The sequence below is a fragment of the Lacerta agilis genome, chromosome 14 (assembly GCF_009819535.1).
Source record: "Lacerta agilis isolate rLacAgi1 chromosome 14, rLacAgi1.pri, whole genome shotgun sequence".
NCBI lineage: Eukaryota > Metazoa > Chordata > Lepidosauria > Squamata > Lacertidae > Lacerta > Lacerta agilis.
The window spans coordinates 1,908,811-2,135,080 of NC_046325.1; the positions used below are offsets into that span (position 1 = coordinate 1,908,811).

The 226,270-nt window shown below is 50.7% G+C and overlaps 9 protein-coding genes across 9 annotated transcripts; 2 read left to right on the forward strand and 7 right to left on the reverse strand.

The window, feature by feature from the left end:
• Window positions 1-20,086: 20,086 nt before the first annotated feature.
• On the reverse strand, window positions 20,087-22,712 carry LOC117058618 (N-acetyllactosaminide beta-1,3-N-acetylglucosaminyltransferase 4-like). The gene is made up of 2 exons (XM_033169902.1): window positions 22,129-22,712; window positions 20,087-20,547 (listed from the first exon to the last, which is right to left on the reverse strand). Exons 1-2 carry the CDS (start codon window positions 22,709-22,711, stop codon window positions 20,114-20,116), a joined length of 1,017 nt encoding a protein of 338 aa, XP_033025793.1. The 5' UTR covers window position 22,712; the 3' UTR covers window positions 20,087-20,113.
• Window positions 22,713-37,750: 15,038 nt separating this feature from the next.
• UFSP1 (UFM1 specific peptidase 1 (inactive)) lies at window positions 37,751-40,466 on the reverse strand. The gene is made up of 2 exons (XM_033169720.1): window positions 40,447-40,466; window positions 37,751-38,624 (listed from the first exon to the last, which is right to left on the reverse strand). The coding sequence occupies exon 2, from the start codon at window positions 38,602-38,604 to the stop codon at window positions 37,939-37,941; it is 666 nt and encodes a 221-aa protein (XP_033025611.1). The 5' UTR covers window positions 38,605-38,624; window positions 40,447-40,466; the 3' UTR covers window positions 37,751-37,938.
• A 3,338-nt stretch (window positions 40,467-43,804) lies between these two features.
• On the reverse strand, window positions 43,805-62,539 carry SLC12A9 (solute carrier family 12 member 9). Its single transcript, XM_033169594.1, has 14 exons — window positions 62,416-62,539; window positions 60,232-60,489; window positions 59,975-60,109; window positions 58,968-59,099; window positions 58,027-58,317; window positions 55,996-56,103; window positions 55,631-55,742; window positions 52,992-53,149; window positions 52,666-52,748; window positions 51,623-51,747; window positions 50,468-50,660; window positions 49,315-49,489; window positions 47,303-47,449; window positions 43,805-44,848 (listed from the first exon to the last, which is right to left on the reverse strand). The coding sequence occupies exons 1-14, from the start codon at window positions 62,435-62,437 to the stop codon at window positions 43,929-43,931; spliced, it is 2,859 nt and encodes a 952-aa protein (XP_033025485.1). The 5' UTR covers window positions 62,438-62,539; the 3' UTR covers window positions 43,805-43,928.
• Window positions 62,540-68,346: 5,807 nt separating this feature from the next.
• On the reverse strand, window positions 68,347-69,834 carry TMEM203 (transmembrane protein 203). Its single transcript, XM_033170749.1, has one exon. It carries the CDS (start codon window positions 69,798-69,800, stop codon window positions 69,384-69,386), a length of 417 nt encoding a protein of 138 aa, XP_033026640.1. The 5' UTR covers window positions 69,801-69,834; the 3' UTR covers window positions 68,347-69,383.
• A 4,793-nt stretch (window positions 69,835-74,627) lies between these two features.
• Window positions 74,628-108,381, reverse strand: ZAN (zonadhesin). The gene is made up of 29 exons (XM_033170203.1): window positions 108,223-108,381; window positions 107,950-108,050; window positions 107,096-107,168; window positions 106,821-106,967; window positions 105,886-106,277; window positions 104,446-104,530; window positions 103,916-104,101; window positions 99,938-100,185; window positions 99,374-99,554; window positions 97,397-97,511; window positions 96,412-96,506; window positions 95,000-95,176; window positions 93,920-94,122; window positions 93,003-93,147; window positions 91,247-91,491; window positions 90,775-90,939; window positions 89,568-89,695; window positions 88,314-88,585; window positions 86,592-86,800; window positions 85,105-85,249; window positions 82,485-82,735; window positions 80,358-80,487; window positions 79,504-79,687; window positions 78,937-79,098; window positions 78,658-78,788; window positions 77,353-77,552; window positions 76,027-76,165; window positions 75,038-75,181; window positions 74,628-74,905 (listed from the first exon to the last, which is right to left on the reverse strand). The coding sequence occupies exons 1-29, from the start codon at window positions 108,377-108,379 to the stop codon at window positions 74,628-74,630; spliced, it is 5,088 nt and encodes a 1,695-aa protein (XP_033026094.1). The 5' UTR covers window positions 108,380-108,381.
• A 15,364-nt stretch (window positions 108,382-123,745) lies between these two features.
• On the reverse strand, window positions 123,746-125,093 carry LOC117058830 (meiosis-specific protein MEI4-like). Its single transcript, XM_033170205.1, has one exon. It carries the CDS (start codon window positions 125,091-125,093, stop codon window positions 123,828-123,830), a length of 1,266 nt encoding a protein of 421 aa, XP_033026096.1. The 3' UTR covers window positions 123,746-123,827.
• A 1,016-nt stretch (window positions 125,094-126,109) lies between these two features.
• On the forward strand, window positions 126,110-159,982 carry GIGYF1 (GRB10 interacting GYF protein 1). Its single transcript, XM_033169645.1, has 28 exons — window positions 126,110-126,283; window positions 139,799-140,051; window positions 140,461-140,536; window positions 141,302-141,400; window positions 141,578-141,707; window positions 142,073-142,168; window positions 142,498-142,609; window positions 142,971-143,082; window positions 143,205-143,245; window positions 144,289-144,501; window positions 144,633-144,862; window positions 145,918-146,080; window positions 146,193-146,387; window positions 147,029-147,186; window positions 147,889-148,048; window positions 148,154-148,320; window positions 149,027-149,127; window positions 149,338-149,442; window positions 150,891-150,991; window positions 152,210-152,292; window positions 152,592-152,744; window positions 153,768-153,884; window positions 154,001-154,156; window positions 155,125-155,300; window positions 155,403-155,560; window positions 156,275-156,438; window positions 158,697-158,838; window positions 159,626-159,982. The coding sequence occupies exons 4-28, from the start codon at window positions 141,366-141,368 to the stop codon at window positions 159,676-159,678; spliced, it is 3,321 nt and encodes a 1,106-aa protein (XP_033025536.1). The 5' UTR covers window positions 126,110-126,283; window positions 139,799-140,051; window positions 140,461-140,536; window positions 141,302-141,365; the 3' UTR covers window positions 159,679-159,982.
• A 13,386-nt stretch (window positions 159,983-173,368) lies between these two features.
• GNB2 (G protein subunit beta 2) lies at window positions 173,369-183,217 on the reverse strand. The gene is given in 14 exon segments (XM_033170087.1): window positions 173,369-173,510; window positions 174,900-175,023; window positions 175,025-175,090; window positions 175,093-175,125; window positions 177,078-177,254; window positions 177,256-177,280; window positions 177,489-177,555; window positions 178,887-178,926; window positions 178,928-178,998; window positions 179,001-179,049; window positions 181,579-181,642; window positions 182,633-182,739; window positions 182,939-182,977; window positions 183,100-183,217. Coding segments are annotated over 14 exon segments (1,026 nt in total). The 5' UTR covers window positions 183,157-183,217; the 3' UTR covers window positions 173,369-173,403.
• A 17,246-nt stretch (window positions 183,218-200,463) lies between these two features.
• ACTL6B (actin like 6B) lies at window positions 200,464-225,384 on the forward strand. Its single transcript, XM_033171068.1, has 14 exons — window positions 200,464-200,503; window positions 207,454-207,530; window positions 209,050-209,215; window positions 211,218-211,318; window positions 211,488-211,585; window positions 212,457-212,551; window positions 213,538-213,644; window positions 215,445-215,534; window positions 215,828-215,889; window positions 218,338-218,452; window positions 220,860-220,940; window positions 221,872-221,967; window positions 223,667-223,753; window positions 225,140-225,384. The coding sequence occupies exons 1-14, from the start codon at window positions 200,479-200,481 to the stop codon at window positions 225,218-225,220; spliced, it is 1,281 nt and encodes a 426-aa protein (XP_033026959.1). The 5' UTR covers window positions 200,464-200,478; the 3' UTR covers window positions 225,221-225,384.
• Window positions 225,385-226,270: the final 886 nt, after the last annotated feature.

Here is a 226,270-nt window from a genome sequence, read left to right on the forward strand (position 1 = left end):
GGCCCAGCTGCTGTCAGACCAGCAAGAGAGCTGTGCTCCACCTTCTGCTGACAGCTTGAGGCGCCAATCTCTGGAACCTTGTAGGTACCTCAGTACCCTCTTGATGCCATTCCAGGCATGCACACTGGGTTGTGCTGCCTCCCGGCTGAGCAGATTTACAGCAAAGGCTATATCCGGTCTGCTCCACTGGGAGAGATACAACAGACTTCCAAGTGCTGACTGGAACACCTCGGGGCTCTGGAACGCAGAGTGTTCCCCGGACTGACTGTCCTTTACGTAACAAGTCTCCATTGGTGTTCTGACACTGGCACAGTCAGACATCCTGAACTTCTCCAATAGCTGTTCGATCTTGCTCTCCTGACTTAGCAAGAAACTGCCATCCTCAGTCCTTTCAATTTTGACTCCTAGGTAAACACTCACTGGACCTAGTTCTTTGAGCTTGAAGTGCTTACTAAGCTCCTGTGCAAACTCCTGCACCTGACTCTCTGACTTGGCAAGGCAAATGATGTCATCGACATAACAGAGCACCAGAGTTTGCTCCTGGCCGGAACCTGCCAGGTAAAGACAACTGTCAGCAAGACTCCGCTGGAAACCCATGCTTTCCAGCGCTTGATGGAGACACAAATTCCAGTTCCTGGCGGACTGCCGTAAGCCATAAATGGATTTGTGTAGCTTCCACACGACATTCGGCTTATTGCCCTCGAACCCTGGTGGAGGTAGCATGTACAGAACCTCCTCCAAAGACGAGTTCAGATAAGCGACGTCCACATCAAAGTGGTGCACTACAAAGCCTCTCTGAGCAGCTACAGCTAACAAAAACCGAAGAGTTTCACTCCTAGAAGTCGGCGCATACACCTCCGTGTAATGCAAGCCCTTCTTCTGCGTGAAGCCTCTGGCTACTAGCCTAGCTTTGTACTGAGGTTCTCCAGTTGCTGTGGGTTTAAGCCTAAACACCCAGCGACTGCTCACAGCACGCTCGCCCTTGGGCAGCGTCACTGTGGAGAACACCTTCAGTGCCTTCATAGAGTCCATCTCCTTCTGCATTGCCTGGTGCCACTTCTTGGCTTCCGGCTCAGGCAATTTCTGCACTTCCTCAAAGCTCTCTGGCTCACACAGAGCCATACAAGCCCACACACTAGTGGCTGTGTATCTTTCAGGAGGGATTCCTTTCGTGGTCCTCTGGGACCTCCTCAGTGTGTCATCGGAGTCCCCCTCTGACCCAGACGAGCTGGACTCTGCCTGTGAGTCCCTGGCGTCTGGTGACTCTCCTACTGACCTGCTCCTCTTGGACTGTTCCCCTGAACCAGCCTCTGGAGACGTTCTACTGCGCTTGAACTGTCTTCCAGATCTAGCCTTTGGAGAAACTGGTGCACTCCGCGGCTCTTGCTTCGGAGTAGCTACTGGACGTGGTGCAACCTGGCCTTGGTTGGGTGCTCGGCCCGAACCACCAGAAGTGCCAGGAGTGGCAGCACCACCACCTCTCGGAGCTGGACCAACGGCCGGGGCTGGTCCGCCAGCTGGACCTGGTCCACCAGCCGGACCACCACCCGGACCACCACCACCAGCCGGTGGTGCACCTGCTTGTCCCACATCTTCAGGACCTTCCAGAATGTCAGTGAGAACTTCTGGATTGCCGTGAACACGTTTCCACCCCTCCTGCTCGCAGAACTCAGCACTGCAGCTGAGCACTACCCGAGACTGATCCTTCCCCTCAGGGTAGACGAACCTCCAGGCCTTGGAGGCTGGCTCGTACCCGACGAAGATCATCTTTTGGGACCTAGGTCCACCTTTGCGGCGCTTGGCTTTAGGCAGCAGCACATAAGCCTGGCAGCCGAACACTCTCATGAAGTGAACCTTTGGCTTCTTGCCATACAACAGAGCATAGGGCGTGTCACCTACCACCGAATTGTAGGTGCGGTTCAAACAGAAAGAAGCACACTTCCATGCTTCAGCCCAGAACTTCTGAGGCAACTTAGCATCGAAAAGCATGGCTGACACCGCCTCTTGCAGCGTCCTGTTCCTCCTCTCGGCAACTCCGTTCTGGGGAGGAGCATATGGAGCTGACAACCTGTGCTTGATACCTTTCTGGCGGAAAAACCCTTGCAGTGTGGACCCTAAGAATTCCATTCCTCGGTCCGACTGAAAGCTGCGAACTTTGCAGGAAAACTCAAGTTCAACCGCTACGACCCACTCCTTGATCATGCTGGCCGCCTCCCCCTTGTGTTTGAGCGGAATCGACCATCCTGCTCTCGAGTGGTCGTCCGTGAGAGTTAGAATGAATTTGGCTCCGCCCATGCTGGGCGTCGGGAACGGACCACAGAGATCTGCATGAACTAGGGCAAAACACTCCGTGGTGACTCTATCTGATCTAGGAAAATGGCACGTTTTTACCTTGGCCTGTTTGCATGCAGCACAGTCAAGAAACCGTGAGCATGGTGAAAACTCGCACCCTTGCGTGTTACCTGGGGCCTTCTTTACGTACTGCCAATTCCTGTGGGAAAAGCGTCGATGCCATAAGTGTAAACAATCGCGATGCATCGGCGTATTCGCGCACAGCGCCTGTGCTGTGTCAGAGGTACTGTTACCTGTTTCCAAAACAAAAACTCCATCATCATTACAAGGCACACTGACCAACAGTTTACCCCCTTTAGAGATGGTACAGACATCATTCTCCAAATGAACCACATACCCATCCCTTAAAAGAGAAGACACAGACAATAAACAGCGCTTCATGCCTGGAAGAACAAAGCATTGAAGATCAGCCTGTAAAAAATCAACAAAGACAGTAGCTTCAGTCTGTAGCTTTTTCTTTGAACCATCAGCAAGGGAAACTTGTTTGCCTCCAACAATGTCTTTGCAGTCCCGAGCATGGTCACCAGATGGCACAAAATGGTGAGATGCTGCTGTGTCAATCATGAACTGTAACTTAGCAACAGGAACGTCCTTGACGGTAGCCATAGCAGCAGCAAGATGACGTGGGTTTCCTCCAGACGATGAGCCCCCACCTGTGCCTCTCCTACGTGCGTTTCCAGGCTTGCCGAAACCTCTTATCTGTGTGTTTACATTAGCAGCGCCTCTGGCCTTGCAGTCTCGTTGCAGGTGGCTACTCGAATTACAGAGATAACAGTGACGTGTAGCAGCAAAGGCCTGCACATTAAAATCATGGCTTTTGTTTCTAGCTGCCCCCCCTCTCCTGCTGGGAACAGGGCAGCCTCCAGCATATCCATTGCCGGAGTCACTGTGCCTCCTACTCTCCTCCTCCTGTAAGCGTCCCGCAATCAACCGGAGATTAAGATCTGCAGCAGGCATGGCTTCCAGAGTGAGACAAAGGCTCTCATACTCATCAAAAACAGAAGTGAGCAAGATATACGACTTCTGCTCCTCCGTATACGTGATGCCCAAAAGCCTCAGCTTTTCCAACGTGGCTATCACTTTTTGCACATGTTCTTGGACGCTCTGTCCATGAGCCAGTTTTAAGCCATACAGCTGCCTGGTCAAATGGATTTTTGCACCAGCTGTAGGTCTCATATAAATTCCTTCCAGCCCGGCCCAGATAGCGTGGGCACTCTCAAGTCCAGCTATCAGGGGCAATTGGGAACCTTCCAGGGCCATTATGAGCATTCCCCTGGCTCTCTCATCCCTGCGTTGCTCAGCTTGTGCAGCTGCGACCGCTGCAGCTCCAGCGCCAGCAGCAGCTTGGACAGGGGGGTTTCTCAGGCAGTCACTAAGCCCTCTGGCAAGAATCCAAGCTTGGGCTTTCACTCTCCATTCCAAATAATTTTCTCCATTCAGTGGAGGAAAGGGGCAGGAAAAGGATTCATTTCCTTCAGCAGCGGCAGCCATTCTCTCCCCCCGGGGCTTTTCTACTTACTGCTGTAGAACTCAAACTCCCGGCTCCGGATTAATGGCGTCGTCCCACCAGCGAATGCTTGCCAGCCCTGGCTGCACTCCAGCTGGGTTTCACTGCCGTGGCACGCTGTCCATTCCTCCCTTTGAAGACGATAGCAGGCAGGCAATTAGCAAAGCCATAACCTTTTGCCCATAACCTTTTGTGTTGCGAGGGGTCAGGAGCAATAAAACCCCTGCATTCAGAAGCCACAAATCACCAAAATGGGTCCGGCAGGCTTCCCGATCGCGCAGTTCCAAAACACTTTCACCTTCATAGCAGAGTTCAAATGCACAGCGTTCTTGAAGCGAAACCTCCTGCAATATCGTCTTTGTTAATCAGCAGTCTTTAACAAACGTACACTGACTCCTCCACTGTCAGCAAAACAGATTTATTGCAGCGTAGCATAACTCAAAAGCCCGGAGATGAGGCGTTCATGGCTCCTCTCCGGTACAGGCAAAAACGAAAGCAACCTTCTCACACAGACTTCAGACTCGCTCTCTGAGAATTACAGCAGTCTCATATTACAAAGCATAACATGACATCAGTTCCTGTGTGACGGCGTAGCTAGATCTGTGTGTAACCCTTTCAGATCCTCACATAAACCAACTCGGACTCTGCGCCGGTCATCTGAGTTAGGCCCTTTTCTGTGTGCCCTTTCCACACATTTCTGCAGTGGTGTTATAAAAAATAGGTTCGGCCCCAGATGGGAGTCCGCGAACCCGGAGGTAGAGCCTTAGCAGGGCTCCCTCCCTGTCAGATGCACAATGCAAGAAACAGAGACGATACTGAATCTCCCAAAGCAAGGCCCTTTTTATTAGAAACTGCTGCAGCAGGGTGTTTTACAAGCAAAAGACCTCGAACAAAGGCGCACAAGCTCCTATATAGACTTTTGAAATTGCCCCCCTCCAGCTCAAGACCAACCCTCCATACATCAGAATTACATCACAAATTGGGAGGGTCTGGTAGCAGTGATCTGAGCATCTTGGACCCTGCCCCCATGTCTCCTCTTGCCCTCCACCAAAAACCCATCAAGTGAAACAAAAGATATTTACATTTCTCTATTTCCCAGCCAAGTTAATCACACCCTTTTGTCTGGCACTCAGGTATCAGGATGCCAGGGATTATCACTCAGGCAGGGGGCTGCTGAGTAGCTGGAGGGGCAACCCCCCCCTTTTGTTCCTGAGACAAAGAAATACTTGGTCAGTTGGGAGTAAAAAATGGAGTGAGGCCTGTCTTCCTGTGCTGTTTTTTCAGACATGTGGCCTTATTTGTTTTGGTACATTAATAACAGTGAGGAGGAATTAAAGAACCTTTTAATGAGGGTGAAAGAGGAAAGCGCAAGATATGGTCTGAAGCTCAACACCAAAAAACTAAGATCATGGCCACTGGTCCCATCACCTCCTGGCAAATAGAAGGGGAAGAAATGGAGGCAGTGAGAGATTTCACTTTCTTGGGTTCCATGATCACTGCAGATGGTGACAGCAGTCACGAAATTAGAAGACGCCTGCTTCTTGGGAGAAAAGCAATGACAAACCCAGACAGCATCTTAAAAAGCAAAGACATCACCTTGCCGACAAAGGTCCGTATAGTTAAAGCTATGGTTTTCCCAGTAGTAATGTATGGAAGTGAGAGCTGGACCATCAAGAAGGCTGATCGCCGAAGAATTGATGCTTTTGAATTATGGTGCTGGAGGAGACTCTTGAGAGTCCCATGGACTGCAAGAAGATCAAACCTATCCATTCTCAAAGAAATCAGCCCTGACTGCTCACTAGAAGGACAGATCCTGAAGTTGAGGCTCCAGTACTTTGGCCACCTCATGAGAAGAGAAGACTCCCTGGAAAAGACCCTGATGTTGGGAAAGATGGAGGGCACAAGGAGAAGGGGACGACAGAGGATGAGATGGTTGGACAGTGTTCTCGAAGCGACTAACATGAGTTTGGCCAAACTGCGAGAGGCAGTGAAGGATAGGCGTGCCTGGCGTGCTCTGGTCCATGGGGTCACGAAGAGTCGGACACGACTGAACGACTGAACAACAACAACAACAACAACATTAATAACAATTATTATATATAAATAAAATACCTTAAAATTCTTACAACAGTGCCTCCCCCTCCCTTTTGTAGAATGCTGTCCACAGGGAGGTTCGCCTGGCGCCTTCGTTATTTTTAGGCGCCAAGCGAAAACGTTCCTCTTCAACCAGGCCTTTCCTTTCGACTGAGTAATATTCTCCAGCCGAAAAACCCAGTCTAGGCTGTATCCACAGGTGTCCAGAACAAGGGAAGTCATAATCCCACCGTATTCTGCCCTGGTCAGACCCCACCTGGAGTCCTGTGTCCAGTTCTGGGCACCCCAATAAAAGGAGGACATGGACAAGCTGGAAGGTGGGCAGAGGAAGGCGACCGAGATGATCAAGGGCCTGGAAACCAAACCTTATGAGGAACGGTCGATGGAGCTGGGTACGTTCAGCCTGGGAAAAAGGAGGCTGAGAGGAGATGATAGCCATCTTCAAATATCTAAAGGGCTGTCACACAGGAAATGGAGCAAGCTTGATATCTCCTGCTCCGGAGGGGAGGACCCGAACCAGTTGATTGAAATTGCAACGGACAGTTCCTAAGAATAAAAGGAAATTCCACCACGCACCATGACTAGACTCAAAATTGTGTACAAATGGCACGTGATTTTGCTAGTAGAGGCTGTCCACATCAAGTGATAAGAACAGCACAGATCGGAGCACACAACAGGCCTTGCCATACCCTTTCTGAAAAAAGATGTAGAGGACAAACATCTGACCTGGGTTCTAGACCAGTTTTCAACCCTATATTACTGCTCTTTGCTTCCTTTAAGTCGGGCTCTGTTTAAAAATTTACATAGCTCGTTTTGAATGTGTGCAATCTACCTGTTTTCTAACCTTTTTTTTTTTGGTAAATACGGTATCAGAATCTTTACTCTTGAGGCCTTAACCAGTTAGGTTTTCAAACCTTCTTGGTAAATGCAGTACTAGAACTTTTACAGTCGTGTTTTCAACCCTGTATTACTGCTAATTTTTTTGCGTTTGAACCCTAGTCATTTAAATATCTTATTTCCTTCTGAGGAAACTGAATAGTTCAGCGAAACAAGGCATTGTAGCCGGCATCCCGTTAAGGTCTTGTTTACTTCTTTAGTTTTTTTCCTGTATTCACTTCATACATTTAGCCTTTACTTTTTACATAATTATTATAGGCCATTCCCCCTCGTTTCAGGGATGTTCACGGCACCTTATTTGTTTTGTGCAAATGTTATGAAGGGCTTTCTAAGTCTTTTATTGTGTTAGAAATTGCTGGCTGGCTGCCTTGTTTCAACGTGATATTGTTTTATATACATTTTTTATTGTTGATGTTTGTATTGTTAGATTCCTTTGACATTTTTTATGGGGCAGGGGGCAACAATGGAAACCCAGTATTAAAAACAGTTCAAAACAACTTACAATCGCAGATATATGGACAGTCCTAAAAATGTTCATCTCAAGCGTCAAAAGCCCCAGGGTGGAGAGCATTTATTTCATTGGCAAAATCTCTTCCTAGGGTGGGACCCTGAAGCAATTTATCTCTCTCACACACACGCACGCACATATCTGCGATTGCCTTCATGAACACAGATTTATCGCATGCGTAAAAACAATCACAAACCCAACAGGATGCGGTCAGGGATGAGATTAAAAAGATATATCTTCGTAGAGGAAGGCTTCTTGAGAGGAAATGAAACAGATCGCCTCCTAGGGAGCGGATTCCCCTGATAAATGGGTTGCTCCTGCAAAGTTGCCAGAGTTGAGCCGAGCCCAGATCCTGACTGGGCCCACGACGTCCCTGCAAGGGTTGCCAGGTGTCTACTATTTGAGTGGACAGTCCACTTTTTTCACATTATGTTCCCTAATTTCCCCCCCACAAAATAGTGGACATTTTTTTTTTATTCAAAAGCTTTATGGTGAAATGGTATTTTATGAGGAAATGGTATTTTAATACGTGTTAAAATGGTTGTAAGAAAATATATAATTTAATTTGATTTAATTTAACCCCCCCCCCCGCCTGTCCACTATTTTTTGGAAGCAGACCTGGCAACCCTAAATTAGGCGGTCCAGAGGCCTAACCTCTTCGTCAGACCTGCCTTGGCGGAAGTGGGGGACAGGGAAGCCCCTGCAAGAATTGCACCCCCCCCTTTGTCTCTGCACCCCACTCCTGCCCCAAAACTCAAAAGGGACCCCCCCGACTCCCCGTCTACCTACCTGCCAGCGGCGAACAGCACCTCCCTGAACTTCAGGGCAGCCATCTTTGTTGAGGGCAAACGGGGCCCACCCAGGAGGCCCCAATCCTGCAAAGACCAGGCCTGGCTTGAGCCATCAAGGTGTGCCCTGGAGGGCGATGCTGATATACTGTCAGAGGGGGGTGACCCTGGCACCTCAAATAGTCCTTGCAACTTTTCATTAGGGAAATCTCATTGGAATCGCTGCGCACGACATGCCCTCCAGCATTTCTACGATGAAAATAGGGGTGTCCTATTCCATAATAATAATAATGATAATTAATAATAATAATTACACCCAACCCATCTGACTGGGTTGCCCCAGTTACTCTGGGCAGCTTCCAGCATAAAAAAAAACCATAAGAAAACATTAAACATTACAAAAAAATAACATTTCCCTATTCAGGGCTGCCTCCAGGTGTCTTCTAAAGATTGTATATTAGGACCTGCCCAAAGGTAAAAGACTTCTGGGGAAAGATTTGTAATGAAATGGAAAAAAAAAGTGTTGAAAAACACATTTAAAAAGAAACCAGAAGCCTTTTTACTGGGCATCCTAGGCCAAGAAATCTCAAAATGTGATAGAACTGTATTTATGTATGCCACAACAGCAGCTAGAATTTTGATAGCTAAAAACCAGAAGACAGAGGAATTACCAACGATTGAAGAATGGCAGGTGAAAATGATGGACTATATGGAACTTGCTGAGATGACCGGGAAACTCAGTGACCAGAGGGACGACGCAATGGGAGAAGAATGGAAGAAATTTAAAATGTATTTGAAAAAATATAGTAAGATTGACATTTAGAAAGTACTTGGAAGAAATGTTAGACTGAAGATTTAGAATTATGTTAAGTGTTAATGAAATGTGAAATAATGAATTAAGTAAATAATTTAAGAAATAGATAAGGTTTTTATTTTGGAAAAGATGGTTGGACAATGTAAAGAAATTACTAAAGATGAAGGGCAATGAACGCAGGAAGGGCAGACGTGAGGAAGTCTAGCAACAATGTTAAGGAAAGAAGCAGTTTATAAGAAATAATTTTTTTCTTTTCATTTTTGTATTTTTGTAGCTTGTATAAGTTTTTGTTTTTGTGTTTGTAGTGTTTGTAGTGTTTGTAGTTGTTGTATTAGTAGATATTATATGTTTTGTTGATGTTTTGAAAAATTAATAAATATGTTATTTTTAAAAAATAGTTTCAGGTAGGTAGCCGTGTTGGTCTGACGTAGTCAAAATAAGTAAAAAAATAAAATAAAATAAATTCCAGTAGCACCTTAGAGACCAGCTAAGTTTGTTCTGGGTGTAAGCTTTTGGTAAATAGCGATCATTTACGGTGGGAATGCAAGTTGGTGTGAGGTTTTGTAATCTGGGTCTCGACAGAAACGGCAGCATGGGCATTGTTTGCCATCCAAAATTAGTGTTATGGAATATCTTGGCCCTGCTCACTCTAATAGAGCAATAATGGATAAAATGACACATAATTTGATATTTCAGCAGAGACCAGAAACTCCAGACACTTTTTTATGATTTCGCATTCCTTTATGACGCATATGGCAGAACCGTCATTTCCAAGCCGAGACTGGCAAATCTGGAGATTGTCTTGTTAATTTATTTTATTTGTAAGACACATTCATGTGCCGCTTTGCCGTAGAATTATATTCGCAGTGGCAACATAGAAATATCAAACCTTGAAAAACCTGCACTGGTCTCTATGGTGTAAGAACCTAGGGCCTTTGGCTATTGCAGGGGAAATTTTGCTTAAACTGTGTGCTTCCAGTGGGATGATGGGAGTTGTAGTCCAAAAACAGCTGGAGACCCAAGATTGGGAAAAACTGGTCTAGAGGAAGAGGCGGCATGATAGGAGTTTGCAAAATTATGCTTTCCTTCCTCTCTCCTAACTTGTGGGCAGCCCATGAAGCACACCACCACTTTCCAAGGAATACAGAGAAGTATATTTTCAAAAAAGGGCAAAGCGCCTTCTCAAGGTTGGAGCCGGTCTATTCGGCTAAGCATTGAATTGCCATTGCACGGTTCCGTTTCACGCCGACCAGAAGAAGATTTACGAAACAGAGATTGAAATCCTGTTCTCTCTTTTGTCAGAGTTTCGTTGGCATCGCGCCGGCGACAAATATACACAGGGAGTTATTTTCTTGGACATTGCAAGAATTTTGGACCGCTTGGGATATTGAGTAGTGCACATCAAAGTGCAAGTAGATAAATAGGTACTGCTCTGGCGGGAAGGTAAACGGCGTTTCCGTGCGCTGCTCTGGTTTGCCAGAAGCGGCTTAGTCATGCTGGCCACATGTCCCAGAAGCTGTACGCCGGTTCCCTCGGCCAGTAAAGCGAGATGAGCGCCACAACCCCAGAGTTGTCCACGACTGGACCTAACGGTCAGGGGTCCTTTTACCTTTTAATGTTGTTGTTATTATTTTGGCCTTGTAAATATCATTTAAGAAGGTGTCAAATTTCTGTACATTACTGTAAATGATTTTTTTGTAAACCACATACGGAGTTATTTAGTTAAAAAAAGAAAGAAATTGTCATCCACAGTTGGAGGCGGCAATGCTTCCGAGTAATTGTTGCTGGGAACCACACGAGGGTAAAGTGGTTATCGTCAGGGGCGTTCCTAGCCCCTTGGCTGCCCGGGGCGGGAAGCCAAGTGGCACCCCTGGGGGCGGGGCATCGCCCTGCGCGCGCGCGTCATGATGTCATGACGCGCGCGCGCGCGGCGACGCCCCACCCCCACGGGGCGCCGGGCGGGGGCTTTTGGAGCACCCCCTTTGTGCTACAGCAGCGGCTTCAGGACTCTTTGCAGCCCAAAAAGGCTCCCCAAGTTCCCGCCCGGCATCCCCGGGGGCGGGGCATCGCGGCGTGTGCGTCATGACGCACGCACACACGCCGACGCCCCGCCCTCGGGGGGTGCCGGGCGCAGGCTTTTGGAGCCTCTGCAGCCCGCGAAAAGCCGCTGGAGGGCGGGGGCTATTTTGGGTGCTGCCGGGGCGGAGCCGCAGGAGCGGCCAGCGAGGGGGGTGACACCCCGACTCGCTGGCGGCCCCTGCGGCTCCACCCCGGCAGCGCCGAAAATAGCCTAAAAAGAATTAAAAAAAAATAATTTTGTAGAAAAAAAGCCCAGTCCACTGCTCTTAACCACTACACCGCACTGGATCTCAATGTAGGTCTTTCAGGACCGGTGTTATGTGGTCCCGGTGGCCGCTCCCAGTCTGCGGTTCCTTCAACCGGCTCAATGGATCATGAAGAAGTCTTGCTTGAACCAAGCCAAACAGCCTCTTTGACACTTGTAACAACATGCCATTCTTAAAATCATGTTACACACACCCAGATATTTAACGGGTCAGCAATTCACAAAGCCAAAATACAAGAAGGCCTCTGTGGTAGTGGCACCCGCCCTGTGGAATGCCCTCCCGTCAGATGTCAAGGAAATAAACAGCTACCTGACTTTTAGAAGACATCTGACGGCAGCCCTGTACGGAGAAGTTTCTTTGTTTTAATTTGATGGAAGTCCGCCCAGAATGGCTGAGGTAACCCAGTCTGACGATGAGCGGGATATAAATAATAAATTATTATTATTATTATTAAGAAATCTCACATCAACGGGTGGCAGTGACCTCACCCGTGAGCAACCCAAGCCCATGGGAGGCATCTTTCCTAAGAAACATTTCTCAAAAACACACCGTGCAGGATATTGCCACCCTAAGCTCCGAACAACAACAGATTCCAGGGGTTCCCAGTGCTAAATCAGATTTGGAACGACGGTCGTTGGAGACGGTCATATATGGTTTTATTTGCATTTGTTTATTTGCCTCACGGGACATTTTTGGGAGTAAACTCTACGCAAATCTGCAGCCAAGCTGGTGCCTGAATGTCTTGCACAGGGGTAGGCAACCTAAGGCCCGAGGGCAGGATGCGGCCCAATCGCCTTCTCAATCTGGCCCATGGATGGTCCGGGAACCAGCATGTTTTTACATGAGTAGAATGTGTCCTTTTATTTAAAATGCATCTCTGGGTTATTTGTGGGGCATAGGAATTCGTTCATTTCCCCCCCTTCAAAATATAGTCTGGCCCACTACATAGTCTGAGGGACGGTGGACCGGCCCATGGCTGAAAAAGGTTGCTGACCCCTGGTCTTGCATATCAGTGTGGTGTAGTGGTTAAGAGCGGCAGACTTGTAATCTGGTGAACTGGGTTCGATTCCCCGCTCCTCCACATGCAGCTGCTGGGTGACCTTGGGCTAGTCCGGGGGTCTGCAACCTGCGGCTCCGGAGCCGCATGCGGCTCTTTTACACCTTTGCCGCGGCTCCGGGGCGGATACGCCTGTCCACTTCTCCAGCTGGCCAGCGGCAGCGGCCGCCCTCCAGCTGGCCGGCGGCCCGCCCTCCGGAGGCTGAGGGTGCTGCTGCTGTGCTGCTCTGCTCATGCGTCGTGCCTCATGCGTCGTGCCAGCGCAGGCGCAGCAGCAGACAGCAGCAGTTTCCCTCCAGAGGTGTGGCTGCTGCTGCTGTTGTGGAGCTGCTGCTGGCTGCTGCGTCGAGGTGACGACGAGGTAGGCAGCTGTGCGCTGGGCCAGGGGCGGCGGGTGGTGGGCGAGGGGGAGGGGGGAAGCCCTCCTTTTAAAAATGGTCGAGGAAGCTGTGCCTATTTCCCTGCCGCTGCCTCCTTCACTCCTGGTTCCGCTCGCAGCCTCAGACCGCGCTCTCGCGGGCGCGCATCTCTCTCCGCCCCGGAGCAAGGCCGGGACTCGCCCTTGCCCGGGACCCGCGTCTCAGGAGCCAATGGGTGCATGTGTTGCGAGGGGGCTTGGAGGCTCCTAGGAGCCTGAGCACGCACAGCAGGGACGTGTCTGCTTAAAAAGGCTGCATGGAGGAAAAGGCAGTTGTGCGTTCTTCCGCAGCAGCGTCAAGCGGAGCCGCCGCCGGACCTCACCAGGCAAGGTTAGTCACGTCGCTCCCGCCTTCCAGGGCGCAAAGCTGGGCTGGCTGGGCAGAAACCACCGTCGAGCTCTCTGCCTGCCGTGGGCGGGGGGCTTTGCAACCCCCCAACGAGTCCCTTGGGGTGGGGGACTGGGACTGGGGAGGGGGAGTCCTCTGCCGTTGCTTCCTCAGGTGTGTTGCTTAGGCCAGTGTTTTTCAACCACTGTTCCGCAGCACACTAGTGTGCCGCGAGATGTTGCCTGGTGTGCCGTGGGAAAAATTGAAAAATTACTTTATATATAGTCAATATAGGCACAGAGTTAAATTTTTTAACATTTTCTAATGGTGGTGTGCCTCGTGATTTTTTTCATGAAACAAGTGTGCCTTTGCCCAAAAAAGGTTGAAAAACACTGGCTTAGTGTCGGAATACGTTTCACGGATCCGCCATGGATTCATATTTATTTGGTTATTTTATGAGTTTTTCGAGGTCTACTTTTGGTATAACTGCGCGCAAAAGCGAAAGTGAAAGCATGAATGAATAGTGTGGTTCACTTATGAGATTAATCCGCCTTTATTTTATAGTTCCGGTCATGTTCAAAGTTGTTAATGAGCGTTAAACTTGCTTCCCGCCTTTTTGGAGGGCAGCAACAGTGATTTTATTGGTTAAAGCATTAATGATGATGTCACGTTTGTTCCCTAATAAAAGGCAGAGGCACCCCGCTTAGGTTTTTGTTCAGTTTGGGTTAGGCACGTTCGTTCGTGCATTCTTTCATTTTGTTTAGTTGGGTTTTAGTTGAAAGTCAAGTTTAGTTTAAGGGATTAGGAGCGGGCTGGATGGGTTGGATGGGTTTTTCTTTAGTTAGAGTTAGGTCGCGGAAGATCATTCGGTTTTAGTTTTAGATAGGTTCTTTTAGGTTAGCCTAGGGTTAGGCCCGCGGAAGATATTTCGGTTTTAGTTTATTTAGTTAGCCTCGCGGAAGATTGGGCGCGCAGGGACTTTAAGCTTAGGAGAACTTAGCTTAGGGGACGAGCCTATGCGGGTTCTGCCGAAGCCACTAAAGATACAACCGGTGTCTGTCTTCCTTTGGGGTTAAAGGGGGGAGTAAAGTAAAATTTTTAATTTCTTTAAGCTGGTCCGTCTATTCAGAGTCAGGGTATATATTTTATTTCACGAGGCAACTTTTCATTAAAGAAGGCAATTAGGAACTCACACATTATCGGAGTCATCAATTGGCTTACTCAACATCCTTCAGACTGTGAGACTTGGCCGGCGACCGTGCTCAAAAGCACGCGGAACGCTGGCCGCTTTCCCTGCAACTGGTACCTCGTGCATAACCAGTCCAAGGCCGTGCACGAGGAGCTCCAGCACCCAAACCCCGACAGCTTAGGCTGCCGGGCGGAGCGTGGGAGCGCAAGTTGGCCGCCTGCGCCGCGCCCTCCGGCTGTGGCCTCTCCAAACGCGCGGCGCCTTGGCTTTGCCCCGGCTTGGTTGAGCAGCCTGTGGCTGGAGGAGATCCGGGGGATTGCTCCTCGGCGGCTGAAAGAGGGGCTTGTTCTCCCGCGCTTTCTTTTCTCCCAGTTCTAGGTCACTCGACCCACAATAGCACTTCTTTAGTCTCCTTGCCGCACGCGCTCTGGCAACTTTTCAGGCTCCGGCTTGCGTAAAAACTGGGAAAGCTTTCTCTCGCTTCCTTCCCCCCTCCCCCTCTCATTTCCTCCCCCCCTCCGATGCTGCTCTCCAACCACCTACCTGCTTGTCACAAGTTTTGACCCCCCCCCCACTCCTTGGAAGGGTTTCATTATTGGACCTGAGCTTGTCCCCTGCTGAGGTAAATGACTTATTGCTCTGCTTCGACCGGGGTGGGTGGGTGGGTGGGCTGGTAAAGAAAACCAAACCTGAGTAACTTATGCAGAGGCAGAATTTACTAGGTGGGGGAGAAGCCCCTGTCGTGACTTCCAGGTGTTTGGAAGCACGGACAGCCCACCAAAAAGAAAACTTGTGAAAATGCTTCCTTTGCGAGGGCAAGGAGTAATAGGGGTGGAGATGGGCCGAAAGTCCAAAGGAAATGATTTCTTGAAGGGGGAGGATGTACTACGGGAGGCAGAATAAAGGGCTGGTTCTCACAGAGACATGGGTAGGAGAATGACGCCCCAAAAGGTTGCAGTTTTTCCTCTGTCCTGAGTGTGTGTTAGGGGAGCCTTGGCAAAGCACTTGTTGGCGTGGAAGAGAGGAGTCCTAACTTGGATCTGTGTTCATGTGCAAAAACTATCGCCATTGTCATTAAGGGGGCAGGGAACTCCCCTAAAAAGGTTTGAACACTATGAACTACTACAGCCACCTGTATGCAAGTCAGCACAAACATCACAGGCTTCTCTGGTGCAATTCTGTGCTTTATTTAGCAAGAGAGGAGGTTGGAAGAGGTGAGCATAGCCTCTGGTCTGGAATATTAAGGGTAAAAGACACTAAGATTATTGTAAAAGCCAGCAGTCTTCAACAAGACATGGGACAAACATTTAACACAAGTGTGCAGTTGAGGACTCATTTTTTTTTTAAAAAAAAAAAACAAATCAAATATTTGTATGCTGTTGCAACCCACCTTGGATCAGGCTGTGACCTGGTAGTGGTCCCCAGGTTGGATAAAAATGAATGATTTTTTAAAAAAATCAAAAAAAATGGATTTTTTTTATTTAAATCAGATTTTTTTTATTTAAATCAGATTTTTTTTAAATTTAAATCAGATTTTTAAAAATAAAATGCAGTGTTATATTTGTTTTAAATGTCGCAGTGGTTTTGCGGCTCCCAGTTTCTTTTTTCTTCTTCAGAAACGGGTCCAAGTGGCTCTTTTTGTCTTAAAGGTTGCAGACCCCTGGGCTAGTCACACTTCTTTGAAGTCTCTCAGCCCCACTCACCTCACAGAGTGTTTGTTGTGGGGGAGGAAGGGAAAAGTAGAACGTTAGCCGCTTGGAGACTCCTTCGGGTAGTGAAAAGCGGGGTATCAAATCCGAACTCTTCTCTCTCCTCTTCTCTCTACATTGGCTCCCAAGACATTTCCGAGCACAATTCAAAGTGTTGGTGCTGACCTTGAAAGGCCTCAAAGGCCCAGTATCCCTGAAGTAGCATCTCCACCCCCATCGTTCAGCCTGGACACTGAGGTCCAGCTCCGAGGGCCTTCTGGCGGTTCCCTCCCTGCGAGAAGTGAGGTTGCAGGGAACCAGGCAGAGGGCCTTCTCGGTGGTGGCGCCCGCTCTGTGGAACGCCCTCCCACCAGATGTCAAGGAAATAAACAACTCTCTGACTTTTAGAAGACATCTGAAGGCAGCCCTGTATAGGGAAGTTTTTAATATTCGAAGTTTTATTCTGTTTTTAGTGTTCTGTTGGGAGCCGCCCAGAGTGGCTGGGGAAACCCAGCCAGATGGGCGGGGTTTTAATAATAAAAATATTGTTATTATTATGAATCAGAAGCAGAACCAGATAAAGGAGAAGGGAGATCCATTGAACCATGGAACTTTAGGGCTGGAAGGTCCCCCAAGGGTCAACTAGTCCAACCCCCCCCCCCCTGCAATCCAGGGATCACAGCTAAACAGTCCCTGACACTTGGGCAACCAACCTCAGCTCCTGACTTCTGGAAGTCCTCAAGAAGACACCTTTCGCCAACTTCATGCCCTTCAGCTGTTTTGGACTTGCAACTCCCAGCTGGAGGGCACCAGGTTGGCAAAGGATGCCTTAAGAACAGCCCCACAGACTCCGAGAGATGGTTTGGTTTCAGGGCGGCCAAAAAGAGCCAAGCCTCTCCTCCTTACACGTTGAAGGTGTGGAGCGGAACCGTCCTCCCGGATGCCGCACCTGCCAAAATTCCTTATTCCTTGTCACAAATGTCTATGGGCTTCTACCCCCTGCCAGGCAGGAATCTCACCTGAACTCAATACGGAGTTAACCTACGGAACTCACTCCCACAGGAGGCAATGGTGGCTGCTAAGCTAGTCGGCTTTAAACGGGGATTGGACAGATTCGTGGACAGGGCTACAGGTGGCCAGTTGCCACGGTGCGTGAGGGTTTCCCATTGGGGCAACGATGCCGGCCTGGATGGGCCCAATTTGGCCTGACCCTGCAGCCAAGCACTCCTCCTGCTCCTGCCTCTCTCGGCTCACCACCACTGCTTGCTGCATTCTCCTGAAGGGCCGCAACCCCAACTCTGGGCTCAGGGTCGCCTTCGCTGCTGCCACATCACCCGTCAGTAGCTGTCAGGTTGGACCAGTTTGCCTGAGCTTCCTGGACGCAGCAGAGTGGAATTCTGCAAAAATACATTTGTTCTCAGGGTGGGGTTGAAAGAAACAGTTCAGAACGTATTCGTTTCCTGGCAATGTCTAGACTTGTTTGCACACAGAAACAGAGAGCCGTAGAGTTGGCAGGGGCCCCCAGGGGTCATCCAGTCCAACCCCCTTGCAATGCAGGAATCTCGGCTAAAGCAACCAAGACAGGTGGCCACCCAACCTCTGCTTAGAAACCTCCAAGGAGAGAGAGTATGCCACCATCGGATCAAGAAGAAGAAGAAGAGTTTGGATTTGATATCCCGCTTTTCACTACCCGAAGGAGTCTCAAAGCGGCTAACATTCTCCTTTTCCCTTCCTCCCCCACAACAAACACTCTGTGGGGTGAGTGGGGCTGAGAGACTCCAGAGAAGTGTGACTAGCCCAAGGTCACCCAGCAGCTGCATGTGGAGGAGCGGGGAAGCGAACCTGGTTCACCGGATTACGAGTCCACCGCTCTTAACCACTCACCACACTGTTCCCCCTTTCAAACAGCTCTTACTATCAGAACGGAGCTCTGTGCCAGAGGGCAAATGGGTAGCTGGTAGCTAGAAGGACAAAAGCCAAGAGAGTATGCCAGGTAAGTTGGAAGCTAGAAGCAGGTGAAAGGCTGGGCAGCTGAGTGACACAGCCATGCCTGATTTCTGCGGGGATTCAAGGCTACGGCTATGGGAGAAGCAAGGCCGTCTTGGGGTGTGAATGCTGTGAGCCCCTCCATCGTAGGCTCAGGTTGTTATAAGGTAAAGGTAAAGGGACCCCTGACCACTAGGTCGCGGACGACTCTGGGGTTGCGGCGCTCATCTCGCTTTACTGGCCAAGGGAGCCGGCGTACAGCTTCCAGGTCATGTGGCCAGCATGACAAAGCCGCTTTCTGGCGAACCAGAGCAGCGCACGGAAATGCCGTTTACCTTCCCGCTGGAGTGGTAGCTATTTATCTACTTGCACTTTGACGTGCTTTCGAACTGCTAGGTTGGCAGGAGCTGGGACCGAGCAACAGGCGCTCAACCTGTCACGGGGATTCAAACTGCCAACCTTCTGATCGGCAAGCCCTAGGCTCTGTGGTTTAACCCACAGCACCACCCACGTCCCTAACCCTTGTATAAAAGTAAAGGGACCCCTGACCATCAGGTCCAGTCGTGACCGACTCTGGGGTTGCGGCGCTCGTCTCGCTCTATAGGCCGAGGGAGCCGGCGTTTGTCCACAGACAGCTTCTGGGTCATGTGGCCAGCATGACAAAGCCGCTTCTGGCGAACCAGGGCAGCGCACGGAAACGCCGTTTACCTTCCCGCCGGAGCGGTACCTGTTTATCTACTTGCACTTTGACGTGCTTTCGAACTGCTAGGTGGGCAGGAGCTGGGACCGAGCAACGGGAGCTCACCCCGTCACAGGGATTCGAACCTCCGACCTTCTGATCAGCAAGCCCTAGGCTCTGTGGTTTAACCCACAGCGCCACCTGGGTCCCCAGGTTGTTATATATGTATGTAAATAAATCGTTTATCCTAAACACACCAACGTCTCCGCTCTCTGTCCCTCGTTTCCCTGGAAACTGAACCCTGGCTAAGTACCAAAAACTCCTGGGATCTTGCCCCTCTCGGAGACTGGGATGATTCAATGCACTCAAGAGATACAGTGGTACCTGTCCGTTGATTTATGCTTTTTACTAAGCAAGCAATCTCTATTTACAAGCATAAATTACAGATACAGGTGGGTAGCCGTGTTGGTCTGCCATAGTCAAAACAAAATCGAAAATTCTTTCTAGTAGCACCTTAAGGTGCTACTAGAAAGAATTTTCGATTTTGTATAAATTACAGAGCTTCTCTCGGGCTTATGGACGACATAGCTTTCAGGTTCCAAAAAAGCCTGAAAGCTCCACCTCTCTAGACGAATGCCTCACTAGACGAAAAACTCGCTAGACGAAAGGCATTCGCTAGCGAAAGGGTGCTTCGCAAGACGGAGTTTCCTATGGCCGCGACCTGCAAAACGGAAACGTTTTGCAGTTTTGTTTTGTTTTCGTAAAGCCGCGCTTCCTCCGGCCGTGCTTCGCAAGGCGAAATTTCCTCTATACGGCAGCACTCGCGGAACGAATTAATTTCGCCTTGCGAGGCACCACTGTATGTATCTTCCCATATGCATAGAAATGTAATGCTGTCGTCACGCTGCAGTCAGCTCAGTCGCCAATTAGGCCACGCATGGAAACACCAACCTTCCCCTTGTAACTTTAATATTCTCCAGGTGTATCCCTCCTCATTTTACACAGGGCAAAGGGAGAATGGGTTCAGGGCAGCTATTTCGTGCTTGAAGATTGAGCAAAAGTTCGGATTCGTGTTGCCCACGAGCGACAGGATAAGACAAATCGTTCCTGGAGGCACCCGGCTGTCTACGGCAGCCTCACCCAACATGGTGCAATGCTCCGGGCTGTGTGCAGGCCCCACCTGTACACACACACACACACACACGCTGTTCCCAGGGCAGGTGGGAATGTGCTTTGCACGTAGGGTGTGCAGGCGCAACTTTGCACAATCTAGTCCGCGCAGGTGGTCCTCCTGAGGAGCAGGGCAATGTGGATCCTTCCTAGCGCCCGAGGGTGGCTTGACGAGCCTCTGCGAGACGTCCGATGCCCCCGGGAGCGGGCAGTCTAGCTCAGTCACGCAAGGGAGGCTGCCCCCCCCATTACCTTCCGCCCCAGGGGCTCAGGCACGGACCGGCCGGCGCCACTCAGCTGACGAAGAGCTCCTGCCACACCTCCTCCATCCTTTCCATGGAGATCCCGTGCACCGTCAGGGACTCCCGGTACAACGCAATGTCGTCCTTGGGGATGCCCCACACTTTGAAGCGCTTGTCGTGGCGGTGGGGGACCCCGGCAGCCAGAGTTAGGAACGCCATGTAGACGTCGTCGAGGGGGAAAACGGGGAGTTCCAGGGACGCCTGCTGCAGGGCGGGGATCAGGGGGCCTGGAAGCACGAAGCCCCCTCCGGAGGCAAAGTTGGGGTAGTATCGCTGTGGGTAGAGGGCAGTGGACACGCCGTACTTCCCCGTCCTCATCACGGCCGAGTGGTACTGGATGTTCCCATGGATGAGGCGGGAGGCGTTGGGGGTCTGAGCCAGGTACTCAGTCAGCGCCGGCAGGTTCACAAAGAGGTCATCGTCCCCTAGAAAACCAACACAAGGGGTGTCCAACAGTGCTTTAGTAGCGGAGGGGTCCCCCCCACTCTTTCCGGGCCCCGTAAACTCATCCCCAGTGCCATCCTGATGGGCACATGCAGGTCAAAGCAAATCTGTGCGCCTCATCGTGTTTTGACATTCAAGGTCCCATAAGCACACCCCACAAACGCAGGGCGATATCTCGTTTTCAACGGCATGCTATATCGCCATCTAAACACGGTGTCATGCCGATATATCAAAATGTCTGAAATGAGGATGGAACTAGGTAGGCACTGAGGGCCTTCTGGCGGTTCCCTCGCTGCAAGAAGTGAGGTTGCAGGGAACCAGGCAGAGGGCCTTCTTGGTGGTGGCACCCGCCCTGTGGAACACCCTCCTATCAGATGTCAAGGAAATAAACAACTATCTGACTTCTAGAAGACATCTGAAGGCAGCCCTGTTTGGGGAAGTTCTTAATGTTTGATATTTTATCGTGTTTTTAGTGTTCTGTTGGGAGCTGCCCAGAGTTATATTATTATTGTTATTATTATCATTTGGGTGGCTTCACGGTTTCCCCCACATTGTGGTTTTTGCACAGCGCACACACACACACATCATGATTTGCAAGGATTCTTGGTCACCCTGCTCTGCACACCTTCCAGCTTGTCAGTATCCTTCTTAAATTGTGCTGCCCAGAACTGGACACAGTATTCCAGTATTCTTGGAGTATAGCGTCTAGATCAAGGGAGGTAATAGTACCACTGTATTCTGCTCTGGTCAGACCTCACCTGGAAGACTGTGTCCAGTTCTGGGCACCACAATTCAAGAAGGATACTGACAAGCTGGAACGTGTCCAGAGGAGGGCAACCAAAATGGTCAAAGGCCTGGAAACGATGCCTTATGAGGAAAGGCTTAGGGAGCTGGGTATGTTTAGCCTGGAGAAGAGAAGGTGAAGGGGTGATATGATAGCCATGTTCAAATATATAAAAGGATGTCATATACAGGAGGGTGAAAGGTAGTTTTCTGCTGCTCCAGAGAAGCGGACACGGGGCAATGGATTCAAACTACAAGAAAGAAGATTCCACCTAAACATTAGGCAGAACTTCTTGACAGTGAGAGCTGTTGGACAGTGGAATTTGCTGCCAAGGAGTGTGGTGGAGTCTCCTTCTTTGGAGGTCTTTAAGCGGAGACTTGACAGCCATCTGTCAGGGATGCTTTGATGGTGTTTCCTGCTTGGCAGGGGGTTGGACTGGATGGCCCTTGGGGTCTCTTCCAACTCTAGGATTCTATGATTCCAAGTGTGGTCTCTGACCAAGGCAGAATACAGTGGCACTATTCCTTCCCTTGACCTGCCTGAACACTACATTTCTGTTGATGCAGCCCAGAATAGCATTAGCCTTTTTTGCTGCTGCGTCACACTGTGGACTCACGTTCAGCTTGTTGTCCACCAAGACCCCTTCACATGTGCTGCTAGTAAGCCAGGTGTCCCCCCCATCCTATCTTCGTGGGCCTGCTTCTTCCTGCCTAAGAGCTAGGCCTCCTTCCCGGCCCATCTTCCTGGCACCTTCCGCCCCAGCCAGCCCGTGACGTACCTTTGAAGATGTAGGCCACACCCGGGCAGCTGCTGTGCACCCACTGCAGGAAGCAGCGCTCCTTGAGGGACAGGTTATGGTGCGACTCGGTGAAATCCCACATCAGGATGTCCCCGAACTCGTCGATCTCCTCCACCGCCAGGTTCATCTGCTTCTGGTTGGGTGACACGGCCATCAGGAACATATGCTGGAGCCGGAAGCCGCCCATCTCCCGCGGCCGCGCCCAGGTGCGCCGCAGGGTGGCCCTCCTCGCGCTGGACCCCGGGTGGGACTTGATGGCCAGGAGAAGCAGGGGGGCGGCAGAGGCCTCCCGGCACCAGCTCTGCTCGCAGGTGAGCTCCCGGCACTGATATCGCTGCAGGTCGGGGAAGAGGTCGTCGTAGATGCCCGGGTCGAGGCGGTAGGTGAAGGTGCCGTCGCTCAGGGCGGTGGCGTTTTCCAGCGCCGGGGGCGGGAAGGTGGTGCAACAGGCGCAGGGGGAGGGCACCCTCTGGAGCTCCATGCGGGCGAGGTGCCAGTGCAAGGCAGCGATGGTCAGGATGCTCCCGAGAATCACGGTGCAAAGGAGGTGCGTCCTTCGCATCCTGAGGAAACCTGTGCGGAAGAAGGAGGAGAAGAAGAAGAAGAAGAGTTTGGATTTGATATCCCGCTTTATCACTACCCGAAGGAGTCTCAAAGCGGCTAACATTCTCCTTTCCCTTCCTCCCCCACAACAAACACTCTGTGAGGTGAGTGGGGCTGAGAGACTTCAAAGAAGTGTGACTAGCCCAAGATCACCCAGCAGCTGCATGTGGAGGAGTGGAGACGCGAACCCGGTTCCTCAGATTACGAGTCTACCGCTCTTAACCACTACACCACACTGGCTCTCCAGGAGGCGGCAGTGGGTCAACTGGTGGGGACTGAGGACGCTCTTGCGCCCCCTAAGGAACCTGGTCCGATCCCAGACCCCATTTAGAGAAGCCGGTTTATGGTTTGATCCTGGAATGTCCCTGAAGTGTAGGTGGGTTTCCACAGGGCAATAACAGCAAGAACCTTTACTGAACTGGGGAACAGGGGCAAAAGAACTGCTCATATATACATCCCTGGGAGCTTGGGCCACTCCCCCTCCCAACGTGATTGGCTGTCTAAACTCCCAAGCTGCGAATCACGGCTCAGAGTTCAACGGCCAATGGCAGAGGCCCAAATCCTGAAATGTTCTGTGATTGGACAACATGTATTGAATCAGAACACAGGAGATCAGAATCCTTAGTCCAGACTCAAGCTCAGGCAAACACGGACCCACTGAATCCGTAGCAGCCCCACTTTTCCTTAGGACATCCCTGTTTTCATTGGAGAAGTGTTGGAGGGATGTGGAGATATGCGGACCCCCAAGCTGTCTGAAGGCAATCCTGTATAGGGAAGTTTCGTTAACGTTAAACGTTTTAAGTTTTTAGATATGTTGGAAGCTGCCCAGAGTGGCTGAGGCAACCCAGTCAGATATGTGGGGTATAAATAGCTAAATTACCGTATTGGCCCATATATAAGCCACACTTTCCCCCCAAATTCTGACCGAATATAAACCTCTCCATTCCTCACTGCTACTGGCTGCATACTGGGCAGGGTGTATTTTTTTTTCTTTTCTTTCTTTCTCCGCCTCCAATTTTAAAGGTGCGGCTTATATTCCGGTCAATACGGTATCATAATGGAATGGGACGTTCCCTATTTTCCTCAGAAAAATGTCAGAAGGTATGCGATCTTCTCTGAGCCCACCCTTTTCACCCTGTGCCACCTCTTTTTTAAAAAAAAAAAATTATAATTTTTAAACAAATAAACAATTGAACAACATTTCAAATTTAGCAATCAATCATTCCACCTACGACTTCTTCTCCCTCCCTCCCTGGTTCCCTCAAAATTTCAATTTATGCTGCATATTATAGTTAACTCCATACCTTCACAATAAGAACAAAAAGTTCACCCCCGCTGCTGACCTTACGCAAATCCTATTTGCGCTCAAACGTTTTTACGCTTGAGTTTTTAAGCATCCTGCAAACGTTTTCCAATCTCCTTTAAGACCCGTCTCATTCCGATCCCTAATTTTACACGTCAAAACTTGCCATTTCTGCGTGTTCCATCAATACCAGCTGCCGCCATTCCTCTTTAGTAGGTACCACCTCAGTGCGGCATTTTTGTGCTTATAATATCCAGGCTCCCATGGATGTGTAAAGAAATAAAAATCGTCTGGGTCTTTTTTCCCGGGGGGGGGGGGAATATCTGCTCCAGTTATCCCTAGTTAAAAAAACAAAAGGGCTTCCGGTTCTTTTGGGGGTAAATTGCCTTAAATATGCCTGTCGTCTTTGTCCATGGAGTTTTCTTGGCAGGGATACTGGAGTGGCTTGCCAGTTCCTCCTCCACATAAATATGTTTTTCGACTCGTTATAAATCACCTGTCCCTTTCACTCTCTCTGCCCTTCTTCGTGCGGCGCAGGGTTGAACAGCGGAACTCCCTGCCTCAGGATGCCGACCTGGGTGGCTTCAAGAGAGGGTTGGGAGAATTCGTGGAGGAAGAGAGGGCCATCTCTGGCCGCTAGCCAGGAAGAATCTCCTCTGTTTTCCACAGTCGGAGGCGGCAAATGCTTTTCTGAACGCCAATTTCTGGAAATCGCGGGAGGGAAGGGTTCCTTAATTCCTTAAACGGAGGCCCATTAGGGAGGTGCGGTGCACTCAGGCCAGTTATTACTGCTATTATCATTATTATATATTTATTTGAAGGCAGTTTTAAATATTTAATGCTGCATTGTTTTTAACACTCGGTTGGGAGCCGCCCAGAGTGGCTGGGGAAACTCAGCCAGATGGGCGGGGTACAAATAATAATAATAATAATAATAATAATAATAATAATAATAATAATACCCTGCCTTCCCCCCCGACGGGCGGGCGGCTTACAGACACAAACAAGAACAGGCTAAAAATATGGGGTAAATCTGTCATTAAAAGACAATTAAACACTGATAGAATTAAAACCAGTGTTTCCCCCCCCCCTTTAAAAAATGTTTAGCGGTACTCTCATTTTCCTGCTCTTTTGAAATACCGCTCCTCAATGAGGCCAAACTTAGATTCAAAAAAATGTTTAGGCGTGTACGTCCCCCCCCCCACGTCCCCTCAGGGGGAAAAAACTATATCCGTACATAAATTCTGTTTAAAACATACCGATATTTACAGTAAAAGCAGACCACCCTGTTCTCACAGGGACCAAAAATATGCCCGCAGCCAGGATTCGAACACAAGACCGCTCTCCCCTCCTACGGTTTCCAGCAACCGGCATTGAGAAGCATCGCCGCTTCTGACGCCGGAGGCAGAACTCAGCCTTCCTGGCTAGCAGCCCTCTCCTCCTCCTCCTCCTCCATGAATTTGTCCAGTCCTAAGTTCATGGCCCTCACTGCCTCATGTGGCAGGGAGTTCCGCAGTTTAATTACGCGCTGCTGTGTGCCGAGGAGCCGAGGGTTTTGCAAGGGGGCTCTGCTTTGACAGATCTCGCTCAGACTGGCTCCTGCAGCACGCAGAAGAGCTGGGTTGGTTACCTGGGGAAGCCCCCGCCATGCAGAGCTCAAAAGCAGAGCAGAATCCCTCGGGAGGTGGTGGACCTCTCCTTCATGTTTTATCAGAGGCTGGGTGGCCCCCTGTCAGGGATTCTCCAGCTGCGATCCATGCGTTGCAGGGGGGGTCAGGCTGGATGACCCCCAGGGGTCCCTTGCGAGCCTACCGTTCTGTGGAAGTTGGAGCTTACCGGCCTAATTATGCTTCCGAGGAGAGCCGTTGAGGAGGGAGCAGGTGTTCTCTCCGCTGCCGTCCGTTTTTGACTAAAAGGAAGTTGTGGGAGGGAGAACAGACTTAAAAAACGACACCGGCTATTCAGAACGGTGTACTATGCCATTGTGAGAAAGTACTGTAAATCTCAAAAGAGGCAGGAAGTCTCGGCGGCTGCGGTTGGACCAGCGTAACGACAGAGGATATTACAATCCTCCTCGCACAGCAAAGCAAAGTGCCGTTTCTTCTGTGCGACCCAGGCGACTTGGCCAGACCACACCAGGAGTCCTGTGTCCAGTTCTGGGCACCCCAGTTTAAGATGGGGATCGACAAGCTGGAAAGTGTGCAGCGGAGGAGGGAGACCAGGGCCTGGAAACCAAGCCCTATGAGGAACGGTTGAAGGAGCTGGGTTTCTTTCGCCTCGGTAGGTAGAATTGCAATGTAATGTAATTTACTGTATGATTCTGATGTATGAAAAGAATTGTAATAATTATATGATTGCAAATAAAATTATATATAGAGAGAGAGAGAGAAAGGAGAGCGAGGAGGGCATATGATATCCAAAAGGCTTCCCCATGGATCCCTTCTGCTCCCGAGGGGAGGACCCGAACCGACAGATTCAAATCGCAAGGAAGGAGATATTCCGGCTAAACACCAGGAAGAATTTTCTGGTGGCAAGAGCTGTTTCCCGGAAGGAACAGACCCCCCTAGGAAGGCGGCGGTCTCTCCTCCGTTGGAGCTTTTTCAAGCAGAGGTTGGATGGCCACCTGTCAGTCATTCTTAGCTGGGGTTCCTGCATTGCAAAGGGGGGGGGGTTGGGCTGGATGACCCTTGGGGGTCCCTTTCGGCTCTGCAATTTTAGGATTCTACTCACAGTGAGTGGAAGGGGTGAGCGTGGCTGCTGTCTTCTTCGCCCTCCTCCTCTTCTTCTTCTTCTTTCCCCCTTGTAGGAGAGGAAGGGAGGGAGGATGGTGGAGGGAAGAGAAGAAGGATGAGTTGGCTCAGCTGCTCATTCCTGGGTTTAGCGCCACCTCCTGTTGGCCTCCTGCCCTACCAGTCCCAGGTGAGGGGGTCCCCCAGGCCTGCCTGCACCGAACTTCCCTGGAAAAGCACAGGAGCAGCGCCCGATCCTTTTGCAAAGGCTGTGCGAAATAGGCTCTGTTTACCCAAGGCCCTTGCTTCTTTCCTTCAACTCCAGTGTGCAAATACAGGAGCCTTCTTATCCTTATCTGTTTGCTAAAATCAACTTAATGAGATTCTGGAAAGGGTCCAAGCCAGCGAGCTGCTGTAAAAAACGATAATATGATTTGCAGAGTAAGTTGCTGGATCAGGCCAGAGCGTTATAACCAGGTGCCACGAGGGTCCCCATCGTTTTTCATTGTTGGCCAGAGAAAAACCACAGAATTGTGGAGTTAGGAAAGGGAACCAGCGGTCATCTAGCCCAACCCCCCTGCAATGCAGAAATCTTTTGCTCCGTGTGGGTCTCGAACACGCGAACCTGAGATTGAGAGTCTCACGCTCTACCGATTGAAAGGAGCGGAGGCAGTTCAGGAAAGCAAGGCCAGGCCTTTACGTTTCTGTTGCAAAAGAGTTCCCCTCCCTGCTTTACAATGAAATTTAAAAAAAAGGTCTTATATATATATATAATGTTCATAAATGTACAAGGCAAACACATACATAAGTATATAAACCACGTGTCTGAAACGGTACAGGAGAACAATCCCGAAGCCATTTTGACTCTTCCAAATTGACCTCAAATACTGTATATTTCTCTGCAAGGAGAAAGGAAATGGGAAAATCTTTCTAATGGTCTTTGGACTGGAGAGACTTACACCTCCCTGTAAATAACAGTCTGGCAAGTATCTGTTAAGCTGAGCACACTCTCAATATGCGAAAGAGATTCAGGAACTATTCACCATCTCAAAGGAATGGCCAGGCTGGCCACAAAAAGGCAATATCTGATAAGACATTGTAGGATGACTTCGCAAACAGGGGATAGACAACACTCTCAGATTTCTGTATCTGGGGTGGTGGTCTTGGGCTATGCCCAAGCAGGCGCAGTGGCGTAGGAAGGGGGGTGCTGGGTGGCGGCGCGACCCGGGTGCCACCCTGGAGGAGGGGTGACACTTGGCGCGCCACCCCCCTCGCCACCCAAGCCGAGCCCTGCCGCCCGATAGAAAGCGTGCGCCGACGGTTTGCTCACAAACCTGCTCGGTGCGTGCTACGGAGTGGTGCCGCGGCAAACCCTGCGAGCAAGCTGCCTCGCTCCGCGGCTTGCTTGTGGGGTTTGCCGCTACGGAGTGCGCATGTGCGGCACTGCTCTGAAGCGCGCATGTGTCATTCAGAGCGGCGCATGCGCACTCTGCAGCGGCACCCCACCCCGGTTTTGCCGTTCCCGGCAGCCAAGTGGCTTCGTTCGCCACTGGGCGTGCGCACCTTTGTTCTGGGTCCTTCCTCCAATCTCCTGCGTGTGAGGGGGGCACCCTGTTGCAACAGCTTTAATAAAAAATCAGGCTTACTAGAATCCTAGAATCCTAGAATCCTAGAGTTGGAAGAGACCCCAAGGGCCATCCAGTCCAACCCCCTGCCAAGCAGGAAACACCATCAAAGCATTCCTAACAGATGGCTGTCAAGCCTCCGCTTAAAGACCTCCAAAGAAGGAGACTCCACCACACTCCTTGGCAGCAAATTCCACTGCTGAACAGCTCTCACTGTCAGGAAGTTCTTCCTAATGTTTAGGTGGAATCTTCCTTCTTGTAGTTTGAATCCATTGCCCCGTGTCCGCTTCTCTGGACCAGCAGAAAACAACCGTTCTCCCTCCTCTAGATGACATCCTTTGATATATTTGAACATGGCTATCATATCACCCCTCAACCTTCTCTTCTCCAGGCTAAACATACCCAGCTCCCTAAGCCATTCCTCATAAGGCATCGTTTCCAGGCCTTGGACCATTTTGGTTGCCCTCCTCTGGACACGTTCCAGCTTGTCAGTATCCTTCTTGAACTGTGGTGCCCAGAACTGGACACAGTATTCCAGGTGAGCTCTGACCAGAGCGGAATACAGTGGTACTATTACTTCCCTTGATCTAGACGCTATACTCCTATTGATGCAGCCCAGAATTGCATTGGCTTTTTTAGCTGCATTGGCTTTTTTTACCTACTAGCTGCTTTGCTTCTCAAAATTCTCTGGTTGGCCTCGGTTATTTCCTCCTACCGATGGAGAACCTACATAAGGACTCTTGTGTGCCCCTTAAGGGAATAACGGCAGATTTCTGTTTACAACAACAATGTTATAGGAACATCTTTGGGCCCACTTGGATTACCGAACATAAGACACATAAGCCAGGAATAGAGGAGTAAAACAGCAGCCAGTAGGCCTGGTCTTTATCCAAATACCTGTTGCAACAGGACTTCCACCTAACATACTGGAGAAGCAGGAAGAAGCCCAGAACAAAGGATGGCTCCCACTTTCATCAGTTTTACAAAGATACCCACAGCACCCCTAAAATGACATCATGCATACATCACAAACGCACCACAAATTGGGAAGGTCTGGAGACAGAAACCTGGGCACCCTCCCCTTGACTTCCACCTCACCCCCATCAAGTAAGACAAAAGGAATATTTACAAGTTCCTGGTTCCCCTTACATAAATTTACAGATCGGAGTTCACAAGCCTGTCACTCAGAGCAATTTGAGCAATACATCCTATTTGCTTTTCCCTCCTGGATCAGCCTATGGAAATGGAGAAGACTTGGGTGTCACGGTTTCATTGACGCGAGACCGGCCCCTGTTCAAAGTCCAGTATTTGCATTCGGTTTTCTCTGAGCGATTTGCAAGTTACAAAGTTTTGGTTTCCTCAATAACTTCCTGCTATCTTTCCAGTAGCACCTTAGAGACCAACTGAGTTTGTTCTTGTGCACACGAAAGCTCATACCAAGAACAAACTCAGTTGGTCTCTAAGGTGCTACTGGAAAGAATTTCCTATTTTGTTTCGACTATGGCAGACCACCTGTTCCTGCTATCTGCTTGTCTCAGTGTTCAGCCCGAGGCTAAAAGTGTCCTGCGAGCTGCCCAAATATCACAAACTCAAATAAAGTGCCTATTTATTCAAAGGACGTTTCCTAGTTTTTTGAAGGGTTAAGGATCTGTAGAGTGTTCGCTGTCAGGTATTATTCATATTTTTAAACAAAAATATTAATAGTGTTTAGCTCTCCAAGTTTAGCTCTCCGAGGATAGATCATGTTCCAACACTAACCAAACCTTGGAATTATGGGTGCCTGACACCCACGAACTCTGGAACCCAAAACTCATAGAACCACAAAATTGGACAGTTGGAAGGGACCCCCGTGGGTCATCTAGTCCAACCCCCTGCAAAGCAGGACTCGAGGGCAAGAATCCCTGGCAGCCTCTGCTGAAGAACCCCCAACCAAGGAGAACCCGCACGCTCCCGAGGAAGTCCATTCAGAGCAAAATATACAGCGTACGACCAGAAGCCCAACAAACGAAAGGGAGGATTGAGAAAAGCTGGAGGAAAAATATTTCATAATACAAGAAGATCCCAAATGCCGTATGGACATCATAGCATTTAATAATAATAATAATAATAATAATAATAATAATAATAATAATAATAATAATAATCTGGATTTTCCCTTACCTGAGAAGATCTGATAAGCAAAAAAAAACAAAACAAAAAAACCCCTCTGTTTACATTTTCAGTCTCTGTTGGCGTCGAAACGTTTTCTTAAAAAATTATGAGTAGTGACATTTTCGGAATCGCCCTCTATTGCCCCAGGGGCTCCTTCCAGTTGCTCTCTGCCAAATAAACCTAGCCGCTTTATTTATTTAAAAACACCACCCATATATCGTTGAAACATGTGCCGCGATTCCTGCACTGCAGGGGGCTGGGCTGGATGACCCTTGGGGGTCCCCCCCCACAACCCTCCATTTCTGAAAGATTCCGTAACGACAAAAAGCACGAGCTAAAACCAGTTAAGGCAGCATTATTATAAAACCACACCGAAACGGATGAAAAGGGCAAGGAAACAAACCTCTGGAGGAATCGGACACGTGAATGAGGGTCTTGCAGATTGTGGGGACGGAGCCTGGTCTCAAAGGAACATCTCTGCAGGACTTCGGCTGGAGCAAAGGGAGGCTGGTGTTTGTTCTGCAAGCAGTAGAGGGAGTGGCAACCAGAGAACAGCGACCGGTTTGTATAATCTGCAAGGCACAGCACCACGACTGGAGCATCCTAGAAACTGAGTGTTCCTCTAGGCCAGCACAGGCTCTGCAGGGCCTCAGGCCGGATTCCTACCCGGATTTCGAACCCGGGACCTTCTCACGGTTCAAATGAAAGGCTGGTTTGAATTGTCGAACGTTCATAAGCCGCTGAGACGGACCCTTCGGTCTCAGGGCTGCCCTGCTTGGAGATTGAGGCTGCTGCCTTCTGCATGCCAAGCAGGTGTTCCGCCCGCTCAACCCAGGCGATCTCCCAGGTCTGTATCCTTAAGGAAATTATTATACAGGCTTCGTCCCGATTCTAAAATCCCAAAGCGGGACGCTTCTAACCCTCTTGCCCTGCAAGGAACCCCCCAAATTAAAAAAACCCCTTAAAAGTCTATATCTTGTCACGCTTGCAGGAAGTTACAGTATTCACTCGAATCTAAGGCTCGCCTCTTTTGGCCAGGTTACGTTGCAAGAATCAAGGTGCAAAGGCACATTTGCGTTCACCTGCAGGTACTTTTGTTTTTTGGTTTCGAGGTTCTGAAAACGGAGGTGTGCGTTAGATTCGATGGCACGTTAGACTCCAGCAAAAACGGTATTTCAGGCAGACGGGCAGAGGCTGTTCTCAAACCAAGGCAGGTCCAAGGCCACTGGCCACTTTGCTTCTCAATATTATCTGGTTGGCCTCTGTTATTTTCTCCTACCGATATAAAACCTACATAAGGACTCAATGTGGGCTCTTGGGTACCCCATAAGGGGGAAAGGGAGCCGTTTTGTTCCATGCTGCCATTGACAACAAGAGTTGTAGAAACATCAGCATCCTCCTCACCTGCTCGCTCACCTGCTGAGGCCCAGAGCAAGAGGCTGTTCTGCCCAAGGAGGTGTAGGGAAGGAGAGGGGCATGCAAAGCCAAGGCTCCGCCCCCTCATCTGACTCCACCCATCGCTGGCTCCACCCATTGCTGGCTCCGCCCACCACCTGCTGCAAAATCGGGCTAACTCAGATTCTGTGAAATGGGCACGTTGCTAAATCTCGTTTACGCTTCTGGAGCGGAACTCCTTCCTCGCTTCGCCGATTATTAGTTAACGCTGTTGATTTCCTTGCAGATTAGCCACCTCGCGGCTGCAGAAGTTAGGTGAAGCCGTGTGCATCCAAATATTTTGCGCTCCTTCGCCCCGAGTAAGAATGCGTGGAAAATGCTGTTCATGCCATACTCTTTGTTGTGTATTCTTGTTCAGCCTTCAAGAGTGTAAAAGGAAAAATCCCAGGTGTGGAACTGCCCAGCCACCTGGCCCTTAGGGATAAGCCCACTGGTTTCTGCGGAGTTAAATAAAAGAAGTCCAGCCACTGGAGCAAGGACAAGACAGGGTTTATTGCACAAAAGGTTACAGTCAAAACTGCACACCCAGAGCAGCGTTACAGGAACTTTTAAAAACTCCTATCATATCCCAGAATACAGTTTGGAAACATCATCACTACATCACGAACAGGGAAGGGGTATACATGATTAGCATATAGGAAAAACAAGATTAGCATATGGGGGAAACAGAGCAATATCAGGGAGATAGCCCTGGGCCAATGTGAATGTTAAGTATTGGCAAGGATACCTTGAGCACTTATCTGGCAGAGAACAATGGGATTCCGGTTGAGGGAAATTAGCCCAGTGGCTTCCTGGAGCACCCAGAGATTACCTGCTGAGGCATTTCCCTGTGTACTGGTCTCTCGCCTACTGGATCATGGCAGAGAGATGGGTCCCCTTAAGGGCATCACTCCATACCCCAAATGAGTTTACTCAGGAGGAGACTTTGCTTAGGTGACTCCCCCCCCCATAATTTCCGTAACAAGAGTGTATCAGAGCATATATTTATTTTGGCATGTATTTTTAAAAATGAACATACAATCAACAGTTGCTACTTTTTATTTTATGTTGCATACACAAACAATTAGAACAAAACTTACAAAACTGTTGTGGTATTGCCGGAGGTCTTTAGTCTCCAGGCTAAACATACCCAGCTCCCTAAGCCGTTCCTCATAAGGCATCGTTTCCAGGCCTTTGACCATTTTGGTTGCCCTCCTCTGGACACGTTCCAGCTTGTCAGTATCCTTCTTCAACTGTGGTGCCCAGAACTGGACACAGTATCCCAGGTGAGGTCTGACCAGAGCGGAATATAGTGGTACTATTACTTCCCTTGATCTAGACGCTATACTCCTCTTGATGCAGCCCAGAATTGCATTGGCTTTTTTTAGCTGCTGCATCACACTGTGGTGTGATAAGCAGTGGTTAAGTCGTGAAAACATAGGAATTAGTAATGAATGTAAGAAAATCGCTAGGAAGGTTTGAAGGAAGTCATGGCCCTAAAATGCCAAAATGTATAATTTAAGAGGAAAAGTCCAAGTGTGGCTTAAATTTGCGACCTTACCAAAATTGGCTTTTCCGATATCGCTGCTGAAACAGACGTACGGTCAAACAGAACAAAATAAATAAATAAATAAATAAAATGATTTATTGCCGACTTGCAAGCTTGAGACTGTTGTGCAATTAATTCTAATGTCGTTCGTCGCTGTCTTTGGCAGTGCAGTATTGATTTTTTTTAATTTGCCTTTACGGTGCTACGAATAGGTGTTTAACGCACTTGTGGGTCCTCTCTAGTACCTGTGGGATTTTCTTCTACATTTGCCATTTACGGGTGTGAGTGCCTGTGGAATTTTAGGGATGTGGCTTACATTTGGGCCAATACGGTTCTTCCGTCCCCATTGCCATATCTTCCCTAGGTCCTTGTCCCATGTGCAATGGGCCATGCAGGTGTCCCCCATCTTCCATTTGTGCAGCTGTTTCTTCTTGCCTATGTGTAGAACCTTACATTTGTTCCAACCTTACATTCATGTTGTTAGTTTGGGCCCAGGTCTCCAATCTGTTAAAAGTTATATCAAATCCAAATTCTGTCTTCTGCAGTATTAGCTAACCCTCCCAGTTCGGTGTCATCTGCAAATTGGAGGAGAATCTCCTCAATTCCTTCGTGGGAATACGTTTGTGGTGCTTCCTGCACCTTGCCGCAGCACAGTAACCTTCCGCGCTATGCACGGAAGGCAAAGAGATCGGCAGAGGTTTGCTGCCTGGATCCCTCCGCGCCTGTAACAAAGCGCACCAAAAAAGCCTCTAGTAACGGTCGGAAAGCAGTTTCCCGCCTAGAGACTCAGCCAAAAGCAATGTTGTGATTGGTCTGTTAATGTTATGACGTTGTTCAGTTTATCAATAAATGGCCCCTGCTCTCTGTAGCGGTGTGTAGAGTGCGCGAGACAAGCCAAGAGAGAACAACCGTGCGAGGCAAGACAAGCAAGAGAGAAAGCGAAAGAGAAACCAAGCCGCACAGAGTAGTAGTTGGGAGTGCGCAACTCCACCATTGACTGCAGTCTCTTAGTCTTTTATTTATTTTAGTTTCATTTTGGCCGCCTTCTTATTTTTGGCCGCACCTTTTTGCTCTGCCTATCCTTTCCTCTCCGGAATCTCCGGAACCTTCAGAAACGACCTTCAGAACTCCAAACAACTTCTCACGGCCTTCAGCTTCATAACCAGCGGACCCATTCACAACCAGTGGGAGCAGGCACTCCGGAATTACTGGTTGTCCCAGATGCTGGTTATCCCCACAGTCCGAGTTGTTTATAAAGACGTTCAACAACAACAGGCCCAGGCACCCCACTTGTCACTATTTTTCTGGGATGATGAGGAGCTGTCAGCCAGCACTCTTTGGTTTCAACGGTTTGGGTTTGACCAGCTGCAAATCCACCTAACAGCTCCCTTGTCCAGTCCACATTTTACCAGCTTCTCCGCAAGAATATCACGGGGGACCGTGACAAGAGCCTTCCTGAAATCAAGATACACTACATCCACAGCGTTCCCCTGATCCACCAAGCTTGTAATAAAAAACAAAAAAATGAGATTCGTCTGGCATGACTTGTTTTTGAGAAACTAGTGCTGGGTTTTAGCAATCACAGCATCCTTTTCTAAGTGCTCACTGACCGAGCCATGATTCTATTATTTTATGTCCTATTGACCTCTGCTTTAAAAAGCTCCCGCAAAAGGAGAGCCCAGCACCCCGGAGAATCTTGCACGGAGGGCCCCAAATGCTGCCGACCAGGGCTTGCAGCGTAGCAGAGTCTGCCCTGTACTAACCTGGGAGGAGGCTCTGTTTGCAGCAACAGGCTGGCCGGTGTCGCAGCAAAATGCGTCTGTCAGAAACACGGTGTCCCTTCCCCTCCAAAGGAAGCTGTGGTCTGGCTTGTGCAAGCGTGGGTGGCGTTTCGAGCCCCTCGGAAGTGCTAGTGATGGGGAAAGGCAGAGATTTTGGAGGCTCCCTGCTGCTCTTCATGCTCGTACAGGCCTGTGTAGTTGCAACTGTTGTTGTGGAAAAATTGAGGGTTGGCTTTTGCTGCCAACCCAACTCCCCAAGGGATTCTGAGTTCCCTCGGTCTATGATCGGTCAGAGAAGAATGGACGGAAGCAGGAACCAGCGGAAAGCAGGGAAGATGCTTATTTTACTGACAAGCTGGAAGGTGTCCAGAGGAGGGCAACCAAAATGGTCCAAGGCCTGGAAACAATGCCTTATGAGGAACGGCTTAGGGAGCTGGGTATGTTTAGCCTGGAGAAGAGAAGGTTAAGGGGTGATAGGATAGCCATGTTCAAATATATCAAAGGATGTCATATAGAGGAGGGTGAAAGGTTGTTTTCTGCTGCTCCAGAGAAGTGGACACGGGGCAATGGATTCAAACTACAAGAAAGAAGATTCCACCTAAACATGAGGAAGAACTTCCTGACAGTGAGAGCTGTTCGGCAGTGGAATTTGCTGCCAAGGAGTGTGGTGGAGTCTCCTTCTTTGGAGGTCTTGAAGCGGAGGCTTGACAGCCGTCTGTCAGGAATGCTTTGATGGGGTTTCCTGCTTGGCAGGGGGTTGGACTGGATGGCCCTTGGGGTCTCTTCCAACTCTAGGATTCTAGGATTCTATGTTGCAATTGAGTCCCCTCTCCTCTTGTTATAAGGGGGGGGGACTGCTCCTTTTCCCCTCATGGAGTCTCCAAGAGCCCATATAGAGTCCTTAAGTGGGTTCCCTATCGGTAGGAGAAAATAACAGAGGCCAACAGTGATTCCCTGAAGCCAATCATGCCACTTTGGCAGCTCATGGGGGATGTTGAGATTTACGGGACAAGTAGAGTTCAAGGAAACGTGGGAACAGGAGAGACCAAACGGTCATATCACGTAAGCGAGACTCAGTTGAATCCGGTCTTTTTTCTCATCTGCCTGCCCTCTCTGCCCTCGGCAAGTCTGCCAGCGTGCCACCCTTCCTCCTCTCCCTGTTAGGCTGTGCCAGGCGCTGCCCCCGTCTTAACCACCGAGTAGGAATGAGCCGAGGCAAACCCAGGCAGCAGTAGGTGACTCAAAACCCACTTCACACAGAAAGGATGTGTTTACAGGTAGGTAGCCGTGTTCATCTGCCATAGAAGAAACAAACAAACAAACAAAAATTCCTTCCAGTAGCATCTGGTCTGAATAGAGACATTGGATTCTTATCTCATTATACATGACAAAGCCATCTTTAGCCATCTCACCTCTTGCTTTTTCCTGTAAGGCCAATTGCAGTCGTTAACATTCGTCAACAGGTTTCCCACCCCTATCAGCCAATCCCCCATTCCCACCACCCTTCTGAGTAATACCCCTCCCCACTCCCTCACTATATTTAAGGGTCTGGTGACTTCTGTTTCAGTGTATCTGAAGAAGTGTGCATGCACACGAAAGCTCAGACCAAGAACAACCTTAGTTGGTCTCTAAGGTGCTACTGGAAGGAATTTTTATTGATTTTGTTTTGACAAAGGATGTATGTGAATTGAGTTGACAATCATGGAAGGAGGCCATGGGATGTAATACTTTATTAATGGACCCCCAAGGCTGCCTGGAAGGAACCAAGGCAGCTGGGGTCAAAAGCATCTGGAGCGCACCCCAGGGTGCTGCCTGGGGCTGATGGGAGACATAATCCTGGCAAGCACCACGTTGGGTGTGCTATCCGAACATCATCATCATCATCATCATAAAATAAGACTTATTTACTTATACCCCACCCATCTGGCTGGGTTTCCCCAGCCACTCTGGGCAGCTTCCAACAGGATAAAACATCAGTCATTAAAAACTTCCCTAAACAGGGCTGTCTTCAGATGTCTTCTAAATGTCTGGTAGTTGTTTATTTCCTTGACATCTGGTGGAAGGGCGTTCCACAGGGTGGGCGGCACCACCGAGAAGGCCCTCTGCCTGGTTCCCTGTAAACTCACTTCCCTAAGGGAGAGAACCGCCAGAAGGCCCATGAAAGTCCAGTCCTTGAGACTAAGAGCTTGAGAGCCAGTGTGGTGTAGTGGTTAAGAGCGGTGGACTCGTAATCTGGTGAACCGGGTTTGATTCCCCGCTCCTCCACATGCAGCTGCTTGGTGACCTTGGGCTAGTCACACTTCTTTGAAATCTCTCAGCCCCACTCACCTCACAGAGTGTTTGTTTGTGGGGGAGGAAGGGAAAAGGAGAACGTTAGCCGCTTTGAGACTCCTTCAGGTAGTGATAAAGCGGGATATCAAATCCAAACTCTCTTCTTCTTCTTCTTGGATTGGACGTGGGCACTGTGTCCACTCCCCATGGATTCATGAATCCACTGTGTCCTCGCGTCTTCCACACTTACGATAACCGGTCTCTGTCGCTTTCAGCTCCCTCCCAAGGTACTTTTAGTGAATGACTCCCAGCCAGCTCCTGACACGGCACCTCCTTGCTCAAATCATACAGGACATCCTTTTGCCCTGAACTGGGGGAAGCAGAGGTTGTAGAAGGAGCCCGCTTCAAAGAGGTCAAGCTCCCTCCAACGGACCCATCCCTTCGCCTGCAGCTCCTCCCTCGTAAGAGACCCTGCCTGGCCATAGTAATGAGGGTCAAGGACCAGGAGGTGGTGGCGCCCTTCCGGGCCGGAGCAGACGCCCAGCAGCCCCTTGGAAGAGTTGTCCCTGTCGCCCCCCATCATGACGGGCCCCCCGCCTCCTCGGAAATGGGCCTGCAGAGCCTCCAGCTCCTTCTCCAGGTCCCGCCCGCGGGGAACGTGGACCAGCTTGCCCGGCACGCTGTAGAAGTGGTCCAGGCACAAGGCCGCTTCCACGGTGCCAATCCAGTCCCGGGAGCCGGCGAAGGAGGCGGGCTTGTCCCCTATCTCCACCAGAGCGCTTTGGATCTCCCGCAGGGAAGGGACCGGGCCAGGATGGGTTTCCCCGAGGCCCAGCGGCAGCCAAGAGCACACGGTCTGGAGGGTGCGGTACCCGCAGCCCCAACCGCGGTCATCCACACCATCGCAGCCGTAGTGGTAGTAGCGGTAGGAGCCGGAGACGAGGGCCAGGCGGTGAGGAGGAGGGTCCGGGAGAGGCAGCCCCAGGTGGACGTCGGAGAGTAAGGACATCCTTTGCAGGAGAGGCGGGCCTGCGGGGGGCAAAGAGAGAAGGAATCATTATTCATTATAATTATTTTTGGTTAGCTTAGTTGGTTAGAGCGTGGTGCTGGCAGTGCCAAGGGCTGCAGGTTCGATCCCCATAAGGGGCAGCTACGCGTATTCCTGCTTTGCAGGGGTTTGGGCTAAATGAACCTCAGGGTCCCTTCCAACTCTGTGATTCCATCATTCTCCCGGCCTAACCTACCTCACAGGGAATTAAATGAGGAAGCACCTTGGGAAAAAAGGTGGGTTATCAGTCTAATAAAATAAATAAAGGAGTGTTTCCATGAGCAAAGCAATAGTAATATATTTGTGTTCAAATATATTTGTGCTCTGAGTGCTCACTAGAAGGACAGATCCTGAAGTTGAGGCTCCAGTACTTTGGCCACCTCATGAGAAGAGAAGACTCCCTGGAAAAGACCCTGATGTTGGGAAAGATGGAGGGCACAAGGAGAAGGGGACGACAGAGGATGAGATGGTTGGACAGTGTTCTTGAAGCTACCAATATGAGTCTGACCAAACTGCGGGAGGCAGTGGAGGATAGGGGTGCCTGGCGTGCTCTGGTCCATGGGGTCACGAAGAGTCGGACACAACTAAACGACTGAACAACAACAACAATATTTATGCTCAAAGTCAATAATATTGAAAAAGAGCTAGCCAGCTCCTTGGCGTAAGGCCAAGCGGAAATCTCCTCCTCGTCTGACCAGGGTTCTTGGAAACCTGAATTGCACCTTGGCACGTTGGCATGCCCTTGTGTGTTGCCAGCTGAATCGGGTCTTTTCCACTTGCCTCTAGTTCCTTCCCCACCCTCTCTTCCCTGCCAGGCAAGGGTGCCAGCTTCCCAGCCTCGTTCTTCCTCCTCTTCGCCCTCTGAGGCTGTGGCAGGTCCTGCCCCTTCTCTCCACCACCAAGCAGGAATGTGTCAAGGCAGGTAATTCGCAAGCAGGACCTGAGCACAAGAGCCAACCTCCCCTCCTGTGGTTTCCAGCACCAGGCCTTCAGGTGCATAGCCCTCTCTTCCAGGAAGCCCTCTAACCCTCTTTTAAAGGCATCCAGGTCTCCTGTGGGAGGGAGTTCCTCCACCTCAGCCAGCGATGCATGGTCTCCAAGCACCCTCAGTCCTGATCTGTCTGTTTTGGGGGCTCTCTCTTCCTTGGGGTCCCCCTCCTGCAAAGTCTCTCCATACTGTGTGTGTGTGTGTGTGTGTGTATGCTTCTGCCTGCTGTCCTTTGGGCTTCAAGAGCAACGCTGCCGCTCAGAGACAGAGAACTGGGGACAGGAGGAGTGGAACCTGCAGCAGAGCTCAAAGGGAAACCGCCAGGTCCCCTCCATTGCAGGAAGGGCATGGATTAGATGGCCCTGGGGGGAAGGGGGGGCCCCTTCCAGCTCTGCAATTTGGATTCCAGCACAGCACATTTGCTCCTGCATTGCAGGGGGTTGGGCTAGATGACCCCCAGTGGTCCCCCCCTCCAACTCTGGGCTGGAGGGGGACTGTTTATAGGGCTGTCCATCGCTGTGTTTTTTTTTTTTTGAAGGGAGGGTAATTCTGTCCTTCGGCTAAATGTCACCCCCAGCAGATCCCTCTCCCCAGGTACTAGCTGCAGCAACCTCCCACCCCTCCCTCGTTTGTGGGCGGGGTATGAATTAATTAATTAATTAATTAATTAATTAATTAATGATAGATAGATAGATACATTTTACACCCCGCCTTCTCCTCCAAAGGACCTGAAGGCGGCATGCCCGGTTCTCCCCTCCCTCCTCATTTAATCCCCACAACAGCCCTGCGAGGTAGGCTCCAGAGTCCAGACTCACCCTTTTCTTGGTCTAGATAGGTCTAGTCCTCCACTACCATAGAGACGAGGGTGGCAAATCCTTTCCTCTCCGGCTATCCGACTCCTAGAGCGGCCCCTCCCTCTTCCCGTATGTATGATATGAAGACCCACAGAGGGGAATTGATGCACTCTATGATGAAGGCGGGGAAGCGGGCAGAGGGTGACGACATAACGGAACATCCGCTTCCGGAATTCTGCTGCCCAACTTCGAAGGCGTGGCGGCCATCTTAGGTAAGGTTAAGGGGAAATTCCGGACGCTCTTCCGCAGTAATATGGCGGCGGAGTTCGGCGGGAATCCGGAAGTGAGGTAAATGTAAACTTCCGGCTAACTCCCCCAAAGGAAAGGGGGCGGTGGAAATGATATTTAAATTTTAATACCACCCTTCCTATAGAAAAGCTTGAAATTCCGAAACCAACACGTAATTGGCCATGGGGGGGGGGGGTAAGCGGTAAGCTCCCATTGGCCCGGTTGCTCTTTGCTCATTGGATGGGTGAGTGTCGCTCTAGGCGTTGGCATCTCCATGATGAAACACCCTCTGTGCGTTGCACCCACGAGATAGGAAAAGGGTAGAGGCGCCATTGAAGTGCCAGAAGGCGGGAACCCATTGGCTTCCTCGTTCTCTTTAGAGAAGCAATGGAGAAACCCAAGATTTCATTATATCCAAACAACAAACAAACAAACAAACAAACAACAACAACAACAGAAAAGGTGGCAACTAAGAGAGAAGTCCTCATATCTCTAATTCAACTCTTGATTCATTTCATGTGGAAAACACGATTTAAAAAATAATAATTCTGCCCTGCAAATCCCTTATCCTTGTATTATAAAGATTTGTCCATCTTAAATAAATTAAGGAAAAAATGCAGCGTAAATCTAATTAATGGTGTCATTTGCTTACATGTTAAGATTCTCCATCCTGTTTGTATAATATATTGCGTTTTGAAGAAACTATCAGGAGTTGGACTAGATGACCCTTGGTGTTCCCTTCCAACTCTACAACTCAGTGATAATTGGAACCCTGAAATACTCTTTGTGAAGGGACGGGGCCAGGTTTGATCCATGTTATTTTTATAATGCAAGTTGGCATGGAAGTGAAAAAAAAGAAGTGAAAAGGATCAGAGGGTGGAAAAGGTTTCTCTGTCTCCTCTTTCTCCATGTCATGCATGATTTCATAAATTTCTATAATGCCATCTCTTCCTCGCCTTTTCTCTAAACCGAAAAGCCCAAACACTGCAATCTTTCTTCTTAGGGGAGCTGCTCCATCCTTTTGATCATTCTGGTGGTCCTTTTCCGAACTTTTCCCAACCCTACAATATCCTTTTTGAGGTGAGGCGACCACAGGACTCCAAATGCAGCCACACACTAGATTTCTATAATGGCACTATGGTATCAGCAGATTTATTTTCACTCCCTTTCTTCCTAGCAACCCCTAGCATGGAGTTTGAATTTTTCACAGCCGCCACACTCTGGGTCGACATCATCAAACCATCTGTTGCGACCCCAAAGTCTTGCTCCTGGTCCATTACCCCCAGTTCAGACCCAGTTTGGAGAAGAGGCGTTCCCAAAGACCTCCCCCCTCCCCCAAAAAACCCAGACACAACAACACGCCATCTGTTCTTGCACTTTCACTTTTATTGCAGCGGTCACTAAAAAGTAGAAATCACCCCAATTCTCCTCTCCCCCCCTCAAGCCCTGTTAGTGTTAGTACCCAAAAGCACACATTTAGCCCCCAAAAGGGGGACCACAAAACACCCCCAACCCCACCCCAGTTGCTGTCCAGCTAAAGAGGCACGAAAAAAATAAAACATTTAAGTCGGCCGGTAAACAATTAGCAGAAGCACCTTTGGGGGCAACGAGGGTGTTAGGAAATATTTGGGGAGTCCTGATTTAGGAACAACTCACTTTTAAAAATAGCCTGTTCTCTATGGTTAGCTGGGTTAATGGGGGAGACGGACACCCCCCCCCCCCGACTGGGGAATGTAATGAATGAAGTTCGTCTTCCACTCAACACAGCCGAAAGCTTTCCCCAACTTACAGCATCTTCCAGAAGTTTTGGAACACAGCTCCTGGCTGGAGATATACTCCAAAATATTCAGGGGGCGGGTGCCAGGTTGGGGGGAGGTGAGGAATGACTTTAAAAATTGGGCGGGGGGGTTGGCAAACAAAGCAATATGGCAGCTGATCAAAGGGAGTGGAATGCAGGAAGCGTCCTCAAGGTGTGTAAGGAAGAACTTTCACCTTCGTCCTTAAAGGGACACGGCCTCTAAAACGATATCAGGGGATACCCTGCCAGCAGCCTGGGTCGCGGGGTTGACCCAGGGTCCTAAAGAGACCCCTTAACACACATACATACCCACACATACAAAAGATGCCTTGTGGAAGTCGGAAAGGTGTCAAGTAATTTCTGCGTTCGGGTCTCGGGCCACATTCGCACCATGCGGTTAAAAGTACTAAAAGACCACTTTAAACGTTATGGGTTCCCCCAAAGAACTCTGGGAGATGTAGTTTGGTTTTTTAAAGGGTGCTGAGAGTTGTTGATCCCCCTCTCCTCCCAGGGCTAAAACTCCCAGAGTTCCCTGGGAAGAGGGACCGATTGTTAAAACTGAAGCTCGTCTGTGTGTTTGTGTGTGTAATGGGGGGTTTCCCGAGAACTCTAAGCCCCCTTAATAAACTGCAGCTCCCAGGATTCTTCTGGGGAAGCCATACCTGTTTAAAGTGACATCACCGCGGTTTAAATGGACGGTGCGAATGTGGCCCTAGAGTCAAGGTAGCATGTGCTGAACAAGTGGACTGGGGGGGCAGGCCCAATCCACCGTTTCTAATTTCAGGAGTAAGGCTGTAGGGGCATTGCCTTCAGGCTACAAACTGAAGGAGCAAATCTTACGAGCCCAGCAGCAGAAAGGCCACCCTGCTGCTAGTGTTGGGGGCACTGCCTTCCTTTTCCCTGAGGAGGTGTTTGCGTGGGAGAAGAATCCGTGGCAGGCAGAAGGGCAAACTGGTCTGTGCGTCTCGTACGAATCCTGATGGAGCGGCATTGCAAAGGACAGGTTGCAAGGGAAATATACTGTATGCGTGCAAGGACTGCCCTGTCTAACAGATTCTCACGGTCCAAGGCCTCTGCTACATGTTGCGGCTATGAAGGCATTCCCGAACCGTGTGTGCGAAGGGGGAGCCCCTCTCCTTAAAAACATAAAAAAGAAGCCGCCCCCTGCCCAACCTCTCTCTTCGCCCCCTTCAAGCTTGCCGGGCCTTTGCTGAAGACTCCCAAAATCCAGCCGGGACTTTGCAAGGCCCCCTCTGCCCTTTCCCAAAGGCACCTCTCGAAAACCACCGGGGCAAATTTCCTCACCACTCACTTCACTCGAGAGACAAGGCACCTTATTTCTTTTGTAAAAAACAAAACAAAAACAAAACCACCGAGAACTGCCACCCCTCTGCCCCCGCCGAGTCCCAGGTCCTCCTCAGAGCTCCGTACAGGTGACGGGCGTCAGGCCGTGGATGAGCAGAGTGGGCCCCAGGCCCGTGGTCAGGATCTCCAGCTGCTCCAGGTAGCGCTCGTACTGCGAGGTGTCGGCCGGGGGGCGCGGGAGGTAGAGGAAGCGCACGGCCGTCTGGCCCCCTTGCTTCAAGAGCAGGTCGTTGACGGAGGCCAAATACTCGTCGGTCACCTGGAAGGTGGCGGCGTTCAGGTAGGTCTCTCTCGCCGGTTTCTCGGGGCAGCCTCCGGCCTCGGAGGGAGGGTCCGGCCTCTCGGGGTCCCCCCGAGGCCCCGCGGCGTGATGCTGGGGGTGGCCGTGGAGGGCCACCACCTGGTCCCACGTGACGATCTTGATGGTGGCCTTGATCCGCAGCTTGGTCAAGAGCTCCCTCAGCTTCTCCTCCTTGCTGACCCAGCCCACGTCTCCCGACTCCACGCAGAGGAAGATGCGGAGCCTGGCGCCCTTCCAGGAGCTGACCATGGTGAGGATGCAGGCCATCTGCAGGAGGAAGAGGCTGCAGATGTCCACGTAGGTGGGCGAGTTGGGGCGCAGGAGGTTGAGGGGCCACACGTCGATGTAGCGGCCCTCGAAGCGCCGCTTGGAAGAGGCCGACGAAGACGAGGGCGGCAGGTCCTTCTCCAGCAGGTGGAAGTAGCGCGCCAGGCAGACGTTCTTCTGCATCTTGACCGCGTCGGAAATGATGGCCACGTACTCGGAGGGTCGCAAGGCCCGCTGGCTCTCCGCCTCCCTCACCGGCGGGAAGTGGGCCTGGAGGGCCGGCAGGTCTACGCCGAACTCGTCGTTCTCCCGCGCTTGGCTGAAGGCCGGGTCTTGCAGGAAGTAATCCTCCGGGACGCAGTCGTCGTAGAAGCCGAGGACCAGCGTGTTGGGTTTCATTCCTCCTGGGGAGGGAAAATGCAAACACACGCAAGCAAAGTTGAAGTCAGTTTGGTGGGCTTGGGAGACAGGACACCTCGCCAGGTTCAAAGATGGAGGGAGAAAGATACCACTCGCCAGAGTGGTACATGCTCTGGTTATCTCCCGCCTGGACTACTGCAATGCGCTCTATGTGGGGCTACCTTTGAAGGTGACCCGGAAACTGGAATTAATCCAGAATGCAGCAGCCAGACTGGTGACTGGGAGTGGCCGCCAGGACTATATAACACCGGTCCTGAGAGAGCTACATTGGCTCCCAGTATGTTTCCGAGTACAATTCAAAGTGTTGGTGCTGACCTTTAAAGCCCTAAACAGCCTCGGTCCTGTATACCTGAAGGAGCGTCTCCAACCCCATCGTTCTGCCCGGACACTGAGGTCCAGCGCCGAGGGCCTTCTGTCGGTTCCCTCACTGCGAGAAGCAAAACTACAGGGAACCAGGCAGAGGGCCTTCTCGGTAGTGGCGCCCGCCCTGTGGAACGCCCTCCCATCAGAAGTCAAGGGAATAAACAACTACCTGACATTCAGAAAATACCTGAAGGCAGCCCTGTTTAGGGAAGTTTTTTAACTGATATTTTAAATGTATTTTAATGTTTGGTGGAAGCCGCCCAGAGTGGCTGGGGAGACCCAGCCAGATGGGCGGGGTACAAATAATAAATTATTTATTATTATTATTATTATTATTATTATTATTATTAAGAGAGTGAAGGGTGTATTTTGGGGGTGCCTCTAAGTACGCAGATCCTTGTATGGGACTAGGGAGTTTTCTCCCTCTCCTTCTGGGGGCATTGGGAATTCTTCCAAATATGAAAATATAAGGAGAGCCGGTTGGGTCAAGCCAATGGCCCAACTGGCCCAGCTTCCTGCTGTCAGAGTGGACAACCAGCTGTGCGTTACGGGAAACCCGCAAGCTGGATTCGAGCACAAGAGCGCTTTCTCCCTTCCTGAAGTTTCCAGCAACCGGTATTCAGAAGGATCGCTGCCTCTGACTGTGGAGGTGGAGGAGCACAGCCATCGTGACTTACATAGGTCAGCAGTCAACCCGTCCCAAAAAGACATAACACGTAAGGGAAAAGGGATGTGGGGGGAGAAGGAAAAATGCAAGCGTAGGCACCAGTTCCTAGAAGTTGGGAGTTCTTATTAGAACCAGCTGGGATTGAAAGGATCCATGCAGCTTAATGTTCTTTCAAACTATTTTTAATTCTGAATTTTTAAATAGTTGTAATCTGCCCTGGGACTTGCTGGTAATAAATAACGTATTAACAATAATAATGCTGGTTTGTAGCAAGTACGGGGGTGGGGGTGCCTTATATGAGAATCTAAGGAGAGCCCGGCTGCTGGATCAGCTCAAAGGGGTCCTATCCAGCCCACCCTCCTGTTCTCAGGGTGTCCAAAAAGATGCCTCTTCTGGGGAGACTGCAAGCGGGAGCTGAGCTCAGCAGCAACAGCAGCAGCAGCTGCTCTCGCCATCTGCCATACCCAACAACAGAGATCCAGTGAGATGCAGCAGTTAAGAGTGTTGGACTGGGACAGGGTGAGGCCAACACAACACCCACAGCTCTTGGGATTGTAAGCCCGCGAGGACAGGGACTGCCTTGTTTTGATTCACTGCAGGTAAGTCTCCTCTGGAAGGCCTTTTGTGGCTGAAGTGTGAACTACAAATGCTCTAAATCAGATAGATAGATAGATAGATAGATAGATAGATAGATAGATAGATAGATAGATGAGCGTCTCCATCCCCATTGTTCAGCCCGGACACTGAGGTCCAGCTCCGAAGGCCTTCTGCCGGTTCCCTCCCTGCGAGAAGCGAGGTTGCAGGGAACCAGGCAGAGGGCCTTCTCGGTGGTGGCGCCCGCACTGTGGAACACCCCTCCCACCAGATGTCAAGGAAATAAACAGCTACCTGACTTTTAGAAAGACATCTGAAGGCAGCCCTGTTTAGGGAAGTTTTTAAATGTTTGAAGTTTTATTCTGGTTTTAGTGTTCTGTTGGGAGCCGCCCAGAGTGGCTGGGGAAACCAAGCCAGATGGGTGGGATTATTATTATTATTATTATTATTATTATTATTATTATTATTATTATGTGGTTCTGCAGGTGAGTGGACTAGATCAGTGTTTTTCAACCACTGTTCCGCGGCACACTAGTGTGCCGCGAGATGTTGCCTGGTGTGCCGTGGGAAAAATTGTGTTTATTTGATTCCTATTCAAGAGAATTACTTTATATATAGTCAATATAGGCACAGAGTTAAATTTTTTAACATTTTCTAATGGTGGTGTGCCTCGTGATTTTTTTCATAAAACAAGTGTGCCCTTGCCCAAAAAAGGTTGAAAAACACTGGACTAGATGACCAGGTCTCTCTCTCTCTCTCTCTCTCTCTCTCTCTCTCTCTCTCTCTCTCTCTCTGTGCCCCCTCCCTTCCTCACCCAAGCCGGTGATCCGGAGAAGGTGCTGAGTCCCTTGGCGGACCGAAGGCGAGAGGGTGAGGTCCACAAACGCCTTGATGCTCAGCTTGTCCACCAGGCTCAGCCAGAAGTTGTAGTGAGCTTGGATGGGGTCGGAGGGCATCGTGTCTGCAGAGGGGAAACCACAAAAGGCAGGCGGGAAGTTACCAACAGGAGCGGGATAGAAGAGGAGAGAACGGAGCCCGTTGGAGGCAGCAAGGCGAGGAGGACCCCCCCCCCCACTACATCCACGAACGAGAATTATTAGGGGCCAAAGGGATAGGGGGCCTGCTGGATCAGGCCAATGGCCCATTTCGCCCAGCACCCTGTTCTCACAGTAGCCAGCCATGTGCCCCCAAAAGGGAACCCCGCAAGAAGGATCTGAACCCAAGAGCTACACTCTCCTCTCCTGCGTTTTCCAGCAACTGGCATTCAGAAGAATCGACTCCTCCAGGCAGAGCAGAGTCACTAAGCTAGGAGCCACTAAGAGGCCACAACTGAGCAAACACCCCTGTACCAGGACCAGCCATGCTGGAGTTTTTTGTCCCCCTACACTAAGACTCAGGTCTAAGGCACAGGAAGCTATCATGCGGAAGAGGGGAGTGCCTCTGAGCATGTGCTGATGGCTGCTCCAGCAACACTCGGTGCTTGAACTGGGGAATGCCTTCGGTGGGCGTTTTGCACCCCCCTGTTCGAGTCACCTTCATTGTTGGACTGGATGACCCTTGGCGGTGTGAGCTGGAGGCGTCTGGAGGATGGATGGCGGCTAACAGATTGAGGTTGAATCCGGACAAGACAGCAGTACTGTTTTTGTGGGACAGGGGGCGGCAAGGTGTGGCAGACTCCCTGGTCCTGAATGGGGTAACTGTGCCCCTGAAGGACCAGGTGCGCAGCCTGGGAGTCATTTTGGACTCACAGCTGTCCATGGAGGCGCAGGTCAACTCTGTGTCCAGGGCAGCTGTCTACCAGCTCCATCTGGTACGCAGGATGAGACCCTCCCTGCCCGCAGACTGTCTCACCAGAGTGGCGTATGCTCTGGTTATCTCCCGCTTGGACTACTGCAACGCGCTCTGCGTGGGGCTACCTTTGAAGGTGACCCGGAAACTGCAACTAATCCAGAATGTGGCAGCCGGACTGTGGACTGGGAGACCACATAACACCGGTCCTGAAAGACCTACATTGGTTCCCAGTAGAGGAGGAGGAGGAGTTTGAGGAGTTTGGATTTGATATCCCGCTTTTCACTACCCGAAGGAGTCTCAAAGCGGCTCACAATCTCCTTTCCCTTCCTCCCCCCACAACAAACACTCTGTGAGGTGAGTGGGGCTGAGAGACTTCAGAGAAGTGTGACTAGCCCAAGGTCACCCAGCAGCTGCATGTGGAGGAGTGGAGACACGAACCCGGTCCCCCAGATTACGAGTCTACCGCTCTTAACCACTACACCACACTGGCTCTCTATGTTTCTGAGCACAATTCAAAGTATTGGTGCTGACCTTTAAAGCCCTAAACGGCCTCAAAGGCCCAGTATCCCTGAAGGGGCGTCTCCACCCCCATCGTTTAGCCCAGACACTGAAGTCCAGCTCTGAGGGCCTTCTGGCGGTTCCCTCCCTGCGAGAAGCAAGGTTACAGGGAACCAGGCAGAGGGCCTTCTTGGTGGTGGCGCCCGCCCTGTGGAACGCCCTCCCATCAGATGTCAAGGAAATAAACAGCTATCTGACTTTTAGAAGACACCTGAAGGCAGCCCTGTTTAGGGAATTTTTTTTAATGTCTGATGTTTTGTTGTATTTTTAAATATCATTATTATTATAACTCTACAATTCTACAATCCCTAGCGTGCCACTGAGGCTCTCTGCCTGTAGGGCAACTGGGGGCTGGATTCACAGAACCGCAGCGCTGCAGGAACGGCATGAGGACCGGCCTTTCCTTGCCGTTGGTTTGGCAAGCGGCCTGGACGCCTGCCCCCTGCCCTCCGGTTCCTCCCCGGGTGTCCCTCTCACCAAGGTCCCCGATCTCCACGTGCCCCAGGACAAACAGGCCGCCTTTCTTGAGGTGGTTGATGAACTTCATGAGCTGGGAGCTGCCCCGGGGGTTGGCCACCATGAGGAGGATCTGGGGCCGCCAGAATTTGACGTGGTCTTTCCGGATGTCGAGGAGGAGCAGATACTTCCGGACCTGTTTCGGAGGCGGGCGGAAAAGCGGAAACGTGAGAAGGTGGAGGGGTAGCCGTCACGTTGGCAGGACAGCTCCCTGACCTCCCAACAGAGCAGCTTAACCACCAATCTGTCTCCCCCAATGAACTCTGGGAATTGTAGTTCTGCGAGGGGAATAAAGAGGTGAGGGGACTCTCCTCACAACCCTCAGCACGCTTAACGAAGCAGAGCTCCCAGAATCCTTTGGGGGAAGCCATGATTGTTCAAAGGGGCACCATAGTGCTGTCTGTGAGGGGAATAAAAGGGTCTCCTCAGAAATCTCAGCTCCCAGAATCCTTTGGGGGAAGCCATGACAGTTTAAACCAGTGCCTTAGTGCTTTAGGTGCACAAGGCGAATGTGGCCACACTTGCCACTGCTCCCTCCAGGAGGTCTCGGGTTCAACCCCCAGCATCTCCAAGTGAGGATCAGGAGGGGCCCGTGCCCAAGACTCACAGAGCCGCTGCTGCCAGTTTGTGCAGACAGCACTGAAGGAGGTGGGCCTGTGTTCTGGCTCAGTGCAAGCCAGCTCCCTCTGCCCCTGCATTTATTTATTTCTATCTCCAAGGAGCTCAAGGTGGCATGCTAAGTCCCCCCCACACCCCGATTTTCTCCTCACAACAACCCTGTGAGGTGGGCTAGACTGAGTGACTGGCCTCCCAGGTCACGCCCAGTGAGCTTCATGGCTGAGTGGGGAGGAGGATTTGAACCCTGGTCTCTCCCAGATCCTAGTCTGAAACTCTGACCACTATGCAACACCACCACAGAAGGTCCATGATGGCATATCAGGTTTTAAGAACAAGGAAACTGAGCCAGGTAACAGGTGACAGAGCAAAATCTCTGCAAAAATTATGGGCTAGAGGCAGCAACATGTGCTGGGAGTTTAGACTGTCCCTCAAGGATGTCTGAGAAGGCCTGGGGCTCCCCTCCAGGGACACACGCATGCAGGTGTAAGGAAGGTACCTGGTGGAAGATGAGGGCCTGGCTGATGTAGCCCCAGGAGGAGGCCGCAGAGCGCAAGTGGATGAAGCCCAGCAGCAACAGCATGAGCCCCAGGCTGCCAGAGGCGCCGGCTGGACTGATGAGGAACATCATCACCAGGCAGGAGACGATGCCCAGGAAGCAGGTGTGCCACGAAAACACCTGGAAGGTGGGGCTGAGGGAGGGGAGAAGAAAAAGGTGGGGAGGCAGGGAGGGAGGGGGTGCGCTCAGTACAGAGCCTGACACCGAGGATGGGAGCCCTCAAATGTGGCCCCCCACATCTCCCCACCTGGCCCTCAGGACTCTCCTCAGTGATATCCTCTTTACCCTAGCCACGCCTCTTCCTCAGCCACACCCCTCTCCACCTAGGCCACTCCTCTCCCTGAACCACAATCCTTTCAGTACAGGCCACACCCCTTTCTCAGCCACACCCCTTTCCAGCCACACCTTTTCCACCCAGGCCACACCCTTCTGTACCTAGGCCACTCCTCTCCCTCAGCCACACCCCTTTCAGCACAGGCCACACCCCTTTCCAGTCACACCCCTTTCCAGCCACATCTTCTCCACCCAGGCCACACCCATCTCTACCTAAACCACACCCATCTCCACTGTTTACTCAGCCACACCCAAGCCATACCTCTATCTGCTCCGGCCACACCCCTCTCCACCTAAGCCACTCCTCTCCCTCAACCACACCCCTTTCAGCACAGGCCACACCCCTTTCTCAGCCACACCTTCTCCACCCAGGCCACACCCTTCTGTACCTAGGCCACTCCTCTTCCTCAGCCACACCCACCCTGCACAGGCCACACCCCTCTCTGGTCCTGCTTTGCACACCTGGCCTTGAACTGCAATAACACCTCTTGCTTGCCGGAACAGGGACGAGTGTGCAAGCACGTCTGTTAGATTAAAATGCACGCCCATTGCCCCGCCCCCTGGCCCCTCCCACCACCAGAATATCCCTCCCCCCACAAAAAAAGGGAATGCGTCTCTCAGGCAGAAGCAGGACCCCCAACTCAGGTTTCGACTGCGGCTTCAGAGCAGCGCAACCGTCAAAAAAGGACGACTTGCTGGCTCTCCCCTCCCCTCTCCCCAAAGCGGCCTGGCTCCACCCCCTTCCCGGGAAACCACACCCACCGGAAATTCGGCGCAGAGGCCCACTCCAGCGCCAAGCAGGCCAGGTCCACGGCGGCGTAGGCCACGAGGTAGAAGACGGTGACGATGCTGGCGATGGTGTTGAGCTTCCCGACAAAGAGGACCAGCTGCGGAGGGACACCGAGCGGGAAAGAGAGTCAGGGCGGCCAAGGGACCGGGGAGGCTCCGGCTATGGGGCAGGGAAACCCTGTCCTGGCTCAGCGGCCTACATCCCTTATTGGGGTCCACCGGGTCCTCGGGATCAACTGATTATTTTACTGTTTGCTGAGAGTCCTGGGGCATCTGAACAGGTCGCTGGACTAGGTGGGCCACTGGCCTGACCCAGAAGGCTGTTATCACTATTATTATTATTATTATTATTATTATTATTATTATTATTATTATTATTATTATTATTATTATTATATTAATTTTGTATACTGCCCTGTACCCGCAGGTCTCTTATGCCCTTACAACTGTGAGTCGGCAAAAGGCAGCAGGATGAAAAGGATGCTATCATGCCAGTCTTCATCTAACCTGCAGCCACCCATGTTTAGCGAAGTCTTAAAGTTTGATCACGTTTTTAATATTCTGTTGGGAGCCGCCCAGAGCGGCTGGGGAAAAGCAGCCAGATGGGTGAGGTATAAATTTTTATTTATTTATTTATTTATTTATTTATTTATTTATTTATTTATTTATTTATTTATTTATTATTATTCAGTTGCTTTGGACTACAACTCCCAACAGCAGCTGATGGTAGGCCACAGCACCTGGAGGGCTCCAGGGTATATATATATGTATTTTAAATCCCTTGCTCAAAGGCCCCCCACCACCTCACTCTATATCTGAATAGCTGCAGACTCCTGCATTGCAGGGGGGCTGGACTAGATGAGCCTCGGGGCCCCTCCCAGCTCTACGATTCTATGAAATTGCATCTAGGCCCTTCCTGTTTTCTCATTTTCCGAAGTTGGCCGGGAGAGAGCGGCTCTGGGGTTCCCCTGAGTGGCACAGGGTGGAAGGGGAAAGAGGAGGAGGAGAGAACGTACCTGCACGAGCGCCCAGGTGTAGAGGACGGCCACCCACGGGTTGCCCCCTTTGGAAACAATCTTCGCCGGAGCCAGGACGATTCCTGTCGTGAAAAGGCAACAATGGGGTCTTCGGAGAGGGAAGGCGGGCTTGGGGAGGCGAGCCTGTGGGTCTTCTCCAGATGTTTCTGGATGCCCAACTCCCCTCAGACACCATGGCCAATGGGCAGGGATGTCGGCGGGAGTTGTAGCGCCCGGTGGGAGTTGTAGCGCAGCGGCACCCAGAGAGCTGTGGGTTCCCCCTACACTAAAGTAAAGGGTTTTTTTTCTGGAGGGGAAGGACTCACCAAACAGGTCGTCCTTTGCCAGGGCGTGGAGGATCCGCGACGCGCCGATGAGGTTGCTCATCGATGCCGAGAGCGAGGCGGAGTAGATGCCGATCAACACAAAGGGGGGCCACACATTGATAGCCCGGAAGAAGCCGTAGTCCCCCTTCAGCAGAGCCCTGCGGGGTAGTCCAATCCGTAAGAACACAAGAGCAGAACTGTCGCCGCCGTTACAACTGCCACACAATGCCCATCTGCATTTTCTAAGAAATCAAACTTTCACCTAGACTTTGGAACTCCCTGCCTATTGACACCAGGGCAAGCGCCTTCGCTGTATTCTATTTTTGGCGCCTGCTAAAAACATTTCGCTTCAGGGAAGCCAGTCTAGAAGTTTCAATGTGGTGTTCAGCTTATCGTTGACGAAATCTAAAAAAAAATGTTTTAAACGGTTGGTTTTAAACTGATTATTTATTATTAATAATTATTTGTTATATTCGTAAAGCACCCTTCATCTGAAAATCACAGTGCAGTTCACGACATAAAAAAAAATGAGAATGCAAAATTCACAATAAAACACAAACAAAACGATATCCCGCCCTCCCACAAACACATTTAAAAGGTCATTGAATATGAATCAGCCCAAGGCCTGGCTGAAGGGGAACATTTCTGCCTCTTGCTACCTAAAGATCTATAATGAAGCTGCTAGCCAAACCTCCCCAGGGAGAGCATTCCACAAACAGGGAGCCACCACAGAAAAGGCCCTTTCTATTGTTGCCACCCCCCCGGACCCCTCATGGGGGAGGCACACGAAGGATGTCCTCAGAAGATGATGTCAGGGTCCGGGTCGGTTCATATGGGGAGAGGCGGTCCTTGAGGTCTTGCGGTCCTGAGCCGTTTAAGGCTTTATAGGTCAAAACCAGCACTTTGAAACCTAATTGGCCGGCAGTGCAGTCAGGCCAGGAATTTCTTCCTATATACCGTATTTTTCGCTCCATAAGACGCACCTTTTTCCCTCCTAAAAATTAAGGGGAAATATCTGTGCGTCTTACGGAGCGAATGGTGGTCCCTGGAGCTGAATTGCCCAGGGGCCAAAAGCAGATCATGCTTTTTATTTTACAAAGATAAAAGGGGTGTTGAAAGGACCCCCGCTCAGCAGCTGATCAGCAAGAGATCGGGAGAGAGATAAGAGTCCTGGCTCCCTTTCAGCCCCGGCCTCCATTGCTGAATGTGCTGCAGAGGGAGGTTGTTTGTTTCCCCAGCGACATGGGACTGGCTGATTAGATTATCTGTCTGCAGGAAACTGTAGAAAAGGCTCCCTTTCCTTTAGAAGCTGCAGAAATGTGAGTTGAACCCCATAAAAACGGGGCTTTTCCTCTTTGCTTTTCCCCCTTTGCAAAAGGAGCTTTGCTTTTCCCCATTTGCAAAAAAGCTGCAAAACTTTATCTGATCCTCAAAAAAAAAAAAAAAACCAGGGCTTTTAGGGGAGGAAAACCAGAAAAATATATATATATTCTTGTTTCCTCCTCTAAAAATGAGGTGCGCCCTATGGTCCAGTGCGCCCTATGGAGCGAAAAATTCGGTATATAGAAACGCAGGGTGTCGTCACGCAGTGCAGTTGACACGAGGCCTTGCCAACAGCAGTGCGAGGAACCTCAGGCTGGCCCAAGCGAGCTGTTTAATGGGGAGGGAGGGGAGGTCCTTCACGCAGCCACTTAGCAAAGCGCTCTGTGAAGCCCCTCCCACTCCTGAAAAAGGGGTGGGGCTTGGGGAAGGGAGGGAGGGGCTGTGTGGGAGTCAGGGTATGGCTACCAGATTTTCGTCACTGAATCCGGAGACACTTTTTTCCTTTTTCTTTTTTGAAGCTGAGTAGCAACAGGGGGTCAGTAGCGGGGATGGTGAGGCAAAAGACCCTGGGCCCAAGCACACATTCATATTGTATAAAGGTGCAAAGCGTTTCTTTCGCACCCTGTGGAACATAAATGCGCAGAGCTTTTAAAAAACTGGGCAATGGCTGTCTGCCCGTAGCTCCCCAGCCACCCACGATCTGTCAAAACAAAGGGGGAAGGGAGGAGGAGATTGGGGGAGGCTCGGGGATCATGGGCGGGCGGTGGGCCGTCGCCCAGTTTTTTAAAAACAATGCGCATTTAATGTGTCACAGGGTGCGAAAGAAGGGCTTTGCACCTTGCCCAACAGAGAAACCATTCGCCTTGCGCCCCTCCTGGGCAACGCCCGCTCGCCCGCAACTCCTGAGCTTCCCCCATCAGTCAAAACAAAGGGGGAAAGGGGCAGGGGATCCATACGGCCTGACACCCCCGGTTCCTCTTTGGCAGTGGCAGTCAGCAGCCCGGAGCCAGCCAGAGCCTACTGCGCTACCAGGCTGGCTCTGGGCTGCTGAAGCTGCCACTGCCATGTTTCCCGGGGACAGATTTGCAAAATCTGGGGACTGTCCCCGGGGACATCTAGTAACCCTAAGATAGGGGAGGGGGGTCAGTGAGGTGTAAAGGGAGGGGGGTTGTCATTTTTTGGGGAAGGGCAAAGGGGTATTAATGGGGCCTGCCCCCAGCAACACAATTATTTGCTTTATTTCATTTCATAAAGTCCATACGCCGCTCGACCGTTGAAACCCACCGAAGCCGGTTTGCAAATAAGCCGCCACTCACCTCTCGCAGGTGAAGCTGGTCATGAAGAAGAGGAGGAAATAGATGACAAAAGTGTAGACCACGGCAATGATGGTCCCTTTCGGTATGGAGCTGCTGGCGTTTTTGAGTTCCCCTAGGTTTAAAAAAGAGAGAGGTGGGAACAGCTGCTGCTTTCAGGCAAGTTGGGATTTTGGTTTTCCATCCACCCCCCCCCCTTGTTTTTGTCATTGTTATATATTGGAAATTAACAAAACTATGTTTTAAAAATAGACTCTCCCTGCAAAATGGGCACAGGGTCCCAGGTGCCACGAGAAAGGAGGGCATGCGCCCCCGAAACCCACCTCCTGCTGCCCCCCTCGCCCCGGCCCACCCTCCGAAAACCTCACCTGACATGTTGGACCCGGCCATGATCCCCGTGCAGCCGTTGAACATGACGGCGAAGACGGTGGCGAAGGACATGATGTTGTTGGTGGTGTAATCGCGGGAGTACATGGCTGCGGAGGGAGAGAAGCATGTTCGTGGGAGACACACACACACACGCAATGTATGCGCCCGCACAACTGCTTCAATCAGTGAGATTGGCACTTTCACCTGCGCCACACAATGGCCTCACCGCATCTGCAAGAACCTGGGCGTTTAGTGAGGCAGCACCGACACTTTGGAACTCCCTGCCCATTCATAGAATCCTAGAATCCTAGAGTTGGAAGAGACCACAAGGGCCATCCAGTCCAACCCCCTGCCAAGCAGAAAACACCATCAAAGCATTCCTGACAGACGGCTGTCAAGCCTCCACTTCAAGACCTCCAAAGAAGGAGACTCCACCACATTCCTTGGCAGCAAATTCCACTGTCCAACAGCTCTTACTGTCAGGAAGTTCTTCCTAATGTTTAGGTGGAATCTTCTTTCTTGTAGTTTGAATCCATTGCCCCGTGTCCGCTTCTCTGGAGCAGCAGAAAACAACCTTTCACCCTCCTCTATATGACATCCTTTTATATCTTTGAACATGGCTATCATATCACCCCTTAACCTTCTCTTCTCCAGGCTAAACATACCCAGCTCCCTAAGCCGTTCCTCATAAGGCATCATTTCCAGGCCTTGGACCATTTTGGTTGCCCTCCTCTGGACACGTTCCAGCTTGTCAGTATCCTTCTTGAACTGGGGTGCCCAGAACTGGACACAGCATTCCAGGTGAGGTCTGACCAGAGCAGAATATAGTGGTACTATTACTTCCCTTGATCTAGATCCATTGATATCAGGCAGGCGCCTTTGCTGTATTCCTTTCCTACTTGTCTCTCCAGAGTGGCGCACGCTCTGGTTATCTCCCGCTTGGACTACTGCAACGCGCTCTACGTGGGGCGACCTTTGAAGGTGACTCAGAAACTGCAATTAATCCAGAATGCGGCTGCTAGACTGGGGACTGGGAGACCATATAACACTGGTCCTGAAAAACCTACATTGGCTCCCGGTACGTTTCCGAGCACAATTCAAAGTGTTGGTGCTGACCTTCAAAGCCCCAAACGGCCTCAAAGGCCCAGTATTCCTGAAGGAGCGTCTCCACCCCCATCGTTCAGCCCGGACACTGAGGTCCAGCTCCGAGGGCCTTCTGGCGGTTCCCTCCCTGCGAGAAGTGAGATTACAGGGAAACAGGCAGAGGGCCTTCTCGGTGGTGGCGTCCTCCCATCAGATGTCCAGGAGATTGTGAGGAGTGAGTGAGCTGAAAGGGTTACACTCAGCTCCAAGCTGTGTCAGGCTCACAGGAAGTGACGCTCTGTTATTCTGTGTATGTGTTAGAACTGTTGTTTTTCCCAGTTGTTCTCCGTTGCTGTTTCACGGAGGTAGCCATGTCGGCTCTCTCTCCGGGAATGTGATTTATGCTTTGCTGTAATAAAACTGCTTTGCTGATAAAAGCAGGAGTCGTTTGAGTTCGTTACAGACTGTTTTCGCCAGACGCTTTTTGCAGGAGGTTTTAGCTTCCAGGAAGGCTGCAACTCTGCTGAATCAAAAGGAATTTTCGAACTGCGCAAACAGAAGCCTACCGGGCCGTGATTTATGGTTTCTGGATGCGGGGGCTTTACTGATATGAACCCCTCGCAACTTCAAAGAGATAAAGAACTATCTGACTTTTAGAAGACATCTGAAGGCAGCCATGTTTGGGGAAGTTTTTACTGTTTGATGTTTTATCGTGTTTTTAATATTCTGTTGGTAGCTGCCCAGAGTGGCTTGGGAAACCCAGCCAGATGGGTGGGGTAGGAACAATAAATTATTATTATTATTATTAATCATTACTATTATCCTTTCGGCACCTGTGGAAGGCATTCTGCCTGCCCAGTCACTCAGAAAGTTTGCAGGTGTTTCTACTTGTTCCCTTTTGGCTCTCTGGCTCGGTTGGCGAAGTTCTGCTCTCGCGGCAGCCTTACCATACATGTTGTCCCTGAGGGTGGAGATGTTGAACCCGGTGAAGGAGGCATTGAAGCTGTGGTTCGCGTCCCGGGAGACCGCGATCTCCCGGGGCGACACGGCGAAGAAGCTGGCGAAGATGGTGATGAGGACAGCGTTGACCGCTAGGAAGATGAAGAAGGCCGCCCGGGAGTAGATGTGGGAGCCCACGAGGCAGACGAGGAGGCAGACAAGGAGGACGAGCGAGCCGTAGAGGAAGCTGTACAGGTAGCCCTGCGGGAGAGCCTTTGCGCCGGGAGGGTCGGATCCGTCTGCAGGCGTTGGGGAAGGGGGGCAGGGAGGGTTAGGAATCACAGAACCAAGGAAGAAATACCAACAAAGGAACAATGGCAAGAAAAATTAATGAACTGTGAGGCGCTGGCAAAACTAGCACATAAATTGCGTGGAAAGGACAATCGGGACTTCAAGGAGGAATGGGGACTTTTTACAAATGATTTGAAAAAACAACAACAGAGAGACTTAGACTCACTGGCGGGATTTGAATGAACATACACAAATTTTATTAGCAGAACGTGAATCTTAATAACAGGATAATAATATTTACAACTGTATAACATGCAGAAACAATATGAACTAACAAAACAGTTAAGGGAGTCTTGGAGGGGGGAAGGGGGGAAATGTATTTGATTGTATTGTTGACAATTTGTAGGGATTTAAAACTTTCTTAATAAAAAATTATATTTTAAAAAAAGGAATCACAGATTCACCGGACTGTGGAGTCGGAAGGGACCCCCAAGGGTCATCCAGTCCAACCCCCTGCGATGCAGGAATTGCAGCTGATAATCTCATGGTTTTGTTCTTTTGTGAACTGCTTTGAGGTTGTTTCTTTCCCCCGCCAATCAAGCAGAATATAAATTGCATGACGTAAATAAAAACACCCCTCCCTGTTCTCGACACTCACCTGCTCCGAAGTCATCCAGAATGGCTTCCACCAGCCCAAGGACATAGACGCCGCAAGCGCAGACATTAGCCAGGTAGAACATGAGCCCAATGCTACCGCCAAATTCGGGGCCCAGAGTCCGACTGATCATGACTGAAAGCGGCCGGCGGGGGGGGGGAGGAGGGTTGTCAGTTAAGGCAAATTTTCAGAAGAGGAGAAGTTGAGAAACCACCACCTTCCAAAACTGCTGGAGGATGAGCAAAGCTGTGGAGCCTCCATGTCCGGTGGAAGTCTACCTCCAATTACCAGGCAGCATGGAGCAGGAACTAGCAAGGGCCGACTCCATTCTGCCACAATTCAAGGGCCTCTTTTTGGGATGGTCAAAGTTGGAGCAAGTTTGCGGGGGGGGGGGTGTCAGAAAGAACAGGACATTTATTGTAGTCCTAAGAGTTTCAGAGCAACATGCACTTCCTTTGGGAGCTTGGAAAAAGCTTGCCAGTTCTCTAAATCCTTGCGGGATCAGGCCCTTCTAGTCCAGCATCCTGTTCTCACAGATTCCCCGATGGGAAACCCGCGAGCAGGATTCGAACACAGGAGCAAATCTCCCCTGCTGCCGCTTCCAGCGACTGGCATTCAGAAGCATCTGACAAGTGGAGGCAGAGCAGAGAGCAGGCATAGGCAAACTCGGCCCTCCAGATGTTTTGGGACTATAACTCCCATCATCCCTAGCTAACAGGACCACTGGTCAGGGATGATGGGAACTGTAGTCTCAAAACATCTGGAGGGTCGAAGTTTGGGGGATGCCTGGCATAGAGAAATCCCGGTCAGTAGCCACCGACAGCCCCTCTCCTCCTCCATGAATTCGCCCGATTCTCTTTTAAAGCTGTCCAGGTTGGTGGCCATTGATGCCTCCTGTGGCAGGGAGTTCCATAGTTTAATAGATGAAATTTTTGCTTTCTCCCCCCTTGCTCCAACCAATATCAACCAAAGTGCGTCAAATTGCCCCCCAAACCAAAAAAAAAGGATACAGTAAGCCCCGCCTGCCTGGACCGCCCCATTGGTGGAGATGGCGCAGACGGACAGGACGGTCAAAGAAATGATGAGATAGGCCACCACCAACATAAGGAGAGACTGCAGGAATCCTGCGTGGCCGATGACAAACCCTGCGTGGAGACACAGATCAAGGTCAGGGTTGTTGTTGTTGTTTTTTTAAAAAAGAGGGGGGGGTGGTACAGAGAAGGACAGCTGCCTTGGCGCCTCCCGAACCCAGAGCCCCCTGACTCACCCACACGCATGAAGACCACAATGCTGAACATGGAGAGGACCGTGGGGACGATGACCCCGAAGAACGTCGACAGCTGCCGGGCCGGGTCGTGGTGGGAGCTCCCCGAGGCTGACCCCGCCACCCCCACCACCAGGGGGGCCTCTTCCTGGCCGCCCCCCGGCATCTCGCCCTCGCTCGACACCCGGAAGAGCCGGTAACTGAGAAGAGGGGAGCTCTCTGTAGACATGGCCTGGGGGGGCCGCAAGCTCCCCGGTTTATCTAGGGGGGCAGAAAACAGGAAGGATGGGGGGGGGAGAGAAAGAGATGTTAGCTGCAGCAGATGTAACCATCAGCTCCAATTGCTGGATCAGGCCAATGGCCCATCTTAGTCCAGCATCCTCTCCTCACAGTGGCCAACCAGATGTGCATTACCTTGATACCTTGGTTCCCAAACGCCGAAAACCCAGAAGTGAGTGTTCCGGTTTTAAAACGTTTTTCGGAAGCTGAACGTCCGACGCGGCTGCCGGCTATTGTTTCCGGGGCGCCTGCACCAATCAGAAGCTGCGCCTTGGTTTCCGAACATTTCAGAAGTTAAATGGACTTCCGGGACGGATTAAGTTTGGCGGCGCTTTTGTTTTTGCTGTTTATTTTGCGTTTTTGTGGCTTTTTCAGTTAATTTGTTTTTGTGACTGTGCGGAACCCAGTTCAGCTACTGATTGATTGATTGATTGATTGATTGTGTGTGACAGCGGAAATGGATAAAAGCCCCCCCCCCCAATGTGAACAATGACTATCATCAGTGCAGGTAAGGAAAAAATAATAATTTCAATTTCTATCATCTACAATACTGCCTTGTTTATTTTATAGCACAGTACACTGATTATTGCTTTCATTTTATGGTCTCATTAGAAAGCAAAATTCATGTTCCATTGCTGTTTTAAGGGTTGTTTTCAAAAGTATGGAACGGATTAATCGGTACAGCATGAGACTCTTATAATCTCAGGGACATGGGTTCGAGTCCCGCGTTGGGCAAAACTTTCCTGCATTGCAGGGGGATTGGACTAGGTGACCCTAAATCAACAATCCTAAGATTCTATGGATCCGTGGCCAAGAGCCCTCTGCTCCTCCGTGAATTTGCCAAACCCCATTTTAAAACAATGTAGGTCAGCGGCCACCCCTGCTTCCGTCCTGTGGAAGGGAGTTCCACAGGTAAACTCTGCATGCCAAGCAGGAACTCTGCCCCTGGGCTACACAGGCCCGATCCTCAAGGAAAGGGGGTAGGGGGGTAGGTGCTGGAACAGGGAGGGTCCTTGTGGGGCTGGGGAGAGCCAGGACTGCTGGGCCCCACGACCCGCTGGCATGGAAGCAAGCTCTCTTCGTCGATCCTCTTTGTGACCATTCAGCGGTGAGCACAGAATCATAGTGTGGTTGTTGAGCCGGACGGGGACCCCCAAGGGTCATCCAGCCCAACCCAACCCCCCGCAATGCAGGAATCGCAGGGGAAGGACCCTTGACAGTCCGACCTCCACCACCTTTGAATAAGGAATTTGGTGCATGCTCAGAGGAGCCCGCGTGTCTATTGTTGCACAACCAGGACAAAAATAAGTTGTTATAACTTGTTCAATTGGTATACACAGCCCTTTATCCAAAGATCCCAATAGTAAGAATGCAATTTATGCAGCGTAACAATGAAAATTGTAACACACGGCGTAATAATAAAATTGTGATAATAACAGTGGGTTAGTTTTTTTTTTTTAAGGGGGGGTGGGGAGAGTGGCGTTGAACCAACTCCGGTTAAATAATTCAAATGAGGGAGGAGAGGAAAACCGGGTAATAATCTGTAAACACCCCCCCCCCAAAAAAACGGAGAGAGACCTCCTCCTAAACTCCCCCCCCCCACCATGAGAGCAGAGATTTTCCCATCAAACCAAGGGGCGCAGCGGGGCCCCTTATCAGCCCAAGGGGCGGAACGAAGGGGGCTGATGATGATGATGAGACGGTGACCCGATCCTCACAGGGACCCAGGAGTCCGAGCCAGCCTCAGCTCCCTCCCAGTCCTTCTCCTCCCCGCCCCCTCTCTCCCGAAGAACCCAGGCGTCCTGCTCCGTCCCCCGGGGGTGGGTGGAGCCCCCCATTTCCTTCTTTGCAACCCCCCGCCCCGCCCCGGAGGGACCCAGGCGTCCTGGGCCCCCGCCGCGCACCGACCTGGCCGCGTCCTTTGCAGCATCCCCCCCGGGAGGCGTCATGGAGCTTCAGCCGGCCCGGCTCCAGCGCCGGGCGGGTCACGGGCTCTTCATGTGACCGGCCCGGCCCGGCTTCGTCTTCTTCCTCCTCCTCCTCCTCCTCCTCCGCCCGCCGGGATGCGATTGCATCCGCCGCCGCCACCGCGGCCGTGAGCTCAGATCCTGCCCGGGAGGAGCCTCAGCTGGCCGGCGAGGAAAAGGAGGAGGAAGAAGAAGGCGGAGGCAGGCAGCTGCAGCCCACCCACCCCTCCCCATAAAAAGGCCAGGCAGGCTTGACACGCGTCGACCCACCACCCGGACCCGCGTCGCCGACCGTTCTCACGTTACGTGTGTGCGTGGGAAGCCGAGGGGCGCCGCGCCTCTTGCCTCCCCGGGACAAAGAAAAGGGCTTCCCTTCCTCGGCTGCCCTGTGTGTGCACAGCAACCGGATTTCTTGCAAGGGCAGAGACACGTGTTTTTGGGGTTGGGTGGCTGGAAAAAGCCGGCCCTGCGGCTCGTTCTCTGCCTCCCCAGCCAGGGCGTGTGTTTGCGTGTCGTCTTCTTCGCCGCCTTCCTGGACTTGAGCCTTTGGCAACAGATAATTTGTTTTAAGAGTGTTTTTATTGAATTTTATCCATTATAACCCAAATAGGCGAACGCATAAAAACTAAACCGAACTAGGGTTGTCCTAGGCTGTTGACATTCACAAGAAAAAAATATATATAAAGCTGGTTATCCGGATATGATACAGGCAGGTAAGGGGGGGGGGAATAGATTTATTTTTAAAGGGGAAGGGAGGATATTCCTCCAGGGCTCTGCTCCCCCCCCCACCTAAAACACACACACACACAAAAACCTTTCTTGGTTAATGGGGCGTCAAGGTCCTGCCCAAGGTTTTCCTTCCCCGCAGGAGCCTTTCACTTCCCTCTCCAAAGTTGCGCCATTTGGCCACATTCTATCGCTTGCAGAGATTATGGCCATCAGTGGGTGTTTCCACATGGAAACTGAAGTGTGATTCACTTAAAGGTTGATAGCCGTAATAAGGAGGGCACTTGGATCCTTAATAACGGGACCCCTGAACCACTTAACTCAGCCTCTCCCCCCCCTCCCAACCTGGTGCCTTCCAGGTGTTTAGAACTACAATTCCCAGCATCCTCAGTTCAAAACACACCTGGAGAGACCCAGGAAGTTGCTTCCGCAGCCGTTATGAGAAGGGTTTTTTTCCCCGATGGACTGTGGACCTTATGAGTCAAGAGGATGGAGGGAGAGAGAGTGAATTTGGCAGCGCATAGTTTCGTGGTGCACCAAAAATAATTTGGTACTAAATACCCAAAAGACAGTAGAAATGGTAATTGATTTCAGAAGGCACTCTTCCGTTCTGCCACCACTTTCCATTCTTGGTAACATGGTTGTAGTAGTAGAGTCCTTTAAGTTCCTGGGCTCTATAATTTCTTATAACTTAAATTGGTCAAGCAACATTACTAGTATTATTAAAAAGGTCCACCGGAGGCTGTATTTCCTGCGTCAACTAAGGAAATTTAAATTGTCCCAGGAAGTGTTGTTCCAATTCTACAGAGGCATCATTGAAACTGTTCTCTGTAATTCTATAACAGCTTGGTACGGTACAGCCTCCAAGAGAGACAAGAAAAAGCTCCAACGAGCTGTAAGAATTGCAGAAAGGGTAATTGGTGTTAGCTTGCCTTCAATAGAGACAATTTATGCTACCCGAGTTAGGAAGAGAGCAGAGAGAATTGTAGCAGATCCTTTACATCCCGGTCATCATCTGCTTGATTTACTTCCATCTGGACGTCGCTACAGGACTTCATATACAAAATCGGCCAGGCACAAGAATAGTTTTTTTTCCTTGTGCCATTAAATTGTTAAATCCGTAGTTGTATAGCTTAAGGGGAGGTAAAATATGGGTGGGGTTTCTTTGCTTCTTTCTATTGTGAGAGGAACAGTGTCTGTATGTTTACATTGCAATGTAGCCGAAACAAATTCCAAGTATGTTGGAAAATGTACTTGGCCAATAATAAATTATTCCTACTCCTAATATTGCTTTGTGGGTTTTATAACAGGACCTTTCTTGAGGTTGTGCTGTTTATTTTTTAGGTTGTTTTGTTCGCAGTGGTTGTTTCTACAGATGATTTGTTAATTGTTTTGCGTAATTTACGTCGCAACCGTGATGTTCTACTACGTTGTCGTTTATTGGACGTAAGCCGCTTTGTGACTTCTCGTGAGTGAAGAGCGGCGTCGAAATATAAGAAATGAATGAAATGAAATGAATTATACAAACGCTGCAGGGTGCAAACCTGCCAGTCAAATCGAACCTGGCCGTCAGGAGGAGCCTCAAGCCAAGATTTGCTCTCCCCCAAGCCCACATTCCTAGCATGTCTCAGCGACGTCTACGCTGGTTTGGTCATGCCCGCAGAATAAAAGAGGGCAGGATCCCCCATGGATACATTCTACAAGGAGCTGTTTTCAGAGACCAGGCCAGCTGGCAGACACAACTCTGCGTTACAAAGATGTCTCTAACATGGAGGCTGGCAACATCAACCCCACCGTGTGGGAATCCCTTGCAGACAATCGCAGCGCCTGGAGTCAGGTTGTGCATCCATGAGGAGGAATGACCACTGGGAGGAGCGCGAGGAAAAGATAGCGGCCCAGTGCATCTGCAGCAGCACAACCAGACACCTTCACCTTCCCCGGCTGCAACAAAACATGCCTCTCCTGTAACTCTCCAATGTTTTGACCTCACCTCCAAAGACGCACTGCTCCATTGTGCAGATGACAGAATTTAAAAATCGAAAAGTGCCTTTGTTGTTGTTGTTGTTCAGTCATTCAGTCGTGTCCGACTCTTCGTGACCCCATGGACCAGAGCACGCCAGGCACCCCTATCCTCCACTGCCTCCCGCAGTTTGGCCAAACTCATGCCAGTCGCTTCGAGAACACTGTCCAACCATCCCATCCTCTGTCGTCCCCTTCTCCTTGTGCCCTCCAAAACCACTTAAATTGGCCTCTTCCTCCAACCTGGTGCCCTCTGTTTTTGAACTACAACTCCCATCAGCCCTCAGGCTAGGAGCATCAAATCTACCAGGCAGATATTTTTCATCTTGCAGGCGCGGTTTGCAGGGGCACGCAGGAATGTGTGTTTATCCATCGAGCATGCAGAGATTTCTACTGTGCATGTAAGCAAATACCCATTGAGAGAGTGGTGGATTCATCACCGTGCCCAGGAACAAAAGGTAGCATGGATTCATTTCCAGCCCTGTAGGCGTCCCACAGCTGTTCAGCAAGAGACTGTCCGCCTCCTGCAGGCCAGGCCCGCTGCACCCTTCCACACCCCTTGGCTTGCAATGCCGTTGCCTTGGCTGAGGTTATCAATCTGGTGCGATAAGAGCCAAGCCACGCGCAGACCCAATTGCCCCACGGATAAGATACCGCGATAACCCAGTGGCCTTGCTAACAGCCCTTCGAGATAACTGCACCGGGCGCCCGACTCTGCAGAATAATGCATTCTGCAGGACCTGCAGATTAATGAAAGGGAGAGGGGGTTGAATTTAGGAATGAAGTAAGAGCCAGGCTGCTGGATCATGCCAAAGGGGGCCCATGTAGGCCAGCATTCTCTTCTCACAGTGGCTGACCAGCAGGGGTGGACTTTGCTAATCTTTCGTAATATGGAGCCCTGTGCGAGGGGAAAATTTGGTGCCCCAAAATGGATCTTCTCAATTAGGGATCTTCTCAGCTTTGTGCCCACTTGGCTCAACACCCTGTGGGGAACCACCCGCACCGCCCTAAACCTGGTGCTGCCGATCAGCAAACAGGGTTCAAGCACAAGATGCCCGTTATGGGACGACCCCATGCAGGATTTGAGCACGAGAGCTAACACTCCCCCCCCTGCCGTTTCCAGCAAGTGGTGTTCAGAAGCATCTCTGCCCCCCCAACCGTGCAGGCAGAGTTTGGCCATCATGGCAAGTAGCCATTGCTAGTCCTCTCCTCCAGAAATTTGCGCAATCCTCTTTTAAACCCATCTAGGTTGGTGGCCCTCCCTGCGTCCTGCAGGAGGGAGTTCCACCGTTTAACTCCTCCAGTGTTACGAGAGAGGGAGGAAGCTGTTTTCTCTGCATCTGCTTTCTCAGGGCCAGGCATAAGTTTCCCCAGCCACTCTGGGCAGCTTCCAACAAAATATTGTAAATACAGTAAAACATCAGACATTAAAAACTTCCCTAAGCAGGGCTGCCAAACATGTTAAACAAGTTTTTGCAGAGGGGAGGCCCTGGAAGAATTCCTGCTCTGTGACTGGAGGGGTTTCTGAGGTCAGCTGGAGGCTAAACATGGTTTTAGGCTTGCTTGCTCTCCATACTATTTCAGACATGTGGCTTATACACTTTTGTACCCGTTTTTAATTTGTGCTGTGCAAGGATTGTCAGCAGTCCATCGGCTTGGCTTTGCACAACGACCTTTGTGGGTTTTCTTTCCTTTGAATCACGATCGGTGGTTAATGTTGAAACAGGAAGGAGGCGCTGGGGCTGCCAGCTGCGTAGGTGGCAGCGAAGGCAGATGTCTGGGGTGGTGTCAAAGTAGCTGAACCTCAGCGGCCACAGTCCAGGGTCACCCCAAAGGGCAGGGGGTGGGGGCAGCAGCAAACAGGCCCCTTGTCACTGGCACCTGGGCTGGTGTGGGCACCCCAGCGCCTGTTGCAGTTGATGTTGGTAATAGGATCATAGCATCACAGACTTGTACAGCTGGAAGGGCTTCCCAAGGGTCCAGCTCACAGCCGAAAAATCTCCTACAGGTGTGCTCCCAACCTCAGTTTAAAAGCCACCTTTTTTTAAATATACAGGCAACCCCTTATTTGCATGGGGGTTGGGTTCCAGTTCATCATGTGCGATAGCAGAGCACGCATAAGCCTGCCCTTCCCTTTACAGGTGGGTAGCCGTGTTGGTCTGCCATAGTCAAAACAAAATCGAAAATTCTTTCCAGTAGCACCTTAGAGACCAACTGAGTTTGGTATCTGAAGAATTGTGCATGCACACGAAAGCTCATACCAGGAACAAACTCAGTTGGTCTCTAAGGTGCTACTGGAAAGAATTTTCGATTTTGTCCTGCCCTTCCCTGTTTTCCGGCCACTTCCAGGTCGCCATGATGTGCATGTGCACGATCGCACGTTAATTGGACGCACATAAATCGTTTGTTGCCTGTGTTGTAATTTTATGTTGTGAACCACCCTGAGATCTGCAGATGAAGGGCCGTATACAAATTTCATAAATAATAATAGCAACATCTAGCTCAGAACTGGGAGAGGGCTGCAGCTCCGGGGCAGAGCGTCTGCTTAGCATGCAGAAGTACTCAGGGTTCAGTCCCCGACAGGCCTTCCAGGAAGGGCAGCGGAAGATTCCTTGTCCAGAATCCTGGACAGCAGCTGCCCGTCATTGCAGATGATACTGAGCTAAATAGATCCAACGGTCTGACTCTGTTTAAGGCAGCTCCCACTGTTCCTGTTTAACGCAGCCTTTTATCCAGAATATGAGCAACAATATATAAGCCAAGAACCACATCTCAGGGGCAGGGCACCTGCTTTGCATGCAGAAGGTGCAGAGGTTCAGTCAGCAAGTCAGCATCTCCCAGCTGGGGCTGGAAAAGAGGACTGGTCTGAAACCCTGGGGGGGGGGGGGAAGAGTTGCTGTTGTTGCCAGCCTGTGAAGGCAACACTGACCTAAAAGGACCGCAATGGCCTGACTTAGTATAAGACTGCCTCCTATGGTCCTGTTTTTATCTTACACTGACTGGCAGCAGGGGCTCTCTGGGGTTTCAGGTGGGGGACATACCCAGCCTTACCTAGAGATGCTATCAGGGAAGAAAGTTAGCCAGGCATGTACACAACTGCAGACCCTCATTTTGGTATTTTTTTTTTAACTTTTATTGTTTTTTTAAACAAACTAGTGCCACCCTTCCACTCTCAAGTAAACCTTTCTAGTATCAGGGCAGACTTGAAAGGGCCAGAAGGCTTCATTTTATTCCTGGTGGTACAATGATAAAGTGTCTTAAAAAATAAATAAATTGCAAAAATTCCAGGATGGGGAAAGATAAAGTATTAACAGAATCATCACAGAATTTCAGAGCTGGAAGGACCCCGAGCTGCTAACTTCTCCCCTAGGTTGTGCGTTTTTATTCTTACATAACTACCCCGAGGGTCCAACCTTTTTGGGGGGAGGGGTTCCGGTGGGCTAATGGGGTGGCAGAGGGTCCGAAGGCAGCATTGCAGGGTCCAAGCAAGGGTGCAAAAGCAGTCACCCCGGTACATGCAGGGCAGGCGCAGTTCCTTGCCTCGACGGCAGCAGTGGGAAGGAGCAGCAGGGTGCTTTGGATAGGTGGCCGTGGAAGAGGAGCTGAGCCCTGCTGCTGCCTCCTCCCTCTAGGCGGGTCCTGAGATCTCCGCCGGTGCAGCAGGCCAGAGTTGTGCTTGCTTTGCGTTGCTCTCCTCCGTCATGTCCCTCAGCCAGTGCTGCAGCGCTTTGCCCTCCTGCACCTCCTCTCTGTGGCATGGTCCCGAGCGCTCTGCAGGTGTGGAAAGCATTCTTGCTTGGTCTTGCCTCTCTCTCCTCTCCGCCCCCTCTCCCAGGTGTATGTTGGGGGTGGTCGTTGCTTTGCTCTCCTCTGCCTCTTCTCCCTGGGCCAGACCTGAGTGCTCAGCCGCTGTCACCGGTGCACGCGTGCTTTGCTTTCTTCCGCCTCCTCTCTTTGGGCTGGTTGAGCGCTCAGCCGCTGCTGCAGGTGGATGTGGGGTGTGGGTGTCTGAGTGCTTGCCTTGCTTTGCCTTTCTCTCCCTTTGTTTTGCTTTGCCTCGCTTTCCTTTGCCTTTCCCGGGCTTTCCACTTCACTTGCACTGCCCTTCGCCTGGCTTGGCTTCCTTCCTTCCTTCCTTCCTCCCTCCCCTCCCTCCCTGGGCCCCTAGTTGACCCTGCAGGCCCGGATCATGAGCAGCTGCAGCAGGATGAAGACGGGCGACAGCAGCAGCCCGAACCACAGCTCCCGGCTCTGGCCCGCCAGCTTCTGGCCCAGCAGCACCTCGAAGACGAACTTGAGGCTCAGCAGCGTCAGCACCCACAGCAGCCGCAGCACCGCCAGCCGCTTCTCGCCGTCCTGGAAGAGCCGCACCGACACGATGGTGCTGAAGTAGGCGCTCAGCCCGTCGGCCGCGAAGAAGGCCGCCAGCACCGCCCACCAGCTCAGCGCCTCCCCGGACTCCCCGCCGTCCGCCTTCAGCACCAGCAGCGCCGACGCGGCCAGGAGCGCCAGCGCCTGCAGGAGGAGCTCCAGGGGCGCGAAGCCCAGCCACTGAACCAGCTCGCGGAGGGAGAACAGCATCGCCTCAGACGCCTCAGGAGGACGGACGCCGCTCTGCGCCTGCGCGGGGGCACGCTTCCGGTCGCCGAGGGCGGTTTCCGGCGCGCCGCGGGTGAAATAAGGCGGGCACGGACTCGCCTCAGGAGGAGAAACGAGGCTCTGCGCCTGCGCGGAGGCACGCTTCCGATCGCCGAGGGCGGTTTCCGGCGCGCCGCGGGTGAAATAAGGCGGGCACGGACTCGCCTCAGGAGGAGAAACGAGGCTCTGCGCCTGCGCGGAGGCACGCTTCCGATCGCCGAGGGCGGTTTCCGGCGCGCCGCGGGTGAAATAAGGCGGGCACGGACTCGCCTCAGGAGGAGAAACGAGGCTCTGCGCCTGCGCGGAGGCACGCTTCCGGTCGCCGAGGGCGGTTTCCGGTGCGCCGCGGGTGAAATAAGGTGGGCACGGAATCGCCTCAGCCACCTCAGGAGGAACGAGGCTCTGCGCCTGCGCGGCCGACCCGTTTCCGGTGGCGGAGGCCGGCTTCCGGCGCACTGCTGTGAAAAGAAGGCGGGAACAGCGTCGCCTCAGGAGGAGAAACGCGGCTCTGCGCCTGCGCGACGGCCCGCTTGCTGGAATCAGACTTGTAGGGTTGGAAGGGGCACCCCAAAGGTCATCCAGTCCAACCCCTTCTCCCCCTCAGTGCAGGAATCGCTGCTAATGGTGTTAATTGCGTGTTTCATCACAAATGAGACAGCACCCGCGGCCTTGTTCGCTGAGCGGTGCTGCGGTTGGGGGAAGGGCCCTGGGAAATGATAGAATCGCAGAGCTGTAATTGGAAGGAATCCCCAAGGACCACCCACTCCAACCCCCTGCGATGCTGTTGGGTTGCCGTTTCTAATTTTATTATGTATTTTGTGGTTTTATATCTTGATTTTATTCTGTGAACCGCCCTGAGACCCCGGTATATAAATTCAATAAATAAAAAATAAAATAAATGCAGGAATCGCAGCTGAAGAATCCGTGGCAGTAAGCCATCCAACCTCTCTTTAAAATCTCATGTTTGTCGTGATATTTTAATTGAAACAAAATAGAAAATTCTTTCCAGTAGCACCTTAGAGACCAACTGAGTTTGTTCTTGGTATGAGCTTTCGTGTGCATGCACACTTCTTCAGATACACACAAAAGCTCATATCAAGAACAAACTTAGTTGGTCTCCAAGGTGCTACTGGAAAGAATTTTCTATTTTGTTTCGACTATGGCAGACCAACACGGCTACCCACCTGTAACGTGATATTTTAATGTTGGTTTTAAAATAGTGCCTTTAAAGTGTTATGAATGAAGGAGAGAACCTGCCATCTTCCGAGGTGGTCCGTTCCACGTTGAAGGGCTCTCACCCTCAGAAAGTTGTTCCTAATGTTTGGTCAGAATTCCTCTTGTAATATGAATCCGTTGGTTCTAGTCCTTCCCTTGGGACAAGCTTGCTCTACCTTCCATGTAACGGAAATTTGAAGATGACTTTCCTACCACCTCTCAGTCTCCTCTTTTCCAGGCTAAACATACCCAACTCCCTCTGCTATTCCCCACAAGGCTGTTCCCAGACCCGTCGTCATCTTGGCTGCCCCCCTCTGCACACAAACCAACTTGTCAATATCCTTAAACGGAGGTGCTCAGAACTGGACATTGGACTCCTCCAGGTGGGGACTGACCTGCTGATACAGCCTAGAAAAGCATTAGCCTCTTTTGCCGCTGGATCACAGGAAGGAAACGCTCAAGGAGATATACTGTGCTGGAGAGGAAGGCTTTTATTTGAATTCATTTATTAATTTTTATTTGGTGTTCCGGACACACGGGCAATTCAGCGCCATTTCCCTCTCCCAGAAAGGGGTGGCATGTGTGGGATGAATTGTGCTGGCCCCACAGCGAGGGTAGGGTGGGGAGCTATGAGCAGCTGGCTGAGAATGGAGGCCTTGGCAGAATTTGGGTTGCCAAGCCTATTCTCTACATGGGATCACCAAGTGTGTAGAAGCATCGCAGAGCCTAGAGGGAGGGAAAGGTGTGTCAGCAGATGCCAGGGTGGTGAAAGGGTTGAGCGTGTGTCTCCAATCTCCTCCACTTCCTCTGGAAGTGAAAGCAGGTGGGGTGGGGGGTGGGCAGCCTTTATTTGCTGTGCCTCTGCCCCTTTAGCAACCCGGCTTTAGAAAGGTCAGATCTTGAAGGTTCCCACCCTGGATGCGTGAGCGGGAAGGAGTATTTTCAGCAATAGATCTGGGGCGGAAGTCAGAAGTGAGTGGTCTTGTCGGCAGTCGTGTAAGGAGGAGGTCTGCCTTGGCCTGAAAATGAAATAATAATTGTAACAGTAATGAAACCAAGATCCAAGCAGACATCTTTGGTGTGCAGGACAGAGCTGTTTCCGTAAATGCTTTCCTTAATAATCCTATTCATTCTTTTTACAAACTGCTTGCAAGTTTTCCACAATCAAGGGGGTGAGTATGTGAATGAATTAAATAAGAAATAAGAATAATGCTGAGTAATGTAAAGAAGGCTGATCGCCGAAGAATTGATGCTTTTGAATTATGGTGCTGGAGGAGACTCTTGAGAGTCCCATGGACTGCAAGAAGATCAAACCTATCCATTCTCAAAGAAATCAGCCCTGAGTGCTCACTAGAAGGACAGATCCTGAAGCTGAGGCTCCAGTACTTTGGCCACCTCATGAGAAGAGAAGACTCCCTGGAAAAGACCCTGATGTTGGGAAAGATGGAGGGCACAAGGAGAAGGGGACGACAGAGGATGAGATGGTTGGACAGTGTTCTCGAAGCTACCAACATGAGTCTGACCAAACTGCGGAAGGCAGTAGAGGATAGGGGTGCCTGGTGTGCTCTGGTCCATGGGGTCACGAAGAGTCGGACACGACTGAACAACAACAAATGTAAGAGCACCCTGGGCTTGAATAACAGATCCACAAAGTTGTAAAGCTGGAAGGGCCCCCAAGGGTGCTCTAGTTCAGGAATCATTGAGGGGGCAGCAATGGCCACCAGCTTAGATGGCTCCCAAAGAGGATCGGGAAAATGCATGGAGGAGGAGAGGGCAATCAAAGGCTCCTAGCCAGGATGGCTGTGCTCTGCCTCCACAGTCGAGAGGCAGTGATGCTTCTGAAAACCAGTTGCTTGAAACAGCAGGAGGGGAGAATGTAGCTCTTGTGCTTGGATCCTGCTTGTGGGTTTCTCATAAGGGGCAGCTGTTTGGTCACTGTGAGAACAGGATGCAGGACTCGATGGGCCACTGGGCTGATCCAGCTATCGTATTTTTCGCTCCATAGGGCGCACCGGACCATAGGGCGCATCTCGTTTTTAGTGGAGGAAACAAGAAAAAAAAATATTTTTCTGGTTTTCCTCCTCTAAAAGCCCTGTGTTTTTGAGGATCAGCTAAAGGTTTTGCAGCTTTTGAAAAGCCCTGTTTTTTTTGAGGATCAGCTAAATGTTTTGCAGCTTTTTTGCAAAGGGAAAAGCCCTGGTTTTTTTGAGGTTCGGCTAAAGGTTTTGCAGCTTTTTTTTGCAAAGGGGAAAACCCTGTTTTTTTGAGGATCAGCTAAAAGTTTTGCAGCTTTTTTGCAAAGGGGGGAAAAGCAAAGCTCCTTTTGCAAAGAGGAAAAGCCCCATTTTTATAGGGTTCAACTCACATTTCTGCAGCTTCTAAAGGAAAGGGAGCCTTTTCTACAGTTTCCAGACAGATAATCTAATCAGCTAGTCACATGTCGCTGGGGAAACAAACCACCTCCCTCTGCAGCACATTCAACAATGGAGGCCTGGGCAAGGGGGCGGGGCTGAAAGGGAGCCTGGACTCTTATCTCTCTCCCGATCTCTTGCTGATCAGCTGCTGAGCGGGGTCCTTTCAACACCCCCTTTTCTCTTTGTAAAATAAAAAGCATGATCCTCTTTTGGCCCCTGTGCAATTTAGCTCCAGGGACCACCATTCGCTCCATAAGACGCACAGGTATTTCCCCTTACTTTTTAGGAGGAAAAAAGTGTGTCTTATGGAGCGAAAAATATGGTATATGGGGCTGCTCTTATGTTCTTGGGTGCAGCTGACTCTGGGGTGGAGCCTTGAGGCAGCTGTTCAGAGTGCTGGTTTTGACCTATAAAGCCTTAAACGGCTCAGGACCGCAATACCTCAAGGACCGCCTCTTTCCATGTGAACCTACCCTGAAATCATCTTCTGAGGCCCTTCTTTGTGTTCCTCCTCCTTCTTGAGAGGTCCGGAGGGTGACAACACGAGAACGGGGCCTTCCCTGCAGTGGCTCCCCGTCTGTGGAATGCTCTCCCCAGGGAAGTTCGCCTGGCGCCTTCATTATACACCTTTAGGTGCCAGGCAAAAACGTTCCTTTTCAACCAGGTGTTTGGTTAATCTGATTTACATCCTACACCCTTTTAAAATGTGTGTTGGGGGGCTATCGGGTTATTGTTTTATTTTTATTAGGTATCTTCTGGTTTTAAATCTTGATTTTATTCTGTGAACCCCCATGAGACCCCCCAGGTATAGGACGGTATATAAATAAAATAATAATAATAATAATAATAATAATAATAATAATAATAATAATAATAATAATAATACAATATACACCAGGTACTCCTCCTGCTCTCAACTCACCTGGATCTGACAAGGCAAGCACGTCGTGTTCCCGCCTACACAGGAGCAAAAGAGAAGCAGATAAGAACAGGACATTTGAGGAGATTTGGCGTGTGCTGTGGGCAATCGTAGAGTTGGAAGAGACCCAAAGGATCATCGAGTCCACCTGTAAAAGTACTAATTCTGCCAATCGGAGTGACCGCATGTGGCAATCTCGTAGGTAAATGGGTTCCGAGTCGTTTAAGGGCGTTGCATACAAATATCGACACCTTGCTCCTCTGAAACCCCCTCTCTCCTGTTGCCCTGAGGCCCCTCAGCCAACTCCAGAGTGGTGCTGAGCCCCCAGAGACCGCAGGAGGCAACCGAACCCCCCCACCCACACACCGTGTCTGCCCTGCCCTGCTCAATCTCATACCTGCTCCTCCGCTGTTGATAGATGCAGACGCCTGTCACCACGATCAGGATCAACGCGAGAGGAACGAGGACTCCGATGAGGATGACTGTCAAGTTGTTGTCATCTGGATGGGAGTAGAGGGGGGAAACAGGAGGAAGAAAGAGGGGTGGATTAATTACTGGCCTGACGGGGGCGCTGTGTGTGTGTGTGTGTGTGTGTGTGTTTTTAAGGGCAGGGAGCGGCAGAGACTTCTTACCTGTCGAGGGGGACGGGGGCTGTACGTCGAAGGCAGTCTCGCAGTAGGTTCCGTTGTAGCCCTCCGTGCAAATGCAGACATAGCCGTCCAAGGTGTCCTGACACACCGCCTCATTCTGGCAATTGTTACTGAGGCAGGGGCTCTCTGCAAAGGAAGAAAGGTGTGGTTGGGGAGGGGAGAGACCACCGCCAGTCCACATCGCTGCCCACCGAGAGATGGGGAAAGTGCCCCCTTTTCGGATTCTGTCCCACTTCTACTCTTTCAGGTCTCCCCCATTTCCACTTCAGCCAGCGACTTTGGCTTTAGTGGCGATGGCACGGTTGCAGGCGCAGCACAACACCCGTGCCACGCTTTCAAACAAATCCATCTTTCAGGGCAGCAGCACCCAACCTTTGGAACTCCCTGCCAATTGACATCAGTCAGGCTCCTTTGCTGCACTCTTTTCCGGCGCCTGCTGAAAACATGCTCATTTGGGCCGGCCAAACCAAGTACAGTATATTCTGGCGTATAAGACTACTTTTTAATCCAGGTATGTAGAATGTTGATGTGCGTTTTAATCCGTTTGGATTCTTGGGTTGTGGGGGGGGGGTTGTATTGGGTGTCCAACTCTTACGATTTTATAAATGCTTTAAATATCTGGCAGCCCTTCAGAGGGGATATCATATCCCCTCTCAGTCTCCTCCAGGCTAAACGTACCCAGTGCCCTCAACCATTCCTTGCAAGGCTCAGTTTCCAGGCCCTTCATCATCCTGGTCGCCCCCCCCCTCTGTCCACCTTCCAGTTTGTCGATATCCTCCTTAAATTGTGCTGCCCAGAACTGGACAGAGGACTCCAGGTGGGGTCTGACCAAGGCAGAAGAGAGCGGGACTAAAACTGCCCTTGATCTGGACTAGATGCAGCCTAGAACATCATTAGCTTTTTTTGCTGCTGCATCACGTTGCCGGCGCAACCCTCTCCTCCCACCTCGTCCCTAACCAAGCATTTTTCACCTCGGTAGCAGCCGCGGGTGAAGTTTGCCACGGCGCAGACATCCCCCTGGGCGCAGGCCACGGGCTCACACTCAAGAATCCCCGTGTTGCGGCAGGTGCATCGTTGGGAGCAGTCCTCCGTGAAGAAAGTGTCATTGATCTGGGGAGAAACCGGGGTGTGGGGTGTTGGGGAGAATGTCGGTGCCACTGGGAAAGCCGTTGCCCACCCTTGGCAAAAAGTTATATTGGCCCCTCCGAAGCTGGAAGGGACCATGGACCAGAAACTCAAAACCCTTGCTCAAAATCATTGTCTTTGGCACTCCGCCGGTGATTTCCTGCTTCCCTCCGCTCGCTGCCTGCTCCCTCCCTTCCTTCCTTGTGGGAATTATAGTTCAGCCAGGTGCTGGCATGCCACGCCCTTCTATCAAGATAGAATAATTAATATACAGTGTTGGCATGCCACACTAATTAATCAACCTACAGAGCCTCAATTGGCACACCATATGGCTCTGTGGGCACCAAGTTGGGAAACACATGTTTAGGCAGAGCAGGAGAACAAAGGAATAGCTGGATAAGTACTGGAGGATCATGAGGTGTTCAGCGGGAGGGGGTGAGTAAGTGAGAGAGAGCACGTACACAATGAAGATGTCATGTGGGTGTAGCCAAAGGAGCAGCTTTCCATATTTGGTATTAGAAGGTACACCATTCCTTATTTGGTCCTTTGGAGTTCTCTCTGTATGTTAATGTTTAACCTAGCTGTGAATTTTCAATAAAAGGAGCCCCCCCCGAGAATGCCTCGTGGTGGCCTTCCCTTCACATCATCCTGTTCATCGCGTCAGTTAATTTCCCACAATCAACAATATCTAGTATTAGTTTTAATATCTAATATTTCACCGTAACACTTCCTCCCTTCCTTCAACTCTCATCAGCTCTCTCCATCTTTCTTCCCTCCATCTTTGCGGCCAGCTAGGGAGGGGGCCTTGCAGGGCTGCTGAGACAACCCACACCACCAACCAGATTCCCAGAGAAGCCTGCACGCCTCGCCCGGCCGCCGTCCAGAGTGCTGGAGGAGCAGACAGGAGAGTTGGCAGGCAGGCTCCTAGCCGCTCTGAGCCACAGTGGAGAGCTGTGATTTTTGAGGCCCTGCGCCCATCCTAGCCAACCTCTAGGTACACCCAGGGTTGACTCTACCCCATAACCAGATCTGTTGCATGTGGGAAACCGGCAAGCAGGGTTTGAGCACAAGAGCGCCCTCCTCCCCTCCTGCGGTTTCCAGCAACTGGGATTCAGAACCACGCAACTGGCCGGCGGCAGCCCAGGGGTTCCTCCCGATCCCTCCCTGCCTACCTGGTAATACTGGTTGTTGTCAGTGCAGCCGCACTGGTTGTAGGGGACGCTGTCCAGCCCGCTCAGGATGTAGCCGGGGTCACTGGCGCAGCCCTCCACACAAGGGGCGTCGCACTCCGACTGGGCGGCCATGTTGGCACAGCTGTCTGGGCAGGCGGTCATGCAAGATTTGTAGGTAGTGTGAGGCGGGCACGAGATTGCTGTGGGAGAGAGACGGGTGGATGATAGAATGCTTAAAAGAAAGGGGGGAAGCCTCTATCCGAATCAAATGACAAGGGGATTCCAAATAAACCTTACGTTAAATTTTCTGGCGATAAGAGCAGGGGAACGGACTCAATCGGACAGAATCTCCTTTCTTGTGATTTGAACCCACTGGTTTGGGCCCTACCCTCCGGGGCAGGTATCCCCAAACTTGGCCCTCCAAACTTCCCATCATCCCTGACCGCTGGTCCTGTTGGCTAGGGATGATGGGAGTTGTAGTCCCAAAACATCTGGAGGGCCGAGTTTGGGGGTGCCTGGTCTGGGGTGTGGCACCATGCTCTGGACACAGGCCCTCGGCCGAGGTTTTGTGAAGGAGGAGAAATGGAGGACAGCTCAGGCCCTAAGGGAGGCTGTCGGGCATCCCTCTCGTGAGGGGAGGAAAGACCCTTTAAAAAACTGAGCTGCTTGTGCCTCATCTGTCCGTCCGTCCGTCCCCCAACATCAGGGGATCCAGTTCTCCTTCCAGTGCTGGAGATCCAAGCTGGAATCTTCTATGAAACCGGCCAGCCTTGCAGATTTTTGGTGAGTAAACTTGAACGACGAGGGTTGTGGATAGGCTAGGATTGGTTGCGTTTTAAGAGCCACGGGGCTCAGGTTTATTTTGTGTTCCGTTTTAACCTTCTGCCTGCTTTCGCCCTACCTTTTATTCCTAGTAAAGTTCCTTCATTTGACTGCTGAAGTGTGCTTGCTTGCCAACCTCAGGGTTTCAGAATCCCCACATGCCCAGGCGCTTGGCATTCAGGCTACCGGGAGTTTAGGATTGGCGTTTCAAGCGGCCAGAGCGCTCTTCTGAGGTCTGGGAGAGACTCAGGGAGAGTGTGGAGTGCTAGGCTGCAGGTTGGACTCAGGAGCGCTCAGGAAATGGCTCAGACCCTTTAAAAAAGTCCCTTCCTTATGGGGGACACAGGAGTAAGCAGAAGGGTGGTGGCAGCGGCAGCAGCTATGACAGAGCAAGACCCCCTGGCAGCGTGGCAGGGCTGTTGTGTTGCAGCTGGGCAGGGAAGGGCGTGCGATAGGTTTCTCTTGGGTGGGGGGTTCTCTTACCGCAGCCTGTCTTCTGCCTCCAGGATCCCAGCGTGACCCCCTCCTCCTGGCAGAGCTTGGCATAGGCATCGTAATCTTGGCATAAGAGCTCAGTGTCGTTGAAGAGAGCGCAGAGGTCGTACACGCAGTTCCTGGGGTGGGTGGGCGGGTGGGGGGTGGAGAGAGAAGGAAGTTAGGAGATGGGCTCTCTTGCGCGCAAATGCGTGCTTGTGTCAGCTTGCACACAAACGCGCTCCCTTCCCAGCCGCCCGCCCACGACTGCGTTCCCCGCACACTCACTCTTGGAAAGGGCTGGGTGACAGGACTCCGTGGCAGGTGGAGAAAGGCCCCTGGGGGTCAGAGAGGGCCCCACAGACAGACGTCCCGTTGACATACATCAGTTGCTCTGGGCTGCAGGCGATTTCAAACCCGGACTCGGCGTCATCTGATGGTTCCTCACGCCTTTGTGGTGGAGGGAAAGAAGAGAAGGAGTTTTCCCCCTCTGTATGTTTGCTTGGCTGTCTCCCTGCTACGTACAAGGTCTGAGCTGAGAAAGCCAAATCCTCCCTGTTCCTTTCTCCTCAGAATGTAAGAAGAGCTTGCTGGATCAGGCCAAAGGGGGCCCTTTTAATCCAGCACCCATCCAAACTCCCATATGACCCAGCATCCTGTTCTCACAAATGATCTCAAATTATATGCTGTTTTCGTTCCGTTTTGCTCAGTATAGTGTTATCAGAGCCCTGGATCCTGTCTGCTAATTGCAAGGTCTGGTTCTCTAGGAAGTTTGAGACCCAGCTCTCTCCTCCTTGTTTGGAGATTAACTGCTGAATGAGGGAGAAGCCGTGCGTGAGGGCCCCGGGGGCTGACCTGATGCGAGGATGGCTGCCAGCCTCCCTTTCTCTGTCGATCATGACTTCCCAGCTGTTCCCAAAGGTGTTGAGGCTCCGGGTCCACGTTCTGTCGGGTTTCATGTACTCGTTGTTCCGCTGCCCGTCGTAATTCCCGCAGAGCCCTCCCACATGGTTCCGATAGGTGCTGGGGAGGACGATCTCTGGGTAGGGTTGGGAGAAAGAGGGGTGAACGCAGTGCCCACATGGGGGCAGCCCTGGACCAGTTGGGGTGGGGACAATCTTTGGGCCTTCCACATATTCAGATTTTGAAAGCCTTTACTGTACCCAACACCTGTTCTACAACTTCGATGTGCCATTTCATACAATCATAGAATCCTAGAGTACTAAAACCAAATCGCAGATTCTGATTGACTGCAGGAAGTTCCTGCAGCCAAATCAGAAGCCGCAGAAGCCCCGCCGGGTGTTCGGGTTCCAAAATAACATTTGCAAACCGGAAAAATCGCTTTCGGTTTTGCGGCGTCCAGGAGCCAAAATGTACGAGTTCCAGGGCGTTTGGGATCCAAGGTATTCATTTGATTCCTGCATTGCAAGGGGTTGGACTAGAGGGCCCTTGGGGGTCCCTTCCAACTCTAGAATTCTATGATTTTAACTATTTTAATGAAATAGTTTGCCATTTGAACAGTTTTGCCTGAGCTGGGGGAAACGGCACCCCTGCCCTTAAACCCACTCTGAGATGCTGCCTGCCAGAGTTGGTGCGAGGCTAAGCTTGTGGCTTCTGGTCCGGCCTGGTCCCGATGTTCCTGAGCGAGCACCATTACCTTACAGGAGGGAGGATGCAGCCCTTATCCCCTTGTGCTCATTTATCCTCACCACCAAAGTCCTGGCCGTCGAAGTAAACGGTGAGACCAAAGTCTGTGTCTACGCAGATGGTGCGGCCTCTCTGGGTGATCTGGAGCCCGTCCCGGGGGGAGTACGGGGTGGTGACCATCACGCCATTTACCTGGAAGCAGGGAGGGAGGGGAAGGTTCAGAAAAGGGCAATCAAAAACGATCAAGGGGATCATAGAATCCTAGAGTTGGAAGAGCCCCAAGGGCCATCCAGTCCAACCCCCTGCCAAGCAGGAAACACCATCAAAGCATTCCTGACAGACGGCTGTCAAGCCTCTGCTTAAAGACCTCCAAAGAAGGAGACTCCACCACACTCCTTGGCAGCAAATCCCACTGTCCAACAGCTCTCACTGTCAGGAAGGTCTTCCTAATGTTTAGGTGGAATCTTCTTTCTTGTAGTTTGAATCCATTGCCCCGTGTCCGCTTCTCTGGAGCAGCAGAAAACAACCTTTCTCCCTCCTCTATAGGACATCCTTTGATATATTTGAACATGGCTATCATATCACCCCTTCACCTTCTTTTCTCCAGGCTAAACATACCCAGCTCCCTAAGCCGTTCCTCATACGACATCATTTCCAGGCCCTTTGACCATTTTGATTGCCCTCCTCTGGACACGTTCCAGCTTGTCAGTATCCTTCTTGAACTGTGGTGCCCAGAACTGGACACAGTCTTCCAGGTGAGGTCTGACCAGAGCGGAATACAGTGGTACTATTACTTCCCTTGATCTAGATGCTATACTCCTAATGATGCAGCCCAGAATTGCATTGGCTTTTTTAGCTGCTGCATCACACTGTTGTCTCATGTCAAGTTTATGGTCTACCAAGACTCCTAGATCCTTTTCACATGTACTGCTCTCAAGCCAGGTATCACCCATCCTATATTTGTGCCTTTCATTTTTATTTTTTTTTTGCCCAAGTGTTAAAATTCATCTTGTTTGCTTTATCCCAGTTGTCTAATCTGTTAAGGTCATTTTGAAGTGTGATCCTGTCCTCTGGGGTATTAGCCACCCCTCCCCATTTGGTGTCATCTGCAAACTTGATCAGGATGCCCTCAAGCCCATCATCCAAGTCATTGATAAAGATGTTGGAGCGAAGAAAACGTTTGCAGCGTTTGGGACTTCTTAGTTTAGAGAATTGTTGAGATAGAGAAAGGTGTTTTTTCCCTCCCTCTCTCGTAACACTAGAACTTGTGGGCATCCCATTAAGCCGCATGTTGGACGATTTAGGACAGATAGTTAAACTACGGAACTCCCTGCCACAAGACGGCCACCAGCACAGATGGCTCTAAAAGAGGACTGGGCAAATCCATGGAGGAGGAGAGGGCTATCAATGGCTACTAGCCAGCATCCTGTCCTCACAGTGGCCCCTCTCCTCCATGAATCTGTCTGGTCCTCTTTTAAAGACATCTTAGTTAGTGGCGATCGCTGCCTCCAGTGGGAGGGAGTTCCACAGTTCAACTCTGCACTGCGGAAAGATGGACTTTCTTTTATCTGTCCGGAATAGTCCAACGTTCAGCTTCACAAATGCTCACATGGCATCAATGTTTAAGAGCAGGAGGAGGTGGAAACGGGGGTCCTCATTGGCTAAGGGGGCAAGTGATCTGCAGGAGGGGACCCCACCCCCCAAAAAAGTCTTGCAGAGTTTGCCACATCGTATTGGGCTCAGTTAAAGCTATGGTTTTCCCAGTAGTGATGCATGCAAGTGAGAGCTGGACCATAAAGAAGGCTGATCGCCGAAGAATTGATGCTTTTGAATTATGGTGCTGGAGGAGACTCTTGAGAGTCCCATGGACTGCAAGAAGATCAAACCTATCCATTCTCAAAGAAATCAGCCCTAAGTGCTCACTGGAAGGACAGATCCTGAAGCTGAGGCCACCTCATGAGAAGAGAAGACTCCCTGGAAAAGACCCTGATGTTGGGAAAGATGGAGGGCACAAGGAGAAGGGGACGACAGAGGATGAGATGGCCGGACAGTGTTCTCGAAGACACCAACATGAGTTTGGCCAAACTGCGAGAGGCAGTGGAGGATAGGTGTGCCTGGTGTGCTCTGGTCCATGGGGTCACGAAGTGTCGGACAGGACTAAACAACAACAACAACAATTGGGCTCTCACCGCCATCTTCCTTCCCTGCAGCAACTGGATGCTGTAGCCGTACACTTCGACGTAGACCTCGCGCAGGAAGGAGAAGCTTTGGAATGGGAAGCGGCGGCGGTTCCTGCCCGCTACGGAGAAGGGTTCAAGAGACTCCGGAAGGTCACCCAGGGTCCTGGTCAAGGTGTAAGTGGAACGCCCCTGGAAGTGGTGGGCGAAGTTGTCGAAAGTGTTGTAGTGCGGGTCTCCTGAAATCACGCACTGGTGGAATCCTGGGAAGAAAGAGAGCCAAGGTAGGAAACTGAAAGTTGCAGGTGAGCATTCTGCACAGGCTCAACGTCCTTACCATATCTCGAGGCCAAGCCCTCGCTATTGCTATTTTTTGAAATGATAATTGGGGTGGTGGAATGCAAAAATAAATTTAACATGACCAACTGATATCCCTAAACATAAACCATATTTTATTATATATGAACGAGCTTAGCCCTAGAATTGATGGTTTTGAATTCTGGTGCTGGAGGAGACTCTTGAGAGTCCCATGGACTGCAAGAAGATCAAACTTATCCATCCTTAATGAAATCAGCCCTGAGTGCTCACTGGAAGGACAGATCCTGAAGCTGAGACTCCAGTACTTTGGCCACCTCATGAGAAGAGAAGACTCCCTAGAAAAGACCCTGATGTTGGGAAAGATGGAGGGCACAAGGAGAAGGGGACGATAGAGGATGAGATGGTTGGACAGTGTTCTCGAAGCGACTGGCATGAGTTTGGCCAAACTGCGGGAGGCAGTGGAGGATAGGGGTGCCTGGCGTGCTCTGGTCCATGGGGTCACGAAGAGTCGGACACGACTAAATGACTAAACAACAGCTCAGCCCTAAACTGTTAACGTCCAGGTATCTTGGACTGACACTCCCATCGGCCCCAGCCAGAACACCTGTACTGTTTCTCAAAAATCGGAAGCCTATATCACTGACAACCTTTTGGGTGAATATCTGCAGGATGTTAAATTCCTGACAAATGCAATTTTCTCCCTCCGTAATAAGGCCACGGCGTTCTCGGAAACAGCCGTTCCTTCCAGAATCACAGCCCATTTTGACAAGGCCAGGGCATTGCAGGGGTGATTTCGCCATCCTCTCTGCCAGCCGATGGGCACCTACGGACTCTCCCCATTCATGGCGACGTGACATCTTTTGACTCAGCACCACCACCAGTGCCGAATTGGGCTTTAGGTCTGCACAATTAAAGAGGCGGTCGTCCTAACATTGCCACCGAAAAGAGAAAGACGGATGTTGTGCTGCTTGGAAAGTGATGGGGAAAACTGCTTTGAAAAGCACCCCAGGGTGGGTGGTAACATCAGAACACAGTACAGTGGCACCCCGGTTTTCAAGCGTCTCGGAAGCCGAAGGTTTCGGTTTTCAAACGCCGAAAATGCAGAAGTAAATGCTTCCGTTTACGAACGCGCCTCGGAAGTCGAACGGCTTCCGCTGCGTGCTTTTCAGTTTTCTCAATTGAACTTGCAGACAGCCCTTTGTGCCTCGGTTTTCGAACGTCTCGGCAGTCGAATGGTCTACCGGAATGGATTACGTTCGAGAACCAAGTCTACCACTGTATTAAAAACAGTTTAAAACAAGCTGCAATCGTAGAAATAAGGCCTGTCCGGAAAATAATATGCACCTCGAGCATCGAAGGAGGCCAGGGAAAAGAGGTGCGTGTTCTTGCATTCGCTGGGAACTGCACAATGAAGGTGTGGGCACATCTCTATGGGGAGGGAGCTCACAGTTCAGGGCCCCCCACCAAGAAGGCTCTCTCCTACTTGGTCACCACCAGCACTTCTCACTTCTGAGGCCAGGGGAACTACTAGGAGGAGCTCCCTTTGCCAGTACCCAAGAGGGTCTGTAGGGAAGGAGGTGGCATTCCAGGTATTTGGGGCAGGAGTTCTTTAGGGCCTGGGTGCAGGTCATTATCTTGCAGCATATAAGCTAAATGAGATTCAGATGGTTTATTAGCAATCTCCAAAATTATTGGATTCAAAATGCTGGCCCGAGATGCAGTGTACAGGGGGCAATTAAGCATTATATGCTAAAGGGATTCTATTGATTTATTATCGCAAGCACATAAAACGGAAACTTGGCCTTTTGAAAACCTGTAACTCAGTACATTGGATGGAAACACATTGAACCTTGCTTTGATAAATGCGAATCTATGTGACGCAACGGAAAGAGAGGACAGATATGATGGAATCTGAGGCATCGGAGCGATACCAAGGTTCAGCGGAGAACAAACTCCTCCGCCCGTCATAAGATTATGTTGTAATTCAACACTTTAGGGATTGAAACACCAATGTGGGCACCTCGAACCAAAATGGCGTCCAGCGCAGCTGTTTCAAAACGGGGCTGACAAAGGAGACCCTAAAGGGAACCCCAGCGAGAAATCTGGCTGCCGCATTTTGGGCCAGCCTGCGTTTCCGAGTAGTCTCCAAGGGCAGCCCCACAGTAGAGTGCATTGCGGTAGTCCAACCTAGGCAGCTGGAGAAGTACTTCCTTTCCCAACGGCTGGACCGACTGACCCTGCCTGCTGCTCTTCTTGTTCCCCTCCTCTCCGCTGTCTCAGCCCCCTCCCCCTGCCGTCCCCGCATCCCACTCACGGGTTGGACGGCAGTAGCGAAGCCCCGCACTGCTGAGGGCGCACACGGACCCATCCAAGCACCGGAAGGGCTGGCAGGTGATCTTCCCATTTCCGACGCAGGTGCAGCGTTCGAGGCAATTGGCCGTCACCCAGGTTTCTCCGGGCTGCAAAGGAAGAGGGGAGGCGGTTAGGGGCTTGGTGCCGGGAGCTGCGTCAAGACCTGTCCCCAAGTCTGCAAGGCAGAAGTCATGTTTCTCCCATCGCCCAATGGAGGCTTGACCTCAAAACATCACATTTAATAAATGACCTGCGGAAGCTATTGTAAGAGTGGCAGGTTCCTCGTTATCTGGACTTCTCTTAGGAGCATCATCCCGACTGCAACCAAGACACATGTTTCGGACACTGAGGTCCAGCTCCGAGGGCCTTCTGGCGGTTCCCTCCCTGCGAGAAGCCAGGGAACCTGGCAGAGGGCCTTCTCGGTGGTGGCGCCCGCCCTGTGGAACGCCCTCCTACCAGATGTCAAAGAGAAAAACAACTACCGTATTTTTCACTTCATAGGGCGCACCGAACCATAGGGCACACCTCGTTTTTAGAGGAGGAAACAATTTTTTTTTCTGGTTTTCCTCTTCTAAAAGCCCTGTTTTTTTGAGGATCAGCTAAAAGTTTTGCAGCTTTTTTTTGCAAAGGGAAAAGCCCTGGTTTTTTTTTTTGAGGATCAGCTAAAGATTTTGCAGCTTCTGAAGCAAAGGGAGAAAAGCAAAGCTCCTTTTGCAAAGGGGGAAAAGCCCCATTTTTTATGGGGTTCAACTTACATTTCTGCAGCTTCTGAAGGAAAGGGAGCCATTTCTACAGTTTCCAGACAGATAATCTAATCAGCCAGTCCCATGTCGCTGGCGAAACAAACAACCTCCCTCTGCAGCACATTTAGCAATGGAGGGCGGGGCTGAAAGGGAGCTGGGACTCTTATCTCTCTCCCGATCTCTTGCTGATCAGCTGCTGAGCGGGGTCCTTTCAACACCCCTTTTTTCTCTTTGTAAAATAAAAAGCATGATCCTCTTTTGGCCCCTGGGCAATTCAGCTCCAGGGACCACCATTCGCTCCATAAGACGACAAGATATTTCCCCTTAATTTTTAGGAGGAAAAAAGTGCATCTTATGGAGCGAAAAATACGGTGCCATAGAAGACATCTGAAGGCAGCCCTGGGAAGCTTTTAATGTTTGATAGATTATTGTATTTTAATATTTTGTCGGAAGCCACCCAGAGTGGCTGGGGAAGCCCTGCCAGATGGGCGGGGTATAAACAATAAATTATTGTATTATTATTATTATTATTATTATTATTATTATTATTATTATTATTATTCGGACTACTGTTCCCATCAGCCCAGACTCTTAATCTCAGGGTCGTGTGTTCGAGTCCCACACTGGGCAAAAGATTCCTGCAATTCCACGACTGCCCTTGGGGCACCCTTTCGGCTGCTGCAACCATGCTGGGAGTCCCACTTACGTTGTAGTACTCGTGCTGGGCGCTCAGGCACCCGCAGTCCCGCATCAAGACGCAGCTGTCGTCGCTCAGCACGTAGCCCCGGTCGCAGGCGCACCCCTCCACGCAGCTTGTGGGGCGCTGGCAGCTGGCTGGGGCGTAGAGGTTGGAGCAAGTGGCCGGGCAGGGAGAGGAGCACTCGGTGTAGTGGCTGTGAGTGGGGCAGGGCAGGGCTGCAGGGGATAGAAGGGGGGAGCGGGGAAGAGGCTTTTAGGACTAGAGGTATTTTCTACGTACAGCAACAAAGGAATGGTTCCTAGGGAACATATACCATATGGCAGTGTGGCTCTTTCAGGCGCTAATACAGGGGTCCCCAAACTAAGGCCCGGAGGCTGGATGCGGCCCAATCGCCTTCTTAATCCGGCTCGCGGGCAGTCCGGGAATCAGCGTGTTTTTACATGAGTAGAATGTATCCTTTTATTTAAAATGCATTGCTGGGTTATTTGTGGGGCATAGGAATTCGTTCATTTTCCCCCCTTCAAAATATAGTCCGGCCCCCCACAAGGTCTGAGGGACGGTGGACCGGCCCCCTGCTGAAAAAGATTGCCGCCCCCTGGGCTAATAGGTTGCTTCCCCCACCCCCACCCCCACCCCGCAATCAGCCGGAAGCATAACAGAAGCAGGGCTTTGCTACGGCATCTGCTTCATACGCTGAGAGCGCTCTTATACCTCGGCTTTCCTCCCAAAGAACCCTGGGAACTGTAGTTTGTTAAGGGCGCTGACCTCACCGAGCTACAATTCCCAGCACCCTCAACCAAAACAAGTTTTTATTGATTTACTGGCTGAATTTGTACAACACCCTCCAAAAAACAAACAAACCCTGGGAACTATATTTTGTCAGGGGTGCTGACCTCATTGAACTACAATTCCCAGCACCCTCAACAATTTGATTGATTGAGTTACAATTAAAAACACTGTTTCATCCAGTGATCTCAGGGGTGCCAGGCACAGTATCCTTCAGCTCCCAAATGCCTGGGTTATTTCTAGATTTCCTTGGATTTCCCATGTCTGTTAAAAGTGTTATAATAGTGCTTTAAATGTTCTATGGGGACATGACCTTGAATAGTACTATACCATCCGGCAATGCCCAGGATCTACAATAGTAATTAAAAGTCGGGCCAGTGCAGCGAAAAGGGTCACCTGCCACTTTGATTAAAAGATTCCTGCTTTCAGGTTCTGCTTCTGCAATTGCTTCCAGCTGAGCTTGGCAGCGAGGGTTCTCCTCCGTGAGGAACGCCTTTGAAGGTAAAAGTAAAGGGACCCCTGACCATTAGGTCCAGTCGCGGATGACTCTGGGGTTGCGGCGCTCATCTCGCTTTACTGGCCGAGGGAGCCGGCGTACAGCTTCCGGGTCATGTGGCCAGCATGACTAAGCCGCTTCTGGCGAACCAGAGCAGCGCACGGAAACGCCGTTTACCTTCCCGCTGGAGTGGTACCTATTTATCTACTTGCACTTTGACGTGTTTTCGAACTGCTAGGTGGGCAGGAGCAGGGACCGAGCAACGGGAGCTCACCCCGTGGCAGGGATTCGAACCGCCGACCTTCTGATCAGCAAGCCCTAGGCTCTGTGGTTTAACCCACAGCGCCACCCGCGTCGCTTTGAGCTTGCAAGCCTGTGGAAGGAGGCCTCCTCACTGCTGGTTGGTGTAATCTACTTTTTTTGGGGGGGGGGGGCCTTTGACTCACGGCAGAAGGTGCTGTTCCGCCACGAGATGCTGTCCACGCCTTGGCTCTTGCAGGCCTCCACGTAGGACTGGATGTTGTCGCAGAGCACGGAGGCCATGCCCTGGTACTCGCACATGTCGAACAGGCAGTTCTGGAAGAAGGGCTGGGGGTCGATGGTGGCGTGGCAGGGCTGGTACTTGGGCCCCAGGATCTCACGGCACTGGCCGCGAAGGCGCTCCATCTCCTGGGCCGAGCAGGGGGGCTCCAGGTCCTCGCGGTTGTCCGGCTGGCAGCTGGGGGCAAGGAGGGAGGGAGCGAGGGTGCTATTTGTTCATTTAACATTTAATGGAACCACAGAACTGTAGGGTTGGAAGGGACCCCCAAGGGTCATCTAGTCCAACCCCCCCACCTGCAATGCAGGAATGACAACTAAATAATTTGTACCCCACCTATTCTCCCCTAATGAGCTTAAGGTGGCGTACATAGTTCTCACCACCCCCCATTTTATTTTCACAACAACCCTGCAAGGTAGGTAAGGCTGAGGGTCATCCAGGGAGCTTTATAGTGGCCAAGTGGAGATTTGAACCCTGGTCCCTCCCAGGTCCTAGTTTGACCCTCTGACCACTACGCCACACTGATGGGAGGGGGAAGTAACTGGTCTGGGAAGAACTTGACTCGTCCGTCATTAATCACACAACATAGATGATAATGTAGGGGAAAGCTTTCTGTCATAGAATTGCAGGATTGTTGAAAGGTACCCCCAGGGGTCATCTAGTCCAACCCCCTGAAATGGAGGAATCGCAGCTAAAAAAATCCCTTGCAGATGGCCACCCAACCTCTACTTAAAGCAGAGCCCACCACCTTCTGAAGGAGTCCGAAAGTTCTTCCTAATGTCTAGTCGGAATCGCCTTTCTTGTAATTTTTAAGCCATCCTGCTACCCTCCGGAGCAGGAAAAAAACAAGCTTGATCCATCTTCCGTGTGGCATCCCTTCAGATTTTTGAAGATGGCTGTCCTATCCCCTCTCAGTCTAGGCTAAACATACCCCCCACTCCCTCCACCGTCCTTCATCAGTCCCTTGATCATCTTGGCCGCCTTTGTGGCAGCCATTTTGCGTCACGCCGCTGCCACGGCGGCCATTTTGTGACTGCCGCCCGCGGCAACCTCCTCAAAACCCTCGCTGTGCGCACGGGCCCTCAAAGGCAGCCCAAGGGAGTTGTTGACTAAGCCGTGTGCTCCGTCGTCCTCCCGCCATCGCGCGCCCCTGCCTCCTCACCCCGGGTCAGCGTCCCCAGGTGCCTTCCAGCTGTTCCCAAACTGGCTGGCGTTGGCGGCCAAGTGTCCATTGGGCATCAGGAGGTCATCTCCGCTCTGGTTGTTGAAGCTGCCGCACATCCCACATACCTGGGGACGAGAAGGGGGGATACTATGGCCTTTCGTGCAGGGCACATTAAATCGGCAAGGAGACGGAAAACCATCAGGGAGGCTCTTGGGGCGCAGGCATAGCTTTCAACCTTCCCCCTTTTTTAAGGGAAATTCCCTTATTCTGAATAGGATTCCTCGCAAGAAAAGGGAAAAGCTGACAGCTATGGGCGCAGGTGGGACCCAGAAATCATTTAGACTTGGAGACCAAAGCAGGTCCTACAAGTGTCCCTGTTTCCCACGGAATTCTGATAGCTTTAAGGAGCGGGTTTTCACGGGGGAAAGGGCGGGTCGAAAGAAAAAGTGCTTGGAAACAGACTGGGAAAGTCTAAAGTGCAGAGGGAAATTAGTGCAGGTGCTCAGGATGATAAACAAAGCAAAACAGTGGTCCAAAGAAGATGGCGAGGGGGCTCAGAGGGGAAGGGGCATGCGGCAGAGTGACTGTCGGGAGGAGGAGAGGGTCAGAGGGCTGGGTGGGCTGGGTGACGAGCTGCACATGGCGGAAAAACTTAAAACACATTGCAGGTTTCCCAAAAAATAGGCCAGAGGCAATTCATCCAGCCGAGCTTTACTGCTGCTGAAGGCAAATGAGGATAATGGTCACAAATCTAATACTTTCAGGACTGGGACAGTCCATAAAGAACCCAGTTGCAGTAGACTTAACTTTAAACTTACAACTTATAATGAGACTAAAACTTAGCACTACATACAGAACAACCAGCTGTACTCAGCTTCTCGGAAGGTATATAACCCAAACAATAACCTTCTTTCACACAGAGAAGAAACCTTCCAGAACCCCCTTGAATGAAGCAGAACAGGGAAGATCTCCACACATCAGATCAATACTTTTTGGACGAAGAAATGCAAACTGACACTGGGCATGCAGGTAAGAACACGAGAAGAGCCTGCTGGATCAGGCCCACGGCCCCTCTAGTCCAGCATCCTGTTCCCACAGTGGCTGAGCAGATGCCCATTATGGGTAGCCCACAAGCAGGAACTCTCCCTTCCTGGGGCTCCCAGCAACTGGCCTTCGGAAGCAGAGCGCAGCCATCGCGAGTTACCTTGTCAAAGTACGTTCCCGGCAGCTGGATCTCCAGGTGATGGTTTCCGTCAAACTTGACCACCAGCCCGAAATCGGTCTCCAGGACCACGTAGATCCCGCTGGTGGTGATGGAGACGCCAGGAATGCGGCCCTCCACGGGGGTCCGGACACGTTGGCCACCTATCTGTGGCGAGACGAGAGATCGAGGTGGAACGAGGCCTCATTCATTCATTCATTCCATCTATATCCCATCTCCCCACCACCCAAGAATTTGTTTAACCCTCTTTTAAACCCAGCGATGTTTGCGGTCATCACTGCCTCCTGTGGCAGGGAGTTCCATAGTTCAGCTACGCGCTGCATGAAGAATGACTTCCTTTTTTACCTGTCCTGAACCTTCCGACGTTCGACATCCTCCACAGGAGCCCTCCCTCCCACCCACCCCGCAAACAACTTCCGCTTCTGCCCTCCTGAATTCGGGCAAGAGCCCTTACCAGCACCCGCCGACTTTTCTGCAGGGTGACGGTGGCTCCGGCGACCTCCACAGTCACGAGGCGGAGGTAGGAGGCCTCGGGCTGGCCCCGCTCCTCGTTTTTGGCGGTGATGTTGAAGGCCGGGAGTCGAGGGTCGCTGTGGCACACCGTCACCAAGGTGTAAGTGCAGGTGCCCATGAAGGAGACCATGGTGCCATCGAAAGTGTAGTAGTGGGGGTCGCCGGCCACGTGGCAGACAGCCACTCCTGGAGGGGAAAGGGAGGGGGGTCAGGGACACAAGGCGTCGGCCCCCCTTCTCTAGGGTGGGAGCTGTTCACCATTGCTCTTAGCCTATCTATGTCAGGTATGCCCTGCCAGTCCCCTTCACATGCCAATAGGGCACTTAAAGGAGTGAGACACCTGGCTGGAAAGAACCAGGAGTCCCCTCTCTCATGAGAGGGGATTTAAAAATCCAAGTGGCTTATTATTCCAGCTTCTTCCCCTCCCAACACAGAACCATGGAATTGTACAACTGCAGGGGGAAACAAACCCACAACCCTGAGATTAAGAGTTTCAGGTTCTACCGACAGAGCTTTCCCAGCTGTCGGATAAGGATCTAGGGCAGTGGTGGCAAACCTGTGGCACGCGTGCCAGAGTGGGCACTCAGAGCCCTCTCTGCGGGCACCCGCGCCATCGCCCCAGCAGACACAGTGGCCAGCCGCTCTCTCCCCCACCCCCTGCCGCCAGTGCTCCCTAGAGCAAGCTCTGCCCACAGCGGCGTTCGGAGGAGTTGTGCGCCCGCCAACCAGCTGGCGCTCTGCTGTTGGTGAGCGGGCAGATGCATGTTGCAGGGGGTTGGACTGGATGGCCCTTGTGGTCTCTTCCAACTCTATGATTCTATGATTCTATGACTGTGCTGACGCGAGGGATTTTCTAAGTGTGTTAGTGGTTTTCTGGATTTCCCCCCCCCCCCCGCCAAAAAAGGCTGCAGAACGCTGTGTAACCCCCACCAAAAAAAGCTCAGCAACTTTGGGCCATCTCTCCCCATTCTCTAAAATTTGAGTCCCCCCCAAAATAGGAGGCGTCTTATACACGGGGGCGTAAATCGCACTTTGCGATAAAGTGGGTTTGGGGTTGCAGTTTGGGCACTCGGTCTCTAAAAGGCTCGCCACTACTGATCTAGGGGATCCCCTGACACCAGGGATCCAGTTGTGCCTTTCTATGAAGCTGGCCAGCCTGGCTGATTCTTGGTGAGTAAACTTGATATAGGCTAGGTTTGGTTCCGTTTTAGAGCCACAGTGTTCAGGTTTGTTTTGCATTCTGTTTTGACTTCCCGCCTGCTTTCCCCCCTACCTCTTATTCCTAATAAAGTTCCTTCATTTGACCGCTGAAGCGCGTGTGGCTGCCGACCCCAGGGTTTTGGAATCCCCACCTCCCTGGGCGCTTGGCATTCAGGCTGCCGGGAGTTTAGGATTGGAGTTGCAAGAGACCGGAGCGCTCTTCTGAGGTCTGGGAGAGACTCCGAGAGAGCGTGGGCTGACTCTACACTCCGAGTAAACCCCAGAGGTGCAGGTTGGACCGAGGAGCGCTGGAGCGCTGGCTCAGAACCTTTATAAAAGTAGCTGCTTTGGTGCACCCCAGGTCCCCTCCCTCCTTAGGTTCCTATAATCTGCAGGTGTGCAATACTCCGGTGTTGGGGGGCAGGGTGCCTTTGCTGCAGGGATCTGTTGTCCAGCTGGCTTTGGGGGGAGGGCCAAGAGAGAAAGAGGGGCCTTACCGGTGTCTTGGCAACCCAGGAGCCCCTCCACGAGCTGACACTCTTGGACGGGGCTGCAGCTCCACTCCTCGCAGGTGATGTTGTTGAGGGGGGCACAGGTACAGCGCTGGGTGCAGTTGCTGTTCCCCATCCAGCTCTCACCAACCTGAGGAGCAGACAGGAGGGAGGGTCAGTGAGGAAAGGACCCGGGTGTCCTGCTGTGAACCCCATCCTAACCCACCTTGAGGAGCACCCAAGAACCTTCATTTCCAGGACCCTAGAGCAGGTTACACGAAGGGTCCCCTGGGTAAGAACAGCTGGATCACTGCTCGTGGTTCTGCACCCTACAGAATATCACAGGGTGGTGACCCGAAAATGGGCATTTTGGGGAGAAGGGACACTTGTCTGCTTTGCCTATGCCACTCGGTAAAGCAGGGTGGCTCTGTGGGTTAAACCACAGAGCCTAGGGCTTGCCGATCAGAAGGTCGGCGGTTCGAATCCCCGCGACGGGGTGAGCTCCTGTTGCTCGGTCCCTGCTCCTGCCCACCTAGCAGTTCGAAAGCACATCAAAAGTGCAAGTAGATAAATAGGTACCACTCTGGTGGGAAGGTAAATGGCGTTTCCGTGCGCTGCTCTGGTTCGCCAGAAGCGGCTTAGTCATGCTGGCCACATGACCCGGAAGCTGTACGCTGGCTCCCTCGGCCAGTAAAGCGAGATGAGCGCCGCAACCCCAGAGTCGTCCGCGACTAGACCTAAGGGTCAGGGGTCCCTTTACCTTTACCTAAAGCACCATGAGATGAAGGAAGCCAGGAATAACAGGCCTCTCTTTTCACAAAACCCAGGAATACTGGGTCATCTGGAGGAGACAAACCCCTCTGTCCCGCTCTCCCTCTCACCAGAAGGTACTGCCCGCTTGGGCCCTCCCCCCCACTTCTCACCGGATGGTATTGCCCGCCGGGGTCTGTGCAGCCACACTGGCTGAGGGGGACACACTGGTCTCCGCTGAGGACGAAGCCCTCGTTGCAGGCGCAGCCCTCCACGCAGGGCAGGTCGCAGCTGTTCCTGGAGGTGGGCTCAATGCAGGTGGCAGGGCAGGCTGGCCCACAAGATGTGTAGCTGCTACCAGGAGGGCAGTTCAGGGCTGGAGAAAGAAAGAAAGAAAGAAAGAAAGAAAGAAAGAAAGAAAGAAAGAAAGAAAGAAAGAAAGAAGCTTGAATAAATGAATAAAGCAACGATGCCAGCCGTCCTCTCTTGAGAACGAGAGTTATTCATTTATTTATTTTGCAACTCCAGCACATTTTATTGCTTCCTGTTCCCCGCGCCGCATCACTAACTCCAGCCGCGTCGAACAGGAAGCAATAGAGCAGGCCGAACCTGCAAACAAGAAGCTTTTAAACAAAGGCACAGTAGCCCTTGAAGTCTTTCAATGGTGCTTTGCTGATCTAAGCAAAGTCTGACACTGCACTTGGGCGATATTGCCGAAAACAAATAAATGTAAGCTATGAATAGGGTCCCAAGGAACAGCAGGGACACACAGAAGGTTTATCCAGAAGATATGCACATGGTGGGCTCTATCAGTGCCTTTGTGTTTTGCTGTCATTTTAGCTCATTGTATAAGAGCATGAGAAGAGCGTGCGGGATCATGCCAGAGGGGCCATTTAGTCCATTTCTCACAGTGGCAAACTAGATGCCCCAAAGAGAAACCTGCAAGCAGGAATCTGGGTGCAATAGCCCTCTCCCCTCCTGCGGTTTCCAGCAACTGGGATTCAGAAACATGGCTGGTTCCAACCGAGGAGGGAAGCCGAGCCACTGTGGCCAGTAGCCACCGTTAGCCCTCTCCTCCTCCTCTGTGAATAGGTCCAACCCTCCTTTCAAGCCATCCGAGTTGGTGGCCATCCCTGCCTCCTGTGGCAGGGAGTTCCACAGTTTAACTATGAACAATCGGCTTTCTTGAACCTGCTTGCCGGGCAGCCTACGACTGCCGGGATGGACATATATAAATGAGAGAAAATAATTACGGCAGAAGCTGTTGTTCCTCCAGGCGATGGGAATTCCGGCTTGGGCGCACCTGTCGGCGTAGGACTGCAGGGCGAAGCAGAGAGAGCCTGTGTCCCCCCCGGTGCCACAGAGATCGTACACGCAGTTCTGAAACGCCCCCTCGGGGGGCACCTTGCTATGGCATGGGGCAAACGGACCTAGAGCGAGGAAGGAGAGTTAATGAGCAAAGATCCCACACCGGGGTGGGGTGGGGTGGAGGCTACTGTAAGGTCCCCGAGAGTCTGTCCTTCCCTTGCAGAGGACCCAGGAATTGGAAGGGTACCCCAAGGGTCCTCTAGTCCAGCCCCCTGAAATGGAGGGATTGCAGCTGAAGAATCCCTGGCAGATCCAACCTCTGCTTAAAAACCTCCAATGAAGGAGAGCCCCGCCACCTTTCCAGAGCACCTGTTTCGCTGCTGAACTCCTCTCCCCGTCAGAACGTCCTTCCTACAGTTTAGTCAAAACCTCCTTTCCTGCAATATGAATCCATTAGTTCGGGTCCTACCCTCTGGAGCAGCAGGAAGCAAGCTTTCTCCATTTTCCATGTGACGGCGCTTCAGGTATTTGAAGGTGGCTATCCTGTCCCCCCTCAGTCTCCTCTTCCCTAGGCTAAACATCCCCAATTCCCTCAACCGTTCTGGTTTCCAGACCCTCGGTTTCCAGAAATCTGCACACCTTCCAGCTTGTCGACATCCATCTTAAACTGGGGCGCCCAGAACTGGACACAGGACTTCAAGTGTGGCTTGACTAAGGCAGAATAGAGTGGTACCATGACTAGTTACTCCTGCGTAGCTGTAGAACCCCATTTGTCCCATTTTGTTAGTTTTGGCTCCAATATTGAAATACCACCTGCAGCCAGGGAGGAATGATGAATTTGATTTTGTCTGCATGCTAATGAGGCGGCTACCTAATTTGCACCTTTTGAACAAATATTACGAACTGAAACGCAGCTGTTCTTCGAAATTTGAAATCCTCTGAATTTTGTGTTGCTGTTCTTTAACCAAACAACAAGTGTACTCCCCCCCCCCCAAATAATAATATAATAACATACAAAAAATGCATTCGAAACCCTTGGAAAAAACCGTGTACATTGGGCAAAGCTGCATGCAAAACATTATCTGTTAGTTACTCTTACCGAAAAGGAAAACAATTAAGTTTAATATTCGTAACAACAGGAAGAAGTCACACCGAAATGCGGGCAAATTTTCAAGAGGATTAAACGAAAGCTGCCGAGGAGAGATGAAGATTGCAAAACCAAGAAACGCAGAGAACAAAAACGGACGTATGTGTCTATCTCTACCTGTAACCTCCCCAAACAACCCCTCTCGAAAGTCCTGGCTCTCCTGTGGGAACGCTGCTAGCCAGGCTCCTCTCCAGGGAACCCAAATCTCACCTTGAGGGTCTGTGAGGATCCCGCAACTAGTAGGTTTCTTAGCATCCGCCTCGATGTCCTTGTCACACTCTCCGGGGTCTCCTGAGTTGGTGCAGCTGTAAAATGGGCACATCAGAATCATAGAATCCTAGAGTTGGAAGAGACCCCAAGGGCCATCCAGTCCAACCCCCTGCCAAGCAGGAAACACCATCAAAGCATTCCTGACAGATGGCTGCCAAGCCTCCGCTTAAAGACCTCCAAAGAAGGAGACTCCACCACACTCCTTGGCAGCAAATTCCACTGCCGAACAGCTCTTACTGTCAGGAAGTTCTTCCTAATGTTTAGGTGGAATCTTCTTGTAGTTTGAATCCATTGCTCCGTGTCCGCTTCTCTGGAGCAGCAGAAAACAACCTTTCACCCTCCTCTATAGGACATCCTTTGATATATTTGAACATGGCTATCATATCACCCCTTAACCTTCTCTTCTCCAGGCTAAACATACCCAGCTCCCTAAGCCGTTCCTCATAAGGCATCGTTTCCAGGCCTTGGACCATTTTGGTTGCCCTCCTCTGGACACCTTCCAGCTTGTCAGTATCCTTCTTGAACTGTGGTGCCCAGAACTGGACATGAGGTCTGACCGGAGCAGAATACAGTGGTACTATTACTTCCCCTGATCTAGATGCTATACTCCTATTGATGCAGCCCAGAATTGCATTGGCTTTTTTAGCTGCTGCATCACACTGTTGACTCATGTCAAGTTTATGGTCTACCAAGACTCCTAGATCCTTTTCACATGTACTGCTCTCAAGCCAGGTGTCACCCATCCTGTATTTGTGCCTTTCATTTTTTTTTGCCCAAGGAGAGGGGACTTCCCGGCATTTGCATTGCAGAAGATCTATTTTAGGAATCCTCCTCACCCTAACTTGTCTGCGGCCCGCTCTCCCCAATGAGGTCCCAGAAATTAAAATGCGGCCCAGGATTTTAGGTCAGACTGTGGCGGACTCACCCTGGGTCTGTGGCGCCTGGGACCTGCCAGCTCTCGCCCAGCTTGTTGGCATCGTTTCCGGCCGAGGCGCCGTCGGGCATCAGGTTGTCATCAGAAGATTGTCCGTTGTAATTCCCTGGGGGGGCGGGGGGAGAATGCGGGGCATCGTCAGCGAGGGGCGCAAGGAGAATGGAAGAGAAGAGCTACCTTCGAAGGCAACGTTTGCGCCATACGTTTAAAACACCATGATGCCAAACATGTCTTCCCCCAAAGGATTCTGGGAGCTGTGCTTGGTTAGGAGAGACAATTCCCAGAGTGGCTTAATCTGTGAAAGGGAAATGGTTGGTGTGTGTGTGTGTGTGTGTCCCCTAATGAGGCTCGGCACCCTCAACAGACTACAGCTCCCAGAATTCCCTGGGGGAAGCCGTGACAGTTTAAAGCGGTATTACTGGGGAAAGGAATGGGAAACAAATCTGCGGGCATCTTAATGCTGTTATTGAAAACTATAGCACAAGGACCGGTTTTGGAACGCTGCGCACCGTTCTGGCCGCCCCGCCTCGCAAAAGGGGTATTGGAAAAGGTTCAGAAAGGGGTAGCCAAAACGATCCGCACATAGCTGGGAAGAGGGATTGACTATTAAACCACTCTGGGAATTGTAGTTCTGGGATGGAAATGTGGGCGGGGGGGGCGCTCCATACAGGCCTCAGCACCCTTAACGAGCCAAAGCTCCCAGAATCCTTTGGGGGACGCCATGACTGTTCAAAGTGGTATCATATCACTTTAAATGTATGGCGTTACTGTGATTTAAGATGGACAGGGGCGTCGCTGGGGAGGGGCGGTGGGGGCGGGACGCCCCCAGTGACAGGGTGAGCAGCGGCGGGTGGGGGTGTCAAGCAGCGGCCCCTCCCGCCACTCCCACGCGCCGCCGCTCCCTCCGTCACCCCCGGAGCAGCAGCACATGGATGGGGTGCTTCTGCCGCTTTTTTTCGGCGGGGGGGGGCGACCCGCGAGGGGGGTTGTCACCCCCTCCTCGCTGGTCACCCCCCCCCGCCGAAAAAAACCGCGGGAGGGCGGGCGGGGAAAGCCTGGAAAGGAAGCAGAGCAGGCGTGTTTAAGCGCCGCTCTGCTTCTTTTTCCGCTTTCCGCCGCTTTTTTTTCGGCGGGGGGGGCCGACCAGCGAGGTGGGGGTCACCCTTGTCACTCCCTCCTCGCTGGTCACCCCCCCCGCCGAAAAAAACCGCGGGGGGGGCGGGGAAAGCCTGGAAAGGAAGCAGAGCAGGCGCGTTTAAGCGCCGCTCTACTTCTTTTTCCGCTTTCCGCCGCTTTTTTCGGCGGGGGGGGGGCGACCAGCGAGGTGGGGGTCACCCGTCACCCCCTCCTCGCTGGTCACCACCACCCCCCCCGCCGAAAAAAAGCCTCGGAAAGGGGGAAATCCCCCCTTTCTGTATACACGTGCGTCGTGACGTCATGATGACGTCACGGCGCGCGCGTCGTGCCCCTCCCCCAGGGGGTGCCTCTGCGCTGCCGCCGCCCCCAGCAGCACTGAGGCTAGCGACGCCACTGAAGATGGAGGAGAGAAAGCGAGAGAAAACGGGGTGCCCTGCCCATTTGGGGCTCTTTCTTCCACCACCACTGGCAATATTACTCGCCTCTGAAAAGGTTTCCCACCTCTTTTGTGAGAGTTGGAAATAAAATATTGCATTGTTGCTTTTCCAGGACTATATATCCATTACCCCTCAGGAAACCAGGAGTTTAGAGCACCATTCCTGTTGGCCGCACACCATGCATGATGCTATGATGGGAGCATCTGGAGGGCACCAGGTTGGGGAAGGCTGCCCTGGTTGGAGGTCAAAGCGGGGACCTTCTCCGCACAACGCAACGTCAACAAATTGTGGAACCCCTTCCCTGACCCCGCTCACATCCCGGGGGTCTGTGTCCCCCCCCCTCCTAGGCCTCCTTTCTCCCCACCCAGCCGCCCGCCCCATCCATTCTGCTCACCACAGAGGCCGCAGAGCTGCCCAAAGTAGGCCTCCGGGACGGAGACTTCCGCGTGGTGGTTCCCGTCGAAGCGCGCCCAGAGGTCGAAGTCCGTTTGGATCAGGACGAAGGTGCCGCTCAGCCGCACGGACACCCGCCCACTGGCCAGGGAAACCGGCAACGTAACTCGCTGGCCGTCCACCTGCGTTGGAAAGAAAGAGAGAGAGAGAGAGGCTGAGAGGAGCCATCAAAGTGGGGGCAGACGGTGGGAAGAGTCAGGATATAGGAGGCAGCAACGCTTCTCAATCCCAGTTGCAGGAATCGTAGAATTGTGGCGTTGGAAAGGGACCACTGGGATCATCTAGTCCAACCCCCTGCAACGCAGGAATCTTTTGCCCAATATGGGGCTCGAACCCATGACCCGGAAATGAAGAGTCTCGTGCTCAACCGGCTGAGCTATCCCAGGGCTGAGGAGGGGAGAGCAGCTCTTGTGTTCGAATCTTGAAACCGGTTGGCCACTGTGTGCTGGACCTGATCTGGTGGCCAGACCCTTCTGACGTTCCTAACGTGGTGGAAGGGACTCACCGTGACTCTGCGCCCCTTGAGCAGCCCGATCCGTGTCCCATGGACCTCCACGCTGACGGACTTGACGTACGAGACCTGCTTGTTGTCGCCTCGGTGCTCGTTGGTGGCCTCCACCCTGAAGGTGGGCAGCCCCGGGGTGGCGTTGCAGGGGGCGGAAAGAAGGTAGGTGCAGGTGCCCATGAAGTCGAAGCGGCGGCCGTCGTAGGTGGCGTAGTGGGGGTCTCCGGAGATGGTGCAGGTCTCCTGATCTGTGGGGAGGGAAGGGGAGGAGTCGGGGCAAGCGGGCGAGGGGGTCTCAGCACCCCAAGGACACCCGTAAGTCTTGTGGGCCATGTGCCAATCACCCGATGTCACCACCATGAGGCCAGGAGGCAACCTGAAAGGGGTTTCCCTTTGAAATTCATTTGCCCTCCCCCTACCCTGAGCATGTACAGAGCAACTTTTCCTCACTGCAGTCTCATATAACCAACTTGCTCAACTCTAATTAATGCACAAAGGGGTTAATACCATAGAGTAGCAAGCTGTCCTGCCAGGCTTAGCTAGGTAAAGCCCTACCAAACTCTTTGTTCTCCTAGCTTTCAAATGATTTAGAATCTTTTGCCGCTTTGGAACTTTGGAACTATCCTTCATTCATTCGTTCTCTTTTAATTTGTATATCGTCTTTCTACTTTTACAATACCCACGGCGGTTTACATCCTAGGTTTTGCTGCCTGTGTTTTACTGCTGCTGCATGGGGAAGCACACGAACCTGACCTTTGAAAAGTTTGTAAGTAAACCATTTAAAACTTAACAGAGGAGTGGTCTTTTTTCTATGCTAAAGGAAGTGAGAAGGTATACTCAGAAGGAGGTATTTTAAAGGTCTAGCTTCCTATATTTCCACACTTTTACTTTGTTGCGTGTTTTGTGATTGTAAATCTTTTACATTCCTTTATTTATTAATAGATCTTAAGCTGCCCTGAGTTCACTGGTTAGTAAGTAGGGTAGAAACAGTCCAAACAACTAAATAAATTCATTTCTTCTACGACAGAGGAAATGTACCCCCCCCCCCCCGAATAAGCCCAGAGGCCCCCTCTTGGTCCATAATAATTATTCTCTAAAGAACCCAGGAGTCCTGGCTCACTCTGATAATACAGCCTTCTCCTTCTGAAGCTACATGTTGGGAGATTCAGGACACACAGAATAAAGTCTTTCACGCAGCACATAGATAAACTAGGGAACTCCCTCCCACAGGAGGCAGAGACGGCCATCGACTTAGCTGCCTTTAAAAGAGGACTGGGCAAATCCATGGAGGAGGATTGATGGCTACTAGCCAGGATGGCTACGCTCGGCCACCACGTTCAGAGGCAGCAATGCTTCTGAATGCCAGGAGGGGAGAGGGATCTCATGATCAGATCCTGCCTGCGGGGTTCCCTTTTGGGGCACCTGGCTGGCTGCTGTGAGAACAGGATGCTGGACAAGATGGGTTATTCCCCAGGTAGGGGGTCCCCTTCCCAGGGACCCCGACATTCTGGCATTTGATCTCCCTTCTTTCCTGGGCAGCCCAGATCCTCTGCCTCCCCACCCCAAACTCGGCTGCTGCACAGTAACTTTCCTTGTCGCTATTGACTGTTGCTTTGAAAACTGGGCATAGTTCCCATCTTGCAGGAAAGGAGCCCCCTTTCCCCACTTGTAACTTAGCTGCCTGAGTCCAGGCCCCTCCCCTGCCGTTAGGGGGCCCCCAAAGGTATTCACCTGCAGGCGGCACAGGGGGTTTCGCCGTGGTGGTTGTAGTAGTAGTAGAGGGCGAAGGGGTGGAGGTGGTAGTGGGGCTGGGGGCCACTGTGGACGGGCTGGACGTGGCACCGGTGGTGGTTGTGGGGCTGGTCACAGTTGTGGTTGTGGGGCTGGGCCCACTGGTGGTAGTTGTGGGGCTGGGTCCACTGGTGGTAGTTGTGGGGCTGGTCCCGGTGGTGGTTGTGGGGCTGGGCCCACTAGTGGTTGTGGGGCTAGTCCTGGTGGTGGTTGTGGGGCTGGGTCCACTGGTGGTGGTTGTGGGGCTGGTCACAGTTGTGGTTGTGGGGCTGGGCCCACTAGTGGTGGTTGTGGGGCTGGTCACAGTTGTGGTTGTGGGGCTGGGCTCACTGGTGGTTGTGGGGCTAGTCCCGGTGGTGGTTGTGGGGCTGGTCCCGGTGGTGGTTGTGGGGCTGGGTCCACTGGTGGTTGTGGGGCTGGTCACAGTTGTGGTTGTGGGGCTGGGTCCACTGGTGGTGGTTGTGGGGCTGGTCCCGGTGGTGGTTGTGGGGCTGGGTCCACTGGTGGTAGTTGTGGGGCTGGTCCCATTGGTGGTTGTGGGGCTGCTCACAGTTGTGGTTGTGGGGCTAGTCCTGGTGGTGGTTGTGGGGTTGGTCACAGTTGTGGTTGTGGGGCTGGGCTCACTGGTGGTTGTGGGGCTAGTCCCGATGGTGGTTGTGGGGCTGGTCACAGTTGTGGTTGTGGGGCTGGGTCCACTGGTGGTGGTTGTGGGGCTGGGTCCACTGGTGGTGGTTGTGGGGCTGGGTCCAGTGGTGGTTGTGGGGCTGGGTCCACTGGTGGTGGTTGTGGGGCTGGGTCCACTGGTGGTTGTGGGGCTGGTCACAGTTGTGGTTGTAGGGCTTGGCTCACTGGTGGTTGTGGGGCTGGTCCCGGTGGTGGTTGTGGGGCTGGGTCCACTGGTGGTTGTGGGGCTGGGTCCACTGGTGGTAGTTGTGGGGCTGGTCCCGGATGTGGTTGTGGGGCTGGGTCCACTGGTGGTGGTTGTGGGGCTGGTCACAGTTGTGGTTGTGGGGCTGGGTCCACTGGTGGTAGTTGTGGGGCTGGTCCCAGTGGTTGTTGTGGGGCTGGGTCCACTGGTGGTGGTTGTGGGGCTGGTCCCAGTGGTGGTTGTGGGGCTAGTCCCGGTGGTGGTTGTGGGGCTGGGTCCACTGGTGGTGGTTGTGGGGCTGGTCCTGGTGGTGGTTGTGGGGCTGGTCCTGGTGGTGGTTGTGGGGATGGGTCCACTGGTGGTTGTGGTGCTGGTCACAGTTGTGTTTGTGGGGCTGGGCTCACTGGTGGTAGTTGTGGGGCTGGTCACAGTTGTGGTTGTGGGGCTGGGTCCACTGGTGGTGGTTGCGGGGCTGGGTCCACTGGTGGTGGTTGTGGGGCTGGGTCCAGTGGTGGTTGTGGGGCTGGGTCCACTGGTGGTGGTTGTGGGGCTGGGTCCACTGGTGGTTGTGGGGCTGGTCACAGTTGTGGTTGTAGGGCTTGGCTCACTGGTGGTTGTGGGGCTGGTCCCGGTGGTGGTTGTGGGGCTGGGTCCACTGGTGGTTGTGGGGCTGGGTCCACTGGTGGTAGTTGTGGGGCTGGTCCCGGATGTGGTTGTGGGGCTGGGTCCACTGGTGGTGGTTGTGGGGCTGGGTCCACTGGTGGTAGTTGTGGGGCTGGTCCCAGTGGTTGTTGTGGGGCTGGGTCCACTGGTGGTGGTTGTGGGGCTGGTCCCAGTGGTGGTTGTGGGGCTAGTCCCGGTGGTGGTTGTGGGGCTGGGTCCACTGGTGGTGGTTGTGGGGCTGGTCCCACTGGTGGTGGTTGTGGGGCTGGGTCCACTGGTGGTGGTTGTGGGGCTGGTCCCAGTGGTGGTTGTGGGGCTGGGCCCACTAGTGGTTGTGGGGCTAGTCCCGGATGTGGTTGTGGGGCTGGGTCCAGTGGTGGTGGTTGTGGGGCTGGTCACAGTTGTGGTTGTGGGGCTGGGTCCACTGGTGGTGGTTGTGGGGCTGGTCCCACTGGTGGTGGTTGTGGGGCTGGGTCCACTGGTGGTGGTTGTGGGGCTGGTCCCAGTGGTGGTTGTGGGGCTGGGCCCACTAGTGGTTGTGGGGCTAGTCCCGGATGTGGTTGTGGGGCTGGGTCCAGTGGTGGTGGTTTTGGGGCTGGTCACAGTTGTGGTTGTGGGGCTGGTCCCGGTGGTGGTGGTTGTGGGGCTGGTCCCACTGGTGGTGGTTGTGGGGCTGGATCCACTGGTGGTCATGGGGCTGGTCCCGGTAGTGGTTGTGGGGCTGGGTCGACTGGTGGTGGTTGTGGGGCTGGTCCCACTAGTGGTTGTTATGGGGCTGGGTCTGCTTGTGGTGGTCGTTGTGGCAGCTGAGGAGGTGGGTGGGGGTGTTGGGGTCGCAGAGCCTGAAAGGGGAGAGAAAACAGAGTTCATAGTGAGTGGGGTGGGGTGGGATTTTTGGGATACGTGAGGATTCTCCAACACATTCCCACCTTCACTGAAAGTGTGATGACCCCCCTTTGAACAGTCACCCCTTCCCCCAAGGAATCCTGGGAAGTGTAGTATGCTAAGGGTGCTGAGGGTTGCGAGGACTATCCCCCCCCCCCCAGTGCTACAATTCCCCAAGTGGTTTAACAATCCATCCCTCTTCCCAGGGAACTCTGGCAGATATGGCTCTGCGAAAAGAACAAGGGGGTTTCTTGGAGGCGCCCGGTTGTCCACCCCACCACCCCACCCCGCCTGGCCTCACCTGCGCACGCTCCCTTCCGTATGGAAATGTTGTCCAGCGCCACGTCCATATACGGGTTGCTGCCCCGGACGACCTCGAAAACGACCTGCGCCAAAGCAAAGGGGTCAGTCGAGGAGGAGGAGGAGGAGGAGGAGACGGGTGCTTGGCCTGCCCCCGACTCCCGCTGTTCCTGTCTTAACTGTATTCCACAATCATGAGGACTAGCGTCCTGCTTTGCTTCCAGGAGAGAACCGTAGCTGGGCGGCAGGGCATCTGCTTTGCATGCAAAAGGGTCCCAGGTTGGCACCTCCAGGCCAGGCTGGGAGAGGCCTGACTCTGAAACCCTGGAGGGCTATTGCTGCCGGTCAGTGGAGAGACAGTCCTGAGCTATTCCGGGGGCAAAGACGGGAGTAAGATGATGATGATGATGATGATGATGATGATTATTAATATTTAATTAATTAGAATTTATATACCGCCCTATACCCGGAGGTATCAGGGCGCTTCACAGAACAAATGTTTATTGTTGGTTTAATGTTTTTTAATCTTTCAATTGCTCATACTAATAAGTCCATGGCATGATTATGATTATGATTATTATTATTATCATAATATCATTATCATCAGTCCTTTTTTTCTGGGGGGACGCAGGGGTGCGCATACCCCTAAACATTTTGTGAATCTAAGTTTGGCCTCATTGACGGGCAGTATTTCAGTATGAGTAGGAAAATTAGAGTACCCTTAAACATTTTTTTAAAAGGAAAAAAGCACTGATTGCCATTATCATCATCATCCTCATTTTCTGGTATTACGTTCTATGATCTATTAATTGTGCAAACATACATCATAAGACATAACGCTGACAAAGAATGGGCCGTGGTGGTAAATGCAAAATATATTGCTTTATAGCACGTAATAATGAGGCGATTACAGCAAACCGGTTCAAAGGATTCTTCGGTAAATCGGCTTGGAAAATGCAGAGCAAGCGAAAGAGTACGGCCCACTTATCTGTGCCATATTGCAACATATGTCGTAGATGATTTTTGCCTGTGTGTCATTTCATTTGTATATTTCATAAAACCACACCATACGGTGTAAAAATGATCTTGTTCTTCCCCTTCCAACCTTCAGTTTTTGTCACAACTTTTCCATTGCGGCTGTTTGCCGGACTATATCATACCGGTGATCGCTATTCATTAATTGCAAAGTTCTCCGAAATCCGGCTATTCCCGTTAACAGCTGCTGTTAATAAATGTGTCATTAATTCCTTATTTCTTAAGCGGTCTCATATCTGCAATATATATCAGTGAAGTCAGGTTAAAGCTGGGGTTATATTCCTTTGGTGAAACCGCTTTGAGGTGTTGCCGTTTTACAATCAAGAGGTATATATAAATCTTGCGAAACGAACTTTTTGAGTCAAGGTCCCTCTTTCCTCCCCTCCCTGCCCCCCCTTCCACTCACCTGGGTGGGCTGGGGTCCCCCGTAGGGCACCGTCACAGACCCCAAGAGCCAGGCGGGGCTCTGGATCCCGGTCCGGCTCCAGAGGAGGGTGGTGGGTCCAGACGGCCCGTGCGCCAGGACCCGGAGCTGGGTGTCGACTTCCACGATGCCGTGCATGTAGTAGTAGAACTCCACGCAGGCGTCGGTGTCCGTGCAGAAGCCCCGGCTGGACAGGCGCGTGGCCTGGCCTGGCTTCGTGCAACCTGCTTCCACGTAGACGTAGTGGCCCTCTGGGGAAAGAGAAGGGGAGCAAGGGGGCAGCCCCTCGCCCCAATGACTCTGTTCACCACCTAGCCCAGGGGCAAAACCCACATCCACCTGCCTATCGACCGGTGGCCAAGTATCTGAAATATCTGAAAGGGGCGTCACATGGAAGACGGAGCAAGCTTGTTTTCCAAATGACGGGTTTTGAATGATTAATAATAATAATAATTTATTTATACCCCGCCCATCTGGCTGGGTTTCCCCAGCCACTCTGGGCGGCTTCCAACAGGATACTAAAATACACTAATCTATCAAACATTAAAAGCTTCCCTAAACAGGGTCCGCCTTCAGATGTCTTCTAAAAGTCTGGATTTGGAAGGGATCCAAACGCCGAGAAAGGAGACCCCCCCCCCGGCTAAACTTTCTGACGGTAAGAGCTGTCTGGCAGTGGAATTTATGCAGAAGTTGGATGGCCACCCGTCAGGGATTCTTTAGTTGCGATTCCTGCATTGCAGGGGGTTGGACTAGATGACTCTCGTGGGTCCCTTACGACTCTACAATCCTATCATTCTATGTGCCAACCGGGATAAGCTGGTGGGGAGAGAAGCCTGGAGACCCTTGAACCCTTACGTGGGGCATGTGACGAGGCCTTCCTGGGCCCAGCCCACCCCTTGGCCTCCTTGGCTCCTTACCGCCGTCGGGATAGTCGCCCGGGGGCCCCGTCTCTTCTGTCGGTGTGCACCCCTTTGCCCACGTCCAGTTTCCTGCGTTGTCGCTGGGCTGCATCCAGCCGCAGAAGGGATCAGCTTCGTTGTTGAAGTTGCATTCGGCGAAAGTCTCTGAGGGCGAGGAGCACGTGGGGTGAGCAACCCCCAGTTCACCTCCTCCTCTGCCTGCCCACCCGACTCTCTCACCCTCCCCACATCTGCCTTCCCTCCGTGCCTGGAGATGAGCAGGGCAGATTTACCTTCGCAGGGCGAGATCCTCACGCTGTCCACCGCAACGCCAGGCTTCCCTGTGTAGGTCCCTTCGATGATGAACTAGGAGAGGGAGGACTAAGGGTGACCACCAGAGAGGCCCACGGCCAGCCCCTCCGTGCCACGTGCCGTTTTCCTGATTTGACCCACAGTACGTTTAAAGCAGTGTTTTGTTGGGGTCAGTCTAGATGATGCCCTGAGTTCCTCCCAGTTCTCAGGGTCCTGCGCCCAGTGAGAGTTAGAATCTCATGGAGGTTGCTGAGCTAGTCAGACAAGTTTATTGAATGAGCCAAGTTGCCAGAGCTGCGACTAAGGGCCCAACCACACTGCCCTCTGCTTTCCCCTAGGGAAACCTGCACTCTACTGCTGAATCAGAACAAATGCCAGCTGGGTTTTCCTTGGATTGATGTTTGTTCCTATTCAGCGCTAAAGAGCAGTTTTTATAGGGGAAAAGCTGAAAATCTCTCAGACCTGTGCTTTCTAGACATGGGACTTTGCAAGTGCAGACGCCGCCCAGGTTGCAGGTTTCATCCCCGTATGGGACAGCTGCGTATTCCTGCATTGCAGGGGGGTTGGACTGGATGACCCTTGGGGGTCCCTTCCAACTCTAGGATTCTATGATCTACAATGAAGACCTAAGGTTGATGGGTGGGTCTTATCTCCACACTGGGTGAGCTGAGCTGGAAGTAGGCTGGAAGCTGGGGACACAGAGCCCTGCCCGCTCCGTGCTGGGTCCAGATCTGCGACTGACGGGAAAGCAAGGCCTGCTGGGGTTTTAATGCCGTGAGCTTCTCCGTCCTATGCTCAGGTTGTATATACGTGCCAAGAAAACCACCCTCCTCACCTGGATGTTCTCTGATCTCCCCGAGTAGGTGGCTCTTCCCGGCTTCCAGTTGGGTCCATGTTCCCCCGTGAAACTCAGCAAGACGGGCCCCAGCTCACCCCCTGTTCCGCACGGAAATGGGAAGAGAAGCAGGCGCCTCCGTTAGCCAGGCCCTGCGCCTCCGTTAGCCAGGGGCTGCCCTGGGAAGCAGGGGAGGGGACGTGGCAGGATCCCACCGCTGCTGCCACCACCAGCACCCTTTCCCCCGGGCCCAACGGGTGTCCGGAAACTTGCCTGGCTGCGCTGCGTACACTCTCAGGCCTGTGTCGTTGGAGACGCCGTGCAACGTATAGTAGAAGCTGAGAGAGAGGCAGCCTCCCAGGGACTGGTAGAGGGGGCTCTTCAGGAGGGCCGTGCCGCTGCCGCTGCCGCCCACAGGACTGAGCAACATGTAGTAGCCAACTGCAAGAGCGATATTTGGAGAAAGTCAGTGTTTGCTCTAGTGGGAAGAAACACGCTAGAGGGGTTTAGAAGAAGCAGGCTGTCGTCCTCCAGGGAGACTTGTCCGAATCTGCTGCTGCATCGGTTCCCGCCTGCAATTATTTCTCAGTTTGTATATCTACTTTTTCGTCGCATTTATTGAGCTACGACTCCTGCATTGCAAGGGGTTGGACTAGATGACCGTTGGGGGTCCCTTCCGGCTCCTCCGTCCTATGATTCCATCATTTACATCCCACCTTTTCCTCCCAGGAGCTCAGGCTCTCCCCACCTCCTTATTTTGATCCTCACAACAACCCTGCGAGGTAGCTGAGGTTAAGAGGCAGTGGTGGTGATGATGATTAATAATGATAATTTGGCCTGACCCAGCTAAAGGCTCTTTGGATACTCTGACATGTTCGGGACTCACAGCCGGGTTTCGAGAAGTCGTCCTCTGGCCCCACTCCAGGCAGGTCCCCGGCCCCAATCCATGACTCCCACTGGACGTCTCCGTCAACCGGATTCTCCCATTGGCAGAGGTCGCCACCGTCATCAAAATCGCACCCGGTCACACAGGCTGCAGCAGAGGAAGAAGACGAAAAGTCTCTCTCGCACCCCTTTGCAGTGGGAATTATAGTGCCTGCTTTGATAGGTAGGTAGACAGCCAAATGGGATGTAAAGAGAGGACTTCATGGAAGGATAATGTTTTAGGTTTGGAGGGGTCTCTCTGCATGATGCCCAGAGCCCCTTCCAGTTCTTGGTATCTTCTACCAAGGAAGGGATTAAATGATTTTGTGGGGTGGGGGCAAAGAGGATGGCAGTGGGCTGGTCCCTCTTCTTCTTGGGGTGCCTCCTGCTCATTCGGGTGCGAGGGGTCCTTGGACCTCTGCCTTTGGAGTCCTACCCTGATAATAATAATAATAATAATAATAATAATAATAATAATAATAATAATAATAATAGTAATAATAATAATAATATTTTATTATTTATACCCCGTCCATCTGGCTGGGTTTCCCCTGCTGCTCAGGACGGCTCCCAACAGAATATTAAAAACACAATAAAATAACTTCCCTAAACAGGGCTGCCTTCAGATGTCTTCTAAAAGTTAGACAGTTGTTTATTTCTTTGACATCTGGCGGGAGGGCGTTCCACAGGGTGGGCGCCACCACCGAGAAGGCCCTCTGCCTGGTTCCCTGTAACCTCACTTCTCGCAGGGAGGGAACCACCAGAAGACCCTCGGAGCTGGACCTCAGTGTCTGGGCTGAATGATGGAGGTGGAGACACTCCCTCAGGTATAGTGGGCTGAGGCTGTTTAGGGCTTTCAAGGTCAGCACCAACACTTTGAATTGTGCTCGGAAACATACTGGGAGCCAATGTAGGTCTTTCAAGACCAGTGTTATGTGGTCTTGGCGGCCGCTCCCAGTCCCCAGTCTAGCTGCCGCATTCTGGATTAATTGCAGTTTCCGGGTCACCCTCAAAGGCAGCCCCACGGAGAGCACATGGCAGTAGTCCAAGCGGGAGATAACCAGAGCATCCGCCACTCTGGCGAGTCAGTCTGGGGGCAGGTAGAGTCTCGGCAACATCAGGAACCAGTAATAATAACAACAGCACAAAGCCCATATTCCCCTTCTTCCCGATGGGAGGAGGCCTAGAGCAGGAGCGCTTACGTGCACAAGGCCCAATCCTGACGGAGATGCTGTCCAAAGCGATGGTGATTTCATTGGTCTTGACCTGGGTGGCAGCGAAAACAACCTGCGTGGGCAGAGAAAGGGAGAGAATGAGACTTGGAATGGGCTCCCCCTGGAAGGTGGTGGGCTGCCATTCCCTGGAGGCTTTTAAGCGGAGGTGGTGTGGTCAAGGATTCTGCAGTTGTGAGTCCTGCACTGAAGAGGGTTGGATTAGATGACCCTTGGGTTTCTACCGTTCTAAGATTTTATGACCTCGGAAGGTGGGGGGGGGGACTCTCCTTCCTTGGAGGTTTCAAAGCAGATGTTAGATGGCCACCTGCCCGAGATTCATCAACTTTGATTGCTGCATTAATGTAAGGAAAGTGTCGGTACCTTTTATCATATGTGGTGGGAGTGTAAGAAGGTGAGAGTGTATTGGGACATGATATATCATGAGTTAAGAAAAATGTTGAAATATAATTTTGTTAAGAAACCTGAAGCCTTTTTACCAGGTATTATAGGTACAGACATTGAAAAAAAGGACATTAAGCTTTTCCAATACGCAGTGACTGCAGCTAGGATTTTGCTAGCACAAAGGTGGAAACAAGAAGAATTGCCGACGAAAGAAGAATGGACAATGAAACTGATGGAGTATGCAGAACTGGATAAAATGACGGGAAGAATCCGGGAACAGCGGGACCAGAAATTCATCAAAGACTGGTTAAAGTTTACAAACTATTTGAAAGACAATTTGCAATTGAATACGCTAATAGGACTTCAAGAAGTTTTGTAGTTATTTGTAGAAATATTATTGTAAGTATGGTAGTTAGAGTATGCATGAGATTTATGATAATGTAAGCAATGGTAGATTAAAGAAGTATAATACTAAGATATAATTTTGAAAGCCATGTGGAAGGTCTCAGGGAAGACACGGCTATGCTAGCCAAAATTGGAAAATGTATGTGAGTGTTTGTTTGATTTTCTTGTTGTAGTATAGTATAAAATAATAAAAAATTATTTTAAAAAAAACTTTGATTGCTGCATTGCAGAGGGTTGGACTCGATGACCCTTGGGGGTCCCTTTCCAAGTCTATAATTCTATGGCTGTTGTGCATTTTCTCAAAGCGGTAGTTTGCATGACAGAGCGAGGCTCCATGAGGGCCCTCAGAAACCAGCGTGGAGCTCCCTGGGGGCGAAAGGAGCAATTCACCCTCTTCCGGTTAGTAGAAGCTCTGCAAGAACTGAGCAGCTGCAGCCACAAATACGAGCTCACAGCACCTGCTCAGTCTCTCCGCACGTGCCTGAGGTGAGCTGCAAGGAAATTGGCCATAGATTGCACATTTAAAAATAAATAAAACAAGATTTGTAAGAAACCAATGAGGTTCCTACAACAGATGTTTGCATGGAGCTCAGCTCTTCCACATCTTAAGGTAAATTTGGCAAGGTCTGCTCCGCTACATCGGATCAGTGCTCTTTTATTGCTAAGGGGAATTTATTATTTTATTACGTTTATTTTACATCATGAAATGTTCACAACGTTTGCTCGTGAGAAACAAACAAAGCGGTTTACGGAAAGGAATAAAGCCTTTAAAATTATCAGTAAGAACAGTAAAAAAAAACAACCGTTCAAAATATTCCAAACATTATTTTAAAAACCGGTTGTGGTTAAGTGGAATAGAGTTTTTACCTATCTTTTTTAGGCCTGCCTAAATAAGAAAAAAAAAATGTTTTTAGCAGGTGCTGAGAAGGGTACATTGAAGGAACTGGAAAGGGAGGCGGGGGGGGTGAAAATGGGGGAGAGAGAAAACCCACCTTCCATTTTTAGATTTGCAAATATATGGGAGAACCCTGTGGGAAGCCTGAATCGTTTATTTATTCATTAAATTGTCCATTTGCATTTCAAGGAGCTCAAGGCAGCGGCCCACACGGTTCTTCCCCACCTCCTCGACTAATCCCAGCAAGAACCCTGTGGGGCAGGTTAGGCTGGCAGAAGCCAAGGCTGGCCCAGTGAGCTTAATGGCTGAGTGGGAGGATTCGAACCCTGGTCTCCCAGGTCTTGGCCCAGGGCTTTAACCTCTACACCACCCATACTGAAATGTATCCCCGAAAGCAGTGACCAGGGGCATCTTAGCCATAGAGGCTAGTGGCGCGGGGAACCACGGCGCCAAGTTCTGGAGGGCACCAGGGAAGAGGGAAATGTGGGGGTGGGGGGGGTGCTGGAGGGATTCTTGCACCACGGCGCCAGATAAGCTTAAGACGGCCCTGGCAGCGACACCGCTTACCTTGAAGGGGCGTTGCGCTGGATTCTGGACAGTCACAGCTCCAAGCAGCCAAGCCGAACTCTGCATCCCTCCCCGCGTCCAAAGGGTGGAGACATTCCCCGAAGGATCTTGAACTTTCACCGCCAGCTGGCCCTTGCTATCTAGGCTGTACAGGTAGTAGAGGAACTCGACACAGGTCTCTGGCGCGGCCGGGTCCAGATCCGGGCTCTGCAACTGCACGGATTCTCCTTCCTCCGGGTAGACGTAATGCCCTCCTGGAATGGGATGGGAAGTTGCTCGTTTCATGTAGGGTTACAGGTGTACAGCTCATACCAAGAACAAACTCAGTTGGTCTCTAAGGTGCTACTGGAAAGAATTTTTGATTTTGTTTCATGTAGGGACAGTGCTGGTGTGCATTTACCTGCTCCGGAGGGCAGGATCCGAACCGACGGATTCAGATGAGTAGGAGACAGATCCCTACACAAACCTGTCTATGCCTAAACAAAATAAAAAAGTTCCTTCCAGTAGCACCTTAGAGACCAACTAAGTTTGTTCTTGGTTTGAGCTTTCGTGTGCATGCACACTTCCTCAGATACCATTACACCATTACTGGACCCAACAACATCAAACATACCATCTCAGGACTATTTAAATGCTCATCTTCTAACATTGTGTATGCCATCAAATGCCAACAGTGCCCTTCAGCTCTCTATATTGGACAAACAGGCCAAACCCTGCGCCAAAGGATAAATGGACATAAATCTGACATCAGGAATCACAAGACAGAGAAACCAGCAGGAGAACACTTCAATCTACCAGGATATTCTATACAAGATCTCAAAGTATCTGTCTTAATACAAAGGATTTTCAGAAATAGACTGGAAAGAGAAGCTGCTGAATTGCAACTAATTACCAAACTTAAAACCATGGAGAGACCTGGTCTGAACAGAGACATTGGATTCTTATCTCATTATACATGACAAAGCTATTTTTAGCCATCTCACCCCTTGCTTTTTCCTGTAAGACGAATTGCAGTCGTTAACAGTCGCCAACAGGTTTTCCACACTTATCAGCCTATCACCCATTCCCACCCCCCTTCTGAGTAATACCCCTCCCCACCCTCTCACTATATATAAGGGTCTGGTGACTTCTGTTTCAGTGTATCTGAAGAAGTGTGCATGCACACGAAAGCTCAGACCAAGAACAAACTTAGTCGGTCTCTAAGGTGCTACTTGACTTATTTTTAAAATTTTTATTTCGACTGCGTCAGACCAACATGGCTACCTACCTGAATCTTAAAAGCCACCTGGTTAGTCAGTGGCGGAAAAGTCCGTAAGTGAAGAAAATGGCTGGGAATTATTATTATTATTATTATTCTCTCCTTATACTAGAACCTAGTGGGACCACCCCATGAAACTGATTGTTGGAGGATTATTCACTTAAAAAACAACAAACAAACAAACAAACAAACAAACAAACAAACAAACAAACATAATTGCATACTGCTGTGTCATAAAGCTGTTCAGGGCAATAAAAACCATACAGATGTTATAAACAGGCCTCCATTAACCATTAACTGTTTGATACAGATAGAATAAAGTACAGTGCATAGTTAAGCTATGGAAATTGCCCCTGCAGGAGGCCGGGATGGCCACCAAACTAGATTAAAAGAGGGTTAGATAAATTTGTGGAGGAGACGGCTCTCAAAGGCTGCAAGCCACGATGCTCTGTATCGGAGGCTGCATATTCCTGAGGACCAGTTGCCAGGACTCGGGAGTCGAGAAGAGCGCCGCGTTCCCCTCAGGTCCTGTTTGGGAGGACAGAATACTGGCCTAGATGGACTTTGGTCCTGATCCAGCAGCACCCTTCTTATTTCCTTAAGATCTTAATCATACGTTGCTGGAAGGAAGATTTCATCACCCCTGCCCTGAACCTTCCATTTTATCGATCCCGAGTTCCGGGGTTATGAAAGGAGGTAAACCTCTCTGCCCACTCTCTCCACACTCCCTGATACGATTTCCTAAGCACATGAGAAGAGACTGCTGGATCAGGCCAGGGGCTCATCTAGTCCAGCGTCCTGTTCTCACGGTGGCCGACCAGATGCCTCAATAGGGAAACCCACAGGCAGGATTCGAACACAAGAGCCCCTCTCCCCTCCTGTGGTTTGTTTGCAGCAACTGGGATTCAGAAGGTTTGCCGTCTCCAAGTTTTTATCCTGCTCCTTTCCCTGGGGGCGGTACTGCAGCCTCCGGCCTCAAAGCAGGCCAGCCTTCCTCTGGAGCAGGGGGGCTTTGGAAAGATGTATTACTCTGTTATAAGAAAAAAAAAACTACTCCTTTTCCCTCACAGGGTACCCAAGAGCCCGTATATACAGGTGAAACTCGAAAAATTAGAATATCGTGGAAAAGTTCATTTATGTAAGCAATTGTTTTCATTAGCTATTGGAGTTTAATATATGAGATAGACTCACAACATGCAAAGCGAGATATGTCAAGCCTTTGTTTGTTATAATTGTGATGATTTTGGCATTCAGCTGATGAAAACCCCAAAGTTCAGATTGTTAATTTGGGGTTCTCATCAGCTGTACACCAGAATCATCACAATTATAACAAGCAAAGGCTTGACATATCTCGCTTTGCATGTCATGAGTCTATCTCATATATTATTTTCACCTTTTAACTTGAATTACTGAAAGAAATGAACCTATCCACAATATTCTAATTTTTCGAGTTTCACCTGTAGAGTCCTTATGTAGGTTCTCTATCGGTAGGAGAAAATAACAGAGGCCAACCAGAGGATATTGAGAAGCAAAGTGGCTAGTAAGTCTGATCTTTATTAAACTGTTGCAACAGGGTCCCCCATTCACCCCACGCAGGGAGGGAGGAGAGGAACCCCAAATATTGGTGTGCAAGCTCTTATATAGACTTTTGAAACTGCCCACCCTGTAGCCCAAGACCACCCTCCAAAACATCATACATCCATCACAGAAAGAGGTGGTCCCCAGCAGAAATTTGGGTGTGTTGCTTCTCTCCTGTCTGCCAGGATACCTGATAATGCCTTATCTGATTGCCTTTTCTGGGTAGCCTGGCCATTCCTCTGAGATGGTAAATACTTAGTTCCTGATATTGATGGTGTGCTCAGCTTAACAGATACTTGCCAGACTGTATTTGAAAAGGTAGGAGTAAGCCCCTAAGGCAATTGGAAAGCTTTTCCCATTTCCTTCCTCCTTGCCGAGAAACAGTTGAGGACAATTTGGGAAAGTCAAAATGGCTTCAGGATTGTTCTCTTGTGCAGTCATACCTCGGGTTACTGCAGCTTCAGGTTGCGTATTTTTGGGTTGCGCACTGCGCCGAACCCGGAAGTACCGGAACGGGTTACTTCTGGTTTCCGGCGCTCACGTATGCACAGAAGCACTAAATTGCGCTTTGTGCATAAGCGCCGAATCGCAACCCACGTATGCGCAGATGCGGCGCTGCAGGTTGCGAACGCTGCGGGTTGCGAACGTGCCTCCCGCATGGATCACGTTCGCAACCCGGGCGTCCACTGTACTATTTCAGACACGTGGTTTATATACTTATGTAGGTGTTTGCTGTGTACATTTATGAACATTTGATTTATATATTTGAGACCTTAAATTCTTATAACATACTCCGTTCGGGGACCCCTCCTGGTGGTCCAGGACTCTCCCCGGGCTTCTTCCCCTCTCCTCGGAGCCACTCCCCGCTGTCATCCTTCGGCTGGGTCCAGTCACAGAACGGGCTGCCGGCGTCATCGAAGTCACAGCTGGCAAGGACGGCTGAGTGGAAAGAGAGGAGGCAAGCATAAGGGCCAGCAGCAGCTGCAGGATCCGCACAGGCACCAAGGCCAGACTTAACGCAAGACTCTTGCGCTGCAGGGGGCTGGACTAGATGGCCCTTGGGGGGTCCCTTCCAACTCTGCGGTTGTGAAGGTTCTCCTTCTGCATTTCGGCAGCGGCGCATGCTGTCTGACCTGGAAGTCCGGGGCGGGGAATGGCGTTGGCAGGGGCATGCGAGCGATGGGGACGCTCTGCACATGCTCAAGAACAGTTTGACGGTGCGTGGGCCTTACTGGATCCCATCCCAAAGGATAAATTAACATGGTGCTGATTAGCCAAAAGATTCCCAAATGGCAATGGCGTTGACAGCTTCGCCCAGAAAAGTCCTCCTTTGCAGCTAGGCACACAGGCCATGCCCTATATGGGAGAGGGAAGGGCAGGGGAGGCCAGAGGCCAGGCTAGATGGGCCTCTCGTCCGGGTTGCGGTTGTCGTCACTTACATTTTGCTGTGAAAGGCTTTGGTGGTAGCTCAGCCCCAAGGAACTGATTTGCCCTGAAACAAAGGAATGAAGAGTTAAAAGTGTAATAACCCCATAACCCCTAAATGCTTCTCAGGTACGTCCCACGAAAGCAGCCTGAAGATGCCGACCCAGCAGGCTGCAGCTGCGGAAAAGGAGAATTGCACACCAGGGATAATTAGGGGAGAAGCCGAAAATAAAACTGCCGATATCCTAACGCTTTTACACACCCTTGGCCGTTTTTCTAGCCTCGCCTTATATAGGACGCGGTAGAGCTGGAAAAAGGTTTCAGAAATGGGCAACCAAATGATGAAGGGGGGTGCAATGACTCCACTGTGAAGACAGGCTTCAGCCTTTGGGGCTGTTTAGTTCACAGAAGAGCCAGGTAAGAGGCGACGCGGTCGGTCATTGCTTACAAAGCGATACACAGCACAGAGGCAGTGGATAGAGCAAGAGGTTTTCTCCCTTTCTTCTAACACCAAAACTCACAGACACCCAGTAATGTGGGAAGACTCGGGCAGCTGAAAGGAAGTCCTTCTAGCACTGCATAGTTCTAGATACAGGTAGGTAGCCGTGTTGGTCTGCTGCCGTAGTCGAAACGAAATAAAAAAAATTCCTTCCAGTAGCACCTTAGAGACCGACTGAGTTTGTTCTTGGTCTGAGCTTTCGTGTGCATGCACACTTCTTCAGATACATGCACACGAAAGCTCAGACCAAGAACAAACTTAGTCGGTCTCTAAGGTGCTACTGGAAGGAATTTTTTTTTTAATTTTGTTTGTACTGCATAGTTAAACTGTGGAACTCCCTCCCACAGGAGGCAGGGATGGCCACCGACTTAGATAGCCTTCAAAGAGGACTAGACAAATTCATGGGGGACCAAGTCTATGAATGGCTACTACTAGCCACGATGGCTATGCTCTGCCTCCACGGCCAGAGGCAGCAGATGCTTCTGAACGCCAGTTGCTGTAAGACACGGGACGGGAGAGTGCTGCTCTTGTGCTAAGATCCTGTTTGCTGGTTCCCCATTGAGGCAACTGGTTGGACTCTGCAAGGACAAGTTGATTTACTAGATGGTCCTAATGCAATGTACCGTGTTAGCCCGAATATAACCCACACTCTGGTTCAAAATTGGGAAAGGAGTACGACAAGGCTGTATATTGTCTCCCTGCTTATTTAACTTATATGCAGAATTCATCATGCGAAAGGCGGGACTGGATGAATCCCAAGCCGGAATTAAGATTGCCGGAAAAAATATCAACAACTTCAGATATGCTGATGACACAACCTTGATGGCAGAAAGTGAGGAGGAATTGAAGAACCTTTTAATGAGGGTGAAAGAGGAGAGCGCAAAATATGGTCTGAAGCTCAACATCAAAAAAACTAAGATCATGGCCACTGGTCCCATCACCTCCTGGCAAATAGAAGGGGAAGAGATGGAGGCAGTGAGAGATTTCACTTTCTTGGGTTCCATGATCACTGCAGATGGTGACAGCAGTCACGAAATTAGAAGACGCCTGCTTCTTGGAAGGAAAGCAATGACAAACGTAGACAGCATCATAAAAAGCAGACACTTCACCTTGCCAACAAAAGTCCGTATAGTTAAAGCTATGGTTTTCCCAGTAGTAATGTATGGAAGTGAGAGCTGGACCATAAAGAAGGCTGATCGCCGAAGAATTGATGCTTTTGAATTCTGGTGCTGGAGGAGACTCTTGAGAGTCCCATGGACTGCAAGAAGATCAAACTTATCCATTCTGAAGGAAATCAGCCCTGAGTGCTCACTGGAAGGACAGATCCTGAAGCTGAGGCTCCAAGACTTTGTCCACCTCATGAGAAGAGAAGACTCCCTGGAAAAGACCCTGATGTCGGGAAAGATGGAGGGCACAAGGAGAAGGGGAAGACAGAGGACGAGATGGTTGGACAGTGTTCTCGAAGCTACTAACATGAGTCTGACCAAACTGCGGGAGGCAGTGGAAGACAGGAGTGCCTGGCATGCTCTGGTCCAGGGGGTCACGAAGAGTCGGACAAGACTAAACAACAACAACAAGCCACACTCTTTTTTAAAGTGCAGCTTATATTTGTGACCTTTACACCGCCGGTAAAGCGGTGCGGCTCCCCTCCGCGCAGGAAGCAGGCCGGGAGCGCGGGACAACGGCACCCGTCCCGTCCGCAGCTCCGAAGCCTCCCCCAAGCCTCCAAATTTTAAACGTGCGCCTTATTTGTGGGTGTGGCTCATATCCGGGCCAATACGGTATGTTCTCACGTTGCATTATAGCGCAAAGTTCCCCTCCATGTGGCAGTAAAAGATTTGCATCACAGAACGATGAGCTAAGAGGAACGCTGTGTGGATGGCCCAGGATAACTGTGCCACTAAAGCACCATGATTGCGTCGAGGGCATGCTGCAGAAAACACACATACACACAAAAGTCCTCCATCGTTTCACAGATCTCAACCAGGGAGACTCCCTTGGGGACATTGCTGTTCTTCCTACCCATCGTTACGCAGCACGCTGGTCTCGAGAAGCCGCCACCTAACCTGGTGACCCTGACTCTCCAACCTGGGTGTTGCCGTGGCTCAAAGTTCAAGGTGGGAGCAAACGTCGCTGTGAGGCTAATGCCCTACAGGCTGAGAACAACCCATTTGAACTAAGACATAGCAATAAAGAAACAGGGAAGCAATAAATACCAGAAAGTAATGGGCTGAGGTAAGTGCGGAGGGTGAGGAGGACTCGGTTAAGCAAAGTAGGCTTGCAGGAGGGGAGAGGCTGTGAGCCAGGGCGTTGGGCTTCTCCAGGAATAAAAGAAAGAAGTCTACTTGGTGCCATAGACTCATGACAGGGCCTTTTTGGTGTTGGTTCCCCATTTGTGGAATGCCCTCCCAGGTGAGGAGTATATATTGTCTCTCTCATTGCTCACTTTCAGGAGGAATTTTAAAACTTTCCTGTGTACCCAGGTCTTTTAATGGCTGGAAGATTCTGTTCCAGGCGACCCTGAATTCAATGATTGTCCAGTTCTGGGTACCCCATTTTAAGAGGGATGCTGACAAGGTGGAAAGTGTGAAGAGAAGGGCAAACAGGCAGATGAAGGGTCTGGGAACCAAGCCTTGTGAGGAGCGGTTGAGGGAGATGGGTATATTTAGCCTGGGGAAGAGAGGACTGAGAGGGTAGCCCCCTTCAAAAATCGAAAGGGCTGTCCCGTGGAAGATGGAGCAAGCTGCTCCGGGGGGAGGACTTGAACCAATGGATTCAAACCGAAAGAAAGGAGATTCCGACTAGACTTTCTGGGGGTAAGAGCAGTTTGACAGTGGAATGGACTCCTTCGGGAGGTTGGGAACTTTCTTTCATTGGAAGTTTTCAAACAGAGGTTGGAAGTCCACCTGCCAGGGATTCTTCAGCTTGGATTCTTCCATTGTGGGGGGGGGGTGGAGTATTGGCTGGGGGGCTAATGGGAGTTGTAGTCCAAAACGTCTGCGGGTCACCAGGTCGGGGGAAGGCTGCATTATAGGAGAGGTTAAGGAGAAACCTCCAGAGAGCTTCAAGAGTTCTGGACCACCATCTTATTTGGCATGTCAACAGGATTGCCACAAAAATGCAGAGTTTGGTATCCTTTCAACCTCCGCTTTCTGTTCAATCAACAGACAAAGCATCTCCCTTGTTGTGGGGAAAACCAACGCAATATGTTTACTTGCTCTTTACCCCTTTGCTCCCTTTCCTGTCCCCACGCCCAAGAAATAGGGGGCTCAAAATCCTTTATGCATCAAAAAAGCCTGCCAAAGGAGGCACATCTAGTTTAGCATCCTGGTCTCCACAGTGGCCAACCAGGTGACCCAATGAAACTACAACTAATCCAGAATGCGGCAGCTAGACGGGGGACTGGGAGCGGCCGCAGAGACCACATAACACCAGTCTTGAAAGACCTACATTGGCTCCCAGTACGTTTCTGAGCACAATTCAAAGTGTTGGTGCAGACCTTGAAAGCCCTAAATGGCCTCAAAGGGCCAGTATACCTGAAGGAGCATCTCCACCCCCATCGTTCAGCCCGGACACAGGTCCAGATGGGCGGGGAATAAATAAATTATTATTATTATTATTATTATTATTATTATTATTAGCCTGCAAGCAGGATCCAAGCACAAGAGCCCTCTCCGCCTCCTGAGGTTTCCAGCAACTGGTATTCAGAATAGTTGCTGCCTCTGACTGTGGATGCAGAGCTCATGGCTGGTAGCCATCAATAGTCCTCTCCTCCTCTGTGAATTTGTCCCATCCTCTTTTGAAGCCATCTAGGCTGGTGACCTTCTGTTACTGTGTTCTACTGTTTTCCAGAAACCAAAAGTCGATCCCAGCAGCTCTATCCCCACATTCCTGCTCCCTTCCACACCGCCTCTCACCTGAACAATTCGCCTCTGGTTTGGCATCCCACGGCAATGCCCTCGAGTACCAGGAGCAACGTCAGCAGGTGCCCGGCTGTCTCCGTGCCCATCCTGTGGGATGCTGGAGCGATCAGGCCAGTGGAAGCGCAACATCCCGTTGATATATCTGAGCTAACCCTCCCCGCAGGGCAGAGAGCAACAGGAGTCACATCACACAGCGTACCTTTGCCCCGATCATGATGATTAAACGTGTACCTCCGTTAGCCAGCCCCACCCTGCCCCACCGCCAAAGAGAGCTGTCCAGGCACACTTTTAAGTCCCAAGTTTCCGTGTTGGATGGGGCACCAGGCAACGATCTGCAGGAGGGTGGGCAGGCAGAGATTTTGTGGCACGGGGGGGAATCAAAGGCAGTGAAACTCTACAATTCAATGGTTCTATCTGCTCCGCATCCTAAACTGCTCACATTTGCAGATCTCGCCACCAGGATTCCAAGCCAGATTGTGCCACACATGATTGATGGAAGGAAACAAATGAAAGCTCAGCATCTTAATCTCAGGATCGTGGGTTTGAGCCCCACGCAGGAAGAAGAGTTTGGATTTGATATCCCGCTTTTCACTCCCCTTAGGGAGTCTCAAAGCGGCTAACATTCTCCTTTCCCTTCCTCCCCCACAACAAACACTCCGTGAGGTGAGTGGGGCTGAGAGACTTCAGAGAAGTGTGACTAGCTCAAGGTCACCCAGCAGCTGCATGTGGAGGAGCAGGGACGCGAACCCGGTTCACCAGATTACGAGTCCACCGCTCTTAACCACTACACCACACTGGCTCTCAAAAGACAAAAGAATCCTCAATTGCAGGGGGTTGGACTAGATGACCCTCGTGGTCTGTTCCGATGCTACAATTCTATGGGGGGGTGGTGGTGGTCAAGATTAGAAAACACAAATTTAATGTCACCGCCTAGAAAGAATTTAATGCGCAGAATAGGGGGCCTTCATTTGCAGTTTTGCTGATGTGTGATCACTTGAGAGCAGCAACACAGCGTACGTTTAAAGCACCTCTCCAATAATCCTGGGATCTCAGGTTGGTTAAGGATGCTGGGAACGGTAGCTCTGTGAGGATTAAGCTACAGCTCCCAGGATTCTCTGTGTGTGCTTTAAACAGCGTGTATGCAGCCATATATTGAAAAGCAGAGGAACACCGCAAGGCACTGCAAAGCCTTCCGGCCTTTCGGCGAGTGCTGATGTGTTTAGACTCAAGGCTGGGGAGAGCATGGTGGCAGCGATCCTTCCAAGTCCCTTGCGTGCCAAGGATGTGTCACGGTGACTGAACCTTGGGATGGATCCAGGGGAACCCTCTGCCATCGTCACCAACAGATAAGAGATAGAGAACATCATCTTGGGGCAACCACCCCATAATAAATTAGGTTGGGCTGATAAACAAATTGCAACACATCGCTGTTTCCATGGCTGCCTGCATTCCTTCTCGGGACACCTAGCTAGGGCAGCGGACAGCCTCGTCGCCCTGCAGTGCAAGACTCATCCCTGAAAAGCAGCAACTCCCTGCACCGTCAGCTGGTTTGGATTCTGCCACTCCCTGGATCAAGGGTGGGCATCCCGATATTGCTAGACTACAACTCCCATCAAAAATGCTGGCTGGGTATGTTAGTTGTGGCCCAAAACAGCCGGGGGGGGGGCACCATTGCGCTGGACCAAAATACGCTTTTTTTGGTCTTGCACTCTGCGTCAATCAGCTGGCTCGAATGTCAAGTGGCAATAGATTTTTTTGGGGGGGTCAGCTGCCTCCCACAAGAGCTTGGGACCAAAAAAACACACGAGCGTACCGATTTTGATCAGTGGGATGTTGGAAGGTATAGTCCAGGGGCCCCCAAACTAAGGCCCGTGGGCTGGTATAAGGCCCGAGGGACTTGTTTATCTGGCCCGCGGTGACCCCCGCCGCCCACTCTTACCGGTGCTGTGCTGCGCGGCTGCCCACTTCCGGGTCGGAGGAGCACCGGAAATAGCTTGTGCGCATGCACATTATTTCTGGTGCACATCTGGGTCGGAGGAGGCCCGTGCACATGCTATTTCCGGTGCTCCTCCGACCTGGAAGTGCGCCAGAAACAGCATGTGTGCATGCGTATGGGCGCATGCTCCCCTACCCTCCGGCTTGCCTCGCGATTGGGGCTGGGGACACTGGCCCGAGGCACGGTAAGTTTGCTAACCCCTGGTATAGTCCCTTGACTGTCTGCCAAGCCCACTTCCCACCATTTTTCTTCCTTCTGGTTCAGGTCCTGCTTGTGGGTTTCTCTCAGGGTCATCTGGCTGGCCACTGTGAGAACAGGATGCTGAGCTAAATGGGCCACCTTTTTGCCCGATTCAGCCGCCACTGCTGCTGCTGCTGCTGGGATTCTTCTTGTGTTCACACCTTGCTTTCTCCTCTCTGTCTTTCCAAGAGTTTTGTTGCAAAGTCAGCCTGGAACAAACATCAGAACGTCTCTTTTCAAACGCCTTTTCCCTGCACGTTCAAAAGCGGGTTTACGGCAACAGAATGGAAAGCTGAATCAAAATAAAACCATGGCTCATGTATCCATCAAATGTTTATTGCGGTCAACGGACCACTGAAGGAGTACAAAATATTTTTTTAAAAATTGAAAGAACAAAAGGTGAAAAGTTGGAAACTTACAAAGTTAAAAAACCTGCAGTCATAGACTTTATTTAATATGTAATGCTCTTTATGAGGGCAATCCCATTTCCTTTCGGTGGTGGACATTGGTCAGTCCCTGCTAGCCTCCTTTTCCAGGCTCAGTCATGAATTGCTACAAAGCAGGCCAGCTTCTTCCACCAGTCTGCATGTGTGACACATTCAAGAGAGTGCCTAGTCGCCATAAATAAACACAGAACAAGGGAAATTCATCACAAAGATGAAAAATGGCTTGGTCAAGCTTCTGTAGAAACATCTTCTTCTCTTCCCCGTCGCAGCCTGAAGGGGAAGCAGCATTTTCTGACCCCGTCCCTGTTTCGAGAAGCTGTTCCAAAGCTCTACACAGAAAGAAAATATTTTCATATCGTGTGTCACGCCCGGCTTGAATCTCATCGGCGTGCTGCAACTCATCAGCAAATCGGCTGACTTCTCTGAAGAGCAGGGATATTGTTTGCCTCCTCAGTCTGTTGCATTGTCCGATCGAAACAAGGGCATAGGATATAGACTCCTGCACCTGAAATCTGTTGAGGTGGCTACTGTTCAATATGACATCTATGAGTCTTTTCACAGAGTCTTCCAGCTTCTTAAGACACTTCCCCAAAATCTGTCGAGATACATCAGCATCGCTTAATAACTTGGTTATGATGGCACAAACTGTCCGAGTCATAAAATCTGAGAAGGGGAGTTCGGGCAAACTATAGGAGGCAACCAGGCCATCGAGCAACCGAGAGAAAGAATCAGATATTGCGGAAGAATCCCTTCCGAGTTTTCCCAAGTCTGTTCTTAGACCTCTGTGCTCCGCCAGTTGCTTGAGCTCAAGGAAACGTTGTAGGAACTGTATGTGAGGAACCAAAGACTTGCTTGGGCTGGCATGGGAGGAAGCCAACATGGGCAATATGGATGAAGCGTCGGACGCAGAACCGTGCTCGCTGTGGCTGAAGGCAGCTGAGGCATCTTGTGTGTCCGCCAGGTCGTCGTTTGAGATGCTGCACCCGGAATCTTCAAAATGGCCGGAGCGATCGTCCGCAAGGACAAGGGCCGGAGTGTCCTTGCTCGTGACGGCTGGATCCCCGTTCTCCAAACCGAACCCCGGGTAAACTTTGCTCAGGAGAAGCTGCTGCCTCAGGCGAACCACTTCCGCTTCCAAAGCTTCCACTCTCGATTTCTCCCGGGGATCCTTTCCGGACACCATCCTGGCCAGGCGCTCCGTGTGCTCCTTGCCGCTTACGTCGGGCGGCTTCGAACGCAAGACCGCCAGGGCCAGGGCCAGGCGCGAGGCTTCCAGGAACCACACTGCGCCTCCGCCATTCTCCGTCGCCGACAGCAGAGGCCCCGGGGTCCGGCCTGAAGGGGGGACCGGTCGCCGTAAGCCAGGCCCCATGCCCTCTGGTCCCTCCTGGCCTCCTCGGTCAGAAGGCCCATGGCCGCCGGAGAGCGCCAGGGTCACCAGAGGCAGAGACGGCCACAAAAGAAAAAGGACCTTTTCCTGCACAATCGTATATAAACAAGGATTCCTTGTTTTTTAAGCTGTGTGGCTTTAATGGCCAGTATTAATTGTACATTTAGGGCATGTGCAAAATTAAATTTACTTTATACAGCATATATAACATGTATTTGTTATGTTTACATGTATATGTGTGTATATATATATATGATATATAGATCTATATAACGTATTTATATCTCTATATAAATACCTATATGCACATATACACGTTTTTTATTATTATTCTTTTTTTCCAAATTGGGGCCATTATCCGCGGCCTTTGGAGCCTCCTCCCCTGCCAGTAACTTTTATTTGGCTCCCACTGGGCTATTTATACCGCGCCCTTGAGAGGCGCCTCAGGGCGGCCTACAAGGCCCCGAAGGGGGAACCTCCTCAGGGACACGTGACTTCGAGAAAGGAACAAGCCCCGCCTCCCGCTGGAGACGCTCGGCCTTTTTCTTTTTCTATTTACTGTACTATTTTCTCTTCGCGGGCGTCATTTTTCGGCGTGATGACGTTAGAACGAAGCGCATGACGTCATCGCCGCATCCAGGTTCGCCGCGCGGGCGGGAAAAAAAAAGCGCTTCGGACACGTGATACGTCTCGGAGGCCGAGCACGCTCCTCGGAAGGGCCTTGATCACGTGACGCTCAGGCGCGGCGCCCGCCTCTCTTCTACCTCTGCAACGCTCGAGGTGAGTCGGGTAAGCGCGAGGAGGGGGGAAAAACTCCCCACACGTGACAAGCGTGAAAGGGAAACGGGACGCCGGGCGATCACGTACGGAGGCGCGTCTTCCTGGCGCGACTGCGGCTGCGCGACACCTCGCTTTTTTTCCCCCCTCCCTCTCTACCCGCCTTTCCTCCGCCACGTGACCTTCCCTCCTCCCCGGCCTGCCTTTGGCGCCCGCGTCACGTGACCGGGAGGAGGGCGGCCATCTTGGTTACAAACACAAACAAGCGGCGAGAGGAGGAAGGAGCGAGAGAAGCGGAGCCGTAGACGCCGCTGCGGCCTCCTCCTCTTTCCCCTCTCCCGTCCCCCCCTCTCCTCCTCCTCCTCCTCCTCCCCGCGCGCGCGGAGCAGTTGCGGGTAAGAGACGCCGCGGGGTGGGCGCCCCCCCTCCCCCCGTCGCCATGGGAACCGGGGAGCCCCCCCACCCCACTTCTCCCTCGGGGCCCCGCCCTCCTCCGTCGCCATGGAGAGGGGCTCCCCCCTTCGCAACAACCCCCCAACACACACACACACACACACACTCACGCCGCCGTGGAACGTGGGCCCCGCCCCCTCTGGCGGCTGCGGTGCACGGGCCGCCCCTCCCCCCTCTCCTGCGGAGGTGCCTTATGGAGACGCAGAGGGCACCCCCCCCCAAAAAAAAAGGAAAGTGCCGGGCGTCAGCGCTTTGCTCCGTCCTGGGAGCGTTTGCTGCGCCGTTTGCATTTCGCCTCCTTTAAAATAAAAAAAAAGCCTGGGGGCCCCTGTGCTGCACCCCCGGACCCCCCTCGTTCTCGTGCATGGCGGCGGAGGTCGTCGTCCTGCGTGTGCATGCTAAGTCCCGATGCTTCCTTCTGTTGCTACTGCTGCAAAAAAAAGCCCAGCCCAACCCAACCCATTCGCCTTGCATCCCTGATTGCATTGTGCCCTTGCCGCGCTCGCCTTGCGGAGGCCCGCCGCCCGTTTTTGCAAGCAGGGAAGCCCCTGGGCAGGACGGACTTGAGACTCTCCCCACCCTCCCCGGCCCCCTGGGGCTCTCCCGTGGCGGCCCAGGAGCGTCGGGCGGTTCGCCCTGGGTTCCCCGGTGCCCGTGCAAAGGAAGGGTGTCGGGTGGGCTCCGGCGCCCCTGAAGGTTTTGCCGCTTCGCCCCTCCCCTCCTGTCACGCTTGCGGAGACCTCGAAATGACGCTGGGCTGCGAGAGGATTGCCGTGGTTCCCTGCAACTCTCCCTATTCCTTAGGAAGAGATATTTGGGGCGCGTGTGCGCGCGCAGATCATAGAGATCCGCAGTTCGGTGGAGTTCCAAGTTCAGGGTCGGTACACGAGGACCCTGTAAGGTCACCAGCCTGCAGAAAGCTATTGCGTGTGGGGGACGGACGGGGACAGACAAACGCTTCTTGGGCAAGGGGGAGTGAAGATAGATACTGTCGCATTCTCTTTCTAAATGACCCGTAATAATTTGCATCCAGTTTGGATTAAACTCCAGTGCCTTTGAGAAGTGGAGTGTGATATGTGGGGTTTGGGGAGTCCTGCTTTCCTTTCCTTTCCTTATTCTCCTCCCCCAATATTATTCCCTTCCTGCATGTTTGAGTTAGTTTTGATGCCACCTCCTTTGAAGAAGTGTGCATGCACACGAAAGCTCATACCAAGAACAAACTCAGTTGGTCTCTAAGGTGCTACTGGAAAGAATTTCCTATTTTGTTTCGACCTCCTTGTAAAGTTTGGGTGTATAACTCGCACGTGGACATCTGTACTGTATATGGGAGTTGCCTGTAGCAGGGCACAATGTTTTGACCTTCTGTTGACTGGGCTGTGTGGCTGGTTTGCTGAAGAGAACCTCTGGCAGGGAAAGGTGGTTGTCTTCAACCCTGTAATGTGGTAGCAAAAAACTCCTTTAAGAGATTTTAAAAGGCAGTTTGGCAGTGGGGAGTTTCATGCCTACTGCCCAGTCTTTGATTACTTATTTGTGCAAACAGTCAGTATAGGAATACCTCGCTCCCAGTAAGTATTACAGCCTTGGGACATACCCTGAATGCCAGTGTACTTGGCAGTGGGTGGATTGTGCTGAAGTCTGGCTTTCTGGCCCACAAGCTCCTGTTCTGTTATAAAGCCAGGGGCGTGTATGTGGTGCTGGTTGCCTTATCTGAAACAGATACGGCAGGTGTGTATGGTGTAGGCGACAGTGAGTTAGGCAGAGCAATGGTCTGACTCTGTATAAGGTGGCTTTCTATGCAAACCATCAGAGAGCAGATCTATTTTGGAGATTTCTTACCTCTTGGGGGGGGGGTAAACATAAAATAAGATTTAGAAAGCTGTACACAGTGCTGGGAGTGTTGAATAGATTCACCCATTAACAAAGTTATTGGCTGGCCTGACTGCAACAGCTCACTTTCAACCTTTGGTGGTCTAAAAGGGAAAGGGAAAACACGCTTCTTCTCTTTTTAAAGAAAATCCTCTTCCTGCCTGGAGGTGGTGACTTGTTGACATGTCTGTTATTAGGTTGTGGTGGACACATTTTGTGCAAAACAAAATAAAAAATAAAAAAATTCATTCCAGTAGCACCTTAGAGACCAACTAAGTTTGTTCTTGGTATGAGCTTTCATGTGCATGCACATTTCTTCAGATACCTGTGCAGTGTGCTATTAACCTGTGGAATTCATTGCTGCAGGGTATGGTAACTGCCGCCATGCTAGGTGGACTTGCGTACGGTCATCAGTGGCAGTCACCACTCATTCCCCTATTGAGAAGCCGTTTCTCCCACTGGTAAATTTTGGTTGGAAACAAAGTTATTTTCATAATACTGTTGTTGGGATCTTGGCAGTTGTGTGGAATTCAAATAGTCGTCTGAATGCACAGTTGCACCTGGCAGAGGACGACAGTTTGTGTTCCCTGGTGTTGTGTGCTGGCTCTCCGTCGCTTCTTCTGGAGTTGGTGCTTCGTTGGCCAACCTGGTCCGGTGGGGCTCTTCTGTTCTTTGAATGGTGGGCAGGGCGAGAGGAGCAAGCAGACAGTTCTTAGGCCACATCTGCACAGAGGAAGGAGAGGAAAGTAGAACAGTTATTTGAGTTGAGTTTTTATTTAGGCACTCGAGAGACGAGCTCACCAAGATACATCCTTCCTGGATTTCTAGTGTCTGTGATCGGAAGAAAAATATTTCCCCTGATGAAACCACACTTTATTAGGGGTCACGATTAATCAAATTGCTGCAGACGCGGCCACTTAATCCATTCTTGTCCTGCAGCCACTAGTGGCCAGATCACACCCAGGGGGTGTGGTCCTGCATGGGGTTCACACAGTTAACTGTGCTAACCCGTGGTTGTCTGAACTTGCAACAGGGTGGCCAAAAGGGACCAGAGTTTTGCAGCGCTGAAACAGCAAAGGCGCATGGAGTGCTTTTCACCAGGCTTATGCCCCCTCCTGTGTGGAGAGAGCTTGTTGCAGCTCCAGTGGTGGCTTTTGGGTTAGGCATCTGCAATGCACTGTGCATAGAGCAGCTTTTGAAGAATGCCCGGAAACAGCACCGAGTTCAAAACGCAGCCAGTTAGGTTGCTAATTGGGACCTGGCACTGGCAGCTTTTCTCATTGAGGCTTCAGAAGCCCTGCTGGCTTCTGGTCTGTTCCGGAGCACGCTTCAGAGCAACAGTGCCTGCCCTTAAAGCCACCCATGGTTTGGGAATCGTAATACTGGAGCGTACGTCTGCTCCCACATCAAATCTGGCCATGCACAAATCACCCTTCTCCAGGCACCCCATGAGCTCAACCAGGTGCCGTCAGGATATTGTGGACCACAACGCCCATCAGCCTGAGCTAGCAAGGCCTGAAGATGCTGGCACCGCTGGCGGTTGTGCTCCAGAACAGCGGAAGGCGTCCAGTCGGTGAAAGCTGTATCTAAAGCAGGCATAGGCAATCTTGGCCCTCCAGGTGTTTTGGGACTACAACTCACATCATCCCTTGCTAACAGGACCAGTGGTCAGGGATGATGGGAGTTGTGGTCTCAAAACATACGAAGGGCCGAGTTTGGGGGTTGCCTGATCTAAAGCAAGGTCTGCTTGTGGAGCTCTCTTGCCATGGAGCCTTGCTTCATGCTTAGGCTAATTACCGGTAATATCCCTGCTATTTTGAACTGAAGGGTGTTGTAGCAAAGTTTTAAATAAAGTTTTTTTAAAAAAAACAACAACACCACGTGGAGACTATGGACAACCCTCTGGTGTTTTTAGCTCTTTGTTGTGTCCTGAGCCCAAACTCTCTACTGCACATAGGAAGGTCTTGCCCCAGCCTAAGCTCATGTGTAAATTGCCTTGAGACGGTGGTTTAGAAGGTGATTAATAAATCAGTGGTAATGACAGTAGTAGTAAGCTTGAAATGCTGACCCAGGTTCCATGTCCCAGCATTAAAACCAGCCTTTTCCCCAAGCCTTGCATGTTTTGGACTACAGCTCCCATCATGCCCAGCCAGCAGAGTTGTGTAATGCTGGGGCTGATGGGATTTCTAGCCCCAAATGTCTGGAGGGCACCAGGCTGGGGAAAGCTGATTCAAGAAAGGTTACTGTGGATGAGGGGACACTGAGGAGACACATCCACCGTTGGCAAGCACAGTCACCCAGAGTGCATACAGTGGTACCCCGCTAGACGAATGCTTCGCTAGACGAAAAACTCGCTAGACGAAAGCATTCGTCTAGCGGGAGGCTGCCCCGCTAGACGAAAAAGTCTATGGGGCTGCCTCGCAAGACGAAAAAATTTCGTCTTTTTTTTTTTTCGTTTTGCAGAGCGCGGCTCCCATTGCCGCTCCGCAAGACGAAAACCCCGCTAGACGAAAATTTTCGCGGGACGAATTATTTTTGTCTAGCGGGGCACCACTGTACATGTTCACTGCAGCGAGAGAGTCCTTGTTGGTCTGAAGTGCTAAATGGTGTGTGGCAAGCCAAATATTATATATTAGAAGCGATTAAAAAGTTGAGATGCATAATATATGGGCCGTGGGTCTTCGGCGCCTGTTACGAATTACTTGGTTTTCCGTAAATGGTTTTTCTTAGAAGTTTCTCGTGTTTCAAGTCATTGCAGTTCTCTTCGCCTCACCTCTGGAAAGGGCAGGCAACATCATCAAGGGGCTGGAGCAATGTTTGGACATTGGGAAAGGTTTCAATGTTTGGGGCTTTCCGTTTAGGGAAATGGCTAGTAAAGCCGGGGGACGACATGATAGAGGCGTGTTAAGATGATGCACAATGTGAGGAAAGCAGCTAGGAAGAACGCAATGGGGGTCATCCTATGATTTGATGAATGTTGGAAGTTTCAGGAGAGGGAGGAGAAAGTCCTTCTCAACAGCACATGGTTAAGCTCTGTCATTTGGTCCTGCCAGGTCAGTGGTGTCCAAACTTTTTTCAAGGAGGGCCAGATTTGATGAAGTGAAGGGCCGTGAGGGCCGACCATAGGGCCAATCAAAGTTGTTGACCTTTTTTAAAGGATTGAAGTTGTTCAGCTTTTTTTTAGGATTTTACCCCATGAAATAAACTGCCACAGGGGCTGGGTTGAACCAACCGGCGGGCCAGATTAAGCTCCTGGAACGGGCTTTGGACATGATTCCTGTGCTAGGTGTACTGGAGGCTACCATCTTGGATGGCTTTAGAAAAGGCTTGGGAAAAGTCATGGAAGAGAAGGCTCTGATCTACAGGTGAAACTCAAAAAATTAGAATATCATGGAGAGGTTCATTTCTTTCAGTAATTCAACTTAAAAGGTGAAACTAATATATGAGATAGACTCATGACATGCAAAGTGAGATATGTCAAGTCTTTGTTTGTTATAATTGTGATGATTATGGTATACAGCTGATGAGAACCCCAAATTAACAATTTCAACTTTGGGGTTTTCATCAGCTGTGTGCCATAATCATCACAATTATAACAAAGGCTTGACATATCTCACTTTGCATGTCATGAGTATCTCATATATTAAACTCCAGTAGCTAATGAAAACAATTGCTTACATCAATTGACTTTTCCACGATATTCTAATTTTTCGAGTTTCACATGTACCTCTGCTGCTGAAGGCAGTACCGTATATACTTGAGTATAAGCCTAGTTTTTCGGCACACTTTTTGTGCTTTAAAAGCTGCCCTCGGCTTATACTCAAGTCAACCATTCCTTAAGAAGTGTACAAGAACAGCGGTTCTTTACTCTTCCCAGGCAGCTTGTTCCATTCCTGAACTGCAAACTTTAGACCCCAGAAGGCACAAAGCCTATCAGTTAAGGAAGTATTAAAACCCCACAGGTGCTCACTTTCCCTGGCTCCTGCTTAAACAGGACAGGATCCCAGCCTTCTCTGTATAACACAAGGGAACATTGCGCTGTGAGTTAAACCACAGAGCCCTAGGGCTTGCTGATCAGAAGAATGGCGGTTCGAAACCCTGCGACGGGGTGAGCTCCACAGCAGCAAAGGAGGAAGAGCAAGGAGCAGCCCAAAGGGCTGCTTTGGGCTGCTCGTTCCTCCTCTACTACAGTGGCAAAGGTGAACCGGCTTATACTTGAGTCAATAAGCTTTCCCACATTTTTGTAGGGAAATTAGGTGCCTCGGCTTATATTTGGGTCGACTTATACTCGAGTATATACGGTATATCTCTGAACAGTAAAGGGACGCGGGCGGGTGGCGCTGTGCTCTAAACCACTGAGCCTTTTGGCCTTGCCGATCGGAAGGTTGGCGGTTCGAATCCCCGTGACGGGGTGAGCTCCCGTTGCTCTGACCCAGCTCCTGCCAACCTAGCAGTTCAAAAGCACGCCAGTGCAAGTAGGTAAATAGGAGGGTAAACGGCGTTTCCGTGCGCTCTTGCGCCAGAAGCGGTTTAGCCCTGCTGGCCACGTGACCTGGAAAGCTGTCTGTGGTCAAAATGCCGTTTCGGCCTGAAAGCGAGATGAGCGCCACACCCCGTAATCGCCTTTGGTTGGACTTAACCGTCCAAGGGTCCCTTTACCTTACCTTTTACCTTATCTCTGAACACCAGATCCTGGGAATCTTCTGTTGCGCTCGGGTCCTGCTTGCGGATTTCCCTTTGGAGCATCTGGTTGACCAGAGTGAGAACAGGATGCTGGGCTGGATTGGGAGCTTGGTGGGCTTTTGGCCTGACCCTGCTGCTCTGCTTTAGGGCTCATCTTACATACTCTAAATAATTGATTGGTAAACTTTAGGGAGAATCCCGGATAGTATTTCAAGACGATTGAAGAGAATAAATGATCCAAATAAATAGCAACACACTTCAAAAATACTATGCATGTAAAAATAATAATAGAGTTTCTCCTGTTTGGTCACCTAGCATCTTCCGTTGGGGCTGTTCTGTCCAACCTCTGGCTTTCTCTGAGAGGGAAGAGGTGGTTGGGAAGCTGGATCTGCATGCAGAACCAAGGAGAAAGACTTTCCTCCGGTGGTGGGGGTGGGAGTTATTTATTGCACTTCTTACGTGTGTTTCATCCCGGGGTGCCCGGGGTGGGTTTACAACAATATAAAATGCAACATTTAAGTCGGTTCAAAAATCTTTACGAGCAGAAGAACAGTAAGGTGCAGTAATACAAAATATTGGGAGTGCTGACCAGGGTTCTCTTGTCTAATGTATTTTGGATCTCCTGCCTCAAGCTTGATGGTTGCTCTCCTTCAACTCCTCTCGGCTTTTAGCTGCCCACTTTGCGTGCATTTCAGGTGTTGTGTGGGAAGCGCGGATGGCGCTGTGGGTTAAACCACAGAGCCTAGGGCTTGCCGATCAGAAGGTTGGTGGTTCGAATCCCCGTGACGGGGTGAGCTCCCGTTGCTCGGTCCCTGCTCCTGCCAACCTAGCAGTTCAAAAGCACATCAAAGTGCAAGTAGATAAATAGGTAACACTTCGGCGGGAAGGTAAACGGCATTTCCATGGGCTGCTCTAGTGCAAGTAGATAAATAGGTACCACTCTGGCGGGAAGGTAAATGCCGTTTCCGTGCACTGCTCTGGTTAGCCAGAAGCGGCTTAATCATGCTGGCCACATGACCCGGAAGCTGTACACCGGCTCCCTTGGCTAGTAACGCGAGATGAGCGCCGCAGCCCCAGAGTTGTCCGCAACTGGACCTAATGGTCAGGGGTCCCTTTACCTTTACCTTTATGTGGAACTCAAGAGACAGGTGGAGTTGGGAGCTGCCAGGTTGGACTTGGTCAGGCTCTCTTTGCTGCATGCAAAGTCTGGTTTCCCAGCGCCTCCATTGTTTGCTCCACTCATCCGCTGTCAGCGGAAAGGTTCATGCAGCAGTGCTTTATTCTGAGCTACTGCAAAGCACCCTGCCCATCATCTCAGCTGCGTGGCTGTCCTTGTGGATTTGGTAGCCTTCGCTTTGTCACTTGCGGGGAGTGTTTGTCCCCTCCGAAGCTCTGGCCATGGAACCAATATCACAACGTGGACTTCAGACCAGTTTGGGGCGATACGTTGATATATTGGCCAGCCTTAGTTTGCCAACCAGACACCTGTTTTTGGAAGCCAGAAAGCAGGACCTGAGTGCGAGAGTGCTCTGCTCTCCACTCCACTGAATACCACTTGTTTCCAGCAAGTGGTATTCAGAGGCAGTGGGAGTACATGAAGCTATGAGGGTTAGTAGCCATTGATGGCAAAGTTCTACCTACGTGACCAGTCTCTTCTTGATTTATATTCTACCATCCAGGATTTGGGGCTGGCTATTCTATAATAATAATAATAAAAATAAAATACAGCACACAGCCAGAGAGTTTGACCTCCCCCCAGTCCCTAGGTTTGTCTGTTCCTTTGGCCTTGCAGGACAGGAGAGAGGGAGGGAGGCTTCCTGAAGAATTGGCTTCCTGCGGTCAGAGAACACGCACTTATTGGAACACATATTGGAAGTTGGAACTGAACAGGCACCGTACAACTGTACTATTATAGGAATAAAACTTTCTCTCTCTTTAGAGTGAGCGAGCAAAAGAGTATGTTGTTGTTGTTGTAGTAGTTGTAGTTGTTGTTGGTTCCAGTTCACTTAAATGTCCTATTGTCCGATGCTGAACTTTTGATGTTGTCGTGGTGGTGGTGGTGGTGGTGGTGATTGGGGGGTGGGTGGGGGCTCTTGTCTCAAGCAGCACCTGTAGTTCTCCTGCTCGTTGGGTATTTGTGAGCTGCAGATGAAAAGAATAAGCCATTCTGAGATATCCAGCCGAGCATTTTGTTTCAAAGAGTTTCCATTTTCTGTGGGTTCAGGTTGTGGGTGAAGAGCTCTGGGTGCTGCCAAGCAGACACCTCCGGGAAGCCCACAGGCTGCCCACGGAGGTGACCGAATGCTCCCGAACTTTGAAAAGGTGCAGGAAGGAGCAATTCTGTGTCCAGAGTGGCTGTCTGCCAGCTCCATCTGGTACGCAAGATGAGACCCTACCTGCCCGCAGACTGTCTCGCCAGAGTGGTGCATGCTCTAGTTACCTCCTGCTTGGACTACTGCAATGCGCTCTACATGGGGCTACCTTTGAAGGTGACCCGGAAACTGCACTTAATCCAGAATGCGGCAGCTGGACTGGTGACTGGGAGTGGCCGCTGAGACCACATAATACTGGTCCTGAGAGATCTACATTGGCTCCCAGTACGTTTCCGAGCACAATTCAAAGTGTTGGTGCAGACCCTGAAAGCCCTAAACGGCCTCGGTCCTGTATACCTGAAGGAGCGTCTCGACTCCCATCGTTCAGCCCGGACACTGAGGTCCAGCTCCGAGGGCCTTCTGGTGGTCCCCTCCCTGCGAGAAGTGAGGTTGCAGGGAAGCAGGCAGAGGGCCTTCTCGGTGGTGGCGCCCGCCCTGTGGAACGCCCTCCCATCAGGGGTCAGAGAGATAAACAACTACCTGACATTTAGAAAATACCCGAAGGCAGCCCTGTTTAGGGAAGTTTTTAATCTGTGACTTTGTATTGTATTTTAATATTTGTTGGAAGCCGCCCAGAGTGGCCGGGGAGACCCAGCCAGGTGGGCGGGGTACAAATAATAAATTATTATTATTATATCATTATCTAAATGATCAAAAGGCCAGAGGAAGCTGTAACTCAGTGGGATTGTCCAGTGTAACTGAATGATGGAGGATTCAGGATGCACTAAGGAAGATATTCTCACATGGCACATGTTAAAACTGTGGAATTTGCCAACTCCATCAAATCATAGAATTGTAGGGACCCCGAGAGTTATCAGGTCCAAGTAGCTCATAAATGGCACATGGCCATCCAACCTCTGCTTAAAAACATCCAAGAAAGGAGAGTCTGCCACCTCTCATGGGAGTCTGTTCCACTGTCAAACAGAGCTTACAGAGCCAGAAAGGGATTCAATATATTTAGTCGGAATAACCTTCCTTGTCATTTGAATCCCTTTGGATCCTGCCCTCTGGAGCAGCAGAAAACAAGCTTGCTCCATCTTCCATGTGGTGACAGCTCTTTAGATACTTGAAGATGGCTGCCCTCTCTCAGTCGTCTCTTTTCCAGGCTGAACATCCCCCAACTCCCTCAAACGTTTCTCTTCCGGGCTTGGTTTCCAGAACCTTTGATCATCCTGGTCTCCCTCCTCTGCACACCTTCGTGCATGTCAATATCCTTCTTAACTTGTGGTGCCCAGAACTGGACACAGGACTCCAGGTGGGGTCTGACCAAGGCAGAATAGAGCAGGACTATTCCTTCCCTTGATGGTGACACTAGACTTCTGTTGATACAGCCAAGAATAGCATGAAGCCTTTTTTGCTGCTGCATCACACTATTGACTTGTGTTAAGCTTGCAGTCTACTAAGACCCCTCAATCCTTTTCACATGTACTTCTTGCAATCCAGGTGTCCCTCATCTTACATTTGTGCAGCTGGCTATTCCTGCCGAAGTGTCGAACCTGACATTTGTCCCTCTTGGCAATTCCTTTTGTTAGATTTGGCCCAGTTCTCCTCCAATCTGTTAAATTCATTGTGAACCCCAAATCTATCTTCGGTGGCATTGGATACCCCATTTATTGTCATCTGCAAATCTGATGAGCACCCCCTCAATTCCTTCATCCAGGTCATTTTATAGAGACGTTAAAACAACAACAGGCCCAGGACAGAACCCTGCGGCACCCCACTTGTCACTGTTTTCTGTGATGACAAGTAACTTTATCAGAAAAAAAGAAATGAGATTTGTCTGGCATGACTTGCTTTTTTTGTTGGGTCGTAGTAATCACAGCTTCCTTTTCTGAGGGCTCACAGACCGGCTGTTGAATTATCTGTTCTGGCCCTGTTAGTAAGTTAACGCAGGTGAGCAGGTTTATGTAAAAAAAAATACCTTTGTGGAGAAGGCAAACTCTTGCAGCTAATGGCATATGGCCCACAAATCCATAGGGGAGAGACGTGGACTTTAAAACCCAAACTCATATGAAGTCGTTTCCCCTCCTACCACTAGGTGCTGCTGCTTCTATGTTCTCAGTGCCCCTCTTGGTTTTCAGTTTAAAAATTCGCCGGCAGTTTTTCGCTTGCCAGATGTTCCTCTTGCACCATAAACTCAGGATTTCCAAGTAGAGTGGGGCTCCCTTAAATTGCACTCATTTCTTCTTGGGATTATTCCAACTCACCCTCTCTGTGTCTCCTCTTTCATCTTCTCTCTCTCTCTCTCTCTCTCTCTCTAGCTTCCCAGGCTATCTAAAATCACCAGCTCGGTTTCATACAATAACCCCCAGCATCAAATCAAATAAACAACGACCAGCAGTTCATTTTCTCAGCCAGTTCTTCTGCCGTAGAATTATAGAATCACAGAGTTGGAAGGGGCATCTAACCCAGGGGTCAGCAAACTTTTTCAGCAGGGGGCCGGTCCACTGTCCCTCAGACCTTGTGGGGGGCCGGAATATATTTTTTGGGGGAATGAATGAATTCCTATGCCCCACAAATAACCCGGAGATGCATTTTAAATAAATGGGACACATTCTACTCATGTAAAAACACACTGATTCCTGGACCTCCCGCGGGCCGGATTGAGAAGGCGATTGGGCCGGATCCGGCCCCCCGGGCCTTAGTTTGCCTCTCCATGGTCTAATCCAACCTCCTTCAAGGCAGGAGTCTCAACACGTCCCCCATCCAGTTTGAAACCATGCCAGGCCCTGCCTAGCTTTGCAAATGTGCTGCTAAGAAAAGCAAGAGCCACTCAATAGAGACTGGGATGATGGGAGGGGGGAGTGTGTGGTGATGCCACCGGCCTGGGTGGCTCTAAAAAGGACTTAAGGGGGGGGGAACAATGGAAATGGTTGTCAATAACTGCTAGTGTTGGGGGCAACCTGCCTTTGAATAATACCGGTTCCTGGGAATCCCAGGTGGGGAGAGTAGCTCTCATGCTCAGGTCCTGCATGTCGGCTTCCCATAATGGGAATCTGGTTGGCCACTCTGAGAACAGGATGCTGGGCTGAAATGGGCTCCCTTTGGCCCCTGGTCATAGCTGTCAACCTTTCCCCCCTTTTTTGCAGGAGATTCCCTTATTATAGCATTGGGAAACAGCAGGGAGGGTTGACAGCTATGTATATAGCAGTGGGGAACAGCAGGGAGGGTTGACAGCTATGCCCCTGGTCCCACTGAAGGGTTCTTAGATTGACAGCCCTTTCCTGCTGCTCCTCCCTAGTAGCTGCTGGTCAGTTGCATGTGCAGCCTCAGAAGACGGAGGGGTTCTATTCTCAGGAGCATCTGGCTAGAAACGGAGAGGCAGGCTCAGACGTCGCTTGACCACGAAGCTTGCTTGGGTCATTCGTTTGTAATAGTAATAAACGTGCCCTCACTGGGCGTGTTGCTTTACAGAGTGCAAGAGGGCAGGATTCTGACCTGCGGGGTCAGGTGTGCATGTGCGCGTTCACGTTCCTGAAATCAACAGATGGGGAGGCATTGCTTGATTCCAGGGCCTGAACTAACTTTTGCAGGAAAGAAGTCTGATAAACCGAGGTAGATAGTGGTGATGAGAGATGGAAGTTCTAGAGGCAAAATTAATAGGCAATAGACAACTGGCAAATTGCTGGGTCCAGATGGCATTCGCCTGGGAGTTCTTAAAAGAACTTGAATGTGAAATTGCTGGTCTTCTAACAAAAATACTTGCCCCTATGATCAGCCTCTGCTGGAAAGTAGCCACCGTAACTCCAGTTTTTAGAAGGGGGTCCAGGGGGATTGTGGAAATTACAGGCCGGTAGCTTAGCGTCTGACACAGGGAAACCGGCGGAAATTATTGTTAAAGATTTAAAAAGCGTATAGAAGAAAAATCTTGCTGAAGCAGAACCGGCATGCCTTCTGCAAGAGCAAGTCCCGTCTCACGTGTTCCTTACGGTTCTTTGAGAGTGTCAACAGCCATATACCGGTAGATGTAGAGACATAGTCCTCTCCTCCTCCATGAATTTGTCCAGTCCTCTTTTAAAACCGTCTGGGTTGCTCACCAACCCTGCCTCCTGTGGGAGCGAGTTCCATGGGTTAATTATGCGCTGCACAAAGAAGTCCATTCTTTTCTTCTTCTTTTTTCCTGTCCTGAATCTCCCCTACATTCAGCTTCTTCGGATGCCCACGAGTTCTAGTGTTATGCGCGGGGTCGGGGGCAGAGGGAAACTTTAAACTTCTATCTTGCCATAGAATGGTAGACTTGGAAAAGACCCCAGGGAGCATCTAGTCCAACCCGCTGCAATGAAGGAATCTCAGCTAAAGCACCCGAGGCAGGCAGCCACCCAGCCTCTTCAAGGAAGGAGAGGGTTTTGCCTAAACTTAAAAGTCCCAAGCGCAGCAACCTCCTACAAGGCAGGAGCCGGCTTGTGCGGTTCCTTGTGACATCCCAGCCCCATGCCGTCACGGGCCCACGGCCAGGTGAACTAAACCCATGTGTGCCTGAGCAGGCTCCCCAGTGGAGCGCATCGACGCCAACCCCTGCTCTGTCTCTTCTTCCAGAGAGTTTCTCCGATGTGAATTGAGCCGCGGAGGTCGTGTCGCGGGGGGCCCAAGGCCAAACAGCCTTCTGGGGAAATCGCCCCCGGCTTCTGGCCGCACGGGGATCCGGGAGCAGCGCCGCCGGGAGGATTGCTCGCGTCAAACAAGGAGGCCGACTCTTCCTCCCCTCCCGCCGCGCTCTTGGCTTTGCCGGTGACCCCCACCCCCCGTGGCCGCTGGCAAGGGGGCGGCGTGCTGTGGGGCTGCTGCTGGGGTGAGTATCTGCCCTGAGACCTACAGGTATAGGGCGGTTGTGTTGTCGTTCCCTCTCTCAGTCTGGGAGGCCCCAGTAGAAGGCCAGATCAGGCCGAAGGAGAAGCTACGGGCCACCCATGCTGCGTGGCTGCAGAGTGGGCAGATGCTATTGTTGTCTCGGGACACAGAAGCACAGGCACCTTTTTTGCTGGACTGCATGTCATGTGGTCTGCCCTTGCTCTGGCGAGCCAGTGGCATGCTGGACCCGGAGCCTGCAAAGATTGGCAGCTGAGGCAGTTGCCCGCCCCACCCGGCTGGGATTCCTGGGCCACCAGCCCCAGGCTTCTGGGCAACGCATCCCCACATCACCAGCCCTTCTGTTTGAATAAGCTTCAAGTCGTAATATGCCTTTGGTCTGTTCTCTGCAGGTTCCCTGCTGTTGAGATTGGACTTCCCAACCTGAGGGGGTGATCCAGGGCGGATCCTTGTTAAGCTATAACCCAGGTGGGCAGCATGTTTGAAAGACCCCCTTTCTCCTCCCCCCCTCCTCCTCTTCTGTCACCCACTCCCAGCCCAGAAGCCCTTTCTTTCTTCTTTCCACCTCTTGGCTTAACTCTGTAGGGCAGGGGTCAGCAACCATTTTCAGCCGTGGGCCGGTCCACCGTCCCTCAGACCTTGTGGTGGGCCGGAGTATATTTTGGAAAATAAAAATGAACGAATTCCTATGCCCCACAAATAACCCAGAGATGCATTTTAAATGAAAGCACACATTCTACTCATGTAAAAATACCAGGCAGGCCCCACAAATAACTCAGAGATGCATTTTAAGTATAAGGACACATTCTGCTCATGCAAAAACATGCTGATTCCCGGACTGTCTGCAGGCTGGATTGAGAAGGTGATTGGGCCGCATCCGGCCCCCGGGCCTTAGGTTGCCCACCCCTGCTATAGGGATTTGAGTGCACTTTGTCTCAAAGTGAGAAACCCTTTTGCTGTGTTTGCCTTTGACACACCTCTCCATCTACCACTGAGCCACCGGTGGAGGACTAGGACCCGGGAAAGACCAGGGTTCAAATCCCCACTCGGCCGGGAAGCTCACTGGGTGTGACGTCGGGGGCCAGTCACTGCCTGGCGGCCTAAACTACCTCGTAGGGTTGTTGTGGGGTTTAAATGAGAAAAAGGAGAACAACCACATCAGCCACCATGAGCTCCTTGGAGGGGAAACGTGGGCTGTGGATGCAATAGATAACTAAATACAATGAATACCAGGTTTTTGGGGAAGAGAAGAAAGAAGACGAGAGCCAGAGGAAAGTCGGCCCAGGAAGCGGTAGAGATGGCAGCCGAGACACTGAACTTTGGGCCAGAGTGGTGAGTGTGTGTCTTTTGAGGCTGCGCTGTAGAGGGAAGCTGGGGCAAACAGCCGGCCTCTGGTGGGAAAGGAGGACTTCCTGGATCTGAGGGGTTGAGTAGGAAGAGACATCTCCCTCGTCCCTGCTGTCGCCTGACACACCTCCTCCTCCTCCCTCCTCCTCCCTCTTTCCTCAGGCTCCGCGCTCTCTCCAGTGGCGGGAGTGTCGCTTCCCCCCCACCCTCCCCTGCCATGCCAAAGTACAAGCTAGCCGAATACCGATATGGGCGGGAAGAGATGTTAGCACTTTACGTGAAAGACAACAAGGTGAGTGCCGCACGGTTGCGGGGGAAAGGGGCTCCGGCTTCTTCACCCCAGTGGGTTGGGGGTCATGCCCCCAGCGTGTAGGGCTGCTTGACCACAGGGTGGGGTGGACCGGGCAAGTTCCGCCCCAGGTGCAGATTGCTTTCCCCCATCTGTTTACAATCTTTAAATAACCTCCCCTTTTGCTAAGCGGAAAGGGAGCAGCGGTTGCTGAGATTCCAGCTTGCTTCCCTTGCCCCCCTTCCCGCGTCTCCTTCACTTTCCCTGCCCGTCTCCGAGGCCGGCCGGTGCTCCGAGCGCTGGTTTGGGTTGGGAAAGAAGCTGGGAGGGCTCCTGACGGCTTCCTTTCTGGGCTCCTCCCTCCACAGGTCCCGGAGGAGATCCAGGATAAAGAGTTCTCTGCCATTCTCCAGGACGATCCTCTGCAGCCTCTGGCGTTGGTTCCCTTAACGGAAGAGGAGCAGGTAAAAGCGGCAGTGGCTCCTAGCCACAAGGGCTGTGCCCTCCCCTCCACAGTCGGAGGCAGCCGTGCTTCTGAGTCCCGGTCGCTGGAAACTGCAGGAGGGGGGAGTTTGGCTCCTGTGCTTGGATCCTGCTTGCCGGTTCCCCATTGGGGCACCTGGTTGGCCACCGTGAGAACAGGATGCTAGACCGGGTGGGGCCCCCTTTGGCCACACCCAGCAGACTCTTCTTGCGGTCCTAACGATGGGAGGGCGGGCTTTTGACAAACAGTTGATCCAGAGGCCTCTTTTTCTCACTTTCTGCTCTCCCCCCCAAAAAAAATATGTTTCAGAGGAACTTCTCCATGTCTGTGAACAGTGTTGCGGTGCTAAGGCTGATGGGAAAAGGGGGCACGGCTGCCCCGGCCGGAGTCTCCCGTGGGAGAGGCAGCGCGCGGAGCCGAGGTACGGAGCCCATCCTGGGTGCGGGCGTGAGGGGGCAGGCTCCCTTTCCCGTCTTGCCACCTTCCCCTGCTCCCCCTTGGGTTCCTGTTTCCGAGAGCCAGCACAGTAGTTAGAATGCTGGGACTGGGAGAGATCCCCCCTACTTGGCCAGGAAGCTCTCTGGGTGGGTGAACTTGGGGGCCGGTCACTGCCTCTCTCAGCCTCACCTACCTTGTTGAGGGAATCAGGGGAGGAGGGGAGACAACCATCTACACCGTCACTTTGAGCTCCTTGGAGAGAGAAGGAAGCGATATGCATGCAGTCAATCAATCGATGTTATTTGACACCTTATCTCTCCCCCCCCCCCCGCCAAACTAAACAGGCCGTGGCCGCGGCGAGAGTGGCTTTTACCAAAGAAGCATTGAGGAGGCAGAAGGGGCGTTTGGCCGCGGTGGGGTCCGCGAGATACACCGCAGCCAGAGTTGGGATGACCGGTGAGTAGGGAGGCCGGGGGGGGGGGGGGGGCCGGGGACCGCGTCTGTGGGTCGGTGTGGGAACCTGCTGCCCTCTTTCCTTGCTCTGACGCCCTCTTCTTCTTCTCCTCCTCCTCCTGCAGAGGAGAACGACGGTTTGAGAAGCCCATCCGACGGGAAGGAGGTACGGTGGATTTCCCACCTAGTTCGCAGGGTGGTCATCGGGTTGGCAAGATTCGTCCGACGCGCAGTTTGCCCCCGCCAGCTTTCCTCCTACCTTGTGCAGGAAGGGAACTGGTCCTGCCAGCCGCCTTTGAAATGTGGAGCTGTTGTTAGCCTGTGGGCATTTCTGGTAGCAGAAGAGCGCCAGTGCGGTGTAGTGGTTAAGAGCAGTATTCTCATAATCTGGTGAACCGGGTTTGCGTCTCCACTCCTCCACATGCAGCTGCTGGGTGACCTTGGGCTAGTCACACTTCTCTGAAGTCTCTCAGCCCCACTCACCTCACACAAATGTTTGTTGTGGGGGAGGAAGGGAAAGGAGAATGTGAGCCGCTTTCCTTCGGGTAGTGATAAAGCAGGATATCAAATCCAAACTCTTCATCAAATCCAAACTCTTCTACCCCCCCCCCCCGGTGAAGTGGCCTGTTGCTTTTCGTTGCTGGGCGCAGAAGAGGGGTGGGGCACTCTGTAGCTCTCTCACCACTCTGCTAGCCCACCTGTACGCAGTTCCTTTTTGCATATGCCTTGCCAGGGAATCGCTTAATTGCAGAGGGTGTGTGTGCGTGCTCCATCTTTCCCAGCTACTCTTTTGCACCTGGCCCAGGCCAGTAAGATCTTGGCTGGGGTGGGAGGGCTCAGAGGAGCACACTGGACCCTTCACACCTAAAGTCTGGCTTAGAGACCTCTGCGTTTGAAGCCGAAGGCTCCTGTTCAGGTGTGAGCCATCCCGTTCCTGTAAGATGGCTCCTTCCTCTTGCAAGCCACGCTCCTGCTTAAAACCCGCCTTCATGGTGGGTGTGGCAGGTCCTATCCCGCTGATTTGTGTCCCTGAGGTGGGACGGCCCTTGTAGTAGAGTTGGAAGGGACCCCAAGGGCCATCTAGCCCAACCCCCTGCCACGCAGGAAGCCTTTGGCCCAACGTGGGGCTCAAACCCACGACCCACAGATTAAGCGTATTGCGCTCTACAAACTAAGCTTACCCAGCGCCTTCTCCCTCCTTATTTGAAGCCCGGCCTCCGTTTGAGGAGGTGGTTCCCCCGGGGCGCAAGGAGTTTGCCCGCTCGGACAGTGACAACTGGCGCACCCTCCGAGAGGAGCACGAGGAGGAGGAGGAGGGCAGCAGCAGCAGCAGCAGCGGGGCCGTGGCCGTGGCCGGGGGCAGCTGGCGGCAGAGCGGAGCCCCCCGGCGGGAGAGCGAGCGCTGGCGGTCTGCTAGCCCAGGTGAGAGCCCACGGCGGAAGCAAGCTTGGGGGAGCGAGGAGGAAGAGGGTGGCAGGCGTCCGGTCCGGGGCCGCGGGAAGGAGAAATGGGGTTCGCCCTCCAACCTCCCTCCCCTCTCCCCACAGATGGAGGAGGAGGCCCTCGGTCTGCGGGGTGGCGGGAGCACGTCGGAGAGGGGCGCCGGCGGAAGTTCGACTTTGACTTCCGGGAGCGGGAGGACGAGCCGCGGAGTGGGCGCCGGCACCGGCACAACAGCGACAGCTTCGAGGACGACAAGGACGGCCTCCCCGAGTGGTGCCTGGAGGACGAGGAAGAGGAGATGGGGACGTTCGACTCCTCCGGGGCCTTCATGTCCCTCAAGGTGTGTAGCAGGTTGCTAGATCCCAACGGCGTTTCCCCAGAAATCGCCAGGGGAAAGGTCTTCTCTGCTCGGGGTTTTCCCCCCATCTGTCTGTCTCTCGTCACCCACACAGACACAGATCTAGGGTTTATCCTGGGGTAGGGGAGCCTTCCTCCCGTTGGGTGTCTGCTCTCATGTAGGGGGAGAGAGGAGAAGATGATGGTTGTTATTATTGCCTTCTAATCCACCGTTCTCCCGCCTGCAGTTGAAGACTTTTATTCCGACAGGCCTTTGGGGGCTGGTTGTTCCTTAAGGAAATGGTTTTTAAGTCGTGTTGTGCTGTTTTTATTAGTTGTACAGTGGTACCTCTGGTTGCGAATGGGATCCGTTCCGGAGCCCCGTTCGCAACATGAAGCGCCGCGTCTGCGCATGTGCGCAGTGCCATTCGGTGCTTCTGCGCATGTGCGGACTGCCGAACCCGGAAGTGACCCGTTCCAGCACTTCCGGGTTCGGCGCGTTCGTATCCCGTGACGAACGCAACCCGCAGCTATCGTAAACAGAGGTATGACTGTATTGTAATTGATCTGTTTTTTTAAAAAAATATTGTTTTAACTCTCGCTAAATTATTTTTAAATTATTTTATTAATGGGTTTTTTAAGTTTTTTGTATTTTTTAAATTTGTGTAAGCTGTCTTGAGGCCCAGTCTGGGGAAAAGGCAGCAGGATGATGATGATGATGATGATGATGATGATGATGATAATAATAATAATAATAATAATAATAATAATAATAATAATAATATTTACTCATTGGGGTGAGAGGAGGTCATATAGCCTGTGCCAAGTACTTCTCTCTCTCTCTCTCTCTCTCTCTCTCTCTCCTTGGAGGTTTGGTTGTTCCTTCCCCTGCGGCCTGGTTCTTGTTCCTTCCCTTCCCATAGGCCATCCTTCCTTTCCCAACTGGATCTCTTCCAGCTGAATATGGACTGTGTATTGTGATGGGGGGCATCCCCCCTCCCATGGCTGTTCTTCTTCTCCTCAAAAGTGTCAACGGCCTCTTCTCTTCTCCTTCTGCAGAAGAGCCCCAAAGAGCCGATCCTTGAGGAGCAGGAGTTAATCTTCCAGCCCCTGCAAGAAGAGGAGGAGGAGGAGGAGGAGCTGCCGGAGGCCAAGGACGGCGACAGGAGAGAGGGCGGGGAGGTCCCTGCCAGCCCCACGGCCAAGGAGGGGCCGGAGAGAGGTGAGAGGCTGGAGGAGGTGGAGCTGCTCGGACAGAGGGCAGGAAGGCTGTAGGCTTAAAGGCCCCCCCCCAATAACCTCCTTCTGCACCCCTTCTCCTCCTTTTCTCTTAGAATGGAAGGAGCCCCGGCAAGTGCCGGAGGAGAAACTGCCTGCTCCTCCCGGCGCCCCGTGGCGAACGGGCCCCTCTTTCCCCACTGCTACTGCTGCCGTGGGTGAATGCGAGAGTGTCACGCCGGGGGTCTCGTCGAAAGTGGAGGCCTCGGGGCTGGCGCCTGGTGGCAACACAGAGAAGGAAGATCTCGATGGTATGTGGGGGAGGGAGGGAGGGGCCTGTGACTCTTCCCTTCTCCTCCTAGTGCAGGGGTTGGCAAGGCTTACCGGGCATGGGCCGGATCACTCCCGTGGAGATCCTCCGTGGGCTGGGCCGGCGCAGCGAGACGCCGTAAATTGCTTCTGCGCATGTCCGCAGCGCCAGAAACCGCTCCTGCGAAAACCGCGCCTGCACAGAAGTGATTTCTGGCGACTGGGCATGTGCAGAAGCGATTTCCGGAGCTGCGGAAGAGAGTCTTTGCGCCGTGCTGTGCCGGTTAGCGCAGCGCGTGGGGACTCACTGAATGGGCGGCTCATGGGCCGGTTAAATGGCCTCTGTGGGCCTTAGGTTGCCGACCCCGTCCTAGCGCTTACAGGACATCACAACTGGCGGCTGCTTGATTGGTGGAGAATGCGGGCAGCAGCACCGTCCAATCACGAGGAAACCTGGCAGCTAGGGAAAGGGTTGGCAGGGGCAGAAATGGGCCAGGCTGGCTTCGTAACCCGCAAGGGAGCCTCTTCTTCTGCCGCCCTGGTTGTCTTGTTTGGGGGGCTCCCGGAGACGGGGGTCGTTCTGTGCAAGGGGATGAACCTCCCTCCCTCCCTCCGTCCTCTCCTGGCCCTCTCCCACCTCCAGGGGATTCGTGCCTCCTCAGCCACCCGGCTCAGCTCAACCCCGCTGCTTTGGCTGCCCTTCCCAAGCCGGCGTCCTCGTCCGCAACTGCTGCTGCTGCTACTACTGAATTCACAGTTGGGGACAACGAGGATGAAGACGGGATGAAGCACCTGCAGCAGGTGAGCGAGGGTTGCAGGGCCAAGGGAATCTCTCCGTATGGGATCGCTCCTGGACCTGGCTTCTGTGGGTTGTCCGGTTGGTTACAGCAAACGTGTTTTCACGGCTGGCTCCCATGGACGCTTGCTTTGCTCGTGACTTGCCAATGCGGGAGTTCTGAATCTTCTTGCTGAGGTAGGGGCTGCCCCCCCCCTCATTTATTAGGTGAAGATCCCAGCATTTTGGCTTCGGTTTGATTCATAACACTTGTAGCCGCCTCCTCTCTCAACCAGGTAAGTGGCTCACACCATGGAATAGCAGTCGCATTAACACAGGCATCCTCAACCTGGCAAACTTGGCCCTTCAGATGGTTTTTGGCCTACAACTCCCATGATCCCTAGCTAGCAGGACCAGCGGTCAGGGATGATGGGAATTGTAGTCTCAAAACACCTGGAGGGCCGAGGTTGAGAAAGCCTGGTTGATTAACACATACCAGACTTGTAAAAAAAACCCCAACCTCTCTGGATACTTAAGTGAAAATATTTCAGTGACGGTGGGATAGCTGGTGTTGCAGGTGTCCGATATTTGGAAGTAGTTGGGGGGGGGGGGTCATGTGCATTTCTCAGTGTGCGTTTCCGCCAGCTCACAACAGACTCACATCATCTCCCTGCGCATTTCTCCCCCAACCCTCCCCGCCCCCTTTCCCCCCCACCCCCCCCCCCCAGGAAGCAGAGAAGATGGTGGCTTCCTTGCAGGACAGCTCTCTGGAGGAGGAGCACTTCACCCAGACCATCGTGGACCACCGCAACACGGCCGCCGCCTTGCCGCTCTCCCACGAAGCAGCCATGAAGTGGTTCTACAAGGATCCCCAGGGAGAGATCCAAGGTGAGCGTTGCAGCCGGGAGGGGTGGAGCACAGTAGTGACTGCTCTGGATCCGCAGCCCTGATTCTCCCCTCGGATCACTGACCTCCCCCTTCCTGCCCCGCCAGGCCCCTTCACGACTCAAGAGATGGCCGAGTGGTTCCAGGCCGGCTACTTCACCATGTCCCTGCTGGTGAAGCGAGGCTGCGATGAGGGCTTCCAGCCGCTGGGCGAAGTCATTAAGATGTGGGGAAGAGTGCCTTTCGCTCCGGGTCCATCGCCACCCCCGTTGCTGGTGAGAGGACCAGGGAGGGGATGGTGGGGATGGCGGGGTCGGGTGGGGGTAGAGGGCGAGGTTTTTGTGTTTTTAACCGAGATGGATGGATGGAGGGCAGTACAGGGGTACCTTGGTTCTCAAACTTAATCCGTTCCGGAAATCCGTTCCAAAACCAAAGCGATCCAAAACCAAGGCGCGTTTTCCCATAGAAGGTAACGCAAAACGGATTAATCTGTTCCAGACTTTTGAAAACAACCCCTAAGACAGCAATTTAACACGAATTTTGCTATCTAACAAGGCCATTGATCCATAAAATGAAAGCAATCAACAATGTACTGCAGTCACACAATCAATCAATCAGTAGCTGAACTGGGTTCCACACAGTCACAAAAACAAAACAAAGAAGAGCCGCAAAAACACAAAATAAAAAGCAGAGACAGACAGATCTCAAATCGGAAGCGTAACACTCAAAAGGAGCATGTTCAGCTTCCGGGAAAAGTTCGCAAACTGGAACACTCACTTCCGGGTTTGGGTTCCAAGTTGTTTGAGTACCAAGGCGTTCGAGAACCAAGGCACCACTGTGTACGCATTTAAGCGATGACGGTGATGGATTGAGAAACTATACCAAGCCATCTCCTGCGAGCCGCGCTCCCTCCCTCAGCTCCCTCGGCCGCTTCTCTGCTTGTGACCTGGGCTGGTTTTGTGTCTTCTCCTGTCTGCCCAGGGAAACATGGACCAGGAGCGCCTGAAGAAGCAGCAGGAGCTAGCGGCCGCTGCCCTCTACCAGCAGCTCCAGCACCAACAACTGCTTCAGCTCGTCAACAGGTAGCCTACCTGGCAGGGCGGTTCCCTTGGAGGTTGATTGCCTTGCAAAAGGGGGGGGGGAGGAGGAAGGCCTCTGTGCATCCTTGCCTCCGCCTGATGGGCTGTTCCATGGGAGGTGATGTGGGGGTCACCCTGATCTCTTCGCAAGCTGTTCCGGCGGCGGATGGGTTCCTGACACCCCTTCCCCTCTTTCCTCCCCCCCCCCCGCAGCAGGCAGTATGCCCAGTGCTCCCTCCAGCAGAAGGTGGCCGCGGGGGACCTGACGCAACAGCAGCTCACCACCTTCCTGCAGCAGCTGCAGGCTCTCAAGCCAAGGTGAGGCCTGGGGCCCCGGAGTCCCTGGGAAGGAGCATTTCCCCGCAAGGCTTCCCCGCAGCCCTTCTCCCAAGCTCCTCACTGTCAGCCCAGTCTTCTCTGGACCCAGGGGTGTTTATTATTGTTCATTAAATCTGCTAGTTGCTTCATTTTGCCCAAGGCAACCCGAAGTGACTCACAACCGCTTAATAGTAGTAGTAGTAGTAGTAGTAGCAGTAATAATTTATTACTTATACCCCAGGGACACGGGTGGCGCTGTGGGTTAAACCACAGAGCCTAGGGCTTGCCGATCCAAAGGTCGGCGGTTCGAATCCCCGCAACGGGGTGAGCTCCCGTTGCTTGGTCCCTGCTCCTGCCAACCTAGCAGTTCGAAAGCACGTCAAAGTGCAAGTAGATAAATAGGTACCGCTCCGGCGGGAAGGTAAACGGCGTTTCCGTGCGCTGCTCTGGTTCGCCAGAAAGCGGCTTAGTCATGCTGGCCACATGACCCGGAAGCTGCACGCTGGCTCCCTTGGCCAGTAAAGCGAGATGAGCGCCGCAACCCCAGAGTCGTCTGCGACTGGACCTAATGGTCAGGGGTCCCTTTACCTTTAAGATTCAGGATAAACAAAAGAAGTAGCTTAACTGAACACAATGCAGGGAAGTAACACCACAAGTTGTGGCAATGGCTGAATTGATAAATCAATGGATGGTAGGTTTTCCACTGTATCATTGAAATGATGGCCGCCCAGATTGGCTGGGGAAACCTGGCTGGATGGGTTGGGGTGTGTATGTAGGGATGCGGGTGGCGCTGTGGTCTTAACCACAGAGCCTAGGGCTTGCCGATCAGAAGGTTGGTGGTTCGAATCCCCGCAACGGGGTGAGCTCCTGTTGCTCGGTCCCCTGCTCCTGCCCACCTAGCAGTTCAAAAGCATGTCAAAGTGCAAGTAGATAAATAGGTACCGCTCTGGCGGGAAGGTAAACGGTGTTTCCATGCGCTGCTCTGGTTTGGCAGCTTAGTCAAGCTGGCTACATGACCCGAAAAACTGTCTGCGGACAAACGCCGGCTCCCTCAGCCTGTAAAGCAAGATGAGCACCGCAACCCCAGAGTTGTCTGCAACTGGACTTAACAGTCAGGGGTCCTTTACCTTTTTTTACTTATACCCCGCCCATCTGGCTGGGTTTCAAAAGACTCCACGTAATGATGATGATGATGATGATGATGATAGCCAGATGCCTCCATGGGAAACACACAAGGGGCACCTGAGCATTCTCCCCTCCTGTGTTTTCCAGCACCGGGGATTTGTTCAGAAGCTTTGCTGTCTCCCAACCGTGGAGGCACAGCATAGCCACCCACCGTGGCTTAGTAGCCGTGGCTCGTCTTACTGGCCTCCGTGGGTTTGTCCGGTCCTCCTTTGAAGCTGAGTTTCTCCCCTGCCCCCTAACTTTGCCACTTTGCTTGTTTCCAGAGCCGGGGAGCAGGGAATGATTCCTTCTATGAACCGATCAATATCTGTGCCAGACACCGGGTCCCTGTGGGACACACATACCTCAGCCTCACCGCAAGCAGGTGACAACTCAAGCCTCTGTGCGTAGTAAGAGTGAAAGGGGGGGGAGGAGGCGTTAGGCCAGTCACAGTTCTTGGAACGCAGTGTAGTATTCGTGGGCTGGGTTCAAATCCTTACTCACCCCTATCCCCCCCAATGGGATTGTTCCTCAGCTGGCTTGCAGGGTGAGATTGCACGACCTCTAAGAGTTGCCTGACCCTGCAAGCGCCCGCTCAGCCGCTTGGATCAGTGGAATTGGCGCTGCTACAGATGTTCAGAAAATGGATGAAAGTTTTAATCTTGTCGTTGCTTTAAATTTTTAAAATTCCCTGATTGCTATTATTATTTTTCTTACCCGTTGTTTTATTGTAAACGTCTTTGGAGTCGTCGTCCCCCTTAAAAAAGAGAGAAAGCGGTGTATAGATTTTATGAAAGTAGAAAAAGAGAATAAAACAGAACAACTTCCTTATCTTTTAAGCTGGCTTGCCACTAGTACTCTAAAAGCGAGGCGCAGGCTTCTGGATCTCACAGGGCTCTTCCTTGAGAAATTAGGGTTGGAGAGCATTAATGTTGGTCTCTCGCACACAAGCGAAACAGCAGCTACACGTGCCTCGGTCAAGGGCGGGGTGTGTGGTGATGAGCAATATTCAGTCGGTCATCACCTTTCTTTTCCCGTTCGTAGAACTAGAATCACCCCTTGGGGTGGGTGGGTCTTGTATTTCCCCGTAGCTCATAGATTAAAGTTCAGCGGTTGCAAAACTTGATATATTCAAAGTCCACTGGAAGAAAACCGCAAGTGCAGCTATAACTGTAAGCAGAGTGGCAGGCCTAAGCTTGACTTTACACCCGTGGTTCCCAGAGTTAGCACCTCCCCATCCTAGGTTACCCCATTGCTAACAGCCAGGTTTTGGGGGGGGGGGGCGCTGGAGGTTTAAATGACCACCAGACGCCAAAAAGCTGGTATCGGTGGATCAGGCTCGTCAAATAACAAACCAGTTGAATTCATTAAACTAAGCATTTTCAAATGGATTTGAATAAAGGTGCAATTAATTGCCACTGTTTTGAATTTTACCTTCCTCGGGACAAGGGGGCCATGCAAATCACTATTCTGAACAATGCTTTTTATAGGGTGGGGGGGCACTGGACATGAGTTTATGGAATCAAACTCGTGGTTTTCATACAGGTAACACCTCTTCTCTTCTCCCCACCCACCCCCTCAAATTCCCTCTTTCTCTTTCCAGGCGGTGAGGCCAGCTTATGGGATATTCCAATTAATTCTTCAACTCAGGGTCCAATCTTAGAACAACTTCAACTGCAACATAAAGTGAGTTGCGTGTCGCATGGTAGTGCTGGGGTGTGTGTGTGTGGTTGAATAGGGGGGGCCTCCTGCAACTTAGGGGAATGGCTCCGTGGCAGGGAATCTGCCTTGCGTGCGGAAGGTTCCCCCGGTTCGATCCCCAACGGCGCCTCCGGACAGACTGGCCCGCCTGAACCCCTGGAGAGCTGCCTCTGCCGTTCTGGGCTGGCGGCGCTGCGCTCGATGGGACCCCCGGCCGCCTGGTTCTGTTTAAGGCAGCTCCTCGCGCCCCTAACCAGCTTGTCCGACCCCTTCCCACCCCGCAGCTACAAGAGCGGAGAGGCGCCGAACTCAGGGCTAAGAGGGACGAGGACGAGCGGAAACGGCGCCAGGAGGAACAGAAGCGCCGCGAGGAGGAGGAGGCGTTCCGGCGCAAGCAGGCAAGGGCCGTGAGCGCCAGCACGGCCCCCCATGCGCAGGTGGGGCTCGCGCCCGATAGCTCTCCTTCCTCCTCCTCCTCCTCTTCTTCCAGCTCGGCCCCCGTGCGAGCATGTGGGCCCATGGGAGATGTTGCGCTGGGGGTGTAGAGCGACTTCGTTCCGCCCCCCCTTTCTGAAGGCTCTGGGGGAGGGTGCTCTTTGGAAGAAAGTGGGGGCCTGCTTTTGGTGGGGGGGGGGGAATTCAGCAAGCAGTGAATTTGGGCGAGTCAGATTCAAAGCATCTTAACGCCCTTGACAACATGGGAGCAGTCTTACTCCATGTGCGTCCCGTCCCCCCCCCCCCCGGCCTCTTCGGTTGGCAGAACCAGCACCGTTCCAGCCGCCACAAAATACCCGTTGTCACTTTTTGAAAGTCCCAAGTTATTGTTAATTGTTCTCATGGGCATCTGAAGAAGTGTGCATGCACACGAAAGCTCATACCAGGAACAAACTCAGTTGGTCTCTAAGGTGCTACTAGAAAGAATTTTCGATTTTGTTCTCATGGGTGACTTTATTGTTTTTAACTTTTTTTTTGTAAACCGATTTGAGGGCTTGCTTGCTTGCCTTTTGCAATCAAGGGGTGGATAAATTTTATGAAGTAAAGTGAGAGGGTGGGAACAGAGACCCTGGAGGAGTTTTTCGAGAGGGTGGGTTTCCTCCTCGGAGAGGAAGCAAGATTCCTGGCTGCAGTAGAAGTAGGATCTTTCAGCTCGACTCTTCAGCCAGGCTTTTTTTAACACTTGAAATGTGCCTTATTTTTATGGTTGTAAGTAGTTTTTAATGCTGCAACCTGCCCCCGGGACCTTAAATGAGAAGGGTGGCTAATAAATGAAACCATCACCATCTAGTCTCCAGCTGTTTTGGAACTACAACTCCCACCATCCCTAGCTAGGAGGACCAGTGACCAGGGATGATGGGAATTGTAGTCCAAAAACAGCTAATCTAGTTAGTGGATTTGGAAGTCTGGTGGCTGGGATTTCAGACGGATGTGTGTGTGTTTCTCTCCCTCTCCTCTGCCTCCAGCTATCCTCTTCCTCATCCTGGGGTCAGCAGTCCGTGAACAGCTCTTCCTCCACCCAGAACAGCTTCAGCATCTCGGACATCCAGAAGCTGGGGGACGTGCGGGCCTTGCGGGAAGAGGTGAGCTCTGCTCTGGTGCGGGTTGGGGTGCGCGTGTGTGTGGCCCTCCTGGATTGCCGGGCTCCAGGCTCACTTCTCGCCCTCCCTTCTTGACACCTCTCCCCCCCCGCCCCCAGTGCCGCCACCAGGAGCTTCTGAAGCTGATCCAGCAGCAGCAGAACTCTCACCCGCTGTGGACCAAGCAGAACGTCTCCATGAAGGCCCTGCTGGAGCTGCAGCAAGAGAGCGAGAGGCACATGCAGAAACAGCAGCAGAGGGCGCAGCAGAGAGCCGTGAGTCAGCTCCTCCCCTGCTCCCCCCTAGCAGCCATTGAGAGCCCTCTCCTCCACCTCCATCATGAATTTGCCTAAACCTCTTCTATAGCCATCCAAGTTGGTGGCCGCCACTGCCTCCTATGGCAGGGAGTTCCACAGTTGAACTGCGTGAGGAAGCCCCAACGTTCAGATTCACTGGGTGTCCACGTTAGGAGAGGGAGGGAGAAAAAAACCCCACTTTTTCCTTGGCAGGCATAATTCCATAAGCTCCTAACATGTCGCCTCTTCCTCTCCTCTCTCTCTAAACTCAAAAGCCCCAATTGCCTTAACCCCCTTTTATCATTTTGGTCGCCCTTTTCCGAACCCTTTCCAGCACTGCAATATCCTTTTTGAGGTGAGGTGTCCAGCACAAGGCATTCCAGCTGTGGCCACACACACAGGTTAAAATTTAACAATCGTATATTGAACATAAATAATAAAAAACCAAGATTCCCAGGAATCTCCTGGACTTCCCTCCTCCCCTTTGTGGGTCCTGTTCTTAACCATTTCCTCCTGCATCTTTTACAATGATCCAAATCATTTACGTCTCCATTGTATCCAAAATTCACCAAGTGTTATTCCACTCCAAATAACGATCTTAACTGTTTACAATGGTCCTTAAGATAAAGTTATAAATTGCCCCCATTCCTTTTAAAATTTTGATCTAACCGATTTCTGATTCTTCCGGTCGTTTTGGTCATGTTAGCCGTTTCGGCACAGTCCCATCAACTTCACCTGGCATTCTTCTCTGGTAGGGACCCCGCAGATTTATTTCTGCCCTTGTTAAAATGTATAGCGTTACGAGAGAGCAAGGAAACCTTGCCCGGCCTGATTTCGTATACTTGTATCACACTGCCCTGGAGCAGAAGGCAGGAGAGCACACTCTGTCCTTGCAGGGGTTGGGCTTCTGCAAACAGGTCCCAGCTTCTCCCTTTCCCCCCCCTTAGCACGGCGGCCACAGTCTGACCAGCCTCCCGTCGCAGTGGGGGGCTGACTCGAGCCCGCTGTGGGGTTCCCACGAGAAGAACAGCTCCATCAGCCTCTGGGAGGAGAGCATGAAGAACGCCGGACCCCTCGCCAGGAGCCTCGGCTTGAAGAACAGCCGCAGCAGCCCGTCCCTGGGGTGAGCAGCGGGGTGGGCGGACGGACGGGGGGGCTTGGCCAGGGGAGAGGGGCAGGATCCGAGCTCACCGCCCCCCCCCGCCCCCGGTCTCCTCCCTTCCAGGGACACGTACAACGCCTCCTGTCGGCAGAGCCGGAAGAAGACGGACGAGGAGGAGAAGCTGCTGAAGCTGCTTCAGGGAATCCACAAGCCGCAGGACGGTTTCACGCAGTGGTGTGAACAGATGCTTCATGCCCTCAAAACCTCCAGCAACCTTGATGGTATGGGGGGAGGCGGGAGGGGGAGGGGGGAGAAGAGGAGGAGGAGGAGGAGGGACAGCAGGACAGCCCCCCCCTCCCCCCCAGGCTGCCCCGGGGTGGATTGGAAGGAGGGTAGCCGCGGGTTAGTGCAGGCCCAGAGGCAGGCGGTCGAGAGAACCCCCAAACCTCGGCGGGGGTTGGGCTAGATGACCCCCTGGGGTCCCTTCCAGCTCCACGATTCCACGAAAAAGCTGGTTTTGATGCCAGTTTTTAGCAGTGGGAGGGGCCAATTTTAACGGCACCTGTGCAGATTCTTGCTTTTGCACGTGGAAGAGGGTGAAGGCAGGTTGTGAATACAGGCGCGCGCACACACACACATTTACCTGGAAAGTCAGAGGGAGAGACCTGAGCAGCCTCAGCAAAGCCCTGTTACACCCCTGCTTCATGAGGAGACCCTCCCTGGAAGCACTGCGAGGCGGGCTCCACCCCCCTCCCATTTATGGCCATTTTACATAAGCCCAACGGGGAGTCACCTGTAATAAACGGGGGGGGGGGGGGTCGTTTGCAGCCGTGACCCGGGAGGGAAGGTTGCTGTTTCCTTCCCCTCTTTCCACGCATCTGTGTAGGCAAGGATGGGAATCCCTTCCCCGCCCCCTTACCCTGCGATAGGATGTGGTAATATCCTGTTTCTCCTGTTCTCTCTTCCGCCACCCTCTCCCCACCACCCCAACCCAGTCCCCACTGTGGTGGCCTTCCTGAAGGAGGTCGAGTCCCCCTATGACGTCCACGACTGCATCCGCTCCTACCTGGGAGACACGGTGGAAGCCAAAGAGTTCGCGAAGCAGTTCCTGGAGCGCCGTGCCAAGCAGAGAGCCAGTCAGCAGCGCCAGCAGCAGCAGGTGAGCGGGGTTCAGTTGGGGGAGCCGGTCATCCATTCCCACCCCCCTCCTGCCTCCGGCTGTCAGCATATGCCGAAGAGGACAAGGGAAGTGCAACCCAGGTCACGTTTGAGTTGAGAACAGGCAGCTTAACCCCCTGATGTTTTACAATTTTGATTTAGGGATAATAATGAATGAATGTTTACGTTGTACAGATGTGTTGATGAGCAATAAAGCAGAAAGGGGGAGGGAACTAGAGAGAGAGAGAGAGAGAGAGAATAGGCAGTTCCCCCCCCCAAAAAAAAGCAAGGTTTGGTAGGGTTGCCATATTTTGAAGAGCAAAAAACTGGACGTTGGGTGATTTGTGTTAACCGGCAATTTCGAATGGCCAACACATTTGATGTGTATGCATTTTGAACTTTGCGTAGAGTGGGTGCAGACAGAACATTTTGCATTTGATAGCCATTTGGCTCCACTATTTACAACCCAACTCCCCATGCACACGTGTGTGTGTGTGTGTGTGAGAGAGAGAGAGAGAGAGAGAGACAGAGACAGAGAGAGAGAGAGAGAGATTAGGTAAGATCTACTATATACTTTACGGATGCGGCTGGTGCTGTGGTCTAAACCCCTGAGCCTAGGGCTTGCCGATCAGAAGGTCGGTGTGAGCTCCTGTTGCTCTGTCCCAGCTCCTGCCCACCTAGCAGTTCGAAAGCACGCTAAAGTGCAAGTAGATAAATAGGTACCACTCCGGCGGGAAGGTAAATGGCGTTTCCGTGCGCTGCTCCGGTTCCCCAGAAGCGGCTTAGTCATGCTGGCCACGTGACCCGGAAGCTGGACGCTGGTTCCCTCGGCCAGTAAAGCGAGATGAGCGCCGCAACCCCAGAGTCGTCCGGGACTGGACTTAACGGTCAGGGGTCCCTTTACCTTTACCTAACTAGGGATCACTGTGGCGACACTCGTTTTAAATACCCCCTGCTGTATATAGGATATAGAATCCCCGATATATTGCTAACTGCAACGTTCTTAACTGTCAACAGCAAAGTAATAATAATCCATATTGCTCCCTCACTTGCCACATGAAAGTATTTGGGCTCACGTCTTAGTGGACATCAGCGTGCACAGAACAATTTTATTGAAACTGGTTAGCGTACGTATGGACTCTCCTTAAGGGCGGGGGCGTGTTAACTCTTGCCCTCCCAGGCTCCTCCTCCTCCTCCAAGATCTTGTAGCTGAGCCAGAGTCCTTCCGGTTCAGCCATAAGAGAAGGGATTTATATATTAGGTAGGGAGTTTAAGATGCCGCACTGTTGTGATTCTCTGCTGCAGACTAGCTTACCTGGGCGCCTTAGATCTGAGTCACTAGCAAAATGTTCTTGGGTTACTGTAAACAAAAAAAAAAAACCAAGCAAAAAAACCTAGACATTTTGCCAAATTTTAAGAATCGGCCCGGACAGAAATTTTAATCCTGAAAAAGAGGGTGTGTCCAGTAATACACACACACACACAGTGTGTCTGGCAAAAACAAAAGCCCCTCCTACGAGCACCATTGAAAGGAAGTGTTAAATCGGCCGAGGGCCTGGTTTTGCGCCCAGAGCGTTTTTGCCAGGTCTCCCTTCAAGGCATGCCCTTTAGTAAAGATCTGACGAAGAGAGCACAGCAGAGGCTATACTTTCTGAGAATCCTCCAGAAAAGCAATCTATCAAAGGACCTGTTGAGGGCATTTTACCACTGTACGGTGGGAAGTGTACTAACCTATGGTGTGTGTGTGTGTGTGTGTTTGGGAGTTGCACAGTTGGGGAAAGAACAGCGCTGCCCAGGGTTGTAAAGACAGCGGAGAGGAGAACTGGGTACACTCTTCCCACTTTTGGACCAAATTTATGCCTCCAGGTGCTATAAGAAAGCAACAGATATTGTGCAGGATAGTGTGCACCCCAGAAATGATCTTTTTCAGCTTCTGCCTTCTGGAAGGAGGTATAGGGTCATAAAGACCAGGACCAGCCGCCTGAGAAACAGCTTCTGTCCAAGAGCGATTTCTGTTCTGAATGCAACGAAAGGCAGTCTGTGAGGGAGGGTCTGTACTCAGATGTGGGGTATCAGAGTTTTAGGGGTAAATTAGGGGAGGTATCAGAGTTTTTAGGGGGTTATTATGCAGAGGTGGGATGGGTGGGGATAGCAGGTTGATGGTTGTTGTAAGTTTGATGTAGATGTGCAATTTTGTTGTTCTGCATTGGACAATGACAATAAAGATAATCCTATCCTATCCTAACGTGTTCCTCGCAGGAAGCTTCGTGGCTGACCTCCAGCAGCCTGCAGTCCCTCTTCCAGTCCAACCACAGCCCCAAGGCCCCCTCCTTCGAGAACAGCCAAGCCGCCAAGATTAAGAGGCGCTCGATGATGCTCCACGCAGACCCCAGCATCCTGGGTGAGAGGCCTGGCGGTGGGGGAGCCCTGTGCCCCCGGGGGTGGAGGGGAAGCGGGGCTGGGTCGACAAAGAGCTCACTGGAACTGGGGTTCCTGTGGGGTACGGGAAAGGGAGCCAGGTAGTGGGAACCCCCCACCCCAAGAGAGCGTCCCTAAAACTCCCGCCCCAGGGCCCTTAATCCATTTGTGTCTGCTACAGTTCTGTTGCCTTAATTCCTGTAGGGCTGTGGTTTCCAACGTGTGGGGCACGGGCCCCACAGGGGGGCAATTTGATTTTTAAGGAGGGGGAGCAATTTGGAAGCTTGTGTAGACCAAATTAATGGCCTTTTAGGCTTCCTCCACATGAATAGGAGTTCACTTTTTGAATAATAATAATTACTGTATTTTCCCGTGCATAAGACTATATTCCCCCCCCCCCAAGTTATTAAGTTTAAAATTGCGGCTCGTCTTACACACAGAATGTTCCAGTTACAGGTAGGTAGCAGGTAGGTAGGTGCGGAATGTTGCAATTATTTATTTCTTAATTCTGGGCTCAATAAAATAAGGGTCATCTTACATATGGGGGGGTCTTATACACGGAAAAATACGGTATATGTCACAGGGGCGCCAGGATTTTAGAGATGCTTAGGTGGGGCATGGCCCCAAAAAGGTTGGGAACCACTGCTGTCAAGTTTCCAGGACGGGAAGGGGAGGGAGTGGTTTGGGGGGGGGGGCGAAAGGATGGGACAGATAGACTGCAGGGGGGGGGGCTGTCGTCCTGACTGACGGGCCGTTTCTTCCCTTTCCAGGTTACGCTCTTCACGGCTCCTCAAGCGAGCTGGAAACGGTGGAGGACTACTGACTCACAGCAATAGGAATATCTCTTCGTTTTCATCTCTCTGTATATCTCTCTTCTCTCTCTCTCTATCTCTCTCTCTCTGTATCTCTGCCGCTGCTGCCTTGATCTAACCAATTTCAGTTTCGGCTGAATGTGCACTGCAAGAGAGGCGGCCAGGTGCCCACCCCACCCCATCATCACCCCCCCTTCCCCTCCTGGACCGGAGGTAGGAGGTCGTGGGGAGGGAGCGGTCAGTGGCGGCAACGGTCAGTTGGACACCGGCCAGGAGGAGGGTGTTAAGCACTTCTTTACTTACGAGAAAAACAAAACAAAACGAAAACAAGCACCTTAACGAACAAAAACTTTTTTTTTATGCCAATGCACTTTATCTAAAAAAAGAAAAAAAGAACTTTTTTTTTTTACAGCGACTTGTTAAAAACTCAAATGGAAAAAGGAAAAAAAAAAGGAAAAAAGTGATTTTTTTGTTTGTTTGCAATTGCAGAAGATTTTTTTTTCTATATACATATATATAAAGAAAATCGTTAAAAAACCTACAAAAAATTTTTATCTTTGGAAAGAAAACACTTATTTTTCACACGGGGATAAGTTTTCAAAAAAACAAAAAAAAAAAACGTGAATGGCGATTTCACAAAGGCTTGATATAAAAAAAGATTTATAAGACAAAAAAAAGAAAAACTTGAAGAAATGCACTTAGGAAAAAAAAGGAACTGTGTTTTTTTTTTACCATTGTTTGGATAACTATATATATATAAATATAAATATATACATTTGTGTAAATACTGTTCAGACTTGCCCCGCACAGTATATATTTTCTCTTACGAAGAGGCCATTTTTTATAAGACTTTTTTTTTTCTCTCCTGTTGTTGTTGTTCTTGTCGTCGTCATTTTTTTAAAAAAGAAAATTGCACAAATGCCTACCCTTCCCCCCCGCCCCCCAATCTTCCCACCCTCTGGACATTACAATTCTTTTGTTTTTGTGGTTGTTGGTTTTTTTTTTTATAATCAAAGGGAAAAGAGGAGGAGAAGAAGAAGAAGGAAAAAAAAAAAAGAACTTTGCGAAAAGAGTAATTTTACACTAACGACGAAGTGGGTTTCCTCGTACCGTAAGCTGCTTTTCTCCACAAGCTCGACCCCAGGATTCCTCCTCGCTCGTCGGCTCCGGAAACCGTCTTCTGGCTTCTTCCAAGGAATCTTGGAAAGCGAAGCGAAACCCCCCCCCCAAAAAAAAACCTTCCTTTTTTCTTCATCCCAGATGCCGCCTTTTCCAAAACCTCCCCGTCTGCAAATTACCTTACAAACTTTTCCTTTTTGTGCTACAGCTTCTCCCCAGAAGGCGACGTGTTCCCCCCCCCCCAGCGACTCTTTTGCATGTCTGCATGAGATGCACTTTTTTTTCCATTCTGAGATATAAGAAGAGGAAGGGAAAGCTCCGAAGGGAGAGTGGAGCGGGGGGGGGGCATTGTGAGTCTTCTGGGTTTTTTTTGTGCGTTTCCTTACGTTCCCTAACCTCCTACCCGCCCCCTTTCTCCCACCCACCCCTTTTTTTTTGGCGTGTACACAGTTGAGAATCAAATCGTTATTGAAAGTGTTGTTGTCGTCCCCCCCCCTTTTTGTTGTTGTTTCGAGGAGAAAAAGACCTGAGTTTATTTACCGACGTCGACTTAGGAACTCTCCCCTGGTGCACTCAGAGCAGAATTGAATGTATTGCATTAACTGGGGGGGCGACAATTTTGAAGCCGCAGAGCCACGATTATTCTTCTGCCCCCCCCAACCCCACCCCGAAGCTGCCTGTTACAAGATGGTGTTTGACGAAGAGCGACAAACCGCTGTTTGTAAAGGGGGAGGGCGGGCGAAATCCCCTTTTAAAATCTCACTTTAAAACAAGGAAACCACCGACAATGTCTTCTTCGCGGTCTCTCACTCTCAGGAGAGCCTCGGTTTTTAAGACTCTTCCCCCCCACACACACACAGACACACACACACCCCAGATTTAGGGAGCTGACAATTTGGGGTGTGCTTTTCCTGTGCATATGTAGCTGTGGGTGTGCTTATGTGGGTGCGTGTATGTATGTATATATATATAGTATATTTACAGATGATAACCATATATATGGTTATCATATATATGTATATTATATATATATATAACAATTATATAATGTCGCTTGAATAGAGATTTTCTTTCGCTTGTGTGCCCGTGAGTTCACAAGGAACTTAATTTTTATTTCTGTTTACAATCCTTCCCATGCGGTGGGGGGGGGGCCCGCGCTGGGTGCACACAAGGTACTACTCGGAAGTCAGAACCCCGAGAAGTGGCGGCGGGGGGGGGGCAGGAGTCATAGGAAACCAATTGCCCCGCTCCCCCCCCACTTCTTAAGCTACCCCCACCCCACCAACCTCTCTCTATAACCTCCCTCTCGCGGAGACGCACAGGTTGGGAACGCCTGAGGCGGCAGGGAGACCCCCGCATCGTCTTCCGCACCTCGTTGGTAAATGTGTGTGTGTTGTTGCAAAAGCCCACCTTCTCTCTTTTTTTTTTTTGGAGGGGGGGGGAACGTTTATTGTTGTGAACGCCCCTGGCCAAGGGTGCCTCCTCTCGCTAGGTTACGCCTTGCCCTGGTGCCGTCGGCTTCTTCTCTCTGTGGCGTTGTGGGGGTGTTCGTTTTTTAAGGCAGGGTGTGTGTGTGGAAGTGTGTGTGTGTGTGTGCGGGGGGGAGATCTTTTAAATGAACGCAGCGTTCGAGCTGCAGCGCAAGCAACAAAAAAAGACACCCCCCACCCCTCGGGAAAACAATCCACGCTCATGACCAAAACGCTGGAAGGCCCGTCGTCGTCGTCCCCCCTTCTGATTTTCCGTATTTTATGTTGACGTTTGCGCAAGACCACAAACTCGGAAAGATCTTGCGTGTGTGTGTGTGTGTTGTGTGTGTCGTTTTGATAAGCCCCCCCCCCCGTACTTAAAATACTGTGATGTTTTTTTAATGGTTCCTGTGTTACAAGGGCAGGAGGACGAGGCGATGCTTGGAGAGGTCCGGCCCGCCCCCTCCGCCTCCCTCTCTCTCGAAGCAGGGTGGAAGAAGGCTGCTCGTTTTGGGGGGGTAGGACCCCCCAGTGCCTCTGCCCCACTCGCTTTTACCTTCTGGTCAGTATTCATCTGTGTAGGAGGGGAGACCCCACCCCAGATCAAGGGCCTCCTCCTGCTCTTCCTCCTCCTCTGTGACTCCGAAAGCTGTTTCCCCCTTTGGCGGGGATTGGGGGGGCCACAGCAGTCCAGGCCTCCTGATCAGACGTCCTCTCTGGAGTTTGTGTGTTTGGGGGGGGGGGTCCAAGGTGTCCAACTTTGGCATTATTCCTCCACCTACAGTGACTCTCGAGCCCAACGAGAGTGGCGCCTGTCCGTCTCCCCTGCCGAACGGGCGATGGACGGTGGGGGTGGGTGGGGGGGGGACGTCCCGCAATCTCTTGAGTCCGAAGACTTGGTACCATTTCACCCTCTCCTCCTCCTTTTTTTTGCAAGGGGGTGGGGAGGGATATTGCCTCAAGAATGTATTCAAGAAAGCTGCTTCCTTTTGCATGCCTTTCAATCAAGGGCTGTTCTCTTCTTCGTCGTCGGACCCACGTATCGCTCGCTTGCAAACGGGCGGGGGGGGGGCATTTGTGTGTGTGTGTTAGGGGGGTCTTTTCACCTCCCACACCCTCCTGCCATATAATTTTGTATGTGTGTGTGTGTGTGTGTTCTGTTGGGACATTTCCCCTCCTTCCTTTGTTTCTTTTGCACCAAAACCTCGGGAAATAATCCTAAGACTCTTCTGTTCCTTCGTGCATTTCTTTTTTATCAAGGTACGGGCAAAGTTTACACAAAAAGAGCTGGCTTGTGGCAGCCGGAGACTCCTCAACCCTGACCTGTAATCCAGAGGGGGGGGGCTTTTTGTTGTTGTTATTTGGGGGGGGGACCAAGAGTAGAATGACAGAGACACGGCCCCTTCCTCTGGCTGGAAGAAATGCCCATCCAGCTCTTTAGAATAATATTAATTTTTTTTTTCCAATCTGTGTGAGAGACTGTGAGTGAAATGGGGTGTGTTCCCTGTCCACAAAAGGGGTAGGTGGATTCCCCCCCCCCCCGGCCGCCCAGCCACTTCTTAAGCATCTTAATTGTATAATGCTTGATTTCTCCCACATACAGAGCAAACGGGAACCTGTTTTTGTGTTGGCCCGTTGGCGCGCAAACTTTTGCCTTATCAGTTTTTAAGGGGGGGGGGACACACGACCTTCGACCACCTGTCGGTCTTTGGGGGTGTGTGTGTGTGTGTGTGTTTGTGTCTGTCGTTCTCCCAGTATTATCAATGGGGTTTTGTTTTTTTTAAAAAAATTAAAAACCCCGAGCAATAAGGAGATTAAAAATATATATCTATATATAAATTGTAGCACATGAAGTAGCTGGAAAGGGTTTTAATCCCAGCTGTTAATTGGGACGGGCGGGGGGGGCTGTGCGTGCTTAGGAGGGGAGCCCCGAACCCCTTTACCCCCCACCCCACCCCAAATTTACATGTGGTTTTTGTTGCTGTGTTCGAGAGGAAATCCATCAAATGTGAAGATGGTAAAGGGGTTGTGCGTGGTCTCGGGGGGGGCTAACCCCACAGCTGCCACTACAGTGGGACTCCTCTTCCTCTGCCTGTCCCCCCCCCCGGAGGAAAGAGTCCGATTTCTGATGCCAGTTTCTTCTTTACATAAGACAATGGTTGTTGTTGGTTTTTTTTTGTGTGTGTGTTTGTGAGACACGAGTACTTTCCTCCTTTCTTAGTCGCATCAGCAGCAGCGCCTTTCTTTAACTGATATATATATATATATTTTGGTTTGGGGGGCAACCATTTGGAATGTGACTATGAATGTAAAAAGTGTTGGGTTCAACTTCTCCTGGATGCCAGTGCGGGGGGGGGGTATGTGTTGCGGGGGGGGGGGGTTCCCTTGGTATGTGTGTTTGCCGAGCCTTGGTTTTAATTTTTCCTCCTTTTACCGGGTGCCAGAAGGGACGGCAGAGTCCTGTGCGTTGGGGAAAAAAAGGGTTGCTTTGAAAATGGCGCTGGGACAGGGGAGAGAGAAGAGACCAAGGATGCTCTGCGTCTTGGTTTGTCGATTTGGCCATTTCTGGGGGAAGATGGGGAGATCTCTGGAAAGGGGCGCCTCTCCCCTTTCCACTCTGCGTGGAGGGTGGCGTCCGAAACTCTCGCCGTCCCCAAAATCAGCGAAGCTTTTGCGGGGTTGTCGTTTTTTCTTTTCCGTTGTTGCATTTTTTCTGATGCCTTAAATTGTAGAAATGACAAATGACAAATGACTTGATTCCTGGGAGGGGATTTTCTGGCGGCGGCGGCGGTTTTGTTCCGGTTAGTGATGGGGAGTGTTGTGTGTGTGTGTGTGTGTGCATACTATATAGATATCTATTGGTCTAAAAAGCCTCTTGAGCCAACCAAAGGGGTGTTAGAACTTGTGCCAGCTCAGAGCGGCGCGAGGTTTGGGGAAGGGCTGTGTGACTGCGAAGTCAGAAGAGCTGTCGCTCCGGACGCCTGGGTTCTCCGCATGCGGTTTCCGCTTGGCACAGGGGCCAGCGGGAGACGAGCGAAGGGGCCCGCCTGCTTCTACGTTGGCAGAATGGGGGACGGTCGGGGTGGTGGGAGAGAGACCCCCGTGCGACATCCCCGCCCTCCTCTGGGACTCTTGCGTGAGGATCCTGCACCGACTCCTTTTGTTTTCTCAAGCTTCTAGCCATCATCAGCCAAGGGTTGCCTAGAGGCCATCTACCTCCCCCTGCTGCTGCTGCCGCCAGCCGTCGGCGGCGCGGAGAAGAGACGCCCTTCTCCCTCAAGTATTACAAGAAACTGTGATGGGACATATACTTGGGCCTCCCATGCTCCTACTGAGCGTGGAACATGTTTACAGACTCAAGCTTTTTTTCTCGGATTTGTTTTGTTGTGTGTGTGTCATTCCCCCACCACCCCGGTGCGAAATCGGCATGAACTCAACTCCGAGAGATGGGGGAACCCCCCCCCCCGGGACTTTGTGCGTTCGCTGAACTGTTACGGGCGGTCCTGACGGCAGCCCAAGGACTTCTTCACTGGAGGGGCAAGCTTCTCTCTCTCTCTCTCGGCAAGCTGCCCGCAGGACTCTGGGTTCCTCTGCTGCCTCCACAAAGAGCGTTCCGTGGGGTGTGTGCCACAGGCATGAGACGATTACTAAAGGAGTTAAAGACTCTTTCCCCCCCCCTCCCCAACAACAACAAAAATGGACTTCTTTTGTAGCTTTTGCCCCCCAGGTGCAAAACGTGATGCGGGGGGGGGGACGCTTCCACCCCTCTGTTTCAAGTGGGGGGAGTGGAGGCAAGACTGTTAAGCTTCTATTCCTGCGCCTTAAGTTTGGGGGGTCTCTGCTGTACATAATTGCCAGCCCCCCACCCCACCCAACTGGCTGTTTTTTTGTTTGTTTTTGTTACGCTCCTCTCCCCTCTGGAAAAAGACGTAGGAACTGTCTGGCTTTTCAATGAGGGGTATATGTATAAATATTCATGGGTTGTTAAGATGCCAAATCCCCTTCGACCCGCCCCCTTTCTGTACAATATTCCCCTTCCCCCCCACCCCCCCCAAAATGCATCTTTTGTAATAACAAGTTTTCTCTTTCACCCTGCAAAGTTTGCAAGGAAATTAAAGCTTAGATGGTTGTGGAACGGCTTCTGACTTTTCTAGGTTCGGACGGCGCTCCTTTCAGGTTGGCCAAGTGATCCGAAGCCCACGTCCCTGTCCAGTCCACGTTGGGGGTCCGCCGGTGCCTTTCATTTCGTCATTTTTTCTCCATCTCGCATCGTTGGATGTTAAAAAGCCTCGGAGCGGTTTGCAAATAACAGGGTGAAACTCGAAAAATTAGAGTATCGTGGAGAGGTCGTTTCTTCCAGTCATTCAACTTAAAAGGTGAAACTAATATACGAAATAGACTCATGACATGCAAAGCGAGATATGCCAAGCCTTTATTTGTTACAATTGTGATGATTATGGCGTACAGCTGATGAGAACCCCAACTTAACAATCTCAAATTTGGGGTTTTCATCAGCTGTGCGCCATAATCATCACAATTAAAAAGCAAAGGCTTGACGTATCTCGCTTTGCATGTCATGAGTCTATCTCATATATTAAACTCCAGTAGCTAATGAAAACTATTTCTTACATAAATGGACTTTTCCACAATATTCTAATTTTTCAAGTTTCACCGGTACACACACACACAACACACACACACATATTATAAACCATCACTGAAAAGATTATCAACCACAGTTTAAAACATGCTGCAAGTTAAAATACTTAAAGCGAAGGTTAAAATTCACACCAGCCCTCCTAGCATTGGGAAGGCTTCTCTAAATCTCTGTTTTTAGCAGGTGTCCAAAAGCTTACAGCAAAGGCGCCTGCTTGATATCAATAGGCAGGGAGTTCCAAAGTGTGCAGGCCACACGATAAAATGGAGTTTCTGTATACGTCGCCCCACCTCCCATCATCCCAGTGTCTGGTAAGCCAGGGCTGATGGGAGTTGTAGTCCGAAGCACCCCGAGGGCACGGGCTGGCGAGGGTTCCTGGGCCCTGCCATAAGGCACGATGAGGCTCCTGCCTCGGGACGGCGAGTGCTGAAGGGCAGGGCAAATGATGGGCAGCTGTCAGGGGAGCATGTGGTACCCCACTAAGCAGATCCTTGGCCCCGGGAGCAATGGAGGGCCCTGCCCCATGGCAGAGAGCAAGCCGTCTGTGCCTGGTTGCTTTGCATGTGAAATGGTGGAAGGCTCATAGAAGGGACCCCGAGAGTCATCTAGTCCAGCCCCAGCAGTGCAGGAATCCTGCCCACAGCCATGCCCCTTCTGGTCCACAACCAGATGCACTGTGTGTGGTTGTTTTTTAAAGAGTTACAGTGCAAATTACCTGCTTTGGCAAGCAAATGTGAACCGAAAATGTGCTAGTTATAGGTAGGTAGCCCTGTTGGTGTGCCGTAGTCGGGGGGAAAAAAAAACCACCTTAAGAGACCAACTAAGTTTGTTCTTGGTATGAGCTTTTGTGTGCATGCACACTTCTTCAGATACCAAATGTGGTGTCAGTAATTTCACTCACAGGCCTTCTTATAAGAAACTTTTATTTTATTTTGAGGTGAACGTTCGGAGCAAAACAAGGCTGTTCTTACTACCACTAGCGTGTCCTTATCAGTTCTGCTAAATCAGCTGCGCTGGAACTGGGGAATGCGTTGGCACCGGCAAGCCTGGTGCTTTTGGGGTCTTTTCAGGCTAAGAAGGGGGGGGGGCTTTTAGAGACAGTGGAAATGCAATACCCCATCTCATCTCGTTTGCTTCAGGCAGCAAAATGTCTTGGGCCGGCCCTTCTCTTTCCGGTGCGGCTTCTCTGCCAAATGAACGTGAGGCGGGTGGACAGACTTTGTGGATCTAGTCATGCTGCACGTATACATTGCCAGGATTTGCCCATTACCCCTCCCCCTCTTAAATTTTCTAACTTTTTTTTTTACTTTTTACAAATTTATGATATTCTGGCTCAAGGGAGTGCTGTGACCACATCCGTTCCAAATGCAATTGCAATAATAGATTTGCGGGAAAGTGTTTGATGTAGCATTCAAATTTTGCTTTCCCCTTTTCCTGATGAACCCTCCCCACCCCCCCCCCCAAGCCCAGTATCATTTTCCTAAGTCAGTCACTGGCAGCTTCTCAACCAAAACACATCACTTTATCCAATGGCTTTCTCTGCTTTAATTCCCATCCAAACTTTTTTGAGGGGGGGGCGGGTTGAATGTCCCTAACCCATTTTATAATGTATATAAAACAGAACCAATTTTAACAATCAAAAACAGCTGTTCTTGCTAATTGGTTGAGTATCCTTCCATCATTGGCCCGTCAAGATTTAAGTGGAGTTTATTATGGGTAGATAAATATCATCCAATTTGCAGGGGATTAAATACTATACAGGAAAACTCATACCAAGAGCAAACTTAGTTGGTCTCTAAGGTGCTACTGGAAGGAGTTTTTTTCTTTTTCTTTTAAATTAGATGTGTTGAAAGCTTTTGATCCTCCAAACTGGTCTCTTCTTTTTTTAACTGCAGTATCAGAATGGTTTCTCTTTCGATGTAGGAGGTTCTTAAAAACTGTTTCCAGCTGTATCGGGAAAGAATAGCCAGGATTGGACTAAAAGGCCTTTTGAAAATGACAATCTTAAAATTACTTTGCAAGGCTGTCCTGTCATCACTGCGATGGAACGTCCGGCAACAGCATTTAGGGAAGGATTCAGACATTAAGGGTACGAGTTTGCTGGTGCACAACGTAAAATCGGTTATTTGCAGATGTTCGCTCCCTCGATTTCGGAACCGGTTTCATCCGCTGCCAAGATGAAACATGTAATAATAAATAATTTATATCCCGCCATCTGGCTGGTATTTTATTCAGACATCTATCGGGTTTCTCAGATTACTTACTCTAAACCCGTTTTTAGCTTTTCCTTTTCCCACTCTTGAAACAAAATTGATGGTTGTCGGCAAACTTTGCTGCCTCTAGACTATTTATGAACTAGTCCCAAAAGCAACTCTTCGTCTGGTGGTTACCCCCCTTTTAATATCCCTCTGTTGTGAGATCTATCCATTATTCCTCTTCTCTGTTCCTTAACCAGTTATTTAAGGAGCGCTGTCTTATCCGGGAGAGGCAGTGCGGTGCAGTGGTTGTTGCCAGGCTGAGACCGGGGAGAATTGCTGCCTCCTCTCAGCCTAGCCCACCCCGCAGGGCTGTTGGGTGGATTAAACGAGACGCCCTGGAGGTCCTTTTGTGGGATACAAATGCAACGAATAAATAACCTTACCCTGTGAGCCATTAATTTGCCCCGGAGTCCTTGGCGAGGAACATTTATCAAAAGCCTTTTGGGCCACTGTTCAGCAAGTCAATTTGAATAACTCTCTTAACAATTAATTGGACATGATTTGCACCCGCTATGCCACGTCATCTTCAGCAAGACTTGCTCTGTATCCTTGAAAGTTCTGTTGTTTAATTTACCTAATGGGAAGCGGGGCTCCGGGGGCCATGGGAAGCTGGGGACCCGCCCCCCCCCCAAGATATTCTAGTTCAACCATGTGCAATGCCAGAATCGCAGCCAAAGCATCCCTGACGGATGACCACCATCCAACCTCTGCTTAAAAGACTCCAAGGAAGGAGAGTCCCACCACCTCTTGTGGGAGTCTGTTCCACTGTCCCAACAGCTCTTACCCTCAGGAAGTTCTCCCTGTTTAATCAGAACCTCTTGTCACTTGAAGCCATGGGTTCGAGTCCTACCCTCCGGATCAGGAGAAAACGAAGCTCGCTCCATCTTCCTTTAGATATTTGAAGGTGGCTCTCGTATCTCTCCTCTATCCGGGGCAAAACATGCCCGTGATGAGAAATGTCCAGGCAGAGTTTAAGAACAGCACTCTCTCCCCTCTCGCAGTTTCCAGCAACTGAGATTCGGAAGTATCACTGCCCTAATTGCGGAGGCAGAGCATAACCATCATGGCCCGCAGCCATCGATAAGACAAATTTATGGAGGAAAGCCTCTCTTAAGGCCATCCAAGTTGGTCATGTGGGAGGGAGTTCCACGGTTTAACACTGATGCGCGGAGCACTTTTCATTTGTCCTCAACCTCCCATTGGATGTCTGGTGCTATGAAGGGTGAAAACCTTTTCCTCTTATCACAGAATCTTACAACTTGGAAGGGACCCCAAGGTTCATCTAGCTCAGGGGTCAGCAAACTTTTTCAGCGGGGGGCCGGTCCACTGTCCCGCAGACCTTGCGGGGGCCGGACTATATTTTGAAAAAATAATAATGAACTAATTCCTATGCCCCACAATAACCCAGAGATGCATTTTAGATAAAAGCACACATTCTACTCATGTAAAAACACCAGGCAGGCCCACAAAATCCAGATGCATTTTAAATAAAAGGACTCATTCTACTCATGTAAAAACATGCTGATTCCTGGACAGTCTGCAGGCCAGATTGAGATTGGGCCGCATCTGGCCCCCGGGCCTTACCCCTGATCTAGTTCAACCCCCCTGTGATGCAGGAATCTCAGGTAAAGCATCCATGACTGATGGCCATCCAACCTGTGAACCAGCTCCACTGTTGAACAGCTCTTAATTCTCTGCTCCTTCCTCTTAAGTGGCTGGGGGTGTTGCGTTCCAACGGCAAGGGAGAGATTCCCAGTTATCAAGGGACACTCGGGGTTGGACAACCAAAGCATCCCTGACAGATAGCCATCTAAGCTGTGTAAGGAAGGAGAGTCCACCACCTCTTGTGGGAGTCTGTTCCACAGCTGAACAAAGTTTTTTTTTCAAATGTTTAGTCGGAATCTCCTTTCTTGCAACTTGAAGCCATTGGTTCGAGTCCTACCCCCGGAGCAGGAGAAAACAAGCATGCTCTCTCCTCCGTGCGAGAACCCTTAAGATATTTGAAGACGGCTTTCGTATCTCCTCAGTCTCCTCTTTTCCAGGCTAAACATCCACAACTCCCTCAAACGTTCATCATCCAGGCTTGGTTTCCAGACCCTTGGATCATCCTGGTCTCCCTCCTCTGCACACCTTCGTGCTTGTCAATCTCCTCCTTAAACTGGGGTGCCCAGAACTGGACACAGGATTCCAGGTGTGGTCTGACCAAGGCAGAATAGAATAGTACTATTCCTTAATCTGGACACTAGACTTCTGTTGATGCAGCCAATAATAGCATTAGTTTTTTTTGCTGCTGCATCACACTATTGACTTGCAGTCTACTAAGACCCCTCAACCCTTTTCACATTTACAGTTAGCAAGCCAAATGTCCCTCATCTTACATTTGTGCAGCTGGCTATTCCTGCCGAAGTGTCGAACCTGACGTTTGTCCCTGTTGGCAATTCCTTTTGTTAGATTTGGCCCAGTTCTCCAATCTTGTTAAATTGATTGTGAACCCCAAATCTATCTTCAGTGGCACTGGCTACCCCTCCCCATTGATTGTCATCTGCAAATCTGATTAGCACCCCCCTCAATTCCTTCATCCAGGTCATTTTATAGAGACGTTAAAACAACAACAGGCCCAGGACAGAACCCTGCGGCACCCCAATTGTCACTTTTCCAGGATGACGAGGAAACATTTTTGAGTACTCTTTGGGTTCGGTGTCAGTCAATCAGCTACAAATCCACCTGACAGTTACCCACGTTTTACCAGCTTCCTGGTGAGGATATCCTGGGGGGGGGCCTTTGTCAAAACCCTTACTGAAATCAAGATGCACTACATCCACAGCGTCCCCCTGATCCACCAAGTTTGTAATTCCTGCAAATTCTTTCTCCTTGCCGTGCAGAATTCTGCAAGCGTCTTATCAGGTCGCCTCTTGCATTTTTTCGTAAGCTGGAAAAGCCCCAAACGCTGTAACCGTTCCCCACAGGAGAGTCCTTCCACCCCCTTGACCGTTCCAGTTGCCCTTCCCCAAAATCTCCCCATGCACTTTTTACAGCCAGTCAACCAGCACACTGTGCAGAGTTATCCTACAGTGTGGTTTTTGCCCTTGCTACAATTTCACGAAAAGTCTTTGCTGTGGGTTGGGCATGCAAGTGTGAAGACAAAGCACTCCCCTCCCCCCACCCACCCCCCCAAAAAACTTCCAAGTTGGCCGACTTGCTCACCTTCCCCCCCGCCCCAAATACTGCCTCCCCAAATTAATAAAAAATGACAAAACGCCAGACACTTTGTTGGTTTTCTGTTGTTTACAGGTTTACACACGGACCCCAAACCACGGCCGGGGCGGGGGGGGGGGGTCCCCCAGCGCCGCCACACTTCTCTCTCTTTTTTTTACAAAAACCAGCCACGGATTAGGAGGAAACAAGGCCACGGTTGCGGCTGCCACGAATTCCTCGAAAGCACCACCAGGAAGGAGGAGGTTGAAGGTGCGGGGGGGGGAGGAAGTGAGGGAAAGAAGAGAGGACACGAAAGGTTGCCACACTGCAGATTTGGGCCTGCCTCGGATCGGGGGCCTCCCCTACTCGGCAAAGGGAGGGGATTAAGCATCTCTTGGGCACGAGAGAGAGAGAGGAAGAATTGGGGGTCTCCCTGCCTCCCCCATTTCTTTCCCCCTGCAAAAAGGCGAGCTCAGAACCTGGTCCCTGGATGAAGGGTGTTGCTGCCATGTCCGGGAGACCGTTATGGGATGGCCTTGGCTCTCTTTCTCCGCCCGCCCCCCGCCCCCAATTTTGCTTCTCGAGAGGGAGGGAGGGAGGGGGGAAGGTGCAAGACAACACCTTGGACCCCTTCAACCCTAAGGATAAGCCCCCACCCCTTTTCTTTCAGCTGAACCCAATCTCCCTATGCTCTGCTTTTCTACAGGAGAGATAAGCGGGGCCTAGACACACACAACCCCCCCCCCACAAAAAAGAAAAAAAAAAAGAATTGCTGCTAGAGAAATCAGCCTCTTCCTCCTCCGTGCCGGAAATCTGGCTCGGTTGGGACATCATCATTATTTTAAAACGAGAGCAGGGGAAAATAAAAAAAAATGGGGGGGGGAGTATCTGTGGGGTTCAAGGCCACAGGGCCATCTTCAAGGCGGCAGGAGAGGGGGGCAGAGGCTGGATTAATGGGGGGGAAGGGGGGTGTCAAGGGCTTTTCCCTCCTGCTTTTCCCTCCCCACACCGCGCCCCCGAAGGCAGAGCAAGGGAGGCTCAGTTCCACACTTTCAAGAAGCTGTCCCACGAGCCGGTGGCGATGGCCATCCCGTCGTCCGTCACGCCCAGGCAGCTGACGCGGTTGTCGTGGCCGGCGAGGACCCCTGAGGAAAGGGAAGAAAAGGAGGAATTGGGTCGAGGCGGGAGGGGCACCCAAAGGCCATCCAGCCCAGCCCAGCCCCCCTGCTGCCGTGCAGGAACTGGCAGCTGAAGAACCCGTGGCGGGGGCCCACCTAACCTATGCTTAAAAATGCTCCGACGGAGGAGAGAGTCTGCTCCGCGTGCAAAGGGGGCGGAATCGCAGAGTTGGAAGGGACCTCCGAGGGTCATCTAGCCCAACCCCCCCCAGTGCAATGCAGGGGTCATGGCTAAAGGGGGAGGTGCGCATGCATGCTCCCCAGCACATGCGCCTCGGGGTAAGAGGCTTGCGGGAACAGCCTCTCCGGCTCAAATTCCGCACGCGGGAAACTCTGGGACATTTTTCGCTGGTGCTGTGATGGGAAGGTTCCCAAGCAGCATTCTCCCCCTCCTGTGGCTTCTGGGAATTGGTGCTCAGAACCATCGCTGCCTCTGACCGTGGAGTCAAGAGCGGAGCCATTGTGGCTGGGAGCCATCGACAGCCCTTTCTCCTCTCCATGAATTTGCCCAATCCTTTAGAGAGCTATCAGAGTTGGTGGCCCATCGCTGCCTCCTGTGGGAGGGAGTTCCACAGTTCAACTGAGCACCGCATGAAGAAGTTCCCTTCCGTTGTATGTCCCGAATTTTTACAATGCAGGGCAAGTCCAGGGTACTTCAAAGCAACCAGTAGGGGGCAGTAATAAATAATAATAATAATAATAATAATAATAATAATAATAATAATAATAATAATAATAATAATAATAATAATAATTTTATTATTTATGCCCTGCCCATCTGGCTAGGTTGCCCCAGCCACCCTGGGTAAAGCTGGAATGACACTCTCTTTTAAAACTGCCAGGATCAGGCCAGCGGGCCCACCTGGTCCAGCATCCTGTTCTCAGATGCCTGTTATGGGAAATCGCAAGCAGGATCCGAGCGCAAGAGCAGCTCTCCTCTCCTGTTGTTGTTGTCGTTCAGTCGTGTCCGACTCTTTGTGACCCCATACGCCAGGCACGCCCTATCCTTCACTACCCTCTCGCAGTTTGGCCAAACTCCTCTCCTGTAGTTTCCAGCAACTGGGATTCGGGAGAATTTACCAGCTACGAACGTTCCAGCTTGTCAACATCCTTCTTGAATTGTGCACCCCAGAACTGGACACAGGACTCCAGGTGGGGGTCCTGACCAAGGCTGAACAGAGCAGGACTATCGGTTCCCTCGATCCGGACACTAGACTTCTGCGGACGCAGCCGAGAACAGCTTTCGCCTTTTTTTGCCGCTGCATCACACTTGCGACTTTGGGGGGGAGGGAAAGGGGTTTCCCCACCAGGGAGGGATCGCGCCCGGCTCGTTCCCCGAGAGAGACTTGGCAGCGCCACTCCACCGCCCGGTCGCCTTCATCGAGTCCCAGATGTTGCAGTTGAAGTCGTCGTAGCCGGCCAGGAGGAGGCGCCCGCTCCGGGAAAAGGCCACCGAGGTGATGCCGCAAATGATGTTGTCGATGGGAGTACATCATGAGCTCCTGGTCGGCCCGCAGGTCGAAGAGGCGGCAGGTGGCGTCGTCCGGAGCCCGTGGTGAAGGCGTTTCCCGTTGGGGAAGAACTGCGAGGGGGAGAAAGAAGGGGGCATCAGGAGTAGGGCAGGGTGGAGTGTCCTCCTGCTTGTAGAGAGGACGGCGGCAGCAGCGCTTGGCCCTTAGTGGGCGACGACTGGCCCCCAGCGCCCCGCCTCCCATGGCCCCCCGGAGCCCGGCTTCCCTTGGCCCACGCAGCCTTGCTTCCCTTGGCCCACGCAGCCTCACTTCCCATGGCACCCCGCAGCCTCTCTTCCCATGGCCCCCGGAGCCTCTCTTCCCATGGCCCCAGAGCCTCGCCTCCCATGGCCCCCGGAGCCCGCCTCCCATGGCCCCCGGAGCCCCCGCCTCCCATGGCCCCCAGAGCCCCGCTTCCCATGGCCCCCGGAGCCCCCGCTTCCCATGGCCCACGGAGCCCCGCTTCCCATTGCCCCCGGAGCCCCGCTTCCCATGGCCCCCGGAGCCCCGCTTCCCATGGCCCCCGGAGCCTCGCTTCCCATTGCCCCCCGGAGCCCGGCTTCCCATGGCCCCCCGGAGCCCGGCTTCCCATGGCCCCCCGGAGCCCGGGCTTCCCATGGCCCCCCGGAGCCCCGCTTCCCATTGCCCCCAGAGCCCCGCTTCCCATGGCCTCGGGCACCTCCTGCCACTGGACGGTACCAGCCCGTGGTCATTAGAGGAACTTTTTTAGAAACTAGGTGCCCCAATATTTATTTCCTCATTCCTCCCTGTTTCCCTTTTCCTTGTGTGTCCTGTCTTTATTATTAGCCTGCAGGGGACAAGGAGCACCTTATTTTCTGGGAGCCTTTTTGGCTGGAGGGTAGGGCACAAACAACCACATAACAGCCTTTCCAAAAGTTTGTGAAGAAACTGACAGTTCAGCATAGCAGCACCTACAACTGTGGAACTCCCTGCCTATTGAGATCACGCAGGCGCCTTCATTGTGTTCTTCCCGGCGCCTGCTAAAAACTTCCTGTTTGGACCAGCCCGTCTGGATGCTTAGAAAGCCGACACCCGTTTTAACCTGTTTCAGTATTTAACTTTGCGTATGCTTTAACTTCTGTCGCAAATTTGAATTTATTGTTTCATCATTTTTCATTAAACTGTTTTCCCTCCCTCTCTTTTTTTTTTTACAATCAAGCGACATATATGTATTATGAAATAAAATCATAATTGCTCATTACAGGAAACAACTGTTTAGAGAAATCGGTGGCTATTTTGATCTTCCCTCCATCCCTCCCCGTCCCTTTCCCCTTTGCGTGACGTGTCTTTTTTTTTTTCCTTTCTTTCTTCCAGAAGGTTGTAACACCAGCAGCGGGTAGAGACCATCTCGTTTTATTTGTCAGGCCAAGCATGGGAGACTTTCTGGCTGACGAGCAGAGCAAAAAACCCTCCAAATTATTATTAATTGAATTCAGTTTATTATTATTAATTAAATTCTTCAGCCTAGAATCTGCGGGGTCCAGCTCCGAGGGCCTTCTTGGTGGTGGCACCCGCCCTGTGGAACGCCCTCCCAACAGGTATCAAGGAGATAACAACTACATGTCCTTTAGAAGACATTCTGAAGGCAGCCCTGCCTCGGGAAGTTTTTAATGTTTTATTGTGTTTTTATATTTTGTTGGAAGCCGTCCAGATTGGCTGTGGCAACCCAGTCAGATGGACAGAGTATAGCAAAATTATTATTATTATTAACCACACTGCATCCAAAAATCACGGGCAGCTTTACAATGTAAAAACTCAAATGCATAACATAATTAAAATAAAAATGTCCCCTGGTCCGCAGAAAAGACATTTAAAAAGGCCACAGATTGTTTAATCAGCCAAAGGCCTGGTTTAAGGGGAATGTTTTCGCCTGGCAAACTATAGATATGTAAGGAAGGTGCCAGGCCAGCTTCCCTGGGAAGAGAAGCCCACGGATGGGGAGCCACGACAGAAAAGGCCCCGTTCTCGTTTTGCCACCCTCCGCGGCCGCCCCGGCACTCACGCAGACGGCGTTGATGTCGGACTCGTGCCCCGTGAAGGTCTGCCGGCACATGCTGTCCCGGATGTCCCACAGCTTGATGGAGGCATCGCAGGCGCCCGAGACGAAGGTCCGCATGTCGGGGGCCAGAGACAGAGACATGACGTCCCCGCTGTGGCCCGTGAAGGCGGTGGTCTGCTGGGCCCGTCTCAATGTCCCACAGGGCGCTTTGGGGGAGGAGGAGGAGGAGACGCAGAGATCAAGAGAACTGCGGGGATTTGCAAGGGACCCCTAAGGGTCATCCGTCCAACCCCCTGCAGCGCCAGTCAGGTGGGGCACCCTGCTGCCCTGGCACTTTACAGAAGGGCAAAGCAAATAAAATAAAATAATAAAAAATGGGCCCGTCTGAACTGGCCCGAGGCCTCGCCAACTCACCACGTTGTGTCTCCGGAGCTGGTGATGATCTGGTTGTCGTGGAGGAACCGGCAGCAGGAGAGGTAGCCTTGGGAAGGAGAGAGCACAGCAGTTGTGGAGGAGGGAAGCCTTGAGGGCCACATCCCTCTCTGCGCAACTTTCAGAGGGCCAACCACCAGGACTGGGCAGAGTTTTCTTTCTCTACCCTCTGCCCAACGCAACTGCTGATCTGCTTATTAATGACTTGTTGCATCTTAATATATCCTGCGGCTTTTTCCTCCCAAGGCGCCCGCAGGCACGGTTCTCTCCCGCTTGCTTGTTTTAATCCAAACAACACCCCTGCGAGGTAGGCTAGGCTGAGGCCGGGCCCCTCGAGGTCGCTACACCCAGCGAGCTTTGCTCGTGGTCGAGTGTGGGGCATTTGAACCCTCAGAGACCAGGGGCAGCTGGAAGGAAGGGCGTAGAGGAGGCCGAGGGAACCCTCCGCGACAAGGGAGCCTGTGTTCGAAAAGCGGCCAGGGGCTGCCGGCTCTGCAGGCAAGGGGGCGACTTGACTGGGCTCCTGAGCCTCACAGGGGTGCCACAGAAAGAAGGCAGCTGGTCAAGGGAGCCGAGGACTCAGAAAGGGTTGAAAACCTCTGCGTTAAGGTCATTTTCAATTCCTGATCCCGCCTTCTGTGGTGTTAGCTACCCTTCCCAGGTTTGGGGTTGAAAGGTGGGAGGCGGCACAGGGAAAGCAGAATTAAGCACAGTGGTATCTTGGTTCTCAACGCTGAAAACCCGGAGAAAATGTTCTGGTTTTTGAATGTTTTTCGGAAGCCGAACGTCCGGTGCGGCTGCCGGCTATTGTTTCCGGGGCACCTGTACCAATCAGAAGCTGCGCCTTGGTTTTCGAACATTTTGGAAGTCAAAACGGATTTCCGGAACGGATTAAGTTTGGCGTTTTTGTTTTCGAGGCTTTTCCGGTTAATTTGTTTTTTTGCGACTGTGTGGAACCCCAGTTCAGCTACTGATTGATTGTGTGACTGCGTAAATGGATAAAAGACCCCCCAATCCAAACAGCGACCAACGTAAGTGCAGGTAAGGGAAAAAAGCCATTTTTAATTTTTATCATCTGCCTGTTTATTTATAGTACGGTACGTTGGTTATTGCTTTCATTTTATGGATCAGTGGTCTCGTTAGATAGTAAAATTCATGTTAAGGTGTTGTTTTTAGAAGTCTGGAACGGACTAATCCGTTTTGCATTGCTTTCTATGGGAAAGCCCGCCTCAGTTTTGGAACGCTTTGGTTTTGGACGGACTTCCGGAACGGATGAAGTTGAGAACCAAGGTACCACTGCAACCAGCTTGGTTTCGCGAAGGAGGCGGGAGGCGGGCGAGAGCGTGGGGTTTGGGGGAGCAGGAGTGGGGAGCCCCTCACCCGTGTGCCCAGGGAGTTCCCGGCTGACCCGGACGTTCCCCTTCCCGGGTCTTGAGGCTGTAGATGGAGCAGATGTTGTCCAGACCACCGCAGGCCACGTAGTTCCCAGAAGGGCGTAGGCACAGGTCATCACCCACGACGACCTCAGAGGGATGGCGTGGACCTTCGGGAAGACGGAAAACGGGGTGCGTGAGACACAAAAAAACAGGGACCCCAACCGATCAGCATCACCCCTTTCTCCCTTCTTAAGTACCGTATTTTCCCGTCAAAACAAAACAAAAAATTCCTTCCAGTAGCACCTTAGAGACCAACTATACGACAAAGGTCCGTATAGTTAAAGCTAGGGTTTTCCCAGTAGTAATGTACGGAAGTGAGAGCTGGACCATAAAGAAGACTGATCGCCGAAGAATTGATGCTTTTGAATTCTGGTGCTGGAGGAGACTCTGAGAGTCCCATGGACTGCAAGAAGATCAAACCTATCCATTCTGAAGGAAGTCAGCCCTGAGTGCTCACTGGAAGGACAGATCCTGAAGTTGAGGCTCCAGTACTTTGGCCACCTCATGAGAAGAGAAGACTCCCTAGAAAAGACCCTGATGTTGGGAAAGATGGAGGGCACAAGGAGAAGGGGACGACAGAGGATGAGATGGTTGGACAGTGTTCTCGAAGCTACCAACATGAGTTTGGCCAAACTGCGGGAGGCAGTGGAAGACAGGAGGGCCTGGTGTGCTCTGGTCCATGGGGTCACGAAGAGTCGGACACGACTGAACGACTGAACAACAACAAAGTTTGGTATCTGAAGAAGTGTGCATGCACACGAAAGCTCATACCAAGAACAAACTTAGTTGGTCTCTAAAGGTGCTACTAGAAGGAATTTTTTATTTTGTTTTGACTATGGCAGACCAACACGGCTACCTGCCTATAACCAGAAATGCGATCAATAGCTCTCATTCCTGCACTGTGGCGGATTGGACTAGATGCCCCTTTGCGTCCCTTCCAATGCCACAATTCTATGATCCCATAAATCCGCAACATCTGCAAAGCCACACGGGGTCCCTGTGCCTGCCTTACAAGTTACCATAAGGATTGGAAGTAAATTATAAACGGGAAGTGCTTGGCAGTGTTCTCCTAAAGGGTAAAGGGACCCCCTGACCGGTAGGTCCAGTTGTGGACGACTCTGGGGTTGCGGCGCTCATCTCGCTTTCAGGCCAAGGGAGCTGGCATACAGCTTCCGGGTCATGTGGCCAGCATGACTAAGCTGCTTCTGGAGAACCAGAGCAGCGCACGGAAACACCGTTTACCTTCCCGCCGGAGCGGTACCTATTTATCTACTTGCACTTTTGACGTGCTTTCGAACTGCTAGGTGGGCAGGAGCTGGGACAGAGCAACAGGAGCTCACCCCATCGCGGGGATTTGAAACCGCCAACCTTATGATCGGCAAGCCCTAGGCTCTGTGGTTTAACCCACAGCGCCACCCGCGTCCCACGAGCCCAGATTTTGAACATTATTCCACAGTGAAAGAAACCTAGTCTTATACACAGAAAAGTACGGTAATCATTATTATCAGCAATTATCATTGTGAAATAATATATTCTGTTGATTGGGGGGGCAGTGTGATTTATTTACTTCATAAAATTTGTGACCCTTTTTTCTTTTTTTTAAAACCGCGCTTCAAAGCAGTACGAAAAGGATACAGTGAATAAAGTGATCGCTAAGGAAAAACGACTTTAAAAGCTTGCGAAAAATTTAACCAGCCATACATAGCAGCTAAAAGTCATGCCGGTTTTCTAAATGTCTGAGGGCCGGGCCTGCCTAAACCCGAAACGCTTTCGGCAAAAGGAGGGTGAAGGGAACTGCCGGATATCACCAAAGGGCAGAAAGGTAGATAGTGAAAGGTGACATGATGGGAGAAAAGGATGCACTGGAGAGAGAAAAGGTTCCGTCCCTCTTTTTCGTAACACTGGAATTTGCGGGCATCCAATGAAGCCAATCGTTGGAAGATTCGGGAAAGATAAAAGAAGTCCACCTTAAAACTGTTAAACTGTGGAACTCCCTGCCACAGGAATTGAAATTTCAGCCTTCACGGCATAGGAAAACGGCCAAGTAAACAGCTCTCTAAGGTGATACTGGAAGGATTTTTTTATTTTTTGTTTTGTTTTGAAGGTATTAACTGATATGCATGAAATTTCGGATATAGCTATGCTGTGGTACCAAGTGTTACGTGCGTGATCCGTTCCAGGTCGCGCCACGTAACCCGGGCATATGTAACATCAACGAACAAAAGGAAAAAGAAAAAACCCAGAAGTTTGCGAGTTCTTGCGCTTCTGGGCATGCACGAAGTGCGCAGACCGCTTCTGCGCACCCGCGCTCCGTGGAGGACTTCCAGGTCGCGGAGGTCCGTGACTCCAACGTACGCAACATGAGGTATGACTGTATAATCCCTAGTGTAGTAAGATAAGACCTTTGGAGCTGGCATTTAAAAAACAAGTTTTTAATGAACTGCCCTACCCTATGCAAAACGAAGGTGCCAGGAGAGCCCTCCCTTGGGAGAGCTTGCTGCAAGCAGGGAGCCACCACCAAAAAGGCCCCGCTCTCATACTGCCACCCTCCAGGCAGTGAGAAGGGCCCCGGGTGACGCTCGCAGAGTCCCCTGGGGCCAAGTAACGGGGCCCACTGACCGCCACACAGGCCTTACCTTGTTTGTGGTGTAGCTGTCCCAAATGATCAGTTTCCCGTCTTGGGAGGCACTAACCAGCAGCCTGCAAGGGTGGGAAGAGAAAGAATGCAGGAGGCCTGAGGTGGGTGGGTCTCAGAGCCAGATAGAGGGTCCCAAGTTGCCCAGGGGCAAGAGGAGACCTCTTCTGCACGCCCATCCCTACCTCTCCGAACAACACAGGGATTATGGGACCAAGCCCACTGGCGTCCACTGAGCTCAGTATTGTCCATCCAGCCCTGCCAGTAGATGCTACAGGAGATCAAACCTGCAACCTTTTGCATGGCAGGGGGGTTGGACTCAGGGTGGATTTGATTTAAATCAAATTGATTTAAATCCCGATAAAAATCACTAGTCTGTAAGACTTGATTTAAATCATTTTTTTTTACAGAAAGATTCATTCCCGCTGGTATAATCTTATATTTACAACCAGATGAAGGTTTCATTTTTGGAATAATAAATTTTCAGAGTAGTTTTCACAGTTACATCAACAATTGCTGATTTGGTTAAACCATTGGAAATAAATAGATAATTATGAAATTATTGTGAGGTTTAATAAGTTAACTGTTTATATTTGGGCAACTTTTCCGCTGTCCTTCATTGGAAGGAGAAAAAACATTCATTTCCTTAGTAACAATTTAAACGATCTATTTAACTAAAGCAACGACATTACAGCATATGTATCCATGTTTGTTAACTGTTGTGGTTAAACAATTAAAAAAAAAACAAATTAGACTGAGTTTTAGCACATGTGAATAACTTAAAACAAAGCCTTATTTCCTGATGAATAGCCTTTGGACTATATATCATATACTGCAACTTAAATAGAAAACTAACATTAGAAAGATTTTTTCCTCCAAAACCATTTTATTTTAAAAATCCCATTTAAATTTTAAAAATGCGATTTAAATTCAAAAAATCAAATTAAATTTTTTTTATAAAAAAAATCATTGATTTTTATCCACCCTGGGTGGACTAGATGGCCCTTGGGGGTCCCGTCCAATCCCACAATTCCAAGGGGCAGCTTTGCTCTCACCTGGAATCTGTCCCCCAGTGCATGGCGTAGATCTTCGCCAGGTGACCCCGTAACGTGCGCCTCGTCCGCATCTGGATCCGGCCCACCGGATCGAGGCCAGCTGTGATCTGGGGGGGTGGGGAGAGAAAGAGAGGGGTGGTGGGGGTCAAAAGGCAAAAAAGCCCCCACCCCCAGACGGGAGGAATGCCTCCCCGCAACCTCCAGAGACTCTCGCCTGCTTCTTCCAACAACATCTCAAAGTGGGGGAGGAATTAAGGGGCAACAGCCACCCCAAAATATATTCGAGGGGGGGGGATTTCGCCTCACCTGGGTCAGGGTGGAGTCCCCACATGCTTTCCTGGCGTCCTGCGGGAAGGGAAAGGAAAAAGATAGAGAGAGAGCGCAGGGTGAGTGCAAAGTCTCAGAAAAGAGAGAAATCTTGAGCCTGCACCCTCAATGAGGGCTAGCAACTTGGCCGGCGTTCTCACCCTGATCTGGTTCCGCAGCTGTTCCGCCTCCTGCCTCAACTGCTCCAGTTCGCTCATGGTGGATTTGGGCGCGGGGGGGGGGGGCCTGGCCAGCAGCCCCTCTCAGCTGGCCGCAATCCTGTTTGTCGGGGGGGGGGGAGAGAAGAGGTGGTTGCATTTGTTTGTTAATAATAATAATAATAATAATAATAATAATAATAATAATAATAATAATAATATATTATTTGTACCCCGCCCATCTGGCTGGGTCCCCCCCAGCCACTCTGGGCGGCCTCCCACAGATATTAAAATACATACACTGCCAAGCAGGTTCAGGGGGTTGGGGGTACATGACCTCTGGGGTTCCCCTCCCGACTCTACTTCTTAAGTCCTGGGTCGCCTTCTCCTCCCAGGAGGCCAAAGCGCCTTGGCTCACTGGGGCAGAACTAAGAACACCCCGTCCCCGGGTGACTGCACCTTCCCCCCCCCCATGGTCACCCTGCAGTTGCCAAAGCCCAACGGAGAACGATTCTGCTTGCAAAACTGCTTCGTACGGTCTTCCCTGCGCAAGCAAATAGCTGTACCCATTTTACAGAGGGAGGCAGGGGAAAGTAGAGGTCCGGAATCGCCACCGCTTTGCCCAATGAGCTACACTGCCAGGGAGGCAGGTGCTGGTTTTCAAACAGGGCTGCATCAGCTTGGCGATGGGGTGTGCAAAGCCCCATACAGCTTCAGGGGGTCGGCAAGGTCTCCGGAAATATCGCCGTTGTGCACCCAACCGATCCTGCGCTTAGTGAGAGAGGGCCTTCCTGCAGGTAAGCCTGTTATTCGCAGGTCCGCCCTCTACAATTTAGGAGCCTGCAAGGACCTAACCTTTGGAACTGCCTGCCACTGCACGTCACGCAGGCGACTGGCCAAGAGGACTGGAGGCAGTAAAATGCTTCTGGGTCCCAGTTGCTGGAAACTCAGAAATGTCAAGAAACAAGTCTTTTTAAGATTAAACACCAGCTCAGCCGGTAGAGCAGGAGACTCTTAATCTCAGGGTCGTGGGTTCGAGCCCCACGTTGGGCAAAAAGATCCCTGCATTGCAGGGGGTTGGACTAGATGACCCTGGGGAGCCCCCACCTGCTTAACGCCATGTGGCTTCGCCCTCTGCCCAATATTTGATTTGGAGGATAGAGACCCCGCCCAAAAAACAATGCAGGGGGCAGCAAAGCAGAGGTGGCTTTGCTCCTCCCGGAAAGCAGAAACTCCCCCCCGCCCCCCCAAATAAACCAAAAATGGTGCGCAGGGAGGGGAGCGCAGGAAAGGCAGGAAAAGAAAAAGGCGGCTGGCCTGACTCGGAGGCAGAGAGCAGAGACTCTCGGCAGCATTGCTCAAACCCACCGGCCATTTTACGGAGGGGAGGTGGAGGCAGAGGTGGCCCTCTCTCTCCCCGCCCCTTGGGAAAGCCAAATAAAAGAGAGGGGGTCATGTTGTCGCCATGGCAACCGGACCCCCACCGCCACCTCCGGCACAAAACACAGTGCGGCGGTTGCCTTGGCAATGGGATGTGGGGGGAAAAAAGCCCAGAGACCAAGATGGATTTGGGGCGGAGATGGAAGGAGCCGTCAGCCGAGCTCCCAAATAAATCAATGGGGTGGTGGGTGGTGGGAAAAGGGGTGCGCTACTGGCTCAGAGATGCCCCCACGGTGTGGGCACAGACAGAGATCTGCGGGCTCGCCTTAATCTCCAATCTCATTTGCTTCGTTAGAGAAAGTGCATTAGGCCCGAAATAAATAAACAAGTGAGCCAAATCTCCTCGCAAGTGTAAACGAGATTACAGAGGGATTACGGAGGATGAGTCCCCTGCAGCCTGGGAAAAGGAAGCTGGGCGTTTCGTGGGTTAAAAGGCAGAGGAAGCAGGACTCCTGGGTTCCAGGGGTGGGTGGGTGTGTCTCAGAGCAGGGGTTCTCCGAAGGATCAGGAGGAAGGGACCCCGGAGCATCCCGGGCGCTGAGCCAAGCCACAGTGCCCTCCCGGTCGCGATCAAAAGCCTTTGCAGCACAAAGGCGCGCGCTCGGTGGGGGTCCAGCAAGGACGCCTGTTTTTTCGGACCCCCTCCCGACGGTGGATCAGGAGAGAGCGGGGTGCGCAGGGCTCTGATCTCCCCAGCAGAAGCTTGTAAGGAGCGTTGCTCAGCACTAACAACGCATCGCTTCCAACCTGTTTTGATTTTTCTAAAATTAAAAAAAAACCGGGCGCCGCTCTAGACATCTCGAACTACAACTCCCACCAGCCCTGACCGGATGAGGCCAACGGCCCCTCTAGCCCAACATCTCACAGCGACTGACCAGATACTCGCAATGGGAAATCCCCCCCCCCCACGGACACACACCCCAAGCAGGATCCGAGTGCAAGAGCATCGCTCTCCCCTCTTGCTGGGGAGTCGGAGGTAGATTTCTCCTAGGAGTGGAGGTTCTGCTATTGCAACGGATTCCGCAAAGGCCCACCTGGTCCGCCAGCAGCCTGCTCTCAGAGTGGCCAGGCAAATGCCCCGAAGGGAGGCCCATAAACAGGACCCGAACACAAGACACTTGCAATTTTCAGAAGCATTACTGCCTCTGATTGTGAAGGCAGAGGACAGCCATCCTGGCTAGTAGCTGCCAACAGCCCTCTCCTCCTCCGTGAATTTCTCCAATCCCCTTTAAATCGCCCAAGCTGGTGGCCGTCCCTACCTCCTGCAGCAGCGAGTTCCACAGATTTGCCAGGTGACAACGACAACTACTTCTTGGCTTGCAAACCAAAACAACACAGGTTCCCCCCCCACCACCTTATCCGTGAGTTAGGTGTTCCCAATTGTGGGGCGGGCTTTGCCCTTCTTTATCGTCCATTATTATGTATTTAATTCCCACCCTCTAAGGTCCCAGGTCGGGTTAAAACACAACATTGGAAACAGTTCGCTGGAAGTTGTGCAGTGAAGGTGTCAGGCTCTCTGGGGAGGAAGTATCACAGCTCAGGAGCCACCACTGAGAAGGCCCTATCCCACCTAATTTCTTAGGGGGCGAGGAACTACCAAGAGGGCCCCCTCCGCTGATCTCAGTACCCAAAAAGGTCTGTAGGGAAGGAGGTGGCCTCTGATAGGGCTCTGCTTGAACTCCCTGGATCAGGCCCAGAAACAAGCTGGCAACCAGCGCAGCTGTTTTAGAACAGGGGGGGTTACATGAGATCTTAAAAGGGAACCCTTGCCAGGAATCTGACAGCTGACGTTTCAGAGTCGTCTTCAAGGCTGGCCCCAGGTTGAGCGCTCTGCAGTAGTCCAGCCTGGACGCTACCAGCGCATGCGGTACATTGGCCAGCTGTGAGCCGAAAGAGCATCGCCGAAGGGCACTGAATCCACGTTCAGCGACCTCAAAAAGCTGTTACTTGTTTCACTCCGCACACACAATCAGGCCGATATGGGAGATACAGGCACATTGCAGGGGGTTGGACTGGATGGCCCCTGGGGATCCCTTTTCAGCTCCACGAATCCACGAGCCTCAGCTTCGCTCACAAGCGCGCAACGGAAGAGGGCAAGCCGGGTTAATTAAGTGGTCTCCACTAAGCGCCCTTCGTTATTTGAGATCCGCCCCGTCGGAGCAACGGCACTTAATTTGCACAAATTCTAGGTGCCAGGAAAAAATAACAGGGACGGAGGCACCGGGGAACGGCGGGAGCAGCTGGCTGAAATATTTCAAGATCCGCAGAGGGGCGGCGGAAGTCTGCAAATCTGCCCTCCAGGACCCCCCTGCCGCCTTTAAAGTCTTTCCTCTGGGGCCTTGAGGACTAGGAAGTTGCTAAGTCTGAAAATGGAAAATAAAAAAAATGTTCTCTTCTTGATTTTCCTGGGCTGCCAGCAACTGGGACTTTCAGGACAAGTTTACATGTCCCAAGCGCGTCTCCTGAGGACGTCAATATCGATACTGGTTATATATAGTTCTCCCGGCGCCCTTGGGTGTCACACTCCGATACACCCACGTCGAGGGCGTCCTAGGGAAAAGGTGCCTGGAATTGGTGATGGTGCTCAAAACCAGGAGCCCCGAGTTCCACGGTGGGACACTTAAAAACGCAAAGCGTAATAATATCTGGGGAGGAAGAGGAGAAGCAGCATAGAATTGTAGGGTTGGGGACCCCCAGGGGTCATCTAGCCCAACCCGCAATCACAGCTGAGGATTCCCTGGCAGGCCTCTGTTTAACAACCCCCTATGAAGGACAGTCCACCACCTTCCAAGGTTCCATATTAAGAGGGGGGGGGTCTTAATTTTCTACAATGTGCCAAAGCCTCAAGTGGGGTTTTTTTGGGGGGGGGCGGTTCCCCCCAGGACGTAACTGGGGTCCAGGCAATCCTGCCGTCTCCCGACGATTATTCCCACCCCTCTCTCTGCAACGCCATCCCCACAGCGTCCTGCCGTCACCAAAACAGCAGTGCCGCACCAGACTCTACTTTCCCTTCTGTGAAATGGGAACAGCGAGAAACCCCACGGCGGCTGTATATATGCTTGCTTGGTTTGGCAAAATACAAATAGAGGTTGTGAGGACTAAGGGGGGGAGTGGCGGGTAGGGGGGATAACATGGGCATTGGCTGTACCAGATCAGACATCAGGAAGCACCCAAAGGGGGCCCCCCACCCTTAATTTTTATTTATTGTGTTGATACCCCACCTTTCCCTCCAAGGAGCTCAAGGTGGCATGTAGCCCCCTCCTCATTTAACCCCCACAACAACCCCGGAAGGTAGGAGAGGCAGCAATTGGCCCCCAAGGTCAGCCAGGGAGATGAGAAGCCGAACGGGGAGATTCGAACCCTGGTCTCCTCGGTCCTATTCCCGACACTCTAACCACTATGCCACACTGTTTCTGTGGGGTAGAGGCGAGGCCGTTCCCCCTCTCCGCCCCACCAACCACAGGAGTCAAAACAGCCCCACTGCCAAGGGAAGAGGGCGGGCCTTGCTGGGCTTATTTAGCGGTAATTAAAGGTCCCCAGACTAGTTCGTTAAGCGGAGAGGGCCTTGGGGAAGCCACCAGCTGTATCTTCTGGGAGACGGAGAGGAACCCAGGAGTCCTGCCTCCGCTTGGCAGCAAGCCTGCCCCATACCCAGCAGGCACCCAGTTCCTCTTCCGAAGAACCCAGGCGTCCTGGGCCCCACCACCTATCTGGCTCAGATCCCTTTTCCTGACGCCCGCAAGATAAACACACACAAACACACCTGCTCTCCAAAGAACCCAGGTGTCCTGGCCCCCATCTCCCCTCCGATTCCCTCTCTAGGCCCCAAATCTTTCCAGAGAACCCAGGAGTCCTGCCCCCCCATCTCCCCTCCGCTCTTCTCTCTCCGTAGGCCCCACATCCTTTGTAGAGAACCCAGGAGTCCAGCGGAGGACACATCTCTGCTAGCTACCCTATAGATCTGGGGGGGGGGAGAAGAAGAGAGAGAACAGAGCCCCCCCCCACCTCCAAAAGGGTGGTCTACACTGCAGGGTTGTGGGGAGGGTCCTGTCTCTTGGTGGGGAAATGCATTAATCCCGGACTTCCTTCATTTGCCTTTTATGTTTTGGGGAAGACTCTGTTGCAAAGGGGGGGGGGAGAGAAAGAGGCCTAAAAATGGGGCGGGGGGGGCTGTTTGACTATAAAGGCTCCTTGGGCGATGGGGAAGGGGGGGGCTTGGAAGTCTTTTAAATGGGGGAAGGGGGGCTTGGAAGTCTTTTAAAGGGCACATTTTTGGCAGAGGGAGAGAAAAGTTGCGGGGGGGGGGAGGAAAAAAACCACCAAGTGGGGGGAGAGGGGGGGCTGCTGCTGCTGCTGCTGCAGAGGGGGGGGGGAGGTTGCTAAGGGGCGTGGGAAAAAAGGGCAGGAGGTTGCCAGGATTGGATTCCTGGGGGAGGCGGTTGCTAAGGAAAGGGGGGGGGGGAGAAAAAGGATCTTGGAGGGGGGAGAGACGTCCGGGGGGGGCAAGGGTCTCCAAAGGGGGTTGCAATAAACAGATAACCGGGGGCGGGAGTGAAGGGCTTTGGTGTTTGGGGCAGGGGGGGGGTGTCTGCGCTTGTGCAATGGGGTGGGCGTTGCTATGGGGCAGCCGGGGAAGGGGGGGGGTTGCATGTGCAATGGAAGGGGGCCGTTGCTATGGGGCAAGGAGCCTTCAGCAGTGAAGTGGGGGGGGGGGAGAGTGAGAAAACCACAGGCAGGAATTGTGCTTGCCTGTGGGGCGGAAGAGGAGAAAAAGGAAACCCCCCCCCTCCATTTCACCCACCCCCGCCCCACTTTTCACCCTGCCCGGCCTGGCCCCACGTACCTGCTGCTGCAGCAGCCCCGCCGCCGCCGCCTTGCTGGGGGGGCAAGGGGGGAGGAGGAGGAGGAGGAGGGGTGGGGGTAGGGACTCGTTTCCGCTGCTGCTGCTACTGCTGCTGCTGCTGCTCCAGCGGCGGAAGGATCGCGCTCTGGCTCTCGCTTCTCCCAGGCAGGCGCGGCGGCAGCGGCAGCGGCAGCGGAGGAGGCGGCAGCCGGGACTCGACTCCTGAGCGCGCGGAGCGATCCCGCCCCACCCAGTCCCGGTGATGAGGCTCCTCCACCACCAGCGCGGCCGCCGCGCCCAGAGCCGGACGCGAGCGAAGCGAACTCTTGGGAGGAGGGGGGGGAGGGAGGGAGCAGAGCGGGAGATACCAAGTGGCGCCCACTCGCGGAGGGGTGGCGCTGGGAGGGGGAAAAGGAAGAGTGGGAGCAGGGGTGACCCAACCGAGGTGGGGTTCAGAAGGATAAGAGACTAAATGGGAAGTGGGGTGAATATGGACCCTCCCTTTCTATGAAAGTTTCTTTTTTTAAAAAAAGAGGGGCGTACCAACTGGGGTAGCCTGGGAGATGCCAGTGTTGGGAGAGGGGGTATCCGGGAAAGACCAAGTGACCTTTTTCTGGGGGGGAGAGGCAAAAACTCCACCCTGGTTTAAAAAATAAATAAAAATAAAGGGGTATTTCTTGTTTAAGGAATTTTTTTCTGGTGGGGAGGGTATGTTCCCTCTCAGCCCAGGGGAGGATTGTTGAGGGGATCAGTGGGGATTGGGTTATACCAGGTTTCTGGAAAGTACTCACCCCCCCACCATGCCTTTAACAAAAAATATTATTAATTGCAGAGAGGAAATGCTAATTTCACTCTTAGCCATCAACTTCTGTCAAGGGGGGGGGGGTGGAGGAGGGAGTTTGGTGGCAGGGTTGAGTCATTTCTTTAGGGAAGCAGCTCCACCCAAAATGGGAGGCGGAGATGGTACAGTCCAGCACACACACACACTCAGTAACCTTTGCACAATTGTGTTGCACAAGCGCCCCTGCTCTCTCTCTCTCCCTCTCTCCCCCCGGTTCCTTCCTCCTGCTCTAAATAACTGGTCACTGCCAGCGCCTTCCCCTTGCACAAAAAAGCAGACAAGCAGACATTTTTTCTTTAACCTCCCCGCTCCCAAAAAAAAGAACCCAGGAGTCCTGGAGGACACTCACCCCCGCCTCCCGCGAACCCAGGAGTCCGGGGATCTGCTGGCTCTGAGCCTTTTAAGAGCAGCGCGCGGCAGGCAGGCAGTCAACCAACAGGTGCAGCTTTAATTCCTGCCCCATCTGTTGAATTTCTGCCTGCCAGGGCGGTGTTGAGAGGCGCAAGAGCTTTAGCCACTAGACGTTGTGGTTGTTGTCCTGTTAGACTCAGAGGAGACAGGAATCCCGACAAGCTGATAAGAGGCAGAAACTTGAATTTATCTGCCTGAGGAAGGAAAAACATCATCGAGGGGGTAAAAAAAAAAAGAGGAAATTCGTGTGGGTGGGAGAGAGAGAGGAAATCCCCTTCCATCTCTTAAAGCAGTGATTTGGAAAGGCTGAAAAGCATTGTGGGAGATGAAGAGAAACCAGACCTTTTGAGGGGCTGGTTTGGAGCCCAAAAGCGCCTACAATCCACACGGCAGGCAGAAAATCAACAGAAGGGGCTTCCAGTCCAGGATAAAACGGACACCTGTTGGTTGATTGCTTGCCTGTTCTCCAGCTCTTGAGAGAGCCTCTTGTGCCCTCAAATATCAAAATCCACAGCTGAAAACTCCTGAAAACTCCCTTTTAGGCAAACAAAATAATAGCAACTTAAAAAAAAAAGATTGAAGTGCTGGGGGAGGGATGACTAAAGGGCAAAGTGGTGGGACTTGCAGAATAAGACTCCTGAATTTTCAGGCAAAATTGGGGTTAAAAGTACCCTACTTTTTATTATGGGAGAGAGTGTGTTTCAAAAGCTGGGGTGCAATGAAATCAGGGTTAGCTACCCCCTTTGATTCCCAATAAAAGTATTTAAATCATAGAGTTGGAAGGGGGGGCAGTCTAGTCTTCCCCCCACAATACAAGAATCTCAACGCATGACTCCCCGTCCAATTTGAAACCACACCAGACCCTGCTTAGATTTGCAAATGTGCCAACAGTTTTATTGCTGCCCCACTGAGAGATGTTCAACGGTGGAACGCAGTGGCATAGCGTCATTTGCTGGTGCCCAGGGCGGTGAACAGCCGCCATGCAGGGGGGCAGCCCAGCCAGCCACCACGGCCCTTGGCGGGCACACACCCCACCACGCTGCCAGTTACCCAGGGGCCCAGCGGCAAGGTCAGGCCAGGCTCTGGGGCCCAGAGATCCCCAGCGGCAGGCAGGCAGGGCAGGGACCCCTGTGTGCCGGCACCAAGCTTGAACACCCTCAAAATCATCCGCCCAGGGCTACAGCCCCACTAGCCCTCCCCACGCTATGCCCGCCCCCTGCTCTCAACTCCCGATTCAAGAAAACATCAGAAAGAGGAAAAGTTGCAACAATGGGTGACTTCAACTACTACCCCACAGACGATGCATTTCGGTCATGACAAAGGGGTAACATTTCTAAATTTCCCAGTACATTTACAAGCACAATTCAAAGTGTTGGTGCTGACCTTGAAAGCCCTAAACGGCCTCGGTCCAGTATCCCTGAAGGAGCGTCTCTATCCCCATTGTTTTGCCCGGACACTGAGGGCCAGCGCTGAGGGCCTTCTGGCGGTTCCCTCCCTGTGGGAAGTGAGGTCACAGCGAATCAGGCAGAGGGCCTTCTCGGTGGTGGCGCCTGCCCTGTGGAACGCCCCCCCCCATCAGATGTCAAGGCAATAAGCAACTATTTTACTTTTAAAAGACGTATGAAGGCAGCCCTGTTTAGGGAATTTTTAAATCTGTGATATTCTAATTTATTTTAATATTTGTTGGAAGCCGCCCAGAGTGGCTGGGGTACAAATAAATTATTATTATTATTATTATTATTATTATTATTATTATTATTGCCCTAAATAATGGCCATGCCATACAAGATCTCTTCGTGGAACTGACCTGAGGGGCATCAACCGTGGACTCCATTTTGAGTCGTGACCTGGGGCCGGGTGCAACATGTCAGTGTTGTCGATTCCACTGGGAGCAGCGAACACCATGCTTTTAGATTGCATATCCATCCAAATGTTCGATTTCTAAGAAAATCTGACACGTTGCATTGGGTTTCCAAAGAAGAAACTCACCCCCCCCCCCACACACACACAGACACACAAATGAGGAGGTGGGTAAAAAGAAAGTCGAAAGTCGGACGGGTCCGATCACTCCAAAATACTTGGGACTTCTTTAAGGATACCATATTAGAAACTCAACTGGAGTCTGTGCCGCAGGTCTGGGAAGGTGTCAGGAGAGTCCAAAGGACACCAGCATGGCTAATGAGCAGAGTCAAAGAAGCTTCCAGAAGGCTTCCTTCCAAAAAGCGGGTGTCTTGCCGAAACGAAGAGATCCAAAAGGAACACAAATTCTGGCAAAAATAAACACGAGGAGACAGTAAGGGATGCGGGGAAAGAACCAGAGGAACACGTTGCTAGAAACTTCAAGGCCACCAACAGGAAGTTATTTAAATATATTAGCAGCAAAAAACAATCTAGGGAGGCAAATGGGCTTTTGGATGACAAGGGAGTCAAAGGAGCGTTAAAGGAGGATAAGGAGATTGCAGAGAAGCTGAATGAATTCTTTGCGCCTGCCCTTCATGACGGAACATATAGGAACATCCCGGTGCCCCAACTAACTTTTGCAGGAAAGGAGTCTGAGGAACTGACTCAGGGTGTGTGACAAGAGATGGAAGTCCTAGGCCGAATAAACAAAATAAAAATGGAGAAATTGCCAGGTCCTCGTGAGAGAAATCGCCAGAAAACAAAAATTGCTGATCTTCCAACAAAAATATGTAATGTGTCCCTCAGATCAGCCTTGAGTATAGAAAATGAAAAACAATTTTTTTAAATTTTTTTTATATTTTTTCCACTTATTTATCTAGACGAGCAGCAATCAACCTTTTAAAAATATTTTAAACAAATGCATCTTTCCACAAGTTGATATGTGTCATCAGAGGACTATAACCCCGGTCAGTTGACATTGCATATATGTAAGAAAACTATACCAGTTTGAATGAAACACGGTGATTTTCTTGTGTGTTTCACTCTCACAACACCATTTTTAAAAAAGGGATCTGGGGGTGATCCTGGAATTTTCAGGGCACTTGTTGTTGTTCAGTCGTTCAGTCGTGTCCGACTCTTCGTGACCCCATGGACCAGAGCACGCCAGGCACCCCTATCCTTCACTGCCTCTCACAGTTTGGCCAAACTCATGCTAGTTGCTTCGAGAACACTGTCCAACCATCTCATCCTCTGTCGTCCCCTTCTCCTTGTGCCCTCCATCTTTCCCAACATCAGGGTCTTTTCTAGGGAGTCTTCTCTTCTCATGAGGTGGCCAAAGTACTGGAGCCTCAACTTCAGGATCTGTCCTTCTAGTGAGCACTCAGGGCTGATTTCTTTAAGAATGGATAGGTTTGATCTTCTTGCAATCCATGGGACTCTCAAGAGTCTCCTCCAGCACCAGAATTCAAAAGCATCCATTCTTTGGCGATCAGCCTTCTTTATGGTCCAGCTCTCACTTCCATACATCACTACCGGGAAAACCATAGCTTTAACTATACGGACCTTTGTCGGCAAGGTGATGTCTCTGCTTTTTAAGATGCTGTCTAGGTTTGTCATTGCTTTTCTCCCAAGAAGCAGGCGTCTTCTAATTTCGTGGCTGCTGTCACCATCTGCAGGCCACTTAGCTTAACATATGTCTCCGGAAAACTGGTGGAAAGTATAATTAAAGATAAAATAACCAAGCACATAGAAGAACAAGCCTTGCTGAAGCAGAGCCAGCATGGCTTTTCCGAGGAAAGCCCCTGTCTCACAAACCTATTAGAGTTCTTTGAGAGTGTCAACGAGGGTTTAGATAGAGGTGATCTGGTTGACACAGTGTGCTTGGACTTCCAAAAAGCTTTCCATAAGGTACCATACCAAACACTCATAAATAAACTTAGCCATCATGGAATAAGAGGAGAGGTCCTTTTGTGGATCAGTAACTGGTTAAGTGGGACGCGGGTGGCGCGGTGGGTTAAACCTATCAGAAGGTCGGCTCTTCGAATCCCCGCGACAGGGTGAGCTCCCATTGCTCGGTCCCAGCTCCTGCCAACCTAGCAGTTCGAAAGCACACCAGTGCAAGTAGATAAATAGGTGCCGCTCCGGCGGGAAGGTAAACGGCGTTTCCGTGCGCTGCTCTGGTTCTCCAGAAGCGGCTTAGTCATGCTGGCCACATGACCCGGAAGCTGTACGCCGGCTCCCTCGGCCAGTAAAGCGAGATGAGTGCCGCAACCCCAGAGTCGTCCGTGACTGGACTTGACAGTCAGGGGTCCCTTTACCTTTTAACTGGTTAAGTAGCAGGAAGCAAAGATGAAGAATAAATGGACACAGGGCTTTTTTCCCTGGGGGAACGCAGGGGTACACATACCCCTAAACATTTTATGAATCTAAGTTTGGCCTCATTGAGGGGCAGTGCAGTGGTGCCTTGGTTCTCAAATGCCTTGGTACTCAAACAACTTGGGACCCAAACACTGCAAACCCGGAAGTAAGTGTTCCGGTTTGCGAACTTTTTCGGAAGTTGAACGTGAATAATAATGATAATGATATTTTTTTATTTATACCCCGCCCTTCCCGATTTAAAAACCGGGCTCAGGGTGGCTAACAACAAATCTAGAACATTGATTAAAAGCCTGCTCCGTTTTGAGTGTCACGCTGAGGTCTGCCTGTTTTTCCGGCTTTTGTGTTTTGCTTTTGTGACTGTTTGGAACCCAGTTCAGCTGATTGACTGATTGTTGTTGTTGTTTTTTTAAAAATATATTTATTAAGTTTTTATAAAACAAAAAGAAAGATACACAAATACATACACAACAACAACAAAAACAAAAACCAGAACATAAAACATAATATTTATCCCTCACATTGTAAATAGACTTCCTCCTATCTCCTCTTCCTGCGTTCCTTGCCTATCATCTCTAGTAATTTCTAAACATCTTGCCAAATCTTATTTACTATAATAATTACCTAATTATATAATCATAGCTATTTTTCTTAACTCATATTCATCTATCTTAAACACTTTAATTTTTAAAGTATAATTTAAATTTTGTCCATTCTTCTTCCACCGCGTCGTCCCTCTGGTCACGAAGTTTCCCGGTCATCTCAGTGAGCTCCATATAGTCCATCATTTTCATCTGCCATTCTTTAATCGTTGGTAATTCTTCTGTCTTCCAGAAGCTGATTGATTGATTGATTGCATGACTGCAGTATATTGTTTAATACTTTCATTTTATGGATCAACGGTCTCGTTAGATAGTAAAATCCATGTTAAATGGCTGTTTTAGGGGTTGTTTTTAAAAGTCTGGAAAGGATCAATCCGTTTAGCATTGCTTTCTATGGGAAAGCGCGCCTTGGTTTTGGAACGCTTTGGTTTTGGAGCAGACTTCCGGAACGGATTAATTTTGAGAATTAAGGTGCCACTGTATTTCAATACGAGTAGGAAAATGAGAGCACCCTTAAACATTTGGGGGGGGGGGAAGCACTGAATGGACGGTTCTCCAAATGGAGAGAAGTAGAAAGTTAGTCCCCCAACGGATTGGTATTGGGGTCTGTGCTTTTAAACTTGTTCATAAGAGTTAGGAGTGAGCAGTTGGCTCATGATACTAAAGTGTTCAGTCAGTAAAATGAAGAGATTGTGAAGAGCTCCAAAAGGACTTCTCCAAACTGAGTGAACAGGGAGTAAAATAGCAAGTGCGATTCAATGTAAACAAGCGATGCAGGTTGGAGGGGGGGGGGGAAGTCTGAATATGCTCATGGGGTCAGAACTGGCAGTGACTGGTGGAGGGAACGTTCTTTCATTTGTGGTGGACTTGTAAAAGGGTAAAAGAGTACTGGGAAATGATCCATAATGAATTGGGGGAAAATAATAGAATCCTAGAGTTGGAAGAGACCCCAAGGGCCATCCAGTCCAACCCCCTGCCAAGCAGGAAACACCATCAAAGCATTCCTGACAGATGGCTGTCAAGCCTCCGCTTCAAGACCTCCAAAGAAGGAGACTCCACCACACTCCTTGCCAGCAAATCCCACTGTCCAACAGCTCTTACTGTCAGGAAGTTCTTCCTAATGTTTAGGTGGAATTTTCTTTCTTGTAGTTTGAATCCATTGCCCCGTGTCTGCTTCTCTGGAGCAGCAGAAAACAACCTTTCACCCTCCTCTAGATGACATCCTTATATATATTTGAACATGGCTATCATATCACCCCTTCACCTTCTCTACTCCAGGCTAAACATACCCAGCTCCCTAAGCCGTTCCTCATAAGGCATCGTTTCCAGGCCTTGGACCATTTTGGTCGCCCTCCTCTGGACACGTTCCAGCTTGTCAGTATCCTTCTTGAACTGTGGTGCCCAGAACTGGACACAGTATTCCAAGTGAGGTCTGACCAGAGCAGAATACAGTGGTACTATTACTTCCCTTGATCTAGATGCTATACTCCTATTGATGCAGCCCAGAATTGCATTGGCTTTTTGAGCTGCTGCATCACACTGTTGACTCATGTCAAGTTTATGGTCTACCAAGACTCCTAGATCCTTTTCACATGAATGATCCATAATGAATTGGGGGGGATTTTCAAAGTACTCCCCCCCCAAAAAAACCAGAGTCCTTTATGTTGGGGATAATTCAGATGGAAATTCCCAGGTGTCAAAAAAGGTTATTTATGTATGCCACTACTGCGGCCCCTGTTTTGTTAGCCCAAAAATGGAAAATGAACGAGGTCCCAACCAAAGAAGTGTGGCAAATTAAGTTGACAGAATATGCACAACTCACAGACTTAACATATAGAATAAGAGGACAAGAAGAACATATGTTTAAAGGAGACTGGGAAACGTTTATTGAATATATGGGAAATAATTGTGTACAGCTGAAAACGCCGGTCAGCATTAAGATAAATTCTCCAGTATAAATAACCTTAGATGGCTGTAATAATGGAATACTGAATGGTTTAGTTTTTGTAAGATATGCAGGGATTTATGATGTGTAAAATGAATCATGGAGAGAGAAGAAGGGGAAATTGTTGCTATTTTAAGCATGTAAAATGAGTATTTTAAATGGTAAAACAGAAAATTTAATAAAAATTAGATAGCTCTATGAAGATGTTGACTCAGTGTGCTGTGAAGAAGGCAAACTGCATGCCAGGGATGATTAGGAAAGGGATTGAAAATAAAGATACCAGTATCATAATGCCATGATACAAATCTGTGGTGTGGCTGCATTTGGAATACATGCTTACGGTTCTGGTCGCCTCGCCTCAAAAAGGATATTGTAGAGTTGGGAAAGGTTCAACGTAAATGATCAAGGGCTAGAGTCTCCCACATGAAGGCAGATTACAACATTTGGGGCTTCTTAGAAAAGATGAGCAAGAGATGACAAGTTAGAAGAGTATAAAATTATGCCTGGCAGGGAGAAATATGGCAGAGAAATGTTAAAGTGTTGTCTAAACTGTATAAGATATTATTGGATTGGGAGACAAAGGATGAACAAGTAAAATCTTCAGTGATACATTGGGCGATAGCTATTGGCTATAATATAGATATGGAAGCGTGGGAATGATTGCAGAATAGGGATATAAAAATTACAGCATGCTATGGTTTAAGAGAAAACTATATGAAAATGTTATACTGTATAGATGAAACTATATGAAAATGTTATATAGATGGCATCTTGCACCGAATAAACTGGCAAGTGTATAAATCAAAATTGAGGAAGTGCTGGAAATGCAAAGAGAAAGAAGGTACTTTCTATCACATGTGGTGGTCTTGCAGTAAAGTTAAAGCTTACTGGGAAATGATATACAATGAATTGAAAAAGATGTTTAAAGTAACATTTGTAAAAAACCAAAAAACCAATCCAGAAGCTTTTCTTCTGGGAATTATAGGGGTAGAACTTCCTAAACAGTATAAAAATCTATTCATGTATGCGACCACAGCGGCAAGAATGTTATTTGCCCAAAAATGGAAAGAAGAAGAATTCCCACCGAAGGAAGAATGGATACAAAACTTATGGACCATGCAGAAATGGTGAAACTTACCGGAAAAATAAGAAATCAAGATAACAAACTTTCTATAAAAGAATGGAAATGGTTTATTGAATATGTACACATAAATTGTAAACAGACATTGGCAGGATTATTGTAAAATGTATTTCATAACAGTTTCATAACAGTAAATACTTAAAGCAGATGAATAAAAGATTGAGTTAATTTAGAATATGCAGGAAATGATAAAAACAAATTTGAGGAACCGCAGAAAGAGGAGGAAGGAAGCCGAGATTTGAAATGTTAAAATGGCTGGAAAACTATTGAAATGTATACAACTGAAGATAATATAAAATAAAATAAAATAAAATAAAATAAAGAAAGTGGGCAGAGAAAAGTTTTGATCCTTCTCTTCCAAGACTGCATCTTGTGGACATTCACTGAAGCTGAATGCTGAAAGATTCTGGACAGACAAAAAGAAGCCCTTCCTTATGCAGTGCATAGTTAAACTGTGGAACTCCCTGCCACAGGAGGCAGCAGCGGACCACAACAGGAATGGCTCTGGAAGAGATTGGACAGAGAAGGCCTTTGATAACATTTCATGGACTTTTATGAAAAAGAATTTGGAGTTAATGGATATGGGACAATTTTTTCTCAAGTGTATAGGAGCTATATATTCGGAACAGAAAGCTAGATTAATAGGGAATGATGTATTAACAGATAACTTTGAAATTACAAAAGGAACAAGACGGGGGTGTCCGTTGTCACCAATATTCATTTATAACAGTCCTTGAAGTCCTGAAAAGAAATATAAGAGTGAATGAAAATGTAAAAGGAATTACCTAAAGCACTGGACAGGACTGAGGAATTTGGACAAGTAGCAGGTTTTAGACTTAATAAAACAAAAACGAAAATGTTAGTTAAAAAAAAAGTTTGGGGCAACTCCGTGGAGGAGAGGGCAATAAGCAGTAGTGATGTATGGAAGTGAGAGCTGGACCATAAAGAAGACTGATCACCGAAGAATGGATGCTTTTGAATTCTGGTGCTGGAGGAGACCCTTGAGAGTCCCATGGACTGCAAGAAGATCAAACCTATCCATTCTGAAGGAAATCAGCCCTGAGTGCTCACTAGAAGGACAGATCCTGAAGTTGAGGCTCCAGTACTTTGGCCACCTCATGAGAAGAGAAGACTCCCTGGAAAAGACCCTGATGTTGGGAAAGATGGAGGGCACAAGGAGAAGGGGACGACAGAGGACGAGGTGGGTGGACAGTGTTCTCCAAGCGACTGGCATGAGTTTGGCCAAACTGCGAGAGGCAGCAATGCTTCTGAACACCAGTTCGAATCCTGCTGGGGGGGGGGCAGAGACGTCCTATCGGGAGAAACTGTCTGGCCAATGTGCGAAGAAGAGGATGCTGGGCTCAAGGCGCCAGCCGCCTCATCCGACAAGACTCTTCTTCTTCCTGTGTGCCTTAAGGGTCTCACTCTGCCCTTTGCCCCCCCCTCCCAACACTGTAAAAGGGTAGCAGCAGCACCCCACAAACCCAGTCTCCCTGGATTTCAGCTGCCCCCCCTCCAGCCCCCACCGCCTTGGCTCCTTTAAGAATGCATCTGCTCTCTCTTCTCATTGTCTCTCTTGGGCAGCCAATCAGGGACTCTGCTGGGCCGGGGGGGGGGTGCGGAGCCCTGATTGGCTATGACGCATCCCTTACTCTCACCCACCCCCCCTTCTACCTTGATCTCTCTCTCCCTCCATCCCTCCCTCCCTCCCTCCGCAGCCCCCTCCCCTCCCCGGGTCGCTGCCCACTGGCCTGGGTGCTGAATTCTCCCACCCAGCCCTGCCCCGTCCGTGGCGACCCCCCCAAGCCAGAGCCCGGGGCTTGCACACCCACCCACCCAACCCAGAGCATTGCAAAGGGGCGCTGGCGCTGCCTCGGAGCCGCGATGAGCGGAGGGGTCTACGGAGGAGGTAAAGGCTGTGTTGGCATAGGCGTTGCAGCTGCTTGGCTTGGGGAGGGGGGGTTCCCGGCAGCAGCCCCCCACCCCCAGTTCTAGGCCCTGCATGCGTTTGGTGGCGGGATGCCGGGTACCCCAAGGAGACCCTTCGCCTCCACCCCAGCAAGAGCTGCATTCCAGCACTTGGAGGAGCGGCTGGAGAGGGTGCTGCGCCCACCCACCCATCGCTCAGAGCTGTGGGCTCCCTCTCGGGCCAGACAGACAGCCAGGAGGGCAGTGGAACTGCGGAACTCACCCCCGCAGGAAGCAGCGGGGACCACCAAGCCTGAGGAGGAGGAGGCAAATCCACGGAGGAGGAGGAGAAGCCTATCGATGGCTACTAGCCGCAAAGTGCTCTGCTCTGCCTCCACCGCAGGAGCGGAGAGTTGCTCTTGCGCGCTCATATCCTGCTTGCCGGGTTCCCCACCGAGGCTGCTGGGTGCTGGACTAGATGGGCCACCGGCCTGGTCCAGCAGCCTCATCTTAAGAGAAGGGTCCTTGAGTCACATCCATGCCGTTTTTATTGTCCCTGCTGAATGCGGCTTGGCTCGCTTCTTTGAGCTGCCTGATTCCGTGGGGGGTTGGTTTAATGGGGCACCAAAGGGTCCTTTTCCTGCTTCTGCTATGCTGAGTGGAGATTGGTGTAATTACAAGGCACCCCCTTGACGCGCTGGGGCTCTCCAGTTCTTTTTGGACTACGATTCCCATCATCCCCAGCCAGTGATGGGAGTTGTAGTCCCAAACAGCTTGGGGGGTGGGGACGGCTGCCAGCCTGCTGTAGATAGTCCTCTACAGTGTAGGTTGGTGCCTGGAAAACCCCTACTCGCGGAAGCTTTCAAGCGTTTATCTCTCCTTCCTTCGCTGCCTCCCTTGCGTCAGATTATATAAATTGCAAGCTCTTTGGGGCAGGGGGCTCGCCCTCCGCCAAAGTACCATTTGCACATCTATGGCAATGTTTGGCACAGTTGGTTAGAGTGTGGCACCGATAATGCCAAGGTTGCAGGTTCAATCCCTGTATTCCTGCCTTGCAGGGGGTTGGACTAGATGTCCCCTAGGGTCCCTTCGAACTCTACAATTCTATGATTTTACGATTCCATCCCTCCAGTTTTATGTATCTCAAGAATGGGATGAGACTCCAGTCAATACAAACCCACAGCTGCTTAGCACAGTGTTTTTCAACCACTGTTCCGCGGCACACTAGTGTGCCGCGAGATGTTGCCTGGTGTGCCGTGGGAAAAATTGAAAAATTCAAGAGAATTACTTTATATACAGTCAATATAGGCACAGAGTTAATTTTTTTAACATTTTCTAATGGTGGTGTGCCTTGTGATTTTTTTCATTAAACAAGTGTGCCTTTGCCCAAAAAAGGTTGAAAAACACTGGCTTAGCAGACATTAAATGTTGGCAGTGTTTAAACCACACTCTGCTTACCGGGTGCTTTCCAGCTGTTTCGTACTACAACTCCCATCATGGCGCACTGGGTGGGGGTGATGGGCATTCAGGTTCAAAACCTCTGGTTGGAACCAGGTTGAAGAAGTCTCCCTTACAGGTTTTTAAGTTAATTCATTAGGAAAATTGTGCATTCTGGATCGAAGGCTAGGACAGAACTTTGAAGGGTGGTATAGACTTTGTTTTTTTTAATCTGCATTCTCTTTCAAATAAATTTTTAAAATTAATTTTCACATTTAAACATTATCATCATATACACTTTAAAAAAACCAAATACAATTAAAATAGAAAAAAAAAAACATTTTCACACCGTATTAAATCCATATTTTGGGATTACTCAGATCACTTGACTTCCCTCCCCTGGTTCTTATATTTTAAATTATCTTATATTGTACGTGTCTTTAATTTATTTTAATTTTTAAATAAAAAAACCCTGCTATTGTATTAACTTCTTTACAATGCTCTTGTATATATGCAATAAACACTTTCCATTCTTTTTTAATATTTCAGCATATTCCATTAATTTAAGTTGCCAATCTTCTTCAGTTGGGACTTTGGTCTTCTTTCCAGTGTTGGGCTATCAATGTCTGTGTGGCTGATAAACAGATTTTTGTATTCTTTCGGCATATCCATTCCAGTTATACCTGTTAAGAAAGCTTCTGGGTTTTTTTTTTTTTAAATAAATGTTATTTTAAACATTTTTTTCAATTCATTATAAATCATTTCCCAAAAACTTTTATATAACCTTACATTGCCACCACATATGGTAAAACGTATCTTCTGCTTCTTTACACTTCCAACACTTATTATCTTTTGTTTTGTACATTTTTGATAGCTTAACCGGAGTTAGATACCATCTGTACATTCTTTTCATATAGTTCTCCTTAAGAGCCGTACATGCTGTAAATTTTATATCACTTTTCCATAATCTTTCCCAATCTGTCATCTGCATATTATGTCCCACATCTTTTGCCCATTTTATCATAACACATTTGACCTCTTCGTCCTTTGTTTCCCATTCCAAAAATAAATTATACGGTTTTGATAATAATTTATATTCACTTTCTATTATTTCTCCCTGGAATTTTGAAATTTCATACGCAAATCCTTTCTTTTTATCATTTTTCAATGTTTGATTTAATTGAAAATATTGTAACCAATCCATTAACTTTTCTTTTATTTCATTATATTCTTTTAATTTAAATTTATTATCCATTTCTATTAACAGCTCTCTATATGTTGCCCAGTTGGGTTTCATATTAATTTTTTCAATGCTATTACTTCCAGTGGCAAAAGCCACTATGTTGCTTTTTGTTCTAGTAAGTATTTATATTTTTCCCAAACTTTAAAAATTGCCTTTCTTATTATATGGTTCTGGAAGCGTCTATGTACCTTGACCTTCTGATACCACAAATATGCATGCCAACCAAATCTGTTATCACTTCCTTCTAAATCTAGTAAGTCTACATTCTTCAATGTAATCCAATCCCGTATCCAACAAAAACAAGAGGCTTCATAGTATAATTTTAAATCTGGTAACGAGAAGACTCCTCTTTCTTTAAGGTTTGTTAATAATTTATATTTTATTCTTGGCTTCTTGCCTCTCCAAATAAATCTTGTAATATCTCTCTGTTACTATTTAAAACAACTCACTTTACTTATCACCGGGATTGATTGAAATAAGAGTAACATTTTTGGCATTAGATTTATCTTAATTACCACTATCCTTCCTAATACAGATAAATTCATTCTTCCCCAAATTTATAAGTTTCTTTTTATTTCTTTCCATATTTTTTCATAATTATCTTCAAATATGTTACTATTTTTTGCTGTTAACCATATTCCCAAATATTTCACTTTTTATGTATAATTATTTCTGTCACCTGCTGTAACTCTTTTTTATCTTGTTCTGGAATATTTTTTCTAGGAGATGAGTTTTAGTTTTATTTAATTTAAAGCCTGTTACCTGTCCAAATTTTTGTATTTTTTCTAATACTTTTACTAATGAATTAATCAGGTCTTCTACCATGATCACTAAATCATCCACAAATGCATTTAATTTATATGACTTATTTCCTACGGTTAGTCCTCTAATATCATCTGCTGTTATGTCTCTCACCAGCACCTCTAAAATAAACAATGAAGGTGACAAGGGACATTCCTGTCTTGTACCTTTTGTAATTTTACATTCTTCTGCAATTACATTATTAATTATTAATCTCACTTGTTGTTCTGAATATATGGCTTCTATTCCTCTTTTAAGTGTTTCTCCAAAGTTCATTTCTTCCAGGACCTTTAACATAAAGCTCCAGGAAACATTATCAAATGCTTTTTCTGCATCTACAAACATCATTGCTGCCTGTTTTTCATTCCTTACTTCCAGATATTCAATAATAACCATTACATTCCTTATATGATCTTTCATATGTCTTCCTGGCAAAAACCCTGTTTGATCTTGATGTATTATTTCTAATAATATATTTTTCATTCTACTAGCTAATATGTTTGCATACAAGTTATAATCACTGTTTAATAGTGAAATAGGTCTATAATGTTTAACTTCCATTTTATCTGTTTCTTGTTTTGGAGTTAGAGTAATAAAAGCCTACCTTTAATATTTCATTCATTACATTTTGTAATGGTTGAATTAAATAGTTTTTCTAATTTATAATATTTTGCGGTAAATCCATCTGAGCCTTGTGCTTTTCCTGTTATTGCTTGTTTAATGGCATTTGAGATTTCTGATCTATTAATTGGTGCATTTAAAGTATTCAACTTTTCATTTGGAATTTTTGGCAATTTATTTTGTCTTATATATCTTTCCATTTCTGTTTTATCTTCTGGTCCAGTTCGATATAGGTTTGAAAAGTATTTGGTAAATTGTTTTCTGATGTCTCTTGGGTTATCAATCGGCATTCTCGTCACAAGCCTGGCAAATCTGGAGCTAGACTCGATAATCTGATAAAGCTGACAGTCTTTACTTGGGCTTTGCTATTTTAGTTTAGTTTTTCATCTTCTAATTTTCATCTGTTGCTATAATAGTTCTGCTTGTTTTATATACATTAGAAAATGTTTTTTTATATAAAAAGAAAAACAACCACTACTAAAAGAAAACGTATGTATTTACATCCAACTTTGCTGAGAATCATAAAATTGTAGAGTTTGAAGGGATCCTGAGGGTTATCTAGCCCAACCCCCTGCAATGCAGGAATCTCAGCTTGCTGGATTTTAAATCTTGAATTCTTTTTTTTAAAACAGCACATAATAATAATAATTATTATTCATCTTTTCTTGTTACAAAATTGTAAACACATAAATCATAAAACATGACATGACTGTTAATATGGTGTCCCTAGAAGGGTAAACAGGAAAAAGGAAATATATATAGTAAATATATTACTTTGCATCACGTAATAATGAGATGATTACAGTAAACCAGTTAAATGAGTTCTTCAGTAAATCAGCTTGGAAAATGCAGAATAATAAGAGCGAGTTAAAGAGTATTGCATGCTTAACTACGCCATATTGCAAATATATTGTAGGTATTTTTCATCGGTATGCTACTTCATTTGTATATTTAATAAACTCACACCATAAAATGCAACATGTTGTCCCGTCCCCCGTCCCCCCGCCTTGCCACCCTAAATTATTGTGACAACATTTCCAGGATGGCTGTTTGCTAGATAATATTACACCAGCGATCAATATTCATCAATTGCTATTCCTTTTCTGGCTGCTGTTAATCAATTTGTTACTAATTCCTTCTGAATCGGTCCATGTCTGAAGTATATAAATTAAATAAGGCTAATGTTAGGGTTATCCAGATTGTCTGAGCTGTAATCGGATATATCTGTTTAAAAAACAGCCTTCCAAAATTGTTCCATTTGCGGGCAATCCCACCACATATGTTCATATGTACCTATAATTTGGCATCCTCTCCCAAAATAACAAGACATCATCGGGCTTCATATATGACAGGGGCCTCAGTGTTAAAACACCATCCATGCACAGCTTTTAGTGAACGTTCCCTATTACAGTGGCACCTTGGTTCTCCAACGCTTTGGTTCTCAAACTCCGAAAAACCAGAAGTGAGTGTTCCAGTTTTCAAACAGGCAGCCTTGTTTAGGGAAGCTTTTAATGTTTGATTGATTATTGTATTTTAATATTTTGTTGGAAGCCGCCCTGAGTGGTTGGAGTGGCTCAGCAGGATGGGTGGGGTATAAATAATAAATTATATTATTGGAAACCAAAGGTCCGATGCGGATGCCAGCTATTGTTTCCAGGGCGCCTGCACCAATCAGAAGCTGTGCCTTGTATTTCGAACATTTTGGAAAATGAAACAGACTTCTGGAACGGATTTAGTTTTGGCGCTTTCCTTTTTGCTATTTATTTTGTGTTTTTGAGGCCTTTTCGGTTAAAAGTCAGCACCCCAGTTCAAGAAGGATACTGACAAGCTGGAACGTGTCCAGAGGAGGGCAACCAAAATGGTCCAAGGCCTGGAAACGATGCCTTATGAGGAACGGCTTAGGGAGCTGGGTATGTTTAGCCTGGAGAAGAGAAGGTTAAGGGGTGATATGATAGCCATGTTCAAATATATAAAAGGATGTCATCTAGAGGAGGGAGAAAGGTTGTTTTCTGCTGCTCCAGAGAAGCGGACACGGAGCAATGGATTCAAACTACAAGAAAGAAGATTCCACCTAAACATTAGGAAGAACTTCCTGACAGTGAGAGCTGTTCGGCAGTGGGATTTGCTGCCAAGGAGTGTGGTGGAGTCTCCTTCTTTGGAGGTCTTGAAGCGGAGGCTTGACAGCCACCTGTCAGGAATGCTTTGATGGTGTTTCCTGCTTGGCAGGGGGTTGGACTGGATGGCCCTTGGGGTCTCTTCCAACTCTAGGATTCTAGGATTCTAATTTGTTTTTGTGACTGTCTGGAACCCAGTTCAGATACCGATTGATTGATTGATTGATTGATTGATTGTGTGACTGTGGAAATGGATAAAAGCCGCCCCATCCAAACAGTGACTAACCTCAGTGTAGCGAAGAAAAAAAAATTAATTTTTCATTTTTATCATCTACAATACTGTCTTATTTATTTTATCGTACAGTGCATTGATTATTGCTTTCATTTTATAGATTGTTAGATAGTAAAAATCACGTTCAATTGCTGTTTTAAAAGTCTGGAACGGATTAATCCATTTTGCATTACTTTCTATGGGAAAGCGCGCCTCGGTTTTGGAACGCTTTGGTTTTGGAACGGACTTCCGGAACGGATTGAGTTTGAGAGCCAAGGTGCCACTGTAGAGATTTGTACGGTGCATAAATTGTTCCATTTATCCTATTCAGTGTTTATTATCCCCATTGGGCACAGAAAAGAGAGCAAGCTGGGCACTTTACAAGTCTCCTGGGGGTGGGGTGGAGGTGGCATGTCATAAATTCCTCCCCAAATTCCTGAATGTAACTTTTGATTCCTCCGTAGATGAGGTTGGGGCTCTGGTCTTCGACATTGGCTCGTTCTCGGTCCGGGCTGGCTATGCTGGAGAAGACTGCCCTAAGGTACAATGCCCAGGGGCACCCCGAAATACCCAACCCCCCCAGCGCACCTCCACAGCCTCCCCCTCCCTCCTTTAACCCTTCGAGAAACATGAATGGATTTGACATATTTGGGGACTGATTATTGGGAAAGCATTGCTTAGCACATGGTAGAATTGTTGGGTGCCATCCTAGAATAATTTGTTGGTGTGGGAAATTGGAAATCCTTTTTATCTCTTTTTCCTTTTGCTTTCTCTCCCCCCCCCGCCCCCATCTATTTCTCTCTTCCTTTTATCTTCCTTATTCTTTCTTTCTTTCTTTAAAAAAAAATTGCTTTGGTTGCAAGATTTACATGGGTTACAAAGGTACAAATGGCGTCTCCGTTTTCGGTTCGCAGGGTCTTTCCTGCGAGTCGGTTACGTTTGGACGTGAGACACTTCTGCCATAGGCGTTGTGAGGTTGTGGGGCAGGGGGAGAGAGATGTGGGGAGAGAGGGGGGCAGAGAGAAAGGGGGTGCACACATGGAGTTTTGTGCAGGCATTTATGTCTTTATTTCCTTTCTCTCTCCCTCTCTCGTTTCCCTTGGTGTCTTCTGCTCTGGACCTTGGGTGAAGACCTCTCAGGGCAGGAGGCCGGGAGAACAAAAGGCAGACCCCCCAAGTGTCCCTATTTTCCAGGGACGCCCCTGATTTAGAGAAGCCGTCCTGGTTTCTGATTTGACCCCAGAATGCCCCACTTTTCCTTAGGACATCCCTATTTTTCATTGGAGAAACGTCAGAGTGTATGGTTGTCTGACTCCAGAGCCGTCCGAAGGCAATCCTGTGTACGCAGGCATGGCCAAACTTTGCCCTCCAGCTGTTTTGGGACTACAACTCCCATCATCCCTAGCTAACAGGACCAGTGGTCAGGGATGATGGGAATTGTAGTCTCAAAACCTCTGGAGGGCCAAGTTTGGCCATGCCTGCTGGTTTTCATTTTTATGCTTAATGTTTTTATATATGTTGGAAGCTGCTCAGGGTGGCTGGGGCAACCCACATAAAAAATTAAAAAATTAAAAAAACCCTTCCAGTAGCACCTTAGAGACCAACTAAGTTTGTTCTTGGTATGAGCTTTCGTGTGCATGCACACTTCTTCAGATACCTCATACCAAGAACAAACTTAGTTGGTCTCTAAGGTGCTGCTGGACGGAATTTTTTTTATTTTTTATTTTGTTTTGACTATGGCAGACCAACACGGCTACCTACCTGTAACTGGGGCAACCCAGTAAGACTTGTGGGATATAAACAGTAAAATTATCCTGATGGAATGGGACATCCCTATTTTCACCGGAGAAATGTTGGGAGGGTGTGAAATGAGGGTTTGAGAGAAGACTCTGCATTTTCTTGTCTCTTTCCGTTTTTGTTTAGATTAGTTTATTATTGTTTTATTTAAAAAAATCTTTAATCAAATTTTATGGAAAAAGAAAGGAACAGAGGGGAGGCTGGGGGGGGGCAACACTCCACCCCCTCCAAAAAAAATAACCGCCCCACACCTCTCTTTGCAGGCAGATTTCCCCACCACTGTGGGGCTACTCTCTCATGATGAGTCTGCGATGGAGCTGGATGGGGACAAGGAGAAAAAATCCGGGAAGGTCTATTACATCGACACCAACTCCTTGCATGTCCCCCGGGAGAACACGGAGGTCATCTCGCCCCTCAAGAACGGAATGAGTATGGGGCATGGGAGCTACGGGGAGGGCGGAGGGTCTGGGGAGGGGCCTCTGACATGGCACACGAACCAGGCCACGGGGACCCTTGGCCTGGATGCTCTACAATCCCTAGAGTTCAGGACCTGGCAAGGAAAGTCCTTCTTCCTGCAGCGCGTGGTTAATCTTTGGAACTCCCTGCCACAGGAGGGAGTGATGGCCGCCAACCCGGATGGCTTTGAAAGATTAGAGAGAAATTCATGGCTGGGGAGAGGGCTATTGATGGAAGTACCGTATTTTTCGCTCCATAGGGCGCACCGGACCATAGGGCGCACCTCGTTTTTAGAGGAGGAAACAAGAAAAAATAATATTTTTCCTGGTTTTCCTCCTCTAAAAGCCCTGTTTTTTTGAGAATCAGCTAAATGTTTTGCAGCTTTTTTGCAAAGGGAAAAGCCCTGTTTTTCTGAGGATCGGCTAAAGGTTTTGCAGCTTTTTTTGCAAAGGGAAAAGCCCTGGGTTGTTTTTTTTTTTTGAGGATCAGCTAAAAGTTTTGCAGCTTCTGAAGCAAAGGGAGAAAAGCAAAGCTCCTTTTGCAAAGGGGGAAAAGCAAAGAGGAAAAGCCCCATTTTTATGGGGTTCAACTCACATTTCTGCAGCTTCTGAAGGAAAGGGAGCCATTTCTACAGTTTCCAGACAGATAATCTAATCAGCCAGTCCCATGTCGCTGGGGAAACAAACAACCTCCCTCTGCAGCACATTCAACAAAGGAGGGCGGGGCTGAAAGGGAGCCGGGGACTCTTATCTCTCTCCCAATCTCCTGCTGATCACCTGCTGAACGGGGTCCTTTCAACACCCCCTTTTCTCTTTGTAAAATAAAAAGCACTATCTGCTTTTGGCCCCTGGGCAATTCGGCTCCAGGGACCACCATTCGCTCCATAAGACGCACAGATATTTCCCCTTAATTTTTAGGAGGAAAAAGGTGCGTCTTATGTAGCGAAAAATACGGAAATGCTTCTGAATACCAGTTGGAAGGAAACCGCAGGAAGGGAGAGTGTTGCTCCTGTGTTCGAATCCTGCTTGCCTGTTTCCCAGAATGGGCATCTGGCTGGCTTCTGTGAGAAAAGGATGCAGGCCTGATTCAGCCGCCTCTTCTGATGGTCTTATGTTTAGTTGGGATAATTTATAGGAGTGGGGGAAGGATTTCAATTCAGCTCATGTTTAAAGGCAAATCTATCATCTCACTCTAAAAAATAATAATAATTAAAGCTAGACTTTGGAATTTGCAAGTCCCGGAATTTTGCCATCTGCTTCTCCAACCGACCAGCGGTTACGGAAATGTATAGCTTAGGGGGAAGAACTATATTAGTGAAAAACCACCTGCAGGTATTTGTTATGCTAGGGGGAATTGTTTCAGAAAATGTGTACGTTACTCAAAACCGCGTGCAAACACGGTAAATGCGTTTGTTAGGAGAAACTGGCCCTAAATTCCGGGTGAATTTTCCTGAGCGCATTTTCCTTTTAACAGTTGCAAACTGAAGTTGGAAAATCTGGGGGACTGAATTTAAGGTTGGTAGAAATGAGGAACTGAGAGTGTGGAAATTGGCCGGTCTTCCTAGCCCTATTTGGGAGTCGTTGAAACAGGGGTGAAACTGGTTTAAGTGCACAACAGTTTGTCCCCACCTTTGCTCTTCTGCAACTGCAGAATCTGTACCTCTTGGCCATGAAGATCCCACCCCCCCATAAAAGCCGACCTTCCCCATAAACATCAAGACGTCGCCAGGCAGCCTCAGTTGAGCTGCACCCCCAGTGCATTGGAGTTACTGGGAAACCGCTTATGTGCATTGAAGCGCATTGCCTGGCTATTCCTTTAACAGCCACAGGTGTCACTATTCCCCCACTAAACTGCACTGTAAAGAAACGTGACGGCGCCCTCTAGTGGGAAGTCCCCGAAACGATGGAGAACTGTTGAAAGCGTGTTGTCGGCTGTTCCTTTCCTGACACTGTCCGAATTCTCCTTTCTACCCCAGTTGAAGACTGGGACTGCTTCCAAGCCATTTTGGACCACACCTACAACAAGCATATCAAATCGGAGCCGAACCTCCACCCCGTGCTCATGTCCGAGGCCCCGGTACGTATCCTGCCGTGCCCCGCTCCCCCAAATCAAAGGACCGTAGAGTTGGAAGGGACCCCCAAGAGTCATCTAGACCAGCCCCCCGCTGGAATGCAGGAATCCCAGCCGAATAAATCCCCTGCTCTTGTGCGACGTGAAGCAGCCTGCCTCTGTTTCCCTCTTGCAGTGGAACACAAGGGCGAAGCGCGAGAAGCTGACGGAGCTGATGTTCGAGCATTACAGCATCCCGGCGTTCTTCCTCTGCAAGACGGCCGTCCTCACCGCGTATCCTAACGGGAAGCGAGGCTCTGTCTATTTACCTCCCCGCCCGAGCCCAACAACAGAACAGATTACTCTTCCAGCCCCTCTCTGCTACTCCGAAATATCCAGTGGCGGAGAGTTCCAACAGCCAACTCTTCTTCTCATCATCATCATCATCATCATTATTAAAAGGGATGCGGGTGGTGCTGTGGTCTAAACCACAGAGCCTCTTGGGCTTGCCGATTGGAAAGTCAGCGGTTCGAATCCCCGCGACGGGGTGAGCTCTCATTGCTCGGTCCCAGCTCCTGCCAACCTAGCAGTTCGAAAGCACAAAGCGCAATTAGATAAATAGGTACCGCTCCAGTGTGGTGTAGTGGTTAAGAGTGGTAGACTCGTAATCTGGGGGACCGGGTTCGTGGGGGAGGAAGGGAAAGGGGAATGTGAGCCGCTCTGAGACTCCTTCGGGGAGTGAAAAGCGGGATATCAAATCCAAACTCTTCTTCTTCTAAAATGCGTTTCCGTGCGCTGCTCTGGTTTGCCAGAAGCGGCTCAGTCATGCTGCCCACATGACCCGGAAGCTGTACGCCGGCTCCCTCGGCCAGTAAAGCGAGATGAGCGCCGCAACCCCAGAGTCGTCCGCGACTGGACTTAACTGTCAGGGGTCCCTTTACCATTATTATTATTATTATTATTATTATTATTATTATTATTATTATCACCCTTCCTGAAATCAAGGGGGCAAAAATTCCAGACAGGGCATCTTTCTTAACGCTACTTGCAGATGCCACTGGGAATTGAACCTGGGACCTTCTGCATGCAAAGTAGCTCCCCCCCCCCAAAAAAAACCCCCACCCACACAGTTTGACTTGCTGAAGCCTTGACTCCTGACCCCCAGTTTTGCAAACGGGCGGAGCACTGGACTCGTTCTGGACAGTGGAGCCACACACACCACCGCCATCCCAGTACATGACGGTTACATCCTGCAACAAGGTTGGAGGAGGGATGTTTATTTTTTGTGTGATAGTTGTACGTTTTTTTAAGAAAAGCTTTTTAAATGTTGCATTTGTGGGCCTGTGACGCCTGTGCTCAGAGATCTGACGTGGTGCATGCCCGTTTGCTACCAGGCAAGTTCAGGGTGTTGTTATTGTTATGCAAGGCCCATAACAACTTGGAACCTGTGTAAAGGGCCTTCAGGGATGATTGCATCCGTACTGGGTTTCCCCAGCTGCTCTGGGCTGCTTCTAACCAAGTATAAAAACACAGTAAGACACCAAGCATTAAAAACCTCCCGATACAGGGCTGCCTTCAGATGGCTTCTTAAATTCAGATAGTTGTTTATTTCCTTGGTATCTGATGGGAGGGTGCCACCACCGAGAAGGCCCTCTGCCTGGTTCCCTGTAACCTCACTTCTCGCAATGAGGGAACTGCCAGAAGGCCCTCGGAGCTGGACCTCAGTGTCTGGGCTGAATGATGGGGGTGGAGATACTCCTTCAGGTATACTGGACCTTTGAGGCCGTTTAGGGCTTTCAAGGTCAGCACCAATACTTTGAATTGTGCTCGGAAATGTCCTGGGAGCCAATGTAGGTCTTTCAGGACTGGTGTTGTGTGGTCTCGGCGGCCGCTCCCAGTCCCCAGTCTGGCTGCCGCATTCTGGATTAATTGCAGTTTCCGAGTCGCCTTCAAAGTTAGCCCCACGTGGAGCGCATGGCAGTAGCCCTGTTACTATTAATAAGAGTAGCAATATTAATAAGGGTAGGTGGAGAAGGAGTGATGCATGGGCGCAAAGGATCATGGGAGGCGGGAGTCCAGACCTCTCGGATCTGGAGATACAGCAAGGTGGTTCTGTGGTCTGGGAAGAGGCTGCGGAGAGGAGGGGATGGAAGAGAAGCAAAGGGGCAGTGATCCGCAGGAACAGGAAGCTCACAGCTCTCCCCGCTTCATTCCTTACTTCTTTCCCTCCCTCCCTCCCCTTTCAGGAATCGTGAAATCCCCTCTGGCCGGAGACTTCATCTCCATGCAGTGCCGGGAACTTTTCCAGGAGATGAATATCGAGATCATCCCTCCCTACATGATCGCTGCCAAGGTGGTATTGCCCCCTTCCTGTTCCGTCACTAACCAGATTCGGGGACAGAGACCCATGGCTTAAATGCAGCATCTGCTTGGCTTTGAGAAGGCTCCTTGGTGTATAATCCCTGACGGCGTCCCCAGGACGCAGGAGAGATGGGAATGGAGGCCTTGGGGAGGTGACGGGGAGCGAGAGCAAGTAGTCCAATACAAGGCAGCAGTTCGAGGAAGGCAAACTTATAAATTAATAAGTATATAAGTTACGAACCTTGTGCACCCTGGAGTGAAACTTTAGGCACAGATCTAGACCAGAGGAAAGACCTGCCTTAACAATCAATTTTGCTTGCTCTCTCGCTAAGAACAAACCAGCCTCTTTGATGAGGAGCTCTGTGTAACTCTATAGCCTGCACCTATCCAAATTTGTCCAGTTAAAAAATTTCTCCTTCCACTTGGCCAGGGGTCAGCAAACTTTTTCAGCAGGGGGCCGGTCCACTGTCCTTCAGACCTTGTGGGGGGCAGGACTATAATTTTTTTGGGGGGAATGAACGAATTCCTATGCCCCACAAATAACCCAGAGATGCATCTACAATAATAAAGTGCAAGTGTCTCTGCGTCCAGTCCCTGTGTCCGTGGGATTGCGCTACTGCGCATGTGCCTCACGGACATCCGTTGGGACTTGGAGCGCAGAGACTTTGGGCGCCGCGTGCCGCTCAGCGACGCCGAGAGCAACTACGGTGCCTACCAGTTGGGAGCAAGGGAGCGCAGGAGCCCCAGGATCTCCGAGGGATTGAGCAGAAACCCTCAGGCGGCTCTTTCCTGGGGGCGGCCCAGCCACGAAGCATGGCAGGCGAGGCAGAGAGGGAGGCGGCGGGTGGAACGGAAAGGCAGCGCGGCGAGGGAGCCGGGGGGACCCATGGCGGGAGTGAGTGCGGCCGGGCGGAAGACCGGAAGGTAGCCGAGGGAGCACGGGCGGAAACGAAGTGGCGGAGGAGAGAGAGCGACGGAAGATACGCTGGAAGGAATGTTCTAGCGCCCGTTAATTTAACAGGTTTAATGTCTACTAGTTTTAAATAAAAGGACAGATTCTACTCATGTAAAAACATGCTGATACCCGGACAGTCCGCGGGGCCGGATTTAGAAGGCGATTGGGCCAGATCCGGCCCCCAGGCCTTAGTTTGCCTACCCATGCAGGTAAACTCAGATCTAGGGTTAGGGCTCATGGAAGCGCTCGTCTAACACAGTGTTTTTCAACCACTGTTCCGTGGCACACTAGTGTGCCGCGAGATGTTGCCTGGTGTGCCGTGGGAAAAATTGTGTTTATTTGATTCCTATTCAAGAGAATTACTTTATATATAGTCAATATAGGCACAGAGTTAATTTTTTTAACATTTTCTAATGGTGGTGTGCCTCGTGATTTTTTTCATAAAACAAGTGTGCCCTTGCCCAAAAAAGGTTGAAAAACACTGGTCTAAACCACAGAGCCCAGGGCTTGCCGATCGGAAGGTTGGCGGTTCAAATCCCCGCGATGGGGTGAGCTCCCGTTGCTCGGTCCCTGCTCCTCCCCACCTAAGAGTTCGAAAGCACGTCAAAGTGCAAGTAGATAAATAGGTACCACTCTGGCGGGAAGGTAAATGGCATTTCCGTGCGCTGCTCTGGTTCGCCAGAAGCGGCTTAGTCATGCTGGCCACATGATCCGGAAGCTGTACGCTGGCTCCCTCGGCCAGTAAAGCGAGATGAGCGCCGCAACCCAAGAGTCGGACGCGACTGGAGCTAATGGTCAGGGGTCCCTTAACCTTACCCCCCCTTTGGTCCCCTGCAGGAGCCGGTCCGTGAAGGCGCACCCCCAAACTGGAAGAAGAAGGAGAAGTTGCCTCAAGTCAGCAAATCGTGGCACAATTACATGTGCAATGTGAGAGACTCTGGGGTTCCTCGGGGACAGAGGGGCCTGGAGAAGACCGAGAGCTGGGGAGTCAGGACTCCTGGGTCCCTAGAGAGAGGGGGAGGGGGCGCGATTCTGAGAGCTAGGACGCCTGAGGGTTTGTGTGTGGTTTTTTGGGGTGTGTGTGTTAAGAGATGACAGCCAGTTGCCAAAAAAGAGGATCTGCATGTCTGAAAGCTAGGACTAGGAGCTGGGGGAGCAGGGTTCGAATGAATAATCAGTCATCTTTCTTTACACCCTTGCTAACCCTTCACCCCCAACAGGAGGTCATTCAAGATTTCCAGGCCTCTGTGCTGCAAGTTTCAGATTCTCCTTACGACGAACAGTGAGTATCTGGGATGGGTTTGGTGACCAGGGTTTGTGTGTGTTGGCGGGGGGGGGGGGCTGTTGAAGCAGAGAGGGCTTAAATTTGTGCGTCCACCTCGGAGAATCCATTGCCTCTGTCCAACGTGGCTATTTATTTATTTATACCCTGCCCATCTGGCTGTGTTTCCCCAGCCACTCTGGGCTGCTCCCAACAGAATACTAATAATGATAATTTTGAAAAAGCAATAAAACATCAAACATTAAAAATACCTCCCTAAACAGGGCTGCCTTCACGTGTCTTCTAAAAGTCAGAAAGCTGTTTATTTCCTTGAGATCTGGTGGGAGGGCGTTCCACAGGGCGGGCGCCACCACCGAGAAGGCCCTCTGCCTGGTTCCCTGCATTCTCGCTTCATGCAGGGAGGGAACTGCCAGAAGGCCCTCGGAACTGGACCTCCATGTCCGGGCTGAACGATGGGGGTGGAAACGCTTCAGGCAGGGGTGCAGCGAGCCAATCCACCCAAGATGGCGGGCGCGATCGGCCGGCACCCCTTCCGTGCGGTGCGGCAACCTTTAAGGCTGCAGCGCGTGAACAGCAGCACAGACGCTGTGCTGCTGTTCATGCGTTGCAGCCTTTTAAAAGTTGAATTCTGCATATAAGTTAAATAAGCAGGGAGACAATATACATTGATCACTGCCTTGTCGTGGCGAAGGGGCTTGAATAACTCAAGATGGACAGGTCACCCAAGATGGACAGGTCATAGCGGAGAGTTTGGACTAAATGTGATCCACCTGGAGAAGGAACTGGCAAGCCACTCCAGTATCCCTGCCAAGAAAACTCCATGGACAAATACGTTGTTTATTGCTTTCATTTTATGGATCAATGGTCTCGTTAGATAGTAAAATTCATGTTAAATTGCTGTTTTAGGGCTTGTTTTCCAAAGTCTGGAACGGATTAATCCGTTTTGCATTGCTTTCTATGGTAAAGCGTGCCTTGGCTTTGGAACGGACTTCCGGAACGGATAAAGTTTGAAAACCGAGGTATCACTGTATCGAAAGTCAGAATATAGCTGACTGACTCGTGTCGGGGGAAGGTTTAGATTTGAGGGAGGCAAAAGGATGGCAATTTGGGGGAGGAAAGTGGAGGTGACCCTTCAGTGCAGACACTACGGGACAGAAATAGATTTGAATCACGATGTGAGGAGTCGTGTTTCCCCTGTGGAAACTCAGCGAAAGAAAAGACGGGTAGCCAGGTATCAAGAACGTCAAAAATGGAACCCCTGTGTTGCGACTCGAACGAGAATAAAAAAAACAGAGCAACACGAGACCAAACAATGTAATATGAACTCTAAAGAGCTTTAGTGATGTCAATGAACAATTTAAGCATCTAAAGGGAAATAGATCCCGATAATATGACAAAATACAATGCGTATAAATAGTCTCTATATATGGCACAATAAATGTAGTATTCCAGTAAAGCCGAAGTGGTGAAGAAACTCGTGAATGTGATCTTCCAACGGACAGGACAGTGTTTCCGGATAAAGTTCGCTGTTTGGATGTTCCTTCTTCAGCAGACATATGAAAAATTTAAGGCTGTAAAACAATAAACGCTACAATACAGTATATATGCTAACAAAGGACTAAATTTATCACTCCGTCCCTCTGGTGTCAGTTCATTGTGCCATCCAATCAGGGAATAAAAGAATACTGAATGAATGAATGAATTTATTTTTACGGTCACAGACCAACTCACTAAATCAACAGGAATACCAAGAACAAACTTAGTTGGTCTCTAAGGTGCTACTAAGGGACCCAGGTGGCGCTGTGGGTTAAACCACAGAGCCTAGGGCTTGCTGATCAGAAGGTCGGTGGTTCGAATCCCTGCCGCGGGGTGAGCTCCCGTTGCTCGGTCCCTACTCCTGCCCACCTAGCAGTTCGAAAGCACATTAAAGTGCAAGTAGATAAATAGGGACCGCTCCGGCGGGAAGGTAAACGGCGTTTCCGTGCGCTGCTCTGGTTCACCAGAAGCGGCTTTGTCATGCTGGCCACATGACCCCGAAGCTGTCTGCCGCAACCCCAGAGTTGGACACGACTGGACCTGATGGTCAGGGGTATCTTTACCTTTACCTTTTAAGGTGCTACTGGAAGGAATTTTTATTTTATTTTGTTTTGACTGTTTAGGGAAGCTTTTAAAGTTTAATAGATTATTGTGTTTTAACATTCTGTTGGGAGCCACCCAGAGTGGCTGGGGAAACCCAGCCAGATGGGCGGGGTATAAATATATTATTATTATTATTATTATTATTATTATTATTATTATTATTATTATTATTATTATTATTATTATTTACATCCAGTTTATTTTCCTTTAAGTTTTCTTTGGGGCCCCCAAGAGAGCGGGGCCCTAAGCTGTAGCTTGTTTAGCTTATACGTAAATCCGGTTTTTCCCTCGCCCTCTTGTCCCGAACAGGGTTGCCGCGCAGATGCCCACCGTCCACTACGAAATGCCCAACGGCTACAACACAGACTACGGGGCAGAGAGGCTTCGTATCCCCGAGGGGCTTTTCGACCCCTCCAACGTGAAGGTGAGCGGGCAGGCAAGGGGCCAGGAGATGAAATAAGCAGCAAGGCAAGGATGGGGAGTTTCCGCCCGATTCTACTTACCGTATTTTTCACTCCATAAGACGCACTTTCTTCCTCCTGAAAAGTAAGGGGAAATATCTGTGCGTCTTATGGAGCGAATGGTGGTCCCTGGAGCTGAATTGCCCAGGGGCCAAAAGAGGATCGTGCTTTTTATTTTACAAAGAGAAAAGGGGGTGTTGAAAGGACCCCGCTCAGCAGCTGATCAGCAAGAGATCGGGAGAGAGATAAGAGTCCCGGCTCCCTTTCAGCCCAGGCTTCCATTGTTGAATGTGCTGCAGAGGGAGGTTGTTTGTTTCCCCAGCAACATGGGACTGGCTGATTAGATTATCTGTCTGGAAACTGTAGAAAAGGCTCCCTTTCCTTTAGAAGCTGCAGAAATGTGAGTTGAACCCCATGAAATGGGGCTTTCCCTCTTTGCTTTCCCCCCTTTGCAAAAGGAGCCTTGCTTTTCGCCCTTTGCAAAAAAAGCTGCAAAACTTTTAGCTGATCCTCAAAAAAACCAGGGTTTTTCCCTTTGCAAAAAAGCTGCAAAACTTTTAGCTGATCCTCAAAAAACCAGGGCTTTTCCATTTGCAAAAAAAGCTGCAAAACTTTTAGCTGATCCTAAAAAACCCCCCAGGGCTTTTAGAGGAGGAAAACCAGAAAAATATTTTTTCCCTTGTTTCCTCCTCTAAATACGAGGTGTGCCCTATGGTCCGGTGCGCCCTATGGAGCGAAAAATACGGTATTTATTTGCTTTCAAAAAAATTGGCACACCACTTGGTTGCAAAACAAAAAATGCACTCAGAGGCTTGGAGCATGCGCAGAGTTCTGACTGACGAATGGCACAATCCCAAACATAGCGACTCGGAAGCAATTACCATTGAGATCAAGGGGGGAGGTTCTGCCAGGTATGTGGGCGCAGGGAGGGCTGTAGCTTTATTGCTTATTCAAAATTAAATTTATTCGGTTGGGGGGGGGCAGGAGCCGGAAATCAAAGCGTTTTGCAGAAAAGCAAACTGATAAATACTGTGCGCTAAGATTATCTGCAGGAAGAACTAACAACTATAATTTAGGACTTAGAAACTGCGCCAGCTTCCTAAATATCCGGACAGCCACGCCTAAACAACGATGCTTTCAGCAGGCACCGATGCGAGTAGGGTTGCAAGGGACCCCCAAGGGCCATCTAGTCGGGAAGGAGAGTCCGCCACCCAGGGGCGTGGCTAGGTAAATTGGTACCCGGGGGCAAAAAAAAAATTCACCCCCCCCAAGGCATGGGAAGGTCAGGTGGTACCCGGTGCAGAAAATTTCTTGTCAACCCCCCCATTGATTCCCCCCCTCTGCAAAAATGGTTTTACATTATTTCATATTTTCTTACAAAGAAATAATAACAAGTAATAATAATAAAAAACTTTTATTTATATCCCGCCCTCCCCGGCCGAAGTCGGGCTCAGGGTGGCTAACACCAGATACATAACATTGGTATAAAATCAAACAATAATTAAAACAAAATCGAAAATTCTTTCTAGTAGCACCTTAGAGACCAACTGAGTTTGTTCCTGGTATGAGCTTTCGTGTGCATGCACACTTCTTCAGATGGTATCTGAAGAAGTGTGCATGCACACGAAAGCTCATACCAGGAACAAACTCAGTTGGTCTCTAAGGTGCTACTAGAAAGAATTTTCGATTTTGTTTTGACTATGGCAGACCAACACGGCTACCCACCTGTAACTGAAACAATAATTAAATTACCTCCTAAAAACATCTCAAAGTCTAATTAGATGGCTTTCCACAGGGTTAGGGTTGGGAACAGTAAGTGTTCCACTGAACTGAAATTTCAGCCTTCACGACATAGGAAAACAGCCAAGTGAACAGCTATTTTGGTGGAGGAGTGTCAAGATATTAACCGATATGCATGAAATTTCATATATAACTATATAATCCCTAGTATCGTAAGATAAGACCTTCGGAGCAGGCATTTTCAGAAAAAAAAATTTAAAAAAAATTTTCACCAAAAAAATTTATTGCTAATTTGTCACCCCCTCCATTATGGAATCCGGGGCGAACCGCCCCCCTTGCCCCCCCTTGCTACGCCCCTGCTGCCACCTTTCGAAGAAATCTGTTTCACTGTCAAACAGTTCTTATTGTCAGAAAGTTCTCTCTTATGTTTAGTCGGAATCTCCTTTCCTGTCACTTGAAGTCATGGGTTCGAGTCCTACCCTCTGGAGCAGGAGAAAAACAAGCTTGCTCCATCTTCCATGTGACAATCCTTCAGATATTCGGAGGTGGCTATCCTATCCCCTCTCAGTCTCCTCTTCTCCAAGTTAAACACCCCAAACTCCCTCCCTCCCTCCCTCTCTCTCTCTCTAGGGCCTGTCTGGGAACACAATGTTGGGGGTTGGTCATGTGGTCACAACCAGCATCGGGATGTGCGACATCGATATCCGGCCGGTGAGTTGTGTCCCCTCACCTTAACTCTGCCCCCTCCTAGTAGGGGGGGGGGCTCTGTGGTCTAAACCATATTGGAAGGTCGGTGGTTCGAATCCCCGCAATGATGGGGTGAGCTCCTGTTGCTGGATCCCTGCTCCTGCCAACCTAGCAGTTCGAAAGCACACCAGTGCAAGTAGATAAATAGGGACCGCTCCGGCGGGAAGGTAAACGGCGTTTCCGTGCGCTGCTCTGGTTAGCCAGAAGCAGCTTAGTCATGCTGGCCACATGACCCAGAAGCTGTCTGCAGACAAATGCCAGCTCCCTCAGCCTATAGAGCGAGACGAGCGCCGCAACCCCAGAGTCGGACACGACTGGACCTGATGGTCAGGGGTATCTTTACCTTTACCTTACTCTTCAGTGAGGGAAACCCAGCAGATATTTATAGTCACAAAACATGCAGCAAAATGAAGCATGGAGATATAGGCTGCTAGAACTTTCAGATATCCCTTAGCATGGAAAGGGACGTTTAGTAAGTTTTTTTTTTAAAAAAAGATGCTTTGCACAACCCACAAAGAAAAGTAATAATGCAATAAAATTCAAAATGGTAAGAATGAATTGCACATTTTTTCAAAATCCAATTAAAACTATTTAATTCAACAAAATGGGTGGACTGCCTCCAGCGATAGCCATTTGCACCCGCAGCAACCCCCTTGCCTCTTGGCACCCCCCTAGGTCATCTCACTGCCCCCCCAGGGGGTGTTTTGACCCATTTTTGGGAACCCCTGCGCTAGGGGGTTAATGTGGTGGAAATGGCAGGGGAGTTGTTGACCGGACCAAGGAGACCCACGACACAATGGTTGCAAAAAAAGGCAGATTCCTCCGAGTTAAAAGAACTCGAAGGTGGCCCCCCCTCCAACTGGCTGCTAATCTAACACCTCTCCTTTCTCCGAAGGGTCTCTACGGGAGCGTCATTGTCACAGGGGGGAACACTTTGCTTCAAGGCTTCACGGACCGCCTCAACCGGGAGCTCTCTCAGAAAACGCCACCGGTGAGTTGGTGTGCGTGAGAGAGAGAATGAGGGACTCCGGAGTCACACAGGGCTCTTCAGCAGGCAAACATGGAGTCGCAGAACCGCAGAGTCTGGTGGTATCCAAAGGTTCATCCAGCCTAAACCAAGTTCAGGGAGGGGGGGGGAACGTCCTGGCCCATTCGGTTGAGAGGGGAGACTCCACGGTGCCGATTGCTTTTTTGTTCGGAGATCTTGAAATATACTCGGAGTCAAGTGTGAATTTCATGCTCTTTATTCAGCTCTTAGTAGTGAGGAATGCAGTTCCCCCAAAACGTCTGCTTTATATACACTATTTACACAATGGGCCCCACGCGATTGGCTAATTCCGGGATACTCCTGTATGCCAATCGGGTTGCGGATTCACTTCCACATGGAGCTGGATTGGGTGGCTCCTGCGGACCAATCAGACTGCTGCATTCTGGATCCTATTGTTCTAGGACCAATCAGACTGCTGCATTCTGGATCCTATTGTTCTAGGACCAATCAGACTGCTGCATTCTGGATCCTATTGTTCTAGGACCAATCAGACTGCTGCATTCTGGATCCTATTGTTCTAGGACCAATCAGACTGCTGCATTCTGGATCCTATCGTTCTAGGACCAATCAGACTGCTGCATTTTGGATCCTATTCAACTCAGTACATAACAGATCTCATCTAGATTGCAGTCCCAAATTCACCCAAAGCGTGTTGCTGTTGTTACCATTTCTAAATGCCTGGGGTCGAGGCAGATGGTTGAGAGGACCCCCAAACCATTTGTGCCAGGAAGGATTTAGCTGTGATTCCTGCACTGCAGGGGGGTTGGAACACATGAAATATGTGGGTTCCATGGGGATAACTCAGACGGAAAAATGCCCAGGTGTAAAAAAAAAAAAGGTTATTTATGTATGCCCGTGTTTTGTCTACCCAAAAATGGAAAACGAGCGAGGTCCCAACTAAAGAAAAGTGGCTGCTTAAGTTGACAGAATATGCACAACTCGCAGACTTAATGTATAGAATGTGAGAACAAGAAGAAGATACGTTGAAAGATCGCAAAATGTTCATTGAATATATGGGGGGGGCCTGTGTGCATTTGAAAATGCTGGCAGCATTAGGATAAATTCAACAGTGTAAATAAGTTTTGATGGATGTAATAATGGAATACTGAATGGTTTAGTTCAGGCATAGGCAAACTCCGGCCCTCCAGATGTTTGGGACTACAATTCCCATCATCCCTAGCTAACAGGACTGGCGGTCAGGGATGATGAGAATTGAAGTCCCAAAACATCTGGAGGGCCTGGTTTAGTTTTTGTAAAATATGCAGGGATTTATGATATGCAAAATGAACCACGGAAAGAGAAGAAGGGAGGTCGTTGATATCTTAAGGATGTTTAAATGAGCATTCTAAATTGTAAAACAGAAAATCTAATAAAAATTATATATATTTGGGGTCCTTAAGAGAGCCAAGATGGCTTCAGGGTTGTTCCGCGTACTAAAAGAAAGCGCCTGTTTTTCTCCCCACGGAATATTTCCTAATTTTGAAGGATCGGTTGCCCGTGGGCCGCTCTGTGGGTGCGCACACCTTGGAATTGTTATAACACTGGTTAGTTTGCAAGAGGGCAGGACAAGCCTGTTTTAACACCTGCAAACCCCTCTTTTCTCTCTCTCTCCGCACCCTGTGTCCCCCCCGTCCCCCGGCAGAGCATGCGCTTGAAGCTGATTGCCAGCAACAGCACCATGGAAAGGAGGTTCAGCCCTTGGATTGGGGGCTCCATCTTGGCCTCTCTCGTGAGTCTGGGGCCCTGGAGGGTGCTGTGGGTCAGAGGAAGAGGAGGGGTGGGGTGGGGGAAGGGGGAGGGAGGCCGGGAGCCAGGACCCCTGGGTTCTCTGGAGGACCTTCAGAGGCCCTAAGCACCTAAGAGATTTTGGTGGCCCCATATACAGGTGAAACTCGAAAAATTAGAGGTTCATTTCTTTCAGTAATTCAACTTAAAATGTGAAACTAATATATGAGATAGACTCATGACGTGCAAAGCGAGATATGTCAAGCCTTTGTTTGTTATAATTGTGATGATTATGGCGTACAGCTAATGAGAACCCCAAATTAACAATCTCAACTTTGGGGTTTTCATCAGCTGTGCGCCAAAATCATCACAATGATAACAAGCAAAGGCTTGACATATCTCGCTTTGCATGTCATGAGTCTATCTCATATATTAAATTCCAGTAGCTAATGGAAACAATTGCTTACATAAATGGACTTTTCCATGATATTCTAATTTTTCGAGTTTCTGAATTAAATATAAACAACAATGAACTGCAGAATAAAATTTTATTTTTCGAAATGAAACGAAACCGACAGTTTTGTATTACTCTCTCTCATCTATTGTGGGGCCTTTTTTTGGGGGGGGGGAACCTGGTTCAGCTGCACCATATAGTCCATGGGTTAAGGCAGGCATAGGCCCTCCAGATGTTTTGGAACTACAACTCCCATCATCCCTGACCACTGGTCCTGTTAGCTAGGGATGGTGGGAGTTGTAGTCCCAAAACATCTGGAGGGCCGAGATTGCCTATGCCTGGGTTAGGGTTAAGGTTAGGGGGCACCTGCCCCTGCTATGCCCATATGGTCCATGGATATTTCTGAAAGCCTGGGCCACTCCCACTCCCAACGTGATTGGCTGTCTAAACTTCCAAGCTTGCGAATCACGGCTCAGAGTTCAAGGGCCAATGCCAGAGGCCCAAATCCTGAAATGTTCTGTGATTGGACGACGTGTATCAAATCAGAACACAGGAGCTCAGAATCCTTAGTCCAGACTCAAGCTGGGGAGACCCAGCCAGATGGGCGGGGTACAAATAAATTATTATTATTATTATTATTATTATTATTATTATTATTATTATTATTATTATTATTATTATTATTATTATCACCAGCACCAGCACCATCACCATCATCATCTCAGGCAAACACAATCACTGAATTCATAACACCCCCTTCCTTTGATGCCCCAAACAGGGGCTTATTTTGCTCAGTGTCTAATCCAGCCTATACGCAGACTAGGTGCTGGTGTGTGTAGCTCAGGGGTCTCTGAGTTTTGAGTTGGGGGCCTGGGAGGGAAGACCCGGATGCCTGGGTTTGTTTCCTCTTCTCCTTCCTCTCCTTCTCGTTCCCAGGGCACCTTCCAGCAGATGTGGATCTCCAAACAGGAATACGAGGAAGGGGGCAAACAGTGCGTGGAGAGGAAATGCCCCTGAAAGGGGCGGGCAGCCCACCTCCCCCTTTGCCCTCCCTCTCTCCCCCACCCCATGAGACCCCCACTTCGTGGATGCTGCAGCCCCTCCCAGCGACTCCCTCCCTTCGAAACGCACCCCGGATCTGCCCCGCGGCAACCGAGGCTCTTCGCCCTCTCGGCACCTTCTCCCATCTCCAAAGAACCCAGGTGTCCTTCTGAGCCCCCCGTTTGCCCCCCCCCCCCGCTCCAGAGAGGAACCCAGGAGTCCTGCGCCCACTGGCGCTTGAGCCAACATCTAAGAACTCAGGAGACGAAGGATTTCAAGCTGCTGTATTGCTGAAGAGACGGGAAAGTTTCCGATCCCAAAGTCCTGAAGGACGGCCTCTCCTTCTCCTGCCCGCGTGAGGGGCTGGGCTGGATGACCCTTGGGGTCCCCCCCCCAGCTCTTTGTCAAGGCAGAGGGGTTCGGAGGAGGTCCTCGGCGGGTGTCCTGCCTCACCCCCTTCACCTCCCCTGTTGCTGTTTTATATGTAAACCCGGATGGATCTATTTATTCAATGGACTGCTTCATGGATTGACATTCTTATTCTCCTTTATTTTAATTTATTTTCATTTCGTTGTCAGAAAAATAATAAATGTGTGAGGTCGTGTTTTTGTAAAAAAAAAAACCAAAACCCCCAAAAAACCCTATTATTCTCTTGCCTGTCACAGTAGCGTTTATGATATTTGGGGATCCCTTCCTCCAGACATCCTTTTTCACTCTGGTTCAGGGTATTGGGAAGGTTAGACATGATCCTGCATTCAGCTTGTCCCTGGGAAAGTTTTGGGGTGGGTGCCCCCCCCCACAACCTGACGCTAAGACCCACTGGAACACAAAAGAAGCAGGCGTTTCCACCCCGAACGGCCCTCTAACCCCAGATAATTCAGTGGGGTCACATCTTAGCCGCAATCGAGCTTAAAACAGCTGTTTCCTCTTCCTAAAGGGATTAAGGCAGGGGTCAGCAACCTTCGGCTCTCCAGATGTTTCAGACTACAATTCCCATCATCCCTGACCACTGGTCCTGTTAGCTAG

Bases quoted from the DNA above. Each gene is read 5' to 3' on its own strand.
- LOC117058618 (XM_033169902.1), bottom strand. From the start codon at position 22,711: ATGCGAAGGACGCACCTCCTTTGCACCGTGATTCTCGGGAGCATCCTG. The intron at 20,548-22,128 runs GTACGTCACGGG...TTGGTTTTCTAG, and splicing joins TGTGGCCTACATCTTCAAAG to GGGACGATGACCTCTTTGTG.
- UFSP1 (XM_033169720.1), bottom strand. From the start codon at position 38,604: ATGTCCTTACTCTCCGACGTCCACCTGGGGCTGCCTCTCCCGGACCCT.
- SLC12A9 (XM_033169594.1), bottom strand. From the start codon at position 62,437: ATGCTGCAAAGGACGCGGCCAG. The intron at 58,318-58,967 runs GTGAGTGTCGAG...CAACGCCTGCAG, and splicing joins TCTGGATGACTTCGGAGCAG to ACGGATCCGACCCTCCCGGC. The intron at 50,661-51,622 runs GTGGGTGTGGTT...CCCCTCCCTCAG, and splicing joins GCCTCTGCGCCGAATTTCCG to CCCCACCTTCCAGGTGTTTT.
- TMEM203 (XM_033170749.1), bottom strand. From the start codon at position 69,800: ATGCTGTTCTCCCTCCGCGAGCTGGTTCAGTGGCTGGGCTTCGCGCCC.
- ZAN (XM_033170203.1), bottom strand. From the start codon at position 108,379: ATGTTGCTCAGTCCTGTGGGCGGCAGCGGCAGCGGCACGGCCCTCCTG. The intron at 100,186-103,915 runs GTGGGACCAGCC...CCCTCCCCACAG, and splicing joins CAGCCCCACAACCACCACCA to ATCAGGAGACCTGCACCATC. The intron at 88,586-89,567 runs GTGAGGAGGCAG...CCTTGCCCCCAG, and splicing joins CCTGGGGACGCTGACCCGGG to CTGCCAGCCGGACAACCGCG.
- LOC117058830 (XM_033170205.1), bottom strand. From the start codon at position 125,093: ATGGGGCCTGGCTTACGGCGACCGGTCCCCCCTTCAGGCCGGACCCCG.
- GIGYF1 (XM_033169645.1), top strand. From the start codon at position 141,366: ATGGCAGCCGAGACACTGAACTTTGGGCCAGAGTG. The intron at 146,388-147,028 runs GTATGTGGGGGA...TCCCACCTCCAG, and splicing joins AGAGAAGGAAGATCTCGATG to GGGATTCGTGCCTCCTCAGC. The intron at 148,321-149,026 runs GTGAGAGGACCA...CTGTCTGCCCAG, and splicing joins CATCGCCACCCCCGTTGCTG to GGAAACATGGACCAGGAGCG.
- ACTL6B (XM_033171068.1), top strand. From the start codon at position 200,479: ATGAGCGGAGGGGTCTACGGAGGAG. The intron at 220,941-221,871 runs GTGAGTTGTGTC...CTTTCTCCGAAG, and splicing joins GCGACATCGATATCCGGCCG to GGTCTCTACGGGAGCGTCAT. The intron at 223,754-225,139 runs GTGAGTCTGGGG...TCTCGTTCCCAG, and splicing joins GCTCCATCTTGGCCTCTCTC to GGCACCTTCCAGCAGATGTG.